Consider the following 259,239-nt stretch of genomic DNA (forward strand, 5'->3'; position numbering starts at 1 on the left):
CAGCAGATACAAGCAGAGCAGGCATTCCAGCTGCCTAGGACTCTCCCACTTCTCACCTCCTGCCTTGGTCCCAGAAAAGCCAAGTGGGTGGGGCCAGGTTGCCTGGTTTCTACTCTGAGTGTGCTCTTTCCACCCCATGGGTCAGGGTCAGGCCACGTGGGAGGAGAGAGCCATGGGTGTTGAGTGTAAACACATAGGCTGTGTGCCAGGTGCTGACATCTGAGACTACATCTGTCCTCCTCATATCCCACCATCGGAGCCATAGTTGTGGTCATGGGGCATTCACACTGTTCCAGACGTTTACACGTTGTCTCCTAAGCTTACCAGGTAGGTATATAGCTCATTTTGCAGGGGAAGAGGAGGAGGAGTCAGGGAGAGGGCCTTGGTCAAGCCAGGAAACAAAACATCCCCCAGAGAAGGTCCTGGTGCTCACATATACCTTGATGGGGGTGGGCCTGAGTCTAGGAGAGGGAATGCCAGAGGTTTGCCTCTCCAACTTGGGCCAGGACCCCATCTACCCCTGGAGTTCAGGGGATGGGGCAGAAGTGCCCCAATCTCTCCTCCCCCTAGCAAGAGAAGCGATAACTTCTTTCCTGGATGCTCATGAAGGGACGCAGATCAGGCAAGGAAGCAGTTTAAAATCCTGGGCTGCTGGCCAGTTTTGAAGGTTGTTTTGCCCGGGCCAGGGTAGTTAAAGAGCATCATAGGGCCAGGCACAGGTGGGAAGCTGGCCTGTGCCAAGCTGACCAAGTCAGTGGGCACTAGTGGGGTGTGGACACAGCTGAATCGCTCACTGGGTCACTTGCAAAAACAATTTTAAAAAATGTTTTCTTTTTAAATTGAAGACTAATCAACATCTCATCAAGGGCACACATCTTAAGCAGAGAACACAGACCCGAGGAACCATTACACAGCTCAAGATAAAGGGCTTTCTAGAATTCCATGAGGCTCTCTCTTGCTTCCTCCCAGTGTCTGCATCCCAGGGGTCCCCACTATTCTGACCTCTGTCAGGTAGATTCGTTTCTCCTGTCTTGAGCTTCATATACATGAAATCATACAGTTCATACCCTTACGTCTGGCTTCCTTCACTCAGCATGACTTTGAGATTCATTTATGTTTCCTTTAGCAGCGGTTTGTTCCTGTTCATTGCTGAATAGTATTCCACTGTGTGACTATACTCCTAAATTGAATTATTCATTCTAAATTTTTTTCTTCTGGTTTTTACATTAAAAAAATTAAGATACAGGGGTGCCTGGGTGGCTTAGTTAAGCATCTGACTCTTGATCTCAGCTTAGGTCTTGATCTCAGGGTCGTGAGTTCAAGCCCCACATTGGGCTCTGTGCCAGGCATGAAGCCTACTTAAAGAATATATAAAATAAAAGTGAAGATATAATTTATATATATCAAATTCACCCATTTGAGTGTACAAGTCTGTGAGTTTTGACAAATGCAGACAGTGTGTAACCACCATCACAATCAGGTATAGAACATTTTCATTCTGCCCTTGATGGATTATTTGAGGTGATTTCAAATGGTACTGGCAATATCTCCAGGAGTGGAAATGCCGGGTCATAGTGTGTTTGCTCAGCTTTAGCGTTTTCTACCAGCAGAGTGAGAATTCTGCTGCCCCGTATGCTCATCACAATTGGTAAATTTTAATTTCTCTCTCTTAACCAGAAAACGTGACCGTTGTACATAGCAAAGAGCTCTGTTAAGTGCTGGACCTACATGTTGTGGTGTGGCAGCAGCAAGGCTCAAGCATTATGAGCCCAGCCTGTTTTCTGACTTTCCTACATTGAAATATTGGTCTTAATTTCTTCCTCAAGTCAGATTCTCCAAAAAGTTAAAGTGACTCCTCAGAGTCAGTTGGCTGTACGTCATTGGCTTGAGCCCATCCATTGACGACAGCTTACAGCCGTCTAGAAAACTTGGGATTTCTAAAAAGTCTTCGTATCTGGAATCGAACACGTAGGCGCCCACTTTCCAGAGGCAATGAAACTGTTAGTACAGAAAGGAGGGATGTTTAGACAAGGAGGTCCACGGTCTCATGGAATCTGGAAACAATCAGGAGAGGGAAGTTGAGTAATGATGGGGAAGTTGCTGTTCTGCAGCCAGGAAAGCCATGCCTTGAGAGAACGCTGGAGGACGTGGACTTGTTCACAGCCGATTGTTCAAAGGAGACAGTTGGTTACGGGACAGAAGGTAAGAAGCATTCCTGCCCGGCCCACACAGGAATTGGTGTGGGTGCCAGCCGAGTGCCGCTAGGCAGCCTCCGCCCCACCCAGCTGCACCAGCACACGCCCCTGGGAGGGCTGCCAGGCTCTGAGTCAGCGGGGCCTGAGGCAGCCGGAGGGGAGGAAGCCTCACGTGGCCGGGTCCCAGCCGCCTCGTGGGGCCTTCTGGCTGTCAGCCCTGCAGGAAGCGCGGCTGTTTGAAAGGACGAATCACACATGGCCTCCTCCTCCTGGAGCCCAGCCAAGACTACTTCCACGGGGCCTGGGGCTCCCTGAGGGTGGGATGGAGCTCCCAGGGTTAGGTTGTAGAAGGTACGCAGGGCTGGAGTTGGAGGAGGCCTATGGTCTTCTGAAATTTGGAGCAGGGGCTGAGTCAGCCCTGGGGCCACTGTGAGGGGACAGGGAGGAAGGGGGACACACAAGGTGGGGGGAGGGGCAGGCTGAAATCTACGGACACGCACATCTCCCTTAGCATGTAACCTCAGGAAAGTTACTTGAGTTCACTGTGCCTTAATTTCCTCATCTGTAAAATGGGGATTGTAAATGCCCTCCTTCAAAGGATTGCGGGTTGGATCAAATGAGTTAGTGTATGTAAAGCACTCAGAACAGAACCTGTCTACAGTGAGTGCCATACAAGAGTTGGCTATGGCTGTTACTACTTAGGGCCAGTGTGAGGATTAAAGAACAGACAGGTAAAAAGGATGAGCCTGAAAACAATTAGAAGAAAGGGGTCCAGGCTGAGGGTTTGTCCCTTTTCTGCACATGGGCAAGCCCCAGGGTTGTAGGAGAAAACCCCAGATGCTGTATGTAAGCTGGTGGTCTACTGCACCAGTCCAGGTAGCAGTTAGGAAGCTGTGGAAGGGGATGTGGTGGAGACAGAGGAGGAAGCCATCTGTGTGGCTGGTGGAAAGCTGCCCGCATAGGGCAATGCCATCTCTGAGATGACCCAGGGAGGTGGAGGGGGATGGAAGAACAAGCCTGGCCTGAATTTGGTCCCCTTTATTCTACAGCAGCCTTATCCACTTAATCTCAGCCCGCCTGGATTCTCAAAAAAGCAGATCCCTTTTTCTGCTTAGTTTGCTATTCTACTCTTTGAGAAATGGCTAGACATCCTTATCAGGGAGTCATTCAGAAAATCCACTGCCTGGGGCTGGCAGATTCTACCCAATTGCCCTCCCCACATCCAGAAGTAGGTGGTGGCTCAACTAGTCTGGCCTGAGGACTCAGGGTCTGTAAAGACCTTCAATATGGGTTCCCAGCTGCCAAAAACTAAAGGGGCTGTCCCCAGGGAGTGAGTTCTCTGTCCCTGGAGATGTGTAAGCAGGACCTGGGGGTTGGTTCTAACATCTGGGAGAAGCAGCAGAGCTTCCCAAGCCAGGCTGCCCACTGGTGATCAGGACACTGCTACGGCTTGGGTAGGTGTGGAACGGAAACTGCTTTCCAAGTTGAATCAGTATCAGTCACCGAGCACACATCACAGTGTTAGGCACCAAGGGGCATTGGAAAAGGCAGGCACCAGGCTGCCTGCCACCATGGGGTAGGCCTCACCCTGACATGGGTAGGGAGCAGTGGAGGATGGGAGTGTGGGAAGGGGCCCAACGTAAGAGGGTACAGGCAACCCCCCACCCCAGTTCAGAGGACCACTGAGAAGACCACTGGGGAGTGGGGTGATAGGCACCTCTGCACACAACCAGAGGGAGGGGAGGGGGAATGATAGGAAGGTGTGATCCTGAGCCACTTCTAGACAGGTGGGCCAGGCCCTAAATCCAGCCACCTTCCTCATTCAATCTCCTCTAGTTTTTGTGTAGTGCTTTATTTTACTTTCCTTCCTTCTCTCTTCAGTTTCTCTCTCTCTTACACACACACACATACACACACTCTCCATATCCCACAAACCCACATCTGCACCTATTGTATGCCTGGCCCAGCTGCAACCTGTAGGGTAACCACTATGAAAGGCTCACACACATGAACATGCAACGCATGTTGCTTCCACCACACTCAGACTGTTCCATTCTGTCGTGAGGACTGGTTTTATAATTCCAGGAGGCACTGGAAGGTCAGCTTGTCCGTCCCTCTGCCTCCCATCAGACCAGAACACCCCATTTGCTTTCCAGTGCTGACCAACACCTCTCTGACACCTTCTCCTATCTTGCCTCTGTATTAAGGGTTGTCAACATGCATTGATTTACTGAGTGCCTACTATATGCCAGGCAACACCCTGACCACTTCACGTTGCCTCAATTAGGCATGAATTAGACTGTATGTAACGGCAACGCCACACAGCTGTTTAACAAAATAAATGTGTGTGCTCCTCACTCAGCAAGAAGGCTCTGCAGCATCTTGGGGGACCCAGGCTCCTTCCTGCCTCACTGTCCTCAGCTCATGGCTTTAGACTTGGAAATCACAGGCTGGCTGAAGGCTGCAAAGAGTCAGGAATGGCACCTGAGTCTGCTCTGCTACTTGTCAAGACACTACCTCCATCTGGGTCCTCCAAAGCCCTGCATAGTAGTGGCTCAGGCTAGATTTTCACTGCTGTCTCCTTCACATACCTCGCGAGGCCAGCCCCTCAGTGGCCTGGGACTTGGGAGTGGACTCACTGCCTAAGGAATGGACAGAGAGACGCCTGGGTGGCTCAGTCGGTTGAGTGTCCGACTCTTGATTTCAGCTCAGGTCAGGATCCCAGGGTCGTGGGATTGAGCCCCACATTGGGCTCCATGCTGAGTGTGTGGAGCCTGCTTAGGATTCTCTTTCTCCCTCTGCCCCTCTCCCCCATTTAGGCTTTCTAAAAAGAAAAAAAAAATTTAAAAATAATTTTTTAAAAAAGGAATGGACAGAGTCTGGAATACTGTATTCCAGATGCCAGGTGGCCCCAAGCAACCACAGCCCTTGGCCAGGTCTCTGCTGTAATCAGCTGGCAGACATGGGTCCTGGCTGAGCGTGATAGAGACCAGCAACCAGGAACTGAGCCAACATGACCCCAGTCTTGTGACTGAGTTCTCACACGGTCTCTGGGCCTGCCCCTCCATCTACAAATATATGTTATACGTGTTCAAAATGCCCCTATGCCCTAGTCAGACCCTGCCCATCTCCTGTAGCCTTCCTTCAATGCCGCCCTGCCCAGGTCCTGTAGCCATTGCATGCCTTGCCCTTGGAGCGGACTGGCTCCAGGGTCCCCACCTTGGCTGCCCGGCTCTTCATTTCTTCAGTCACCAAGGAGTGTGTTCTTGTCGGCTCCAGGCCTACTTTGTGCATGGCCCTGGGGAGGGAACATGTGTGCCATGGCCTGTGTATACCCCATGGGAGACATCACCACCACAGGCAGACCCTCAGCAATGGGTGCAAAGAGAGCAGCTGAACGCTAACGGGCAGTCCAGGCAAGAAAGTTTCCCCTAGGTTTTGGTCTGAGCACATTTTGAAGGGGAAAAAAGGGGGGAGGAAAGGGCATTCCAGGCTGAGGGAACAGCCAGTGTGGAAGCTCTGAGGAACAGAACACTGGGAGGCTTGAGTGGCTCACTTGCTAATAAGGCAAAAGTGTACATGCATGTGTGGGGATGCCCAGGGTAGGCAGTGAGGCTCAGGATAGACCTTGCCGGGCCCCAAACACCTCTGGGCTGAGTCTCTAATTGGGGCTGGAGGCAGATGGCCTGCCAGGCCCCTTTTAGGTTGAAAGAATAAATCTCCTCACTATACCTTTGACAGCCTCCCTCAAAGAGGGGTCAACTTGTTAGAGGTGGAAGTACGAAAGGAAAAACTGGTCAGCCTACTAAACCCTTCACTGGGGTCCAACGAAGTGACTCACCTGCCAGGAACACACAGCTTGTGACAGGGGTGGGCTAGGGGGATGGGGGGGGGGGCAGGGATAAATTTGAATCATTCTACTCGAAACCGAACCCTGGCCTTAACCCACCTCAGGAACCCACAACCCTAAACCCTCCCCGAAGAAATGCCTAAATATGCATCTTTGTCCTGAAGTCACAATTTCCAAAAGTGAAGCCCAGGAACCTGCATTTTAACAGGCACCCCACTGACTCCCACGCATAATGGCCAGTTTGAGAACAAGCCCCGCACCTTTAGGCCCCACGAGCCTCAGAAGGCTCGCAGGGACCTCGGGGTCCGAACCCCTCCTGCTCGCAACTACGCGGCCGCCCGGCCTTTCCCGGAAGGTTCACATGCCGGGTCGCTGCGCCCTCTCGCGGTCGACGGGGGCTGTGGCCTGGGGCTCGGCTGGTCCAGGGGCTCCGAGTAGGAACACCCATACCCTGTCTGGAAATAATGAGCATGGGCCTTGCTGGGAGCTCGAAGCAAGGGGTCTTTGATCGGAGGGCGAAAGCTGCCCTCGCCGGGGGCCCGGGTGTCAGAACACCGCCCCTCCCCACTCCCGGAGCAGCACTCCGGACGCGCGGGCCCCGCCCACCTTGCGCGCGTCACCTCGTGCGCGCTCTCGCGACCGGCGTGCGCAAGCGCCCAGGGGCTTCGCAGCCGCCATTACTCTCCCACTGCCGGGTCCTGCGGCCTGTTAGCAGAAGTCCACAGGCAGGGAAGGAAGGGTGAGTACGACGCCTGGAGGACAGCGGCCCCGGGGCTCAGGAACAGCACACTCACGGCGGGGTGCCTGGCTTAGGTCCGTCTGACTGGAGCAAGAAACTACAACCCCCCAAATGCCCTGCGCCACAGGGTTGCGCGAGGCAGTGACGTGAGAGTTTTGTCGCTACCATTTGTGGGCAGGGGGGACGCGGTGGCGGAGGCTGATGACGCGCTCTTCTTGCCGCTGGAGGGTCACCGGAGGTCAGCGCCAGGTCATCTGGCTCCCGCTCTCAGAGAGCCTTCGCGAACCTTCCTGCTTGACCAGTCTAAACTGACGATCTATTTACCCTTAATCACAGATAACAGATATTTGTTTACTGTGTACCCGCTGCCTTTCCATCCCTGGCTGGCCACTAAACCAGCCAGACACCCTTATTATTAGTATCATTACTTAGTAGTCTTTATTTTTAAGTAATCTGAAACTTACAGAAAATTTCAAGAGTTTCTTATAAAGAGCTATCTCATACCCTTTGATAATTAAGTTAGCTGCAGATACGATGCCATTTTAGCTCAATGTTTAGAGGTATGTCAGTGTGTATTTTCTAAAAACGAGAACATTCTCCCACATTCAAAATTAGGTAACATTGGTCAAGACTATTATCTAGAATGTTTCCGGTTGCCCTACTAGTGCTGTACGTTGAAACTACCCTTTTCTTGGCTGGGGATCCCCCACACACATCCCACACACAGGCAGCGTTCAGCTGGTCTCCTCTCTTTAGTCTCTTTCAGTCTGGAGCAGTGCTCCCCAGCTTCTGTTGTCTCTCATGACACTTTTTGAAGATTCCTGGCCATTTGTTTTGTAGTTTTGTAGGTTTGGGGTTGTCTGAGATTTCTTCACTTAACCTTAGCCAAAAGGCAGAGGAGCAATTGAGATTTCTTCACCATTGACTTTGTTGTGGGCAGAAGTGCTGCTGACCAGACACCATTATGGCGAGGCGGGGAGTGTGTCTTGGGTGGCTGAGGAGCACCATTGTCCAGCCACAGCAGCCTCTGGACATGCTGCCTTGTGGCTGCCCTGTGACTTTAACACCCATCTCACTGAGGTCTCTGGCTTCCCTGTAGTGCCTGCCCTGGAGCTATGGTCCACGCCTTCCTCATCCACAACTTGCGGGCTCCGCAGGCCCAGGACACGGGCCTTTGCCGAGTGCTCTACTCCTGCGTCTTTGGTGCCGAGAATTCACCTGATGACCCACGGCCACATGGTGCTGAGAGGGACAGGCTCCTTCGAAAGGAGCAGATTTTGGCTGTGGCCAGGTAACACATGGGCCTTCACTGAACACATGCCTGATAATGATAGGTTTTCTGCGGGGCACAGAGAATCAGACTAAGAAGCAGAGACAGAGTTTTAGAGTAGTGTTTCCATGAGCTGTCCACAGTTGTTGTTTACAAGCGTTATGTGAAAAGGGGTTAAAGAAATAATAACAGTACGGTCATCATCGTTAACTATTATAGTTAGCATTTATTGAGTCTGTACATATGTGCTAAGAGTTTATGTTCTGAGCATTTCATGTATATGGACTCATTAATCCTTGTAACTGTCTATTGAGATAGATACAGTTATTACCCCTACCTTGCAGGTGAATAAACTGAGGTACAGAGACTTTAAGGAACTTAACCTGCCCAAGGTTATGTAACTAGAACATGGCAGAGCTGGGATTTGGGTGTAGGCAGGCAGATCCTGGAACATGCTTTGCAGTGCAGGACTTCTCAGGGCCATTAGTATGCCTGTAGGTTTTATGAATCCCTAAGGAGGAGTGAGAATGTCATACATGGGAATGCTGAGCCCAGAGCCTCCTGAAAGCCACTGAAAGAGCAGTGTGTGGGAAATACTGTTCCAGATATAGTGGCTGGCCTTGGACCTTCCCATCCCAGACCCAGATGGAGCCAGCCAGTGCCAGAATCTCTTGACCTCTCTGCCTTTTGTGTCCGGGGATTAACATTCTCGAATGGGCAGTCCTGTGTTAGCCTCTTGCCATCCCCTTGTTCCTCTGGGCCTCCACCCCCCTCTTGTAGCACAGAAAATTAAATGCCTTTAAAACCAACCTGTGCATGGCCCAAATTAGAAAGTGATTCAGGAGGGATCAGAGAGAGATTTCAAAAACCTGAATGGCCAAGTGGACGGTCTTTCTTTTTTATTTGGAAAGGGTTGCAGGATGGTGGTGGAGAGGTTGGACAGGCCAGTTGCATTTCTTCATTTCTCATGGCTTGCGTTTCTTTATGTTAAGGAAGCCTCTGTGAAGCTAGTGGTGGCAGGATCTTTTTCCCCTGGTGCCCTTTCCTGGCTCAAAGAGCTGTGTTCAAAACCTGCCTTCTCTTGAACATATGGAGTGAAATGGTTCAGGGCCTGGAGATGGGAGCCTGGATTCCTGTCATGGCTCATGCTTCCTGCTCTGTGGTCCTGGGCAGGTCACTTAGTCTCTCTGGGGCTAAGTTTCTACATCTGAGATATGGAGTTAATAGCACCTCTCAGTTTTAGGGGTGGTCATGAGGATGACAGAAATCAGTGACCCACCCACTCTTCCCAGGCAGGTGGAATCCATGTGCCAGCTTCAGCAGCAGGCATCTGGCCGGACCTCCGTGGACCTGCAGCTTCAGTCCTCAGATGAGCCAGTGCCCCTGCATGAGGCCCCACATGGGGCCTTCCGCCTGGCAGCAGGGGACCCTTTCCAGGAGCCTCGGACAGTGGTGTGGCTGGGTGTACTCTCATTAGGCTTCGCCCTGGTGCTGGATGCCCATGAGAACCTGCTGCTGGCTGAGAGCACACTCCGGCTGCTGGCACGCCTCCTTCTGGATCACCTCCGGCTGCTTACCCCCAGCACCAACCTCTTGCTTAGGGCTGATCGCATCGAGGGCATCCTTGCCCGCTTCCTGCCCCATGGTCAACTGCTCTTCCTCAATGACCAGTTTGTCCAGGGTCTGGAGAAGGAACTCAGTGCTTCCTGGCCCCGCTGACCCCTCACTGGGATGGGGCTTCCTGAGGGGCAGGGAGGGAGGACAGGGATGGATGGACACAGAGCCAGGTGAATCTTGGCATTGGCCTCCTTCCCAGCCTGCTCCCAGCTCTGCTGTGCTACCACATCCAGGACAAGTGGACAGAAAAGAGGAACAAGCTGGCAGAAAAGAGGGCTGGGCAAAGCGTGGTGGGGAGGAATCCCAGAACATCGTGTGCCTGGAGCTGCCATGTGACTCATTTAGACTGCATAGTGGACCAGTCTCACCTGTCCTTGACCCCAGTTTCTCCCATCCCCGGCAGCCAGCCCCCAAAACAGTCCACCAGTTGCTAGTGTTGGAGCATGAGGAGTGGAACTCAGCCCACTTTCTCCTTCCAAACCCACAGTCCTCACAGTGCAAAAGGAACCTGAGACTCCCAGGGTGGGGGAGCTGGTTGCTGTATTTGCACCCACTTAGGCAACATTATCAACAAGGATTTTGTCAGTGAGGACCTGCTCAGTGTCCAGCCCCACCACAGTTCACAAATGTGTCTGTCGTTCATTCAGCAGGGGGATTCTGTAGCTCTCTTTGGGCCCATGCCTTGCCCACCAGGCAACTTCAAGATAATGCTAGGTTTCCTTTGTCTTCAGGGAGAGAAGATACCATCAGATGGGTGCAAGAAGTCTAGCCAGGATGAAGTTGTCTTTCTTGTTTTGAATTAAAAGCACTGATTGTGTGATTTCATTCTTTGTTTCTGTAAGTTTGGATAATGTATATTTGCTCTTATGAGTACGTGTCTCTTTGGCACTGAGCTGGGTATCTGAGCTTTCATGATCAAAGATGCCCCCAAGAAGCATCTTGGGAGGTCTCCAGCTCTTGTGCCCCATATCACCCCTGTCGCCTTATGGGCCTCCTTTGGGTGGTAGTACTTGTTTTCTGTACCAAAATGTGGCAGGGTGGTGTGGCTCTCTGAGAAGCAGAGCCTGAGACGAGGATTAGAGGATTAGAGGATTAGTTACAAGTCGCTTACATGGGAGGTGATTCCAGGAAGTACTGGAAGGGAAGGCAGCCCATAGAGGTACGTTATCTAGGGTGGGTCGGGAGCTTAGTGCCTTTGGGGGCCTGTAACACAACAGTCGCTTTTTTTTTTTTTTTAAACGTTTATTTATTTTTGAGACAGAGAGAGACAGCATGAACGGGGGAGTGGCAGAGAGAGAGGGAGACACAGAATCAGAAGCAGGCTCCAGGCTCTGAGCCATCAGCCCAGAGCCTGACGCGGGGCTAGAACTCACGGACCGCGAGATCGTGACCTGGCTGAAGTCAGACGCTCAACCGACTGCGCCACCCAGGCGCCCCAACAGTCACTTTTGAGTGACCTTGCTTCAAGGGTGAGGGACTAAGAATGTTTGCCATTCTCTTCAGTCAGTGGTTTTGAGTTGGTCTTAAGACAAATTACCTGGCTCTTTCTGCCCCCAGAAAAAGGCATTGTGGTGCTGGGCCTGGCTGCATGATGGTCAAACCCAAAAGGATATGGGTGGGGCACCAAACTCCTGTTATGAGTCTTTAACCAGCAGCTCCTTGTGGTGGTTTAAAATGATTCAATTGGGGGCGCCGTCTGTTAAGCACCTGACACTTGGTTTCAACTTAGGTCATGATCTCATGGTTCGTGAGCCCCAAGTCAGCCTTCTTGGGATTCTCTCTCTCCCACTCTGTCCCTCCCCTATTTGTGTGTGTGCATGCATGCACTCTCTATCTCAAATAAGTAAACGTTAAAAAAAAAAAAAACTGGAAAAAAATTTCTTTATTCTTTATTGTCAGTACCACACTGTCTTGATTACTGTTGCTTTAGATAGTAGTAAGTCTTCAAGGCAGATAGTGTCAGTCCTCCAGCTTTGTTCTTCAATAATGAGTTGGCTAGGGGTACCTGGGTGGCTCAGTCAGTTAAGCATCCTGACTTCAGCTCAAGTCGTGATCTCATGGTTCATAAATTTGAGCCCCACATCTGACTCTGCTGTCAGCACTGAGCCCACTTTGAATCCTCAGTCTCACTCTCTCTGCCCATCCTATGCTCTCTCTCAAAAATAAGTAAGAAAAAAATAAAAGTATTTAAAAAAATAATGAGTTGGCTAATCTCAGTCTTTTGCCTTTCCATATAAACTTCAGAATCAGTTTTTCAAATCCACAAAATGACTTGTTGGGAATTTAATTGGGATTGCACTGAATATGTAGATCAAATAGATCACATTGGGAAGAACTGATATTTTGACAATATCGAGTCTTCCCATCCACAAACAGGGAATATGCACTTACTTTGTTCTCCTTTTATTTCTTTCATCAGAGTTTTATGGTTTTCCTCATAACAAATCTTGTACATATTTTGTTAGGCTTGTACCTAAGTTTCATTTTGGGGATGTTAATGGTACCTGTATAAATGGCAATATATTTTTAATTTAAATTCCATTTGTTCATTGTTGGTATAGAGGAGAGGGAATGACTTTTGAACATTAACTTATATCCTGCAACCTTGCTGTGATCATTTGTTAGTTCCAACAGGTTTTTCTTTTTTTTTTTTTAAGTTTATTTATTTATTTTGGCGGGGGAGGGGGGGTGCAGAGAGAGAGAGAGAGAGAGAGAGAGAGAATCCCAAGCAGGCTCCACACTGTCAGCAAGGAGCCTAGCCCAGCTCAGGGCTCAATGTCACTAACTGTGAGATTGTGACCTGAGCTGAAACCAACTGTTGGAGGCTTAATTGACTGAGGCACCCAGGCGCCATTCCCCAACCCCAACAGTTTTTTCTTTCTGATTCTTTCAGATTTTCTACAGAGGCAATCATGTCATCTGTGTACAGGTGTAGTTCTATTTCTTCCTTCCACATATATAGCTTTTATTTCCTTTTCTTATCTTACTGAATGAATTGCACTTCCAGTACAGTGTTGAAAAGCAGTGGTGAGATGGGACATCCTTGTTCTTGATCTCACTGGGGAAGCTTCTAGTTTCTTGCCATTGACTATGATGTTGGCTATAGATTTTTGTAGATATTCTGTGTTAAGTTGAGGAAGCTCCTCTCTATTCCTAGTTTGCTGGGAGTTTTTTTTTTTTTTTAAATCATGAATGGATGTTAGATTTTGTCAAATGCTTTTTCTGTATCTTTTTATGACCATATGACTTTTCTTCTTTAGTCTGATGGATTGATTACATTAACTAATTTTCAGATGTTGAACCAGCCTTGCATACCTGGGATAAATCCCACTTGGTCATGTTGTATAATTCTTTTTATACATTGTTGGGTTCTATTTGCTAATATTTTACCTCTATGTTCATGAGCAATATTGGCCTTTAGTTCTCTTATAATATATTTGTCTGATTTTGGTATTGGGGTAATATTGCCTCATAGAAAGAGTTAGGAAGTATTCCCCCTCCTTCTGTTTTCTGGAAGAGATTTGAGAGAATTGGTATATTTTCTTTCTTAAATGTTTGGTAGAATTACCAGTGAACCCATCTGGGCCAGCCTTGAATTTTTTAATTAAATTTTATTTTCCAAATAGGTAACATGGTTTAGAAGTCAGAATGATAAAAAAATCTTCACTGAAAAACTTGCTCCCACTTCTGTCCCATCCATTCTGTTCCCCCCACTATCCCAAAGGGTAGTAGCTTTCTATATTTTCTACATATCTATCTCTCTTATACAAATACAAACAAATACGAACTTGGGTTCTTATTCCACTTCCTGCCTGCATTGTTTTCTTACACTATAGGCCAGCTTGATATAGGGTTCTGCACTTGCTTGTTTCACTTAACAGTGTTGCCTGGAGATCTTTTCATAGCAGTACATAGGATTCTTATTCTTTTTTTAAGTTTGTTTATTTATTGAGAGAAATAGAAAGAGGGGGAGGGGCAAAGAGAGAGAGGGGGAGAGAGAATCCCAAGCAGGCTGTGCACTGATGCGAGGCTCGATCTCACAGTGAGACCATGACCTAAGCCAAAATCAATAGTTGGACATTAACCAACTGAGCCATCCAGGTGCCCCTTATTCTTTTTATTCTTTGCTCATTATATGAGTATATTATAGTTCATTTAACAGATCTAAGAATTACTGTGAAATATCTCACATTTATAAAACGGTGGTTAGAATCATAATCTGAGTACCCATCATTAAACTTGCAAAAGCATTAACTCATTAATTTCTGCCATTTTTATTAAGTCCTTCTTTCTGTTTTCATTTCCTTCTGTTATCTATAACTCTTTAAGGGTGCTTAATTCTTTTGTTTTCAGGTTTTAAAAAAAAAAATTGGTATTTGTGTTTTAAGTTAAGAATTTTCCTCTGACAACTGTTTTAGCTATATCCCATAGGTGCTGACATGTGGTGTTTTCTCTAATGATATTTTTTGGAAAACCTGCAGTGTAATTTCTTTCCTCTTTGATTCCCTATTTTTACATGACCATGTAAGAACAATATTCCTGAGTTCTTGTATGTTCAAAAAAATAATAATAATTTGGAACCTGTATACTTAACTTTTGGTCTGGGTGCCCCAAAGATTCTTTATTTTCCAGTAATATTACTAGAATATATTTTGTAGTGTAAACATGGTGTGTTTTTTGTTCAAATGTAGATTTAAATTCTTATTTCAGAAACATTTCCCTGAATTATATCTTTTTTTTTTTTTAAGGTTTTTATTTTTAAGTAATCTCTGCACCCAACATGGGGCTGGAACTCACAGTCCTGAGATCAAGAGTTGCATGCTGCACCGACTGAGCCAGCCAGGAGTCCCTGAGTTATATCTTTAATAGTTATTGTATTTCATTGGTTTTGTTCTCTTCAGGGATTCCAGTGAAGCACTAGTTGGCTCTCCTTTTCCTGTTATCCATGGCTATGTTTTTTCTCCCTAATCCTTTTTAAAAATCATTATTGTTGAAGTATGATTGGCATACAATGTTATATTAGCTGCAGGTGTACAACAGATTGAGTCAACAATTCTGTACATTATGCATTGGTCCCCATAAGTGTAGATACCATCTGTCACCATGCGACGTTACTACAGTATTACTGGCTATATGCCCTATCTGTATTTTTCATCTCTGTGATTTACATATTTTATACTGGAAGTTTGTATCTCTTAATTCCCTTTATCTGTTTCACCCATCCTTTCACTACCTAATCTTTGTAACATGGCAGATCCCTGAAAGCATCAGAAAAGGAAAATGACTTTCTCAAGATGTATCTCGTATTTTCCAGTAGGAACGGCAGTGCAGAGGCTCCACTGGACCCAGTTTAGCTTAACCTAGGAGAGAGCTTGCAGGCTATGAAGTCCCTGAGGCTCACCTGTGTGACTCAGACCTCTGCCTTCTGGATGGTTCCAGGTCCTCCATTCTGTGGAGTTGGTGCATCCCCTTAGTATTGCAGTGGCAGTTGGTCGAGCCCTCATCCCACCTGCAGGGGGACACTGGGCACTGAGCACATCATATGTGTCTCTGAGGCATCACTTCTTGTCTTCTTGGCTTCTGTGGTGTTGTCAGGCTCCCTTGGGTCTCAAGACATGTGGCTCCTCTCTTCTCCCTGTCGTGCTGTGTCTGCCCAGACTCCGAATACATGCTCTTTCCCTTGATGCCCCAGAATCAGGCATTTGGGTGGTAGCAAACTTTAACTAAAGGTTAGAGGGATAGAGAGGAGTTATCCTAAAGAACAGAGAAAAAAACTTAAGATTGATTGTCAGACATTTCTGTTCTCTGAGTCTCTAGACCATTCCCCCTAAAGGGATGTTCTTACTCTCAGTTCCTTCTGGAGCCTCAGCCACCCATCAGCTTTCAGGCTGCTCCCTTCTTTCTTACCTTTTTATTAAAAATTGTTTTTCTTCTTTTTATTGTAAAGTATATATAACATAAAATTGACCATTTTAACTATTTTTAAGTGTACAATTTAGTGGCAGTAAGTACATTCACAGTATTGTATCTATTCCAGCATGTTTTCTTCATGTGAAACAGAAACTGCATCCATTAAGCAGTGCCTCCCCATGCTTCCTCCTGAACTCTCTGTTCTTAGCAGCCTTGTTTTATTCCTGTTCATTCCCCCCTGTCCTGTTCATACTGAGCAGTGTAAGGCCTCATCGCCCACCCAGCTTGGTTCCAGCCTACCTGTTGATAGTATATCTGTGCCCACTTAAAAAAGAGAAAGAAAAAGACTGTTCTGGGGTTCCATCTGCAGCAACTCAAAGCATATTTTCTTCCTTCCTCCCTTCCTTCCTTCCTTCCTTCCTTCCTTCCTTCCTTCCTTCCTTCCTTCCTTCCTTCCTTCCTTCCTGTTATTTATTTATTTTGAGAGAGAATGAGAGAGCACAAGCGGGGAAAGGGCAGAGAGAAGAAGAGACAAAATCTCAAGCAGACTCCGCACCATCAATGCAGAGCCCAATGTGGGACTCGAACTCACAAGGCCACGAGATCATGACCTGAGTGGAGATCGAGAGTCGGATGCTTAACTGACTACGCCATCCAGGTGCTCCTCAAACTACATTTTCAATGTTCTGCATTGAACTCACAAACTCTTATAGGAAATGATTAAATTCTCAAGCAAGGCCTCCTTCCCCACTAATCTCCGTAAGCTGAAGGGGATCATAGAAAGATGTGTTCTTCCAGACATGAATTATATATTCCCCTTAAGAAGCAGATACAGCGGTTTTAATTTATCAGTTTTCTCCGCCTCCCTCCACCCATCACATATGCTTATTTGTGTGTTATTTAGTTTAATGTTTTTTTCCTCATCAGGTTACAGGAGGATTTACATTGTGTCTCTTGTTTTCTAGTTAAACATAGCACCTGGCACATAGCAGGCACCCAAAATATGTTAAATGAATGCACGAATGAATAGGTGGTTTATAAGAGACCCTTGGGGCCAGGGAGTCTGCAACATCACCATGTAACAACTTTTTATTTCTCCTGGGAAAGCAGATAGAAACAGCACACTGCCTCTGCTATCTCTCAAGGATGGTACGCCCAAGATCACATGTCCCTCTCCCAGATGATAAGCTACTTGTTACAGCAAAGAAACCAATGGTGTAAAATTCGCAAGTTTCCTGCTACAGTCCCCCTGTGTTCAGAACTTCTGCTGGCTTGCCTTCTACACTGCTGTTAATGAAAAGGAATGATCTTTCTCTTTGGTTAGCATTATGATTGGGTGATAGCATAGGCCTGTGATTTCTGCCCCTAGGAATGGTGAGTAAAAAAGTGGTTAGAACTCCTCCTCTCTCTGAAATAATCGCCTGAGTTTATGAAGCCTAGCAGTAGTCAGAGCAACACCTTCTATGTCCACCCTGATTATGCAGGCCATGGCAGCTTGAGGGTCCAGAAGTCTTTGGCCCAGCAAAGACTCTGCCTGAAGCTGGAGCTGGCAGCACAGTGTTTACTCTCTGGGCGTTGCTTGGTGTGGACACTTGATCAAGAGTAAAAGACATTAAAACCCTTTGACAGGTTTCTGGCTCATGTGTTCCTGTAGTACTCATGAGATGAAAATGAAGTCAGTTCTGGCCAAGAGAGGAGCCTCTCCTGACTCGGAGAGGTTCTAAGGTGACAAAACTGATGAGCAAAATCCGTAAGTTTCCTAGGTCTTTGGACGAGGAGTTAGTAAACACAGTGGAAGACATGACCCATTCAGGATAAAGACCAACATAAAATGCCTAGGGTTAGATGTAATTAGGGTTAGAGTGGATCCACACAAAGGTGCCTACGAGACACCACAACTAGTGAGTGAAAGGTTGGTGAGGGCAAGATTTTTATGTAGCCTCGAAGAGCCTTTCTATGGATTACTTACTAATTAAAAATGGGGAAATAGTAAATTACAGTGGAGAGACCTGGAGGTGCCCCCTTTATCAGGTGATCAAAGTGAACATCCCCCATGATGGGATCATGCTGTGCCTCCCTGATTGCAGGAAGGACACAACACATCTGAGTGTCAAGAATGCTTAACCTGAATCTGATCAGGAGGAAACTTTAGCCAAACCCAAAGGGAAGGAAATTGTGGCCTGTGCTCTTGAAAACCATCAAGGCAGCGAAAGGCTGAGGAACTGCTTTAGATGAAAGGAGACCACAGAAACATGACACCCCAAGGCAGTGGTGGCCACAGGCTAGACCCTGAGTCAGGAGAAACATTGTTACTGTCAGGGCACCATTGGGACAATTATGGGACCTGGAAACCACAGACCTGCAAAGGATCCATAGACAGAATTAAGGGGATGATACAGACTTGGGTGGGGGAAAAACTACATCTTTTTCACTAATCACTAACTGGAATTAATATCCCCCCCCCTTTTTTGAAGATGTTTGCAGTTGTATCAGGTACAAATGGCATACAATGAGCTGCCGTAAGGATAAATAAATATAATTTTTTTGTTTAATAACAGGGAGGTAGCTGCTTCTCTCCTCACCTTAGGATGTCACCTTAAAAAATATCAGAGGCCTGACCATTTGGTCAGGAATTCGATAACCTGAGCTGGATTTTACAATGCAGGCCTTCTGGTCTTACAACTCTGTTCGTGGAGCTCTAAGAGCAATTCAGGAGTCTCTTATGAGGGGGACAGGAAACTTCCAGTTTATTCATTTGTCTCCTAAGGGGAGGAGAGAACATTTAAGTGTATAAAATTTAAGTATAAAATGCGTGAACTGCTCCCTAGGCTTTGTAGTGTCTCGTGATATACCTGCATGTGTGTGAGCTCACTGCCTTTTCAGTAATGGTATTTTCTCTCCTCTGTGTGGGTGTCCAGGGGTCTTGCTGTTGACAGGATTCTTTATTTCCCAACCACTACACGTATTTTAAAGTGTACAATTTGATGAGATTTGACATAGGTATGTACCTATGAAACCATTATCACAGTCAAGATAATGAACATATCCATCACCCCCCAATTACAAAGTTGCCTTTTGTAGTTTCCTTCCTTTTTAAATGTTGGCCACCGGCGACAATGACATTAGCAGAATCTAAGACTTGGTCACTAAAAGAAATTATGGGTGTTTTCATATCACAATAAAGATACCTCAGATTATCATTTATGCATAATGCTACTTAAACATTTGTTTAATAGTTTAATGATTGTATTTCAATATAATTGGGATTTTTTTGGGGGGGGGTAATCCTGTGTATCTTTAATTCCTTTAAAAACACTATTCTGAACTCTGAACTTTACCAGACAATCCAAGGGGTCATTGGCCTGAACTAGGTTAAGCACCCATGCTCTAAAGAAACAGAATAGCCCCATACATGAACCCCTTGTGTTCTGGCCTATAGGGCCTCCTCTACAGGCCAGTCTGCATCTGGCTGCCCCAAAAGGAAGCCAACCAGTGTATGTGCAGTGAACTTCCCCAGTGCTTTTTATTGCCTCATTCTTAATGCAAACAAAGTTCACCAGACAGGGGAGAGACTGCAACACAAAAGAGAAACTAAGCTAATAGCAAAAAAAAAAAAAAAGGGTGAAAGATGCCAGACACCAAACAGCATGTATTATTTGATTTCATTTGTATTAAATTCAGGAACAGGCAAAATAACTATGGTGATGGAATCAGAATAATGGACTGGGGTTAAGATTGGTAAAGGAGTACATGGGAACTTTCTGGAGAAATGGAAATATTGTAGATTTTGATCCAGTAATGGACTGGGGTTAAGATTGATAAAGGAGTACAAGGGAACTTTCTGGAGAAATGGAAATATTGTAGATTTTGATCCAGATGCTGGTTACACAGGTATTTACTTAGATAAAAATTAATCACGTGGCACATTTAAGATTGATACATTTCACACAAGGTAAATTATGTTTCAAGAAACAAGACCCTTGGGGCACCTGGGTGGCTCAGTCAGTTAAGCATCTGATTTTGGCTCAGGTCATGATCTCAAGGGTCATGGGTTCGATCCTCGTGTCGGGCTCTGTGCTGCCAGCTCAGAGCCTGGAGCCTGTTTTGGATTCTGTGTCTCCCTCTCTCTCTGCCACTTCTCTGCTCTCTCTCTCTCTCTCTCTCTCAAAAACAAACAAACAAAAAACCCTTCATGCACAAAATAACTACAGTGGTTTCTGTTTTCTGCACTGAGTTCCAGATCCTAGGGGAGGGACCCTATGACAAGAGACCGCAAAAGGGGCTGAAAGCAAGCAAGGCACCAGCTGTGTGGCAGGAAGCTGGAGCCATGGAGGGATGTGGTCAGGGGGAAGGCTCCTGTATTGCGGGAGGCCTGTGAATTTTAGGAACTCTGGCAACTTGGAAGCTGTGTCCTGCCTGTGTATTCATTTGCTTGTTTTCCCACAAATTTCAGTAAATGTCTGTTGCCAAGCAGCTTACGTCAGTGGTTCTCAGAAGGAAGAGTGAGACAGCAGTCCCTGAGTGGCAGGTGACCAGCAACACAATGCCCTGAGGCTGGTGAGGAGGCCGTGCTGACCATGGAGGCTAAGGCCTGGAGGAGCCCCCTGCAGGAGGGACTGACTCACAAACTGACATGGACCAAGCCCTCTTCTGAGACCACTGAGAGGTAAGGTGAGCTCCTACCAGACCCTGTTATGTCCAGAGATCTCATGTGGTTGGTCAAGGCTTCCTCTGGAAGCCAGAGGACTCAGAGGCCCATTATTTTAGAAAAGAAAATACTAGAAGAAAAGACACCGGAGTGTCGCTAGCAATTTTTCTTGAGTAGTAGCCTTATGAGTACAGATTTTGGTTTTCTTCATCAGGCATTTCTGGTTTTCCCCATATCATGTATACAAGCATATAATTTTCCTCCAGCTTTACTGAAAATAAATTAATTTTTTGGTAATGAAATTGGCAGTGTGAAAAATAAAATAGTTTAAATAATAACAGTTTAAAAACTTATCTGAAACAAGGTTGTAAAGGCAGGGTTTATACTTTATTTTTCAGTCTTGGAGAGTTCCCTGAAGGGACTCAGACATGAGAACATTTCTGTTTTGGGGGCCCTCGGTCACTATTCTCTGGGTCTGACTGTGCTCTCTGGGGGGAAACGTGAGCTGGTGGTTGCTGAATCATCACATGTGAGTCACAGCCCTCCTTGGAGCACTGGCCTGGGGACTTGGGCCACCTGTTAGGTTATGAGCTTTAAAGGGGAGGAGTACTCCAAAGGCCCTCACTGGAGGGGGGTGGTACCTGGGATATAGATCACTCTCTTGCCCTTCCACTAATAAATAGACAGTGATCAATAAACTACTCATGGAGAAAGAGAGAGAGAGAGAGAGAGAGAGAGGAACCTAGAAACAGACTTTTAACTATAGAGAACAAATTGCTGGTTACCAGAGGGAGGGGGGGACGGGTGATATAGGTAATGGGGATTAAGAGCACACTTATTTTGATGAGTACTGAGTAATGTATAGAAGTGTTGAATCACTACATTGTACACCTGAAGCTAATATAACACTGTATGTTAATGAACTGGAATTTAAATAAAAACTTAAAAAAAAAAGAACTCTACTCATGAAATAGGGCAGAATGCAGTCAACAGTAAGAGATAATTGATATAAATAGCCAGATAGGGTCTAAATGATTTTAAATTTTATTTCATTTAAAATTTTTTCATTTTGAAATAATTTCAGACTTACAAAACAGTTGCAAAAATAATAAAATATTTACATCTTACATAGCCACAGTACGATGATCAAAACCAGAAATTTAATACAGATAGAATATTACCAACTAATCCAAGCCTTAGTAAAATTTCCTCAGTTATCCCACCAATGTCCTTTTTTCTTTTTTTTAATGTTTATTTATTTATTTTTGAGACAGAGCACAAGCAGGGGAGGGGCAGAGACAGGGATACACAGAATCTGAAGCAGGCTCTAGGCTCTGAGCTATCAGCACAGAGCCCGACGTGGGGCTCGAACCCACACACTGTGAGATGATCTGAGCCAAAGTCGGATGCTCTGGCTACCAGGTGCCCCTTTTTTTCTGTTTTGGGGTCTGATTCAGGATCCACATTGCTTTCAGTTGTTATGTCTCTTTATTCTTGTTTAATCAGGAATAGTTCCTCAGTCTCTCCCTGTCTTTCCATGGCCTTGACATTTTTGGAGAGTTATTGTGTAGATCACTAGTGATAGAAACGCACAGTATCTGTGCTGTACAACATGACAGCTATTAGCCATACAAAAATAGCATTTGAAATGTGGTTAGTGGGGCTGAGGAACTGAGTTTTACATTTTATTTAATTTGTAGGAAATGGCTACTGTGCAAAATGGCTAGTGTATTGAACTGGACAAATGTTGAATGTCCCTCATTTAGGGTTGGTTTGACATTTCTTTGTGATTGGCTTCGGATTATGAATTTTGGCAAGCATATCATAGATGAGATGATGTGGGACCCAGATAAAAGGTGGAAGAAGACTACCTAGACCAGGATTTTCATTGTGGTAACATATACATAACATAAAATTTACCATTTTAACCATTTTTAAGTGTACAATTCATTGGCAGTAAGTACATTCACATAGTTGTGCATCCATCACTACCATCCATCTCCAGAACTTTTTCATCTTCCCCAACTGAAACTCTCTACCCATTGAACACTAACTCTTCATTCTCCATCGCCCCAATCTCCTAGAAACGACTACTCTACTTTCTGGCACTATGAGTTTGACTATCCTAGATACCTCACGTGTGTGGAATCATACAATATTTGTCATTTCGTGACTGGCTTATTTAACTTAGCATAATGTTTTCGAAGTTCATCCATGTTATAGTATGTGTTAGAATTTCCTTCTGTTTTAAGGATGAGTACTATTCTGTTATATGTACATACCACATTTTGTTTATCCACTCAACCATCAGTAGACATTTGGGTTGCTTCTACCTTTTGGTTATGGATGTGTGTATACATATATGCGTTCATTTCTTTGGTATGTATCCAGAAGTAGACTTGCTGGATCATGTCGTAATTCTATTTTTGAATTTTCAAGGAGCTGCCATACTGTTTTCCACAGCAGCTGTACCATTTCACATTCCCACCAGTAATGTACAAGGGTTCCAATTTCTCCATATCCTTGCCAACACTTGTCATTTTCCGTTTGTTTGTCTTATAATAGCCATCCTAAACATTTATATCTGCTATAAACCAAAGGTTTATGTTTCTTCCATTCATATTTTGAAACCTAATCTCCAGTGTGATGGTATTTGGAGGTGGTATCTTTGGGAGGTGATTTGGGCCATAAGGGTGAAGCACTCATGAATAGAATTAGTGCTCTTTTAAAAGGGACCCCAGAGAGCTCCCTTGCCCCTTCCAACATGTGAGGACACAACAAGAAGATTGTCTGTGAAGCAGCAAATGGGCCCTTATCAGATACTAAATGTGCTGGCACCTTGATCTTGTACTTCCCAGCCTCCAGAACTGAGACCTAAATGTTTGTTGTGAGCCATCCAGTGTATGGTATTTTTGTTATAGCAGCCCAAAGGACTAAAGATAATACCTCATTGTGTTTTTGAGGAAGCTGTATTTTTTTTTTTTTAATGTCCTGGGATGTCCAGACAAATGTAGAGACAGGGATGCAACTGCATTTGGAAGCCAGTCACCACACTTCCAATGTTATTCCTGCAAGAATTAGATACGAGATCATGGATTTGGAGTAGGTAGCAGGAAGGAGTAATTCTTGAACCAATCAGCATTCACTCTGCCTTGGCTAAACAAAGCAGAGCTGGCTTTATTACAGTTAGTTGAGTTCAGATGTGACATTAACAACATTTTTGTAAATGCTGAATGTTGTGAAATATCCCAATAAAGTAATAAAATCTCATCTGAAAGTGTTCATGCATTTTCCCGTGATCTAGTTTGGGAGGACTGGCTTTGGAGACAGGTACGTACTCAGGCATTTCCGTGTGATCTCGGCCAAACCTCTTAACTCCTCAGTTGTCATTCTTTCATTTTCAAGTTGTAGTATAAAGTGTAACAATCCTAAGTGTACAGCTGATGAAGTTTTGTATATGCACAAACCCATGTACCCACCACTCACATCAAGATACAGAAGTTTCCATCCCCTGCAAGGGTTCCCATGTACCCCACCACAGAAGGAACCAGTGAATGATTTCTATTTATGTAGATGAGATTTGCCTGTTTTTGAACCTTGCTTTACCTTGCAACTGGAGGAACAGATAGCATGTACTCTTTGTGCTTAGTTAGCCATGGTGCCCATTTATCCTGGTGAGATTCATCCATGTTATGTGTATTAACCGATTGCTCTTTTTCACTGCTGTATACTATTCCATAATGTGAGCACACCACAGTTTGTTTCCTCATTCTCCTGCTGATGGACCTTTGGGTTGTTTTCAGAGTTTGCCTATTGTGAACAAAACCACTAGGAACATTAGCTATTGTGCATGTTTTAAAATTTTTTTATTTTTTTATGTTTATTTTTGAGAGAGAGAGGGACAGAGTATCAACAAGGGAAGGGCAGAGAGAGAGGGAGACACAGAATCTGAAGCAAGCTCCAGGCTCTGAGCTGTCAACACAGAGCTGGGTGGGAGGCTCAAACCCACAGACTATGAGATCATTATCATGACCGGAGCCAAGTCGGATGCTCAACCTACTGAGCCACCCAGGTGTCCTATATTGTGCATGGTTTTAGATGGACACACAGCCAGGAGTGGTGGCTGGGTGATAGGGTTGGCATGTTTCACTTTAGTAAGAACTGCCAAACATTTTCTGAAATCTTTTAATCGCTCTTTAAAACAGGAAAAACAAATCTCTGCCCGGTTATTGTGAGAGTATTTAGTGGACTCTTAAGGTATAAGGCTTCAAGCCTGTACCTGGAGCACAGTGGGGGCTCAATAATTGCTGGCCTCTACCGGAAGCAGAGGAAGGGTCAGGCAGTTGGCGAGCACTGTGGGGAGGTACCTGCCCCAGACCCTTGGGCAGAGGCCTTTCCCACACAGCAGTCAAGAACCACGCCCAGAAGGCTGGGCAAGCCCACAGTGGCGCCCCTGCCCTGCTCCCACCTACCCAGCCTCCGTCCACTGTGATCCTGCTTCCTCAGGCCCAGCATTGGCGTCGCGCCCGTGCGAACTTTGGTGTCACCCGATATTTATTGAGCACTAACTGTGTGCCAGGCCCTGGGCGCCCAGGTGCAAACGACATAAAGACCTTCACTCCTCAAATTACTGGGTAGGAGGAGTAGGAAGCATGGGGACCACTGACTCCGAGATCAGCCATCCACTTGGATTCTGGCCAGACTCTGGATTTCTCCTAGAAGTTTCCCGAGACAAACACGGAAAGAAAATAATTTTATCTTTTGCGCCCCAGCAGGAACCTAGGTCGGTCCGGTGCACCCGTCCGACAAGTCCAGGCCCCCAAGCCAAGGCCAAGCACCCACCCCCGCCGCCCAGGGGCTCGGGCTGGCCGCGAAGCCCCGCCCCGCCGTTGGCCAATGGCCGCGCGGTCCCGCCTCTCCCCACCCTCCCCCTCCCCTGTAGGGGAGGGTTCCGGACTGTCCCGGGAGGTCGGCCTGTCGGCGGGTCGTGGCAACCCGAGGTAAGATAGCCTCCCCGGGCGCTCGGTCCCGTCGGCTCAGGACGCGCGGACGCCTCCCCGGAAGGTGGCCAGCGGCGGCAGAAGCCGAGTGGGACTCGGAGTGCGCCCGGGCGCACGGGGGTCTGGGGCGCACGGGGTTCCGGGGACAGGTCTGGCCGCGCGGGTCTGGGGAAGGGCTGGTCTTAAGGGCACACGCGGTTCGCGGCAGCGAGGGCTCCACGAGCCTCAGCCAGCACCCGGGGTGTCGCCGGGCGTCTGCTGGCACTGGAGGGGAGGTTGGGCCGGAAGGAGGCAGGCACAAGCAGCTGAGGTCCTCCAGCCGCACCGGCAGGCCGAGGGTGACCCTGGGACGAGGCCTAGCCGGGATGAGCCAACCTCCCCGAGCCAGCGGCCGCCGCCCTCCCCAAGATCTTTACAGTTCTCGGTGATGACACCTGCTCAGAACAGCCTCTCATCCTCCGCGGGCCTGGTCCCATCCAGGAATCCTAGCCAAAGCAGTGAGGCCTCGCCCCTCTGGGCCCGAAGATTATTTCTTTCCGGGACGCACTCAGAGCCTCCGAGGCTGTCGGGTAGGAAATTCGCCTTGCAACGTTGGTCCGCCCTTCTTCTCTGAGACCACAAGGAGGTGCTAAGAAAACATTGAAAAAACAAAACAAAACAACCCACCACAACAACACAGCAAACAACCACGTTCTCCTGCACGCTGTGGAGCCTCAATAACTTCTAGAAGGATAGTCAGTTACCTGAGAACTGCGACTGCTGTAGAGGGCAGGTTAGAATGCTCTCAGCCTTGTCGGAACGATGTCCATTTCGCACAAGACAAGGACTAAATATTGCAGTCTCCCAGGGGCACCCTCACCCAGTGACCCCCCTCACCCAGACAGTGGCCTTGGTCCCTCTAGTACTGTGAGTCTCACTTGCTGCAGCTGCCCCCATGTTCTGCAAGATGTATGGTGAGCTGCAAGGAGGCAACAAGTCCTGGGTTCAAATCCTGTCAGGATCACCGGTCTGCTTGTGCAACCTGGCATCATTTCTCCTCTCCTAAATGAAAGAAACTCAGGATGTGCTTGCCTAAGTGGACCATCAATATGTGAACAAATGTGGGCTTCCTTTCTTTTTGGTTGGAGCATGTTATATTTCCATGCTCCCCAAACTGTGTTACTAAGGGCTGAGGCTCAGGTGCAGAAGAATGTGTTACCTGATTCTGTCCTGGTACCTCCCTGGATGCCATGGGAAAGAAGGAGAAAAGGGTCATTTCGTCACCATAGAGTTGTTCTTTGCTCATCTCCTGAAGGCTCAGAGGACTCCCACCCCACCACCTCCTTGATCCTCTTGACCTCTGTCATTAACACTTGCCCCACCAGGAATGTAGCAGCTGGTGGCTGACGAAGGGAGGCAGGCAACATGAGGCTCTGAGGCCGGTAGACAGGACTGTCGCCCCATTTCCCATGTGGTGAGGGACTGGCAGCTCAGCTGTGCTCTGCAGCACTGCCTCCTAGAGTCCCACCCAAGACTGACACCACCTGGCCCTCCCTTTTCTGATCCCTTCCTTCCCAGAAAATCCACTTGGACATCTAGTAGCCTCTTAAGCTTTTTCAGAATGGATCTTTGGAGTCCTCTCTGTGCCACAACTTGCCCACCAGATTTTCTGGCACCATCCATGCACCTAGTGCCTGAGGAATCATCCTTGATTCTTCTCCCTTCTTCACCTCCCACATACACAACACACTAAGAACCCAGCCACCTCTCACCACCTCCATGGTTGGCATTCTGGCCATACCCTTCACGTGGCTCCCTGCTTTAGCCTCTTGATTTGTCTTCTTGCTTCCATCCTGGTCCCTCCACAGTCTAGCTCCTCACAACTACCAGGGAGGTCTTTAACATAAGTCAAATCCTCTCCCTTCCTTGCTCAGAAGCCTCCTATGTTTCCCCATTTCACTCTAGAGAGAAAAAAGTAAACCCAAAACTCAAAGTCTTTTCCTGCAACGCCCCCATAAGCCACCACTCCCAACCTCCTTGACCTTGATCTCAGCCCCTCCCCTAGTTTTTTAAACCTGGACCACCCGGAACTGATTTCTGTTCTTTAAACATGCCAAGCTTGTTTCCACCTGAGGACTTCTAATTTGCTGTGCCCTCTGCCCAAAACACTGATCTCACAGTCCAGAATGGCTCATCTCAAATGTCATTAATCCAGAAAGACTTCCTGACCAACTCTGCCTAGGCAGCATGCCCTTCTACAGGAGTTCTGTCTTCTTATCCTGCTTTATTTTCTTTATAACCTTGATTATTGTTTGGAATTTTTATTTATATGTATACTTACTGATTTGTCATCTGTCCCACCTCAATAGAATATAAATTGGATGATGGCAGAGATCTTATCCCTCTTACTCCCTACAGCTCTCCCTGAGGGGGGAAGCAGGTAAGAAATTTGCAGACAGCCCCATCTATAATTGCAAATTGTGGTAAGTGCTACTTAAGGCAATTGCTTGTAATTGAGGCGCTTGTAAATGTAAAGTTTACTAGGTTGAACTATTGTGTTGTCAAAATAAGCTCTCTGAGCCATTTTAGGGGTGAAGACAAGCCTGGAAAAGACTGGTAATTTGCCCCAGATCACACATAGTGATTGGAACTCAGCCTCCTACCCTAAGAACATGTATGTGGCAAGCTTTAATGGTGGGCCTGCAATCATGTTCTGGAAAGAAACTGATCCTCGAGCCTGATAATTTTCCACTAACTAGCAAGCCCTTATTCTTGGTACTTCATTTTCTTCACCTTTAAAGTAGGATGATCTTATTATTATCCTTTTGGGCTTTTTTTCTCCCTAGTACACCCCAAAGAAGTAGCACTTCTTGCTTTCAGCAACGAGGGGCACATACAGACCTTAGGACAATGGCAGGGAGTCAGAACTCTCCACAATACCAACCAACCTACAAGACAGAAATGGGGCCTAGATCTTCTGGATCTTATTTCTTTTGTTCATCAATTCATTTTTTATTTTTTGAGGGCCTCTGGACTTGGGCAGTAATAAAATTGGATGGTTAAAGAAAGAAGCAAAACATTCCAAAGAGTTGAGAAAGAAAGAATTAATTGCCTTTTGTCTGATCCCACTCCCAACTCTGTTGCCATATGTGGTGTGTTTTCTTCCAGTCTTTTTTCCCCTCTCAGCCCATCCTTTTTTGGGCCAGTGCCCTCTGTCACTTCAGAACCTGGACAGCGATGACGTTTGCTGAGGACAAGACTTACGAGTATATCCGCCACCATTACAGCAATTTTGTTCATATTCATGTTCTGGAGATTCTGCCTTATCTGTCCTGCCTCACAATAAGTGACCAGGTGAGCTGGGGCATGACAGCCAGCCACTGACTTGGGGCAGGCTGGGGGTTCAGAGCTTCACCCAAAGCCAGGGCCAACTCCTTCCTTCTTGGTTATTGTCTGCATCCTGCTTCCTGACCTTGACGCTTCTCTAACTTGCTGAATCAAGGGTGGGTCAGGATGGCCTTTCCAACATGGCTGAGCGCCCTCTCGTGTCCATTTGGTGTAGTGCTAAAAAATATGGTGCCAGCTGCCTGAGATTTCTGGGCTTCAATCCCCGTTCTGCTTCGGTGGGAACCTTCCTTTTCTTCGGTCTGTCTTGTCATTACTCCTCCTCAGTTTTGACTCCGTTCTCCTTGTCATGGAGCTCTGTCCTGGCAGGGAGTCCAGGGCTCAGTTTTGAGAGTTCATGGGAGCCAGACCACCCTCATCTGTTAGAACTGGCTGTGGCCCCAAGTGAAGCGGGGCCAGCCGCCTCCCAGTTTCAGCTGCTCCCAGATGGCCCGGGCCCTCTGCTGCCTCAACACGGCTGAGGTGGCAGTGGTGAGGTGGCCGTAGCGGTGGAGCAGGCCTGTGGCTGACAAGGTCTGCCCCTGCCCTCCTGCCTTGCATTTGGGGGCTTGTGGGGATGCCTTGTGACCAGTTCTGCAGTAAATGTTTTCTGTGGCTTTTCGTTTCTGCTGTCTGGTTGCTTGTCTGAATGTGGGAATTCAGTCTGTATGTGAGATTTAAAACCTTTGCCGCCCCGAGATTCCCCATCCTCCTGATTCTTAGGTCAGCTGCCTCTCTTCTCCTTTTGCCTCCTTTCATCTCCTGTTCCCTATGCACCCTTTTCCTCCTCTGCTAATCCAAACCCTTTCTTTTTGCTTTGGCGGCTGCATAAACTGAGGAACTGCCAGGTTCCTCACCAGTAGAGTAGGGGTAATGGCATTAAGATAATTCACACACAGCCCTGAGCTCAGAGCGTGGCACACACTAAAAGCCTACTTCCTGGAAGCTGCCTTTACACTTGGGCCCAGACACTGGCCTTGTCCTGGGCTCTGACCTGGTTTCGCATGGCTGCCTCACTCTTGTGGCTACTTGGTGTCTCTCTCTGCAGCTGTCCCTGAGTGGGGAAGGGTCCAGGGCCACCTGGCTTGAACAGGGCATCTGGCTGTGTTCCAGGACCGACTGCGGGCCTACTACCAGCTCTGGGGGAACCAGGGCACCCTCTGGGAGCTCTTCAACAGCCTTCGGCGGCGGACTGGCTGGGTGGAATCCTTCATCAAGGCCCTGAGGATCTGTGAGCTGGCCGGTCTTGCTGACGAAGTGGCCTCTGTCTACCAGAGCAACCTGCCCGGTGAGCTTCTTGCCCTGGCCCTCCTCATGGAACCCCTGTCGTTCCCCTGGCCTCCACTCTGTCTGTCCCCTCACCCCTGTACCTCCTGCTTTCCACTGTCCCCTTCCCTCCCATCACTCCTGGGCAGTGGACAAACCTGGGTGTCAATCCCAGCTTAGTCTCTTGTTAGTCATGTCCCTTTGGTGAAGTGCCTTAATTTCCCTAAGCCTCCGTCTTCTTCTCTGTAAAATGGGGTTAATGGCCAGACATCTACGTCATAGGGCTGTGGTGGATACCATGGGACAGTGGGTGGCATGTTGAGTGCTTAGCTGGGACTGGGTGCCTCCCGTGTGCTCAGCAAGTGGGCCTTCTAATTTGTGTGGCTGTGACATTTGCCTCCCATTCCTTTCCCACTTCCTGTCTTCTCCCTCAGTTCACCTTCCCTCTCTCCATTCCTCTCTTCTCTTCCTCCACTTCATGTCTCCTCTTTCTCCCTCTGGGTTCCTTCTTCCTTTCCCTCATCTCTTCCTCTCCCCCTAGCACCTCTGGAGCCTTCTAGGTCCCCCACTCCAGCTGCCCAGTTACTCCTCAGCTCCCTTTCAATGCTCCCTGCCAGGTTGAGTGCCCGGAGGGATCTGGTCAGGTCAGGTCTGAGGGGACAAGACAGGAAGCAAACGCAAGCCAGCCCTATGTATGTTTTAGACTAGAGACGACTCCTGAGACACTGCTCAGATTTAAAGCCTTAGAACAGCCCTACTCCCCCCCCCCCCCCCCCGCCATTTGCTTTCTTTTTTCCTCCCTTCTTTCTGAGGAAACAGCATCAGGTCAGGGGTTAGTTAGGGGTGACAACTGCCTACAAGGAGGAGAAGAAAGCCACTGGGTTCCAGAGTGCTGAGGGACAGAGAAGTGGTGACTGCTGACCCAGTCTGGGTTGTGAGAGGCCTGTGAGGTGCCCCGCATGCTCCCCACCCCCATTCCCTTCTCTTCTACCCCTCCACTCCTTCTACCTCTTCTTGTCTTTGTCCTTCCTACCTCCTCTCTCCTTCCTGCCTCCCACTCAGTGAATCTTGTCTCTTCTAAGGAGTACATCCCACCTCAGGACAGCTTTTGGAGCTGTGGGGGGCCTATAGTCATGGCTCTGGGGGTCCAGGAGCATCCAGGCCTCTCCTGTCACTGGGAGTTCCTCTGACTCCTCCTTGACATCACTGTATCTTTGTCTTTCAGGGGTCCCGAAGAACTGCCCCCCAGCCCCACTGGAGCCACAGTTAGCTCCTGCTGAGGTTCCAGGGCCTTCCACACCTGCCGTGGCCCCCAGCGCCCCCCACAATGGCTACAGAGAGGAGGAGCCAAGTTTCCCCATGCCTGTCCAGGACACTGAGCCGCCAGAGTCCCTAGGAGAGGTGTGTTCTCACGCCTAGTCTGGACCCCTGCTTTTGTGTTCCTGTCTGCCCAGCCTCTAGAAGCTCTCTTCTGCCCCCACCACAAGTCATGCCTAACCTCTCCTCAGAACCTAAGGGCTCCCCCAATGGAGATATGCCCCAAACCAGCTCTCAGACTGCTGACTAGGGCTTCACCCTATGGCAACCCCCAACCCTCTTATCAACCAGCTGTGAGGTCACAGTATGGAGGTCTTTGAAGTGGTCCGTGTGAGATGTTGAGCTGGACCGAAGGACCGGAGAATGACCACTGGAGGAGTACTGGGGAAGGAGGAGGTGATGGGGTAGAGGGTAGATGGAGTAATTATTGCCAGTAAAGTCAAGTTCAGGGCGAAAATTACTGATTCTATTGAGATGTGATGAGCAGGCAGCAGGGTGTTCAGGAGACACCAGACCATGGACTTGAAGCCCAAGAAAGGGGTCTGTGCAGTAGCCTCAGAGAGGAGGACATTTGATAGGGCCAGGCAGATGAACAGAGACTCCCCATGGGATGGTGTGTGTTCTCTGTAAGGTATGTTCCTGTGGACAGAGGGTCTGGCAATGATCAAAGCCGGGGCAAGGGGCTTCCCTGGTTTCTGTGCTCCATGGCACAGGCTGAGGCCAGTGGGAGATGCCTGCTCCTGGGAGAAGCAGCTGCCTCATTTCCATTTTCCCTCTTGCAGAGTTCAAAGAAAGTCCCACAGACACCCAGTTCTGGGACTGTCCTGAGGAGGCCAGCTGGCCCCCTGGAGCCCTCCTCTGACATGGCAGCCCTCAGCCCTCTGACCTCCAGTGGGCGTCAGGAGCAGGACACAGAACCAGGCAGTGCCCACATAGCAGGTACGTATGTGACCTGGAGCCATAGGACCTCTCGGACCTCCCAGAGGGTGAAGACTAGAGTTGCCCCTCTGGCTTCCTTGGACAGGAGGCGAGGGTGGGAATAAAGGGAGTTTACCTCAGGAGCAACCCAATTCCTTGAGGGTGTATTAGTATTTTCTACGTAACAACCCATTCCAACATTTAGTAGCCTAAAATAGGACTATTTAGCTCGTGATTCTGCGGGTCAGCAATTTGGGCTGGCTCAGGGTACTTCTTGGGATCTTGGCTGGATTCCCTCTTGCGTACACACCCGTGTACGCACTGCTTACTTACGCCTGTTGGCGGGGGGCAGGGCACCTTGGTTCTCTTCAGTGAGTCCTCATCTTTCACCAGACAAGTCTGTTTCCTGGCAGCTGAGCAGAATTCTGAGAGAGCAGACTCCTGGGGCAAAGGCTCAAAACTGGCAGTCTTCCCTCCTGCCTCATTCTGTGGCCCAAACAAGTCCCGGGGCCAGCCCAGAGTCAAGGAGTAGGGAACAGACTCTGTCTCTAGATGAGAGGACTGACAGTCACATTGCAGAGGGTGTGGATACAGGCAGGGGAAGAGCATTAGGGCCATTTGTGGATTCTGCTGAGGGGACCCTGTGGGGTTCACCAGGACCTGGAGGACAGTGTGGAAGAGCTGGGCTACTTATTGGCAGGGGCCCTTAGAGCCCTTAGGTGCTGCCCTACCCGTAGTGGGGCTCTAGCTCCAAATGAATCACTAAAACTTCTCAGCCCCCAGAGGAAGTATGATTTTCATCAGTTAAGGGCCTGGGCCCCAAAACCAGATCTCACTCAGTTCCCACCCTCGGGAATATAGAGCTGTCCACTCTGACTTCCCAGGATGGCATCTCTCTGCTCCGTTGTTTCCTAAACTGTATTCCATGTAACACTATAGCCTGACCAGCCTTTGGTGCCCCTGGGACAGCCACAAGGCACCTGAACAGTTAAAGGCTCCGAGAAGCCATCTCAGTGCCCTCCACTCCTTTCACCCCAGAACTCTTCCCCAAGCACCCATTTGTACTTTGCAATGTCAGCTTGCCATGGGACACCTTTCAGGAAATGCTGCTGTGGACCAGGGAGGCAGAGGGCACTTAGATTTCAATACATGCGTGGATACAGGTCCCACGAGGTTCTGTGGTGTCAGATTTTGGTGGGGGTGGGGTGGTACATCAGAATTACTTCTGGCCTTTGTCAGCCATAGGGCCTGGCACGTGTATTCTCAGAGTACCATGGGGGATCTGGATATAAGTGCCTATATGGACTGTTACCACCTGCTGAGCCATCGTGCTGCCCTTTGCCATGATCCAGGGTGGCTCCTACTGGTGGGGGAGGGGAAGGTGGCAGAGGGAGGAGCAGCCAGAATTCCACCAAGCTAATGAGCAGACACAGGAGGAAAGGGGGTGTCCCAGGCAGGAGAAGAAAGAGGAGAGGATAATTAATGATCTTCAAGCTCCTAGATGCTGTAAAGGGGAGGAACCATTTCATTCTTATGAGAGAACAGACTTGACTTTAGGTCAAGGACTAAGGCTAGATAGGGCTGAGGATGCGCCTGCAGCTGTTGGACCTCAGGGCCTGGGAGCAATGACCAAAGGGACTGTGGAGACTCCATGGGAGGATGTTGGGAGGCCTGGGTGCAGTAGGGACTTGAGCTGGGGAACTGAGACCCTTCTTCAGCTCTCTGATCCCAGGTGACTGTGCTTTTAGGGTAACAGTCCTGTGGGTTTGTGTTTTCCCTTTTATTTTACCACCTGCAGGCATGGCCTCCAGCCTCACATCACCCCGTGGGCCTGTGTCTCCATCTGTCTCCTTCCAGCCACTGACCCGTTCCATCCCCAGGGCAAGCCGCTTGCCAGGACCCTCAGTATCAGCTCCGCCTACTGGCATCTCCTCCTCTTCCCCTTGCTTGGCCTCTTCAGGGGGTGCTGGTGACCATGGTGAGGCTACCATCTGCCCTGGGGCCGGGGTGGTGGCCAGCTCATTGACCACCAGCGTGGCACCCTCCAAAGTGCCTACCAACTCAGCATTTGATAGAACGATGCCTTCCAAGTTGCCTGCCAGCTCGAAACCCTCTGGTACAATGTCTACTAACGTGCTCACTAGTCTACCGCCATCCAAACTGCCTATCAACTCCACACGTGCTGGCACAGTGGCACCCAAGGTGCCTACTGGCTTGGTGCCTGACCACAGGATGTCCACAAGCACAGCGCCCAGCACAGTGCCTGCCAACACAGTGCCCCCCGTCAGGAGCAGCATATCCTCAGGGGTGAGTCTTTGCCCTTCTACCAGTGATCCAGGCTTTCCCCCCGAGCCCTATCCTTGGACCCTTTCCAGTCTCCATTCTGTCTACAGCCTGGGCTGTGCCAGGGCTTCTTTTCAAGGGTATAGGGATAGCTGAGATCCAGCCTCTTCTGGACCCCACACCAAATCCGTTAGAGTACTAATAATCATTAGAGCTCTTGAGTGTGGATTCCTAGGAGGGGTGGGTGTGGCAGCCATCCCCACTGGTCATGTGCATCAACCCGTTTAGAGCTCAAAGCCGTACATTAGGCCTAGCAGCACCATTTTGCAGATGAGGGAACTATGAGGGATAGAGCTGGATGGCCTGTCTGCCTCAATGTCTTGCTCTTCACCCCCAGGATATCCAGTCTGCTTCTCCATTATCAGGGCTTTGTAGATAGCAGTCTCAGCCTGAGACAGCCACACTGACCCAACAGCCCCCCACAGCTGCCCCTTCTGGGCCAGCACATCTAGTCCTGCTCCTGTTGTCTGCCTGGAAGAACCAAGTCCAAGGGACCCGTTAGGCACATGGCCAGGCCTCTGACCCTGTGGCTGCTCCATGGCCTCAGCCCTGGCAGAATGTTGAAGTAGGATGGGGCCACAACTGCCAAGGGCTCTAGGAGAGCGGGGGTGAGCTCACAAGCAGGCCAGTGAGTAGGGAGAGGGGTACCTTGGAGAAAGTTACCACTGATACCACTGCAGAGGCTTGGACACCTCCTCTCTCAGTGCCCTCCTGCACCATCATTGGGTTGAGTCTCCAAGAGAGGGTGGCTTCCTCCCATACTGTGGGCTGGGAATTGGAGGGTTGAGATGCTAGTTCATGTATTGGCTGGGAATGGGGCCACCCATTTGGGTGTCCGGCCATCCCCAGTCCCTTCCAGCCCTTCCTTTCTTTCTCAGGAGACTCCTCCAGTGGCTCCAGAGCCCACAGGCACCTCCACCAGAGACAGCTTGCCCGAGCCAGACCACAACCCTGCCACCTGGGGCTCCGAGTTGGAGCTGAGCAAGCCTGGCCGGCTGGTCTCCCACATGGACAGTGAGCCGTTCTCAGGCTGCTCTGCGGACCTGGCCCTCAGCTGCAGCAAGTCCTTGGGCGCAGGGCCTGACAACGCCCCAGAGGAGAATGAGTACCAGTCAGTGGAGTCCATTAGGATCCAAGTGGCCCAGGATCCCAGCATTAACCTGGTAGAGGGTAGTCCCGGGCCTCCTGCTGCCCCACAGCCCTCAGTCAAGGACAAGTTTGTCCCGGCCAGATTCTATGCTCCATGGCTTGGGGCAGCTGCAGCTGGGGCTCTCTTCGCCATGCTCTTGGCTGTGCTGTATAGGCGGCGCCTGTGAAGCCCCTAGGGCCTCCCTGTCCCGAGTCTGCTCCCTTCCCTGCAGGACATCTAGCCCAAGCACGGACTGTGCTATCTCCCTGTCTTGTCCCTTTCATGGGGCTCGTGGAGCCTGGGCCTGAGGAGAGCCGGGGGTGGGGGGGGTGGGGTGCACAGACTGAGTGCAGACCAGATTTCTGTCCCAGCCCATGCCCTCCCCATGTACTCCAGACTTCACACACCCCACAATCTGGTCTGTGGCCTTTATTCTCTGGAGGAGGTGAGGTACCCCCATCCAGACCCTGTTTGCTCAAGTCCACAGATGAGGTGGTGCTGCTAGATCATGCAGGGGGTCAGAACCCGCCGCCTCCCCCCCATCCTGCCCTGGTGCCTGGTGGCCAGCAGATGTGCAGGGTGGGGGATTCCACAGGACCTTGCTCCAGACCCTAAAAGCCCCAGGAACGTAAGGGTGATCCATTTCCAGGGACCTGGCTGCTTGAGGTCCCCCAAGAAGCGAGGGAAGTCCAGAGGTTCCCCTGGACCCCTAGGGAACCTAAGGCAGCTGCTAGGCCTGAGGACTGTCTCTGAAGCCCCTCTCCAGTCTCCTCACCCCCATTTTCCCTTTCCCTCCCTCTGGTCTCTGTGGTCTTTAGCTTGGTGGTGGTGGGGAGGGGGGTTTGGGAAGGAGAGACCTGCCAGGGTAAGCTCAGGCCAAGGTTTGGATTTCAGCTCCACCCCTTCCTGGGCTGTGTAGCCTTGACAAGATGATCAGACTTCTCTGGTCTTGCTTCCCCACATGGCCAGTATCATGGCTCATTTCCCCTGGGCTCTTCTGAGATTGAAGCACACAAGTGTTTGTCAAGTGCCTGCATTCCCCAGAGTAGGTGACTGCTGATAGCTGCCCCTATCTCTCCCCTGCCAAGCCTGGTAGACATGAGGGTATAAGAGGCAGAATGCCCAGTGGGTAAGGGTGCAACTCTGTAGTTTGGGGTGGGGCCTGTACCCCACTCGAACTTTCACTCACTCTGTGCTCTGTCACTGTGCTCTCTATTAACCTCTCTGTGCCTCAGTTTCCTCAGCTGTAAAATGAGGATGAATAGTAAAATTTTATATGTATATAAAAACAAATCTCCTAGTGTGATGAGGATTAAATGAGTTTATCTATATGAATCTTAGAATGGTTCCTGGCATTTATTAAGTGTTGGATACATGGTGCTGTAAATGTGGAGGGGTTGGAGTGATTGGCTACACCTTACGAGGCAGATCCAGACCCTGCTACCTCCCCTCACTCCCTTTATATTTGCTTCTTATTCATCTTGTGCATTGGGGAGCGGGGAGGGAGGCATGTCTAGTGGCAAAGCAGTGCAGGGTGAGGCCTGGGGCCCCCCCAGCAACCAGATGGGTTGGGGAATATCCTCATGGGTTCTTTTCAGGCAGTCCTCTCTGGACAAGAAGCAGGCATAGGAGACCCAGAAGCCACTTCCATTCCTGTTCTCTGCACGAGACAGACTAGCACTCTGGGGGGATACTGGGGGTAGTAGCTGTGTACTCCCCCAAATGTCAGCTGGTAAGTCCTGTACCCTGCTTTGGCTGCTAAGGCCTTTCTTTGCACTGCCCTAGGGGGCTTCAGTGACCTCCACCTTGAATGACCTCTCCTCCCTCTGAATTTCTTTTCAACCCTCAATCCAAACCCAACAGCCTGCACCCTAAAATCAGGAGAGGTCCTTACCCAAGTTGTCTGCACCACTCCCCATCACCTTTGCTCTTAACCAGCCCTCTTTTAGCCCTCCCTCATTCTCAGATACCCAGGTCAGTAAAAAATTCATGGACAGGTACTAGTTTTATTATTTTTTAAATTTTCATTCATTCATTCATTCATTCATTCATTCATTCATTCATTCAAAGTAATCTCTACACCCAACTTGGGGCTCCAACTCACAACCCCAAGATTAAGAGTCATATGCTCTACTGACTGAGCCAGCCAGACACTACCCCCTGGTACTAGTTTTAATGTGTTACCCTCCCAGGGTAGCTTTGGAAAAGAGTATCTCAAGAAAGTAATGTGTAGTCCCAAAGGATGTTACTTAGCTGGTGGAATTTCAAGCACAATGACCAGCCACGTGGGAGAGACCTTTGTGTAAGGTGTATAGGAATCATTCAGGGACCTACCAGGCATTTTTCAGATTTTTAAAGATTTTTTTGAAAGATGGAGAGCACATGAGTAGGGGGGAGGGGCAGAGGGGGAGAGAGAGAGAGAGAGAGACAGAATCTCAAGCACAGAGCCTGACATGGGGCTCAATCCCATGACCATGGGAAAATGACCTGAGCCAAAATCAAAGAGTCGGATGCTGAACTGACTGAGCTACCCAGGTGCCCCCTACCAGGTAGTTTTCAAATGATGCTGCCCAGAAGCCCTAATCCTGGCCTACATGAAACAGCATCCCTACTTTGGCCGTTGTCAGCTGAAGGTCTCTAAAATGCCAACTTGAAGCAGGGTTGGGAATTGGCCAGTACAATGAGGCCTGTGGCCAGGAGAGGACTTGGGATAGTTGGTAAGATATGTCAGATTTCAGGAATCCTGGGGTTTGAAGTGAGGCTTTCAGCTGCAGGGGGGTGTGTAGGAGGAGAATGACACAGGTCACTCCCACCACCATGGCCTGGACCACATAGAGGCCAGAACCCCAGGAGAGGACAGAGAACCTCTACCCTCAGTAGACTGGGAAACTTGGCACCTATACTGGGAGACTTGGCAAAGCACACTTCACCTCAGGGTGAAGGCCGGGGTGGGGCCAGAGGCTCAGTGCCATCCTGATCCGTTAGGGACTCACCACTTGTCAAAATACAATCCCTCTCTACCTTGTCTCTCCTGCTAAAACATTTCCCTCAGAACGTATGAGCCACCATGGCTTTTTTCTCCTTGGGAAATATAGACCTTGCTTGATAATCTACTGAAGCCAGACCAATGCCGTACCTTCCCCCTGTTTTCCTTGCTGGATACGCTCAGATTTAATTGGGTTTAGGGGGAATTTCTGGTCAGAGATCAAGAAGATGCCCTTTGCCCTGCCAGGCATTAGATCATTCATAGCTTCTTTTAAGAAACATTATTTCTGACGGAAAGCTTTCAAACACACAAAAATAGAATATAAGAAATGTATATAAGAAATATATATAAGAGAAAACAGAAGGAGAACCTGCCATGTGCCTACCACCCAGCTTTAATAATTACGGACTCATGCCATCGTTGTTCATCCCTGCCCGATTCCCCCTTTTCTGTACAGGCTCCTTTTGTAACTCAGAGTGAGGGGTTCAGAAAGCCAAGGGGAACATGTGGGTTGGGAGAATTTTGTGGTAAAGGCCCTCTATTTTCTCCCAAGGCAGCATTAGGCATTCCCCTGTTGGTTTCTTGGCCATGGGTGGCATCCCATTTGAACTAGTTCAAGGAGTGAGCAGCCCTGGGTTCCTGTCCTAGTGAGAGGGCACCAAAGGTGGTTCTTCCACTGACAAGCTCCTTGGAGGTGTCTGGCTACTGCTTCTGTCCCAGAGAGGCAATAGTTGGGGGTGTCCCGTGGCAGCTTGCCCATTGCACCAGGGGCCTCCTCCAGGGTCTGACAGAGCCCTTCCAGCAGGCAGAAATTACCCAACTGGGCCGGTTCAAATTCCACAGCATGTTTCCTGCTCTAATAGGAGTCTCCCAGGAATGGAGTCGGTCAGGCCCTGAGGTCACTTGCTTTCCATTGAAGGACCGTCACTAAACCGATGGCCGAGAATTGCCCCCTACCTCCCCACAGGAAAAGTAGTGTTGGCATTCCTAGTCTAATCAGTGGTGGAAGGGATTCTATAGATGAAAATCACATGCTCTCCCTGTGCTCACCTTTCTGCTCTTTTCCTTGTAGCCTAGGGCCGTGAAGTTTACAGCTGGTGTTGGGCATGGTCACCCAGTATTTGTCACTCCTGCAGTTGCTGTTAATAACAACAGCAATAATAAAAAGGGCCACTGCTTACCCCGTACTTTGCTGCGTGCCAGGCGCTGGGCTAAGCACTTTAAATATATTAACTCATTTAATCCCCAAACAACCCTATAAAGGAGGTACCATTATGACCCAATGTATAGCTAGTCTGCAAGACTGGGAGGGAGGAAGGACCAGAGGACCAAGGGAAAACTCTGACCCCTGAGCCCCCAGAGCTAGACGTGTTCTATGCTCATGACCCACAGCTGATTGGATGCCTTGGAGCCAGGACCCCATTTGAAGTGAGATTTCACACCAACACATTCCTGCCCAGGGTGCCAAGATCTGCCCCATGGTGTAATAGTGTAATAATGTGCAGTATTATAATTAATAGTTTTGGAGATATTGTAACAATTGGACTATAATCGTTATATGTGTGCTCAGGCTTAATGGCCTAAGGCTGTGTGAGGCAAAGCAGTGGGCTCGAGACTAAAATGCCAGGTCTCCAGAGGCCAGTTTGGTGTAGCATACATCGTTTATTAAAGGATTCTCCAGTGCCAGGTCTAAGGCCTAATATGAGTTAAGACCCTTGGGGCGCCTGGGTGGCTCAGTTGGTTAAGCGTCCGACTTCGGCTCAGGTCATGATCTCGCAGTTTGAGCCCCGCATCGGGCTCTGTGCTGACAGCTCAGAGCCTGGAGCCTGCTTCAGATTCTGTGTCTCCCTCTCTCTCGGCCCCTCCCCTGCTCACACTCAGTCTCTCTCTGTCCTTCAATAATAAACGTTAAAAAAAAATTTTTTTTTTTTTAAAAAGACCCTTGCTTACTCTCCAGTGGTTGGGAATGACTCACAAAATGTGGTGGAGATGAATGGGCTTTCATATCATACTTTCATGTATTTATACAATATTTTGCACCTCCTGTGTGCAGAGTATTGGGAAATGCCTTGGAGACACAGAATAACAAAGCAACACCCCACCCTAAGGGCCCCCTTCCACCACCTATTGTTTCCAGTCCAATAGTGAGCGGTCTAAAGGGGGATGCCTGAAGCAAAGGTGGGGGTAGGGAGAAGGGACAAGTGTTGTTTTGATCAGTTATATACTATTAATAATTACAATAACTAGGGTTGCCTGGATGGCTCAGTCAGTTAAATGTCCAACTCTTGGTTTCGGCTCAGGTCATGATCTCACTGTTTGCGAGATCGAATCCAGCGTGGGGCTCTGCACTGACAGTACAGAGCCTGTTTGTGATTCTCTCTCCCCTCCCTGCTCCTCCCCCTCTTGAACACACGTGCGCGCACTCACACGCTCTCTCTTCCTCTCTCTCAAAAATAAGTAAATAAACATTAAAAAAAATAATTGCAAAAACTAAACCCAGGAAAACAGTAACACTTAGAAACTATAGGGAATAAGAAGAAAATGAAGTGTAAATTTACAAAGACGCCTAAGCAGAAAGGCTATAGTGAAAGTGTCTGACAAGATCAAGTGCTGGGGCACCTGGGTGGCTCAGTTCGGTGAAGTGTCTGACCTTGGCTCAGGTCGTGATCTCACGGTGAGTTGGAGCTGTGTGTCAGGCTCTCTGCTGTCATCACAGAGCCTGCTTCAGATCCTTTGTCCTCCTCGCTCCCTGCCCCTCTCCCACGCGCACGCGTGTGCTCTCTCTGTCTCTCAAAAATGAATCAACATTAAAAACAAGCAAAACAAGATCAAGTACTGATGAAAACACAGAGCAACTGAAACTTTCACAGACATTTGGGGGTATATAAATTGGTAAAACTGTGGCAAACTGGCAGTACCCTACTGACAGTGACCATATGCATAACTTAGGAGGTAGCAATTCCGCTCCTGGGCACGAACACAACAGAAACAAGAGCTTATGTCTACCAGAATGTGTGCAAGAATGTGTCTTTTTTTTCTTTTCTTTCTTTCTTCCTTCCCTCCTTCCTTTCTTTTTCTTCTCCTCCTCCTCCCCCTCCTCCTCCTCCTCCTCCCCTTCCCCCCTCCCCCTCCCCCTCCCCCTCCCCCTTCTTCTTCTTCTTCTTCTTCTTCTTCTTCTTCTTCTTCTTCTTCTTTTGTGCAAGAATGTTTCTAACTGCACTGTTCATACTAGCCCCAAACTGGTATGAGTCCCAATGTCTCTCCAAGGTAGAGTGGATAAGATAAGCTGTGGTAAAGTCACAAAGTAGAATGCCAGCAAATAGAAATGAGTAAAAATGAACCTATTGCTCTCCACAGCAACATGGATAAATCTCACAGACCTGCTGGTGAGCAAAAGAAGTCAGAACGCACACACAAAGGTCATCGCTGTGGGATTCTGTTTCCATAAAAAGTACAGAGATTAGCAAAAATGATCCATGGCTTTGAAAGCCTGGTTACCTTTGGGAGGGACAGGGAGGGACATTCTAGGGGGCAGCCCTACCTCCTGATGTAGAAGTACAGCATGATTCCTGAATATGTTCCGCTTGTGTCCAGACTCCCTGCTGGAGATACAAAAATAAACCAAGATCACCCACATGAGAACACACGGAGGCTGTGCATTCAAAGCTTGCAAAAGAGTCAGCCACTATCACTTGCATTTGGCAGGAAGGGACTCCAAGGCAGGGAGGTGGAAAGTGTTCTGGTGGAAAAGAAAGGGAGCTCCAGGTGTGTTATGATTGGAGGTTGTTTGCCCCGGATGCTGGAGGCTGGCTAACTAGAAGGGGCGCGTCGGTGATTGGCTAGGGAGCATATTTGGCTTTCTCTGGTTGGTCCTGAGTTGCAGAAATCGGGACCGGGAAGAAGCTGGCAGACACGGAGTCCTGATTGTTCTGAGCCCACCGCTGCAGACGTTATGGTTTGGCTTCCCAGGCTGGTTACTGCAGACGTTTGGGGTAAGAATGCTAGCGTTGTATATGTGTTGGCCACTGTCTGTTTGCATATTCAGTCTCTCAGGGAAGAGTATGGGCTCTGAGAGGGGCCTCTGCTGCTGGAACAGGAGGAGAGTGGGCACATGCACATTTCCTCCAGCTCCCTATCCCTCCTTGGGATAGCTGCTGTTGGAAGCCTTCTTTGGTTAGACCCCTCTCATTTACTAGGCTTTCTAAGTTCCCATGGCTCGCCTCAAACCCTGCATTTAATTCCCATTTCCTTGCCTGTATTTTATTTTATTAAGTTTACTTATTTATCTTGAGAGAGAGAGAGAGAGAGAGAGAGAGAGAGATGAGGGGCAGAGAGACAGGCAGAGAGAGAATCCGAAGGAGGTTCCGCATCGTCAGCGCAGAGCCCCACGCGGGGTTTGAACTCGCGAACCATGAGTTCATGACCTGAGCTGAAATAAGAGTCGGACACTTAACTGACCGAGCCACCAGTCACCCCTACTTGCCTGTGTTTTAAAAGCCCATACCGAACATCTTTTTTCTATATACTCAATGCTGTATCTATAAAACAAAACAAAACAAAACAAAATAAAAACAGGGACTCCCGGGGAGCTCAGTCAGTTAAGCCTCTGACTCTTGATCTCAGGCTCAGGTCTTGATCTCAAGCTCAGGTCTTGATCTCATGGTTATGAGTATAAGCCCTGCATCAGGTTCCACGCGGGGCGTGAAGTCTACTTAAAAACAACAACAACAGCACCCAAAATGCCTGCTCCCACCAAACACAGCTTTCTATTGAAGTAAAATATACCTAGTGGAAAGTGCACTCAGCAAGGAGGTAGGGGTCTGCAGCAGGAAGGTGGAAGTAGACAGAGAAAGCCGGTGGGGTGTGAACAGCGGAGAAGGCGAGGAAGCTCTGGCTTATAGTTCTGGGTCCACAGCCAGCTCCCGTCATCCCTTATCATGCTGCACCCACAGACGTTGAGGCTGGACCAAGTGATGTCAAATCCTTCCTCCTCCGAGCCTCAGCCCCGTCCGCCCTTGACTGTCCTTGGCACGGATGGCTATATGGGCTTCCTCCCCCTCCTGTTTTCTCTTCCCCCATCCCCAGGTGCCATTCCATGCCATCTGAATCACTGATTTCCTAACAATCAGACACTGTCTTCTATTTAATCAATTCACTTGTATTTAACATAAGAAGAAAGAAAAATCCTCTCATTATCACATGCAGCTGGAAATCGGCTTCTTGCAGGAGGCTGATCCAAAGGAACGGGGAAAGAGAGAAGCTGGTAATTGTGGAAAGAATGACTTCTTCTCCTACTGGCTGTCACGACGTCCTTAGAGTTGTGAGTCCACGGACACTCGTTTGCAGTCACTCGGCTGTCATCACTGCTAGAACTTCAGATCCTTGGACATTTCCTGCATTCAACTTGCAGTTATGAGGGTCTACTGGGGCCAGATGTCTGCTTGTAGCAAGCTTACGGCAGTGAGCAGAAACAGAACTTTCAAGCTGGGGCGCTTGTCCAGGACCTCTCCCCCTCTTCCCTCCTGCCCTCGTTCTCAGTTTTCCACCCAGAGAGCGGCACCTCGGCTCTCAGGGGATGTGGCAGCCTGTTACCTCCTGGACTGGCTCTGCGGACTCCTTCCCACCCAGTCCAGCAGGGGTCAGTCTCCTCCCTGAATTTTCACCTTCTTTATAATCTAGTCTCTTTAAAACATCTTTTGATTACACAGGTAATACATGAAAATGTGCTTGCTGCAAAACATCAAAACTCCCAGCCAAACAGAGTTTCGTAGGCCAGAGTTTCTCAAACTTCCGTGTAGACACAACTAGTCTGGAGATCTTATTAAAGGCGGGTGTGACTCTTTTTTTTTTTTTTAACGTTTATTTATTTTTGAGACAGAGAGAGATCGAGCATGAACGGGGGAGGGGCAGAGAGAGAGGGAGACACAGAATCGGAAGCAGGCTCCAGGCTCTGGGCCATCAGCCCAGAGCCCGACGCGGGGCTCGAACTCTTGGACCACTAGATCATGACCTGAGCTGAAGTCAGACGCTTAACCGACTGAGCCACCCAGGCGCCCTGAGTCACTGCATTTCTAAGGAGGCTTTGAGTAAAAGACAAGGAACAGTAATTGGAAATGTCCTTCACTCCCCTACAAGTTCGAGAGACATCGTTCTTTGTGTGCTGTGCCATTTGGTAATCCTAACTTAATCCCATCCTTGGTTTGAAAGTGAGGACTCTCTGAGGTCCTGTTCAGAGCAGTAGGGGTGCGGGGTGTTCTAGCCTCTAGCTTCTTCTGTAGTTCCTCGTAGCACCCCACAAAGTATCATTGCCAAGCTTACTAGGTCTTTGTTGAATTGAATTTAGTTCATACAACAATCCAAACGGTTTGGTCCTTGTTTCAGTTGGTTGAGGTTCCTCAGGTTGTGGATTTTTTTTTTCCTCTCCATGTGCGGGATGAGGCAAATCGCTGATGAAATGGAGAACAGGGCAAAGCCAGAGCCAAAGACCCACACAGTGCTACTCAAGACCATTGGTCAACTGCCGTCATCAGATGACCTCACTGTTACTCAATAAATCACAATTCTACTCTCCCTACAGTCATCCAGCATTAAGAGTATGTACAACGCAGTTCCAGTAGAGATGTATCTGCTAATGAATGCTGGGTATAAGAAACGATGCCAAAATTGAGTAGCTTAAAACTTAAAAGTAGCTTTAAAAATTTTAGTATTTCGTGGTTTCTGCGGGTTAAGATTTCAGGTGCAGGCCCTGTGGGTCATCTGGCTGAGGGTCTCACAGGAAGCTGCCATTGAGGTGTTGGCTGGGGGCTGCAGCCGTCTTAGGGCTCAACCTGGAGAGGATTCACTTGCAAACTCACTCATGTGGCTGTTGTAGGATTCAGTTCCTCGCTGAATTGTTGCTCTGTGGGCCTCACTTCCTTGCTGGCTGTTAGCCCAGAGGCTGCCCTCCACTCCCTGCTGCACAGGCCTCTCCATAAAGCAGCTCCCAACGCCGTAGCTTGCTTCATTCCGGCAAGCGGGAGAAAAGAGCTGGAGAGAGTGAGAACAAAACAGAAGTCACCGTCTTTCAGAACTTAACATTGTTAGTGATATCTCATAAATTTTGTAGTCGCACTCAAGGGGCAATTTGCCAACACGTGGCGGACACTGGGAGCATTAATGTAGAATGTACATTAATGTACATTAGTGAGCATTAATGAGCATTAATGTACTATAGGATGGGAAGATGGGAAGTTAGCTCTGACCAGCAGCAGGGCATAAATATTAATTCTCAGACCCAGCAATCCCATTTCTAGAAATCTAAGCCAAAGATACACTGGCAAAAATAAACAAAGATGTATGTACAAGGCTAATTATTGTGGTACACTTTGTAAATGGCAAAGGACTGCAAGTAACCTAGGTGTCCGTTAATGGGACATTGGCTGAACGAACCACGGTATCAGTGCTCTGCAGCTGTACGTAAGAATAAGAAATATCCATATGCTGCTGTGGCGTGAACTACATGTTTAGTTAAACGAAAAAAAATACTGGAGGGGTGCCTGGCTGGCTTAGTCGGTGGAGCATCTGACTCTTGATCTCAGGGTCGTGAGTTCAAGCCCCATGTTGGGCATGGAGCCTACTTAAAAAAAAAAAAAGGGAGGGGGTGGCACCTGGGTGGCTCAGTCGGCTAAGCATCTGACTCTTGGTTTCAGCTCAGGTCATGATCTCATGGTTCATGAGATGGAGCCCCACATTGGGCTCTATACTGACTGTGTGGAGCCTGCTTGGGATTCTCTCCCTCTCTGCCCCTCCCCAAATAAATAAATAAATAAATAAATAAATAAATAAATAAATATTTTTTAAAAATAGGGCACCTGGGTGGCTCATTTGGTTGAGCATCTGACTCTTGATTTTGGCTCAGATCATGATCTCACAGTCGTGAGCTCTAGTCTTGAACTGGGCTCTGTGCTGCATGTGGAGCCTGCTTAATATTCTCTCTTTGCCTCTCTCTTTGCCTCTCCTCACCTCACGAAAAGTGGAAAAAAAATGTATACTCTTTTATTTAAGAAAAAAACAAAGTTTTTAGTTAAGAGTTGAGGCTTGACGCCCCATGTGACTCTACTGGGAGAGGACTTCAAAATCTTGGGTCTGGGCGCTCCTGGGTGGCTCAGTTGGTTAGGCAGCCAACTTCAGCTCAGGTCATGATCTCACAATTTGTGGGTTCGAGCCCCGCGTCGGGCTCTCTGCTGACAGCTCAGAGCCTGGAGCCTGCTTTGGATTCTGTGTCTCCCCCTCTCTCTGCCCCCTCCCCTGCTCCCACTCTGTGTCTCTTTGTCTCTCAATAATAAATAAACGTTTAAAAAATTTTATTAAAAAAAAATCTTGGGTCTGGTTTCCTCTGGACTCTTCTCCACACAGTTTTCCCTTTGCTGATTTTGCTTTGCATCCTTTCCCTACAATAAATCTTAGCCATGAGTATTGCCAAAACAAAAAGAATTTGGACTGGAATCTCTTGTCTATTTTCATGAAAGGGTAAACAAAAACTAATTGAAAAACTGGTTATCTGAGGTGCCTGGATGGCTCAGTCGGTTAAGTGTCTGGCTTTGGCTCAGGTCATGATCTTGTGGTTCGTGAGTTTGAGCCTGTACCAGGCTCTCTGCTGTTGGCATAAAGCCTGCTTTGGATCATTTGTCACCCTCTCTCTCTGCCCCTCCCCTGCTCATTCTCTCTCTCTCTCTGAAAATAAATAAACAAACTTAAAAAAAAAAGGTTACTTATACAGAAAGGGCAGGAACAGAGAAGAAGGTTCAAGGATAGAAGCTAGACTTTTCTGGATGTACCTTGTTTTGTAGATTAGACTTTGGAACTGTGTTACTATTTTACATAATTATATAACAAAGTTAAATTTAAATTTTTTTGTATTTCTAAAAATTGAATCAAAATGGGGAAAAAAATAACCCAATTGTGCATGGAATTGATGCCCAACCATACAGAGAGGAATTATTTCAACTTTAAAGCACAACAATTTGATGTTTCATCCCCAGTGCAATATATTCTAAGGACAAAAAGAAATGCAAAGAAATCTTAAATAGTATTTAGTAATCACATTTTTGGTAATAATGTTGATATTTTTATCCTGAAATTATTATCTCTAATGATAAAGCAAATAAGTAGTGAATATTGTTAAGAATTTAGATTTTCAGGGTAAGATAAAACCAAAGAAATTAAGAACTCTATAACCTTAAAAATGAATGGAAAAATATTAGTATAGATTTATGATATACTTTTCTCTTTATTTATTAAATTTTTTTTAACGTTTATTTATTTTTGAGACAAAGACAGAGCATGAACGGGGGAGGGGCAGAGAGAGAGGGAGACACAGAATCGGAAGCAGGCTCCAGGCTCTGAGCCATCAGCCCAGAGCCCGACGCAGGGCTCGAGCTCACGGACCGGACCGTGAGATCGTGACCTGAGCTGAAGTCAGACGCTTAACCGACTGAGCCACCCAGGCGCCCCTATACTTTTCTCTTTAAAAATACATTTTCTAGCTCTATCTGCCAAAAGGGACTAGAAACAATGAACAACCCAGTAGCAATGTGCATGCCTAGTGTTCAAATTGTGGCCTCTAAGCAACATTTCCCACTGATAGAAATAATTACTTCTTGGAGAAATGTCTGATTCACGATCTGGGCAGGAAATTTACAGGGCTGAGGCTGGAATCTCCTGTCATAGCAGAAAACAAAGAAGTTATTTAAGACTACTAGAGCAGGGGCACCTGGGTGGCTCGGGCGGTTGTGCATTCAACTCTTGATTTCAGCTCAGGTCATGATCTAATGGTTTGTGAGATTGAGCCCTGCATAAGGCTCTATGCTGACAGCATGGCGCCTACTTGGGATTTTCTCTCTCCCGGCTCTCTGACCCTCCTCTCTCCCTCTATCTCACGTTCTCTCTCTCTGTCTCAAAATAAATAAACTTAAAAAACAAACAAACAAAACTACTAGAGTCATGTTTAAATGACTACAGAATGAATCTGAGGGGCTTCCATTGGCCAAACGTGGGACAATTTGAACATCAAAAAGAAGAGTGACTCCAATGGATTGAAATTCATCAAATGTTTTAAAAATGCCTGAGTTCATAATAATACTACAAAGAAAAAAAGATGCTAGAAGACCAATTCATTCTGAAAACCGGTCAATAAAGAGAAAAAATCAATCCTGCCTTAAAAAAAGAATGGGGTGGGGTGTGCCTGGCTGGCTCAGTCGGTACAGGGTATGACTCTTGATCTGAGGGTCATGAGTTTGAGTCCCATGTTGGGTGTGGAGCCTACTTAAAATTAAAAAAAAATTTTTTAATTAAAAAAAAAGAATCAATCTTGCTTTTTCTGTACAAGTCGTACTTTAGGATACCAAAGAGTTGAAGGTTCTTTATAAGAGAATTCCAGTTAATTAAGTGCAGAAGAGAGAAAAGAATTAGAATATCACAACTTTGCAGCCTCTAATAAAATAGTGACTATCACCATTAGGCAGTATCATCAATAGTTGCTAAAACCAGTAGGTAAAAAGCTGATGGAGAACTTTATAATGGATGAACCAATCTGATGATCCCTGCCCAAATGACCAATCTTAAAGTCTTAATGCAAATAATTAGTTAATGTTAAGAAATAGGATTTTCCTGTTCTCCTGATTAAATGAATAGGAAGTAAATAGCACCACCTATGAGGAGTTATTTTAAATAATGCAAACCTGAATCTAATCAAGCCTTTAACCTACGAGGATGGAATCATCAAAATCTGGAATGTAGGCGTTCTTCAGGACAAACAACCTGGCTTCTTCAATAAATAAATGGCAAGAAAAATAAATGGAGAAAGAACTTATAGGTTAAAAAAGATTTAAGAGACAAAGCAATGAAGTGCAATATGTTGACCTTGTTTGGAAAAATGAATTTGCCACAACCATTATAAGAGCAAGATCGACAATCAGGGAGATTTAAATAATGTGATGGCTCATGGTACTTGAGTTTTGTACATTTTTTATTTTTCATAATCAGAAGTTAAGCCCACATTTTTCTTTTGTGTCCTGATAGCATGAGACTTCCCTAGGTGTCTTGCTGAAACTACATGAGCCATGGCACCCCCATCATCTCTTTGAGCTACCAGCTAGTAACTGCATCAACAAAGGAATAATAATAGCTGATAATTTGTTAAGCACTTACTACGTGCCAGAAACAATTCTAACCGCTCCACATATCTTGTTTAACTTTAACCCAAAGCCCATGACGCTTTTTTAAATCTTTCTGTTAAAATAGACAATATATATTTTTTTCAGTGTATACTGTGGGAATCACTCCATTGCATCTCAAGATATTACAATTCCTTTTGATGGCTGCATAGTGTTCCATTGTGTGGACCTGCCATTGGCTATTCAACTGAGGTTAGCTAGGTTAAGCAGCTTGCCCCAAATCCCTCAGCTGGCGCCTGTAGAATTAGAACCAAGGTCTGGCTGGGGTGCCTGGGTGGCTCAGTTGTGAAGTGTCTATCTGACTTTGGCTCAGGGCGTGATTTCATGGTTCACGAGTTCGAGTCCCACGTTGGTTGAGCTCAAGCCCTGCTTCTCTCTCTCTCTCTCTCTCTGCCCCTTGTTCTCTCATGCCTTCTCTCTCAAACAAAACAAAACAAAAACGAGGTCTGACTCACTCCAAAGCCTGTATTCTAAACTCGTGCTTCCCAAACTTTAATACATACATGAATCACCTGGGGCTTTTGCTAAAATTGCAGATTTTAGGTGGGTCTGGAGTGGGGCCAGAGATTCTGCATTTGCTACAAACTACTAATTATGCCAAAGCAAGGCCAGCCTAGAAAACTCAGCCAGGGAATGAAAAACTATGGATGCCTGGGTCCCACCCCCAGAGAGGCCAACTAACTTCATGTGCCCGGGATGTGGCCTGGCTTTCTTTCCCCCCCACCCCCGGCAAAGTTCCCCAGGTGATTCTTGGGTGTAGTCTGGACTGAGAACTACTGTCTCAGAAGCCTGTTTGTTTTGAGGAATTCTTCCACCATGACTAGTCTGCAGCTTATCAAGCTGGCTCCTGGGCAGTTAACTGGCATCAGGTGCTTTAGAGCAGCCTGGTGCCGTTTCACAGCCTACTTCAATGACCTTATCAGGAGTTCTCCTTTTACATTTGATGGCCTGCTGTTTGCCAGCTACATATCTATTGGGTAGGGGAGAGTATAGAAAAATGATAAAGTCATGGCTCCTTCTCTCAAGGTGTTTACAACCCAGCTGTTTTTACCTCTGGGTAAGCCCCAGAAACCGTAGAAAGAACAGAGAGTGTTGAAGTTTACGGGCCCAAAGGACCATACCTATCTGTGCTTCTCTGAGAGACAGATAGGAGTCAGTGATCAGAAAAACTTCAGAAGTTTTTAAACTTTTGAAGCTAGTTGGAGAATATGGTTTTAGGTCTGTAGCTAAGTGCTTTAAGCCTTGAATTTGACGGTCTTGTCTACCTGTTCATGGTGGTTCTGGATACTGCAGGCCTCCCCCCAGTCCCCACAAGGGTAGGCCCTTACGCGGTGGCAGAGGGCAGACCAGAAAGCACATGCCCCACAAGCCCCCTGACACCCGCAGGGGCGGGAGTTAGGGCCCAGCCAAGCACGCTTGGTTCCTGGTTTCAAATTTACCAATCAGATAATGCATTCCTCTTCCTACGGGGAGGGAAGTGTCCTTACCTTGAACCGAACAGGCAGCTGCCTTCTCTGGCCACACTTAGGGCCAGCCCCAGTGCCACATGATAGTTGTGCACATGACAGGAGCTCGGTGGCTCTTTGGGTCTGTCAGGTTGATTCACTGGCTTCCCAGAACCCCAGCTGCTCCAATCTCTGCAGTCTCCAAGAGAGTTAGGTCACTACGCATACCTTGTCATTCCGTACTGATAGGGTGTTTTAGATTCCTTCGGGCTTATAGTTAAGGTTTCTTTCATTGGGAGCCCTTTGATTTGAAGACATTTCAGGCAGGGGACAATATGATTTCTATTTTATTCAGACATATACTCAATCAAAAATATTCATGAAGAACCCTGTGCTATGCCCTTTGGGCACAGTGACAAACCAATGACCCAGGGTCCCTGCATCGTGCAATTGCAGTCTAGTGGAGAGATGGGTGTGAGAGGAGAAAACAAACAAGTATACAATAAAAAAGGTTTTGGACTTTGGTTCAGGTCATGATCTCGCGGTTTTTGTGAGTTCGAGCCCCGCGTTGGGCTCTGTGCTGACAGTTCAGAGTCTGGAGCCTGCTCTGGATTCTGTGTCTCCCTCTCCCTCTGTCTCTCCCCTGTTCACACTCTCTCTCTTTCTCAAAAATAAAATAAACATTAAAAAAATAATAAAAAGGGTTTGAGTCCCTTGAAGGGAACTATGGCAAAGAAGAAATGAAGGAAATTTTCTTACAAAGTTCAGCAAACATTTACCATTTGACCCATTCCTACAGATGAGATCATATGTCCCCAGAAAGACATGAACACACATTTCAGAGCAGTTTTATTCAAGATAGCCAACAAGTATAAGTGACCCAAATGTCCACCAGCTGGCGAATGCATAAACAAAATAAGGTATTTCCATATCATGGAGCAGCAGTAAAAAAGAACAAACTCCTGAGACACCAACAGCCTGGATGAATCTCAAAAATGTCACGCTGAAAGAAGCCAGATTCAAAAGAATATGTACTAAACGATTCCATGTATATAAAACCCTGAAAAAGACTGTAGAGAGAGAAATCAGGTCAGTGGTTGCTTGGGACCCAGGGGTGGGGAATGCTAGGGAAGGGGCACAAGGGAACCTTTGGGGTGATGGGGGAGCCTTGGATGTGGTGATGGTGCCCACATTTACCAAAACTCACCAAACTGTGTGCTTAAAATAGATGCATTATATTATATATAGTAAATTGTGCATCAATAAAAGTTGATTAAAATGTAACTGGAGTAGAGACGAAGGAAATAAAAAATAGAAATGGGGACGAGCAGGAAGGAGAAGGCACATGTATTTAGAGAAGGTGGAGTAGAGGGGGGCTCTTGAAGGGAGAGGACATTAAGCTGAGGCCTATGCGTGAAGAGGGCCAGAGGAGGGAAGCATGAAGATGGGTGGTGGGCTGGAGCGTGAGAAGCTCTCCAGGCAGTAGGAATGGCAGATACAAAGGCCCTGAGGTAGGAAGAGCCAAGGAAAATTGCTCTTGCTATGATAATTAATTGGACTGAGAAGACTGACCTGGAGATTTTTGGCCTACCTAAAAGTAACAAAGTACCTTTGAAGAATTTGAGTATCACCCCCCCCACCCCCAACCTGCAAACATTAACAACTAATAACGAGGCATCCTCTTCTATTCATTGGTACAGGACCCATAGTGACCTCTTGATGACACTTTATAAGCCATTCATTTAAGTTGACGTTCAAAAGGGGCGTCTGGGCAGCTCAGTCGGTTAAGCGTCCGACTTCGGCTCAGGTCATGATCTCACGGTTCATGGGTTCGAGCCCCGCGTCGGGCTCTGTGCTGACAGCTCAGAGCCTGGAGCCTGCTTTGGATTCTGTGTCTCCCTCTCTCTCTGCCCCTCCCCCACTCGTGCTCTGTCTCCCTCTGTCTCAAAAATAAATAAACATTAAAAAAAAATTGAAGTTGACGTATGAGGGTATTGGTGAGTCATACAAACAGCATTTCACTGAAATGCCTAATTTCACACTTTAATATATACGGGTGTTCTCTTTCAGTGAATTTCACCAGTGACAGGGATTCTGAAAGGACAGCATAATAAAGTTCTATGGTAGCCTCCATCTGCCACAATGAGGTAGATGATTCTTCCTGTGTGCATTTGTCTCTCCAGTTGCCTGAAATCTAATGATCCTTGAGAAATGGGCTCTGAGCCCTTTGGTAGGAAAGTTATAATTCAGGATATTGGATCATGGGAGAGGACAGGATGAGAGGCCTTGATAATCAGGGCTTGGTTTCCATCATTATTGTTTTAAGACTCTGGTTCCAAGTAAGAGAAGACAATGTCAGCTAGATTAAGAAAAAAAGGAGTGTTTTTCAAAAACATTTTTTAAATGTTTATTTATTTTTGAGGGGGGGAGGGGCAGAGAGAGAGGGAGACACAGAATCCGAAGCAGGCTCCAGACTCTGAGCTGTCAGCACAGAGCCCAAAGCAGGGCTCAAACCCATGAACCGCGAAATCGTGACCAGAACTGAAGTCAGACACTTAACAGACTGAACCACCCAGGCGCCCCATGAAATGTTTTTTAAAATTTAAATGTTTATTTATTTTGATAGAGACAGTGTGAGTGGGGGAGGGGCAGAGAGAGGGGGAGAGAGAGAATCCCAACCAGGCTCTGTAACATCAGCACAGAGCCCACTATGGGGCTCGAACTCACAAACCACAAGCTAGAATCAAGCGTCAGATGCTGGGGTGTCTGGGTGGCTCATTCAGTTAAGCGTCTGACTTCAGCTCAGGTCATGATCTCGTGGTCTGTGAGTTCAAGCCCCACATTGGGCTCTATGCTGACAGCTTCGAGCCTGGAGCCTGCTTCATCCTCTGTCTCTCTCTTTCAAAAATAAATGAACATTAAAAAAAGAAAAAGAGTTGGACGCTTAACTGACTGAGCCCCCCAGGGACACCAAGAAATGTATTTTAATGTTACAGGAAGGGACCCAAAGACAGGAAAGTAATCAGCCCAGGAAAGGATGGAAATGGGCAGGCCTGGAAGAACTGGAAAAGCACTCTCGTTTTCCTGTTTCGCTCAGTGCATCTGTTCATTCTTGGGTCTCTCTGCAGACCAGCTTTCTTGGTTCTTTTGCCTGCATGGGGGATGTGGCATCACACTTGGAGAAGTGACTCCCCATCCCAAGCTGGTGGTGTTATGCAGTATGAACAGAGCTGTTGGGGCCTAATCTATAGGTGGGTAGGGGGATTTCTGGGAGAAGAAGGAGTGGTTGTGAGGTGGCAGGTACCAAACATTAACTTTGACAAACAGGTGGCAAAGATTTTAGTATTTTAAAGGATCCTGAAATTGTTATTGCCACTGTAATCATTTGTTAACACATTGCGTGTGTGTGTGTGTGTGTGTGTGTGTGTGTGTGCGCGCCTGTGAAGGGCACTGTGGGGAATATGAAGATGCAAACTCTTATTCTAAGAGCTTTCGTAATTTAGTTGATATTATAAAACATGTACACCAAGGATGTGAAAAAAGTATGTGATACATGTCATTAAAGGTGACATATTATAAAAGATTGGAAGGTTCCTACCTAACTGTGGTAGTTAGTGAAGACTTTAAGGAGGAGGTATCTTTTGGACTAAACCATGGAAGTTGGGTTGGATTTTGATAAGCAGAAATGTCGTGGGAAGGAAGTTTGTGTAGGGTTGAAGATTGAGGCTTATAGCTGGGTAAGAGTCAAGTCTGCCTGGAGAACTAGGAGATTCATTTTGCTAGAACATGCTACAGAAGCATATGGGAAGTAATGAGGAAAAGTGGAAAGATGCTAAATGTGGGGCTTCTTGGATTTTTTTTTAAAGTTTATTTGTTTATTTTGATAGAGAAAAAGTGTGAGTGGGGGAGGGGTAGAGAGAGAATCCCAAGCAGGGATTTGAACCCATAAGCTGCGAAATCATGACCTGAACTGAGGTCAGACGCTTAACCAACTGAGCCACCCAGGAGTCTCAGATATTCAGTGTTGTGGACTTTGTTCTGTAGGCCAAGAAGCTATCAAACCCTTTTATTTATTTTTTTATTTAAAAAAAAATTTTTTTTTTTTTACATTTTATTTATTTTTGAGACAGAGAGAGACAGAGCATGAATGGGGGAGGGTCAGAGAGAGAGAGAGAGGGAGACACAGAATCTGAAACAGTCTCCAGGCTCTGAGCTGTCAGCACAGAGCCCGATGTGGGGCTCGAACTCACAGACTGTGAGATCATGACCTGAGCCGAAGTTGGACGCCCAACAGACTGAGCCACCCAGGCGCCTCTATCAAACCCTTTTAAACAGAAAGGAGATTATATGAGAACAGTGGTTTAGTACAATTAACCTGGGAGCAGTGGGCCTGGAAAGTAAACCAGAAGCAGAACAAGTGTTTAGGAGGCAACTGAACTGTTACTGAGTAGGGCTTTTACGGGCCACCTGAGTGGCTCAGTCGGTTAAGCGTCCGACTTTCAGCTCGGGTCATGATCTCACAGTCCGTGAGTTCGAGCCCCGCATCAGGCTCTGGGCTGATGGCTCAGAGTCTGGAGCCTGCTTCCGATTCTGTGTCTCCCTCTCTCTCTGCCCCTCCCCCGTTCATGCTCTATCTCTCTCTGTCTCAAAAATAAATAAACGTTAAAAAAAAAATTTTGATAGCCACTAGACGTTTGTGGCAATTCACCACTTTTTTTTTTAGGTTAGTATTTTTGGGGGGCATCTGGGTGGCTCAGTCTGTTAAGTGTCTGACTTCAGTTCCAGTCATGATCTCGCAGTTCGTGGGTTTGAGCCCCGCGTCAGGCTCTGTGCTGACAGCTCAGAGCCTGGAGCCTGCTTCAGATTCTGTGTCTCCCTCTCTCTCTGCCCCTTCCCCGCTCATGCTCACTCTCTCTCTCTCTCTTTCAAAAATAAATAAACATTAAAAAAAGATCCTTAAAAAGACAGTTTATTTTTTTTAGTAATCTCTGTACCCAATGTGGGGCTCGAACTCATGACCTAGAGATCAAGCATTGCCTGTTCTTCCAACTAAGCCAGCCAGGTGCCCCTATTGACCATTTTTAATATGTAGGGCCACATGTTGCCACATGAGAAAATAATGTTTTAGATATATTGGGTTAAATAAAATATACTAATAAAATTAATTTTACCCATTTATTTTTACTTTTTAAAATGTGGCCAAATCCTATATATACAATGTTTTTCCTGTACATACACACCTATGACAAAGTTTCATTTTTAAATTAGGCACAGTAAGAGATTAATAACAATAAAAACAAAATAGAGCAATTGTAATAGTCTATTTTTAAAAAAAATTTTTAATGTTTATTTCTGAGACAGAGAGAGACAGAGCATGCATGGGGGAGGGGCAGAGAGCAAGAGGGAGACACAGAATCTGAAGCAGGCTCCAGGCTCTGAGCTGTCAGCACAGAGCCCGACACGGGGTTCGAACTCACAAACCGTGAGATCATGACCTGAGCCAAAGTTGGTCTCTCAACCTACTGAGCCACCCAGGCGCCCCAATAGTCTATTGTGATAAAAGTTATATGAATGTGGTCTTTCTCTCAAAATATTCTTTTTTAAATTAATTAATTAACTTATAGAGAGCGAGTGCAGGAGAGGGGCGCAGGGAGAGAGAGAGAGCGTCTTAGGCTCCATGCTCAGCACTGGAGCCCGATGTGGGTCTTAATCCCACAACCCTGGAATCATGACCTGAGCCAAAATCAAGAGTCACCGTTCCACCAACTGAACCATTTAGGTATCCCTCAAAATACCTTTCTGTACTGTACTCTCCCTTCTTCCAGTGATGATGTGAAATAATACGATACCAACGTGATGCGACGAACTGTGGTGAATGACGTAGGTATTGTGACATAGCAGTTCGCTACTATTGACCTTCTGACAGTATTTCAGAAGAAGGATCATCTACTTCAAGACCGTGGCTGACTGCGAGTAACTGAAGCCCTAGAAAGTGAAACTATAGATAAGCGGGGGGGGACCTACTGTAGGTTTATTTGGGAACAAAGATAGTAACAGCCATCAAACTCTCAAAACGGAAAGAACTAGATCTCCATTGCCTTTAATATAACAGAGATGTGGGGGCACCTGGGTGGCTCAGTTGGTTAATGGTCTCAACTTCAGCTCAGATCATGATCTCGTGAGTTCGAGCCCTAAATCAGGCTCCTTTGCTGGCCGTGCAGAGCCTGCTTGGGATTCTTGTTCTCTCCTCTCTCTCTGCCCCTCCTCTGCTCACGCTTTCTCTCTCTCCCTTTCAAAACACAACACAATACAAGACAATACAACAGAGATGTGGCTTTTATATCTAGAAATGAATTTCCCAGTGTCTAAGGAAAAAATTCTGTGAAAAAAGGGTTCCATGGTCAATTACATTTGGAAGATAGCTACATACCTTAGCCTCCTCTTGGAGATTTATCGTGCCCTTCAGAATATTAAAGCTTTAAGAAAATGACTTAAGTTTATCTTATATTTCCCAAACTTACTTGGGCACAGTCCTAAGCCATTAGTTGTTATCTGCTAATAGTATCCAAATCAGGGATATTTAGTTGAAGATAAGATAGGCCTTGGGGTACCTGGATGGCTCAGTTGGTTAAGCTTCTGACTTCGGCTCAGGTCATGATCTTGAAGTTTGTGAGTTCGAGCCCCATGTCGGGCTCTGTGCTGACCACTTGGAGCCTGGATCCTGCTTTGGATTCTGTGTCTCCCTCTCTCTCTGCAACCCCCCCCCCCCCCCCCCCCCCGCCGCTCATGCTCTATCTCTCTCAAAAATAAATAAAAAAGATTTTTAAAGAGAGCTAAGATAGGCCTTGAGGTTGAAAACAGAAAAAGTTTTCAATCCTTTCAATACTTGGGAAAGGATAGAATCTTCCATGTCTAGGAAACTGAGTTGTTCTAAACTCATTACATTTCATCTTCGATTTTCTATCTTTATTCTCCTGAGACAAGTTGAGCTTTATTTCTGAAAGCAGGTAATATTCATATTGCCTGTGAGCTCTGGTGAGACCACTAGAATGCCACATGCTAGCTATTGTGTGTGTGTGAATGTGCACATGCACATATAACACACATCTCTATCCCTCTTCAATAGCGCATTCTGGGACAGGGGCCAGGCCTTGGAAGAATGTCTAGGGGCTTAACAACTTCATGTTCTTCATATTTTTGTCCTTTGGGAGAGATAATAGCCAAGGTTTTCCCAAATTTTCACCATTATACTCGAAAAAAAAGACCACGGGCTTGACAGGGGCCTGATTCTATGCTTTTCATTTTCCTGGCACTAATACGGCCCAATGAAAGGAGAGAGAACTTGATCCATAAACCTCTGTGGCTTGGCGCTCTGGTGATCATACTTCTGGTTTTTTTACTCCCCAGTTGCCCTACTTTAGCTGCAAGAGACCTCAAGGGAAACTCAGAGAGGGTCTGTCCCCTGGCTCTCAGGAAGCAAGCAGTAAGAGATGAGAATGTGAAGCTTCTCGCATCCCCTGGGATCCAGAGGGCAGACTGTGGGCCCTAAGATGGCCTCCGATGACTCTCTTCTTCCTGGTATTGGTGTCCTTGTGTAGTATCAACCCACTTTCAAGAGGGCTGATCTGTGTAATAACAGGATATTGGATATTGCAATAGGGTGTTGCAGAAACGATGGAAGTATGACTTCCCAGGCTAGATCTTAAAAGATACTGTGACTTCTGCATGTTTTTCTTTGAATCACTAGTTTTGGGAGAAGCCAGCTGTCATGTTGTGAGGACATTCAAGCAACCCTATGAAGAGGCCCATGTTGTGGGAGCTGAGGCCTTTTGCCAACAGCCAGTACCAGCTTGCCAGTCATGTAAATAACACATCTTGGAAGGGCACCCTCCAGCCCATATGCCCTCAACTGACTGCAACTTCATGAAAGGCCCGGAGCCAGAACCACCCAGGTAAATCACTCCCAAATGCTTGACCTACAAAAACTGAGATAACATATATTCATTACTGTTCTCAGCCACTAAGTTTTGGGGTTATTTCTGAACTAGCAGTAGGCACCTAATATGGTAGATGTGTATTCTATATGATGTTTTGTCACTGAAATGGCTCTATCATTAATGGCTCTATCAATGGCAAATCACTACTTTAGAATTTGATTAGTTCCTCTGAAGCACTATGCTTACTATGACCTCTGTGCTTATTCTGATGTGTATACCAGAAAACTGGTTTCTCCCCAAGGGTAAAGTAACTGAGACAAATGGTAAAAAACTTCATGATTCTGTCCCTCTAAATGATGCTGTGTTATAATAACCACAGAGAAAGGAAACCTTTTTTTTTTAAATTTTAAACGTTTTTTAATTTTATTTTTTGAGAGACAGAGTGCGAGCATGGGAGGGGCAGAGAGAGAGGGGGAGACACAGAATCCAAAGCAGGCTCCAGGCTCTCAGCTGTCAGCATAGAGCCTGACTTGGTGTTCGAACCCACAGATGGTGAGATCATGGCCTGAGTTAAAGTTGGACGCTTAACTGACTCAGCCACCCAGGTGCCCCAAAAAGGAAACCTCTTGTTACTTTCATTTGACTTTTTCTGGAAAAAAAAAAAAAATGTAAGCTTAATCATGGGCTTCCTTGGTCCAGGACAAATCTTCAATTTTTAAAAAAATAAATGCCATATTTAAGTATAACACACATAGAGAAAAGTGCACAAGTGAACATCTTGATGAAATATTGCAAAGTGAACACACCCACGTAGCCATCACCTAGACCAAAGAAATTGAACCTTACCAGCCTTACAGAAGTCTCATCTGTTGCCCTCTCATGCCTACTCTCTTCCCTTCCCCCCACCCCCAAACACCATTATCCTGACTTCTCACATCATTTATTAACGTTGAACTTCATGTAAATCATATGGTATGCATTCTTTAGTGTCTGGTTTCTTTTGTTCAGTTTATTTGCATTTTTACTTTTAGGATTATAAACATCTTGCCTAATTGTCATTAGTATATGCTTCACCTGTTATTTTGGATAAACTTTAATGATAGCCACACACTGTAAGCTTACACCAGGGAATGAAGAAACATATTTATTTAAGATGACAAAAAGCCTCCCACTAATTTATTGGAATTTTACTGAATCTGTGCCTTTTGGTAACTGTAACGCAGAGGGTAGCTGAACTTCTCAGGGATCCAGGCTCTATCATTTAAGCTGTGTGCCTCTGGTTAATTTGCCTCATTATCCAAGTGTTGCTAGATGAAATGACATGTAAGGGCATTACGTACACTGCCAAACACACACACACACACACACACCCAAAAAAACCCCTACACCTATTTTCGGTGTCATTTTGATATTGGGGTTCATCTTGGCAGCCTTAGGTGATGATTCTTGATTCTTCAGGATGCTCTATCACAGCTCAATAGGCTTGGAGGAAAGCTCCCTCAGGTCAAGGACAACCAGATTGGTGAGGTCTAGGCAGAAAGATAAGCAATACTGGGGACTGGGATTTTGAAGGCTAGCTACAGGTGTTCTTAGTTCTTGTAGGATCCATCTGGGATGGGTTCTTGCAGGAGCTGGGATTTCCAGAGTTTGGACACAGGGTTTCCAAGGTTATTCCTACAATGAGGGGGAACTAGTTTGGAGTGAGCCTGGCTAATTCTACTCAACAAGCAAGAGAGAAGCTTATCTTTCTCGTTTTGCGGGCTACTAGCAGTTATTACGGCAAAGGTAAAAAAAAAAAATGAGGTCTATCACCCAAGGGACATTACAGTGTCCCCGGAGAGGCACTTAGGAATAATTAGCAAGAAAAACTAATAGTCCTGTTAAACTTGACGGACTGAGGGAGTGCCTTGAGGGTACAGAGCAAGGTGGGGTCATTCCAGGCTTGGATAACCTTTGGAGAAGGGATGGGTGGCAGGGCCTTAGGTAGGTGTGGTCAGTATCTCAGGGCTGGAGGTGACTGTGGTCTCGCCCCCCAAAAGGGAATAAGATGATTAACGCTCGCGCGCGCGCACACACACACCCCTTACAACCCAGGTTCCAAGGCAGCCACCAAATCCTTCTGTGTCCCCCTAGTGCACCGCACGGAAAAGGAATCCACACTGTCCTTCAAAACGCAAACCCTACTCCCCGGCTCCCACACCCCCTCCTTCAGCACTGAAGGGTGGCGTAGGATTTATAACCCACCTCTTTCTTCCAGTTGCCATGGAGACCAGCCCCAGACCTTTCTTTCCTTCTGGTACCGGGTACGTTTCTCCAACGCAGGCGGAATGGAGGGGGCTTAGCCCAACCACGCCAGTGGCAGTGCTGGGGGAGAGGGTAAAAAAGCGCGGAGGGGCTGGTGGTCTCGACGGCAGTGGCGGAACCAGGCCAAGGGACAAAGGCTAAATCAGCCGCGGTTCAAGCCCTTCGGTCTGCCAATGACTAGAGGCCAGACGCTGGGGGCACACTGCTGGGCTGGCGGAGGGCACGGGCAGGGGGAGAGGGATGCAGCAGCGAGGCGGGACTCAGGGGCAGGGCCCCCCTGACCTGTCCGCCGGGGCGGGCGGGTGAGCCGGCCCCTCCACCCACACGTCCATTGGGCGGCGCCGCCATCACTCTCCCCTCGGCAACACCGCCTTCTTCGCGGCCAAGCTTCGATCCCCTCCCCCGCCACTCTCAGCCCCGCCCCGTCCTGGGAGCCTTTCATTGGACGGACGCGCGGTCGATCCGCCTCGAGTGAGGGAGGCGATTGGACGCGAGGCCTTCGGGCCGCCCCCAGCCTATTTGGATTGGCTTGCTGCGCGTTGGCGCAACGGAAGAGGCGGACGGTGGAGGGGGTGCCTCTGCTTGGGCTGGACTGCCGCGGAGGAGGCGACGAGGGTTTCGGCGCTGGGGGGCTGGCTTGGGCGGCAGCGGCGGCTGCTGCGGATGGGAGCGGGCCGGCTCGGCGTACCCATGGAGCGCCACGGCAGAGCGGCCGACACCTCCGCCTCGGCGGGGGAGCCGGCGCCCGAAGGGCCTGATGGGCGGCGGCGGGAGCTGCTGCGGCGCCGGGCGAGTAGCGCGTCGGAGCCCCCAGTCGGGTCCTCTGCCTCGGCTTCGGCAGAGGGCATTAGGCGAAACCGGCCCGGCTCCTACAGCGGCGCTCCCTCGGCCTCCCGCCAGCGCGTGGAAAGCCTCAGGAAGAAGCGGCAGCGTAAGTGTCCGGGGGGTCGTCCTCGCGGCTCGCCCTGCCCCCTTCCGGCGCGGCCGCCGTTTTTCCCGCGCGCTCGTGTGGGGACAGTGCCCCCGCACGGTGGTCCTAGGTTGGTGCACGGGCTGACTCCCGGCTGGAGGCCTCAGGTCCAAGTTTGGGGCATTAGGGTCCGGCCCCCGCCCAGACCTCGGGCGCAGTGGTCCGCCCTTGACGGTGGTGGAAGTGGAGCGTCTTTACTCAGGACCCTTTCTTCCTCTCCTTAGCTCCTTGGGCATTCTTTGCCCGAGAGTCACATGATTTTATCGTCGAGAAGGCTTCTTTTGACTCATTTCCACCGCCTCCTTTCCCCCTAAATCCTTTGAATCCCCCGTGTCTGTTTTCCGTGGGTCCCAAAGAGCGGTGTCCAAGACGTTAAATCCCTTTAATCTGGAGATTTCGGCCTTCCTGGAAAATGGTTAACTAGCCCTTGAGTTGCTGCAGGCCTAAAACTGGATTCCGTGTTCTGTGCACTTAAGCTTTGGCTGCTTTTCTTCCCGTGAGAATTCGGGCCATCTCTCACCCAGATATCTCTATTTTCTTTGCATCTATTTGCTGATACTCACGATTCAGGTCTGTAGCATTTTGGGCATTAAGGCTTTTTATTTTGAGGGAATCTCGCCTTGGCAGTTGCACATGCTCTTTCTGGAGAATCGGTTTCTCCATTTTCTTATCAGGCTTCTTTTCCTGCGTTGTGTTCTAGTCCATACATTTTCACCCCTTTAAAGGTCTTCAGTTAGCATCCTCAGTCTAGTAGGTATTGCTACTGTTACAAGTATCCACTGTCTTAATACTCTAATATAAGCTTTATCATTTAGTGACATTTTACATATGGTTAGATTTTTGTCTTGTTGCCAAATTCCTCTTTGAGGAAATCAGCCTGTTTTAAATGCAGGTTATGAGAGTGAGGTCTTTATTGGATGGTCTTGTACCTCAGCCAGCCACCAGGTTGCTGTACTTTATCTTACATGATTTGGATGATTAAATGTTAAATGTAGCCCTGTTTTGCTGTGAAAAATTTGGGAGTCTGAATTATTTTGTCTTTTCCTGTCTTGAAAGAAATTTGGAAAACAGATTAACTGCTCTCAATCGATACCATGTTTAGAACCAGTTATCTGGTTTGTGTTTTATTTGAGAAGCACCTGATTTTTAAGCAATGCAAAACGTTAATGGTTTTGTACTACATCATTAGAGATGGTTGTAAATTTCAGAGGTTCACAGCCCTCTAGCCAGCTGTCTTTTAGCCATTGACCATAAGAATTCTAAATAAGTACTTTTTTTTAATATTAAATATAATTTATTGTCACATCGGTTTCCGTACAACACTCAGGGCTCATCCCAACAGATGCCCTCCTCAATGCCCATCACCCACTTTCTAAATAAGTATTGTGTTTTGGGTGTTTGCGGAGGTCAGGCACTCTACTGAGAGCTTGTTGATTCCATTTTACAGATGAGAAAACGGGGGTACATTTGCCCCCTGTCAAATGGCTTGTGAGTAGTGGGATAGAAATGTAAATTCAGGAAGCCAGCTCCATACATCCTCTCAACCACTGTGCTTTATTGAATTGTGTATATTCTATTAGCTGTTTCTACATTGCTCTAAAGCTAAGCATAATCACTATCTTTTGTGTTCAAGACTTACTTGAGGTGAAAATTTCTAGCTACTGTGGAAGTACTTCCAAATTTTGAGCATAAAAATGACCTTCGGAGTTAAAAATGCAGATTCCTTGGGTCCAACTCCATCTTTCTGAATCAGAGTCTGGGGAGGGTTCTAAGAAGCTGCATTTTAACAAATTCCTCATATCATTTACATACAGCTGCTCAGAGACACCTGTGGAAAACTCTGGTTTAGATTGTATTGGGGGGTGGGGGTGGTATGTAAGGTGGTTTTGAGATGTCTTTTTATTTTTTTATTTTTAGAGAGAGAGTGCACCTGCAAGCCGGAGAGAGGGGAGAGAGAATCTCAAGCAGGCTCCATGCTAAGACCGTGGAGATCATGAACTGAGCTGAAATCAAGAATTGGATGCTAGGGGCACCTGGGTGGTTCAGTTGGTTAAATGTCTGACTTTGGCTCAGGTCATGATCTCATGGCCTCTGGGTTCGAGCCTGTGTGGAATGTGGTGCTAACAACTCCGAGCCTGGAGCGTGAGATATCTTTTAAGGAACCAAGACAGATATTCATGTCGGATTTATGTATATATTTACATATTTATTTATATATTTATTTTTGTTTTTATGTCTGATGTTTGTCATGGTTGCCTTTATTGCTTTCTCTGATGAATCATGAAAAGCCATCTCTCAGGTAATGAGACCTGCCAAAAAGGTTATTTCTTTCTTCCATTTGTTTTTTCTGTTACTGTCCGGGGGTGCACCTGTTAGATGGAGAGGCAGCCTCTTGATTTCTGAACCCTCCAAGAATGGTTTCACCTCTGAGAGAATTCAGTAAAGACTAAATAAATCTCCGTATTTATTTTTGGTCAAGTTGGGTATAGGGTGGTGCCATCTTTCTTTGGAGGTTAGAGAGCTTCATTCTGATGTCCTTAAACTACTTGTCTAAAGGTAGGAGACTAGATGTCATTTGAAACTAGAAGGAGCTATTCAGTTTATCTTAGGAATTCTTGTGGACCCTGGTCATAGTCCTGTTCTGCCACACATGTTCCCTAGAACAGTGTAATTCTCAAACCTGTTCCCATCCCAGACTTAGGCATTAGGGATGAGGCTAGGCATGTCTGTGTGTAAGAAGTTCTTTAAAAGTTTTAGATTAGGTAGAGTATGTCTCACAGGACAGAGAAATACCAAGTAAAGATTGATTTAAAATGATGGAAACCAGGGGTGACTGGGTGGCTCAGTCAAGTGTCCGACTTCGGCTCAGGTCATGATCTCACGGTTTGTGGGTTTGAGCCCCGCATCAGTCTCTGTGCTGACAGCTTGGAGCCCGGAGGCTGCTTCAGATTCCTTGTCTCCCTCTCTCTCTGCCCCTCTCCCACTCCTGGTCTGTCTCTCAAAAATAAATAAACGTCAAAAAAAAAAAAAAATGGAAACAAAGATGCTAATGATGGTAATGTACTGCTTACTTGTGTTAGACATTGTGTCAAATACGTTAAAAACCTATCATTGAAGTCTCACAGTTACCCTATGTGGTAGGTATTTTTTATCCCTAGTTTCCAGAAGAGGAAACTGTCAGTGAAATTTTTCCTTTGTCCACGGGCATGTAGTGAGTTAATAATGGATCTGTGTGATTAGGTGTCTGACTTTCAGACCCAGTGTTCTTGACTTTCCCTATTTTTGAGTGGGGGAAGGTACATGCAGCGTAACCCAGAGCAGTGGTTCTTACATGGAATTACTTAGAAGCTTAAAAAAAACCACCAAAAACCCATTCAGGTCTGCAAACAAGTCTAAGAACATGCACCTGTTAATTTTTTTTAATGTTTATTTCTATTTGAGACAGAGCATGAGTGGGGGAGGGGCAGAGAGAAGGGGACAGAGGATCTGAAGCAGGCTCCATGGTGACAGCAGAGATCCCAGTGCGAAGCTCTAACTCACCGTAAGATCAAGACCTCAGTCGAAGTTGATTGCTTAACCAACTGAGCCACCCAGGCGCGCCCCTCCTGCTTTTTTAATGCATCTGTTAATTTTTAAAAAGTTTTACTGAGGCATAATTACATACAGCAAAATGTATACTTTGACAAATGTATACAGGCATGTCACAAGAGAACATGCATTTTAATCAAGGGTCCCAGATGTGCAGCAGATGTGTTAGAGGTGTGGAACCTGGGATGGGAGTATCCCATGTGGCTGGTGGATGAGCTGGATTTTTGAAGGTGACTTCAAAGCATGAAGCATGTTGTAGCACTCCAGGGAGATCTTTGGGACACGTTGATTTTCGACTCCTGTTAGTTGTGGAATATCCTTAATTTCCATTGATTTAGAAAAAGCTTTTAGGGGTCCCTGGCTGGCTCAGTTGGTAGAACATGCGACTCTTATCTTGGGGTTGTGAGTTTGAGACCCACATTGGGTGTTGAGATTACTAAAAAAATAAACTTAAAACTCTTTAAAAAAAAAAAAAGTTTTTGTAGCTTGATAATGCCAGCTTAGCAAATGGTTGCTTTTCCTTGGCTTTTGGGGAGCCTCAGTGTTGGCAGAAAGGAATTGGTGCTGGGGCCCTGGGAGACTGCCCCTTATTAGGTGCAGTGTTTCATCTTCAGTTAGGGAATTAGGGAAGACTGCCCATTAGGAGCTCAGTAAAAAGATTTCTGTTGCTTCGTAGCCTATGTTTGAGGTACAGAATGGGAGAGGATGCTTTTTAACCTTTTTATCAACTTTAAGTCTAAATGAAATCAAAGTAAACATGGTCCTTCACTTTGGTTGTTCAAAGAATGTGAAGCATTAAGCAGGGCCTAAAAATAATCCAAGTATGCAGCTGTGTAAAATGGTACAGTATGTTATTTTAGGGGCCATGTGTATTTAGGTAATATGATGGTTCAAACAGTGTTAGCATCCCTACCCTTTTTTATCTAGGGGGTACCATAAAGGAGAAGTGATGTATGCTATTAAAAATCTTTTGGGACACCTGCGTGGCTCAGTTAATCACCCGACTCTTTTTTTTTTTTTTTTATTGTTTTTATTTATTTTTGAGAGAGAGACAGAGATAGAGTGTGAGTGGGGAAGGGGCAGAGAGAGATGGAGAGACAGAATGTGAAGCAGGCTCCAGGCTGTGAGCTGTCAGCACAGAGCCTAATGCGGGGCTCAAACCCACGAACTGTGAGATCATGGTCTGAGCTGAAGTTGGACGCTTAACCAACTGAGCCACCCAGGAGCCCCAATTGCCTGACTCTTGATTTCAGCTCAGGTCATGATCTCACGGTTTGGTTCATGAGTTTGAGCCCTGCATTGGGCTCTGCACTCATAGTGCCCCTCCCTCGCTAGTGATCTCTTTCTTTCAAAAGAAATAAGTAAACTTAAAAAAAAAAAAATCTTTTAGGGGCTCCTAGGTGGCTCAGTTGGTTAAGTGTCCAGCTTTGGTTCAGATCATGATCTCATGGTTCCTGAGTTTGAGCCCCCCATCAGTGCAGAGCCTGCTTGGGATCCTCTGTCCCTCCCTCCCCCTCCCCTGCATGTGCGCAAATGATTTCTCTCTCTCTCTCTCTCTCTCTCTCTCTCTCTCTCTCTCTCCCCCCCCTCCCCTCCCCTCCGCTCCCCCCCCCCCCAAAATAAACATTAAAAAAAATCTTTTGCTTAAACACATGTTAAAAGGAGAGAGAAGGAACAAGGCAATAGACTGTAGGCTGTTAGGACCTTATCAAGCAGAAAAGAATAGTTATTTTGGTCATTTAGAAGAACAGTGATGTTTCTTAGGCTTAAATTTATACCCTGGTGAATGTTTTTTCAGGTTCATACCTTGGGATATTTTTATCTTCAGGCACTGTTCATTCTCAGTTTATTATGTTCTTTCTCAGTGTATGTCAGCGAGACTGACCAGCATGTGAAAACTTCTCTTCTAAATAACAGCTTAAAGTTTGCTTTCTAAAAGTGGAAGCCATCTTTAGTTTTCTAGTAGTTTATTAGGTTTTGTCGGTCTATATTTCCAAAATGTAGAATTTATTATTGAGTCTACTGGTTTGATAATATATAATATTATATAGGCATCTAGTCATCTAGTCCCCAAGTTAAAACTATTTTGAGAATAAGAATATTATTTTTTTTAATTAAAAAAAATTTTTTTTTTACGTTTATTTTTCAGACAGAGAGGGACAGAGCATGAACGGGGGAGGGTCAGAGAGAGAGGGAGACACAGAATCTGAAACAGGCTCCAGGCTCTGAGCTGTCAGCACAGAGCCCGATGCGGGGCTCGAACTCACGGACTGCGAGATCATGACCTGAGCCGAAGTCGGACGCCCAACCAACTGAGCCACCCAGGCGCCCCAAGAATATTATTAAAGTAGGCCTTTTAATTGATGCCAAGGATTGCTGTCTAGATCGGCCCAGAGATTTGGGTTTGCAATATCTTAACCACATCGGTCTGGTAAAGATGTGGTTCATAGTATTGGAAAACAGCACATTCTTATACACCATTTATTTCCCATTTGAAAGCCTTTCAGTTGTTGAGACCTATTATGAGACAGACGTGGTGCTACAGATGGTTTTACATAAATAACCTGTGAGGCAGAGTTTAAATTCTAAGTCAAGTGTAGATTGTCTAGACTGAGTGCCTTGGAGGCCTTAATACCAGGATATATGTGAAGGGTTGCAAACAGACTAAAATATCTGTGAAAATTAATGGAATAATTCAGTAATTGGAAGTGATAAATAAGTATTCTGTTGGTGAGATATGAAGACTGTGATGGTATAGCAGAAGTTCCTTTTCCCACCAGAAACAGTGTTTTGAACAAGGATTAGAAAGCTTATTCCAGTATTCATTATGTTATAGTATATGAGGCAGTCTGCAGTCAGTGATGGGAATCTAATCCCTTTGGGCAGTTGAATGTTTTGAAATAACAATTATATGGCCTGGCATAATTCTCTCAGCCATTATCAGAGAACATGTGTCTAATGGACCTCCTGTGCTTCTCAGTGTTTCTCAGTTCTTGGGTACGTAAATCGTTTGATGAGTAGTACAGAGAAAAATCCAGAAACCTTTAAAGTCTGTAACAAGCATATGAACTGAGCTCTGCCTAAGACTCCTTATTTTTCTTTATATATTATTGATCCTCCTAATTTTTTAAAGTATGTGATTTTTATTAAACTCCTAATTTTATTTTCTTATTAACTCAAGGGTGTGTGTTTTGTGCTCTTAGGTTTGTATAGACACTTGTTGAAAATGCTTGTGAAAGGATTTAGGAAATCTCGGTTTGAGTCCCTACCTCTGCCTTTTCTTGATTGTGACCTTGGACTCTTGTGCACTTCAGTTTCTTAATCTGTAAAGTGGGATGATTATAGTACTTGCCTTATATGATCATTGCAAACATTAAATAAATTTATGCAGTCAAGTGCCTAATAGAGTGCTTGACTGTTAATAGATAATCATTTAACACATAATAGCTATATGTTAATGTTTAAATTTTTTAATCTAAGGAAATGGGAGTAAAGCTTAATTTGCTTTAAGCATTATAAAATCTTCCATTGGTCTTAGGTTTGTCCAGACCTTCGGATTCCAGTCCTATTAAAAAAAAAAGTTTATTTTGAGAGAGAGAGGGAGAGCAGGGGAGGGGCAGAGAGAGGGAGAGAGAGAATCCCAAGCAGGCGCTCCACGCTCCCAGCACAGAGCGTTATGCCAGGCTCGAACCCATTAACTGTGAGATCATGACCTAAGCTGAAATCAAGAGTCTGACTCGTAACCACTGAGCCACCCAGACTCCAAGATTCTAATCCTATTGATGTGATATGTTTGTTGGTGGAGTGCTGTGTCTGTGGTAATTACAGGTTGGTGGCTTCCTAAAGTTGATGGTTAAAAGAATGGCACAGGGTGCCTGGGTGGCTCAGTTGGTTAAGCCTACCGCTCTTGATTTTGGCTCAGATCATGATCTCACCGTTCATGAGCTCGAGTTGGGCTCTGCGCTGACAGTGCGGGGCTGCTTGGAATTCTCTTTCTCTCTTTTCTTTCTCTGCCCCTCCCCTGCTTGCTTGCCTGAGCATATGCCCACTCTCGTTCTTGCTCTCTTTCAAAATAAACATTTAAAAAAAAATGGCACTACAGGTCGGAAAACAGGAATCTAATCTCCTTGCTTCAATCCTATTTAGCACTATTGCTTTCTTGAGTGAAGAAACTTTTCTTATAGGTGCCAGGGACAGACTTTTCATGACCTGTGCCAGTTTGGGTCAGGCCTGTCATTGGGAATGGAATTTTTGTAGGTGTAAAAAAAATTCAGGACTGTCCCTGCCTGGGACTGAGGTGGAATGGCTGCTGGGGAGTCAGCCATAGTGTTCTCATTAGAATTGCATTGACATTGTTAGGTTAACTTGGAGAATTGACATTTTAATAATACTCAGTGTTTTTTCCTGGAACAGGAATCTTTCCGCTGCTCTGATTTTCAGTACACTATTTTAATAGCTATTGTACATATTTAGTACTAAGATTTGTCGCTAAGTATTGTTGTTATTTTTGGAATCTAACGTGAAAACCATCTTTTTGTATTCCTGAGAAGAATATCTGTTGACTATGGTTAATTACTCTTACTGCACAACTGGACATTGTTTAGTAATTTAATGCATTTTGTTGTGAGATGTTTCTTTTCTAGTTTATTTTTTTCCAGAGAGAATGTGGGGAGTGGGGGGGGGGGGGGAGAGAGAGAGAAAGAGAAAGGAAATCTTAAGCAGGCTCCACACTCATTGCAGAGTCCAACATGGGGCTCAATCCCACGAACTGAGATCATGACCTGAGCCAAAATCAAGAGTGGGATGCTCAACTGACTGAGTCACCCAGGTGCCCCTCTTTTCTAGTTTTGATATGAGGTTAGAATGACTTAGGAATCTTTTTAGATTTTTCTGTAATCTAGAAGCTCTTAAAGGTTTGCCTGGAAACCATTAAGGCCTGGTGCTTTTTTGTTCTTGTTTGGGTGAAAGATCTTTCACATCTTTTTAAAAATTTTCAGTGCTTTTGATTTGTGTTTTGATCTTATTTTGAGCCACTTTTTGTACTCTATTTTTTCTTGCTAATTTTCTGGTGTACATTTTAAACTTAATATGAAATTGTACACTCACGTAGTCTCTGGTTACATACTCTTATCTTTGATTTTTCTTTTTTTTTTTAAAGAAAAGCTATATCTTTTTTCTTTTTCTTGGATATACTTACCAGAAATTTGTCTGTTTTAATGGCTTTTTCAAAGCTTGATGTTATTGGTCAGCTCTCCTGTGGTGTTGTTCATGATGATCATGTTTTTCTAATTTCATTTACATCTCTTTAAAACATTTTTGTCTTTTTTTAATGTTTATTTCTGAGAGAGTGTGAGTGGGGAAGGGGCAGAGAGAGAGGGAGACATAGAATCTGAAGCAGGCTCTAGGCTCTGAGCTGTCAGCACAGAAGTTGGACATCCAACCAACTGAGCCACGCAGGCACCCCTACATCTTGCTTTTGTTCTTAATAATTCCCTTCTGCTTATTTTGGATCTAATTTATTCTTTTTCTAGCATTTCAAATTGTGTGTGACATTTCCCTTTTTATTCAGGTTTTCTTTTTTGCATCCATTTGATAAACTTTAAAGGCCAGAAATTTTCCTTCGGGTACCATGGAGGGTGTATCTTACTGATTTTGATACATAATGTTCTTATTGTCATTCATCCAAAAATAAATTTTGTTTTGATTTCTTCTTTTATTTCAGAGTTAAAAGAAGTGGGTTTAAAAATTTTCAGGTGGAGAGATTTATTTCTTTGTGTTTGTTGGATTAATTCATAATGTTGAGTTATTGTGGAAAGTGAATGTGGTTTGTTTTTGCTCTTTGGAGTTTGAGGTTCTTTAAGCTTGTGCAGTTAATTTGTATGGTTTTTAGGTATTTGAAAGGAAGGTGTATTTGTTTTTTTTTTTTGATAGGGTTATTTATGTTTCATAGATTCACCTTACTAGCTTTATATTCAAATCCTCTATACCTTTATTTTGTGTGTGTGTGTGAGAGAGTACAAATTTCTGATACCTGTGTCATTCTCACATTGTTGTGTAGATTTGTCAGTTTCTCCTTGTTTTTAATATTTTTGAAGCATTTGTTAGGATCACATCAGTTCTACTTCTTTTATGCTCATGATACAGTTTCTTTTTATTCCCTTTTAATCCTTTTTGTTTTGAATTTTATTTAGTCTGCTAGTATTGTACTTAATTTCTGTTAACATTTGCTTAATACTTGGAGTAGCATTATTCAGGAATTCATTTTGCTTACCCAGATTCAAGTATATATGTATTTCAAGTCTGTTAAATAAATGGTGCCAGTGATTCTACCCACCAATTGGTCAGTGAATGTATAATGGCAAGTGAGTGTAAGATGGGAGTTGTGAATCCTATTTCCTTGGTAGATAGCTGTTTGGAGGGGCACCTCTCATGTGAGCAAAGTAGTCCCTGTTAAGTGCGGTGCTAGTCTTGATACATAAGGTTTGACTTTAACTTATCATGGTTCCTAAATATGTCACCTGTTCTATCTGGTATATCCGTCTCCAGTGAGGTGCTTAAGATTTTGATTTGAGTATTTTTGACTGAATGCTGTTTTCATCTTAAAGCATCCAACTCTTTATGATAGGACTCTCTCGTGTGTGTTTTGCCATATATTTACCTCAGTCTACTTGTGTTATCTTAAATGTATATATAATATATAAGCATATAATCAAATTTCTTCTGTAGAAGGGTAATTTGACCTATTAGTGATTACTGATGTATTTGTGTTCATTCCTGTCCTTTTTTGTTTTGTATTTGCCATATTTTTTTTCTTTGTTTTTGAACTGATTTGTTTCCATAGTTGTTTGGAGGTCATATGTTCATTTTCTTTTCTTCTAGAGTTACCTGTACATTTTTGATGTATTTAAACTATCACTTTTTTCTTCTTATTTAGAATTAATCAGAATTTGTATCTTCTTTTCCCTATCAAGACAGAGCTACTGTTTGCTTCACTTGTCTCTCACTTCCCTTTTCAGCTTCCTATGTTGAAATCATATATTTTAGTTCCAGATTGCTGATTTTTCAGAAAGTCACATGTATTGTTTCCTTTGCTGATCATTGTTTCTTAAAGCTCATATTTGGATGCTTTTAAAATTATATTGGAAGGCATTTACTAATTATTTCAGAGAAGGTCCTTTTTTTTTTTTTTTTTCTTTTCAGAGAAGGTCTTTGAGTAGTAAACATTGAATTCTTTCATGTGTGAAAATTTCTTTTGCACTCCTCCTTGAAAGCTGATTTGGCTGGATATGTTTCAAAGTCTTTTTCCTTATAACTTTGAAGCTAGTGCTCCATTATCTTCTAGCATCTATGTCACTGATGAAAAATCCATTTCCACCTTTATGTGATTTATGTATCTTTGTAGGAATATGCTTTTGTCTTTGGAAGTGTTTAGGATTTCTTGACATTTCAATAGGATGTGTCTAAGTCTGTCTGTCTGTCTGTTTGCCACTAATTGGTTCTGCTTGACACTTAGTGAACCTGATGATTTGTCTTTCCTCCTCTGCCTTCCCCAGGAAATTTCTGGGACTCACAGAAGTTACGGTTCTGTATTTCTATATATATCTACTTTTCCTTCATACCTGAGAGGATTTGGGGAGAATTTCTTAGTTTTGTTTTCCATTTTTTTCTTTGCCTATTTTGCTGTTAAATACATCTTTTGAGCTTTATTTTGGAAATAGATTTTTTCCTTTTCTTATTTTATAAAACTCTTTATTGAGGAACAGTTTACATACAAGCAACTGCATCTATTTAAAGTGTATAATTCCATGCATTTTGACAGATATATAGACACACCCATGGAGCTCTCCCTTCACCTCCAACAATCAAGATTTGGGTTACTACCAAATGTCTATCAACTGATGAATGGATAAAGAAGATGTGCCCCCCCCCCCCAATGGAATACTACTCCACAGTGAAAAGGAATGAAACCTTGCCATTTGCAACAATGTGGATGGAACTGGAGGACATTTTGCTAAGTGAAATAAGTCAGTCAGAGAAAGACAGATATCATGTTTTCACTCATTTGTGGAAGTTCAGAAACTTAACAGAAGGCCATGGGGGAAGGGAAAGAAAAAAATACATGAATAGTTACAAACAGAGGGAGGCAAACCATAAGAGACTTTTAAATTTTTTTTTTTTCAACGTTTTTTATTTATTTTTGGGACAGAGAGAGACAGAGCATGAACGGGGGAGGGGCACAGAGAGAAGGAGACACAGAATCGGAAACAGGCTCCAGGCTCCGAGCCATCAGCCCAGAGCCTGACGCCGGGCTCAAACTCACGGACTGCGAGATTGTGACCTGGCTGAAGTCGGACGCTTAACCGACTGCGCCACCATAAGAGACTTTTAAATACAGAGAACAAACTGAGGCAGGAAAGGTGTGGGGAGGCTGGGGGGTGGGGAAAATGGGTGATGGGCATTGAGGAGGACACTTGTTGGTATGAGCACTGGGTGTTGTATGTAAGTGATAAATCATGGGAATCTACTCCCGAAGCCAAGAACACACTGTATACACTGTATGTTAGCTAGCTAACTTGACAGTAAATTACATCTATATTTAAAAAAAAGTTTTGGGTTAATACAGAAAGTTTTATTCTGCTCCTATAGTCCTTCCCTCCACTTCCTCCCCCAGCCTACAATCTACTTCCTATCAAATGCAGAAATGATTGCTTTGCATTTCCTGGAGTTTCATATGCGTGGAATCATATAGCATGTAGCCTTTGTGTGAGGCTTCTTTTACTCAGCCTGTTTTTGAGACTGATCTCTGTCAGTTTGTCCCCTTCCCTCTTTTTTTGGTTTCCAAAGCTTCACAACCCCCAACTAAGAAATTAACACTGATACAGTTCACAGACTTGACTTAGACCTAACCAGTTATACAAAAACTCTTTTGTGTATACGTATTTAGTTCTATATAATTTTATCATGTGTGGATTCGTGCAGTTACAACCACAGATGGCAATCATTTCTTAGTTTCTTATCATTTTACCCCTGAGAATAATTATGATTCTTTTTAAGTCTCCTGTTTGTTTCTGAAACTCTTTCTAAGGATGTTTAGTTTCTCGTTTTTGTGGTGTAGATATCCCTTTTGGTGATTCTAATTTGTGAAGTGATCATCTCTATTTTGAGGATTGCTTTTCTGTCAGTGGATGCAGTATCTCTTTACCAGTTTCTGAAGGTGGATTGTAGGGATATATGTCCAGATACGTGTCTCCTCATTTCTTCTGGGGTGATAGTAGCTACTTGGGTGGGTGCCATTCTGAGTCTTTGGCTGAAGTGCTTGTGTTTAATGAAGACTTTGCCTCTGGAGGGGTGGAGGTGTGGGGAGTGGTTCTCAGTAGAGGGAAGTGGTTGGTCTGTTCATTTGCACCAGATGCATTCCCCACCAGATCACCCATGACCACCAGAGCCTGTCCCTGTTTCTCCATGGCAGCCACTCCTATGTACAGCTTGATGGAGCACCCGTGTACTCTCCCAGCCTTCATAGCTGCTCCCAATTTTTATTTTATTTATTGATTTATTTTAGAGAGAAATTGAGAGCTTGAGTGGGGGAGAGGGGCAGAGGGAAAGAGAGAGAGAATCTCAAGCAGGCTCCCTCCTCAGTGCAGACCCAAAGAGGGGCTTAATCCCTGGGATCATGAGTTGGATGCCCAGCTAACGAAGCCACCAAGGCACTGTTTGTTTATTGATTCCCAGTTTTGTTTTTTTTTTTTTTTATAGCATTCTTCTTTTTAGGGTTCTGGACAGTTACTGCCCTTATCAACTTAGTTTTGCTGATCCTATCGTTTCTTGTTTCCCGGAATTATTTTGGAAAATAATACATCAATAAATCTGTATCTTTAGTCATTTCTGCGATCTAAGCTAGGAGGGCAAGGCAGTCTGTGCAGTCCATTTTGATCTGATCTCCTGAAGCTATTTTTTGGGAAGGATTTTTTGGGAACAGATATTAACTCTAAAATATGTTACCATAAAGTCCTTTGAAACCTTTTATTTTGGGGACATCAGGTTTTGAGAAATTGACCACTGGAGCTTACATGTTACATAAGGTTGGGAATTTCCTCTATTTCTAGTTTGCATACTAAACCAGAGCTCTGAAAAGTTTCAACATTTCTTCTTTGAGCCGAGAGGAAGGATGTAGATTTTCATTCTCAATCTTTTTTTTTTTTTTTTTCAAAGTTGAGATTCATGGGTAGTCATTTTGTTGTTTTTTAATATTTCATTGTGTAGTTTGGGCTTATTTGTGCAAGAGGGCTGGGTTGACTCAATATTTTGATGTTTTTCTTCCTGATCTTTGTGACTTTTTTTGAAATAATACATTTTTAAAAATATGTTTTTTATTTTTATTTTTTAAAATTTACATCCAAGTTAGCATACAGTGCAACAATGTTTTCAGGAGTAGATTCCTTAATGCCCCTTACTCATTTTGCCCACTCCCCCCATACCCTTTAGTAACCCTCTGTTCTCCATATTTAAGAGTCTCTTAATGTTTTGTCCCCTTCCCTGTTTTTATATTATTTTTGCTTCCCTTCCCTTATGTTCATCAGTTTTGTATCTTAAATTCTTTGTATGAGTGAAGCCATATGATACTTGTCTTTCTCTGACTGATTAATTTCACTTAGCATAATACCCTCTAGTTCCATCCACGTAGTTGCAAATGACAGGATTTCATTCTTTTTGATTGCTGAGTAATACTCCATTGTGTGTGTGTGTATGTGTGTATGTGTGTATATATATACACCCACACATAAAAGATAAAGATATGTATATATATACATATATATACACATTTATATACGTAAAAGATAAAGAAGATGTGGTGTGTGTGTGTGTGTGTATACACATGTGCATTCATCCATCGATGGACATTTGGGCTCTTTCCATACTTTGGCTATTGTTGATAGTGCTGCTAAAACATGGGGGTGCATGTGCCCCTTTGAAACAGCACACCTGTATCCCTTGGATAAATGCCTAGTAGTGCAATTGCTGGGTCATAGGGTAGTTCTATTTTTAATTTTTTGAGGAACCTCCATACTGTTTTCCAGAGTGGCTGCACCAGTTTGCATTCCCACCAGCAGTGCAAAAGAGGTCCTCTTTCTCCGCATCCTCGCCAACATCTGTTGTTGCCTGAGTTGTTAATGTTAGCCATTCTGACAGGTGTAAGGTGGTATCTCATTGTGGTTTTGATTTGTTATTTCCCTGATGCTGAGTGATGTTGAGCATGTTTTCATGTGTTGGTTGGCCATCTGGATGTCTTCTTTGGAGAAGTGTCTATTCATGTCTTTTGCCCATTTCTTCACTGGATTATTTGTTTTTTGGGTGTTGAGTTTGTGTGATAAGTTCTTTATAGATTTTGGATATTAACCCTTTATCTGATATGTTGTTTGCAAATATCTTCTCCCATTCTGTTGGTTGCCTTTTAGTTTTGCTGATTGTTTCCTTCCCTGTGTAGAAGCTTTTTAAAAAAAAAAATTTTTTTTTTTTAATGCTTATTTTTATTTTCGAGCATTTTGAGAGAGCATGAGCAGGGGAGGGGCAGAGAGAGAGGGAGACACAGAATCAGAAGCAGGCTCCAGGCTCTGAGCTGTCAGCACAGAGCCCGACATGGGGCTCGAACTCGCAGACCATGAGATCATGACCTGAGCCGAAGTCGGACGCTCAACCGACTGAGCCACCCAGGTGCCCATTGTGCAGCTTTTTATTTTGATGAGGTCCCAATAGTGCATTTTTGCTTTTGTTTCCCTTGCCTCCGGAGACGTGTTGAGTAAGAAAGTTGCTGTGGCCAAGGTCAAAGAAATTTTTGCCTGTTTTCTCCTCGAGGATTTTGATGGCTTCCTGTCTTACATTTAGGTCTTTCATCCATTTTGAGTTTATTTTTGTGTATGGTGTAAGAAAATGGTCCAGGCTCATTTTTCTGCATGTTGCTGTCCAGTTTTCCCAGCAGTATTTGCTGAAGAGACTGTCTTTATTCCGTTGGATACTCTTTCCTGCTTTGTCAGAGATTAGTTGGCCATACGTTTGTGGGTCCATTTTTGGGTTCTCTATTCTGTTCCACTGATCTGAGTGTCTGTTTTTGTGCCAGTGACTTTGTTTTTAAAGATATTTTCCAGATCAGACAGAATCCTGTTTCTTTTCCCAACGCCCTTTTTGTTTCTCTAGTCCTTGGAAACCTCAGGGTATGAATAAATTGCTAATCTAGTACGTATGTGTTTAGTTTTCAGAAAAAAAAAGTTCTGACTTTTTTTTTCCTTTCCCATTTAGTTTTTCCATGGTTTGGCTTGGATATTGGTGGAACCCTGGTTAAGCTGGTTTATTTTGAACCCAAAGACATCACTGCTGAAGAAGAAGAAGAAGAGGTGGAAAGTCTTAAAAGCATTCGGAAGTACCTGACCTCCAATGTGGCTTATGGGTCCACAGGTATTCGGGATGTGCACCTGGAGCTGAAGGACCTGACTCTGTGTGGACGCAAGGGCAATCTGCACTTTATACGCTTTCCCACTCATGACATGCCTGCTTTTATTCAGATGGGCAGAGATAAAAACTTCTCGAGTCTTCACACTGTCTTTTGTGCCACTGGAGGTGGAGCGTACAAATTTGAGCAGGATTTTCTCACAGTATGTATTTTTTTTAGCTTACATACAATTTATGGTAATCTGATCATTAAAAATAATACCAGTAGCAAGTGGTGGAATCATTTCCATTTCTAATGGAACTTGAGTTTTCACCCGATTAAGATTAGAGAGATGTAAATTGAGTTGTAGTCTGGAGTTGCCATCTAGAGATTATAATAAAGCTGTGATAAGCAGTCTGAGGAACTACCTACGAGGAACAGGTCATTAGGTCTGAAACTATGAGGGGCGTCTGGCTGGCTCATTTGGAAGAGTGTGTGACTCTTGATCTTGGGGTCATGAGTTTGAGCCCCATGTTGGGTATAGAAATTACTATTAAAAAAAATCTTGGGGCACCTGAGTGGCTCAGTTGGTTGAGCTTTTCACCATTGATTTAGGCTCAGATCACAATCCCAGCGTCGTGGGATCAAGTCCTGTGTCAGGCTCCGTGCTGAGTGTGGAGCCTGTTTGGGATTCTCGTTCTCTCTGTCTCTCTCCCCCTCCCCCTCTTGCCTTCTGCCCTTTTCCCCCAGTCACTCACACTCTCTTTTTCTAAAATAAAAAATGTTAAAAATCTTGAACAATGAGATTGGAAAAATAATTTTGGGGCACCTGGCTGGCTCAGTTGGTGTAATATGTGACTCTTGATTTCAGGGTCGTGAGTTCAAGCCCCACATTGGGCATGGAGCCTCCTTTAAAAAAAAAAAATTTAAAAAAAAAATGTCATTTCATGTCATAAAATTTTTTCCAGGGGCACCTGGGTGACTCAGTCGTTAAGCATCTGATTTGGGCTAAGGTCATGATCTTACGGTTCATGAGTTCAAGTCCCACATTGGGTGAGCTCGAGTCTTACTTCTGGGAGTTTGTGCCCTGCATCGAGTGAACATGAGCCCTGCTTTGGGTGAGCCCTGTTTCTCTCTTTCTCTCTGCCCCTTACTCACTTGTGTCCTCTCTCTCTCTCTCTCTCTCTCTCTCTCTCAAAAAAAAAATCGTTTCCAGTTTCATCTACCACATAATTTCTCTTGTCCCCCTCAATTGTTTCCTGGCAAGGTTACTCTTAAAAAAACAAGGAACGCTGGTCCAAAGCAGTGGCCTCTTGGTCTCAGGGCTAGTCTGAAATGGTTAACAGCAGAGCCTTCTCTCCCCAAATGCCTTCTGATGTGTACTGTTCTGCACTCTTGTTATATGTGTCTCTGAATCATGTCTGGATGCTGGGGGAGTGCCAGTGGGTGCCTGACTTTGTTTTCATTCAGTAACACTGTGTGCAAGGCCTTGAGGCTAGGTCCATTGAGGGTGGATGTGGTTGTGGGGTAGGTGGGAGAGTAGACAAGTGAATTGGCCAAAACTCTGACTTTCAGGGTCAGAATAGATTGAAAATATCTTCAGTGACTATGGTTTTAAAAAAAAAAAAAAATTGTGTGTTTATTTACTTTTTGAGAGAGAGAAAGAGAGAGACAGGGGTGAGCAGGGGAGGGGCAGAGAAAGGGAGACACAAAATCCAAAGCAGGCTTTAGGTTCTGAGCTGTCCGCACAGAGCCTGATGAGGGGCTTGAACTCAGGGACTGTGACATCATGACCTGAGCTGAAGTCAGACGCTTAACTGACTGAGCCACCCAGGCATCCCCAGTGATTGTGTTTTTAATGCCACTAATGAGAATGTTATTCTAGAGATTCTGCCTTTGCCTTTGTTGTTTTTCCTTTCTTTTTTTCTCCATGTGTCATTGTGTGGTTTGTGACATCCTCTTTCTTTGTCTTCTTTCTCCTGACTTTCTCCTGTTACTGACCATAATCCTAATATAGAATTGACATGAATTTTTATCAAGTTTTAATATTCTTTGCCTGAATTTCTTTTGGTGGTTGGTTTTTAGTGGTTTCTCTTCCAGCAGTGAGGAAAGAGGAAGTTTAGTTGGAGTAGAGACGGTTCCCTTCCTTTGTGGAAGCCTCATAATGGACTCTGGATCATAACTGATGGGTAAAGGAGAAAACCTTTTGCAGGACCCTGTATAGATGCCCTTTGGAACATATTTGAAAACCATTCAGGCTGTTTCCAGAGGTTCAGCATTGTATGGTAATTCAAGGGGACGGTGCAAAGTGAATTTTAGACCTTAGAAATCGGTTCTTAGGCTTTCGGGTTTCTCATTTGAATGCACCAGTGCTGTCCTTGAAAATTATAGGAAAATGAAATGCCTATCAAATGCTCTTTGTGCATTAAGAGTAACTAGTATTTAATAAACCACAGTGGAATATTTTTTTTAAAATACTGAGTTTATTTTGTTGCCTTTTTTTTTTTTTTTTTTTAAATTTGAGAGAGAGAGAGAGTGCAAGCCGGGGAGAGGGGCAGAGAGAGAGAATCTTAAGCAGGCTCCACGCTCAGTGTGGAGCCCATATGGGCCTCTGTCTCACAACCAATCTCATGACTGAAATCATGACCTGAGCTGAAATCAAGAGTTGGACGCTTAACTGACTGAGCCACCTAGGCATCCCTACTTTTAATGTGCGTTGACTTTTAATGTGAATCAAATTTCTTAACATACTGGGTTTGCTTGTTGGTGTAACACATTATGTTATGAATACCTTGCATTAGTGAAATTAGCTATGCATTTATTCGTCTAACTATCACTTAGGGGCTGGGATTCATTAGGAATTAGCAGGACACTTCAGGATGACAGGAATTCTAGAAAGGAAAAGGAAAAAAACTGTAGAAAGAAAAAGGAGACCAACTGTTTGGGCTCCACTAGGCCACCAGTGTAAAATGATGAAATGAAAATACAGAAAAGGAGATACAGAAGAGGAAATTCAGATTCACATGCAGGAAGTTGGTTTTTAATTCATCTCAGTAGAGAGGGCATGAGCAGGTGCCATAGGGACAGTGATGAATACTTCAAGGGCTTGGGTTTGGTCAGAGGAGTAATTTAATATTCTTACTTAGGGATTAAGGATTAAGATGAAGTTACCTGTTAATTTCCCTCTTTGCTGTGGATCAGAATAAATTGAGTAGAAATGTAATCAAATGAGAGTTGACTTAAACGGGGAGGACTTGCAGGGCTGCACGCACTTGTAAACAGAAGTAGGTGCTGTAAGGGGGTTAGGAGGCAGTTTTTACCTTCGTCACATATGTGGAGTGTAAGTGCTTGTAAACATTCACGTGGGTTAGAAGTTCAGCAAGTAAAGTGGGGAATTTTTTTTAATGTTTATTTTTGAGAGAGAAAGAGAGGGAGACACAGAATCAGAAGCAGGCTCCAGGCTCTGAGCTGTCAGCACAGAGCCTGACACAGAGCTCGAACTCATGAACCTGGAGATCATGGCCTGAGTGAAAGTCAGATGCTTAACTGACTGAACCACGCAGGTGCCCCAAGTGGAGATGTTTCTTTATGCCATCTCTCCAGAGTCAGCACTGTTAGAAGTTTATGTATCTTTTTAGTGTTCTCTGCATGACTGTATGACACACACAGATGCATGTAAACTTGGCTTTACACATAGGCACGTTAGTTAGGGTCACGTATTATGAAGTGTTTCTCAACTTGCTTTTTTGACTGACAGCATGTCTTGGAGTTCTTCCCACCTCAGTTCTTAATGACTGAAGATCCTTTTTGTTCTTATTGATCCTGTACATTGCTTTCTTTTTAAAAAAAAATTTTTTTTCAACGTTTTTTATTTTTATTTTTGGGACAGAGAGAGACAGAGCATGAACGGGGGAGGGGCAGAGAGAGAGGGAGACACAGAATCGGAAACAGGCTCCAGGCTCCGAGCCATCAGCCCAGAGCCTGATGTGGGGCTCGAACTCACGGACCGCGAGATCGTGACCTGGCTGAAGTCGGACGCTTAACCGACTGCGCCACCCAGGCGCCCCTGTACACTGCTTTCTAACATGAATAATAATCGTTCTGTTATTTAAGTGGATTACATTGGTAACACTTGTAAATTTTGATACTGCTAAAATCTTCTCATCCTCCAGGGACTATAGTTGGTTTATTTTTTATTTATTTAAAAATTTTAAAAACAAGTTTATTTTTGAGAGAGAGACAGAGTTTGAGTGGGGAGGGGCAGAGAGAGGGAGAATCCAAAGCAGGCTCCAGGCTCTCAGCTGTCGGCCCAGAGCCTGATGAGGGGCTTGAACTCACGAACTGAGATCATGACCTGAGGTGAAGTCAGACACGTGTCCGACTGAGCCACCCAGGTGCCCTGTAATTGGTTTTAGATAGTGAAAAACCTTATTACCTTCTAATTATATACTTTGCAGCCCTTTGACGTCTGTTTATTAATAACAAAGTGAGGCCTAGTTTGATACTGTTCTATAGCTTCGAAGATGGTTGTTCAGAGGGCAGATGTCTGAATCCTTGTGGCTCCTGCCATGTGTCACCAGGTGTTTGAGTCACTTGAATTTCTTGGAGTTGGCTTTTTAATAGGGCGGTGATCTCACCTGTGCTCCTGACTCATGGTCCCTGTGAGTAGACATCTTGTTTTCTGATTGGGTTTTGGGCACATTTCTCTGGCTGCTGCAGTGGTTTGTAGGTGGAGTGTATTTGGGTGTGTCTGATCAGATCGTCCCTATGTTTTTTGTCTCCAGCTTTGTTCTGTAAATCATATGTACGAATAGTACACATCTGTGAGCACTTCTATGGTTTGTTTAATGTAGAGGGGTGCCTTATTAAGCAGAGTTGTTATTTTTGGCTTGTTAGAAAGTCTGAATATATTTTTATTTCATTACAGATAGGTGACCTTCAGCTTTGCAAACTTGATGAACTAGATTGTTTAATAAAAGGAATTTTATACATTGACTCAGTTGGATTCAATGGACGGTCACAGTGCTATTACTTTGAAAACCCTGCTGATGCTGAGAAATGTCAGAAGTTACCATTTGATTTGAAAAATCCATACCCTCTGCTTCTGGTGAACATTGGCTCTGGGGTTAGCATTTTAGCAGTATATTCCAAAGATAATTACAAGCGGGTCACGGGTACCAGGTAGGTCTTTTATATAAAGGTCATTGCTCTTGATATCGTGATGAGCTAAAACTGAGTTTTCAGGTATTGCATATAAGTACACCTTTAAGAATGTGTTAAAATTATGTGAAAAGTAAAAAAAAAAAAAAAAAAAAAAAAAAAAAAAAAAAATTATGTGAAAAGTGTTTTTTTTCTGGAATTATACAAACAAATATCGTTTCTCTTTGAAAATTCTGATTTCTTGACTTTAATCTGTATTGTTCAATATTTCATTATCATGGTTCGGTAAAATATTTCATTGGCAGATTCGTTGAAGCCCACAGTCCCTGCCCTCAGATAGTATATGATGTGCATATACCATAAAGTTACCAAAGCTACTAGTTAGCATCTATAAGGAGAAGACAAGGCAAGATCCCAGCTTTGAAACTGGCCTGGATTTTATACGTACATGTGAACATGCACACACTCACACTCACACACCCACGGGATGGTCTGAGATCTAGAAGGTGAGGTACTGAGCAACAGAAACATGATTGGAGGAGGGTAAGCTGAAAGGGGTGGAGAAGTGAGTGGCAGGCAAGAGTGAATATGCTGTGGTTTAAGGATTAGAGATCGTTAGATGCAAAACAAGGAGCTGGGGTTTGGGATAAACAAGGTTTTTTAACAGGTGTGAATTACAGAATGAGAGGAGTAATTTGGGGGGAGAAAACCATTAATGGAGAAGTTCTTTGCGGGGTGGGGGACTGATGAGCCAGGATGACAGGGGGCTTAGAGAGACAAAGGGAGGAGGTGTTAGCGTGGCCTGGGTGTGTGGCGGGCAGATCTGCGCCCAAAGCTCCTGACACTCAGCAGATGCCCATACTGCACTGGGGGCGCAGGCAGGGAGGTGGGCCCAGTGTTTTGCCTCACTGTTTTTGGCTCATGTGAGTATGTACCTTCAAGATATGTATCAGGCGCCCTGAGTTTATCTTTCTGCAGTCTTATCTGCCAGTGGCATCTGCAGGATTGGGTTAGGGCAAGAGTGGGTTGATGTACGGATATAATTTCCAGTTCATGAATAATTACCTTCCCGTTCTTATTTTTAAAATGTTCTAATACTGTGTTGTTTGTTTTTAATCAGTCTTGGAGGAGGAACTTTTTTTGGTCTCTGCTGTCTTCTCACCGGCTGCAGCACTTTTGAAGAGGCTCTGGAAATGGCATCTCGTGGAGATAGCACCAAAGTGGATAAACTAGTTCGAGACATTTATGGAGGGGACTATGAGAGGTTTGGACTGCCGGGCTGGGCTGTGGCATCCAGGTAAGGGGGCGTGTGTGTTCTGAGAAAGACAGGAATAAGATACTAAATATTGGATGTATCTTTTTCCTTTTAAACGGTTTTATCCAGCTATAATTTACATACTGTAATATCACCTGTTTAAAGTGTGAAATTTTAGTGGTTTCAAGTATATTTACAGAATTTTGCAGTCATCACCATAGTCTAATTTCAGTACCTTTTCATCATCCCAGAAAGAAACCTTCTGTCCATTAGCTGTCACTTCCCATTTCCTCTACCTCAGTCCTTGGTAAACACTCATATATTTTCTGTCTGTAGGTTTGCTTGTTCTGGACACTTCATATAAATGGTGTCCTATTATGAGGTTTTCGTGACTGGCTTCTTTTCACTTAGCATGTTTTCAGGGTTCATCCATGTGGTAGCATGAATCAGTAGTTTGAATTTCCATGTGAATTAAAAAAAATTTTAATGTTTTTATTTAGAGAAAGAGAGAGCATGAGCAGGGGAGGGGCAGAGAGAGAGAGAGGGAGACACAGAATCCGAAGCAGGCTCTAGGCTCTGAGTTGTCAACACAGAGCCGGATGTGGGGTTTGAACTGGTGAACTGCAAGATCATGATGTGAGCTGAAGTTGGATGCTCAACCAACTCAGCCACCCAGGAGCCTCTCCATGTGAATTTTATCATCACCTTGTCAGTGGCTGCAAAAAAGGCATTTAGGATTTTGATAGGGATCCTGTTGAATTTGTAGGTCATGTTGGAGGGTATTGCCATCTTAACATTATCAAGTCTTCTGATCCAAGATAAAATGTCTTTCCATTTATTTAGAATTTTGCTTTCTTTTTTTTTTCTTTTTAATGTTTATTTTATTTTGAGGGGAGGGGCAGAGAGAGGGGGAGAGAGAATCCCACTGTGAGTGCAGAGCCAGATGCAAGGCTTGATCTCACAAACTGAGATCATGACCTGAGCTGAAATCAAGAGTTAGATGCCTAACTGACTGAGCCACCCAGGCGTCCCCTAGAGTTTTGCTTTCTTTTGCCAAAGTTATATTTCTAGTTTTCAGTGTATGGTTGTTACACTTCTTTTGTTAAATACATTTCGAAGCATTTTATTCTCTTTGATGCCATGGTAAATGGAATTCTGTAAAAATTTTATTTTCAGCTGTTTAGAAACACTTGTTTTTTTGTATTGGGACACATTAAAATTTTTTTTTAATGTTTATTGTATTTTGAGAGAGAGTGAGAGTGTGAGTGGGGGAGGGGCAGAGAGAGAAGGAGACACAGGATCCGAAGCAGGCTCCAGGCTCTGAGCTGTCAGCATAGAGCCCAACGTGGGGCTTGAACTCACGAACCGCACTTAACCGACTGAGTCACTCAGGCGCCCACACGTGATTTTTTAAAATGATAGTAAAGGACCACATATATATGTGCTTATGTGCTAATTTCATGGACTTTGTAAATGCTGCACGTTTTATGTTTGAGTTTGCAGCTTTTGTGCACTGTTAATCACTTCCTTTTCTGTTGGGTTTGTGTTTTGATCGGTTATTAATGTAGCAGTGCTGCTCTACAAGTACTTTGAAGTACTTGGCCTTGTAGGGAAATCTGACACTCTTCCGTAGTTGACTCTGGGACGCCACTTTGCTTTACTCTGATAAAGCAGTTTCCGAGCTGCAAACGTGACCATTCAGCTGATCGGTATGGCTGCGCAGCTGGGACTGAATCGCCAATAGAGGTGTCTCCCTGGAGCTGTCCTCTGGCTGCGGAAGGCACAGTGGCGCCTTAGAGTGGATCTGATGAGGTCCTAACTGGACGTACAAAGATCTGTTATCAGTGCTAGATGTCACTGGGAGCTGTGGGGAAAGGCATTTACTTATTCAGAATGCTTGAGCGGTTTCTTCCAAGTTGCATTTCTCTTTGAACAGATGCTCTGTTATTTTGTAATAAATGGTTTGAAGATTTGAACAGTGTTGCCCTAAAAGTCACATTTATCTTAGTAGAGTAACATTCAAGTTCCGTTGGGCTGTGTTGTCTTTTGGTTCAGTGGCCGCATGTTTTTTTTCTTCCTTCACAGCTTTGGAAACATGATAAGCAAGGAGAAGCGAGAGGCTGTCAGTAAAGAGGACCTCGCCAGAGCAACATTGATCACCATCACCAACAACATTGGCTCCATAGCAAGAATGTGTGCCCTTAATGAAGTAAGGGGACCTGGATTTCTTTAGATGCTCTGAGGAGAATACAGAACTTACTAAGTGGGCCTCAGCCCTGTGTACAACGTCTGTCTTGTCCGCACAGTACCTGAGTATAGTTGTATGGGGTGGAGTTTCATTGGCCATGTTAAAGCTCTTCAAGTGTAGACTGCTCTTAACTGATGTTTTTTCCTCAGTGAAGATAAATATTGCCACTATGTAAAAGTAAAATCACGTCTTTTCAGGGGAAAGTAGGAAGGTAGGAAGGCAGTGAGAAGTCCGGGTGATGGGGGCAGCGGGGGGAGGGTGGGGGGGGGCGGGGGGGTTGTAGGTGGGGTGGACAGCAGCCCCATCGAGCCCGGAGTCCCCGGGAAGGCATCCGGAGGAGTCGCCGAGGCCGGGAGAAGAGAGCGGGCAGCCGAGGAGCGCCCGCCCCGTGCGCCGCCGCGAGCTGTCTTTGTGCTTTCAGCTTCTTTACAGTGCTGCCTTGTAGCATTCGGGTCAAGCAGCATTGTACAGGGCTATGAAAGAACCGAGAGCGGCCTTCCCTGGGGTCCCGATGCTGCGGCTCCGCCACTTGTCCCTGCTCACGCGGTTTTGCTTACATTTACTCTGCTCAGTGGATCGGGTAGGCATGCGGCTTAAAAAAGAAACTTCGAAAAGCACAAAAGGGGATTGTCTCGTTTTTAATTAAAAAGCTACTGTATCAGCATCAAGTAATTAAAAACATTCTTCATTTGAATATGTTACTGTTTTCTTTATCGCTTGTTCCTTTTCCTGTGCTTTTATAAGATATATTAGTTGGTGTCGGTGTACGTGCCAATTGACATTTTTTACTCAAGTATTTAAAATTACACAGCTGTGTTCTTGGTTTGTTTCTGTGTCATAAGTCACTCCCGTAGAGCTGGGTGTGGGTTGCTCGCCAGCGATCGTTCTGCAGTAAGGCATTTTTAAGCGTGAAGCTTTTCTTTTGAATTTTACTCTTTTTTTTAAAAAAATGTTTATTTTTGAGACAGAGAGACAGAGCATGAACGGGGGAGGGTCAGAGAGAGAGGGAGACATAGAATCTGAAGCAGGCTCCAGGCTCCGAGCTGTCAGCACGGAGCCCGACGTGGGGCTCGAACTAACGGACGGTGAGATCATGACCTGAGCCGAGGTCCGACGCTCTGCTGACTGTGCCACCCAGGTGCCCTGGTTGAATTTTACTCTTGATGAGGGACTTACTCAGGAGCGAGGTCTCTCATGTAGAGAATATGACTGTGCTTATGTGTTTTGGTAGGAATTGCCAAGATGCTTTGCACCAGGGCCGCATTAACTTAGATCTGTTTAGGCAGTGAACGAATGGGTTGGTGTTACTACAACTTTACTCACGCTGGGGTAGAATTCCAGTTAGTTGTTCTGCTGCTAGCTTTTAGTAGGTTTAAAATACTACTCTCTTGGATTACTGGTGAGGTTGAATTTTTGCCCCTTATATTTCTTGTGTATTTGCTTATTTGTGTCGCTTTCCTTCGTTTGAATTGGGGGTCTTACTTTTTTTTCCTTTCCTTTTTTTTTTTTTACTTTTCTGTATAAAACTTTTACCAGAAGTTATTGTTTGTCATACTTAATACAAATGTTTTTCCTAATTTGTATTCTCTTGTGACATTTTCTGGCATGGCTTGAGGTGGGTCCAGAGTTGTCTGGGTTCAAATTTAAGTAGCCTTGGACCAACTAGTAAATGTAAATACTTCTTAAATTTTTTGCTCAGCAGTCAAGTTGCTGCTAAAAACTATGCACGTGGTGCTCTGTTTGGGGTAGCTTTTACGAGAGAACAGAAATTAAGATGAAAACTAATTACCTTTTTTTAATGTGCTCAGAACATTAACCAGGTGGTATTTGTTGGAAATTTCTTGAGAATTAATACGATCGCCATGCGACTTTTGGCATATGCTTTGGATTATTGGTCCAAGGGGCAGTTGAAAGCACTTTTTTCGGAACACGAGGTAAGCGGACTTATTTCTCGCGATGTGTTACGAGTGTAAAGGGCATGCAGTTCCCACCGCTTGGAACTCGAAGTAGATGTGAAATGGACTGCACTGCAGTTCTTACTTAATTTTTTGTAGACGTATGATATAGGGTTTAACTTTGTAATGTTCAAAAGCAATTTCTTACCTGATTTAATGCAAGGGAAATTTTTGGTTAACTGTGAATGTCAGCAATTTTTTTTAAGATTAAAAAAAATTTATTTCTTTATTTTGAGAGAGAGAGCACGAGCACACACAAGTCGGGGAGGGACAGAGATGGGGAGAGGGAATCCCAAACCGGCTCTGTGCTGATAGCACAGAGGGGCTCAGTCTCATGAACTGTGGGATCATGACCTGAGCTGAAATCAAGAGTAGGACACTTAACCAACTGAGCTACCCAGGCACCCCTGAACGTTAGCAATTCTAAAGAAAAAAAACCTTGATAAACATTCACCTATATTTCTAGTGTTACTTTTTTCCAAACCATCCATTATGTTTTTCCCATTACATTTTGTAAATGCACTTACTCGGGGTTCTGCTTTTTTCATTTTGATGTTGGCTTTTGTGTTATTGATACAGTTCATGTGCCACTCATATAAGATGTGTGTTCTGAAAACAAACAGAGAAATACGTTCCAAGAACCACATAAGAACTTCATACCTAGACAGGCTAGAAATGACAGAATGGAAGAAAATCATTGAATTGCTCCACCTGAAATTCTGTATGGGAAAGTGCCTTTCTATTTTTCCAGTTTGGGGAAAAAAAATAGGACCATAGCTATGGAGGGGAACCTCTCTTCTGTCCCCTTGCTTGTGGGGCATTTGAACTATTTATTTCCAGTGTTGCTGGATCTTAGTGCTATCACATTTTTCAGAATTGTTTGTGTATATTTACTTAACAGTATTTATAGGAATCGGCAGAATAAGATTTGAAGTGCTACAGGGATTGCCTTTTCCTTTAAAGTTGCTCTGAGTTTTTCCTGTTTAAGTGCCCTTATTAAGTTCATTGTTAAAATTCAAGGTGTACAGATTCCCCTTATCAAAGCTTAAAGGTTAGTCATCTAATTGTTTATTTTATTAAAAAAAATTTAATTGAATAAATTTGACGTGTAACATTGTGTAAGGTTTACAGCTGGTCTCTTTGATACATTTATGTGCTGGGAGGTGGTCGCTGGTGCGGCCACCTGGCCTGATGTGATGGTGCTGCATTATTACTGGCTTTGCTTGTCCTGCTGTGCATGAGATCTGTCTGGCTTATTTACTGCCCGTCAATTTGTACGCTTAAACATTTTTTGCTTTTAATGTTATTAATAAATCGGTACCAAATTATCTTTCAGTTTCTTACATCTTTTATATACATCTTGCTTTTTGTGATTTTTGACCTGTTCTATTTTGCTTTATGTTAGAATAAAAAGAAACTCTCTTTAATGTTACATTGCAGTAGAACTTTGCTCCTGCTCCATTTCTACCTCTTGAAACTTTCCTAGGCGGAAGGTGGAGATTCATTTCTTAGGTTAGCTTTTCTTTTTTTTAGTCTTCACACCGTAACAGTTATAATTTGAACACTTTGTGGAGTCTTGGTTTTACGTTTTGTCATTCTTACTGCCTGCTGACTTCATGTTCCTCTCTGGTTATGCTTGCTGGCCCCGCTGTCTCTTTTCCAGTTGCATCTAGGCTTCTGACTCCAGTGTTGATCGCCGCACTTGTGGAGATTTGATATGTTAGGCTCTGACATATGAAGGCTCTTCCCGTGTGAAGTCGGGAAGTGAAAGTTTTGTATAGATTCCTCTCTGCCCTCTGTCTGCCTTTGCTGTTCTCAGCATTTTGTAGCTTGTAACGACTTACACCTTCAGCCCGGTGGTGGGTCTTGGGTCTTCAGTGGAGCGCATTACATTGGTTAACTTCATCTCTTCTTTTGTTGCAAAATAAAAGATCCAGAAGGCCACGGGAAACACAGTGCGTAGCCAGCTACTAAAACGAGTGCCCGCCGGTGAGCCCACCTGAGCCCACCCTCCGCCAGCGGGTGCACTGTGGGCGTCCTCTCAGGATGCTCATCGTGTGGCTGGCTGTTTTTAAAACCAAGAAACAGAGTGAGAGGAGAGGCTTCAGCTTCTCTCTTGTGTGGCCACGTTTCTTGGAGAAGCTTTCCTTGGAAAACGGAGTGGACTTCAGTTATTTATGATATTTAGAGACCGTTAGCACGTTCTTTGCAATCCGTCAGCATGTCTTTCAGGATCTTCCCGCTTTCCTTTTTCAGTCGTTTTTGTCTTTCTTAAAGGACTTTGCTAACTGCCCGGCTAGCTCAGTCAGTAGAGCATGAGACTCTTAAAGGACTTTGCTGTGGCATCTTATCCCTTGGAGACCTTGACGCATCCTGTATCCTGGTAGGACTGTTCTCTGAGGCCCGCAGGCACTGTCTTTTTACCAGTGTGGATTTTGTCTCATTTTTCTGTTATAGTCCTTTTCTTTTTCTTGTCTGTTTTTGGGTTTTCATGTCTTGGTTCTTGGTTGTATTTGACCTTGGCTACTTACTTCTGGAGATGGGCTTGCATTGTCCTCCTTCAGCTGCTGCTTCTCGCTCTCATGCCTCTGCTCTCTCTCCAGGCTCTTCTGTTGCTCTTTCACATGGTGCTTTTCTGTCTGTGTCCCCCCTCTTCATGTCCCATTAGGGCACGGTTGTCCACTCCTCTGCTGCCCGCCTCTGCCAGTGCTGCCCTGACCACTGCCTTGCTCCAAATGCAGACATCCAGTTACTTGCTGGGTGCGGCTGCTTGGCTGCCTGGGGCACTCTGGCCTTGCACGTGCTGTATGGAAGCCGTTCTTGCTCGCCACATCTCTTGCTCCTGTACCCTCGTGGCTGTCACCAGATGTATGGGGGACACCTAAGCCTCCCTGCTGCCCTCTTCCCTTTCTTCAGGCAGGTCTTGAGTCCGTCCCAATCTCTTCTTGCTCTCCTTCCCATCCCCAGCCCAGTCAGGCCCTCCCCCTCCGTGACCTGCCCCTGCCGCCCCCACCCCCACCCCCACCCCCCCAGCTCTTCCTGCCCCATCAATCTTCAGGTCCCATCTTCCCTTCATTCCTTAGTTGTCTGGAAATGCTCCGGGCCTCTGCTGCTTCTCACGTCCTCCTTCTGCAGGAGGCAGCCCAGGTACGGGCTCTTTCCAGAGGGAACTGAGCTGCCATGGGCTTCATAGCTCCTGCAGCCCTCACCGTGGGTTTTGGTCTCACATGCTGGCATGCCCGGGTGTTTTATACATCCAGCCCTCCTCCTCAGCCTGGGAGCTCCTTGGAGCTCAGTAAAATAGGTGCTCAGTATCGGGAATTAAGGGCACTGTTGGCTTTAACACTAGTAATCATATTTATGGTAATTTAAATAAGTCTAAGGAAAATTGCTCTCATTTGTGGTGTACTTTTTTTTCAGGGTTATTTTGGAGCCGTTGGAGCACTCCTTGAGCTGTTGAAGATCCCCTGATCACCTGGGGAGGGTTCCTGGAACATTGCACAATGGGATCTGTGAACTTTTGTTTTTTAAGAGACTCAATTTTATGATGGTGTACTACCCAAATCAAAGCAAGGAAGGATGAGTGTATTTTTCTAAGTCATCAAGATAAATCCTTAAAAATTTAGTCGAAACTAGTAACCACTAAGGAAAGATACATATAAAAAAAAGTGGACATGTCCACGGCAGTGAGGATTTGCTGTAGTTAGGTTGCTTTTCAGTATAGCTTTGTTAAACCTGCCATGTGTTTTTGAAATTCCCTGTGTCACTTACTGGGAGCCACTTCAGGGGAGAGCTGTTCAGTGTTCAGCTGGCTGGTTTTGTGTCCTGTTGAACTTGCTAAATGTAAGGCAAGTACTATATGTTGTAATCTCATCACAATGTAGTCAGTATAGCCTTGGAGATCATTATCTGTGAATTAACTCTGGTGTTCATTTAGCCTCTGTGTGAACATATTGAAAAACATGTTTTATTTAAGGTTCTGCAAACTTAGAGTAATTCTGTACTTGAAATTTTGGCAATTGAGCAACTTTGGGGAAGGGCAGTTCCAGGTTACCCTACACTGCAGATCCTGGGAAGGTGTGTCTGGAAAGATGGGACTTAGTCCACCCTGGGAAGAATGCCCTTGGAGGGGCGTGGGGGGGTGGGAGGTAGGGAGTTAAGCGGAGTTAAGCTAGTAGAAAAAGTGCACCTGGAAGACTAAAACCAGACTTCTCGAATCGACATTTTCGGGGAATCGGGGAGAATCTGATTGTTTCCGGCTGGTAGAAAGTGAGGAATTGAAGTCCATTGATTAACTCCTAGGGGCAGGGTAGGGAAGTTTTGCCTTCCTCTCCCACTCAAGGTTTTTACTTGCCGGAAGCTGGCAAGGCTGGCTCTGAGCTTGGGGTAGGACTGAGCATGAGGGCTGCATGTGCGAGGCTCAAAAGGCAGCTTGAGGAGTCTTGGTAAATAGAGATTTAAGATGGAGTCTCGGTAGAGATTGACTTAGAGCGTTTTCTTTCTGCTGTGCAGAATAATTTAAAAAACCCTTCCCCTTGGAGATAGAATATTGTTTTGAGTCTTATCTTGTGTATTTTTGTGCCTGCATTGCTGTTGAAGGCCATGAAAGGTCTGTATAAAGCAGCCTTTGAACTAGAAGGTAACCTCAAGGCTCTGCAGCCTCCTTGCGCCTGGCAGGGATCTAGGTTGGAAGAGTGCAGGGCTGGGTCACCAAGGGAGGAGGGTCGGTCAGATCCCTTGGCACCCTTTTGTGTTGGCCGCGTGGGGGCAGCAGAGGCATGTGCCAGCTCTGGGACCAAGGGCAGTTGCTTGCAGGGCAGGGAGTGGCCATTTCTCAAGGGCGCCTCTCAATGCAGCTGGGCACCAGCGGGTTGTGGGTACTGTCAGCCTGGTGCAGGCCAGCAGAACTGGAGGAAAGCTGTGGGAATGGGACTTGTGGCTCCCGGGAGCCAGTCAGCCTCTCTTCTGCTTGTGCTGGCCCTTGCGGGCCTCAGTCTGAGTCCCCTCTAATCTCGTCTTCACTTGGTGGCCCCACCTTCCCTACAGCCATCAAAGACCATGTCCCTACCCACCTGCTGATATGCAGTTGTGATCCTGGGAGCCCCTGTGCCCCAGACCCTCCTCCCCGCTTGCTCTTCTCCAGAGGAGGCGGGGGAGGGAGGGAGCCTGCTTCCCTGGTGGAGACCCAGGCACCTGTGCTGGGGTCCCCTGCTCTCCCCACACGTACTGTGCTCATGAGGCTGTGACCAGTGCTTACATGGCTGGCCTCATACAACCTTTGTTCTCCCTGCAGTTTAATGGGAACAAACCTGCCTGAGGTCACACAGCTAGACCTGGGCAGAGCCCCCTCCTGCATAGCGTTCACCTTCCGTGTTCTGCATCCTTGCCACTTCCTGCTCTTGAAAGGCTGCCTCTGTGACTTCTCTGTACTTTGTGCCCAGCCCAAAGTGTCACTGCCTGGGAGGGTGCCTGATCAGTCACCAGTGGGTTGTTACTAAGTCTAACGGACATTTCATGTCCTCTTCTTCTGTTCTAACACAGCAGACCCCTCTTGCTTTTCCTTCTGCCTCCCAGGCCACCTCTGCCCGTGCCAGCCACTTCTTCTCTGAGGACAGATCTTGCCAGCCCCCTGGGCGCAATTCTGGACTTCCCTAAGCAGTCCTCAGCCCTGGACATTGATTTCCAAGGTAGCGGCCCCTCACAGCCCTTGCCTTTGTAGCCCCCCGACAAGGACTGCCTTCCCCTCTTAGCACTGTGTGTCCCCAAGGCCATCTCTGCACGGGAGCTGCTCACATTCTCTTCCGAGCCTGATCCCAGTTTACTGCCACTTTGCTACCTCTGGCTTGTGAGATGCATGTAAACTCCCACCCCCTGGCACCACTGCCAGCCTCTGGTGTAAGCTACTGCCGTCTCACAAGCGTCCCTTCCAGTCTGCCCTCCGTGAGTTGGCGAGGGCCCCCCCCCCCCGCCCTCCACTGGAGGCAGTGTGTGCACGTGTGGGGTGGCCGTGGTTAGGACCCAGGTGGGAAAGGAAGGTGGCCTAAGCCAAGATTGGAGCAGTAGACGAAGGCTTAGAGGGCTGGGATGCGGTGACTGGATAGTGGGGAGGGAGTCCCAGTGAGGCACCCAGGCTTGTTGGGAAGGCTTGGTTTTGGATTGCCAGGTCTTGATACCAAAAAGGCAGCTGAATATTTGGGTTGGAGATTACAGACCTGCAAATGATGTCTATCTAGGTGGGAATTTAGTGAATATGAAGGTAGAGGGAGAATAACTAGATGGAAAGAGAAGGAAAAGGCTGCAGAGCATGGTCTGAGAAGGGGCTGAGGGAGAGGAGCTCTTCAGACACCTGCATTCAGAGGAGGTTTAAGAAGTGGTCCAGATTTGTTGCAGGGTCACAGATGGCCTTGAGGGGGGCCAGTTTCCCCCAAGCTGCGGAGCCAAAGCTGACCTGCAGGGCTTCTCGTGAGTGGCGGTGAGGAGAAACAGCAGTCACCACAGGGGGACTTTGGAGTCTAGGTGTGTTTTTTCCCTCCTGACAGAATAGTTGGTATTTCCAAGCCTGAGATGCAGCTAGAGAGGTGGGGGGCGGGGTGGGCTAGTTCCACCACCTCAACCCCCCTGGGCGCTAGCTAGCTCCCGCGTTTGTGAGACAGCTGGTGTGTCCCGTGGCATCTGCAGGGCTGAGGCCAGGGGGGCAGGTGGGGTCTTGGCCACCTCCTCCCTCGCTGTGGCCTGGTGCTCTGCTCCTCACCTCGGACCTGCTCCCCACCCCATGGGGGTGCAGGCCCGAAGCTCCTTCATCACAATCACATGTTGCTGGTGACCAGCTCATTTTGATCAGAGCCACTTACCTTGACTTTCCATTGCTACACAGGCTCAAGAGGGATGTAGGTGATCTCAGGCCCCTCTGAGTTGAAGGGTACATGCTCGGCACAAAGTATTTTCAAAACCTGCTTTTTATTTACATTTAAGTCAATTACATGCATGTTTTGTTTTTAAAACAGGAGTAATTAGCCAAAAATGCATTAAAATTTTAAAATAGCAATTAAATATACAAAAATATAGCTTACAAAAAACTGCGGATGTTTAAAAATATTCTGCTGCAGAATTCTTAGTGTACAAACACGTCTATGAAACCTGAGGCTCAGAGTTTCATAAACTTTTTTTTTTTTTTTTTTTTTTTGAGGGAGTTATACAAGATCTAGTGAGTAAACCCCAGTGGGCTAAACTATAGGACTAAACTACCCCCCTCCTTCCTGGCAATGATGTCAAGAAACCCAGAGACGACAGTTATGAGGAACACTCTTGGAAGACCAGGCTCTCTCCAGGAGGAGCTTCCCTAACACCGGCCCCACCTACCCACCTGCTGTAGCATGGCCTGGGAGGGACAGTGTGCAGCTGGCCCTAGATGCAGGCACAGGGAGCTGAGAGGAGCTTCACCAAGTACAGACCGGTCCCTTGACATTGGCGGGGACCACATTCTAGGTCCATGTCCCTGGAGCAGGGAGGGTGTTCTCTCTGACCTGAGAGCCACAGAAGTGAGCACTGGATTGGTAAGCAAGGGTGCAATGCTTGGTCTGAAAGTGGAACCAAACTATTAGCATTTTGCAAAGTTGGGCTCTAAAGCTGAATCGGACAAAGACAAACTTACTGAACAAGCCCCTCTATTTTTCTTGTGATATTCCCACTCAAGTGGAAGCACAGTCCGTGGCATGGGGGATCTTTCATTAATATTATCTACTAAAGAACCACTTCCGGTTAACAACTGCAGATTTCACCAGAATTTAGACATTGTGAATTTAGACACATTCATCTCTTTTACTTAAGAAACTCGTAATAGCTGATGTGAAAGACATTCTAACCCAGGGCCAGATACTCAGGTGACAGAAGGGTGGCATTTCACATACAATTCCTTTCAAGTTTCAGGTTAGGGGCCTAAGTTGCACTTTTAATCCAAGGAAAGCGCTGGGCTGCTGCTCTGGGAGGCAGGAAGCCAGGGAGGGGGGGTGAGAACCAATGTAGGAGTCCATGCCCCTCCCCCTAGGGCTGCCTGGAAGAAGCAGCTTTGTAAGACATTTTTTTCTTAAAAGATTTCTGTTGTCGAATGGAGAAAATTCTGTGGCAAGCATTTTCTTTTTAATGTGTGCATAAAGAGTGGGGAGGGAAAGGGAGCAGAGCCAGGACCTTGAAGACGGACACTGAAGTGTGTGTATCTATGGTTAGTCTTGAGGAGACAGGCCACCTACCTGCTTAGCGTCATCTGAGACATCTGTCCCCCAAACAGAAGGATGCCTCAGGCTTCAGTTGCTGCTGCTTATCAGACTCCTGCCTCAGAAACACAAGAACTCGCCTAAGAAATGACAGTTGTAGCCAGACGTCACCCCATCGGATGGGGTTGGATGGGGACCAGGGGGGTGTAAAGGCTGTTGGACCTGGACGAGAGGCCTGCATTGCTGTTCTCAGCAACACAGCAGAGCCTGCTGTTGGGTGTCCTGTCACAGACCAGACTGTCCTTGTGCAGTCTGGAAACTGGTGGTGCTCTCATATTATCTGAGTGTGTGGTAAGGGTCAGGGAGGGATTGCTATTTCTGCTTTGTATGGAAAACTAGAATTTTAGGATGCTGCAATCAATAAAAAATGCCTTATTCAAAAGGGAATGTGATTGCAAAGATATCCTCCAATTAATGGGCTCACCTTGTACAGATATTCGGACTTCTGAGATGGCTCTTCCCCCATGAATAGGAATGCTCCTTGGATATACTGGTCTGGTATCACATGAGTAAAAGAGAAGAGTTATATATACACGTGTGTAATCCCTGTTTATGCGCAAATGGTCACTGGAAGGATCTACACGGAACATAGTGGAACACAGCGGGTGTTCAAGGGGCAATAAGTTGGGCTCGCTAGGTCAGGGATGCAAGGAAGACTCGTGATTTGTGAATTATATGAAGGGATTACCTATTCAAAAATTTATGGAATAGCTGCCAAGGAGCACCATGGGCAAAGACAGATGGAGGTGACTGGCAAGATCAGGAGAGGAAAAGGAAGGGACCCAGGTAAACGCAGGCCCTACCCCAAGGGACCTCCTGTATCTCAGGAGGCCCTTGCTGAGGTTTTGTTGCTACCTGAGCTACAGAGGAGCCCTATGTGACTGGCATGATCCTGCCTATAATTAGGAACTTCCACAACCCCAGGCCTACTGCCCACCAGGCTTTGGACATGTGTGGTCCTCACGAGAGCCAGCAAAAATGTCACTACAATTCTCAGAGGGCAGAGAAGGAAATCAGCTTCGGGAGGCTAACTTGCATAAAGACACATGGCTGGTGAATGGCAAGGGATGATTAAACTCACTCAGCACTTTTTCTGTCCAGAGCCTCTCTGTGTTCATTTCATAATTCTCAGAAAGCCTTTCAGAAAAACTACTACAGTTCAGAATAGCTTAGCAGAGCAAGACCAGGCCACAGAGGTGGCAGGCTTTGGAGTGGGGCTGTGGAAAGGTACAAATTGGTCCTCTAATGGGTCCAAGGGACTTGGCACTGGGGCAAAGGATCTTAATTTTGTCAAGATGTGTTAAGAACAGGCTATCTGGCAATGATGGAATGTTCCCTGTATTCCTCAGCTTAGACTTCCCCGTGGGCCATCTACTCGCATCTGGCCTTTTCTGTCTAGTCCAGCTCCCTGCCTTGGTGGGCACAGGCTACGAGGACCTCACCTGCCAGGGACAGGCCCAACCACATCACACTGTGGCAGAGAGAAGCGGCAGATGACAATGTCTTATGCCTACTTAATCAGGAATCAAGTCAGGCTGGTTTTGTTCCCTGTTTCTAAAGCCACCTGAATTCAGCTGTACTCCTAGTAACTAGATAATGATGCAGCCACCCATGGAGTTCAGTTGGGGCTGAGTTACATTCTTTTAACCCACAGCATACAAGTAACATCCGATCTTTGAGCTGCTTAGACACAGCAAGACAAAGTAAAAAAAAAAAAAAAAAAAACAAAAACCAACACCTGCCATGTCACCCCCCAGTGGCCCAAGAGCAGACCAAAGTCCCCACGCGTCTACAGATTAACAAAAGATCACCAACAACTTCCCAACAAAAGACAGATGTGGCCAGGGTGGCCTCAGTGTAAGGTGTGAGCCTGTGCCAAGAGTATTAGGGGATCCTTAACTCATTCTTTAAAAAGTTCAGATGAAGATTTAACCTTGTCCACAGACAACTGTGTTTTAATCAGAATTGAAGATGTAAATTAAGCCCTGGCCATTGGCAATAATGACAGTGCAGCACAGAGTCCTGGAGGAGGACCCAGGTGTGGGCAGCAGGTGCATTCAGGTTGTCTTGCTAAGAGTGGCAGGAACTACTACTCTGGGTGACACTGGCTGAGCTGCAGTGGGACACCGAGCCAAGAAAGGAGATGGCGAGCAGAGTGAATATTCACCACTCCATATCCAGCCCCACCCTGGTGAAAGGGTGGCATTTTAAAAGCCCTCCGCATTCACAGTGTGGAGGTCACGTTAGCGGCACCTCGTGGGGGTTGGTGCCCAATGGAGAGTGCACGGCATTCTGGCGCTTTCCTCTAATGGCTGGAACTACGCACCAACCATATCAACTTGCCCTTCCTGTGACAGGGAAATGAACTAATCTACCCACACATACAGGGACAGAAAAAAGCTGCAACTGATGAGTTATAATCTTGCCAAAGCTGTGAGCTGAAATCATTTGCAGTTTTTAGAGCATGCGAATTCCTCCCTTCAGGGGAAAAATTCTCTTTCCTGTTGGAACCTCGTAACAAGGTGAGATCTGTCCCAAGCCATCCCATGGGGAATGGTGGGTGTTGGCCACAACTGAGGCTAGTCTAGAAGCAGACCTACTTTTGACACTCGTCACTGGAAACATTTCACTGTCAACTGGGTGCTTTGCAGTATTCAACTCCATTGTGCTACCAACACAACGCAGAAATGGTGAAAGTAGGAGCGCATGAAAATCTCTTCTCAAGGATGCCCAACAGGCTAAGGCTTTCATATAAAAATACCCCACACTTCCTTGCCCTGTTGAAGCAGCCAGTTGGCGTGACATGAATAGGTCACAAGGAGGAAACAGCCAATTCTGACCAACTGGATTTGTAATTTTCCAAACTGGATTTTGTCCAGCACTTTCCTAGGCTAATGGGAATTTTCCTCATCTGACCCCAGCCATCTGAGCCAAGGACAGGTTCTGTCTCCCATTCTAAGATGGTAGAGACGAATCCAGAAAAAAATCCCTGGAGACATGCCATGAACAGAGTAGTAAAGCTTCTTCCATTCTCTCTCCATACCATGCAGACCACATTTCCAATGAGAAACTGTCCTCACTCACACCTGGGGAATGGAGCAAAGGCAAAGCTCTTGATGAAGAGTCCACCCTATAACAGAAGGAGGTGGAAAGCAGTGCCGTGGAAAAGAACTTTCTATCTGACCCAAAGCCACTTCAGATGGCAAATTTATACAGTATTCATGAATCCGAATGGACTCTTCAGTCATTTCTAGAAAAGTTGGACAGAAAGAGCCAAAGAGCAGCATGCATTTCTCTCCTATAAAGACACTTTAAATTACTTATCGCAAGTCTGAATACTGAGGCACACACCAATGGGTGAACAGCCCTACGGGAGCTTCCTGAAACTATTTACAATTTCAAGTGGATCCCTCGCTTCAGAATTACAGAAAGATCTCATTTGGGATGCTTCAAATTGTTAAAAAGCCAATGACAGGCATTTTCTCAAGTAGAAACACAGGGCAGGAGAGGGAAGGAAACAGAAGGAGTGGAGAGAGGCAAGGGAGTCAGCATCCTCTCGTCTCAGCAGGGCTGGGAAGACTGGCCATTCTCAGGAAGAAGCTCCCCTTGGGAGCCATCTGAGAGGCTCACAGCAGCTCCTTACTGAGGCAGCGGGCTAAGACCAGCAGCTGCACTGGAACCCCACTGTATGGGGGTGGGCAGCACCCTGAGTCTCCCTGGGTCACACACGGACAGCACATCCCCTGCTGGGGCTCCAGATGGGCGGCCTGGCTGGGCTTCACTGGGGAGCTTGGGGGGGGTGGGCAAGAATAAGAGGAAATGACTTCCGACTAGCCTTTCCAAGCGCATCTAATGTGTTTAGATGATTTGATAAGCAAGTGTCATGAACTTGAGGGAGAAGGAGTGGCGAGGGGGCACTGCTGCTCTGTGGTAACCAAAGCCCCTGGGTTCCAAGATGACCTTATCAAAGGAACATAATGTGAAAAGCCTTGTTGGCACTGCCTCACCAATCACTGGCAACCAGTCGGGCTTCAACTGAGGTAACCGCTGGTTTTACTTGGCTCAGGGACTGCCAGGAGGGTCTGCTGCTACAAAAGCATGCACGGTCTGCATAGAAGCTCATCTGTCCACAGGGGGGGGGGGGGGGGGCTTTAAACACCTGCCCTCAGTTCCCTTCTCTAACAATCCTATCTTCCCTTCTGCTTGATAAAGATTCACCTTGACATGGAGAAAAGTATCTGGGAGACAGAGTAATGGCGTCAGTAAGAGACCCTCATGAAATTTCTTGAATGTAACCGGAAGGCTTATCCATCATCCACTCCTCTTCTCTTGGCATGGGGTAGTGTCAGCGTGCTTTGGTTGTCACAAGACCCAGCAGTCTGGCTTCCCAGCGTAGCTGGCCCGAGTTCTTCATGAGGCAAAGGAAGTGGCAGCTGGTGCCCCAGGTAGAGCAGCCAACGCAGAGACCGCTTGTGTTCCTCCTGGCTCCATATGGATGTCGGATCCCACAGCAGTTTGGTCCTTGGGGGAGCTATACGATGTTCTCTGCCCCGGGCAGGGGCCCCTGCGGGGGTCCACGGTCCTGCTTACTGTGCAGCTGGGCCAGCTGCAGAACTGGCATGTTGCACAGTGGACATACTTTACGAACCTCGAGCCACTTAATAAGGCACCTGCAGGATGAGACAACACAGGAGGAAGATGTCAGTCCCAGGCTTATGGCGCCCCCTGCCAGATGCCTCATGGGTTAAACACATCTGCCCCTCTAGCCAGGGGCTGGTGTGAACACTCAGATCCCAAGCAGCTCCACCAGCAGGTGGAGAATGCCTTTTACCCTCTGGAGAAATCAAAGCCTCTAATCTTCTAAAAGGTGATACGAATCAGCCACAGCATGCTATACCCTCGAATCATCCATGACTTAAAGGATGAAGTACACTGAGGAGGGTGGTGGGAAGTAGGAGAAATAAAAGTTTTTAATAGAAATGAAAACAAAAAATTGTGAGAGAAGAGGGAATATTAGTATGTTGGCATAGGAGATGGCTTCACACTCCCACTTACATTCATACTTTATTTATTTTGATTTAAAATAACTGGTTTTAAGTTTTTAGGAATAGAAGCTCTCGTTGGAAAATTCCATTTAAAGCAGCTGTTTGTAGCCTCAGCTCTAAGGAGGTGTGGGCTTATTTGGCCCTCTGCCCAAAGTCCTGCCTGGCAGTCATGTTCCGCCACCCCGGTCCCTCCTGATGTCACGTATGTACACACACACACACGTGCATGCACGCACCTCACTCCATAGGGTGCCTTGAGCTTGCTGCATTGTAGACTAATGATGAAGCTGTCTGGCTTGTCTGGCACTGCTCTAAACCCACAAGTAAGTGGCTCAATGTGCCTCAAATTCAGGTCCCTTTAAATAATTCCACACCAGGGGCACCTGCGTGGCTCAGTCAGTTAAGCGTCCAACTTTGGCTCATGATCTCGCCACTGGGTGAGTTCGAGCCCCGCGTTGGGCTCTGTGCTGACAGCTCAGAGCCTGGAGCCTGCTTCGGATTCTGTGTCTCCCTCTCTCTCCCTCTGCCCCTCCCCCCTTGCTCGCTTGCTCTCTCTCAAAAACCAAACATTAAAAAAAATAATTCCATACCAATACTCACTTTCTGTGAAAGGCATGCTTACATGGACAAATGCCCAACTCATCTCGAGGCTTGAAGTCTTCTAGACACACTGCACAGAGCTGAAAGACAATTGCACACATGAAGCAGAGTGCTAAATACTCTCCCAGGCCCCAAAGTAAAGTGCAGGCCCCCCGAAGCCAGCCATTTGAAGGGACTTACAAGGTCCCACAACTCCTTAAGTGAAAGAAGCAGGCTTGAATGGGCGAGGTCTTCTGAAGAGTCTCCTCTTCCTGTCACACATCTTCAAGATGGAGGGCAGACAGGAGAAGACAGAAAGCAAGAAGCAGCTTCCTTTACTTCAGTAGTCAGAAGAGTCTGACTTGGCTTATTCTCAGTAGACAGGCTAAACGTAAAGCGGTTGTCCTGGGTGGGTGAGGGGCTGGCTTCGCCAGGGAATGCTCTGCCCGCTCAGCAGCACGGCCCCTGAGGGGAGTGCTCATGCCCCGGGCCAGGCCCTGGAGCCCTCCTTTGGTTTTCACAATGTAGACACTATAAACTACATGGCAAGCCTGTGGTGACGTGCTTCTCACAGTCCCTGGGGTCCCTCACTTATGGGCTGCCTTGTCAACGTCTTTGTCATATATAAAGTTATTCAAGAGTCTCTAATAGTTAAACTTACGAAAATACACAGACGGGGCCAGGCTCACTCTCTGACAGGTGGCTAGGCTCCACTGCCTGGAAAGAGGCCTTCACTTCCAACCACTACTCCTTGGGCACACAGCAGCGTCCAGAGACATCAAGTATTGCATATACCCACTTCACAGGCAAGAAAACAGAGGCTTGGAGCCACCCTGGTGAGTGGCCGGACCTGGCTGAGGACCCAGGTCTGTTGCACTGATGTGCTGCTGTCCTACTTGTCTCCTGCCCAAAGGTTGAACTCCTCCCTGCTTGTTTCCCTGTCCATCTCCAGGGATCCCGATTCAACCGTCACCATTTCTTGTCCATCCAGCTGACACGGCCTCCCTGTTGCCTGTTTCTTAACCTATAATGTGTAGCCCAGTGTCTTCTTACGTTATGTGATAGGCCACGTGGCTCTTGGTGCCCTGTGGCCAGTGCTGTGAATCTCAGTTTTCCAACACCTTCTCTGGGGAGCTCTCAGGAGCCTTGTACACAGCAGATAGGATCTTCACAGGAGGAGAATGGTAACTGTCTTATCAAGATTCAGCCTTACCATGGAGACAGCAGGAGAGCAGGGGAGGAGGAAGGACAGACTGCTGGCCTTGGCTCAGACACCCACTAGCTGTGGAACCTCTGTCATCATGTGGCCTCTCAATCTCTGTTCCTTCATCTGTAGAGTGGGGACACTACCTGCCCCCACTGTCATCAGTTCAGACTGGGGACAGGGCTGAGGAGGCAGTAAGGCAGTCTACCAATACCAGTTGTTTTTATTTATGTTTAAATTTCATGACGGGAACACTATTTTTAAGCCCATTTTTGACGTCTGCAGGAAGGCTGAGAACGAGCTGTGTGGGTAAAGGTGAGAAACTAGCAGTTCCGGCCTTGGGGGTGATTTTTTGGGCTTCTGCTTAAAAGGAGAAATGATGTTCCCATCTGGTAGGCATTCTGGGAAGGCCCAGCTTTCCTCCCAGCACAGGGAGGGAAACAGGGTCAGGACTGCTGGCTCTGCCCTGTGGAGATTCAGCACTGATCCTACCAAAGGGCAAGAAGTTGGACAAGCCACTCAATTTTAATTTGCTTATTTTTCTAGGATCCAAAATTAGATGTGTAGCCTTTTTAAAATGGAGTTACAATTAATGGTTATAATGTGCTATTATGTTGTTAAACAAATTCTAAAACCATAGTCACCTGTAAGGAAAAAAAGGTTAAATTCTGACATGTTAAGTGCCAAAGGTGACCAAAAGCAAGGGCAGTCATGAAGAGAAAAGCCTCCGATCTGACTTTTCAGAAGTTCCATGAAGGGCCAAACGAATTTTACAACTTTACAGGTCCTATTTTGCACTCTACAGTATTTCAACAACAAACTGCTTCTCCATTGTAACTTCCCATACCTTTTTAAAAATGGAGGTATATTTCACATAATATTCATCCCTTTAAAGTATACAATTCAGCATTTTTTAGTATACTCACAGAGTTGTGCAACCATCACCACTATCTAATTCCAGAACATTTCATTCCATGCTCCCAAAGCCCACACCCATAAACAGTCACTCCCCATTCCCCCTTCTCGCAGTCCCTGGCAATCACAACTTTCTGTCTTGATGGATTTGTCTATTCCGGTCATTTCCAGAATGGAATGGAATCATGAAATGGTATCATACAATAAGTGGTCTTTTTTGTCTGCCTTCTTTCATTTAGCAAAATGCCTTCAAGGTTTATTCATGTTGTATCATGAATCAATATTTACTTTTATGGCTAAATAGTAGTATGGATATACTATATTTGTTTATCCATTCATTAGTTGATGGTTACTTGGATTGTTTCTACCTTTTAGCTATTATGAATAATGTTGCTCTACTCTAAACAAGTAACACGAGTTTTCAATTCTCTGGGTATATATCTAGGAGTAATTGCTAGGTCATATGGTAATTCTGTATTTAACTTTTTGAGGAATTACTAAATTGTTTGTTTCCCAGGATGGCTACATCATTTCACATTCCCACCAGCAGTGTATGAGGGTTCCAATTTCTCCATATCATCAGGTAATTTTTATTGTCTTTTTGATTATAACCATCCTAGATGGTATGAAGCGGTAATCTCATTGTGGTTTTGATTTGCACTTTCCTAATGACTAATGATGTGCTTATCGGCCTGTTGTATATCTTCTTTGGAGAAATGTCTGTTCAAAATTCTTTGTCCACGTTTTTAGTTGGGTTATTTTTCTTTTTACGGGTTGTAAGAGTTCTTTATATATTCTAGATACAATTCCATATCAGATAGCCAACTGATTTTGACAAAGGTGCAAAAAAGCATTTCAATGGCAGGACAACCTTTTCAACAAATGGTGTCGGAGCAATTGGACATCCATAGCTGGCTATCACCAAAAGCATGATATCACCCCTAAAGCATAAGCAATTGAAGGAAAAAAATAAATAAAATGGACTTTATCAAATTAAAAAACTTTTGTTCTACAAAAGACCTTGTTAGGATAAAAAGGCTGATATAAAATATTTGCAGTTCTTTTTATTTTGTAGGCTTTTTATTGAATTGTAACAGTTATTTCTATGTTGTGGATACTACCTACTCTTATCAGATAGAAGATCTCCAAGTATTTTCTCCCTGTGGGTTATCTTTTTACTTTCTTGATAATAAGGGTTTTTAAATTTTGATGAAGTTCAATTTATCTTTTTCTTTCGGTTGCTTGTGCTTTAGGTGTCATATCTAAGAAACTATCGTTTAACCCAAAGCCACGGAAATTTCTATCTATGTTTATTTCTAAGAGTTTTGTAATTTTAGTTGTTACATCTGGGTCTTTGGTCCATTTTTAATTTTTATATATGGTGTGAAGCAGAGCCCTAACTTCATTGTTTTATACAATTTGGTTATCCCAGCACCATTTGTTGAATCAACTGTTCTTTTCTTATTGAATTGTCTTGATGCACTTGTTGAAAATCAATTGACCATAATTGTATACATTTGTCTTTTTTTCTTAAAATAACTTTTTTGGGGGTGCCTGGGTGGCTCAGTAGGTTAAGCGTCCGACTTCGGCTCAGGTCATGATCTCATGGTTCATGAGTTCGAGCCTTGTGTCAGGCTCTCTGCTGACAGCTCGGAGCCTGGAGCCTGCTTTGGATTCTGTGTCTCCCTCTCTCTCTGCCCCTCCCCTGCTCTTTCTCTGTCTCTCTCAAATAAATAAATAAATAAATAAATAAATAAATAAATAAATAACTTTTTTTTTTTTTTTTTTTTTTTTTAAGTTTGAGAGAAGGAAAGAGTGTGTGCATGCGTTTGTGAGTTGGGGAGGGGAGAGAGGGAGGGAGAGAGAGAATCCCAAGCAGGCTCCATGCTGTCCAGCTCAGAGCCCCGATGTGGGGCTTGAACCCATAAACCGTGAAATCATGAGCTAAGCTAAAACAAAAAGTTGGATGCTTAACCAACTGAGCCACCTAGGTGCCCCATATAGGTTTGTTTCTGAACTCTCAATTCTATTCCAGTGATCTGCACATCTCTCCAACTGGTAGGATCACACTGTCTTCAAACTGAGGCTTTGTGTTAAGTTCTAAAATTGGGAGATGTGACTCCTCCAACTCTGTCCTTTTGCAAGATTGTTTTCAGCTATTCTGGGTCTCTTGCATTTTCATGTGCATTTTAGGATCTGCTTGTCAATTTTCACCAAAAAAAAAAAAAAAAAAAGGCAGCTGTGATTTTGATTGGGATTGTGTCGATTCTGTAAATATTTGGGGGAATATTGCCATTTTATCAATAGTAGGTCTTCCAAACCACAAACATGGTAGGTTTTTCCACTTATATAGGTCTTCTTTAATATCCTTCAATGGTATTTTGTACTTTTCAGTGTACAAGTCTGAGCTTTTGTTAAATTAATTCCTACCTGCTCTTTTTGATGCTGGTGTAAATGGAATAGTTTTCTTAATTTCACTTTTGGATTATTCATTGCCAGTGCATAGAAATACAGCTGGTTTTTGTATGTTGATCTTATTTGTTGCACTCATTTATTAGCTCTCATGATTTCTGGTGGATTCTGTAGGGTTTTCTGTTTTTATAAATTCATGTCCTCTGAAAATAATAGTTTTCCTTTTTCCTTTCCAATCTGGATGCCTTTTATTACTTTTTCTTGCCTGACTGTTCTGGCTAGACCCTGCAGCACAATGCAGTACAACTGCAGTACAATGCTGAATAAAAATGGCAAGAGCAGACATCCTTGTCTTGTTCTGATCTTAGGGGAAAAAGCTTTCAGTTTTTTACCATTAAGTATGATGTTAGCTCTGTGTTTTCCATAGATCAAGATGAGGAAGTTCCCTTCTATTCCTAGTTTGATGAGTGTTTTTATCATGAAAGAATTTTCAATTTTGTTAAGGGCTTTCTCTGCATCTACTGAAGTGACCTTTTTTTTTTTTTCCTCCCTTTATTCTGTTAATAGGGTGTATTACATTGATGGATTTTTCTTTGTTAAACCAACCTTGTATTCCTTGGGATAAATTCCATTTGATTATGGCGTATAATTCTTTTTATATGGTGGTGGATTTAGTTTGCTAGTATTTTGTTGAGGATTTTTTCTCCTATGTTCATAAGAGATACTGGTTTGGAGTTCTCTCTCTCTCTCTTTTTTTGTGTGTGACGTCTTTGTCTGGTCTTTACATTAGGGCCTGATAGAAGGAGACAGGAAGAGTTCCTCATCACTCTTCATTTTTTGAAGTCAAAGAATGGACTATGATAATGTTAGCCCTGCCAGAAGCTGGGATAGGAAGACACATTTACTGACTGGTTAGTCTATAAATACTTGAGTTTGCTTGTTTTACATGTTAAAAGTCAGAAAAGTTCTTAACTGATGGCACCTGCAGAAAGCAGAAGGAAGCTGAGTCAAGTAGCTCCAAAGTAATTTTTTTGCAGGTTGGGGAACAGCAGAAGCTTCAAGTATGTGGGGGCAGTGGGGACAGCATGTGATGACTCCAGACTCAAACACCTAGGGCCACACTATTTTTGTTTTGTATCCAAAATGTGTTTATTGGGATGGTTTCCCACTCATCTTGATTCAGGGTGCTTTTAGTGCTGCTTTTATCTGAAGGAGCATCCTTCTGTTAAGTCTTACTTTTCTTCGTGTAGGTTGGCAGAGGAGAGTGAAGTAGCTAACGCACAAAATTACTATTTGTGCATGGTTAAAGGTGGTGGTGATTTTACAGCAACCTGGGCATTTCACATTCATGAAGTAGGAACTGGGGCTCTGCACTAGATGCTTCTTCTTGCGTTTCCTCTTCTCCTCTTCTGGAGAGGGAATGGAGGAGCTTCTGTGTGAGGGCATTTTCTGGTCGGGGGAGGTTATCACCATGGGAAAGGCTAGGGTCACACTCTTTCTCTATGCTCAGAAGCTGGATAATATACCCATTCTACTCAACTTTCTTAAATCTCAATTTCTACAAATGCAAAATAAGGAATAATACCTATCTTATCTGAGTTTTTAAAAATGTGAGTTCCCTTGCTCTTAAGATAATTATATGAAGTAACAGACATCTTGGTAATCTTGCCACCTTGTACACTGATTCCAGAGGCAGCATTTCTAGTTCAGAGGTGTCATTTAAGGTTGGAATCTTTGGGAACTATGAAAGCAACCTACAGATGGTTCTGCCATTCAGGAAAGGTCCAGTTTTCTGGTTCCAAATGAAGTACAGTGGACAGTCCCTTCCATGGCCCTCATATGTTCATATCCTTGGCCCACTGCTGTACACGCCTCATTGATTTGTGACCTTCTCTCCTATGGGGCCAGTGTTCTCTAATGGAAGGGAGGGACTATACCCACTCAACCTCTAGGGTCTTACATACTTTCAGTTCTTTATACACGCTTTGGATTTTTGTTGTTGTTTGGTTTTAACTATTTTTGCAATTTTAACAAACCTTGGACAAACCTCAGTTGGGCTCCAAATATTTGTATATTTTTAAAAGTAAAATTCGAGAATGTGATATGTAAGAAGATGGATCAATAGTCCTAGAAAGACTGAATGGGTTTAAATCTCTTTCTATAGAAGACAAGAATGTGGTAAAACTTGCACTGCCAGAGCCACCTCCTCACTGGAGCAAAGGGAAGGGGATGAGCCTATGGGGAGGTGAGGAGAAGAAGGAAAAGATATTTTTTACTTTACATAGGGGGCAACTCCAATGGGTCCAACCTTTCTGTAGTCTCTTCTTATGGAAAGCAGGACAGAGCAGGGCTACAGTGTACCTGCCACATTACTCCTCTGCCTGACCTGAGAAAACCGATGGCTCTTTCTAGTCCTTGTGCAGCTAGGTTCCCAGCTGGTGCCGAGATGCAGAGGGAAGCAGGGTGTCCTTTCCCTTTTGTATGTACAGGCAATACCTGATGGAAGGGGGATTGGGCCTGAATTTATTCAAACTTGGAAGCTACATGGATGGCTCTACCACTGTATTGTGGATGTGGACTCAGGGTTCTACAAAACTATGCATATTCTGATTGACCCATATAAGCACAGCAGGTAGATGAGGCCTTCTCTGGTGGGGTGGCAGGACAGAAAGAGTGCAATGTGCGGGCACATGGGTGGTTCAGTCAGTTAAGCATCTGACTCTTGATCTCAGCTCCAGGTCATGATCTCATGGTCATGAGGTCATGCCCCTCTTCAGGCCCCATGCTGGGCATGGAGCCTGCTTAAGATTCTCCCTTTCTCTCTCTCTCTCTCTCTCTCTCTCTCTGTTCTTCCCTCACTCATGCATGAGCTCTCTCCCTCTCTCTCTTCCCCCAACCCCCCAAAAAATGCAATGCAAAAACAAAATCTGAATAATGGCTGAAAATCAGCCTTGGTTAAAGTCAAACCTACATATTTATGAAGCTGAGTAAACCACAAACAGGATAAATCCAAAGAAATCTATGCTCAGATATATCATAATTAAGTTATTGAAAACTAAGGACAAAAAAAAACTTTGAAAGCAGTTGGAGAAAAAAGACACTGATAGAGGATCAATGACTTGAATGACTGAATTTCTCATTGGTAATGGTGAAGGCCAGAAGAAGTGGCACATTTTATTTTTATTTTTATTTATTTATTTTTTCAATATATGAAGTTTATTGTCAAACTGGTTTCCATACAACACCCAGTGCTCATCCCAACAGGTGCCCTCCTCAATACCCATCACCCACCCCCCATCAACCCTCAGTTTGTTCTCAGTTTTTAACAGTCTCTTATGCTTTGGCTCTCTCCCACTCTAACCTCTTTTTTTTTTTTCTTTCCTTCCCCTCCCCCATGGGTTTCTGTTAAGTTTCTCAGGATCCACATAAGAATGAAACCGTATGGTATCTGTCTTTCTCTCTATGGCTTATTTCACTTAGCATAACACTCTCCAGTTCCATCCATGTTGCTACAAAGGGCCATATTTCATTCTTTCTCATTGGAAGTGGCACATTTTAAAAGTGCTGAAAGAAAAGAAGTGTCAACCTAGAGTTCTATGCCCTTCCTTCAGGAATGAAAATGAAATAAAGACATTCTCAGATGAAGGCAAACTAGTAGAACTCAGAACCAGCAGATTTGCTTGAAAAGAAATGCTAGAGGAAGTTCATCAGATAGAAGGAAAATGACATTAAGAAGGAAACCTGATGGTAACGCAAGCTGGTGCAGCCACTCTGGAAAACAGTATGGAGGTTCCTCAAAAAATTAAAAATAGAACTACCCTATGACCCAGCAATTGCACTATTAGGCGTTTATTATTATTATTATTATTATTACCTGTATCCACAGGATACAGGTATGCTGTTTCAAAGGGACACATGCACCCCCATGTTTATAGCAGCACTATCAACAATAGCCAAAGTATGGAAAGAGCCCAAATGTCCATTGATGGATGAAGGGATAAAGAAAATGTGGTATATATATACAATGGAGTATTACTCGGCAATCAAAAAGAATGAAATCTTACCATTTGCAATGACGTGGATGGAACTGGAGGGTATTATGCTAAGTGAAATTAGTCAGTCAGAGAAAGACAAAAATCAAATGACTTCACTCATATGAGGACTTTAAGAGACAAAAGAGATGAACATAAGGGAAGGGAAACAAAAATAATATAAAAACCGGGAGGGGGACAAAACAGAAGAGACTCATAAATATGGAGAACAAACTGAGGGTTACTGGAGGGGTTGTGGGAGGGGGGATGGGCTAAATGGGTAAGGAGCACTAAGGCATCTACTCCTGAAATCATTGTTGTACTATATACTAACTAATTTGGATGTAAATTAAAAAAAAAAAAAAGAAAAGAAAAAGAAAGTATGACCCAGAAAAAAAAAAAAAAAAAAAGGAAACTTGAAGGGGCACCTGGCTGGCTCAGTTGGTTAAGTGTCCAGCTCTTGATTTCGGCTCAGGGCGTGATCTCACAGTTTATGAGCTTGAGTCCTGCATCAGGTTCTGTGCTGACAGCATGGAGAGTGCTTGGGATTCTCTCTCTCTCTGCTGCTCCCCTGCTCTTTCTCTCTCTCTCTCAAAATTAAATAAACATTAAAAAAAAGAAGAAGAAGAAGGAAACTTGAAGGGGCACTTGGGTGGCTCAATCACTTAAGCGTCCAACTCTTGATTTTGGCTCAGGTCACAGTCTCACAGTTCATGGGTTCAGGCTCTGTACCGATGGGATGGAACCTGATTGGGATTCTTTCTCTCCTTTCTCTCTGCCCCTCCCCTCAGCATATGCACACACATGGACTATATATATATATATATATATATATATATATATATATATATACACACACACATACACACACACACATAAATAAACAAATATTAATAAAAGAAGGAAACTTGGAATATTAGGAATGAAGAGCAACAGAAATGGTAAATATCTGAATATTTATGACTATTCTTCCTTTCCAGAATCCTTTAAAATATATTTGACAGTTATAAGTAAAACATATAACACTGTCAGATGGATTTTCAATGTATATAGATGTAATATGATAGCAACTGCATAAGTGGAAAAAGGTAAAAGGGTCTATCTACATGGTGGAACGTTTCTACGTTCCAACTGAAGTGCTAAAAAAAATAGTTCCAGGTGTATTTATTTTGTAATTCTCTAAAATATTACACAAAAAAGATAAAGCCAAAATCACAAAAGATACTAAAAATGGATTACTAAAAGTCTTCAAATAATCCAAAGGTGGCAGTAAAAGGGAAACAAGAATGAAAGAGGGAAAAACAGAAGACAGGTAATAAAATGGTAGACCCAATTACAAACATCAATAACTGCCTTGAATGTAAATGGTCTAAACACACCAATTAAAACAAAGATTGGCAGAGTGGATTAAAAAAAACCCATCATGACCCAACTTTATGCTATCTATAAGAAAACTCACTTCAAATATAATTCTATAGGTAGACTGAAAATAAAAGGATGGAAAAATACAGGCCATGGAAACAATCAAAAGAAAGCTAGAGGTGCTGTACTAATATCACACAAAGATTCCAAAGCAAAGAAAACTGCCAGAGATGAAGAGGGGTATTATGTCTTGACAGAGGGATCAATTCACCAAGAAGACATGAAAATCCTAAATGTATAATAAGCACTAAAAACAGAGCTTTATATAAATCAGTATATACATACATGGAAAGACATAATGTGTTTTTAGATCATAAGACTCAACATGGTAAAGATGCCAATTTTCCCCTGACTTACAGATTCGATGCAATACTAATCAAAATCCCAGGAGGACTTTTTCTTCTTTTTCGTAGATATAGACTAGCTGATGCCACAATTTAAATGGAAGAGCAAGGAACTAGACTAGCCAAAACAGTTTTGGAAAAGAAGAATAAAGTTGGAGGAATCCAATTGTCTTATTTTGACTTATTATAAAGCTGAGGTGTTGGTGAGGGAATGGGTGCATAAATCAACGGAACAGAATGGAGAACTGAGAAAGACAGTCACAAAATATGGCCATTTGATTTCTGACAAAGGAGATTTAATGCAGAAAGCAACTACTCAACAAAAACTAGAGTTGGGGACACTGTGGTGAACAAAGACTAAATGCAAATAGGGAGCAGATCGTAAACTAATGCCAAGACTCTCCAGCTTTTCTTGAAGAAACCCAGATCTGGCAACAACTGGCCTGCATTCCTCCATGACAACAATTAGCTAGAGCTGAGTGCTAGCAACTCCTTTAACAGGACCTGCATTCCCCAGTATGTCACAGATTCCACAGCACCTTTCTGTTTTTCTCGACACTAGATGTCAAGAAAATGTTTTTCTTGACATTAGAGGTCGTTTAGGACTCCGCTTACATGACTGTTCTGTTGTTTCTTTTAGAGATCTCCTTCTCTGTATCTGTTTCTCCATTAAAAGATGGAGAAATAAAAACAGGGAAGACTATGGGTATTAAGAGGATATTTTTCTTTGTAGAAGGATAATATATTATGTTTTGAATATGTATATAGTACCTCCTTAGCTTCACTCAGTGTAAGTGTTGCTTGACCCCTATACTGGTAGAAAAAATTAAACAAAAATGATACAGTCATAGATGTAGAGCTACCTAATAAGCTGGAGGGGGCAGGGGTGGTGTCTGGGTATCTGAGTTGGTAAGGTCCCAGGAAGGCTCCCTTAGGGGAGCAAAAGCCAAGAAGTAGCTATGTGATTATGCAATATCAGACCCCTTAAGAACTTCTCAGTATATATCCCAGATAACACACAGCACCCTTTTGCACACCCCAGTGTGACTTGCTTGTTTACAGTCTTCTCTACCAGATTATTAACTGCCTAAGGGCAGAAATTAGTATTTTATGCTCCTTTGTGTCTCTGTAGTTTAGTAAGTGTCTGACATGTTTTATGTATTCAATAACTCTAAAATTACTGTAAAAGTAATGTACTATTTTCTTTCTTTAAGACCATTACATATAAAACTAACATCACTTTTGGGGCACGTGGGTGGCTCAGTCGGTCAAGCGTCCGACTTTGGCTCAGGTCATGATCTCGCGGTTCGTGGGTTAGAGCCCTGCATCAGGCTCTGTGCTGACAGCTTGGAGCCTGGAACCTTTTTCGGATTCTGTGTCTCCCTCTCTCTCTGCCCCTCCCCTGCTCGCACTCTGTCTCTCTCTCCCTCAAAACAAATAAACACTAAAAAAAATTTTTTTTTAAACTAACATCCCTTTGACCAACTTCCCCTAATCTTTTTTCTCTTCTCTCCATGTCCCACGTGATCATGTGTCCTTCTCAAACCCAGTAAAACACCTTGCAGTATGCACATAAATCCATAAACAATATGGTGTTTATTTTAGTTTACATATGTGATATAAACATTTATATCACTTTATAACTTGTTTTCAGATCCCATTAGAGATCTATCCCAATTGATATATTTACAGATAGAGCTCAGTCCTTAATTTTGTCTGCTTTTATAGTACCTCACTGTATGAATCACTAGATCAGGTTTCTCTTCCTTCCCCCCCCCCCCCCCTTGGTAGATAATCTTTGGTATATCATGTTTTATTTATTCACTACACCACTGAAGGACATTTAGCTTGTCTTTGATTTTTCACGATTCTAATTATTCACTAATAACAGTATCCATATCAAAATTCCATGTGCTTACATAGGACAAAGCTATGTCATCACTGTATAATTAGGCTACAGGAATGCACACACAAATAAAAGTCTGACAAAATAGTTTCATCACCAAGAAATGCAACTGGAAAAAACCAAATGAGCTGCAAAAAATACATGATTGCCTCTGGAAACAAGCTATATATAGAGCAAGGTTAGGTTTTCCTAGCTACAGTTTCAAATAACAGGGAGAGGGGATCAGCAGCTTAGTCCAATTTAGCAAAATTGGAATTGGTGAGTGCAAGTGAAATACTAACTCTGATACATAATGGTGCAACCAACACAGTGTACTCATTCAAGATAAAAGATCCATTATAAACTAATGGGTCAAAACCAATAAGGAAGACTTCTGAGGAACCTGGCTATTCAATATGGGTAATGTATGTCAGAATTTAATTTTTCCATTTATGGTCATCAAAGAGACCCCAAATGGAAAAGAGATCATCCTCTATTACTTTATGTTAATTTTGGGAAAATTTAAAAATCAAACAGAAATTGATGCTTGGGTTTATTCCAAGGTTAGGTCTAAAATGCTGTAACACAGCAACTCTTTGTTAAAAAAATGCAGATGAACTATTGGGACCTCATCAAGATAAAAAGCTCTGCACAGCAAAGGAATCAGTCAACAAAACTAAAAGGTGATTCCATTCCAGTGGAATGGGAGAAGATACCTGCAAATGACATATTGGATAAAGGGTTAGTATCCAAAATCTATAAAGAACTTACCAAACTCAATACCCAAAAAACAAGTAACCCAGTGAAGAGATGGGCAGAAGGCATGAATAGATACTTTTCCAAAGAAGACATCTAGATGGCTGACAGACACATGAAAAGATGCTCAACATCACTCATCATCAGGGAAATACAAATCAAAACCACAATGAGATACCACCTCACACCTGCCAGAATGGCTAAAGTTAACAACTCAGGAAACAAAAGGTGTTGGCGAGGGTGCAGAGAAAGGAATTCTCTTGCACTGCTGGTGGGAATGCAAACTGGCGCAGCCACTCTGGAGAACAGTAGGGAGGTTCCTCAAGAAGCTAAAAATAGGACTTTGATCCAGCAATTGTACTATTAGGTATTTATCCAAAGGATATAAAAATGCTGATTCGAAGGGGCACACGTACCCCAACTGGTGTGTGTGTGTGTATACATACACACACATACATGTATAATGGAATATTACTTGGCAATTGAAAAGAATGAAATCTTGCCATCTCCAACAATGTGGATGGAACTGGAGGGTATTATGCTAAATGAATTAAGTCATTTAGGAAAGACCAATATCATATGATTTCACTCATGTGGAACTTGAGAAACAAAGCAGATGCACATAGGGGAAGGGAAGGAAAAATAAGATAAAACAGAAAGGGAGGGGCGCCTGGGTGGCTCAGTCGGTTGGGTGTCCGACTTCAGCTCAGGTCATGATCTCACAGTCTGTGAGTTCAAGCCCTGCGTTGGGCTCTGTGCTGACAGCTCAGAGCCTGGAGCCTGCTTCGGATTCTGTCTCCCTCTTTCTCTGCTCCTCCCCTGCTCATGCTCTGTCTCTCTCTGTCTCAAAAATAAATAAAAACATTAAAAAAAACCAAAAAAACAGAGAGGGAGGCAAACCACAATAGACTCTTAAATACAGAAAACAAACTGAGGGTTGCTGGAGGGAAGATGGGCTGGATGATGGGCTAAATGGGTGGTGGGTACTAAGGAGGGCACTTGATGGGATAAGCACTGGGTGTTATATGTAAGTGATGAATCATTGGGTTCTACTCCTGAAACCAATGCTACACTATATGTTAACTAACTTGAATTTAAATAAATTTAAAAAAAAAAGGAAAAAAAAATATGCAGAAATAGCAAAGGCGCAGTAGAAATTTTCAAAGTGTTTGACGATAACAAATCATTGTTTTATTATTATTGAAATAATTTCACAAATTAACTCTTTTTGAAGAGACTGGCAATGTAGCTGCCCCACAATGAGATTATATAAAACACAGATATTACAATTTGCAGCTTTCTAACTCCTTGCTTTACAAATAAATTAAAGAACTCAGAAAGGAAGAGAAAAGGGTCCTAAAATTAAAAATAAAATCACTGGGTTCTACTGAACAATTGTAGTCAGAGATGACACAAAGAGTAAAATGAAAAAGAATTCTGGGGCGCCTTTGTGTTCAGTCGGTTAAGCATCCGACTCTTGATTTCAGCTAAGGTCATGATCTCACAGTCCCTGAGATTGAGCCCCACATCGGGCTCTGTGCTGATGGTGCAGAGCCTGCTTGGGATTCTCTCTCCCTCTCTCTCTGCCCCTCCCCTGCTTGTGCTGTCCCTCTCAAAATAAATGAACATTAAAAAAAATTCTCATAGACAATGTGTATGAAAGTGTACAGCAGGATACACACATACTTTTGATTTACGTTACAAAGCACAGTAAAGTTGTGAACACCTGGGAGCCAACCATGCAACCTCATCACTACACAATCCCAAGGAATCATGTCTTCCCTTATGTTCTTCTCTATTCTATCCCCTTGCCTCATCTCCCCAAATCCCCACCCCCAAGAAGTAATCATTGTCTCTTTTGTACCATTGATATGAAGGAACTACTAGGAACATTTTTAAGAGTGAAAGTAGTGCAAACTCATCTTGAGTAGAAAAACAAATTTGTATCTATCTATCTACTACTCGTATCAGGGACAACATGCAGCATCCCTATTACTATGAAATCTTACATCAGCACCATTTCTATTAAAAATGAGTTATATTACTCTTTTTTAAAAAAATTGTTTTTAATGTTTATTCATTTTTGAGGGATAGAGTGTGAGCAGGGAGGGGCAGAGAGAGAGGGAGACACAGAATCCGAAGCAGGCTCCAGGCTCTGAGCAGTCAGCACAGAGCCTGATGCAGGGTGTGAACCCACGAACGGGGAGATCATGACCTGAGCTGAAGTCGGACACTTAACTGACTGAGCCACCTAGGCACCCGAGTTACATTACTCCCTTATGTCTTCTCACAATTGATTTTTATGTGACCTCACTTTCAATTATCCTATTAAGGGCTGATAAAAATAAGCCTAATTTTTTTAACTTCTTAAAATAAAGATAGTTAAGCATATCACTTCTATTAGATAATAGCTCAGGAAAAGATTAAAACGCTTAACAGGGGGCCTGGCTCAGTTGGTTAAGTGATCGACTCTTGATTTCAGTTCAGGCCATGATCTCATGGTTTGTGGGATCAAGCCCCACGTCTAGCTCAGCACCAACAGCATGGAGCCTGCTTGGGATTCTCTCTCTCCCTCCCTCTCTGCCCCTTCCCCAGTCGTTCTCTCTCTCTCTCTCTCAAAATAAATGAATAAACTTGAAAAAAAGATTAAATACTTATAGGCAACTTACCTCATGTAAATTCAGTTCTTTTACTTTCTCTTTTAATATAACCTGTAAGACATAAAAGTATGTCATACTCATTTAAATGTGTAATTAAAAAATATCTCATTATACTCACACATATTTTTCTATTGTATATGTTACTCATTTCCCCTCTTATTCAATATTAGAGAAAATCTCTTTTATAGCTTGAGACAGAACATTTTTTAGCAACATTCTTTCTTTGAAAAAAAAATTTTTTTACGTTTATTTTTTGAAGGGGGGGGGAGAGAGAGAGAGAGAGAGAGAGAGAGAGAGAGAGAGAGAGAGAGAGACCACAAGCAGGGGAGGGGCAGCTAGTGAGGGAGACACAGAATCTGAAATGGGCTCCAGGCTCTGAGCTGTCAGCACAGAGCCCAACACAGGGCTCAAACTCATGAACCGTGAGATCATGACCTGAGCTGAAGTCAGATGCTTAACCAACTGAGCCAGCCAGGTGCCCCAGCAACATTTTTTCAACTTGAGCAATGATGCAATGTTCTCCCAAAAAGCAATTTTAAATCCCTTTGGGTATAGATTAACTTTTAGGAAAAGATATTAATACATTCTCATCTGGACTAAGTGCTAACCCAGGAGGAAAATAAATGAGGTCGACTCTCATGATTCAGTAAAACACAGTATTGGCTGACGGGAAGTGAACGATCACTAATATATAAAAGATTAAAAAATAAGGTCAATCTTAATTTTAGAAGTTTTGCTTATTATTTTGCATTACTATCCCCAGGAAATTTTAGCTCTACCCAGAGTTATGTAAATGAACTTAAAATTCATCCAGTCCCTACCCTGACTCTGTGGTGACTGGACACCAAAAAAAATGCCAAGTGATAAGAGAATGGATTATTATTTAAAAAGAAAGTTTCTGAGAATAAACAGCTTATTATAACTACATGCCATCTTAAAGTGAAAAAACAGGCAAGTGAAATTTGGAGAAAATCTCCCAATTTTGAGTATCTTATATTCCTGAACCAAAAATGGTTTTCAGGGCATATTACATTTTCAGAAATCAAAAGCTACCATCCGACTACACAGGGATGTACTAAATTTCCAACTCAGTAGATTTTAAAGACCATTTTACTTTCTGTCTTCTTACTGTATTAATTCTATCAGTCAATTTCACTTCTTGAATAACCATCAAGGCCAATTTTACTTTCTACTTAGCTTACATACAAATCTTATAGGCTGTCAAGTTTACGATAATGTTGAGACAACAGGATTCATTCATTTAGAAAAACTAAAACATTCAACTCTGTGTATAAATCCCACATGAGACCTATGGGAAAGAGCGTGGGGTTACCTATGAACATCAGTGTATACATCTAAGGAATTTGACAAGGAGCTCAGATTTCAAAAAGACACGAACAAAAGATGTATAAAAAAAGATACGTAATCCTAAAACAGTGACATGGTCTTGTAGTGTCAGTGTCAGTTAAAGGCCCAAATAAGCTAAAGCTTGCCCCACAACCCTTCAAAAAAAACCAACAACAAAACCCAACAAAAAACTAAAAAAAAAAAAAAAAAGCAAACAAAATCTAAAAAACAGAAAGCAAAAAACTAAGGACAACAAAATAATTTCATACTTTTGACCAAAACAAAATTAAGGAACACCTAGACCCACTGTTTGGAGTAAAATGTTAATGGATGACACATGAAAGAAAAAACAAATTGTACTTGGCCGTCAAGAAAAGCTAAGTTTATTACCTTAAAAAACAAATCAGTAAAAGGATGATAGTACAAAGGGCTAGGGGTTAACAATAATGACCCAAGTATTTGGATTTCTGGTGGTGTGACATTAATAGAAAGGGGGAGGAGATGAGATCACTATAATACAACTGGTCCCCTCTGAGGAGCTGGTGTCTTCTACTGGAAGAGGTGAAAAAAAAAAAATTCATTTCATGGAATCTCTGAATGCCACTAGATTAACCATAGCTTTAAGGATTATAAACCACAGCATCTCCCTTTAGCAAAATGTTGGCTAAACCTCCCTGTTATATTATTATATCATCTGAACTTTCTATAACTTCAAATAATACTTAAAGAAAATACTTAAAGAAGTTGACCTATTTTGTATTACAAACTGGCAAGTGAAATGCTAAAATGAACGCAAGTAAATTCAGCCCCAGATTAAAATATGAGTGGAAATCTAAATTCTCATTTTTTGGCAAAAAAACAAAACAAACAAAAAACAACCAAAAAAAACAAAACAAAAAACATAAAGATCAAAGCCAATCTGAAGTAAATTTCTCACCTGTTTGTAGGCATAAAATTCTTTGTGCGCTTGATGTCTTAGCCTAAAAGACAGAATATGAGTAATGTGATACTGAGGTTTCCAATGTAACAATTTGATAAAAATCTTAAACAGATTTTTGATATTAATTTATATCATTTATTGTTTAAAATCCAAAACCTTTATCCTGAAAAATACCCACATGACCTGTTACCATGTTATGACAATAACCATAAAATATTATCAAAATATTAACTCAAGTGAAATCTCATTAAAACAAAATCTTAACACAACAAATATTTTAATGAACAAGCCTCAATTTATATTGGTGATAGTCCACTGGTTTCAGTAATATTTAATATATTACATTTTTCTTAATTAAAAAATTAAGCATAACATCCATCTAATAATGTACAAAAACTTTAAGAATACAGTTAAATATGTTAAAATATATACATTTATACACTGCTGTAACTATCACCCAGATCAAGATATAGAACATTTCCAGGACCCCTGAAATGACTCGTCCCAATCAGTATCTACTCCTAAGAGGTACCCACTATCTTGATTTCTACCATTACAGATTAACTGTGCTTGTTTTGAGCTTCACATAAATGGATCATTTGGTACACTTTTTATGTTGGCTTTCAGCTAACAAATACTTGTGAAATTCATCCACATTGCAGTAAATCTTTCTGACTGACATATAGTGCTCCACTGTGTGAATATAAGACTATCCGTTCCGCTGTTGATGAATATTTAGGTTACTTCCAGTTTGGGGCTATTATAAAGCTGCTAAACAAATTCTTCTACATGTCTTTTAGCAGACATATAGACTCAATTCTGTTGAGTATATACGTAGGAGTAGAATTGCTAGTCAAAATGCTTATACCAATTTCTACTCCTAGATGTAATGCATGAGAGCTCTAGCTGTTTTAAATTTTTGCCACTACTTGGTAGGGTTGGTTAAAAATTTTTTTAGCTGGACTAAAGCCCAGGGCTCTGTCGGTTAAGCATCAGACTTTGGTCAGGTCTTGATCTCATGGTTCGTGGGTTCGAGCCCTGTGTTGGGCTCTGTGCTGACAGCTCAAAGCCTGGAGCCTGTTTCAGATTCTGTGCCTCCCTCTCTCTCTCTGCCTCTTCCCCATTTGTGCTCTGTCTCCCTCTTAAAAATAAACATTAAAAAAAAATTTAGCCAATCTGATAGGTCTATTCAGTGGTATCTCATTTCAGTTTTAATTTGCATTTCCCAAATGATGTTAAGAATCCTTTTATATGCTTATTGTCCATTTGTATATCTTCCTTTAAAAAATACCTATTTGGGTCTTTAAAAAATGAGTTACCTTTTTCTTATCAATTTTTCTTTACATATATTATATATATATTAGATATCTAACATATCTAATATATATATATGTATACATACATATATTAGATATACTCTGTTGGGTCTATGTACTGCAATTATCTCCTACTCTGTGGCTTGCATTTTCACTCTCTTGATGGGTGTATCTTTTGATGAACAGAAGCTTTTAATGTAAATTAAGTCTAATTTACAAACTCTTCCCAATGTCAGTTCTTTTTGTGTCCAGTTAAAGAAATCTCTGTCTACCCCCAGATCATGAAGATATTCTCTTGTGTGTACTGTGAAAACAATGTGTTATTTTACCTATCACATTTAGGTATCCATTTGAAATTATTTACAATCCATCTGAAATTAGTCTTTATATATATGATGTAAGTAGGGGTTAAGATTCTTTTTATCCACATGCAGATTTTCATTTGACTCATTTATTGAAAAGTCCCTATTTCCCTTTTGCATTTCAGTGGCATATCTGTTGGGAGACAGACCCAATATGTGGGTCTGTTTCTAGAGTTTCTATTCTGTTCCACTGGTCTATTTGCCTGTTCTTGTATACTAGGTTGAACAGTGTAAAAAATTCATGTCTGCTGGAACCTCAGAATGTAGCCCTATTTGGAAATAAGAGTCTTTGTAGATTATTTAGTTAAAATGAAGTCATATTGGGATTAGGGTAGACCCTAAATCCAATACGACTGGTGTCCTTAGAAGAGAAGAGAGACCATACAGAAACACAGGGAAGAAGGCCAGGTAAAGATAGAGACAGACTGAAATGATACAGCTACAAGCCAAAGAACATCAAGGATTTCTGGTAACTACCAGGAACTAGCAGAGGCAAGGAAAGATCCTCTCTTACAGCCTTCGGAGGGAGCATGGACCTGCTGACACCTTGATTTCAAACTTCTAGCCTTCAGAACTGGATTTAATGTTTATTTATTTTTGAGTCAGAGAGAGCGCGAGCAGGACAGGGGCAGAGAGAGAGGGAGACACAGAATCCAAAGCAAGCGCCAGGCTCTGAGCCGTCAATGCAGAGCTGGACATGGGGTCGAATCCACAAATCATGGGATGAGATCATGACCTGAGCCGGCCAAAGTTGCATGCTTAACTGAGCCACCCAGGTGCCCCTAGTGGGTTAGGTGTATTAAATGCATTTTTGATTATAATATTCTCAACTTACATTGGGTTTACTGGGATGTAACCCCACTGTAAGCTGAGGAAGATCTGTACGTGTATATTGTTCTCCAGTTACTTTCATCTCTGTCTTAAAAAGGTATTCTCCTGCTTAAAACTAATAGCAGTATAGGGGTGCTTGGCTGGCTCACTTGGAAGAGTTATGTAACTCTTGATCTCAAGGTCGTGAGTTCTAGCCCCACATTGGATGTAGAGATTACTTAAATAAACTTAAAAAAAAAAAAAAAAAGAATACCACTATAACTTTTAAGTGTGTCTCCTCTCACCTCCATGGTTCATTCCTTCTCACAAATCCTTCACAACTAGCTCACTCTCCTTAATACTATTTATATTATACTGTATTTATTAATATGCCCGTATCTCTTAAGACAAACACCAAAATACTTCCTTGATTCTATAGCAAACTGCACACCTACCCTACCCCAACCTAATCTTTTCTCAGCCAAGATTCTTCAAAGAGGAGGTCATATTTCTTGTATTCATTTTCACCTGCTGGTCAGGCCTTGCCCCATTACAGTCCACCTTTCATCACCCCTGTATCCATGCTACTGAAACTTTTCTAACTAAAATTATAGATGCAAGCTTAATTGTCAAATGTAATGGGAACTTTTGACATAACTGACTTAATCCACTGAAATGCTACTTGTGGGGTTCCTGTCCTATGATTTTTCTTCCTATCTTCTTCTATCCCCTTCTAGTCTTTTCTATGGGATCCTCTTAAATATCAGTGTTTTCCTAGGATTTTGTCCTGGATCCATTTTATTTCTCTATACACATTCTTTCTAGGGGACCCTCCTGGCCTCAGCTTCTACCTATTATTACATGACTCCCTTTTTCTAGACAGATTTCTTATAAGCTTTAGACCTATATATCCAATTGTGTACTAAATATTTTGACTGTTAACACAAAAAAACTCAGTCATCCCATGTCTAAAATGGAATCTATCATCTTTCCACCCCAAACCTGCCTGTTTTCTAGCTCTATAAAGGGACTGCTATCTTCCCAGCTGCCTAAACCAGAAGTCCAGGAACAATTCTGAGCACATCTTTTCTTGTCCATCATTAATATCTGGTCACCAAATTCTGTTCATTTTCACCACCCAAGTATTACTCACAACCATCCATAACACCCTATGTAGCTCTACTGTCATTATCTTGGTTTAAGACCTAAAAATTTTTGTTAGATAACTCAAAAGCCCCCCTATAACTTTAGTTTTCAATTATTTCTTACTTTTAAGTGTTTATTTTTGAGAGAGAGAGAGAGAGAGAGAGAGAGAGAGAGAGAGAGAGACTATGAATGAGACTGAGAATGAGAATAAATGGGGGAGGGGCAGACAGAGAGGGAGCCACAGAATCCAAAGCAGGCTCTGGGTTATCAGCACTGAGACCAATGTGGGACTCAAACCCAGAAACTGTGGGATCATGACCTAAGCTGAAGTCGGATGCTCAACTGACTGAGCCACTTAAGACGCCCCAGCTTTGATCATTTTAAAGGAGCTGAATCCATAAATCTCCAGATTAACTTCAAATGACTTGTTAAATCCAAATTTAATATATGAAAGGTTAAAACTAACACTAGGTTCATCAGAAAGGAAAAGCTCCTTACATCATGATTTAATTTTCAAAATGGTACCACGGACTTGTAAATGAAGTTTAGAAATGTTTGAACATTTCTAAAAGACTGGTTTCTCTAATTAGACAAGATAATTTTATTTTAGTATAGCAGATCCCCACTTATTTGCTTTGTTAGATAAATAATAAAAAAAGATACAGAAAGGATAAAATGAAGTACAATGGTAATATATGAAGACAACCGTTATCATTTTTTTCCCTTTCTCTACCTATTTGCTTGATTATTCAAAGGAATACAATGAAGTAAAATGGTGTTTCACAATTGATTTCTCAAAAAGCTTACCCAGAATCACAATTGGTATATTAGTGTTTTTCTTAAAACAAGGTTAAAGGCTTAGTTCTTAGACATAGTAATAAAAACTATACTATGAGCTAGCTTGAATATTTTAGAATATTTTACATATATAAAACTCCTTCATTAATGAATCTTTAAAAAATATTTTGTTATATTATTATATTATTTTATCTTTTAAAGTATAATTTGGTTTCAAATATTAAATTCACAAATTTCTTAGTTAAAACCACTATTTATAGCGAAACCAAAAAATTTAGTAGATCTGAGGGAAGAAATAACAACAACAAAAAATCAGCAGTCCTCTGCCATCCTCCCCAAAGATAATCATATTTTAAGGTTATGAAGTCCTGTTTTTGCTATGGCTAATTCCTTCATTCAAAAAAAAAAAAGCCAAATATTTACATAACATTTATCAAACTATTATTAAAAAAATGTTAGAAAAAAGAAATTTCTGCAAATAACATTTTTCCTAAATGCTATAATTATATTAGTTAAGTGTTTATTTATTACTCTGAGAAAGACCTAAAAATCCTAAGTAGCCAGCATATCTATGAGAGGTAAGAAGTGATTACATTTTGTGAGAACTTCAAAAAAGATTCAATTTCTGTAGGAATGTAGACTTATTTATCAGAATATTGGAAACAATACACTAAATTAATTCAAATTTGGCCATCAGTGAGTAGTCACTGGTGGCAACAATTAATTATTGCTTAAAGACATCTGATGAGGGTATGTATCGTAACCATAATCACATTCTGTACAAGCACTAAAAATTGTTAGAGGTATAGGTGTTTAATAAAATCCAACTTTCTACTCTTTTACTCATAAAGCTCTTTGAACAATACAGTATATGAATTTTTACAGTCTTTAAGTTTCAGCTTTGAAAACTAAAAAGAATAAGACGTTTGTTTAAACAATTATGAGTAAGTCAACTGTGAATCTTTACTGGCCAAATCCATTACTCCTTCACGTGAGGTGTTATCCTTTGTCACTTCTCCATACACGTGCTGCAGAGCTTTTGGAATATTTAGTGTTTTATGCAGATAATCAATCACCTGAACACTTGACCAAAGGAACTTAAAATCTTAAGAGACCACAAGAACCTGTTTAAAGGCTTGGACCTTGTCTTGGACATTGTTTTCTAATCCCTAATGACTTTAGCTAACAATGACGCAACACCATCCTTGAAAAGATATCTTGAAATCTTTGTGAATGTAGATTAAATCTTGGGAACAGATAATAAGTGTATCTGGACCAGGTGCTAATATGTTAGAAAAATAAATGGGGACAATTTTCTTCTATAGAGTAAAACACATTCATCAACAAATAGGATTGAAGACTGTATAAAGGTGTTTTATTCATTAGTAACTAACTCACAGAAGGTTAAAATGTTTAGCAACCTTAATTTTAGAAAATTTGCTAATTATTGCACATATACAATTTTTTAACCTAAGGGCAAAAAGCTGATTTATAATTGATTAATATATTCTGAAGTAACACAGAATGAAAACTGATTACCTAATCAAGTAGCAACAGAAGAGTAAACTAAGGATGAAGACAAATATAGCAGTGCCAAAAACCACAATATATATGTTGAGAGGCAGATTCTGGAATCCAATATTAGGCATCCTGAAGTTGTAATGTGGGAAATCCGAGCTCATGGATGAACTGTGGGGGGGAAGAAAAGAAAGGAAAAAAATTAGGTTATAAAGACTAAGAACCAAGATAGCATTATCTTTGAATGTATATAGAGGCAATAATTTTCTTAAGACTTGACCTCATTTGAAATAAATATGATAGACAAAGAGTTAATATTCTTGCCATTCATTTATCATGCTATAAACATATTTTATTTTTAAAAATTTGTTTTTTAAAGATCATCAGTTTATTTGAAAGGTGATCACCAGAGGATAGCACTTTAAATTCCCAATATTGATAAATTTTAAATTGTGACAATTTAAAGTTATAAACAAGGTTATTTTCCCTTCCTTTAACACATCATAATATTGTTTTAAGGACTACAATGAAATATTTTAGGCTGAAAACTTTCTTAGTATCCTCTTAAAAAGGTTTTGAATTTCTTGTCTAGTTGTGGGGTTTTTTTCCCCCCTTTCTTTTAAATTTTAGTTAATATACAGTGCAATACTGGTTTCAGGAGTAGAATTCAGGGATTCATCACTTACATACAACATCACCCAACTAGCCCATCTCCCACTTCCCTCCCTCTGTCAACCCATAGTTTGTTCTTTATCATTAAGAGTCTCTTGTGGTTTGTTTCTCTCCTCTTCCTCCGCTCCTTCCCATATGTTCATCTGTTTTCTTAAATTCCACATGAGTGAAATGTTATTTCTCTTTCTCTGACTTACTTCATTTAGCATAATACACATCATTGCAAATGGTAAGATTTCATTCTTTTTGATGGCTGAGTACATATATACATACCACATGTATGTATATATCCATTCTTCTTTATCCATTCATCAGTCGATGGACATTTGGGCTCTCTCCATAGTTTGGTTATTGTTGATAATGTTGCTATAAACATTAGGGTGTATGTACCCCTTTGAATCTGTATTTTTGTATCCTTTGGGTAAATACCTAATAGTGCAATTGCTGGATAGTAGGGGAGTTCTACTTTTAGCTTCTTGAGGAACCCCCATAGTGTTCTCCAGAATGGCTGCACCAGTTTGCATTCCCACCAACAGTGCAGGAGAGTTCCCCTTTCTCTGCATCCTCGCCAACACCTGTTATTTTTTGTGTTGTTAATTTTAGCTATTCTGACATGTGTGAGGTGGTACCTCATGATGGTTTTGATTTATATTTCCCTGATGATGAGTGTTATTGGGCATTTTTTCATGTGTCTCAGCCATCTGGATATCTTCTTTGGAAAAGCGTCTATTCATGTCTTCTGCCCATTTCTTAACTGGGTTATTTGTTTTTTGGGTATTGAGTTTGGTAAGTTCTTTATAGATTTTGGATAGTAACCATTACCAGATATGCCACTTGCAAATATCCTCTTCCATTCCACAGGCTGCTTTTCGGTCGTGTTGATTGCTTCCCTCACTGTGCAGCTTTTTTTTTATCTTGATGAGGTCCCAATAGTTCATGCTTGCTTTTGTTTCCCTTGCCTTTGGTGACAAGTCTAGTAAGAAGTTGCTCTAGACAAGGTCAAAGAGGTTAATGCCTATGTTCTCCTCTAGGATTTTGATGGTTTCCTGTCTCACATTTAAGTCTTCATCCATTTTGAATTTATTTTTGTGTATAGTGTAAGAAAGTGGTCCGGTTTCATTCTTCTCTATGTTGCTGTCCAGTTTCCCCAACACCATTTGTTGAACAGACTTTTTCCATTGGATATTCTTTCCTGCTTTGTCAAGGATTAGTTGACCAGAGAGTTGTGGGTATGCCACAAATATTTATTGAGTACTTACTATGTACTTGACACTACTCTAGAAACTTGAGATCCTACCTAAAACACCTTTACAAGTTACATTCATTCATGAAAAGGTACTTCACTGAAGTAATGCCAGGAATCAATAGACATATGAAAAAGTTCAACCTCAAAGTGCAAACTGTGCCCCACCCCACCAAAACAAAAATAGAACAAGTCTTAAGATCTTAAAAACTTTGTAACCTTTAAAGTAAGGAACATTAATAATGGTAAAATATTGGAAATAACTTAGATATCTCACAAGGAGGTAATGATTAAATAATTTTATTAAGTCATGTTACAGTATTATGAGGTCATAAAAATCTGTTTCGGTAAATTTTAATGTCAAGGGAAATATAAGGCTATGTGGGAAAAATTAAGCAGGATATAGATTGTATATTAAACATGATCCCATGGGGCACCTGAGTGGCTCAGTCGGTTGAGCATCCAATTTCAGCTTAGGTCATGATCACACAGTTTGTGGGTTCAAGCCCTGTGTCGGGCTCTGTGCTGACAGCTCAGAGCCTGGAGCCTGCTTTGGATTCTGTGTCTCCCTCTCTCTTTTCCCTTCCCCTGCTTGCAACTTTGTCTCTCTCTCTCAAAAATAAACAAACATTAAAAAATATTTTTAAGAATGATCCCAATTTTGGAAAAGGTTAAAAAAAAGGATATATATGTACACCTATATGGGTAGTACACACTGGTATGTATGTGTGCGTGTATGGCAGAAAAAAGCCTGAGAGCTAATACGTCAAAATGTTAACGGTGGCTTGTGGTTTATTTTTTTTTAATTTTTTAATGTTTCATTTATTTTTGAGAGAGAGAGAGAGAGAGAGAGTGTGAATAGGGGAGGGACAGAGAGAAAGGGAGACACAGAATCTGAAGCAGGCTCCAGGCTCTGAGCAGTCAGCACAGAGCCTGACGCGGGGCTCAAACCCACAAACCGCGAGATCATGACCTGAGCCGAAGTTGGACACTTACCCAACTGAGCCACCCAGTCGCCCCCATTTTGATTTTCTTCTTTTTTTAACTCCCTTTATTAAGTCAGGCCTTGTTCTGATCATTTTAATGACTTTATTTTATCTCCACATAAAACTTCTATGTAGGTAGGTACCATAATATCTCCCATTTTATAGATGAGGAAACCAAAGATAAGAGAGTTTTGGTCACATAGTCATGACTGACCAAGTATGTACAGGAGCCAGGGCTTCTCTACCTCCAAAGCCAGTGCGCCCTCACCCTATATGTTCTACAATCTTTTTCTTGTGTTGTTCTTATAATCAGAAAACAGCAAATATTGTTTAAACCTTCAAAAGGGGGATATTTCTGTCCATTTGTTTGGTAATACCGATCTCACCACATAGTTCAAAACCCAAGAATGGAGGCTGCCCCCTTCATTAGATGATGAGCTACACTAATAAAGTGGCTCATCACACCTTCTCACTAGAACTTTTCTTGTCATTTGGATCCATTGCAAAATGGTCAAAATGAAGAACAACTGCCAGGCTTGATTATCAAGACCACATATTGATAACTGAATTATAACAATCACTACTGCCAAAATCAGAACAAAAGTAAACAAAAACCCACCAAACAAAACATTTCAACTTTTATTTATATAAGGTAAATTAAAAATATGTTTACCGATTTTTAATGTCTTTCTTGGTTCCCAGAAGGGTATACTTAAATTGCAGACACTACTGAGATATTGACTGGCTGGATCTAAAATCTAATGTCTTATTATTACTTTAATTTCCAGCTTCTAATAACTTATACCAGGAAGTCAACAGCACAAAGAACAACTTCATCCCATGGAAACTCTTCTCTGAGAACTTCCAAACATAAATAATGGTTAATATTTAGTTTTGAACTTTCAGCCATTTTCTGCAAGTGCTTTTTTACTCAGATACATAATTTCCTTTTTCCTATACTCAGATCATCTTGGAAGGGAAGGAAAGAATTAAGGACAACTTTACTAAATATATCTAGCACATACATTATAGAGTTGTAAGAAAAGTACAGCTGCACAAAACTTCACCCTTAATCTCCACATTGCTGACAGGGCCTCACCTGATGACCCTTGCTACAGTCAAGACTTTGATGATGTCCTTCAATCCCTTAGAAATATCCCTCACCAGACAAATTGGGCTTGGTAAAAGAACTCTCACTTTAGGAAACAAGAGATTAAACATCCATGCTAGAAGGGCTAACAGAGAGGAAATAGGCAAAAAGAAAGTGGTGTGGTAGAAAAAAGGACAGGTTAATAGTCAGCAACTTCGGATGTTGCTCCCAGGATAACACTAGCTAGATGTCAGCATTTGGCCCATCTATACCTTAATTATCTCATCTTCAAATGGAGTAATGCCTATGCTACCAACTTCATTGGATTCCTGGAAGGATAAAATGAGACCACAGATACTGAAGTGTCTGAGAACTCTAAGAGTCATGACCAAATACTAAAGTTTTAGTGTGTGTATGTGTGTGTGTGTGCGTGCGCGCGTGTGCGTGCATTTGGCAGGGACTGGAGGAGGGGTGACACTAAATAAAAGAACATAAAAGAAGCTCTGACAAAAATCAAGTCTCTGGAGAGGATTTCACCAAACCAAGCACTCCTTTCTCAGGGAGCTCCTCTGCACACACTGTCAAGCTTTGTGTCAAGTGGCCTGCCAATCCAGTCCCCAGTGGTAGGAACTGGAAACTTATCCTTTCTAAAGGAAGCCATCAATATAGGCCAGCAGGGCATGTGTCAGTGGTGTTGAGAACACTGCCCTGTAGGAGTTCTTGCACTGGGTGGCACCACCAACAAAGTCTTGAGGAATTTTGAACAGGTACACAGATATGCAGACTGAGAGGTAGCGCTGCCATTAGAGGGGAAAGACATCTACCTCGGTGCTCCTGAGAGCTGGCTGGCTGCTGAGACTTTCCTAGGAGTTCTCCCTTCTTAGCAAGGCCTTACAACCTATTACCAGAGGGGTGAGGTTGGCAGGGGATATGCTGATGCTGAACACATTTTAGGAATTTTCTCCTTTTCCTTTGATGAATGAAATTGCTTAGCTACAATTGATATGTTGGCCCAACAGCTAAGTAGAGGGTGTATTATTCCAAGATGCTAATCCTGGTGTAGTGACACATTAGTTTTAGAATATTTTCATCATAATATCTTTTCAGTGTGAGTGTTAATAACCCTTTAAAATGTCATCTTTAAAAAGAGAGCCACTATTCATCATCCTAGTAATAAGCATACTTTGCTACTGAGGTATCACAAATGTAAAAGTTACTTAGGAACTGCTCCTTGTGAGGAGAAACAGAACATACAATATGCTACTGGATTTTACTTGCCATTTCTGACTTAATTCACGTGAAAATCTTTTCCCTCCTTATGAAATTCATAGTTGCTGAAATCTGTAGTTTCAGCCTAAATTTCAAACCATCTATCTAATTAGGTTATTTATAAAAAGAAAGAAAAAGAAAAACACAGAAGATCTGAGTATTTTATGAGCAATGGGATTTCCCACCAAAATACAAGAGATATGGTTCCACAGGGGACCTGAGTTGAACACAATGCACCACAGCTAGACAGGCTACAGTAGCGTTCTTGAAGTGTGTTTGGTAGCCACATACTTCCTAGGCCAGTTCCTGTTCCCTGGACAATACCACATCATCATCTTCCCAGTAGTTAGTATTCTACTTTAGCTTCAAAAATGCTCAGACAGACACCAATAACCAGACTGCTGTATTTTATAATTTATGGTTCATAAACCATTAAAAAAAATCCTATACTTGTTTCTTATAATACAAAAGCCCAAGAAAAACTTAAGAACAATTATTTTGGGTTTTTAAAATCTTTTTTTTTTTTTTGGAAACATGAGATTTTTAATTTACATTAAAAAAATGCACCCATGTTGTATGTACCGGTCAGAGTCTGGACAAACGAATACACCCATGTTACCACAACCCTAATCAAGATACAGAACACTTCCATTTACCCAGAAAGTTCCCTTGTACCCCTTTGCAGTTAATCACCACTCCCACTGATCTGATTTCTATCATTACCGATTAATTTTCCTTATTCTAGAATTTCACAGTCAAATGGAATCACACAGGATGTAGTCTTTCGTGTTCAGCTTCTAGTCATCAGCAGGTCCTTGAAAGACTCTGAATAGTTACAGATAACACTTCACATTATATTCCCAGTTTGCTCTAATTATCACATTATCTCCAGTTATCGTCTCTTAAAGATTACTGACTTCATCTTTTGAAAATATCAATTTTATGGTTAATCCTTTGACATTTCTTTCTATACAGAATTTCTGGTTATCTTTTTTAGTTGTGTTACTGATTTCATGGAAGAAATTTTCACTATGTCCTTTATATAGGTGTTCCTTTCCATTTTTTAAGTCCTTCTTCAGTGGAGCACTTTCTTTTTTCCTATTGTTTTTTAGGTCTTCAACAGAAGAAACATACAATTCACTTGCCATGTTTTGTCCCAATCAAATTCTACACGAAAATAAGAACTCTGAGGTGCTCATGAGTGAAGCAGTCAAGCCCCTTCTATGGTGAGGCATCTGCTGATATGGACAAGTCTCTAGTAGCTAAGAGAACAGAAGTGCTAGCTACAGCTTAGTCCAGTGGGCTCCCTCATTAAGCTAGGAGGGAATACAAAGGATGTGGATACGCACAGAATTCTTTCTTTTACTGATGTTGTTCTCTAATAAAAGGTGATTTTCACCTTTTGTTTTCATAGAATCATGAAAAAACCTTCAAGTCTATGGTCCTATACAACTGTTGGTGGGCAACATGTATGGCTAATGCACACATAACATGATCGACACCCAGGACTGCCTAAACATTTTTGTGCACTTCTGCCCCAGCACTATTTCTTGAAAAGATAACCCCTGCCCCATTGAATTGCCTTGGGACCTTAACAGAAAATCAGTTGACCATAAATATGTAAAGATTTATTTCTGGGCTCTGAATTACTTCATTGATCTGTATGTCTTTCTTTATTCCAATTTCACACAGTCTTGACTACCATAACTTTGTGGTAAGTTTTGAAATAAAAAAGTGTTAAGTCCTCCAACTTTGATGTTTTTCAATATTGTTTTGACTATTTTGGTTCTTTGTTATTACAAATAAAATTTAGGATCAGCTTGTTAATTTCTGCAAAAAAGCCAGCTGAGATTTTGAAGGAGATTGCTTTAAATCTATAAATTTGGGAAGAACTGCCATGTCAATAATATTGTCTTCAAATGCATGAACATGGAATTTCTCTCATTTAGATGGTCTTTCATTTCTTTCAGATATGTTTTGTAGTTTTCAGTGTATTAGTCTTGCACTTCTTTTGTCAAATTTATTCCTAAGTGTTTTATCCTTTTTAATGCTACTGTGGATGCAATTGTTTTTTAAAATTTGTTTTGGGTTGTCCAATGTTTATATATAGAAATAAACTGATTTTCTCTATAATGATCTTATATCCTGTGACCTTACTGAACTCATTTATTAGTTTTTTTTTATTCCTTTGCATTCCCTAAATGCAGGATGATCACTTCATCTGTGAATAAAGACAGCTTTATATCTTCTTTTCTAATCTGATTGTATTTCATTTTTCTTTCCTGAATTAATTGGCTAGAACCTCCAGTACATGTTGAAAAGAAGTAGTGAATGCAGACATCTTTTCTTTGTTTCCAATCTTAGAGGAAAAGCATTTAGTATTTTATTATTAATTATGATGTTAGGATTTTATGTAGAAATTTTATATGCAAATTTCTTTTATTCCTAATTTGCTGAGAGTATTTAATCATAACAGTCTATTATATTAATTGTTTTCTGGTGTTAAATTAATCTTGCATTTCTGGTGTAAATCTCACTTAGTCACAATCATTTTTATATATTCTGGGAATCAGCTTTGTGGAGGATTTATGAAGCTACAGTCATAAAAGATATTGGTCTATAGTTTTCTTTTTTTTTTTTTTTATAAAGTTTATTTATTTTGAGAGAGTGAGTGAGTGAGCAGGGGAGGAGCAGAGAGAGAGAGAGAGAGAGAGAATTTTAGGCAGGCTCCATGCTGTCAGCCCAGAGCCTGATGTGGGGCTCTAACTCACGAACTGTAAGATCATGAACTGAGCCAAAACCAAGAGTTGGACCTCTAACCAATGGAGCCACCTACAGGTGCCCCTGTAGTTTTCTTTTCTTGTGATTTTTTTTTTTTTTTTGGCTTTGGTATCAGGCCAATACCCAGGATACCAAGGTATCATGGTAAGATAACATACTAGTCTCAAAATGAGTTGTGAAGTGCCCCAGTTCCTCTATTTTCTGAAAGAGTTCATGAAAAATTGGTATTATTTCTTCTTTAAATGTTTAGTAAAATTCAGTGAGCCTATCTGGGTTTGGGTTTTTCTTTGTGGGAAGACTTCATAAATTATTCAATTTGTTTAGTGTTCTAGGTCTATTCAGATTTTTTATTTCTTGAGTCAGTTCAGTGATTTGGATCTAAGAATATGCCCATTTCATCTACATTTTAACATTCATCGTTCATGGTATCCCTTTATAATTCTTTTAATTTTTCTCAGATTTGGTAGTGTGTATCCTCTTTCATTCGGGATTTTAGTAAGTTGTATCTTCCTTTTTACTTGATCAGTTTAGCTCAGAGGTTGGTAAACTAAGGCACATGGCTTATTTTCACATAGTCTATAAGCTAGGAATATTTTTCACATTTTAAAAGGTGTGCCAAAAACTCAAACAAACAAGAATATATGAAAAAGACCACCTGTGGCCCTCAAAGCCCCAAATATTCACTCTCTGGTCCCTTATAAAAAAAATTACCAATTCTTGCTTTAGCTAAAGTTCTCAATTTTGTTAATCTTTTCAAAGAACCAACTTTTAATTTCACTGATTTTCCTCTGCATTTCCTTGTTTTGTATTTCATGGATTTCTACTCTGATCTTTATTACATCCTGCCTTCTACTTGGTTTGGGTTTAGTCTGTCCTTTTTCTACTTCCTTATAGTGGAAGCTTAGGTCATGGGTTCGTATTCTTTACTCTTTCATTTTTTAAAAAAAATTATTTACTTATTTTGAGAGACAGTGAGTGCATGCATGAGCAGGAGGGGCAGAAAGAGAAGGAGAGAGAGAATCCCAAGCAGGCTCTGTGCTGTCAGCCTACAGAGCCCAACATGGGGCTCAATCCCACGAACCATGAGATCATGATCTGAGCTGAGATGAAGTCAGATGCTCAACTGACTGAGCCACCCAGGTGCCCCATCTTAACTCTTTTCTAATACAGGCATTTACAGCTATAAATTCTCTCTCTAACCTCTGCTTTAACTAGGTCCCTTTAATTTTTTATAATTCTCAAAGATCTATTTTTTTGAGCAATAATTAAAAACATAATTTATAGAATTTATAAAAAAACAAGTAGCAAATGATTATTACAAAAGTGATACCTTTGAATATAACTTTCAAAATTTTACTTTGTCACATTTTTTTTTTTTTTTTTGAGAGAAAGAGAGAGAGCGTGATTGGGGTCGGGGCAGAAAGAGAGGGAGACACAGAATCTGAAGCAGGCTCCAGGCTCTGAGCTGTCAGCACAGAGCCTGATACGGGCCTCGAACTCACGAACCATGAAATCATGACCTGAGCTGAAGTCAGACGCTTAACAAACTGAGCTACCCAGGTGCCCTTTGTCACAACTTCTTAAGAGGCATACCCTGCATATGCTTAAAAATTTTTGAGGTGAAATTCACATAACATAAAATTAACCATTTTAAAGTGAGCAATACCAGTGTTATTTAGTGTCTTCACAATGTTGTGCAACCATCACCTCTAAGTCTAAAACATTTCATTACTCTAAATTTAGAGACACCCTGTATCCATGAAACAATCATTCCCTACACCTTCCCTACTCCCAGCCTTGGCAACCACCAGGCTGTTTTCTCTTTCTATGGATTTACCAATTCTGGATATTTCATATATATAGCATCATTCAATAAATGACCTTAGTATCTGATTTCTTTCTTCGCATGTTTTTGAGGTTTTTACCCATATTGTAGCATGCATCAGTACTTCATTTCTTTTTATGGGTGAACAACATTCCATTGTATGTATATATTACAACTTGTTTATCCATTCATCCGTTGATGGATGTTTGGGTTCTTTCCACCTTTTGGTTACTGTGCTGCTATCAACCTTTGTATATAAGGATTTGCTTTAGCACCTGTTTTAGTTCTTTTATATGTATTCCTAGAAGTGGTATTAGTGGGTCATATATATTTCTACATTTAACTTTTTGAGGAACCATCAAACTGTTTTCCACAATGGCTATACCACTTTACATTCCCAGCAGCAATGTACTTTCTTCATAATTCAACTTTCTTCATAATTCAACTTTCTTCATATTCTCAATAATATTTCTTATTTTCTGTGATTTTTATTTTTTAAAATATCCACTCTCATGGGCATAAAAGTGGCATTTCACTGTGATTTTGATGTACATTTCCCTAATGAGTAGTAACGTTAATGAGTAGTAACGTTAAACATCATTTTGTATGCTTATTTCACTTGTCTATATTCTTTGGAGAAAAGTCTGTTTAAGTCCTTTGCACATTTTTTAAAATGGGCTGTCTTTTTGTTGCTAAGCTAATAAGAGTTCTTTCTGTATTCTGGACACTAAACCCTTAATAGACACATAATTTATAATTATTTTCTCCCATTATGTAGTTTGTCTTTTATGCTTTGATAATTTCCTTAAATGTACAAAAAGATTAAGTTTTGGTGAAGTCAAATTCATCTTTTTTCTTTTGTGGCTCATGCTTTTGGTGTCATACCTAGGAATCTATTGCTAAATCTAAGATCATGTAAGTTTACCTCTATGATTTTCTTCTAAGAGTTTTCTAGCTTCAGTTCTTATATTTAGGTCACTGGTCCATTTTGAGTTAATTTTTATGTAGGATATGAGAAAGGGATCCAACTGTATTCTTTTGCATGTGAATATCCAGTTATCCTAGCATCATTCATTAGACTGTTCTTTCCATACTGGTCTTCACACTCTTGTCAAAAATCAACTGGCCATAGCTGGTTGGGATTGATTTCTGGACTCTCAAATCTATTCCATTGGTTTATACCAGTACCACATTGCTGTGATTACTGTAGCTTCATAGTAAGTTTTGAATTGGAAGTGTTAAGTTTTCCAACTCTGTTCTTTGTCAAAACTGTTTTGGTTTTGGGGGCCCCTTACAATTCCATAAGAATTTGTGGACTGGCTTTTCCATTTATGCAAAAAAAATGATTGAAATTTTTATAGAAATTACACTGACTCTATAGATTGCTTTAGGTAATCAATCCATTATTTTGGTTATTGTATTTTCATTTTCATCCAGTTCAAATGTTTTCTAATTTTGTGTTTTCTTTACCCATGGGCCATGTAGAAATATAGTATTTAATTCCAAATATTTGTGGGTTTCCCAAATTTCCTTCTTTTGGTGATATCTAATTTAATTCCATCATGATCAGAGAACACATCTTGTCAGGTTTCACTCCTTTTCAATTTATAGAGACTTGTTTTATGACCTAGCATAAAGTTTCCACTAAAGTTTAGTGGAACATAGTCATGCTCATTCATTGATGTTTTGTCCATGGCTGCTTTTGAGTTAAAACAGCAGAGTTGAGGCTGTGACAGAGACAATTCAGGTAATAAGTCTAAAATACTATGTGACCCTTTAAGAAAACTTTAACCAACACCTGGTAGCATATGGTCTATTTTGGAGGTTATTCCATATGTGCTGAAGAACAATTGGTATTCTGCTGTCATTAGGTAGAGTATTCTATAAATGCCTGTTAAGTCAAGTTGGTTGATAGTGTTGGTTCAACTTTCATAGATCTTTGGTGATTTTTGGTGTAACTGTTCTACCCATTATTGAGAGTGAGGTCTTAAAATTTTCAATTCTTGTTGTTGAATTACCTATTTTCCCCTTTAATTTTATCAGTTTTGCTTTGTGTATTTTGGGGCTCAGCTGTTAGGTGGGTATTTGTTTTTAACTGTTATATCTTCCTGATAAATTGATCATTTTATTATGAAATGTCTTTGTCTCATAATTTTTTTAAAAATCTATCTTGTCTGTTGTTGGCATAGCCACTTTAACTCTCATGCATATTCTTTGCAAGATTTCTCTTTTCCCATCATTTTCTGTCTTTGAATTTGGTGTGTCTCTTGTGACAGAATACTGTTGGACCTTTTTTTAATCCAGTCAGCCAATGTCTGCCTTTTAGTTGAAGTAATCTAGTCACATTCAATGTTATTATTGCTATGTTTGGGTTTATGTGTCATTTTGCTATTTGTTTTCCATATATCTCATGTCTTTTTTCTGACCTTTTTTGTATTAAGTGGATATTTTCTAATGTACCATTTTAATTCCTTTTTTGAATTTTAAAATATTTTTCCCTAATTGATAATTTATTGACATAATTGTAGATTCATATGTAGTTGTAAGAAATAATAGATCCTTTGTATATTTTGCCAAGTGTCCCACAGTGCTAACATTTTACAGTATAAATCATAACTATACAGAGCGCCTGGGTGGCTCAGTCAGTTAGGTGCTTGACTTCAGCTCAGATCATGATCTCGCAGTTCGTGAGTTTAAGCCCCCATTGTGCTCTGTGCTGACAACTCAGAGCCTGGAGCCTGCTTCGGATTCTGTATCTCCCTCTGTCTGCCACTCCCCTGCTTGCGCTCTCTCTCTCTTTCTCACTCAAAAATAAACATTAAAAAATCATAACTGTATATTAGTTATATTTATAATGATAACATCACAAACGGGATAGCCATTGATATAACCAAGCTTACTCAGATTTCCTCAGTTTTCCTCATGCTTGTTCCTGCATGCATGCATATATGTGTATCTACCACCACAGAGAAGAATACTGAACAGTTCGAACACCAGAAGGATTCTTTCATGACAACACACTACTGCCCTTCACTCTCAGGACCTAACCTCTGGCAATGACCAGTATGTCCTCCATGTCTAAGATGCTGTCATTTCAAAATTGATACATAAATGGAATAATTATGGAACTTTTTAGAGTTAGCTTTTAGCTTTTTCCACTCAGCCTAATTCTCTGGAGATTCAGGTAGGTTATTGCATGTATAGTTTGTTCCTTTTTATTCCACAGTTATGTATGTACCACAGTTTGTTTAGTCATTCATCTGCTGAAGGACATCTGGGTTGTTTCCAGTTTTGGCTATTACAAAAAAATCTGCTATGAACATTTGGGTACAACACACTTCTAAAATCCATGGGTCAAAAGAGGTCTCAAAGGATACTTACAAAAAAATACAGTAAAGTTGACTGAAAATGGAAATACAATACATCAACATTTGTGGGACACAGATCAAGCAGTACCTAGAGGGAAATTCATACCACTAAAATGTATAACATTAGAATAGGAGAATTTCAAATCAATCTAAACTCCACATCAAGACTCTAGAAAACGAGCAAAATAAACCCAACTTAAACAGAAAGAAGGAAATAAAGAGCAGAAATCAATGAATTAAAAAAAGGAAAATGATCTAGAAAACCAATGAAACAAAAAGCCAAGACTGTTCTTTGAAAAGATCAATAAAACTGACAAACCTGTAGCAAGGATTTAAAAAAAAAAAAAAGGCACAAATTACCAATATCAAAAATTAAACAGGAGGTATCACTACAGATCCTGCAGCCATCAAAAGGATTAGGGCATACACACATAAATTTAACAACCTAAATAAAAAAGACCAGTTCCTCAAAAAACACAAACTACCATAACTCTAATATAAAGTAATTTGAATAGCTTTGTAACTTTTAACAGTTGAGTGTGTCATTTAAAAATACACAAAAAAGAAAGCTCCAGGCCCATATGATTTTACCCGAGAATTCTACCAAATGTTTAAAGAAGAATTAAAACCAATTATTGAAGATCTCTTGCGGAAAACAGGAGGAAATACTTTGTAATTAATTTCTTGAAGCTAGTATTACCCTGGTTGCCAAAGCAGATAAAGACAGTATCTCTTGAACATAAACATAAAAATTCTCAACAGAATTTAGCAACTAGAATTCAGCAATATATAAAAAGAATTCTATATCAGGACCAAGTGGAGCTTATTCCAAGGATGTAAAGCTGGCTTAATATTTTTTTAAAAAATCAATGCAATCACTATATTAAACAGCTAAAGGATACAAAAAATCATATAACCATAATAATTAATGCAAAAAAAAGCATCTGACAAAATTCAACATCAATTCAATATAAAAACCCCCAGAAATACAGGATTAGAAGGGAACTTCCTTGACTTGATAAAAAGCATCTACAAAAAATAACAACAAAAAAATCAAACACAAAAATACATGTGTTAAAATGTAGTGAGCCACAAATGGGATGTATAGCTTTCATGACTAGGAGGGAAGACTATGAAGCAAAGAAAACTGGATCATTTTAGTAAAATCTGAGAAGGAACAAAAGTTGTATGTGTGGGGGAGTAGTCATAAGAAAGCAAGTGAAGGAAATATAAAATAAAATGGTAGGAACAAGATCTAAAGTTAATTATGAGGAAAATAAATGGTTTAAATCCCCTTAATAAAAAAGAGACTCTAAGACTACATAAAAACAATAATCAGTTATATGCTGTTTGTAAGAAAATACTTAAGACAATTCTAAGAATTTTCTAAATGAGGATGGTGATAGGAAAAATGAGCAAAAATATTTCAGGTAAATATTGTATAAGTGCCAATTTCAAACAAGTAGAAATGAAGGCAGAAACAGGTTACATGGAACAATGATGCTTTATGATTAAAAAATTAGAGGTATATATAACCAAATAAGACATATAGACATAAACCTTTACTTAACACAGCATCCAAATACAGAAGCAAAGGTTATTAGAAACACACTAAGAATTTGGTAAAAATATAACCATGGTGCAGCCTAAAGAGAGAGAGAGAGAATATAAACAATACCATTAACAAATAATAAATATACATTTAGAACTTTGTATCTTACAGAGAAAACACATTCTTTTCAAATGACTCTGGAACATCTACATTTAGATAAACTGTTTATTATAAGGAACATTTAAAAGACCACATTCTGTGCCCACAATGCAATAAAATTAACTCAAAAGTAAAAAGATGAACAAAAGAAAACTAACTACTTGGGAATTCAAAAAATAATCTTTGAAATGACTTGGGTCCAAGAGGTAATCAAAATAAATTATAGACCATTTAGAAATTAATCACATTGGAGGAAAAAGCCTTGTACTAAGAGAAAAATTCATAATCTTCAATCTTGTATTACCAATCTTTATGAAAATAAATGAGCAAAAGAATTCACTTTAGAAGCTAGAAAAAGAGTAAATCAAACAGAATAAACTAGAAGAATGTATTAATAAAGGTCAAACAGAAATAGATGGGTTAAAACAAACAAAAAATTCCACAGGGGAACTGAAATCAACCAACTAACCAATAAAATATTAAGAATGTGAAAAAGATAAAAACTAGTGTTATGCTGACATTTAAAAAAATCTTATAAGAGAATTCATTTATAAATGTATGATTTTATAGGAATATATAGAATTTTATAGGAATAGGAACCAAACTGGCTCAAGAAGAAATCTTGAAAATATACAACTGTGTCTTCATAAAAAGGTCCAGACACTGATGGCAATGGAGGTGGAACTCCATCTAAACTTGTACAGATAATTCCACTACCAAAAAAACTGACCCAGAGTACAGAAACAAAGAAAAAACAAAAAAGGTAGAGAGCATCCCAACATCTTTAAGCAGGTAAGCATAATCACGAAACCAAAACTAAAACTATACAGTGGAGTTCACAAACTTGAGGCTTATGTGCTAAATCTGGGCTTGTGAATATGTTTTGTTTAGCATATACAAAGTTTTAAAATTTGAGATTAACAGTTTAAATTTGGGAGATATACAATTTGTGGGGCACCTGGGTGGCTCTGTAGATTAAACATCTGATTCTTGATTTTGGTTCAGGTCACGATCTCACAATTTGTGAATTGGCATCCCAAATTGGGACTCTGTGCTGACAGTGTGAAGCCTCCTTGGGATTCTCTCTCTCCCTCTCTCTGCTCGCTCTCTCTCTCTCTCTCTCTCTCTCTCTCTCTCTGTATATATAAAATTTGCAATGTCCAGCTTTACACAGAAAAAGATCAGAAGACCTAATAATTCTGGGCTTCATTCTTGCAGGGCAACAATTGCTCAGTGGCCTTGGGGCCTCCAAGCTGCTATGTTGCTGTGCAACTGGGAGGTGAGGAGGGGACATTCTTACATACTAGGGTAAAGTGCACCCCTGGGCTAAGTCACTATGCTCTCATTTGTCACAATTTCCACTATCCCCTAATACTCCCTAACTCTGAACCAAATGTCAGTAGGTCACTTGTACTTATCCTGTTACTTTTCTCAAAGTAAATAAATATTTCTACCTCTATCGAAAGAAAGAAAGAAAGAAAGAAAGAAAGAAAGAAAGAAAGAAAGAAAGAAAGAAAGAAAGAAAGAAAAGAAAGGAAGGAAGGAAGGAAGGAAGGAAGGAAGGAAGGAAGGAAGGAAGGAAGAAATCAAGGACTGTATGATTTTGTTTTCTACCCAAGTGTACTTGAGTGATTCAATTTTCTGCCTGGCCCTATTGCCATCAAGTTTGTTGCCTGTCCATTATGATTTCTATCTTTGATTTTCCCACATCAGATAATAGAAATTCTCACCTATATTCTTTCTTAATACCTACATGGTATTTAACCCATCTAGAAACTATTGCGTGGAAAAAAGGCCTAAAATTGTTTTTCCAAATGGTTAGTCATCTATTGCAAAAGCATTTGTAAAGCTCTTTCTCCACTGTCTTAAAATTCTACCTTTTTCAGAGTCACTTTTTACATATGTCTGGGTCTGTTCCTGGATTCTGCAGTCCCTTCACTTTTTTCTATCTATGATAATGGCCTGCACCAGCATGCAATGTTTTGTTTTAATATAGCTTTATCATACCAATAATTAATACATGATAGGGCAATATTTCCATTATTACTCTTCTTTTTTAATATTTTCAGTAAGTCTTTATGTATTATTATTATTATTATTATTATTATTTGAGAGAGCACGTGCATGCATATGAGAGAGGGGCTGAGGAAGACAGAGAATCCTAAGCAGGTTCCATACTCAGAGTACGGAGCCCAACATGGGGCCCTATCCCATGACCCTAGGATCATGACCCGAGCTGATACCAAGAGTTAGATGCTCAACGACTGGGCCACCCAGGTACTCCTCAAGGCTTTCTTATACCATTTTTTTTTTTTCAGATAAACAAAAGATATCCTGTTGGGAAGTTGACTGAAAGTATATTAAATTTATAGTATAGTATAGTATAGTATAGTAAATTTATTAAATTTACTTCAGGGAACTTATTTTTCACTTATTCTAGTTTCATTTTATGCCTTTCAGTAGACTTTATAGCTATATTCATACAGGTTTTATACTGTCCTTTAGTTTATTCCTAGTTATTACATGTACTTTTGCTGTTATTATGAATGGGATCTTTTCTTCCATTATGTTTTCTAAGCTGGTTATTCCTGGCATAGAGAAAAGCTACTGCTTTTTGTAGATTTACTTTGGAGCCTAACATGGAAAAATTTTTAGGGTAGGTGTGACTAAATGCCTACATAAAAATAAATCTTAATAAAGCACTCACAGCTCTGAGCAGTGAGACCCCAAGAACAACTAGCTACAAAACATACACCAAGGCAAATGAACATAGTGACTTTCAATCAGGCTTTTTACTTATATATCACCTAAAATAATTGTTATAAATATATTCTCACCAAATATAACTTTACTCTGAACTAGGTGATCTCTGGCTCATTGTTCTGACAATAAAATAGAAAATTTACAAGTTGTCTTTCAAGACCCTGCCCAAATGGGACAGTGCCCAAACAGTATGTGCTTTAGAAGATGCAATCTTTTTGTCTTCTAAGCATAACCAAAGATGGTCTCAGGAATGAATTACAAATATAAGAAAACCAAGATACATCTTTGTTTGTTTAGCTAGAGCATAGGAAAACAACTGCAGAAGAGATTATTCTCTCAGACCTGTGACTGAGGTTCAGCTGATGAGCCACAGTGTAGCCTTACTAGGCTGGCCAGGACCTGGCTCTACTGCAATAACTTGAGCCTAAAAGAATTAGATGGCAGGTTCTATGTCTCTATTAATAGTCAGGAGCAGATGTGGAGCCTCTGCAGCTCAGTCCAAGCTGACTGTTCTCTGCTTTGTCAGAGGCCAATAAAACCACAACACATCTATTATGAGTTGGATTTGGTATATTTCACTACTAAAGAATACAGGAATTTGATTGAATGTGTGCATCTCTGGAAGGATGCCTAAGAAATTGATAACATGAGCTGCTTTTGGTGAGGGGATAAGGTATCTAGGAGGACAGAGTCTTCATTATAGAATTTTCTGCATCTTTTAAATTTTTTGTATTTAAAGTAAAAGAAAAAATCCAGTGATGTATCTGACTAGTATTTGTCTATGTCTATAAAAGCTGGTAGAGCCAACGGTATTAAAAGATTTAATGTTTACTTTTGAGAGAGACAGGAGCACAGAGTGCAAGTGGGGGAGGGGCAGAGAGAGAGGGGGAGACAGAATCTGAAGCAGGCTCCCTCTGAGCTGTCAGCACAGAGCTCGGTGCAGAGCTCGAACTCACAAATGGTGAGATCATGACCTCAGCCGAAGTTGGACGCTTAACGGAATGAGCCACCCAGGCTTCCCTGGTATTAAAGGATTTAAAGGGAGCAGGTATTAGAAGTCCATTTGTATAGAAGCATAAAGTATATGTACAGAATTAAGCATACATTTCCTGCCATATCTACAGTGCACCAGTGAATGTCAAGCATTTAGGTCCCCCAGAAAGCATCCCTATACCACGTTAGTCTACTTCCAAGTTTAGCAGAGAAACACTGCTTAAAATCACTTACACTCCTTGAGTGTAAATCTAAATCTATTCTAATGTACCAAAGTTATACAGTAATTTTAATTCCGTTTCCCCCATGTGACTTACATAAGAGAAAGTACAAAAGTTTTACTCATGCCTAGTCAACACTTGAGTTCACCTGAAAATTCATTTTTTTTTTAACAAAAAACTTTTTAAGTTTATTCATTTATTGAGAGAGACAGAAAGAACAAGAGAGGGAGGGTCAGAGAGAGTGGGGTAGAGAGAGAATCCCAAGCACTCGACGCTGTCAGCACAGAGCTGGATATGGGGCTCAAACTGTGAGATCATGACCTGAGCTGAAACCAAGAGTTGGATATTTAACCAACTGAGCCACCCAGGTGCCCCTGGTTCACCTGAAACTTCTATTTCTCATGATAAGTCTGTAAATTGACAGTCTTCTGAGCTTTGGTCAACAAGATTTTCCTAGGCCCTGGTTATCCTTGAGTATAGGTTAAGGTTGCATCTCCATATGTGCAGAGGCCCAAACCCCAGAATGCAGAACCTCAGGTAGAGGTCATGCCCTGAGGTGTTTTGTGCCTGAGTACCTAAGCTGCTCCTCTTAGATGGTACCACCAACTCACTTCCTTCAAAGTGCTCCAGTCTATCACTTTCAGAAATTTCCTCTGCATTCCCAGTCTTTTATAATCTCCTCTGGTACTGGGCTATTGGAGATTCTAAGATATCAGGGCTCAAAAATCTTTCATCTTCAAAAGGCAGACAACTAGACAAGATAATTGGTTGGTATTCTGTAAATATTTCTCTAAATGCATCTTGTGTTATCTGAGTTACAAGTCTAAGGTCATTTTTATCTTTCATCCTCCAGAGGATAGTTATTTCCAGTGTTAAACTGGTAAGTAGGTATGTGAGTATACTGTCTTTAAGTGTCAAATCTGGAAAATAAGTACATGCCAAACTCTCAACCTGCAGGCAAAGGTTTGTTTTTCTCTACAATAACTTCAGTTTTTCCTTTACTGAAACTTCTTCCTATTTGTAACACCCCCCCCCCCCCATTATTTGGAGGAGACTTGCAGGAGCAAAAAAACTAGGTATACAGGATTTGTTATAACCGATTTGTCTATTCCATGAATTTTAACCTGAATCTTTCCATTTGGCCTTAATTTTATTGACCACTCCACTATTCTTTAAAAAATTTTTTTTAATATTTATTTTTGAGAGAGAGAGAGAAAGAGAGACAGAGTGCAAGCGGGGGAGGGCAGACAGAGGGGGACACAGAATCCGAAGTAGGCTTCAGGCTCTGAGACGTCAGCACAGAGCCTGATAGAGGGCTCGAACTCACCAACTGTGAGATCAAGACCTGAGCTGAATCAGATGCTCAACCCGCTCAATCCACTGAGCCACTAGGTGCCCTGACCACTCCACTATCCTGATAACATTTTTTTCCCCTTAAGGGATGTACATTTTTTTAAAAAATATTTTTACCATGGTGCTTCAAGGTGTTTTTTTTTTTTTTAATTCTAACTAGTTCTTTTTAATAGTCTTTGTGTCTTTTACTCTTTTCAGTCCTATTATTGACAATTCCATTCCTTCTACATTTCAGTTTTTTTTTTTTTTTTCCTGCTTCTTCTATTACCATTGTTTTCTCTGGTTTTGTACACAGCTTTTCTCTTTGTTGGTATTGCCCAAGTTCTAAAATCAAGGCTGTGGTGCTACCTTTGCTCGCCACAACTGAACTCTGTCTTCTTATACATTTTATATTTCAGATGTTTGTTATTTTGGTGGGTCTCTTTTTACTCTGTCATATTCCCAGTAATTATTCTGTGTTGGCTCCATAAAGACTTTCTCTCCATTTTTGTGTAAAGTCTCTATTTTCAGTTTAAATCATTCCATCAGATTTTTATGAGACTTCACTTTGATGATGGTGAGGTATTCAAATTTGATGTCTTGTATTCCTTCCTGACCTCTGTCCTAAGCACAACCATACATACAATATAATTTCACAAATAATCTGCTTATCAGCACTTAATGACCAACTTCTATTTAATTCAGTCTTGTGATTCAGTCTTGTGATTAAGGACGGAACTCTTAAAAGAGTATGGATTGTAGGAAAAAGAGCAGAATAATGCTGAGATAGGAGTACAAAATGAGAAGTTGTAAAGAAGGAAAATACTCTCAGGTTGAACTTTACATCATAATTACAAAGGCAGTACAAAGAAGTGAGATGTAATGAGCAGTTCTCATTCTTAGCATGAAAACAAACCCTAAATGTAATATAATACCTGCTTACTTTTAGAAATAAGCTGATTCCCCCCACAAATGTTTTTTCTCACAACAAAAGAAATAAAAATGTAACAGGAGAGCAATGCCTGTGTCACTCAAAACCATACTCTAATTACCTGGGGATGTTTAATTTTCAACATCTCTCAAGTTTGATGAATGGGCCAGTGAGCCTCTTTCTTTAGAGCCAGATCTTATTCTACATTAATGGCTCATCATCTCCTGGGTTCTTGTACAGGTGGGCATAATAGACACCTGCAGAGCACAAAACAAATATAATTCTTAAAAATTGGTAAGTGCTTCTAGTTGCTGGAGTAAATGTATTATTGTTGGTGTAATGCCAATCTACTTATTTACTAGAATTATTAAAAAGATGGATCATGAAAAGAAAAATCTTCAGTATGAACTTAAAAAAATTTTTTTTGATTATGTTATGGATATGTTATTTGAGAAATGGTTATCTTTTCTATTCCTTCAAGAAAACCAACTTGATTATACAGAAGGAATTTAAATGATTATTTGCAGATGACAGTAAAATAAAAAAGAATACTTACTAATAAATATACACAATACATATTAAGAAAATATGAAAGATACAAAAGAAGATGTAAATAACTGAAAATATATATCTGCTTCTTGGTTGTGGAAACTCAATATTATAAAGATTATCAATTTTCTTTAAATCTATAAATTTAATGCAGACAAAATGAAAAATACTGCCATAATTTGGCTTTTTTTCTGGAGGCTGGAGGGTAGTTAGAGAAGCTAGTTCTAGTTCAACAGGAAAAATGAAAATGGGAAAATAGCAGACATATTCCAAAAAAGAAAAACTTGTGTTACTACCACATGAACTGACAGATTACAGGACAGAATAGAGATGTGATAATTAATCATAGCTGCAGTTTGCCAAATATCTCCAGTTTTCCATCTTCTGGGCACATGTATGACTATACTGATGGTGTGAGACTCTCCAGGGCCCTCTTCCCTTTAGCCAGGACAAAGAGCAATGTTCAAGATGGTGGCAACCCTGTTGGCCTAAGTTACTGAGTGAAAGTCATGGTGCTGAGCCTCCAGCGACCCTTGATGGACATGTACCAAAAGGAAAGAAATTTCTTATTATAAACCACTAAGAGTTTGAGGCTGTTTGTTATGGCGGTTTAACCTAGCCTACCGTGGTGGATACGAGAAAGCTGGAGAGCAGTCTAAATTCATATAGGAATCTAATACATTATAAAGTTGATATTATCCAGTAGTTGATATTACCCATTAGTAAGCACTCACACATTAGTGACATTGCCAATTAGTAAAACTGTCAGACTCCATGAGAACAACTTGACAAAATTATGCATGGATTTACCCATTGACCCAGCAATTCCACATTTAGGAATTTAACTTTCAAATGTGCTTACATGTCTACTCAAAAACACATATATACCAGGCTCTTCTTTGCAGTCCTGCTTGTAATAGCAAAAGGTTGGAAGCAACCTAAATATGTAACTGGTTACAGTTTATCACCATAAACTAATTTTGCAGTTGTTAAAAAATGTTGTAAATAAGATACCTAGGAATAAACCTAACCAAAGAGGTGAAAGACCTGTACTCTGAAAACTATAAAACACTGATGAAAGAAAGTGAAGACAACATAAAGAAATGGAAAGACATTCCATGCTCATGGATTGGAAGAAAAAATATTGATAAAATGTCCATACTATCCAAAGCAACCTACACATTTAATGCAATCCCTATCAAAATATCAACAGCATTTTTTCACACAGAACTAGAACAAACAATCCTAAAATCTGTATGGAACTACAAAAGACCCCGAATAGCCAAAACAACCTAGGAAAAGAAAAGCAGAGCTGGAGGCATCACAATTTCAGACTTCAAGTTATATTACAAAGCTGTAGAAATAGACACATGGCCAATGGAACAGAATGGAAAACCCAGAAATAAAGCCACAATTCTATGGTCAATTAATCTTTGACAAAGCAGGAAAAAGTATCCAATGGAAAAAAGTCTCCTCAACAAATGGCGTTTGAAAAACTGAACAACTTGTAAAAGAATGAAACTGGACCACTTTCTTATCCCATACACAAAAATAAATTAAAAATGGATTAAAGACCTAACTGTGAGATCTGAAACCATAAAAATCCTAGAAGCGAACACAGGCAGTAACCTCTTTGACATTGGCTGTAGCAACTTTTTTCTAGAGCTGTCTCCTGAGGCAAAGGAAACAAAAGCAAAAATAAGCTATTGGGACTACATCAAAGTAAAAAGCTTCTGCACATCAAAGGAAATAATCAACAAAACTAAAAGGCAACCTACAGAATGGGAGATGATATTTGCAAATGATATATTCAATAAAGGGCTAGTATCAAAAATACATAAAGAACTTATAAAACTCAACACTGAAAAACAAATAATCTAATTAGGAAATGGGCAGAAGACATGAAGATATTTCTCCAAAAAAGACATAAAAAATGAAACAAAAAATTAACCAAAAGACATACAGATGGCCAACAGACATATGAAAAGATGCTTTACCATCACTTATCATCAGGGAAATGCAAATCAAAACTACAATGAGATATCACCTCACACTGGTCAGAATGACTAAAATCAACACAAGAAAACAAAGGTGTTGGGAGGATGTGGAGAAAAAGGAATCCTCTTGCACTGGTGGTGGGAATGAAAACTGGGCAGCCACTCTGGAAACCAGTATGGAGGTTACTCAATAAGTTAAAAATAGAACTACCCTACGATCCAGCGACTGCACTACTGGGTATTACCCAAAGGATACAAAAACACTAATTAAAAGGGATACATGCACCCCCATATTTATTGCCCCATTATTTTTTATTTTTTTATTAAAAATTTTTTTTAATGTTTTTATTTATTTTTGAGACAGAGAGAGACAGAGCATGAGCAGGGGAGGAGCTGAGAGAGAAGGAGACACAGAATCCAAAGCAGGCCCCAGGCTCTGAGCTGTTAGCACAGAGCCTGACGCGGGGCTCAAACTCACACACTGTAAGATCATGACGTGAGCTGAAGTCGGATGCCCAACCGACTGAGCCACCCAGGTGCCTCTGCCCCATTATTTACAACAGCCAAAATATGGAAACAGTCCAAGAGTTCACTGATTGATGAATGGATAAAGAAGATGTGGTATATATATATACAGTGGAATACTACTCATTCATAAAAAGAATGAAACCTTGCCATTTGCAACAACATGGATGGATGGAGCTAAAGAATGTAATGCTAAACAAAATAAGTCAGTCAGAAAAAGATAAATACCATACGATTTCACTCATATGTGGAAGTTAAGAAACAAATGAGCAATGGGGAAAAAGAGAGAGACAAACCTAGAAACAGACTCTTAACTATAGAGAACAAACTGATGGCTACCAGAGGAGAGGTGGGGGGGCGGGGGATGGGTAAAATACGTGATGGGGATTAAAGAGTGCACCTATAATGATGAGCACTGGGTGATTAAAAATGTATTTTGTGCTGATTTGGCACAGTTTGCATGATAAAATTACTAACAAAATAAAAACAAGGTACAGAACTGTTTATGTGGCACATTACCATAAATGTAAAAAGATTAAGAGAGAAACTAACTTTGCATATGCCTAAAACATCTCTTAAAGGATATATAAAAAACTGGTACCAGTGACTGTTTCTGACAGGGCTGGAGGAAGACTGACTTTTCATCAAATATCTGTTTAAAATACTGAACCTGGGTGGTTCAGTTGGTTAAGCCTCCAACTTCGGCTCAGGTCATGATCTTGTGGTTCACGAGTTCGAGCTCCACGTTGGACTCTCTCTGCCCCTCCCCTGCCTATGCTCTCTCTCTCTTTCTCAAAACTAAATAAACATTAAAAAATAAATAGAATACCTTTTATATCTTATAATATGTGCATACATTACTTACTAAGGAGGCTACAACAGAAATTTAACTGTAAATGTAAATAGAAAAAGGTTCCCTGTGTTGTTTGTAAAGATTTGTAAGGATTTTTCAAATTTGATTATCATTTAAAAGACTTGGTTGAAAACCCTGGCCTTTTTGGGACAGATTTGGTGAGGAAAATTTTCCATAAGGATTATTAGATATTTCATAAATATCCTGTGGCTATCCATCTTAAATCAACATTTGCTTAGGATAATTATCTAATGATTTTAATTCCTCTTTTACAAATTATATAAATTGTTTCTTCTCTCAATTATCTAATATTTCTAGAACAATGTTAAAAATACAATGGAAATTGTTTTCCTCATAATCTTATGAGATTGTTGTTTTATCAATAAGTAAGATGTGTAGGGGCGTCTGAGTGTCTCAGTAGGTTGAGCATCCGACCTTGGCCCAGGTCATGATCTCACAGTTCGTGAGTTTGAGCCCCACGTCTGGCTCTGGGCTGACAGCTCAGAGCCTGGAGCCTGCTTTGGATTCTGTGTCTCCCTCTGTCTGCTCTGCCCCTCCACTGCTTGCACTCTGTCTCTCGCATTGTCTCAAAAATAAACATTAAAAAATAAATAAATAAAATAAATAAATAAATAGGATGTGTATAGCACTGAGACACAGACACAGGCACACATATACATACCATATATTAAGGAAGTTTCCATCTATTCTTAATAAACTACTTTTTTACTAAATTGGAAAATGCATTGCTTGAGGATAACAGATTTTATTTTTTCATTTTACCAACTCGGTAACAATCTTTTTAATATTTCTCTTCTTCAAAGATAAGCAATTGAAAAAAAAAATAATCTGCTGCAGATCAGCATTTTTAGAATGTACCAATATATTGATACTAATACAAAGTTTAAAATTATGTGTTTCTGCCCTGTCTTGAGAGACATTTTGTTTAATTTGTGGTTCACTAAAACTAGATACTCCAAAAAAAAAGATAAGCAATTGAGGACTACTGATGAGCAGCTCTGACTTCACGAGATCTTCTATTTCTTTGACCTTTTGGTCTTGGCTTTAAATTAAAAAAAATTTTTTTTAATGTTTACTCATTTTTGAGAGGGAGAGAGAGAGACAGAGCACAAGCAAGGGAGGGGCAGAGAGAGAGGGAGACACAGAATCCAAAGCAGGCTCCAAACTCTGAGCTGTCAGCACAGAGCCCAGTGAGGGGCTAGAATTTATACTGTGAGATCATGACTTGAGCGGAAGTTGGATGTTTAATCTACTAAGCCACCCAGGCACCCCTGGTCTTGGCTTCAGATTGGGATTTTTGAAAAAGAGCCTGATTGATCTACATGAGGCTGCTTTAATGAAACAGCTAAAAATCAGTAGACAAAGCAAGAAGAATAATTAACATCTGATTGAAACCAGACAGCAGTCCTTCACCAGGTACTGAATCAGAGCATTAAACCACCTGAAATATGGATTTAGAATCAACTTTATAACCCTTAGATGTAAAATTTAAAAAAATTAAATTTCGCCACAGACACCTCAGCACTACTTAAATATATTGGCTGAGCTTTTTTTTTTTTTTTTTTTCCAATTTGTTATAGAATAACTTACTTTTGGAAACAAACTACAAGTTTGTATATAAGCCTCATATAATTGGTAGACTGGACATTGTACCTTTCTAGGGTCTTTCTTGAAAGTAGATCCACAGCTTCCACTGATGACTTTCACTTTAAATTTCAGGAAAACCAACAAATTTGGAGCTTTCACATTTGAAATTCTCTTCTTAGTGTTATGACTTCTAAAGCAAAAGGGCTAGACATTGGCTTAAATAAGTAAAAATAATGTTCATGTAAAATCTCTATGTTAAGTATACTATACAATATTCAGCTTACTGCTTTGTGGTTCTTAGTCATATTGGTTCAAGTTCAAACTGACTGTTAATGATAAAAGACTCAAAATAATGTAAACACAATTATAAATATATCACCTATGGATTCTGATTGCACTCAATGCTACAATACAATTAATCTAGGGAAAAAAATAACCTTAAAAATCTCTGAAACTGGAGAATCTTTTTTCTTCAAACAATTCTTTAGAATATGAACCAAAGTGAACATTTTGCATAGTGTTTTAGAGTTTATAACTAGCATTCACATATATAAATCTCATTTAATTCTTAAAATCACTGTGGGATGGATATTATACTTTGCATTCAGATGAAGGAATTGAGACTAACAAAGGTCAAGGTAGCTGCCCTACTGAAAACAGTAGTGAATGGTGGAAGAGGGACTGAAACTCACATCTGAATCCAAATCCTTTCTTCTTCCCATAAGATCCTACTGCATCCTACTGTTGCATCCTACTGTTAGTGTTTCAATGGATGTACAAATGATTTCTGGGATTCCTGTGAGCAGTGAGTATGCTGATGCATCCTGGTTCATTGTTGTTGCCTTAGAGAGAGACTCAAGAAAGGCTATATTACTATAGCTATATTACTATATTACTATAGGCTATATTACTATAATTACCAAACAATTTGGAGCTGTGAATATACATGTATATTTAAACTTTTAATTTTGAAATAATTTTAGATTTTCAGAGAAGCTGCACAAGTTACCATAAAATTCACCTAGCTTCCCCTAACGTTAAAATCTTACACAACCACCAAGACAGGAAATCAAGACTGGTGTAACACTACTGTACTGCTGACTTCATTCAAATTTCACCAGTTTTTCTATTGATTTTTTTTTCTTTTCTAGGATCTACTCCAAGATCTCACATCCCATTTAATTATGTCCCTTTATTTTTCTCCAATCTGTGACAAAGAACTGTGTCTTTTAAATTAAAATTAATTAAAGTTTATTTTATTCTGATTCTGAAAATGTCATGGCATTTCTGGAAACAGCACTGACTATTGAAAACATCACTTGGGAATTGCTGGGTATATGTGATAACCAAGAAGACATCCTGAACAAAGAGCCAGAGTGGCCTGAAAGACAGAAAAAGAGCCACTCTTTAAATAAAGGAAAAAGTCAGCTGTGATAATCTGGAGAGGTCAGTTGTATTTAAGACGTTTGTCCACAGAAAATACACGAACAATCACTTGTAACTCCCTGGAAAAACACAGGTTACCAGACAGAAATCAATGCAACTCTGTTTAATGGAGCCGTCATGAAAGGTTATTATTATTATTATTTTTAATTAAAGGACTTGAGTTTGTTCAGTCTATAGATAAGGTAACTTAATTATATTCAAGTATACAAAAGGTTATTAGAAGGCACTACATTTCCTTTACATATGGATCACCTTTTGTAAATTGTATCATAAAAGTGGCTGAGTTGTGGCTAACTCTAAATCAAACCTGAACCACTGGGAAGGTGCACAGACCCTGTTCAAGTTACTTTGGGGGAAGTGCCAAGAAGGTCCTCTATAAACTTTTATAGGTTACCTCCTATTCTTGAAAGTTCTGGGTTGAGCACATTAATTCCAGAACTTTATTGGTGAATTCTCAATTACCAAAAAGGTAATGGTTTTTTAGAATTCATTCGTACAGCTTAGAATCCCTGAAGAAGAAAGATTACATGGCATAAACTATACGTACTAAAACCTAAACAAGGAAGTTAAGTAAACCACAAGCACTTCTAGAGTAGTAAAACAAGAACAAGTTAACAAATGAAAAAGATTCTGTTGATTGAAGATTCTGTTATTGTACAGCCTTAAAATGAGAGAAAACAATGTCTCTGTGGTTTAGAAATTCATCAGCCAGGAAATGAGGGTAAATCAGAGGGCTCCACCGCAGTAAGTGAGCTCTATGGAAGATGCCATAGCAGAGGCATTAAGTGCAGATTCAACCTTAGCCATTTCCCTCACTATGGCTGTGGGCAAGTCTCAATTCCCTCATATGTTAAGTGGGGATAGTTACCACATCTGTCTCTGGAGGGTGTACCTGGTATATAGTGAGTGTTCATCAACATTATCAGGGTCTTTTCTAGTTCTTTGTTGCAAGGTTAGCATTGGAATTAGCATCTGAATTTTCTCGTGTTAGGGATAATATGAGTCTAGGCCACGTTTTCCTGGGCCATTCTGTTCCAATCCAAATCTTTGAGCCTGGGCCACAAGTGGACTTCTTTCTGATGTGACTTGGAATAGGGAATTCTGGGAAATGGGAATTAGTTTAGCTACATTTCTTCAACAACAGTTATAGATGGCTGATCTGTATAAATCAAAAGCCTATCAGTTTTTAGATCTTAATTTTGTAGAATTCTACAGCCATAAAACACCATCTAAGATGTTCATGACTAAGTTAGCAAACCTCAAATAGTTATGAAGCCAGCAAAGTGTACAGGTTGTCTGGTACTTTGACACTGGTGATGATTACCTTAAGTTTATAGATAGTTTACCTTGTATTACCTCAGGTTTATAGATATTATAGTCCTATGCATAGCCTCAAAGGCTCTCCTTTGTCTACTGGGATCACTTTGTTCTTTTAAGAAAGATACGGGAAGACATCATCCTTAAGAGGATTTTAGGCAGACTATGGAACAGCTGAGATAATGGCACAGATGAAACATGTTATTTCAATATTCTGGGGATGAGTCTGGTTCTGCTTATTTTGTATTTTCAAAAATTCTGAAAAGGTCATAATCATTCCAAAACAGTGAATAATTCTTCTCTAAATGGGTTTTTTAAGAGTCAAGACTTGCAATATCATTAGCCCTTAGAGGCTCTTTCCTATATAAAAAAATTTTTACAAGACCACTACTAATCTTCATCATGCAAAACAGTATTATTTTGATTTTGTAGATGGATATATTAGAGACTATTTAGAAGTTTGTAATTTTTCTCCCTTTTCAAGATCAAGAATAAGATGGGTGGCTCAGGTCAAATGAAGCCTTACAAGGCATATGTTCCCTCTAAAGTCATTGTACATCTAGGGTTGGGTCTATTCTCTGCTTGATCAGTTCTGTTGGGGGCTACTGGGCTCAGTGGGAAAAATTCACACTAATTAAACTCACAAGAGCCTGGTTCATAAATCATAATATCAACTCATGAATTCAAACCAGGAAATTGACCTAGCAATTCTCTCTTGGAAGATCTTATGCATTAACCCAGTTACAGAAAAGAGAATCACATATTCTTAAGAGATGTTCCCATTACATTGTCAGCTCTTCACCTATAAAATGATATTTCCATTTTGAGAACCAGTATCACCTACTAGAAATAGAAAACACTCCTTCTTTAATGGAAGAGATACAATGGCAAATGCTCCTGAGTTTTCCCTTTCATTTATCATCAACCAGATTGTAGTGGACTCCCCACCCCCAGTATCTTTTCTTCCTTTCTTCCACTATAGGTAGAACTTTTAGTGAGGCACATGGCTATACTTCCCACCTTTCCTTGCAGCTATGCATGGCCATATGTCTCACGGATTCACATGTGATGATTCACATGGAAATATCTCATAATTATGCTTAACAGAGCAGTGAAGGTACCTTCTACTTTCTGCTTCATCCCTCTCTCCATTCTGCTTCCTGTAATGTGGATATCACCATCTTGCTCAATAAGAATATGGTTTACACCCAAGAGGGAGGGTAGAGTGCTAAGAAGGAAAAAGGGACAATTGGTAAGCAGTCCCTGATGTCATGGAGCTCCATACCAGACTTGTGCCAACTATTACATGAGTGAGAAATAAAATTTAATCTTGTTTTCAGCCACTTTTTGTTTTGGGTTTTCTGCTACTCATAGCTGAATATTTATCTCATATATAGATGTTCTGGGTGAGTATTATTTTAAATTATTTTATATTAATAGTCCATTTGGAATATCAGACCATGGCTCCAAATTCTATTTCAGAAAAATTTGATTTTTGCTAAATTGATATTTAGCCTTCTGTCATGACACCACATTAGATAACTAATTAGAACACAGGAAATCCAACATTACAACACCCTAACCTCTTGATGTAATGTAGAAAGCAGTCTGGGCCCATCAGTAGTACGTTTACCAATTACCTTCACAGAATCACAGAGTTAAAGACCATCAGCACTAATTAAGTATCATAGTCCAATTGCTCCAATTTATAGAGGAAGAACCCGAGGCACAGAGAGGTCAGGTTTTTCAAAGTCAAAAGGCTGGCCTTTGTTTTTTGTTCTTTTCTTAACTACATCCACAAATTTGAGGGGGAAGATGCTCTGAAGATTGTATTTCTGTGCATCCTATCTCCAACATTTATACTAATATCTATCTATCTATCTATCTATCTATCTATCTATCTATCTATCCATCTCATTGGTTATCCCCAAATAAAATATCTAGGCTTTAGCTCACCAAGCTCACATAAAAATAAAAAATGCAGTATGTAACCACAGACATTAGCACATAACATGTAGCACGTAAACACAGACATTATATGATAATGTCTGAGGTATGCAGAATATTCAACAGGAAAATTAGTTACAAAAGGAAAATAGCAAATAAAAATGAGAGTGTGCAACAGTTTGTTACAACAGTCCCACAGAGTTATATCTTATTATCCATATTGAATGATGTACCTATAATTATGACATTATTCACATACACAAATGAAGCTAAAAAGAATGCTGAGACATGAATGAATCTTTTCCACAGTCTATGTTAGAACACCATTCTTGGGTTGGCAGTTACAGTAACTATTTGTAGAACTTTTCTCATCATCTGTGACTGACAACCAGTCCTGAGATACCAGTCAACTTTACTTAAAAGAAAATCATTTCATCTCTTCTCCCTACAGGATAGGTTAGTGTACCTCTATGAATCTTTTTAAACATGTTTACTCATTTTTGTGACTGGAGGGATGGGCAGAGAGAGGGGACAGAGGATCTGAAGTGGGATCTGAAGTGTGCACTGACAGCACAGAACCTGATGCAGAGCTTGAACTCACAAACTGTGAGATCATGACCTGAGCTGAAGCTAGATACTAACTGACTGAGCCACCCAGGCACTCCCAGCTCTAGGAATCTTAGTATCTCTTTTTGTTATAAAAGAGGACATAGATAGACCTTGAAAATATCATGCTAGGTAAAAGAAGCCAATCACAAAGGATCACATATTGTCTGATTTTTTTTATATGAAAGCCCAGAATAGGTAAAATCTATAGAGATACAAACAGTAGATTAGTGATTGCTTAGGGTGGAGAACGGGCGAGCAGAAGGGGCAGGATGGAAGAGTGATGGCTAGGATACAGATTTCTTTTTGAGATAATCCAATAACAATGAGAATATTGTTAATATTAACAATGAGAATATTCTAAAAGTGACTGTGGTGATGGATGCCTAACTCTGAATATACCAAGAACCACTCACTGCATTGTACACTTTCAATGTATGGGCTATACATTATGTCTCGGAAAGGCTGTTTAAAAAAAAAGGGGAGAGGGAAGAGAACAGACTTAAGACAAACATTAGAAATGATGTATCCAGACTCTCCTAAAAAGTTAAGAAAGTATGCAGAGCAGTTAAGTGGTAACAATTTTTTTTAATATCATCTGACTGCTATTGGAATGGAACCAGCCACAGCTCAGTAGCCAGGTGAAAATGGCAGCATAACGGTCTCATCCTTATGAAAAGGAGATCACTGACATGTAGCGAGGATTGTTTGTTCTTGTGTTCCATTTTGTGTTCAACTCTTTCCATGTTCCATCAAATTGCCTAACAGCAAAAATCATTAGGAGAGCACTTTACTAAATGAGATAGACCATACTCACAATATCTCTGAAGTAACTCAATTATAAATTCAGTAACTCTGAAACATTCCATTAGAACTACCTTCATTGAAGCACACAGTTAACAAATAGTAGGGCCAGAACTTAAATACCACATGCCTTTTTCCTTTTAGGAAATTAAAGTTGTAATTAACTGCAAAAATGTATGCTAGGTTTATAAGAGTTGGAAAGTTAGTCTGAATAAAATCTAAATGCGAGTTCCACTGATTTCACTACATTTGTTCTTATTTATCTTAGCCTGCAGAAAGTATTGAAATTCCTTATGAGGAGCCAGTTTTCATTTGCTTTATAGGAACTTTTAAGTCAGATTATATTTAAAATGTCAGAAAAAGAATATTAGAATTACAACCTCAGATCTAATGAATTCAGAATTGAACTATACCTTAACTTCATTAAGCGTACTGGAGCTATTTAATAAGAGTTATTTACCACACCATGTGAGATTTCTATAAATTCAGACTGAACAATACCTGGCTCTTAAAAGATACTCAATAAGGGGGTGCCTGGGTGGCTCAGTCAGTTAAGTGTCCAACTTGGCTCAGGTCATGGTCTTCCAGTTCGTGGATTCAGGCCCCGCATTAGGCTCTGTGCTGACAGCTCAGAGCCTGGAGACTGCTTTGGAGACTCTGTGTCTCCCCCTCCCTCTACCCCTCCCCTGCTCAAGCTCTGTCTCTCTCTCTCTCAAAAATAAATAAACATTAAAAAAAAAAAAAAGATACTCAATAAGAATTTATTGATATGAATAAAGGCAAGACAGTAAATCCAAGCAGCATACTGGATGAAATAATTGAGATATTCCTAAGAAGACAAAAGCCACCCTTGTGTGAGAATACACAAGCTTTGTGGCCTCCAAAGAGGAGAGTTTCAACCCCACAATTCCAGTACTCCACCACTTTCTAGCCCATACAGCACTTAACAAACAAGGAAACAAGACAAAGGCTGCATCTTGGGGCCCAGGCCCAGGGGCTTCCTGCTGCATTAAATGAAGGTGAGGAGGCAACAGCTGAAATACAATTTCCTAGAGGGCTCTTAAAAACAACAACAACAACAACAACAACAACAATCTTCATCCTAATAGTGAAATCAACTCTACTACTCAGTAAGTGCAATGACTTAAAGAGAGTAGGTGTTCCACAAGCATCTGTGTTAATTCTAAAGTAGGAAAAGGTAATGGGTTTTTGTTTGGTTTTGTTTCTTGTTGGGTTTTTTTGGTGCTGAAACCTAGGAAAATATAATTTTCAATACTAAAACCATTTCAGAGTCCTGATGAGGAATAGTTTTTATGCTTAGCTCAACTGACTAAAAATAAGTATAGATCTTATTGATGGTCTTTTGAAAGATCCCTTTATAACAGCATTCTTTATCTTTCAGAAAAGACACACGGTATTATTATTTAAAAATAATAGTAAGCAAGGGTATGCCTATGAAAAATCATATTAGCACAAACTTTTAACGGCTTTCTCAAGTAACATTACAGACTCTCTAGAGATGGTCACTAAGCTAAGAACACTGGCCTCTTTAATTTTCATTTGGTATCAAGGTTACTTTCCCCACAACACACAAATTCAAAAGATGAATAAAAACAATCTGGATTAAGGTAAATGAAGCATGACAAATAAGTAAGGCTTTTTTTTCAGCATGACTTTATTTAGTAGTTTTACTGGATAAGAATATGAAGACATGAAGGTAAACAAGAAGTATTAGGAGAAATGGTGATCAAGAGACACATAAAGTACAATTTAAATAAAAAGAATGATATCCAATAAAGAATTCTCCTTGTCTTTAAAGATATTCAAACATTAGTTCTACAACATACAACTTTGATTTCTTTACACACAATTTCACAAAAACACTGACAATATTTTAAGGACACACACACAAAATGCTCAGCCCGGGAAGAATGAATGGATAGATATTCAGGGGCTGGGCCAAATTGACTCTGGAAATCCCCTGATTTTTTAATCCTAATCTAGTATTCTTTCCTCTTCACTGCTTGATTCTAGTCTATAACAGGCTTTCATATATATACCTTGAACTTTCAGAGCAACTGGAGTCCACATTCTCAATTGTAAAAGAAAAGCAATCGTTCACATTTTGCTATAGTACTCAGAATTTCACTGTGACACTCATTAAAACAAAAGAGTAACTCAATTCTTTTTATTCTGATTCAAACTCATTATCTTTTATCAAGAACACAATTATTATAAAAATACTTGACAGGGGCGTCTGGGTGGTTCAGCTGGTTAAGCGTCCGACTTCAGCTCAGGTCATGATCTCACAGCTCGTGGGTTGAGTCCCGCATCGGGCTCTGTGCTAACAGAGCCTGGAGCCTGCTTTGGATTCTGTGTCTCCCTCTCACTCTCTACCCCTCCCCCGGGTCATGCTCTGTCTCTCTGTCTCAAAAATAAACATTAAAAAAATATTAAAAAATATACTTGACAGCCTCTTATACAAAGCATATTTCAGGGTAACCCTAAATAGCCCTACATGATGAGATAGTCTTCTTTACAGAATTCCTGTTACTAAATGTGGATCAGATAACAAAATAAGAAAATCACCATTCTGCTGCAATGGATGAAATATGATACTGACATGACCATCAGTGGAGTCTTTTATCATTACTACAAGCAGGGTAGACAGGCACAACAGCAGGCCTCTGGATGTGGTATAATATTAAGCACCTCCTAAGCATTCTTGCCAAAGCACTGAAGTCTGATTTTAGTCAAGCCTCTAGAGCTAACTTCCATTTGTAGGAAATACTAGGAATAGATTAATAAACTCACACCATGAAGAAGCCAACAGACAAATCCCAAATGTGAGATATTCCACAGGACAAATGACCTGGTTCCTGCAACTAACTAGTCCATGACATACCAAAAAAGGTGGGGAGAGAGGGTGGGAAGAGGATGTGCCCTAGATCAAATTAGACACGAGAGACAAAATGACCAAAAGTGGTCCAGGGACTTTGAATCCTGGTATGAACAAGACATCTCTAAAAAACATATTCTTGAGATAATCAGGCAAACCTGAATAGGGTCTATCTATTAGATGACACCAAGAAGTAAATGTTAATTTTATTAGGTGTGAGAATGGCATTTGGGGTCTATAAGACAATGTCTTTACTTTTTTTTAGAAATACATTTAGAAATATGTCAGGGTACATACACTGAAATGCTGGAGATTTGCTTTAAAATACCTCAGCAAACAGGGGCGCCTGGGTGGCTCAGTTGGTTGAATGTTTGACTCTTGATTTTGGCTCAGGTCATGATCCCAGGGTTTTGGGACTGAGCCCGCACTGGGCTCCGTGCTGAGCATGGAGTCTGCTTAAGATTCTCATTCTCTCTCTCTCTCTCCCTCTGCCCCTCTCCCTTGCTCACATTCTCTCTTCTAAAATAAAAAAAAAATAAATATTAAAAATTAAAAAAAATACCTCAGCAAATGAAGGTGAAAGAAAAAAGGATAAATGAAACAAATGTGGCAAAACGCTAGTAACAGCTGAACATCTTGTGATGGGCATATGGAGGTATGTTGTACTATCTACTTTTGAATATACTTACAATTTTTTTATAATAAAAAAATGAAAAAGAAGAACCTCACTACCAGAGAAGTATGAAAAACAGTACAGGTGGGTGTTGTATGGAAACCAATTTGACAATAAACTTCATACACTGAAAAAAAAAAAAGAAAAACAGTACAGGTAAATCTTTTAAGTAATATTAATCTTGGGTAGAAAATAAACGGATCAATAAAAAAAAATCAATGGCAGTTCATTATTTAGAAATCGAGTTATAAGGAGAAACATCAATTTTCTCTCTGTACCATATGGTCAGTGCTACAGACTGAATGTTTGTATCCCCCAACCCTCAATTCATATATTGAAACCTAATCCACAATGCGACTGGTATCTGAAGGTGATTACATTATGAGGTTGAAGCCCTCATGAATGGCATTAGTGCCCTTATTTTTTTTTAATGTTTATTTATTGGGGTGCCTGGGTGGCTCAGTAGGTTAAGCGTCCAACTTCAGCTCAGGTCATGATCTCCTGGTTTGTGGGTTCAAGCCCCACATCATGTCAGCTGTGCTGACAGCTCAGAGCCTGGAGCCTGCTTCAGATTCTGTGTCTCCCTCTCTCTGCCCCTCCCCCACTCACACTCTGCCTCTCTCTCTCTCTCTCTCTCTCTCTCTCTCTCTCTCTCTTTCTCTCAAGAGAGTGTGTTCGTGTGCAGGCAGAGGAGGAGCACAGGGAGAGGGGGATAGAGGATCTGAAGCCTATGTGGGGCTCAAACTCACAAACTGTGAGATCAAGATCTGAGTTGTACACTGAGCCACCCAGACACCCTGGGATTAGTGCCCTTATAAGAGGCCCAGCCCAGATAGCTCCCTTGCCCTTATGCACCACATGATGACACAGCAAAAAAGCAAAATGTACAATCTATGCACTAGGAAGTGGGTTCTCACTAGACACCGAATCTGTAGGCACCTTGATCTTGGACTTTCCAGCCTTCAGGACTGTGAGAAATTTCTGTTATTTATAAGACACCCAGGCTAGGGTATTTTGTTATAGCAGCCCAAACAGACAAAGACATTCAAACAGCTACAGAATATATCATTTTATTCCTGAAGTAGGTTATTCCACTGAAAATCCACAGCAGAGAACAAGCAGTTTCACAGACTACATTAAAAAAACACAACTTTTAAGAACACAGCTGTTGGCTTTCTCTCCTCAGAATTGTGTCATGCTTTTATATAATTCTGGAGTTCTAAATGGGTGGTGGTAGTGAACTGAAATAACAAAAATTGAGACACAGAAAACAGAAATCACAGCTGCATTTTGAACTGAATGCTATGAATTTTTTTCTTTTTATGTAATCATTTGATCGCTTTTCTAAGAACCCTGGACCTACTTCACATCCCTCCTGAAATAGTATTTTAACTTTTTAGTATGCAATGTTCATAATGTATTCCACACAGAGTGCTGACTAAGGCTCCTTGGAGCTCCATTTTCTTATCTTCCAAGTAGTTCAAAGTAAACCAAACAGAAAAATCAATAATCTTCCAGAAACATCTTCAAAGCATAAAACATTTCATTTCTAATGAAGCAGTGGTCCTTAACATTTTTTTTAGGGTTATGAATCCCTCTGAAAATCTTTTTATAGAAAAAATGTAGATTTTTTTCCAAAGATTTTATCATAGCTCTGAAGGCTCCTGTTAGAAACAGTGTTCTCATGGATATGCAACTCTAAACAAAGTACAAATTCATCAACTCAACACTAAAGGCCTCCCATGAATTGGCTCAGACTTTTCAACCCCATTCACCACTATTTCTCTAAGTACCACACTTTAGTCAAATGCATTAGTTATGGTTCCCTGAATATGCCTCCCTATCTTTGTTCTGGATATTTCCACCATCTGCACATTTCAGGCTATCTCGACCATTTATTCTTCATGGTCTTTCATAAGCAATACAACCTCCATGAAACCTTCCGATTCCCTAAACCTCCCTCTGAACTTGTCTTCTATCCTATATTTTCAAGACTTTCCCCCATTTTGTATCATGGTTTATCAAATACTTATCTAATCTGGGATTCTGAGTAATATAGCAGTGAAAAATGAAAATTATCACTAAAGAAGTTCTTACCCCTACAACAGGTTGAATGGTGGCCTCCCAAAAGATATGTCCACATCTTTACCTGAGGAATATGACCATATTTGCAAAAAGGGTCTTTGCAGATATAATTAAGAATCTGGAGATAAGATCATTTTGGATTGTCCGGGTGGCCCCAAGTCCAATGACCATGTCTTTAGAATAGAAAGAAGAGAAGGCCATATGAAGAGAGAAGCAGAGATTAGAATTATGTAATCACAAATCAAGGAATGGGTGGAATCACCAAAAGCTGGAAAAAGCAAGGAAGGTTTCTTTCCTAGAGTCTTTGGAAGGAGTGTGGCAGGCAGCCTTGCTGACATTTTGATTTCAGACTTCTGATCTCCAGAACTGGAGAAACCTGGAAGCCATCCACTTTGTCATAATTTGTTATGACAACACTAGGAAACTATATAGTCCTTTCTAGTTATTTTTATTTGCTTCATTTTTTGTTTATTGTGTAGTTCTGCAATGGTTAATTACTTCAAGAGCATCAGAAGAGATTTTAAAAAAATGTACAGGCTCTTCAAATCTCTCCTTATTTGCTTGCTATTTTCTGCAACAGTCTCTGAATTCCCTTTATCAACAGTCTTCTCAAAGTACCAGTGCAGGATAGCATCTGAATAGGAAAGAGCTGTATTCTTGTGAAAGTTGACATTATCAACTGTGACATGTGGTGGGTTGGAGGACAAAAACCTGGGTTCTAAGCTTGGCTTCTGACCTTGTGAACCTGAACAGGTTACTTCTTAGACCTCTTATCATCTATGAAAAATCCTTTGAGGGTTGCTGTGAGAAGAAAATAAGCAATACATGTAAAGCTACTGACAAAAAAGGTATTTTGTAAAGGTTAGCTAATGTGAAGGATGATTTTCTGGGTATAATATTGCCCCTGGCTATTAATCTACTGTTCTATGATTAAAAAAAAATCACTCTTACTGCCATAATAATTCATCCTGGCCTGTTTTCAAGGACAATTAATAACTTTAAGTAAAAACTTTAATTATAGCTAAGCATGAGACTTTCCAGCATATTTCCAAAGAAGTTTTGCAATTTCTTTCCTGCTAAAGGAAAAGAATGAAAGCCTACACCTCTGATTTTCCTTCCCACCCACTTCCTATAAACTACATTAGCTCATACTTTGGTGTTTCATTATCTGCCAAACTTTTTCTTTCAGTTCAAGATGAAGAGCCTATTTGGATAGGACACCTACATTCTATTTGAAGTTTATATCATTCAGCATAATTTTTCATGCTCAGAGTTGGGAGAAAATAATAAAGAGATACAAATAGTTCATAATTTTTTGGTTTGCCTAGATGAACTTAACAAATATAGATGACGCAGCACCATTCAATCTCCAAATTAAAAAAAAAATTTTTAAAGGTAACATAAAGCATACTGATAGACTGGCAAAATTATTAATTTTTAGAATTCAATAAACACTGTCATCAAATGAACTGAATGCTCATACTTGTAATGCCATATTTGTACTTCTTTTGTTCTCAAATTATTCTGATATTCCAATTTTAGTGTATGCGCTGCCGAAGTGAACACCCAAATTATTCTGACATTGTTTGCTAATGGAAGAACTGTATCTGATATAAACACCTGCCTAGTTGTGAAAACATAAATAACAGACAAAATGAGACACAGATTTTCAGGCAACACACATAATTAACCTTCTACAGAAACCTATGGTTTATATAGGAGCAAGTTCTTTGACAAGGTGAAAATTTACTAATCTGAATGACCAAAACTTTAGAAGATTAAGAACAGGAAAACCTCACTTTAAGAAAAGTCAATAAATGGGGTGCCTGCATGGTTCAGTCAGTTAAGTGTCTGACTCTTAATCAGGTTCGTGAGTTCGAGCCCCTCAGCGGGGGCTGTCAGTGCAGAACCCACTTGGGATTCTCTCTCCCTCTCTCTCTCTCTCCCTCTCCCTCTCTCTGCCCTTCCTGGGTGCATGCTCTCACAAAATAAATAAACTTAAAAAAAGAAGACAATAAATAAAAAAAGGAACTTGGAAAGTAGGTAGGTAAACTGGAAGTCATTTACAATGTAAAAACATTCATTATGGTTACTTTAGTAGTAAGCAACTCTAATACACCTAATAGCACTAAATGCATAAAAATTCAAGTTGCATTACACTTTTTCAGAGCAAATTCACAATTTAATGTGAGATTCACTTGTAACGGCATCTAAAAAGTGGCTTTCTTTCCTTGCCACACAGGCTTGCTCCAACTCTCTGGAGTACCATGGAGGCAGAGAGCAACTCTCTGGTGTCAGACCGTCCTTAGGGCAGATGGAAGGCCCAGGCTGGTTTTCCCAGGAATGACCAACCAAAAGTAAGGCCGCTGGCCAGCTACTCCTGGGCCAGCTGGCATGGAACAAAGTGTCTGGTTCCTACCTCCAGAGCAGGGGAAACTCAGCCAGCTGGCTTTCAATGGACGGCACTAGTTGGAGTGCTCACAATTCCTTTCAAACCATCTGGCATTCTTTTTGAACCCTAAATTTACCAAGCACTACACTCTGCTCTCCGAAATGCTCAGATAATTGGAGGAATCCCCACTGCCTACCTAGATAAGAAAAGAAAGAGGTAGAATAACTGCTAAATCAATTACTTCAAGAAATAATTTCTCAAGTTAAAAGTTGCTTTCAATTTTAGCTTGTACATTATCTACCTTAAAATCTAAACTATTCCCATGATTATCAGGTAAACTTTCAAAGTAAAGATCAAATCAAATAATAAGGAAATAGGCTAAACAGACAATTTAACATGCAGAAAAGTTGTAAAAATCCCTTAAGGCTTGCAGGACCTGACTCACTCTACTCTGAACTTCTACAGAGCCTGTCTGTATCCTTCAAAGTCCCTAAAAGTGGACTTTGTATTGCTACACATACTTATCTTCCCAGCCACCAAGTTAAGTGAAAACAACAGTGTCTTACAGCTACTTCTGAAAAAATATCTATTAATGATGTATTGGGTGTTTTAAAAGTTCCATTTCTAGAAATATTAGAAAACTTAATGTGGAATAACATGAAGAAAGGGCCTCACTTCCAGGCAAGCCAAAGAACAGGATTTGGCTTGAAAAAAAAAAAATACTTTATCAAGTGTTCAAAATGATTTATTAAGTGACCAACTGTTGGGAAGTGCAGAACTTGCTATAGGGTGTTCACCTATCAATTGTAGATCATTTTACTAATCTATCACATGGGGTAATATGAGGAATAGAGATGCAAGCAATCAGAAAAAGGACAAAAACAGGTGAGTCACATTTATAGCCAATATACCTTATGTGATGTAAGTACTCTGAACAAAAATATTAGATCAAATATTAGAAACTGAAGAAGGCTATACAAAAACTGCAATTGTAATTTTCACTGTGTTTACCCCCATGCCAAGTACTGACTTTAGCATTTTACATATTATTTCATTTGACCCACACAACAAACATATGAGGTGGGTACTATTATTATTTCCATCTTGCAGGTGAGGAAACACAGTCATCAGGAAACCTGTCCAAGATCACATGGCTAAACTGAAAGAGCTGGAATTCAACTCCAAGCATCTGGGTGCAAAAATGACAGTATTAAGTTATACTTATGAAAGAATGAAATGTAATATAGAGAAAAATTCAATTAATATAGTCTTTGTCATGTTTTCAACTCTAAGTGTAGCATAAGGTGGTAATTAAAAAAATAAACACTGACTTTTTTGTCAGAAAATATTTTTTTAAAAGCAGGAGCTAGTCTACCAGGTTAAAAATGTCAGTTTTACCCTTTTTTGCCCATACATTGAGTAGGTACTTGTGCCAGTTGCTATTCTAAGGGACATGGTGGTAAACAGGGCAGATGGAAGTCATTGCCTTCTTGGACCTGATGTTCCAAGGGGGTAAGACACACACACACACACACACACACACACACAACCAGTTAACAACAGAATTTCAGAGAGTGACACATTTTACAAAGAGGTAGGGAGGAAATGTATAGTTCTCTTTTGAGACATTTAACCATGAAGGTAAATGAAGAGGATGGATGGGAGGTCAGGGGGAAGTTTTAAATTCTGTTGTAATTTTAAAATTATTTTTAAAGATAGGCAATGTCAGAGCATGTGTGCATGCTGACATGGATAGTGGCCCTGGAGAGCTGCTGATGATGCAAAAGACAGGCATATATTCAGAAGTGAAGTCCTTGAGTAGGTATGAGGGGGAATACAGAAAGGAGGGAAGTTAGCCTCTGATAGGAAGAAAACATTGGCCCTAAAGGTGGATTTCTAGATTCAGTGAAGGGAAGCTGAGTGGTATCTGTCTTATAACTTCTAAACCTCAATGAAATATGAAGCCTGCTTATCTGCATGAGGAAGGGTGGGCTGCTCATGAGTTAAAGAGTGGGAAGAAATGATTAAATGGTTACAGGCAAAAACATTAGGAATCTGATAGCCTTCCTGGGCTGAGAGCCTACTTCAGTTTTCTGGTCATGAATCTGAAGTTCTCTAATATTCAACTACTTAATGTGTACTCAAGGAAAAGCTAGATGAGGGATAAGGCAACTGTGAAAAGAAAACAATTCAAGGCTAAAAAATAAAATAAAAAATATGTATCCATGAGCTATATCACAGTCACTGACAATGTCCCATTAAACTGTTGTCTATCTATGTAGCTCCATTTGTCTCCATCTTCTCAGAATAGAAATTCTTGTAAGTAATATATTTGTTGTATTTAGTTATGACATATTTAATTATGAAGGTTAAAGATTGTTTCTTTTTGGTCATGAATGGTTCTGTCACTTCCTAAGGTGGATTTAAAAAAATGAACTGGATAGTCTTATTGTAGATTCCAGAGGTGATTCCATTTCATGGCTTGAAGAAACTTTCTCTGTGTTAACTAGATCCTAAAACAGAAACATCCTAAAATCTTCCAAAGTGGGAGAAAAAAGAGAATGGGGATTAGACTTGGGTTGGACTTCTTAACAGAAATACCAGAAGCCAACAGAACAATGCCTTCGGAAGAGGGTGGCTAATTTTTTTTTTTAATTTTTTTTTTTCAACGTTTTTTATTTATTTTTGGGACAGAGAGAGACAGAGCATGAATGGGGGAGGGGCAGAGAGAGAGGGAGACACAGAATCGGAAACAGGCTCCAGGCTCCGAGCCATCAGCCCAGAGCCCGACGCGGGGCTCGAACTCACGGACCGCGAGATCGTGACCTGACTGAAGTCGGACGCTTAACCGACTGCGCCACCCAGGCGCCCCGAGGGTGGCTAATTTTTGATGTAGAATTCAATATTCAGCTAAACCACTACTCAAGTGTGAGGGTAAAATGAAGACATTTCCAGATACACATCTTCTGAATTCAGGAAGAATTTCAGTTTGTATGTCCCCTTTCTCAGGAAGGTGCTAAAGAATAAGGAAGAGATAGGATCCAGGAAATAAAGGATCCAACACAGTAGGAGGGCAAATGGAATTCCCAAAGTGATGACAAACGGAAGTCCTAGGTGACAGCTAGGAAAAAGAAATACAACAGATTACCTGGAAATACTGAAAGATTATTAGTTTTGTCAGAATTTGAGAATGAGTCAGTGACTGGGACAAAGAAAACTAAGCAAATGAAAAACAAACAAAAGAGGCAATTATTTAATTTAGAGAAACAAAAGTCATACAAGACAGCAAATGTAATTATTAGTACCCTACAGGGCTCATCTGTGAATAACAGGTACACTCTCAGTCATATAAATACTGAATACTGACTTGACTGGGAAGTATAGGTAGGAGTGGGGGGATGGAAGGATGGTTATGTAGGACAACCAAGTCCTCAACTTCCAAAATAGAACTCCGCAGATAATGTCCAATGACAGATAATCAAGAAGTTTAAACATTAAAAATCAAATATAAAGGTAAATATCCGAAGGAAGTGTTGAGAGTTGAAGGTGGTTCAACATTCTGAAATTGCTGGTTTTTCACTACTCCCTAATCTAAAAAATGGCAATTCCATATAGTTTGAACTAATACATTATAATAACATAACTTTATTACTGATTTTTAAATGAGCTACCATTTGAAACAAAACAATTATTGATAGAAAATGCTCAACAGAAAAAAAAATTCTACTTTCTGTTATCAGACATTGTTGGGGGGACAACATATCCCAGTTTGGAGTAAAAAAGTATCACCATACATGCTATTACCATCACTGACATAACAATATTAGTATTGCTAACAAAGAATACATTTACTAGTAAAACAACATTTAACATAATTTAATCTATTTTCATGACAAAGACATTACTTTAGAATTTTCCTTTAAACATCATACTACACAAATGCTAATCTATGGGTCGGTAAAGACTTTGATTAACAACATGGCTGAATAAAATGGCCAAGATGTTTTTCAGTTCCTTTCTTGATACAAATAATAGCTAAGTCACTCTTGCAAAATTCAAGTTCCACAATACTGCGGTACTATGCAAGCCTATTTCAGTGATAATTCCGGTTATACTACTCTGTTTATCTAAGACTTCCCCTTGTGGTTTGTTTTAAGGGAATTCCTAAAAAAAAAAATGTCATGCCGGCAGTTATAAATTATCGGGGTTGCTTCAATATTAGTGACACTAGTTTATGAAATTAATGAAGCCTTTATTTGTAAGTTAACCTCTTTTAAGTCAATGACATTGAAATTTTATTTAAATTCTACCATAAAATCAAAACTTCTCCAAACTGAAAAGCCAACCTTTACTAATTTTAACTTCTACAAAAAAAGAATTTGACTATGCTAACATAGACTTTTACCAAGAATAAAATATCCTTATCCAACCAATGGAAAATTTCCCCTTCAAATTAAAAGCAAATGTTTTTAATAGAGGAAATATTCATAAACAAACACATGCTATGGAAGACTGCTTAAGTTTGGATTTCATTTTGCACTGAAAAACACCAGGAATTAAAATACACGTGATTAAAAAATAAGCTTAAAGAGAATCTTAAAACTGAACCAATTCAATTATTCACATCACCCAATAAGATCCTCTTATTTTTTTTTTTACCACCACTATGTTCAATCAAAAGATCATCATAAAAATATATTTTGGAAATATGTTTCTTATCAACAAGTGTGGCTAATTTCCTATCACTCTGCAAAATCGTAAGAGTAAAAAAGAAACTGAAAATGCAACCAACAATCTTCTAAAACTTATAACATCTGGTTTAAAAAGAGAAAAAGGTCCAACTGAAACAGCAAGGAGTAACTGGTACTCTTAATGCCTCCTTTTCATCGGTCTGCATCAACTGTAACTCTTCCTAACTCCACCAAGACAACAAAGTGAGGCGGTCCGGCCCACGGAACCCAAGTCTGTGGGAACCGCATAGCTTCCCTCTCTCTCTGGGGATGAGGACAAGGATAAAAGGTGTTCTGTTTTCCCCTAGTCCTGTAAGAGGAGCCATTGAGCTGGGCCACACAACCAGACAACAGAACACAGGAAAATTCAGATCAAAGCAAGGGCGCATGCCAGGAGAATGTGCAATAAAACCCTTTGCCAAAGCATTTAGAAAAAAAAAAAAAAAAAAAGGGCAGCAAGGAGGTGAAGAGACCACCTTCTTAACACAGGGAGGCAGGGAGAAACAAAATCTGCTTGTACTGAGGAGCTGAGAAAACAGTGTCCTAGATATACCGAAGTATTTCTGTGGACGTGTATAGGAGTGAGTACCTTGACATTACCAATGAACGAAACCCCAAAGGCGGTGTCCTATACGTCCTGGAGTATTCCCATACACACATATACGAGCATATTTCCATTAACTAAACCCAAAAAGCAAAGTGTTGTAGGTATACAGAGAGGAGAATATTAATTTCCAACCAACATATAAAAACATTCACTTTCAATTAAAACACGCTGGTTTTGCAGTAAGAAACATACAATATTGTTTAAAGAACACCAGAGGCAGAATTGGGTGGAGGTCTGATGAAGTAGTGTCTCTTTTTCTTGAGACCCTTTTTAATGATCTTTGATTCTCTCATTTCATAGGGGACACGGAGGAGGGACACACACACACACACACACACACACACACACGCACACAATTAGGTCTCCAGAAACAAAGGAGGGTCTCCGGCCTATGGAAGCACACACGCCCCCACCCACAGACAGGGGGGCCACCACCTGACTTTAATTAATGGGTAAGCTGAGGCAAGAGGTCTCACCCCAGCCCACAGCCATACGCACAGTGACAAACGGGCACGAGACCAACGCCACAAAGAAAGGGGAGGGGCAGGTGGGGACCAGGAAAACACTGCCACGCCGCGCCCCCTAAAGCGCGTTCCCATCGCCAGAGTGGAGGCAGCCGTCCTCACCATCCTCGTCCTCGCCTCCCCGCTTATCCAAGCCGCCACCCAAGCCCGGGGACCCACGCCGGGCACGGGCTAGCGGGGCGTGCGGGGAGCCGCGAACCTTCCCTCTGTGACCTCCGGGTGACAGACAGCCTCGCGCCGCCCTTTGTGCGGGACGCACCCCCGGCCCCGGGGACCCCCTCCGCGTCCCTCCCGGCCTGGGCCGCTGTGCCACCCCTCCTCGTCGAAACGCCCGGAGAGTGAACGGGGGAGGCTGGCGCGGGCCCGCGGTCTCCTCAGCATCCCGAACCCGGAGCCGCCCGGTCCCCTAAGCCCCGGCCCGGGGGCGACGACCCCCGGCGCTCCGCCCTCGCTCCCTCACTTACTCGGGTGCGCCGGCTGCGGCGGCGGGTGTGCGGAACGGTCAGCGCCGGGAGGCGGGCGACGGGCGGCAGACTGCTGGCGGCGAGTGTCCGTCGGGACAGAGCGCGGCTGAGGTGGCGGCTGTAGACTGCGCTCGGCGGCCCCCGACGAGGGGCGGGCCCGGCGGGGGAGGGGCGGGCACCGCGCCTCTCATTCATGCAGCGGGGGCGGGGTGAGGGACCCGGATGCCCGGGCAGCTCCCGCCCACCTCACTGAGGGCGCTGTGGCTTCAGAGTCTGCAGTGCGCACGCGCAACGCTTGGCGACCGGCCTGGTCCCGCCCCGCCCACTGGAGGGTGGGGGCGGATACTCCACCGGCCGATTTGCTGCGGGCAGATCTACCTACTCTCTCATCTGTTTAGTATTCTTGCATGTTCTATAAACATTTTTTTCAAGAGAAGGCTTGGAACGCTACCTCCTGCCTACCATCCAGTCTGCCAGTCTCCGGGGGCACAGGAATGCCCATTAGTTTGACGGAAAGACAGCGCACACCGCCCCCACCCTCCGTTTCTCTTGCAGCAGGTCCTGTCAGCTGAATGCTGGAACCACAGTGGGAGATGAGACCCAGAATCTGCACAGAGTGAAGTGTGTGCAAGAAAGAGTGCATTACATTGTTTGTTTGGGGTCCCCTCAGCCCCCAGCTGTCATTCCACAGGGCAGTCAAGAAATTGACCTTGGTTTTGGAGTGGGCTCAACATTTTCTGTAATATCAAAGCCTCAAGTTTTGCAGCTCCACGGATCTGTGCAGGCCTCTCATCTTTCGTAGGCAGTATATTTTGTGGAGACACCCTTCTGTTCTTAGCCCTTAGCTTTGCCACTCCTGGGCCACAGAAATCTTTGTCGATGCTGGGAGCCTGCAGGAGGCCTCACACCCTTCCCCTCTGAGGTTCCTCAGCTGAGTGTGAGGGTACAGCTCAGTCCCCCTGTCCCCTTCTGAGGCTCTCCTTCCTTCTCTTACCTTCCAGGTTTTCCTCAATTAAGCCATAAACAACTCAGTGGCTTAATTTTGGGAAGCAAAAAGTCATCGTGGAAAGTGCCTGTAGACAAGTTCCTTCTGCTTTGGCAAACCGTAAGCCTCCGGCAAGGGGGAAGTAAAGACAAAAACATCAGTGAACATCTCAAGAAGTTACTCAGTAGTTAACAGGCCTCCAAGGTGAGAGATGGTTGGAGGCATGTGCTGCATAGGGTGTAGAAAAAGGAAGGATGTGGGAGACCCATTCTTCCTCTAAAGCTGCCTGTCAACACTTATCCCTCCCTGCCCTGAAAGAACCTCAGGGGGCTTTTCCTTCTACCTTCCCTTCTAGATCTCAATGAAAGCCGTTACCAGGATGGCCTTCTCAACTGTGGTTTGCTGATACCTGTCACTTTTTAAATTTAAATTTTTATATTTTTACTGTTTATTTATCTTTGAGAGAGAGAGAGATACAGAGATAGAGTGCGAGCTGGGGAGGGGCAGAGAGAGGGAGACACAGAATCTGAAGCAGGCTCCAGACTCTGAGCTGTCAGTACAGAGCCCGATGTGGGGCTCGAACTCACGAGCTGTGAAATCATGACCTGAGTTGAAGTCGGTCGCTCAACCAACTGAGCCACCCAGGTGCCCTGATACCTGTCACTGATTAAACTGGGCCTCCTCATCTCTCTCCTGGCCTATTGATTCCCATGCAAATCAATTCTCATTATATGCAAATCTGTCCATATTACTGTCTTTTTCTAAAGTATCCCACTTAGTACTTTGATCCTTATTTTCCAGGCATTTCCAGAGCAGCACCACGATGCTTCACCCTCAGTGCCTGTATTCTTGCTGTTCTCTGCTAGGAAAGCAAGCTTATCTAGGAACGCTTAATAGTTGCTTTTTAAAATATGTATTTTTAAGTTTATTTTGAGAGTGAGAGAGAGAGAGAGTGAGTTTATGCATGAGCGGGGGAGGGACAGAAAGGGGGGGAGAGAAAGAATCCCAAGCAGACTCAGTGCTGTCAGCACACAGCCCAACATGGGGCTCAAACTCACGAACCGTAAGATCATGATTGAGCCGAAATCAAGAGTTGGATGCTCAACTGACTGAGCCACCCAGGTGCCCCATAGTCACTTTTTAATGAAGTCTTCCTATCCCTACCTTGTTGACAGACTTTCTTTTGGAAACTTTCTGGGTCCTGTACCCAAGTCCATCCCAGCCCCAGGCACACTTAGGATTCATACTCATTTGCTAGTATTTTCCTCCCCAACCAGAATGTGAACCCTTTAATGATGGGAACAATGTCTTCTCAAGACCTAGCAGGTGATTGGCAAACAATCACCAACAATGGTTGTTGGGGCAGGTGATGTTCCCTGGTAGGCCAGGAAGGTTCCACAGGTGTGAGAAGAGCTAAGCTCTCTTTTCTTTCTCCTCCCTTCTTGTGGCTTCCTTTTCCTGCTGCCACTGATACGTGTTTGAAAACCTGTCTTGTTTGCTTAAAAAGCTTGGTTAGAAATTCTCCAGTCCAAGAAGGCTATAGGGTTGAGGGTGGAGTGGCGTTAGCTTCATGTCCTTTGTCCTTGTGAAACTCAGGAGAGAGAGAGTATAATAGATTGTTCCTTGTTTCTCTTGGAGAAGTCAGATTTTTTTGGTCTCCTTGTGTCTCCAGCTGGAGATTCACAAGCTGATCCATGATCCTATCTGCCTACTGATACAGAAGGTTGTACTTCCCTCTCACTATACCCAGCCACCCCCACCTAGACAAAATGCATGTGGGGTGATTGTGGGTACATTAAGAGAGGCCTGGGCAGTTTAGGTGCATACCCCAAAACAGCAGGCATCCAGGACTTGAAGTAGTAGCTTTCTCAGCTAACATGGTCCCTTGTTCCTTGATGGAGGAGTGGGGAAGCCTTCACTGTTTAGGGCTTCAGAGGATGTCCCTCCTTCTATTTCCTCTTCCCCCTCCCTCCAGTCCTCTTCCTACCTTATACTTCTTTTAAAGCGTTTTCCTCACCTCCCCCCCCAACCCATTACTCAGAAAATTGCCCTTACCCACATGGTCAAAAGTCCTTCAAGATTCCTCTGTATTCTGGAAAATAAATGGCATCTAATTTTAAGTCAAATGTTAGTAACCAATTTTGGAACAGTAACTTTCTGAATGGTAACTGTTGTGGGACCAAGGGCTACCAGTCATCTTGGATCTGGTGCTCAATACAAGTTTGTTGAATGACTGTGTGATCAATAAAGGCAAAATCAGTCTTTCAAAGAGAAGCTAGAAATCAAAGAGATCATGTGGGTTGTTCTCAGCCCAGCCCCTCTACCCATCCTCTCCTCCTTGTGAGGCCTATCCATCTCTTGAGTGGTGGGCACTATTCCAGAAACACATTCCTCATATTGGCCAATGATTTGGCTACTTAATTATCTACAGCTCTGAATAACCCTTCCAAGAGTTGACCATTCAATGCTTTGACACTTTGGACTAGGTCAGCAGAGGAGTCCCCACCATTTCTGTGAGAGCTTGAGGCATACTCTTGTGTTCCCTGAGCCCCTTCATTCGAGAATTCCAAAGTCTCCTGCTGGGCTTCCTCCTACAAGAACCCTCCTGATAGCCCATGTGGACCTCTAGGTGGGGTGTGACCCTGCCCATAGAGTCCTGAATTGCTTCTTGATGAAGGATGTATGCATACAACGAAAACAGTGCAAGTGGGGGAGGAAGTGTAGGCTTCCATGTGCATGGTAGCTTTGGGTAAAGCCATGTCTACCCTCAGAAACAGGAGTCAGGGATTCTGTTTCCTTAGCCACCAGAAATCCATTCTGCCTTTCTGGCACCCACAGGCCCAATAACCCAAATAGAACTCAGAGCCCTCAAAACATAAATGTGCTCAGGATTCCATGTGGGAGCTAGCTGAGACCAGCTGTAGATGGAGAAAGTGGAGGCACAATTCCTCAGGGCTGGTGCAGCCTGCTCAGACTAGCTACTGGATTGGAGTACACCTGTCTTAGTGTGGGTTCTCCCCCAGATAGACCCAAGACAAGGACTGGAATTCAGGTAATTTACTTAGGAGGTAATCTCAGGAAACAGAAGGGGGAAAATGGGAAAGCAGAATAGGGAAGGGAGAAAAGCCAATACAAAGGTGTGTTGATGAGCCAGTTACTGCTCTGGGTGACTTGGGCTCCATTCTGCTGGCAACTCAGAGAAACCTTGTGGAACAGTCTCAACACTGTCCTTCCAAATGTTGATGAGGCTGGAGTATTTACCTACTGACATCCATCTCCCTTTTGCTTATAGATGACCACCATGGAACTTTCAAATTATGACTGTGCAGCAAGGCATGCTACCTAGCTCAGCTCCTCCTGCCTCTACCACTACCATCACATTAGAATACCACCATCACCACAATTCCCACCCCTCTTTTCCCACCCAACTGTGTCACTACCTTTTCTCTTTGTTCTTAGGTCTGATCTTGAAAGAGGAAGTGAAGTGGGGTGATATCTTTGCCCACAAACTGTTCTAGGAAAAAGGAACTGTAGTGGTTCTTCCCCCATTTGAAACTATCTGATCTACCCAAATAGCTCTCTGCCATCATCACCTCATCCCAAAGCAAGGGACAGGAAAGAGAGACAGGCAGTCTTTCTGGAAGGACTGCTGGCATCACAGAGTCATAGAAGCAGAGCTAGAAGGGATGAACTCTCTCCCTAGAAAAATGAACCTATGTTTGCTTCTCCTGCCACTGTAGCACCTCCTCTAAGCAGCTTTCCCTAGTTTATCTTGGCTTTCTGCCCTTCCAACCCACATGATCATAACTCATGAACTGTGAGATCATGACCTGAGCTGAAGTCGGAATGCTTAACCATCTGAGCCACCTAAGTGCCCCCTCAGTGGATTTTTTAAAAAGACACAACCTGGGGCACCTGGGTGGCTCAGACAGTTAAGCATCCAACTTCAGCTCAGGTCATGATCTTGCAGCTCGTGGATCCGAGCCCCACGTTGGGCTCTGTGCGGACTGCTCAGAGACCAGAGCCTGCTTCTAATTCTTTATCTCCCTCTCTCTGCCCTTCCCCTGCTCAAGCTCTCTTTCTCTCTCCAAAATGAATAAACATTTAAAAAATAAAAATAAATAAATAAATAAAAAGACACAAACTCAGAGGACAGAGAAAATAGAAAGGGAGACAATGGCAAAAACAATTTTGTAAGCTGGAAAACAGATGGATGAGTGGTAACTGACTTAGCAGCACCCCCCTCCCCCCAAAAAGCTAAAAGCCCAGGAAAAGCAAAGAACAGACCTATTTTCATGGCAAAATCCTAAAACAAAACAGAACAAAACAGCCAAAACCAAGCAAACAAATAAAGGAATTGGCAGTCCTAGATACCTCTGGAACTGAGCAAGCCAATATCAGAAGAATCGGGTGAAAGGTGATTGGAAAACAGTTAAAATCCTAGTTCTCTTCTACCACTCTCCATGCTGCAGAGCTCCTCTCCCAACAGGCAGAGCGCTGGAAGTGTAGTCTCCAGAGAGGGTAAAACAAGGTTTCTGGATTGGGTACATCAGGAACAGCTGAGAACAAAAGGTTTCAGGTGAAGAGCAGGGCCATTAAGTGAATATTTACTCACTGCAGACAGATCCTCAGCTTTCTTTTCTGCTCACTTATCAAATCCCTGGCAGCCACACTCCATCCCTTGTCTCTGGAATTCTGACCAGTCCAAATGGAAAGAACTAAAGATACTGACATTAGAATTTTCAATAAATGACAACCCATGTCTCCCTACAGTGAATCTCTGAGTTGACACGTCTGACTCCCACACTTTCAATAAGTTTTTCAGGGCTTTGCTCTTAATCAAAAGCAGACAGCAAAAGATCACCTTAGATTCCCTAGAAAAGAGGCTTAAATGAAGATTCAGGTGCACACGATTTATTGAGGGTGAGCTCTCAGCAGACACCTTCTCTACTCCTCATATCTCACCTCCTCCGGAAGGAGCTGAGCAAGGATGTGGTCTCAGCTGGAGTCTAGCCTCAGTCTGATCCTACAGGGAGCCCTGGAGTGTGAATTGCATGACAGGATTGATTTTGTCTTGAAGCAAGAGGGCTGTTTTGTGCCCACACATTAATCAATCATTGATTGTGGGCTGCCAGGGAGGAGGCCATAATCTCCCAAACAAGGAAGCTCCTGTCTGAGGTCAGTTCTCTAGAGAAAGGGGCAACTCTGATCCATTAATAACCAACACTCGCAGCAGCTGAGGGTATGGGTAGGCCACCAATAACATCTGCTACAGATTACTAGATATCTGAGGAAAACTGCTAACATGCAAGAGAAGAAACAAATAATAATAAAAACAAATAAAAATAAGCAAGCAAACTAACAACCAAAAGAAATAGAAAAAAACAACTTGGAAGAAACCAAGACTTATTCTCAAGGATTAGAGATATTACATCCACGAAACAAGAATAAGATGCTATTTTAGAAGACAGCAAACAAAAATAAGCTTTTAAAAACAAACAAACAAACAAACAACCCTGATGGCAGAAATGAAACTCGATAGAGGGTTTAGGAAATAAAGTCTGGGTTATCTCCCAGAAATAGATCCAAAAGACAAAACAATGAAAAATAGGAAAGAAAAGAGGAATGCAGAAGGAATAGTCCAGAAAGCTTAAAATCTGAATAACATGTATTCTAGAAGGAGAGGAGAGGAAATTAATAATGAGGTAAATCAAGAAAAATCTCTCAAACTGAAAAAACAAATTTCCAGGTTGAAAGGGCCCATCGTGTGCCTAGATCAACATATAAAATAGGCCCAACCAACACACATACTTGTGAAACTTCAGAACCCTGAGGACAAAGAAAATTACACAAGCTTGAATAAAGAAAAAAACGAGTCATATACCAAGTCTCAAGAATCAGAATGGCTTCAGACTTCTCTTCACTGGAACTGTTCCAGAAACACTGGCAGGTAGAATACTAAAGTAATATCTTTATAATTCTAAAGGAAATTTGTTTCCAATGTAGAATTCTATACCCAGTGAAACTATCAATCAAGAACTAAGTAGAATAAAGACTTTCAGATATGCACAATCTCATGGTTTCATTAGTTGGAAGTAACTGAAGTATGTGCTTTACCAAAACGAGACTACACCAAAGAGAATGACACAGAATACAGGAAGAAGGAGATCCAACACTGTGGGGAATCCCTGTGAGGCTGATATAGTATGAACCTAGGAGGATAGGAGCAGAGAGATGCAAGAAACAGAGATGTTAAGGATTGTCGTTACCAAGGTGTCATTACTAAGATTGACACTGTAGCACTTTATAACCAGTTTTTCTTTGAGGCACAGACTTCTGAGGTAAATTGGCTAAATGACAGAGACCCCACTTATTGTTGGAAAGATTTCTAGCCTAATACTGTTGAGACTTGGTATCCAGTCCTGGCTTTGGCTTGAAGTGGCTGTGCTGGGAAAGTCTCTTTCCCTTCCTGGACTTCTAGATCATCTTCTGTAAATGTCAAGAATGGGCATGTCTTGAATGGGCAAGAATTCCATGTGTCTTTAAGGCTATTTGTGCCTCTGTGAAATTTATTCATGATATATCATTCTATGAGTTTTGAAAAATGCATAGATCATTTAACCACCTCCACAGTCATGCTACAGAAACAGTTCCATCACCCTAAAAAAATGCTCTCATGGAACTCTTTTGTAGTCAATCATCTCTCCTCCCCCTAACCCCTGGAAACCACCAATCTATTCTCCATCCTTATAGTTGTATCATATAATTTATCATATGAATGGAATCATACAGTATAAAGCCTTTTGAGTCTGGCTCCTTTCATTTTACACAGTGCAGTTGGTTTGACACACTAGCCATCAATTACCACTAATCTTGTTTTCAGTGTTCCCTGAAGCAGATTCAGAGACAAGAATTCAAATGCTAATCATTGATGTGGGAGATGATATCTGGAAGCGCTGCTTAGGGGAATGAAGACAGGGAAGGGAAGGGAGCCAGTATAGGGTGTGTTTTTTTCAAGGGGAGTATCACTGTTTTTTTCAAAAACTCCACTCTCTTGGGACTCTGGGATCTATTGCAGAACTCACAACCCAGAGCTGTCCAGCCTAATGAGTGAAGAAGCTAGGATATTTATCTACCAACTCTTCTTTCACCATTGGTTGAGGGTTGCTTCTGGGGGCCTTAACTCCCCAGCATTCTGGCTTTCCTGGTATGTGGATCAAGAATGTTCTTGCCATCAGAAAAAAAGCCCTCAGGCAGAAAGTTACAGGTGTTCACATTAAGCAGCAATTGGTGTGCAGTAGTGAGTGCCATAAGAGATGTGTGGGACATTGACACCATCAGCTATGCCCTGCCCCACCAGTGAGAGAATGAAACCAGCTTCAGAGAGGAGCATTGAGGACTTCTGTGATTAGGGTCTGAGAAGACAGCCAGGACAACGAACCCCTCGGTCCCACTAGATGAATTCTAAGGATGAGAACTGTTTTGCCTTGAGAGTAGGAGGGGAACTCTGAGAGGTAAAACTGCCCCCTCATAGGATAGATGGAGACCACCCCAAAACAGGGCCACATCCCCACTGCTGAATCACACCCATGCATCTTCCCCCTCCTCTATTAGAGTCCCCGATGTGAACAGTAGAGCTTTTTCTCTAGACAGTTGGTAAAACAGGCTTGTATTATTACCTTAGAACTCTTGGCTCTCTTAGCAAATTGTTGGTGTAATGGATGTGCAACTCAGCAGGAAAATGCAGACGTGTAAGAAATACCTTTCAATTTTCACAACCTAAATTGAACTCAGTTTCTATTGTGCACTTCATTGTGTATTGGTGTCACCTTAATATCAATCAGTTGTTGCTCGTTTCCAGGAGGCTTTCAGAAATCCAAAGCGTCAGCAGGTGGCTTCTGGTCTGCATCATCACTGTCCACATCAGCATCACATGAGATGTGCTCTCTTGATGTTGTCTTTGGTGGTCAGTTCACACAAATCCTTGCTGGCCCAACCCTCATTCTTGACTGCTTGACTCCTTGGGGGCTGGCTGTCTCTCAGCCACCTCCTGTGCCCTTCTTGATTAATGGGGTATTCTAACGTTTTGTGATGGGCTAAGAGCACTTGGTGGATTATCCAGGATTCTTCAGATTTTCTGGACTATTCACAGATGGACACAACTCATTCTGTTATTTCCACACTTTCCTGACTCTTGGAAACCCCGACAAGGTTGACTCAACCTGCTGCATGCACACAGCTATCTCCTCTGGGAGGTCTTATTGCCATCCTGAGCTCTATCCAGGGTTATCTCTACACTTGGATTTTCTAAGCTGATATGGGTTTCATTGAGGAAAAAAGGCAAGATGTAGAGCTAACTTTCTCAGGTATCCACCATCATGTAATTCTCCTTATCACTCAGTTTGGGGATTTATTCTAGTGTAGGTATGGGTGAGTGCTTTCTTTCAAATCTTTGTATTTTCTTAAATATGTTATACCATATACATATATTCCTCTAGGTTTCTTTCTGGTGGACTGTTTTTTAAATTAACTTTTTATTTTGAGATAATTGTAGATTCCCATGAAATTGTAAGTAATCAGAAAGATCATTGTACCCCTCGTTCAGTTTCCTCCAATGGTAAAATCTCGCATAATTATAGCACAATAGCAGAGCCAAGAAATTGACATTGCTACAATATACCAATCTTACTCAATTTTCTCTAGTTTATAGGCATGTGTGTGTGTGTATTCCATTTTATGAAATTTATCACAAATGTAGATTCATGTAATCACCACCATAGTTGAGCTATAGAGCAGTTTAGCCACTACAAGGATCCCTTATGCTGCCCTTTTATAATCATACCCATATCCTTGCTACCCTACTCCACCCCATGCTGTCCCTAAATCCTGAAAACTGCTAATAGAGTCTCCATCTGTATAATTTTGTCATCTCAAGAATGTTATATAAATGAAATTATACAGCATGTAACCTTTGGGGATTGGTTTTATTTACATATAATTCCCTGGAGAGTCATTCAAGTTGTATGTATCAGTAGTTCATGCCTTTCTATTGCTCAGTAGTATTCCACAGTTTATGGAACCATTCACCGATTGAAAGACTCTCAATTGGTTCCATTTTGAGCTATTATGAATAGTAAAAACAATACAATAGTGATGAACCTTTATGTACAGGTTTTTGTGTGAACATAAGTTCTCTGGGATAAATGCCCAGGAGTGTCATTGCTGAGTCATATGGAATTTTATAAGAAACTGTCAAATTGTTTTCTAGAGTGGCTGTACCATTTGCTATTCCCGCCAGCAATGTATCAGTAATCCAAATTCTCTGCATTCTTACCAGCATTTTTTGTGCCACAACTTTTTATTTTAGCCATTTTGGTAGGTGTGTAGTGATATCTCATTGTGGCTAATGATGTTGAACATGTTCTTTTCATTTCCCCCGTGGCTAATGATGTTGAACATTTTTTTCATGTGCTTATTAACCATCTGTAGAACTTCTTTGGTGAACCGCTTGGCCAATCTTTTGCTCATTTTCTAACTGGATTATTTGTGGGGGTTTTGTTTGTTTTTGATTTTTTACTGTTGAATTTTCAGAGTTCTTTATATATTCTAGACACTAGTCTTTTGTTGGATATGTAGCTTAAAAATATTTTCTCCCAGGCTGTGGCTTTTATTTTCATCCCCTTAAAGGTTCCTTCACAGAGTTTTTAATTTTGATGAAGCCCAATTTATCAAATATTCCTTTTATGGATTATACTTTTGGTGTCAAATTATGAACCCTTTATCTGGCCTTAGATCCTAAAGATTTTCTCCTAAGATTTTTTCTAAAATTTTACATTTAAGTTCATGATTCATTTTGAGTTAATTTTTGTACAAGGTATGATATTATGTTAAAGGGTTTTTTTTTCCTTTCTTTTCTTTTTCTCTTTCTTTTCTCTTTCTTCTTTCTTTCTTTCTTTCTTTTTCTTTCTTTCTTTCTTTTTTTCTTTCTTTTTTTGTTATTGTTGTTTGCCTTTGGATGTCAAATTGTTCTAGCACCATTTGTTGAAAAGGCTACCCTTCCTCTGTTGAATTGGTTTTGCATCTTTGTAAAAGGTGAATTGGGCATATTTGTGTGACTCTACTTCTGGGTTCTCTCTTCTGTTCCATTGACCTATATATCTATCCCTATGCCAATACCACGAAGTCTTTTTCGTTGTTGTTAAACTTTTTTTTTTAAGTAGGCTTCACACCGAGCAGGAGCCCAACTCAGGGCTTGAACTCAAGACCCTGAGATCAAGAGTCAGATGCTTAACCAACTGAGCCACCCAGGCACCCTGATAAAATCTTAATTACTATAGCTATATAATAACTCTTTAAATTTGGTATACTAATTCCTCTTGATATTTCTTCTTTTACATATTTGTTTTATCTGTTCCAGGTCCTGTGCCTTTCCATATAAATTTTATATTATTTTCCCCAGGTTCTTTGAGATGTAATTGACATATAACATTGTATACGTTTAAAGTATAAAACATAGTGATTTTATATATGTATATATTGTGAAATGATTACCTGAATAAGATTAATTAACACTTCCATAACGTCATATAGTTATATTTTGTATGTATGGTGAGAACTTTTAAAATCTACTATCTTAGCAGCTTCCAAATATATAATACAGTATTTTAACTACAGTCACCCTGATGTACATTAGATCACCAGAGCTTATTCATCTTATAACTCTCACTTTCTCCTCCTTCTCTTCTCCCACTTCCCCTTCTGCTGCTTCTTCCAGTCTTTGTCCAGTTTTGGTATCAGAATAACATTGGCCTCGTAAAATGAGTTGGAAAATGTCTTTTCCAGAAGACATTGTATAAATTGGTATTACTTCTTTAAATGCTTGTTAGAATTCTGGAAAATTCTGGAAATGTCTTTTCCAGAAGTCATTGTATAACTTGGTGTTAATTCTTCTTTAAATGTTTGTTAGAATTCTGGAAAATTCTGGAAAATGTCTTTTCCAGAAGACATTGTATAAATTGGTGTTAATTCTTCTTTAAATGTTTGTTAGAATTCCCATAGGGACCTGGATATTTCTTTTGCAGGAGTTTTTAAATTATGGATTAATTTTATTTAATGTGGGGCACCTGGGTGGTTCAGTCGGTTAAGCGTCTGACTTCGGCTCAGGTTACAATCTTGCTTGCGGTTTGTGGGTTTGAGCCCTGTGTCGGGCTCTGTGCTGACAGCTTGGAGCCTGGACCCTGCTTCAGATTCTGTGTCTCTCATGCTCTCTCTGCCTCTTCCCTGCTTGCAGTCTGTCTCTCTCTAAAATAAATGAACATTAAAAAAAATTTTAATTTATTTGATGGTTATAGGATTACCCAGATTATCTATTCCATCTTGGTAGAAATTTGGCAGTCAGGTAGGTTGATTGGTCTATTTCTTTTAAATTGCTGAATTTATGAGCATAAAATATTTTATAGCATTCCCTTATTATCCTCCTAATCGTTTCAGGAATGAAGTGATATCCTATTTTATTTCTGATATGGTAATATTTGTCTTCTTTTTTTGATCTTCATCAGTTTTGCTAAAAGTTTATAAACTTTATTAAATTTTTCAAAGAACTATCTTCTTGTTTCAATAATTTCTCTATTATCTTATTTTTAGCTTCATTGATTTTTTTTTGCTCCTTATTTATTCAGACTGATTTGGGTTTATTTTGCTGTCATTTTGCCTACTTTCTTGAGGTAGGAACTTAGATTGTTGTTTAGAGGCTTTTCCTCTTTTCTAATGTAAGCATTTAGTGCTTTATTATTTCTTTTAATTTTTAAAAAATTGTTTATTTATTTTTGAGAGAGAGAGAGAGAGAGAGTGAACAGGGGAGGAGCAGAGAGAGGGGGAGACACAGAATCTGAAGCAGGCTCCAGGCTCTGAGCTGTCAGCACAGAGCCTGACATGGGGCTTGAACCCTCGAGCTGTGAGATCATGACCTGAGCTGAAGTTGGACGCTTAACTGACTGAGCCACCCAGGCACCCTATAGTGCTTTATTATAAAAAAATTTTTTTTTTTTTTAATTTGAGAGAGACAGACAGTGCAAATGGGGTAGGGGCAAAGAGAGGGAGAGAGAATCCCAAGCAGGCTCCGTGCTGCCCAGAGCCCAACATGGGGCTCTAACTCATGAAACCATGAGGTCATGATCTGAACTGAAACCAAGAGTCAGATGCTTAACTGGCAGAGCCACCCAGGCACCCCACCATTTGGTGCTTTAAATGTCCCAATGCAGCACGGCTTTAGTCGCATCCCACACATTCTGATATGTTGTTATTTCATTTTAATTTAGTTCAGCCTTTAAAAAAAATATTTCTCTTGTGTCCTCTTTGACCCATAGATTATTTAGATGTGTGTTTAGCTTCTAAATTTTGGAGCTTTGCATGTTGTCCATCCATTATTGATTTTTTACCTTGCTTCCACTGTGGTCAGAGATCATACTTTGTCGATACGGTTTCAATTATTTTAAATTGGTTGAGGTTTGTTTTATGGCCCAGGATATGGTTTATCTTGGTGAGTATCCTATGAATTCTTGAAAAAAATGTGTATTCTGCTATTGGTGGGTGCAGTATTCTTCAGATGCCAGTATCCTAGTTGATGATGTTGAGTTTTTCTCTATCTTTAGTGATTTTCTAATAGTTTTATCACTTGCTGAGAACGGGGTTGAAGTCTCCACTTGTAATTGTGGATTTGTCTATTTCTTCTTTCAACTCTATCAGTTTTTCGCATCATATATTTGGAGGCTCTTTTCGGCATGTACACATTTAGGATCCTGGTGCTTTCCTAGTGGATGGATCCTTTTATTTTTATGTAATGTTGTTCTTTGTCTCTAGCAGGAAAAAGTATTATCCCCATTTACAGATGAGGAGACTGAGGTGCAAAAGAATTTAAAACTGGGTCTAAAAATGCTGGAAATCGAAAACCCCCATTAGGTAAACCCTACAGTAATAATATTTGCAGGCAAGGTCCATTGATGGTTGCTAAAATTAGTAGGTGAAAATTTGGCAGGCAACAAAATCTCAAAGTATCTCCTCAGCATACTTCTTATAATTATTATAGTTATTAATTATAAAAATATCAAAGTGGGGAAACCCTGCAGACACCACTATAATCAAGGGATCGAGGTTAAGATCACTAGTAATAGCCATACTGACATTGCATACTCCTGACATGATGCACTGAGAAAGGCACAATATTGCTTGTTACCTCGATCTAATCATAATAAAATACCAGACAAACCCAAAGTGAGAGACAGTCTACAGAATCCCACAGAGGTGCCTGGATTAGAAACCAGAGCCTCTATTCTTTCCACTTTGGTCCCGGAGGGTATGGAAGCCCAGGATGTGGGGGTCCCTCATTTTTGAGGGGCAATGCGCTGCTGGCTAGACAGGTACTTATCTCACTGTTTGGGACTCTTTGCTGGAGTGCTTTCTTCAAAGCATGAAGGTGGTTTTGGGTATGCCGCCCAGAGATGAAAACACTCTCCCATCACCCCTTCCACAGCCCTCAACCAGTGACTGATGAGAGCAGGTGTATAAACATCCCAGCTCCCTTTCCCTCCTGGGGTCGGGGAGAGGTAAAACTGCGGCATATTCTCCATTGGCTCCCAAAATTCCTCGTGGGAATTGAACTGTAGTTGCCTGTACTGGTAACTTGTTGATAAGGTACCTTTACTGACTGTCTTCCCCTCCCTGTCTTACTTCCTCATTCCCCTACCAATGTTTCCTAACATCACCTCTCAAATTTCTTGCATCCAGTTTTTTGTCTGAGAGTCGGCTTCCGGCTTCCGAGGGAACCTAAATTAAGGTAATTGCTAAAGGGCACCATTATCCTTCAGTCACACACTGACTGCGGCCAGCAAAGGCATTATGCAGGGGCAGCACCAAAGTAGGCTACCATGAACAGCTATTCAGGCAGTGCACTGTACAACTACTGCAGCTGTACAAATAGGTACCTGTACTAGTTTCCTATTGCTGCTGTAGCAAAGTAGCTTAAAATGATACACATTTGTTATCTTGCACTTCTGGAGGTCAGAAGTCCCAAATGGGTTTCACTGCACCTAAATCAAGGCAGCTCTTGATTTTTGGCAGCTCTGGGTTCCTTCTGGAGGTTCTGTCTAGGAAAGGATCTGTTTCCTTGACTTTTTCAAAGACTCCTTGAGGCTTTCTGCATTCCTTGGCTTGTGGCCCCCCCTCCATCTTCAAAGTCAGCAGTGTAATAGCTGAAATTTTCTTTCTCTTTCTCTCCTCTGCTTCTATCATCACATCTCCCTCTCTGACTCTCCTGTCTCCCTCTTTACTTTACGAGGATCCTTGTGACTGGACTAAACAGGATAATCCAGGATAATCGCCTCATCTCAAAATCCTTGATTTAGTCACACCACAAAGACCCTTATGCCATATAAAGCACCATGATCACAGGTTCTGAGAATTAGGACAGGAATATCTTGGAAGGCCATTATTCTGCCTACCATAGTGCCCACGGTCAAGGGTCTAGAATAAAGGGGCAGTGAGTTGGCAATACCTGCCCAGAGGAAGTCAGCGCTGTGAGGAAGGGGAAGGTGGCAAAGAGGCTATTACCTAAATTGGAGAATACAAAGAAGATATTTCAGTGGCTTTATATACAGTATATATTTATAGTGTGTGTGCATGCATGTGAGCGTGTGTGTGTGTGCACACGATCACGGGTGGGGGGGACGGGGCACAGAGCTGGAGGGAGCTAGATGACTCTAACAGTGACAGGGGCCTCTGGAAGGAACAAGAGGAACCGTAAGGAGGAGACGGGTAGGGTGGGGCTATTTCTGAGGAAGTGACCCTGAGGTAAAAACAGAGGAAGGGAGTGTGGTCCGGAGCTCCAGGCAGAGCACAGGGTGGGCGGAGCCTTCTCAAGGAGTCCGGGATTGGGGGTGGGGGGGGGCGGGGAGAGAGAGAGAGAGAGAGAGAGAGGAAGCAGGGTTCTGAGACCAGGAAGGGGAAAAAGAAAGAGAAACTAGGTTTGTTCTGGGAAATAGGACTGTGGTTTTTATATTTGGAAGTTCCTGGGCATGATGAGCATTAAGTATAGAATGTAGTAGCTGGTTGGGGAAAAGTGATAAATTTGCAACTTCTATCAAGCATTTTGTCCCCTATTAAAAGTTCCCTGTAAATTGCAAATGAGATTCATCTGTGAATTCATGTAATAAACATTGAGCTACTGCCAGGCACTGGGCGATGTTTGCTGCACTGGAGATACAAACAGTGAGCAAATGAGGTGAATGAACAGATTCAGAGAATCAGTGTGAAAGAAAAAGAAAGACAAGGGTATGGAGGAGGGAGAGGGGAGTGGGTGACAGAGGCCAAATAAGGGATGCAGTGCGATTTTCAGTATCTTTGTCACATGTGGAGGGAGGCTTGCCCAGTCGCCATCCTCCTTCCCACCTGACGTGGGAAGCAGCTTTGAGGCACATGTTCCCCACTCTCCTCTTCCTTGGAGCCTTTCCCTCTTTTCTTGCTCTTCTTCCTCTCTCCATGTCTTCCTTTTCCTAGAGCTTAGGAGGACCAAGCCTGGAGGAGACAGTAACTGTGGCTTCCTTCTCTTGCCTCCACCTTTAATTCCTATTCCTTGGACCCAATTCAATAAACAAAGATGAATAGAGGCTTACTCTGGCCCTGGAATATACAAGATGGGAGACTCCCATGGCCAAGGGCAATTCTCCAGCAAGGAGGCATCTGGGAGCCATTAGCAGCCAACATGCACAGCAGCTGGGCCAGGGGTGTCCCAGCCAGCAAAGGGGATCTGTGTGAGGCAACAACAGCAGATGATCTCACACCCTGCTCAAGGGAGTGCAAATTGGTACAGGACTTTGGAGAGCAAGGTAATATAGAGTAGAAGGCTCACGTATCCTATGACCCGGCAATTCCACTCTCAGCCATTGACCTAGAGAAACGTTTGCATGAGCAGGAGAATATGAGTAGAAGACTATTTATTGCAGCGTACTCTGAAATAGCAAGAATTAGAAATAAACAAAATGCTCATCTAAGTTGGATACATTCGCACAGTGGAAGGCAGCAGGTAAAATGAACAAGAATTACAAGTATCATGGGAGTGAAAAAAGCATGCTACCTAACAATATGCATGATGTTGCAATTTATACAAAGTTTAAAAGTATGCAAAATATGCTACATAACAATATGCATGATGTTGCAATTTATACAAAGCTTAAAAGTATGCAAAATAATGTAGCATTTACGCGTGTGTGTGTGTGTGTGTGTGTGTGTGTGTGTGTGTGTGTAAACATGCTTGGGAATCCCAATATTCAATGTGAGAGTCCATATAGAGTAGCAGCGCTTGCAGCCAGATTGCTGTGACTCCATTCCCTCTTGTCTGTCTGTCCATGTCTTTATTCTGCCACTTCCTTCTCTTCCTTTCCCCTTTTGCTTCCCTTGACCACCCCCAGTGACCACCTCCAGCCCCAGCTCATCCTCTCTTCAGCCTCCTGCCCCCTTGGGTCCCTACGGCAAAAAGGCCCAGACTGGAAGGAGGCCTGGGGCTGTTGAGGCTCTCTGGGACCGGGAGCAGAGCAGGAGGTGGACAGGGACCCCTCTTTGTTCCTCCTTTTAACCTGAAAAGCTCCACTGAGCCTTCCTGAAGGGCAGGCAGCCAAAGGCCTCAGGAGAAGGTAGACTCATTTCCTTATAAATGATGTGGTTATGAGGGCGGGAGTTTCACATGTGGCTTTTTGCATAATCAAGTTATCAGGTAGTTAGCCCATTAGAAGGCTCATAAAGTCTCCAGCTGCTCTGACTCAGGGCGGGAAACATCCGTGAGATGAGCCAGCAGGGATGGAGCTCTGAGGATGAGGCTGCCGACATGGTGTCAGATGGGGATACTCTCTGGGGCTCATGTCACAAAAACCTAGGCTTTAGAATCCGTCTGAGTTCAAGTCTTAGCCTCACCACTTGCCAGCTGTATGACCATGGGCAAGTAACCAACCCTCCCCGAGCTTTTATTTCCATATTAGGGCAATGGTGGTTTCGAGGTAGAAGATTGGCCTGGAAAAGTGCAGCCGGCTGCTCTGACAGGAGGGCAGTCCCTGGGTGTGGCCACCAATTTCTGGAATCTAATCCCCAGACTTCCCTCAGAAAATTAGAGGTTGGCACTTTGGCAACTGTGGACGGTATCAGCTAGACTCACTGTATCAGATTCCTAGGGCCACCATAATGAAGTGCCACAAACTGGGTGGCTTGAAACAACAGAAATTTATTCTCTCACGGTTCTGGAAGCTAGAAATCTGAAATCAAGGTGTCAGTAAGGCCATTTCTCTCCAAGGCTCTAGGGTGTCTTCCTGTCAGGGAGGGGGGTGGTCACCATCGCTCCCTTGTCCAAGGTGGTAACTTTTCTGTGGAGGCCAAGGGTAGGGCAAAATGATGCATTTGTCAGTCCTGATGACATGTGGAAGGGTTGGGGGCCCTCACTGCGTGAAGAAAGGAGGGAACATTATAGAGCCTAAGCTTATTAAGGGAGGATATTTTGGGCATTCTCCTATCCCGTCTTGTCCCCTAGAGATGGCCTGGGTCCTCAGCATCCTGGTGAGAACACCAGGAGTGAATGGGAGCAGAGAACTCTGCCAAGTGCTGCCCCTTCTGGATCTCTCTCTCCCCATTCTGGGGATTCACTCCTCTGCTCATGTCTCTACCACCTTAGGTTAAGGAGGGATGGGGTGCAGAAAAACTGGAGGCAGGGCTGGTGGGAGGCACCTCAGAAGTGGAGTGCCCACCTGAAGAGTCTGTTGGGGGGATCCAGCTTAGTGGATGCCAAGAAGGCTGGGAGAGAGGTGCTCTGTCTTCATTCCCAAGAATTTGACCTCAGACATGTAGGAATTTGGAGTGTTATGGGCTTCCTACAAGCATGGTTTGGTGGTACATAGGGCCATGCCCTTGGACAATGATGTTGAGCCCTGAGATGCCCACTTCCTGCTCTCCTTTCTATGTGTAGTAGTCTAGGTTCTTCAGAGAAGTGGACCAATCCAAAATACATGGGGAGAGGGAATGAAGGGGGGAGGGGAAGGGAGAGGTTGGTTCATGTGATTATGGAGGCTGTAAGGCCAAAATCTGAAGGGTGTGCCACCAGGCTGGAGACCCTGGGAAGAGATGATGTTACAGTTCCAATCCAAAGGACATCTGATGGCAGAATTTCCTCTTGTTCAGGGAAGGTCAGGCCTTTTCTCTATTCAGGCCTTTAACTGATTAGATGAGGCCCACCTAAATTATGGAAGACAATCTGCTTTACTTAAAGGCCACTGAGTTGAATGTTAATGTCGTCTAAAAGAACCCTCACAGAAGTATCCAGATATCCAGAAATGTCCAGAAATATCTGGATGTCCCATTTAAGCCAAGTTGACACACAAAATTAACCTCCTTACTAACATGACTCTACCAAGCAACAGGAATGGTAGCTTTTAGTCACTGAGGACCTACCTTGTACTGGGGGCATTGTGCTTACTTCCCAGCACTTACCACATGTGTGGTAGATTTTACATTCCTTTCCCAGAGGAGTCAACTGAATCTTGCCTGGTGTTACAGCCAGTGTTGATGCCCCACTTGATCTCTTTTCTCAACCAATGACTCCTGCTCCAGCTGCTGCCAGTGAGGTGGCTAAAAGCTTACATCTGAGACCATCTCTGGAGGATTGCGTGTGACTGATGGGATTGCTTTTTTCCAGAACCTTCTGGGAATTTACATCCTCCTCTTCCACTGCCACTGCTCCATCCTTCAGGGGTGGACAATGACTGATTGACCCAGGGGTACAAAAGTTTGGCCTGCTTACCTCAAGGGGAGACAGTGCTGGACAACTTACTCCCTAGAGCTCCCCGTGGGATCAGACAGAGGTTAGATACCAGCTGAGACCCCATTCTTGCTGAGCATCTTCTTCTACCTTGTCCTGCTTTCCTCCCTCCCTTGCTCTTGAGATCATTTCCTCAGTAAATCATGTGCCCAAGAATTCGCATCTTGGGTTCTGATTCTAGACAATGAGATCTAAGATACCTGTTAATGAGGAATTTAGAGCTAGGTCTAGTTGACTTCAAAGTTGGCCCACTGAACCCCTGCATTGTCCAGAGTTGGAGGAGGTAAGCTGGCAGGTATGAATGATCCTTGAGGGCCCCTGGTCTCAGCTGAGGAGTGGAGAAGAGTCCTAGCCTTTAGGAAGTTCTTGGTGACTTTGTCACACTCCCTCCCTTGCTTGCTCGCCCCTTGCTGCTGTCTTATTCCACAAAACACGACACCAGCAACAAGCTGCCCAGGTAGGTACCTCTACAAGGGCAGGGAAGGGCAAGTTGAAGGCCAAGCTTGTGAGTGAAGAGACCATGGGTCTGTGAGTCTCAGGCCTAAGTCTTCCGAGAGCAGGGAGTCAGCTTTCAGTAGGAGGAGGCCAGATGTGCAGTAACAGGACCGTACTTGAAGTCCTGAGCTGCAGCTTGGGAGAGGGTGTGAGCCAGACCCGGGTGGGCAGGCTGCCTGGTCAGCAGGCTCTGGGCCTAGGCTGCGGCCCGAGGCCCCATTCGCAGCCCCCTGCCTGTGGGAGTGCTGAGTCACCACCCTGGGAAGGTCTCAGCTGGATTTTTCCATAACTTAGAGGTTTGGAAGTGCTCCAGTCATGCCTGCTCCAGTTAGAATTTTGCCTCCAGCTTTCCCAGGAGGCTTCCAGCCCTCTCTGAGAGTCAGCTGCTCAAGGATAGCAAATAAGTGAGAAACGAGCTCTCCCAGGTGGAGATGAGAGAGTCTGGACCCAAGCAGGTAGAGCCAGAGCCTGGCAGAGAGATTACTGAGGGCGGCTGTGGAGTTGGGGAAGGGCTCCTCGCTGGCCCCCAAAGAACCTTCTACTCCACCTGGCCGGTGAAGACAACAAAGGATGGGGTACCGGTTGGCTGAAGACTTCTCTAAACTAAAAGAGACATGTCAGACTGTTCTCTTTGGTTAAAGACCTTTATTACTGCCTTCTCTATGAAAGAATATAGCGTGGGGCCTTTGGTGTCAGGTAGACCTGAATAAAAACCTCTGTTCCATCCTTAAATTCTGTGATTCTGGGAGAGTCACTTAATGTTTCAGAGTCTCAGTTTCCTCATCCAGTAAATGGGTGGCCATGTTCAGTATATAGGCTTATTGTCTGGAATGGGGCAAGTCAGATGAAGGAAGTAGATCATCAAGAGGCAGAGATAGGGGTGCCTGGATGGCTTAGTCTGTTAAGCATCCAACTCTTGATTTCAGCTCAGGTCACGGTTTGTGAGATTGAGCCCCATGTCAGGCTCTGCACTGACAGTGTTGAGCCTGCTTGGTATTCTCTCTCTCCCCCTCTTTCTCTCTTTCTCTCTGCCCCTCCCCCATGTGTGCACCATCTCCCTCCCTCTCTCTCTCTCAAAATAATAAATAAGTTTTAATTATAAGAAAAAAGAGGCAGAGGGGTACCTGGGTGGCTCAGTTGGTTGAGTATCTGACTTCAGCTTAGCTCATGATCTCACAGTTCATGGGTTTGAGCCCCGTGTTAGGCTTTGGGCTGACAGTGCAGAGCCTGCTCTGGATTCTCTGTGCCCCTGTCGCTCTCTGCCTCTCCCCCGCTCATGCTTTCCACCCCCCCCCCAAATAAACATTAATTAAAAAAAAAAAAAGAGGCAGAGATAGTCTTGGTGGACTAGGAAGGCTAAAGAAAAATTCATCCAACTTCACCATGAAGGAAATAATTTACTTCTAGAGCCAGGGTGGTGTATATAAGGTCACTGCTTACCCGTTTTGGTGCTCAAGGCAGACATCTCTAGTTATATCTGCAAACTGTAACGCTGGATAGAGCTTCCAGGTAGCTTCTATTGTTTGATCAGAGGTGGCACTTGAGCTAGAACCTGTGTGTCTGTCATCCTTGCCCTCAGGTCAAGATGGCTCGACAGCCATCACACAGGAATCTCTACATGAGTATGTGAGAAGCAATTTAAATGGAGAAAATTTGTCTTTAGGATGTCTTCTAGCTTGAATGCCTGGGGATGGAGATGGTTCTGATTGGGCAGCCCAAAGGCTCTATTATTTTCAGGCAGCTTGAGTTACTGGGCAGAGATCAGACTTGGTGTGGACCTTACAGATGACTACTAGCTTGGCAGACCTAGACTCATCAAAGATAGACTCTTAGGCTGCACCCCCACCCCCCCCAGGAGCAGACCCCAAGACAAGGATTACACAAGTCATACAAGTAGCTTATTTGCAGAATAATCCGAGGACCACCCACAGGAAATTCAGGAAGTGAGACTGGGAAGAAAACGAAGCCAGTGCAAGGTGGATTTTGAACTAGGTTGTCATTGTAGGTGACTGGATCTTAATCCTGCTGAGGAAGGCTGGGAGACAGGGCAGAGCGCATATGTGAGTTCTGGCCTCTGAGGGGTGAGGGAGCTGGGGTATTTATATGCCACCCCCCACCAGTCATTAACTGAGGGCTATTGTGGTAAGATGTTAACTCTCTGGTTACAGATAGACAGGATGAGGCCAAGCAATCAGAGAAAGCTCTCAGGAAGAAAAAAAAAAAATCACAGGTCCTGGCAGCCAGAAGTGGTCAGAGTCAAAAGGAGTTATCTGCTATTCATGTGGCCCCCAAATCCCAAGGAGCTCACATGAGTCTGTTCATTGAAAATCAGATCAGCCTAACCTTTTTCAGTGTGTATTTCTCTTAAAATTCCAACCTCACCCTGCTCCAGTCTGCTCAACCCCTAGGGACATAGAATGCATAATCCCTGGACTGAATGACCAGAACCCTAGTGATTAAAATAGTAAATATTTATTTTACATTTACCATGGATCAGGTGCTTTGGTAATTGCTTTCTAAGAATGATCTCATTTAATGATCACAACACCCCTATGAAACAGGTGCTATTATTATCTCTGAAGTTCAGAGAGGTTAAGTGGCTTGTCCAAGCTCACACAGACAGTGTTATGGACTGAATGGTTGTGTTCCTCTAAAATTCATATGTTGAAATCCTAATCCCCTATGCGTATCTCACCTGAGTGGCACTGCCCCATGCCAGCCCATGCTGTCCTTTCTGCCCGCCCAGACTCTACCTATCTGCCTCAGGCTGGGCTCCACCTCACCATTTCCCAAAGCCTCATCCAATCTCTGAGTGTTCTCTTGATTTGCACAGGCTATGAAACAGGGGGCTCAGGCCAAAGTGAGCTAAATCTCTGGGGTGGGGAGCAGGGAGAGCCCTAATGATGCTCTTAGTCTCTTCCAGAATCCGACAGCCAAATCATGAGCTCAAGGTAGAAGATGCCACACTTGATTCTCATTTTAATGTACACCCTGTGTCTCTACGTGTCTCCTGCTAGGTGCCTATGACAAGGCCGATGCTGTTGGGCACTGGAGGCACAAGTGCAAACTAAAAAAGCCCTACCCTCGTGGAGCTGACGTGCTGATGACAGACAGACAGACAGACAACAAACATGTCAACCAGTAAACAGACTGTGTCAGATGATGGTAAATGTTCTGGAGAAAAATAGAGCCGATAAAGTTGATCTGGCTGAAGGAAGGTAAAGGAGGGAGTCACGTGGACCATAAAAGAGGAAGAGCTTTGCATTCAGGGGAACAGCCAGTGCAAAAGTCCAGAGGCAGGAGCACCCTTCGTATATTAAAGGAACAAGCACAGTATGACTGAAGAGGAGAAAGGGAAAGGGGATGATAGGAGAGAAGTAGCAGGGAGAGATCACATAGGGCTTTGCAGACATTGTAAGGACTGTGGCTTTTGCTTTGAGTGGGGTGGGGGGCCACTGGAGGGTCTCAAGCAGAGGCAGAACATGGTCTTTCTTAGCCTCTGTGGGGTTACTCCGGTGAGAATCACCTGGGGGTGGGGAGGAGTGGGGGGTGGGAGAGAGAAACAAGGGTGGAAGCAGAGGAGAGGGATACTGCAGAGAGCCAGGTGACAGGTGATGGTGGTCCAGACCGGCTGGCAGCGTGGAGGAGATACGTAGTCAGGTGTTTTGAAGGCACAGATGATGGGATTGCCGATGGCTTGGTTGAAGGGTGTGAACAAAGAGAGGAGTCAAGGTTTCTGGCCTGAGCAACTAGTCTGGAAATACAGTAACATGGGGAAGAGTGTGGAAGGAGCAGGTTTAGGGCCATGCATGAGAAATTCCATCTTGAATATGGACTGTGATTTTATGGGGAAACTCCATTCATCTGTCTTTCTAGCTGAGGTCTGTGGCTAACTTGGCAGAGAAGTAATCCAGCAGGGCAGGACAGCAAATCAAAACCCTGGGAGGCAATGATGTTTGACCACAGAAAAACTTGTATATTTTTCTTGTATATGAATGTTTACAGGTTTATTTATTAAAGACCAAACCCTAGAAACGATCCAAATGTCTATCAACAAGAGAATGGATAAGCAAATTATGGCCTGTACATGCAGTGGAATAATACTCAGCATAAAAAACACACCAAAACCAAAAACAAAAAACACATGCCACCTGGCTGAATCTCAAATGCATTATGCTAAGCAAAAGAAACCTTACACTTAAAAGAGCACAAACTGTATGATTCTTTTTGTATGAAGTTCAAGAGCAGGCTAAACTAAGCTAAAATCAGAATGGTCATTTCCTCTGGGGAGGGGAGTGGGATTGACCAGGAGGGGCACACAGGACCTTTCTGGGGTGATGGAAATGTCCTATGTTTTGATCCGGGTGGCAGTTTCACAGTATGTAGGCAAGTTTTAAAATTTTATCGAGCAGAATCCTTAAGACGTATGCATTTTAAGATGTGTGCAAATTAAACATTTTCAATGTTTTTAAAAAAATGACACGATGAAAAGAAAATGACCTCTGAAGTTGGGGTCTGCTTGGAACACCCAGCTCCTTGTAAACAGATCCTGAAAGGACGGAGTGATGTGGGGGTCCTTTTCACCTCCTTTGGTTGCCCAGTATCTGAAACCTCCCCTTATACTTGGAGGTACCTGGCACTATGGGCTTGCTTTCTCCAGTGACAAAGGTGCGGGTCCAGAACTAAGCTCGGCCTCCCTGGAGTGCTTCCCAGAGCTCTGAGTCTGGGATGAGGCCACAGAGAGCAGAGAGCACTGAGAACACGGCCACAGTCAGAGACAGAGGTTGCCAGGAGCGGCAGCGCCTGGCCACATGCTTGCAGTGGTCAGTTCTTCTGATCAATCCCATAAGTCACCCTGTAATCTTCTAATAAATCCCTCTTCTGCTGAGGCCGTCCAGAGCCATTGCTGTGGTTTGAGACCAAGCGCCCTGCCTGGTAAAAACGCTGTGTGGAAAGAGCCCAGGGGTGAGTCAGAGAGACCTGGATGGTGTCCTAAGTCACTCTGGTTCATCAAGTCCTGGTGATCAGACAGCCAGAGGGAGCTTATCCCATGACCAGCCCAATTCATGAGGGAAAGCCAGAGGGCAGGGAGAGCCCCCTGGAAGGGTGGAGAGAGCTGCTGAGGGCAGCTGCAGGGCAAGCCGGCCCAGCAAGGGATTCCAGTTTTAGCTCTGTAGGGACATGCTGCAGCATACCGGTCTTACTGGACTTAGGGTCTTGACCCGAGCCCACAGAGCTGGATCCTTACAGTCTAGACAGAGCACTAGGCAGGCGCAGCTTTCAGGGCATGAGGGGCCCCCATCCCTGCCTGGGGAATGTTTCCTGGGGTGAAACAGAGCCTGGGCCTCGGGGAGCCCTCAGCAGAAAAGGAGACCAAACCCAAGATGTGAAATATGCCTTAGAGCTCAAAAGTGTATGCATGCACGCGTGCGTGCACACACACACACACACACACACACACACACGCACCTCCTCAAAGAGGGATCTCCTTGCTTCGTTCCTCAAAGAGGAACGCAGGGAAAAGATGGGAGAGTGCCCCCGCAGGCCCACGGCGCTGTTTACAACCATGGCAGGTGTTGCTAATCCATCACCAAACTCTTGCAGCATAACTGTTGACAGAGCTGGGATGTCGGCAGGTGGCTGCTGGAGAAAGACCTCTCTGATCTGCAGCCCCCCCCCCCCCCCAGCCCCCGCCCCGCACTGGAAGGCACACGAGGCCTTGGGAGATGGCAGCGGGCATGTTCAGCTGAGCCCTGTGGTCCCTGCTGCCTACAGGCTGGGCGATCTTGTCAAGTCCTCTGCCATTTCCGGGACTTGCTGTTCCCCTGTGTAGGAATTCGAATTTTGCAGGGCTGTTAGCTGACAGACTGAGGCACGGTATGTGGAGGCATTTTGTGAACTTCTCGGGGCTGTGCACATCGGAGCGGTTTTATGGCTTGGTTTTGTTTTTCCTTTGAGAGACATTCGCCACTCAGGGATGGTGGCTACGAGGGACCTATGAAGGACCTAGGAGGGGGCATGAAGGGAGAAAATGAGGACTTGGGGTTCTGTTTGAGGGGGAGGGTTGCCTAGGAGGTGGGAGGGGTGGGAAGATCCAGAGAGAGGGCTTAGCTTTCCGGAGTCCCTCCACTTTGGGGAGGGGAAGGCTCAGGACAATGGCGGTGGAGGGCGATTCACTCACGGCAGCCAGCCCCCGCGCTCCCTCAAATGCTGGGCTCAGAGTCGGGAGTCAGTGGGGGGAGTGTGGTGGGAGAGCTTAGTCTCCCCGCCTGGCCTTCCAACTGCAGACTCCTAGGTGGTCTGGACCTACGTCAACACCGCTCCCCACTCCTCTCTTGGCCCTCCTCCCTGCGGCTCTGAAAAGTCCAGTGGCGTCACTTCTTCCAGATGTGGCCTCCAGATGTGGCTTGGAGCAGGTCAGGCAGATCAGGGATGCAGAGGCAGCCACCAAGCCCCTGGCTTTTCCTTCTCCCTCCTTCTCCGAGGGGGCCTGCTCAGTCCGCTCCCTCCCCTGCCTTCCTTTCCCCCGCTGGGTCAGTGTACCAGGGACCTAGAGGCACGGGTGGATGGATAAATAAATACCAGTTACGAAGAACCTGAGCCAGACAGTTGCATCTTTATTCATGTTGGAAAGAGCGTAGAGCGGGGGGAGTGGAGAACTCTCAAATATTTCCGTTCTGAGCAGTCCCAGTGGCTCCAGGAGGAGGAAGTGAGCTGTCTCCTTGGCTGGGGACCTGCCAGGGCTCTGGGCCCAGGGCCAGCCAAGGCCTGAGAGGAGCTGCTGAAAACCTCCCCCTTAATGGGAACCGCCTGGCCCCTTGTGCCTCACTAGGATGGAGCCCCAGTTAGGGGGGAAAGGCAGCTGTTTTATTAGTGGCAGCCTGTGCAAACCAGGTGGTGCAGCTGGGAGTGAGTTCCCTGCCTGGACCAGCGTGTATCAAAGCGCACCATGTGCTCAAATTCCCTAGGGCTCTTGTTCAAATGCAGATTCTGACTCAGTCCATCTGGGACCAGGCCTGGGATCTTTTCTTTCTAACTAGTGCTCAGGTGATTCTGACGCTTGCTGGTCTGTGGACCACATTTTGAGCAGCAAGGCCCTGGACTGGATATCTAAATCATGTCTATCTTTTTCGACACTTCTCTCTCTCTCTCTCTCTTTTTTCTGCAGGTTTTCCTAGATTTCTTTCTTTCTTTTTTTCTTTTTTAATTAAAAAATTGCCACAGGGTAGACAGCGAAAAATCTCCTATCTCTGCCTCCAGCAACACGGGGATCCCTTCCGGTGGTCAACCAGTGCGGTTGGGTTTTGTGTACCTCCCTCCCAAAGATATTTGATGAATATACAAGTAACTGCATACCTTCTCTTCCCTCTCCCTGCCCTGGTACCTGATATGGTGCTGCTTTGCATTTTGCTTTTTCCATTAACGACATGCCGGGGAGGGGCCCCCGGTTCTTTCTCTCTCTTTTGAAGTTGCACACCTTCATTATGTGCCATAACTCACTGAGCAAACCTCTTGTTGGTGGACGCTCGGTTGTGTCCAGTCTTTTGCCCTTGTGGATGGCAGTGCAGTGAACACCTTGGTAGCCTGTCACTTCCTGCAGGTGCAGTCTATCTGGAAGACAGAGGCCTGCGAGTGGAGATGCGGGGTCAGAGTCTACGTGCGTTTGGAATTTTGACGAATGTTGTCAAACCGACTTCCCCACGGAGGTTAGAGAAGGCCTGTTTCCCTTATTCTCCCAATGCCATGGCTAAAACTTCCTGATCTTTGCCAACTTGATATGTAAAAAATGGTAACTCTTTTTTTGGAAACTCTCTCCCCCGTTAGCTTCTATGGTCCTCTTCAACTATTTATCAGTGAGTCGATGCATCCATCATCTCTGGGCCAGCCGCCCTATCGGGTACTGGGGATCCAGCAGAAGACTCCCGACTAATCCCTGTGCTTTCCTCTAGTAGAGAAGATGAACAGTTAAACAGTCAATAATTCCTTTTTAAAAAATATTTATTTTTGAGAGACAGGCAGATTTGTGAGTGGGGAGGGGCAGAGAGAGAGAGAGAGAGGGAGACACAGAATCCGAAGCAGGCTCCAGGCTCTGAGCTGTCAGCACAGAGCCCGATGCGGGGCTTGAGCTCACAAATCATGGCCTGAGCCAAAGTCAGACATGTAACCACCCAGGTGCCCCAAACAGTCAATAATTCCTAATGAGCATGAAGAGCTGGGAGAAGGGGGTGAGGTCTCCAGGCGGCACTTCTCAAACTTCAACCTGCTCATGGCATCAACCTGAGGATCTCATTAAAATGCAAATTATCACTCAGCAGTGGGGGGGCTGGGGTGGAGTCCGGGGTTCTGCAGTTCCAACAGGCTCCTAGGCCAAGCTGGGCTGTTGGTCCCCAGATTGTGTGTTGAGCAACGAGGACCCACCTGAAACAAGTTTGCAAACTTTTCCTGTACAGGACCAGATAGTAAATATTTTCAGCTTTGTGGGCCACTGTGGGCTCTGTTGCAGTCCTTCAACCCAGTCTTTGAAAGTGGCCCCGGACAATAGGTAAATGAGTGGGTGTGGCTTTGTTCCAAGGAAAACGTATTTGCAAAACAGGCAGTGGGCTGGATTTGGTCATCGGGCCCTGGTTTGCTGCCCCTTGCCCTACAACACCATAGGCATCCAAATATCTGCTTGTTGGAGTGAGGAGGAAAGGGTGCCATTGGAGCGGTAGCAGGGGGCTGAGCCTGTCTAGGGGTCAGTGGTGGCTGGAGGAATGGCGTATGAGTCAGAGTCCAACCAGGAAAACAGAAACCAGGGTTTAATAGAGGTCATTAAATGCAGGGGATTGGTTACATAGGTAATGAAGAGCTGAGCAGTCATCCAGGGACAGCCCAGAGATTAGCAGCAGCAGGAAGGTGCTACACCCTGGGGAAGACGAGGGGGCGTAGAGGTAGCGTAGAGGTGGTGTTACTGGGGCTCAGATTACCCAGGGGGAATGGGAACCATGGTGGGTATACCCACAGGGCACAGGAATCATAGAGGAGGTCCAGCCATGGTTGGAGACACGGGGAGGGAGTATCCTTGCATCTGCCTTTTTCGGGCCTTCCCATCTCCCACCCATTAGCCAAACCTAGTTGTGATCTGACCTATGCGGGAGCCTGCATGGACCAGCCCCCATCATATAGAGCTAAGCAGGGGAAGTCAAGACATGACTTGAGGCCAAAAGGCCAAGGCCCAGTCAAAGGGACACTTAGAATGAGACTCGAGTGAAGGTAGTCGACCAGGCACGTGATGGAGGAAGGATGGGTGTTTCAGGCACAGACAGCAGGCGTAGGGTGTGTAGGGGTGAGTGTGTGGGAGGAGGTCAGCAGGGAGGCCACTCCCTTAAGCCGGATGACATTTATGCTTTAGAACAGGGGTTGGCAAACGTCTTCGTCACATAGTTTTCTTTGTTTTGTTTAAAAACAAAGTGTAGAAACGTAAAAACCATTCTTAGCTCACAGGCCACACCAAAACACAGCCAGCTTTTGGCCCATGGCAGTTTGCTGGCCTGTTTTAGAAAGTTCTACTTTAGAAGGCTGGGGGTGGGTAGGAGGCTGAGAGCAGACAGAGAAGTGGGAAAGGAGGTGGCTGAAGATGCCAGGCAGGAGATGGGAGCCGCCCAACCAGGGTCATCACGGAGGAGAGAAGGGATGAGGTAGAAATTCGGAATGGACAGGACGTAGAATGAAGTTCTAGGCCGGGCCTGGAGGGGTTTTCTGACACCTTGAATATTCCCCTGAGTAGCTTGGAGCCACTGGCTCCCTTGCTTCAGGGAGCTAAAGAGACACCTGTCATCCTGGCAGTGTACTTCCCTACCCCATCCCCCAACGCCTCCCCAGACCTCTCTTTAGGGAGATGGTGGAGGAGCAGGTCATGCTGCCTCTTAGTGAGCCAGGGGTCAGGGCTGCCCAGCGGATAGTGACTCACTGACTGCTCATTGTAGAATATTGGTACTGAGTATTTGCGATTCTCAGTTTCTGGACGTGGTGGCCATTCCAGAATGACCATGGGTAAGACCTCTCTGGCTTTTGGGTCCAGAGTAGGGCTGGGAAGCCCCTTAACCAGCTGTGGGTCCAGACACCTGCTGGTAGCCCCCACCATGATCTTGATCACAGGCTAATTGTGGTATAGACAGGGCTGGAATGATGTCTTAGTTTGGGTTCCCCAGAAGGAAGAGACAAAGATTCAAGTGCAAGGAGTTCAATGTACTGTGGGGGAGTGGGAAAGTGAGAGAGGGGAGGGAAGCAGCTCATACCGGGCACATTATGGAGCCAGTTCCAACTGTGGCCAGCTGGAACTTAGTTCTTCTGGAGGACTCTGGACTCAGAGTAGAACATGTGCCCCAGAGTTAGCCTGTCCGAGGGGCGAGGAGCTAGGTTATTTATCTATCAAGTCCTTCCTGGTTGGAGGTCTCTCCAAGGCATGCTAACTCCCTGGCACGTACAGCCTGCTACCTGGCTTTCTGCTGCTCAGGAAAGAAAGCTCTCAGGTGTAGACATGAAGGGGGAAGATAGCTGGAGCTTTCTGAAGCGGTAAGGCCCCAAGGAGATGAGCAGGATGTCTGTCATGCTATTGATAATTATCCTCTGTTTTTGACCGATGGGGAAATGGAGAAGCAAAGTGACAGCCCAAATCACAGGGAGCTTTGTGACAAGTGGGCGGGGAGGTGAGGTGGGGAGGCTGGAGCTCAGAGCATGTGGGCCCAGCCCCTGCCATCAGGGGTGTTCTGGACCTGAAAGGCCCTGCCCTTAGTGTCTTACAGGCTGATCTAGTTGCCCCACCTGCCTGTCTTCAGCATTCTCTACGCTGAATATTCCCCACTTCCTTAGTCTACCCAGAGCCTTATCTGGGGAAAGGGGGAGTGGCAGGACACGTACATGTGGCAAGACTTGGCTTCCTTACCAAGTGCCTATACGGGGCTTACAGAGCCGAGGAGGAGGGTAAGCAGAAAACAGAGGGGGGGCAGGAGTTGGGAGGTGGCCAACTGGTCAAGCTGTGGGGGCAGGATGTGCTGAGCAGAGGCAGAGACAGAATGGGATGGAGTCAGTGTGGAGGACTCCCAAGGGGACTGTGAAGTGGGCTGGGCAGGTTTGCATAACAGGGAGCAGATGTCGCAGGCTTTAGCACTAAAGTCTGTTTGTGTTCAGAATTGAACATGAGCCAACCACTCAGTCATCTGTTCATTCAAAGATCACTTATGGGGGCTTAGTATATCCCAGTCATTGTGCCAACCTCCTTGGAGGAAACATGGAGGAACCAGGTTATTGGCTGTTCTCAGAACCTGTTGCATCCTGTTTGGGGAGGGGGGTGGGTAGGTCAGTTTTCTTCCACCTGAACTTTTCATTGAGTCCTGAGTTGGATGGTGGAAGGCAGCACAGCCCTCAGGGAGCCCCTAGTCTGAGGGGGAGACAAACTTTGAAATCCAAATGTGGAGTTGCTCCTTGCTCAGGGATGCTTAGAAATAATTTTGTTCCTGAAGTCTTTGATACCCAAGAGGGGGTGGGGGTGACTGGAATTTCCACCTGAGTGGCCCAGCAGAACCCCCATGAAATCCCATCCTGTTCCTAAACCTAGCCTGTGACAGATCGTTAGCAAAGATTGCTATACCCTCTCACTCCCTGTGTGTGCCCTCACCCTTTGCAATGTGGCTTTGCAGCTTCTCCCATCAGGAATCTATTCATCCCTTGAATCTGAATCTGGGCTGGTGTATTAGTCAAGGCTCTCTAGAAAAGCAGAACCAAAAGGATCTATCTATCTATCTATCTATCTATCTAGATCTAGATAGAATTATCTAAAATTAGATAATTAATCTAAAAGTAACCACCACAGTTGGCCTGTCACTTGCTTTGGGCCACAGAGTATGGTGTAATTGATGGTATGTGAGTCCTGAACCTAGGCCTCAAGAAGCCTTCCTTAATTCCACTCACTTTCTTGGAATTCTGCCCAGCCACCATGTGAACAATCTTGGACTGGCCACTGGAGGATGAGAGACCATATGGAACAGAGATGATTCATGTCAACTGATGTCAGGTTCTATCCAACTTGGCAGCTGACTGCATGTATACAAGGGAGCCCAGCCAAGATAAAATTGCCCAGCAGAGCCCAGACCAAATTACTGACCCACAGAACTGTGAGTTAAATACATAGTTGTTGTTTTGCCACTTGTTTTTGGAGTGGTTTGTTATACAGCAAAAACTAGCTGATACACAGTCCAGCTTCTGTAGTACCCTCTCAGCCTGCCATCTTGGCTGATGGAGAAGACATAGGCAAACAGAGGGTCTATTTCAGGTCTGTACTGTAATGTACAAACAGTACATTTCAGGCATATGCATATGATAAGGCTCTCTGGGTGTCTATATCCATTGGGGGCATGCATGTAGACATACTTCCACCCTGATATTTAAATATAGCCCTGCCCAAGCACACTCTGGCCTGGCAGGCTCCCACGATAATGTGCCAGAGCAGCAGGAGGGGTGGCAGCTGGGAGCCAGGGAAGTGCATGCTGGGGGGACAAGGAAGACCAAGGGCTGGTCTCTGTGTGGCAGGCCTGGAGGAGCCTCAGGGATGCATCGTTGGATAGAGCACAGGAAAAGTCTTGGAAGCAAACCTGGGCCAAGTTCTGCTTCTATGACTCAACAAGTCTGTCCTGGAGCAAGGTGCCTCACCATGCAGAGCCTCAGTTTCTCCAAGGGCAGAGTTAGGTTTCGAGGGGCCCAAATCTGATGTAAGCTGGGAGCCCTCCTTCAACAGAAGAATACCAGACTAGGATCACAAAATTGCAGGAAGGGGCCCAGGCAAGTGAGCTTAAGCTTCATTAGCTTTGCAGTAAATCGCTTCTGGCTTCCTCGCTGGTAAAATAGGAGAGTTAATAATAGTGATTGAACAGGATTGTTTTGAAGGTCAAATGAATATAACATATATGCATATACCATGTATTCGTATTATAGTGGGTGTCCTAGAGGGTGGGATCTAGCAGGAAGGCATCTTTGTATGGAGGAAATGGTTCATGTGGCCGCTGGTGGGTAGGGATGGGTGGGGATGAGCAGGAGTGGAGTGAGAGGGTTGGTGTGGTATCTATACTCCCACCCAGCTCTCTGGCTTGCAGAGAGGGGATAATGGCAGACACCAGATCTCGTTTCATGAGGGCCTTTGGGAAATCCTGGGGCCTAAGTGAGATTATAGCACGTTTCTGGACACAAAGTTGGGGCATGTCTTTTCTTCTCTGGCATAAGAAGATGAAATGGAAACTCTTGAGCAAGTGATTTTTTGAGGGCATGCTTTTGGAGAAGTATAAACAGGAGGGAGGGGAAGCAGGACAGGGCAGGGGAAGATGCTCAGCAAGGTTGGGGTCTAAGCTGGCATCTAGCCTCACCCTCATCCCACAAGGGGCTCTAGGGTGTGAATGGACCAGAGAGTTGTCCCCCCTTGAGGTCAGCAGGGCAGGCTTTTTTCCCTAAGTGTCAATCAGATGCTGGGAGGATGGTGGGGAGTAAAACTTTCTAGAGTCACCCATCAGCCAAGGGCAATTCTTGGGAGAAGGGAGCAGCTGATGGATGAGCACAGTGGCCTGGGAAAGGGGATCTGGTCAGGGTATCAATAGAACATACCACAAGGGTTCTCTTCACATTTCTGCATGATATTCAGACCTATCATGGTATGGGGTTGGCAACTTGGGGAGTGCGAGGGGATGAACGGTTGGAATTTAGGAGGGACCACAGTGCTGATCTTTAGGGCACTCTGGCGGGGGCACTGGTGAGATGTTGCTCCCCAGTGCCTTCTAAGGACTTGGCTTTCTAGGAGGAGTCACGGTGCTAAGTTCATCTGGAAGGGCCTGGGGGCTTTCAGAAATAACTGGGGCAAGTTAAGGGGCCCTGAGACACCCGTGGTCTTCAGATGAGGGTAAAAGCCCATGAGATGTGTATTTTTCCTGTTAATGCAACCTCATTTGTGTCCATGGGGTGGTGAGGCCTGGAGGAACTCTGGGGGAACATGAGGGAAAGGGCTTTGTTAACTCTAAAGGACAGGATGATTTCCAAGGCCGTGCATGTGATCAGATGGGAGAGAGTTTCCAACCCTGTGGAAGGACCAGAGATTCATTCCAATCCTGGCAATGGCCCATCGGCTGGTTCATAAGGCAGAGGAGCTAGGGAGGAATGTATAGCAGTTTGGTGGAACTGGGGTCCTGCACCTTGCTGTGTCCTGTAATCAAAGGCGATGTTAGTTTTCTTTGGTGAGATGGGTCTTAGACAAAAGCAAGTGAACTGACACATGGTATAGGCTGGAGCATAAAATGGGACAACCGCTTTGGAAAACTGGCAGCTTTTTACGAAGTTAAACATCTATCATAGGACCTAGCAATTCTTCTCATAGGTAGTTACCCAGGAGAAAGGAAAACATACCATATTAGTTATCTGCTGCTGTGTATTAAATTATGCCCAAACTTAGCAGTTAAAATAAAAAAAAATTTTTAATTAAAAAAAAATTAAAAGAATTTTTTTACTGTTTATTTTTGAAAGAGAGAGAGAGAGACCGAGACAGTGGGCGAGCAGGGGAGGAGCAGAGAGAGAGAGAGGGAGACACAGAATCTGAAGCAGGCTCCAGGCTCTGAGCTGTCAGCACAGAGCCCCATGCGGGGCTCAAACTCACGAGCTGCGAGATCATGCCCTGAGCTGAAGTCGGACGCTCAACTGACTGAGCCACCCAGGCGCCCCATAACTTAGCAGTTTAAAAGAACAAAACCCACGTCTCATCTTCACAGTTTCTGTGGGTCAGGAATCCAGGAGCAGCTCAGCAGAGTGGTTCTGGCTGGAGGTCTCTCATAAAGCGATAGTTTGGTGGCCGTCAACAGGAGGGTTGGATGGAGCTGGAAGGTCTGTTCCTAAGACGACTGACTCAGACACCTGGCAAGTTAGTACAGACTGTTGGTGAGAGGCTTCAGTTCTTCTCCACATGGGCCTCCCTATAGGGCTGCTTGAGTGTCCTTAGGACATGGCAGCTAGCTTCCCCCAGAACAAGAGGTCCAAGAAAGCGAGGCAGAAGCTGCAATGCCTTCTATGACCTGGCTTTTGAAGGCACATACCGACATTTCTGTATATCCTACCAAGGCTTGGTAGCTCTGTCCAGTGTTGGAGGGTTCTGCATGACGTCATGAATAGTAGGAAGGGGAGGGTCATCGGGAGCCATTTTGGAGGCTGGTGACGTCAGGGGTTAATGCAGCCCCGCCTCCTCTGTTCTGCACAGAGCACCACATGCAAACCTTTGGTATCTTGAGATTCTAGTGCATTGAGTCCTGAGTATCCCTGGGGGGCATCTGTGTGGGGGCTTCATTTCCAGTGGAGCTGTAACAGCAGTAGCAGCAGCAGAAGATTGCAGTGCTCAGCAAGAGGCTACGCAGAGGGGCCGTATGGCTTGGCTGGAGGGTATGGGTTCTTGAGTGAACATAGGCTTGCTCCAGAAGCCAGCCATGGTGTGCAGTGAGGTTTGGTGTGGGTTAATTAGGCCCAATGGGAGGGGACAGAGGAGTCACTTGGTCTCCACTTTTATATACCCTGAGACCAGAGTCCAGGACACCCAAGACAGCCTCTCAACGGGCGTGTGAAGTTCAAGCAAAGTGGATGAGGGATTTCCAAACCCAAGGGCTTGTCTTTCTCATCCTGGAGTCTCTTTGGCAGGGCAGGGAGTGTGTGAGGAGTCTCTCTGTGCCACAAAACTCAGGCATAGTGCCCGTTTCCAGATTGTGGTCCCACGATACCTCTCCTGCTTTCCAGGACAGGAAGCAGGACTCACCCTCCAACTATTAAGGACCTTTATTATCTGGCCATGTGCTTTATGAATAGGTCACTTCAACTGAGTTGCAGAGAGTTCTGATTGCTGGGCTCCTCTCCAGGAGTTGAGTCTTTGGCTGAATGTGTAGGTCCTTAGACCCCAATCCTTTCCCACCGATCCCACCAACTCAGTTTCCTGTCTGGGAGCTGGGAGGTGGGGTGAAGTTGTGTTCCCCTCCCCATCATACGGGCTATATTAGAGGATGGAGATAGGAGAGCAAGATATAGCCTCCAGTCCTTGAGGGCAGCCTATGTTTCCATAATGGATTTTGGGGCCCCAATGGTGGATTTTGAATGAATACAGAAACTTAGGGACCCCACAAATAAGACGGCTTCTTTTTCATTACCAAAGCCCACAGTATTTAGGGGTATGGGTAAAGAGATGAGAGTGGAATGGGACAGAGAGGCAGTAGCCCTTTAAAGAGGAACCCAGGGTTTGCAAAGCAGTGCAAATTAACATGCAAATGGTCTGCAAAAGTAGACTTGGGACCCAGGGCAGTGGACTTGGATGAACCAAAGGGTTCTCGTGCCAGTGTGCCCAGCCCTGAATCATGGTTCCCTGCTGGATGTGAGAAGAGGTGCTACAGCTCCAGAATTTCTATAAAGGAGGCACTGGGGTGGGGGTTGCAATCTGGCTGGGAAGGCTGGAGGCTGTGGAGCGCCACTGAACTGAGCCACATACTTTTTAATGATTGTACATTTATTAGAGGGCAGCTTTGATTCTCAGTTTCCTATCTCTAATCTGTTAATGTGGTAGCAGGAATCAATGTCACTTCAATAACTCCTCTACCAATTATTGGGCTACCTCTTTCCAACTTGACAGTCTATTTTGGAATTTTGTAAGCCAGTCCTCCCTTCATATTCCTTTCCCACCCGGATTCAGCTGGAATGGAATTTGACATTCTTTTCGTGTACTTGCCTCGTTTTAAGTTGATTCCAATGACCAATGCAGACCCCTTCCTGGAGCTCTGAACTCAAGTAGCGCAGTATTTCCTAAACAACTCTCTCTGGATATCTTCCAGGGACCTCAGGCTGAGTGGATTTGAGATAGGACTCTTAGTCCTCCAAATCCAGTTCTTGGGAGTATTCCACACCCCACTCCATGTCTTATTAAAATGGCAGCCCCATCCATCTAGTGTATAAGCCAGAAGGCTGAGGTCAGACTAGATACCTCCCTTACTCCCCTGCCTCTCCGATCTCCCACCCTGCCCCATGCAACCTATCTCTAAGTCCTAAGTCCTCTTCTATTTCATTGGCTCTTACTATTCCTTTACTATTTCAATGGCTCTTAACTGGTCTCCCATCACCAGCTCTTACTACGCTTGTACCATTCTATCCCCAACTCCTCCAATCTTCACTCAGATGTCAGGGTTATTCATGTTCCCTCTGTGATGCTATAATCTATCTGTGATACTTGGAAGGCTGCTGCCCTTCTCTGAGCCTTAGCTCCCCATTCGTCAAAGGAGAAGTTGGTCTGGAGGATTGCCAAGGACCAGCACAGATCAGTTTCTGGGGTGCCATGCTCTGAGAGGCTGGCTGCTTTCTGGGTAGAGAGTAACTCCGTAGTGAGGGGAAGGAACCCTAGGGTTTAGGAAACTACAGTGCAAGCAGTCCTTGGAGCCTTCACTTTCCAGGTCTTACAGTCTGCCTGCCACTTTCTGCCACTAGGATGAAAGAAGTGTAAGACACAGCTGAAATTCATTTGTCTATTCTGGTTCCTCTTCCCCTCTCCCACATACCAAAAATATGTGCTTGTTTCTCTCCCATTCCAGAACTTCAAAAGCCAACACGGTCTAACCCAGGCTGTCATCACTGGGAACTAGTATATATTGATTAAAAAAAAAAAAAGCTTTATTTTGAACTTGTTATAAATTCACAGAGAGTTACAAAGACGGTAAGAAAAGGTCTCATGTACCCTGTACCCCTCATCTGGCTTCCCCCAATGGTTACATCTAACCTAACTACAGCACTGTTATCAAAACTGGAAAATTGGCATTGATACAATGTATGTAGAGTTCTATGTTATTTTGTTACTCGTCTGGATTTGTGTAAGCATCACCCATGTCAAGATACAGAGCTATTTCATCACCACAAAGATCTCCCTCTGTCTAATCCTCTGTAGTCATATTTGCCCCTCGCCTTACCGTCCCTAATCCCTGGCAATCACTGATGTGTCCTCTATCTCCATATTTTTGTCATTCTGAGAAATGTTACATAAGTAGAAGCATGTAGCATATGACCTTTTATATTCCCCCCCACCATGTTCCAGAGAACCATCCGGGTTGTCACATACACCAATTGTTTGTTTCCATTTTTGCCTAGTAATGCATAGTGTGAATGTACCTGTTTGTTTAACCATCCATTTGCAGGACATTTTGATTGTTTCCTGTTTTTGCTACTTTATTTAAAGCTGTAGTGAGCAACTCTTGACAGGCTTTTGTGTGGACATAATTCTATTTCTCTGGGATAAATGTCCGGGAGTACAATTGCTGGGTTGTATGGTAAGTGTATGCTTAGCTTTTAAAAGAAATTGCCAAGCTATTTTTTTTTTTTTGTTTTTGTTTTCTGTCTTTATTTTGAGGGAGACAGAGAGAGCGTGAGCAGAGGAGGGGAAGAGAGAGAAGAAGACAGAGAATCCCAAGCAGGCTGTATGCGGTCAGCATACAGAGCCTGACATGGGGCTCAAATTCATGAAACTGTGAGATCATGACCCGAGCCAAAACCCAGAGTCTAATGCTTAACCGACTGAGCCACCCAGTCACCCGTTGTCTATTAAAAAAAAAAAAATTGTTTATTTATTTTGAAGGTGGGGGGGAAGGAGCAGAGAGAGAGGGAGAGAGAATCCCAAGCAGGCTCCGTGCTGTCAACACAGAGCCCGGTGTGGGGCTCGATCCCGTGAACCATGAGATCATGACCTGGGCCAAAATCAAGGGTCGAACACCTAACTGACTGAGCCATCCAGGCGCCCCTTCAGGTCTTTTGCCTATTTTTAAAATTAAATTATTTGTTTTTGTTTTTGCTATTGAGTTGCATGAGTTCTTTATATATTTTGAGTATTAACCTCTTATCAGATATACTGTCTGCAAATATTTTCTCCCATTTTATAGGTTGCATTTTCATGCTGTTGATTGTTTCCTTCGCTGTGCAGATGCTTTTTAGTTTTATGTAGTCCCACCTGTTTATTTTTGCTTTTGTTGCCTGTGTTTTTGGTGTCAGACCCAAAAAACCCCAGCTTTCCAGCTGCCCTGCTCTCTAAGGCCACTTTTGTATGTTCGGGACAGGTTCCAAGAGTATCAGGTCATGGAATGATTTCCCTTAGGCTCCCTTGGTCTGGATTAACCCTCACTCTTTTACCTCTTCCCCCTCTGCATGTTCTTTGCCAGCCTATAGATTCTATCATGGGGACTCCCACCAGACCCCTGCTGGTGTTTTGTTTTTTTCAAATACATTCTCTGAGTGCATGAGATAGAAAAAAACTACAGTTGATTTTTTTATGTTGATCTTGTATGCTGCAACCTTGCTGAACTTATTTATTAGTTTCAGAAGTTTTTGTTTGTTTTCTGTTTTTGTTTTTTATAAATCCCTTGGGATTTTCTAGGTAGGCAATCATGTAATTTGCAGAGGAGTTTTCTTTCTTTCTTTTGAATCTGCATGCGTGATATTTATCTCCTTGCCTTGCCTTTTTGCGTGGGTTAGATCTTCCAGTGCTATGTCAAATGGCACTGGTGAGAATGGAAAAGCATTCACTCTTTCACCATTAAAGATGATGTTGTAGTTTTCTGTAGAGAAAACTTTATCAAGTGCTTTATCAAGTTGGGGACATTTCTCTCTATTTCCAATTTTCTGAGAGGTTTTTTTTTTTAATCATGAACAGATGTTGGGTTTTGTCAAATGCCTTTCTACATCAATTGATATGATTTTCCTTCTTGTTAATATGGTGGATTACATTGATTTTCAAATACCAAATCAGGCTTTCCTACACGGATTAAGCCACAATTGGTGATGATATACATATACATGTCTTTTAAAAGATATCGTTGAATTCTATTTGTTAATATTTGGTTAAGGACAATAGCATCTATATTCATGAAGGGTATTGGTCTATAGTTTTCTTTCTTTTTTTTTTTTTTTTTGTCTTGTCTTTGCCTGTTTTTTATATCAGGATAATACTGGATCCAGAAAATGAATCGGGAAATGTTCCTTCCACTTCTATTTTCTGAAAGAGATTGTCTACAACTGATGTTAATTCTTCTTTACACACTGGATAGACTCCTCCAGTGAAATCATCTGGATGTTTCTTTCTTGGGAGTTTTAAGATTATGAATCCAATGCCCTTATTAGCTAAAGGTCTGCTTAAATTATCCATTTCGTATGGGGGGAGGGAATTGTGGTAGTTTGTGGTTTTCAGGGACTTTGCCCATTTCATCTCAGTTGTCAAATTTGTGTGTGTGGTCTTCATGGTGTTTTTGTATTATCGTTTCAATGTCTGCAGAGTCTGTAATGACAGCCCTTGTTTCTTTCCTAATATTGGTATTTCGTGTTTTCCCTCTTCCTTCTTTTGTCTGTTTTGTTAGAGGCTTATCTATCTTATCAATCTTTTCAAGGAAACAACTTTTTGTTTTATTGTTTTTATCTATCATTGTCTTGTGTTCTGATTTAGTGATATCTGCTTTTATCTTTATGATTTCCTTCTTTATGCTGGATTTTTTTTTCTTCTTCTTTTTCTTGTTTCTCTTTTCTAATGTAGGTATTTGGTACTACAAATTCCCTGTCATTGTTGCTGGTCAAAGAACACACCTTTGTGTGATTTTATTTTTATTTATTTGTTTTTTTTATGGTGAAAAAAAATTTAGACTTCTAAATGTAGCCAGCTGGGCTCAGGTGAGATGATCCCAATTCTGTTGGCAATATCCAAAGCATCATAGTCAGGAGCCAGTTGAACATACGCCTTCTTCTCTCCATTGGGCCTGATCAGGGTAGTGACCTTGGCCATATCAATGTCATAGAGCTTCTTCCCAGCCTGTTTGATCTGGTGTTTGTTGGCCTTGATGTCCACAATGAACACAAGTGTGGACACAAGTCCACATCGGTCGTCAGGGGGAACTTGATGATGGCATGTTGGTCAAGCTCGTTTCTCCTGGGGGTGTTTTTTCGAGCATGTTTGGGCTGCCTTTGGCAACACGGTGTCTTGCGCTTTTGGAAGGTGGGTGACATGTAAATCTTATTATCTTTTGTGCCTGTGGATGCCTTACAGTGCTGCTCTCTCGGCCTTCAAAGCCTTTGCTTTGGCTTCAGCTTTGGGAGGGGCAAGGACTTCCTTCTTCGGTTTGGCACCATCTTCACCGGTGGGGGGCAGTCTGAGACCAGGATTAGAGGTCCCACTAGGTTATTAGGCTAGGTTGTTACAGCATAAGCTCCCATTTTTGGCGCTGAAACCTGATTGGTTAGGGGTCTGCTTATTGGGGCAAAGGTTTCTCCGAGGGCATCTCACCCCTCCCAGCTTGAGCACCCCTCATGGGGTCAGTGGAGCAGCCACCGGCTGTTTATTTTATTTTTTATTTTTTTAGGTTATTTATTTTGAGAGAGAGAGAGAGAGAGAGAGAGAGAGAAAATGTGAGTGGGGGAGGGGCAGAGAGAGAGGGACAGAGAATCCCAAGCAGGCTCTGTGCTGTCAGCGCAGAGCCCCATGAGAGGCTTGAACTCACAAACTGTGAGATCACGACCTGAGTGAAACCAAGAGTCTGTTGGCTTCACTGACTGAGTCAACCAGGCGCTCCTAGCTGGGATTTTTAAAGCACCATCTCAGCTAGTCAGAGCCTGGCTTGCTTTCTGGGAGGAGGGGCTGTGCCGATTGGCAAGGCTGTGGGGCTCACCACTGCCCCCTGGCGGCCAGCCTCAGCCCCCTCCAGCTCTCTGACTTGGTGTCCTCCTAGTCTCAGGCTGCAACCGCACATCCTGAGGACGGGTCCCACGAGTTCTCAGGTGAAGGAACAGGAAAGAAGGCTCACCAGCTCTCCCGCTCTGCCCTCCTTTCTGCTGCATCTTCATCAGGGAAGACCTCAGGGAAGGGCTTGGGCATCCACGAAGAGACCGCCAGCTCCCTAGCCCTCGCTGCTCTCCAAGGCCACTTTCGTATGATCAGAACAGATTCCAAGAGTATCAAGTCATGGAATGACCTCCCTCAGCGCCCCCTAAGTCTGGCGTGACCCTCACTCTTTTGCCTCCTCCTCTCCGCATGTTCTTTGCCAGACTGTAGATTCTATCGATGAGGGAGCCCCAGAGGCCCCCCCTGCTTCTGCAGGTGCCTGCCTGGAACTGCAGGCACAGGGCCTTATGAGAGTCAGATGAGCACACACTTTGAACAGGCAGGGGGCTGGGGAAAGTCCGCCATTGCCGCCCCCTCTTTCCCCAAGGCTCGGTGCCCCTCAGCAAGCCTTCCCCAGAACAGCCCTTTGGACATCCTCTCCCAGGGGCTGTAGCCATTGCCAACCCACACCCACCGGCAGCTGTAGTAGACGGAGAGGCCACAGGCCCCCATATTCTGGATCACTGATGGATTTATCCCCCAACATGCTCTGACATTGTTTGACAGAGAGCCCAGGACGAGCAGCCTCCATGGTGGGGGGGCATCTGGGGTAGGTGAGGTGGTTGTGGGTGGGGCGACAGCTGTTTCTATGCCCGGAAGGACAAGCATCCCAGATAACTAGGCGGAAGTATGTGTTCTTCACGCTTTCAGGCCCATCTGCTTTATCTACAGCCTCTCCCTAGTGCCCAGGAAAGAAGATGTGAAGCAGGTTCTCCCTAGGTCTTGGGAAGAGTCTTCACTTCCTCCTCTCTCTCCTCACATGGCAGAAGTTCATGATAGAAAGAGAAAATTGTGTCTCCACCAGGCCTAGATGCCTCTTGTCTGCCAAGGAAAGATGTAAAGTGAAGATGTGAAAATTATGTCAGTTGATGGGGTTTTACTCAATAAGTTGTCCTTTCTACTGTGTTCTGGGAAATCTTTACTCACAGGAGGCAAAACAGAGGTCCTAGGTCAGTTCCCAGCTCCCCATCTCCACCAGCTGCCTGGGGGCCTTTGAGTTTGGTGGGACGAAGTGGTTTCTGGGGACCCACACAGGCTGAGACTTACACAGAGCCTGGCACTCCCTGGGGGCCCAGTATTGAATACTGGGTGGAGAGGAGCAGAGGGCAGCCTGTCAAAGAGGTCATGGGAGGATCAGCGAGTCACAGAAGTTCTAGAAGGGCACAGATGAGGCCTTGAAAATGGGAACAAAGGAGCATGGGGTCCCCCAGCTGCTCTGTGCTGGGGCCTAGTGTCTCCTTAAGGGTTTGAATCTCTTCTGAGATTGAGAACCCAGGCTCATAGAGCATTTTGTGACCAGCCCTTACCTACTTGGGGGACTCAAGCAAAGCAAATCTCAAAGGCCAGCGACAGGGACTGATGCTGGGTGCAGGGATTCTGGGATATAGGCAGACTTCTGAGGCATAGGAAGCCCAGGGGCTGGCCTGAGCTGCGGCTGGGATGCCCAAGAAAGAACATTAAAAAAGCAGAGCAAATTCAACTATAGTAAAGGCAGACTTGGGACAGGAAAGTCCAAACTTGTGGGTAGAGGAGATCACCACCAAGTTCAGGTAACCAGAGATACTTGAAAGGCCAGAGGGTGATGGGCTTGAGTCAGGATGGATCTCTCTCTCTCCCTCTCTAGTATCTATCTATCTATCTATCTATCTATCTATCTATCTAATCAGTTATTTCTTGCTGCATAACAAGCCATCCCAAAACTTAGTGGCTTAAAGCATTAACTATTTATTATTTCTCATGGGTCTATAGGTTGGCTGGGCTCAGCTAATCTTAGCTGGGCATGAGTGAGCAGTTGCTGGGTTGACTGGGAGCTGGCTGGTGTGGCAAGGCCCTCCAGTAGGCCAGTCCAGGCTTGTTCACATAACAATGGCAGGGGTCCAGGAAAGCAAGTGAAAACATACAAGTCCTCATGAAGTTGTGATTTGGAACTGATACACTGTCACTTCCACCACGGCCTCCTGGCCAAACAAGTCTCAAGGCTAAGCCTTGCTTGAAAGTGTTCGGAAATAGGCTTTGCCCCTTGATGGGAGGCACTACGAAGTCACATTGATGGTAGGGGAGGGAAACAGGGCCATTTTTGCGATCAATCTCCCACACCACCCATTTACAAAAGACAGAAACCTGGGTGACATCACGATGCCTCCTTTCTACTTCTCCGCCATCCACTACATCACCAAGTCAATGTGATTTCGCCTCTAAAGTTCCATCCAACTTCTCCCACTGGCACCACCCATGCCCGAGGAGCCCTAAGTGTCTAACTGGTTTACTCCCATTTGTCTTCACTGTGCTTGGATTTCTTCAAAGTGCAAGGCAGATCAAATCAAGATCATATCACCTTTCCTTGCCCAACCCTTCAGAGACCCTGCATCAGTCAGGTCACAGTTGTAAGCAGCAGAAACAGGCTATGACTAGAGCAGCAGAGGAATCTAATGAAAGGGTATTGATCAGCTCACAGGACACCCGGGCAGCTGGACCCAGAGATCACACAGGCACAAGGAATGGTGACTGGATAGCCAGCACCACCATCAAAACCACACTGTTAGAGCATCTGGGGGTGGGTGTGGGACACCGTGGCCCCCACTATCCCTAGCCCCTAGATGTTGCTGGAAGACTCCATAGTTCCCCTTTCCTCGAATCACTTGCTATAGACTTTAAGACCTGTGTGGAAATGTCGTATTGGCTAAGACCCTAGTTGTGGAGATGGGAGTGAAAAAAATCTCATTTAAATTTCTGTGCTGATTCAGTCAGTGGGGATTGCTTGTCACAGGCAGGAGGTTCAGATGTTGGACACTCATTTTTCTCAAACTTTATGGTGCTTAGTGGGCTCCCAAAGCCACCAGGAGCTGGGTGAGTATCTTAGCTGGTATGCGGTGTTCCTGCTTTAATAAGCATCCTTTTAGTTAAAAGTCACAAGTCCCTTTTAGTTTAAGTGATAAAGTGGTGAGGATGGGACCTTGGTTTTTTGCAAAGCCATAAAGAGGAAAAAGTTAGCTTCGTCCTCTGGAGAAAAAGAAATAGGTCAAAAGCTAAAAGTATGACCTAATCCCTCTGTAGTCAGGCAAGAAATAGGAGACAGGCAAATGTTGTGCAAGAGATTCCCCTGGGCTCGGCCAGGAGGAGCCGGCTAGAGGATCCAGTGCAGGAGGCTGGGCCTCAGGACCCATTAGACTCTCACGAACTTTGTCAAGCTGCTATGAAAACTCCCAGGGTCTGGGTCTGCAGGATAGGCTCCCCATTCCTACCCTGGAAAGAGCGAGAGAGGCTGGAAGGGGACAGGAGTAAACTGGACAGGGGACTTAAGGAGTCACTTGTTGGTGCCTCCCCCAGGTCCCTTTACAGGCTAGTGCGCCACCCGCAGCTGTAGTGCACGTTGCCAGCTGCTGGGTCACCCCTGACTTCTAGTGCTTACTAGGCTCTGTGTCCCCACCCCCGGCAGCCCGCAGCCAATGGCTGACTGCTACGTAACAGCCCCGCCCTCTGCCTCCAGGTGAGTCTTGCCGTTGAGGCTTCACTCCAGCCGAAACCACACACTGCCTATAGCCGTGGCGGTGACAGAGGCCCTTCCCACCGTGGATATGAGGGCGGGCGGGGGGGGGGGGGCGGAGAGGAGGGGGACAGTTGACAAGCTCCCGGCGCCCCCCTCCCCCCTTCCCTTGGCCCCTGCCTACCCATCCCAGCTCAGAGGCAGCCTCCTCTCTGCTCCGCGTTCCATTTCCTCCTCCCCGGGCTGGGAGCCAGAGAATGGATGGCAGCACGCCCGTTAGCTCTCTTTTGCCCCCTCGTGGATCTGGTGAGAACTTTGGTGACTCCCGAATCGTTTTTTGCCCCCAGCCTACTTGTGGTTCCAGAAGTGGAACACTGGGACTGTGGAGAGCGGGGGAGGGGTCAGGGTAAACACTTGTAGTTGGCATAATTGAGGGTAGTTTTACAAGCAAAGGGGTTGGTGGAATTAATGGGGGAATGCATGGTAATTCGACTCAGAAAACGTTGGGATTCATGAGGGCCGGGCATTGGAAACTGGGAGAAAGCGCTGGTTAATTTCGTGAGTGACTTCTGTGACCACGTAACACCTCTTTGGATCACAGATTCCTCTTCTGTCAAGTAGGGAGAATCCGACCGGCTCCCATCCGCTGAGGTCACTGGTGGATTTAGAGTGATTACAGATCTGAGAGAGCTTTGCTGTCTCAAGCCATGTGGATCTTGTTGCCTATGAATTTCCATCATATGTCCATCTTAACTATGCGACTTTGTATGTGACTATTTTTTAATTACATTAAAAATGTTTAAATCCAAGTTAGTTAACATACAGTGTAGTCCTGGCTTCAAGAGTAGAACCCAGTGATTCATCTGTTACGTTTGACACCCAGTGCTCATCCCAAAAAGTGCCCTCCTTAATGCCCATCATCCATTTAACCCATCCCCCCACCGACCTCCCCTCCAACCGTCCTCAGGTTGTTCTCTGTATTTAAGAGTCTCTTAGGGTTTGCCTCCCTCTCTGTTCTTGCCTTATGTTTCCTTCCCTTCCTCTATGTGCATCTATTGAGTTTCTCAAATTCTACATGAGTGAAATCATATGATATCTTTCTCTACTGACTGATTTGGCTTAGCATAATACACTCTAGTTCCATCCACGTCGTTGCAAATGGCAAGACTTCATTCTTTTTCATTACCAAGTAGTATTCCATTGTGTGTATATACCACATCTTCTTTATCCATTCATCAGTTGATGGGCATTTGGGCTCTTTCCATAATTTGGCTATTGGTGATAGGACTGCTACAAATATTGGGGTGCATGTGCCCCTTCGAATTAGCACACCTGTATCCTTTGGATAAATACTTAGTAGTGCAATTGCTGGATCATAGAGTAGTTCTATTTTTAATTTTTTGAGGAACCTCCATACTGGTTTCCAGACTGGCTGCACCAGTTTGCATTCCCACCATCAGTGCAAAAGGATTCCCCTTGCTCCACATTCTTGCCAACACCTGTCGTTTCCTAAGTTGTTAATTTTAGCCATTCTGACAGGTGTGAGGTCATATATCACTGTGGTTTTGATTTGTATTTCCCTGATGATGAGTGATATTGAGAATCTTTTTTTTCAATATTTATTTTATTTTTGAGAGAGAGAGAGAGAGACGGAGGAAGAGTGAGAGCACAAGTGGGGGAGAGGCAGAGAAAGGAAGACAGAGGATCCGAAGCAGGCTTCATGCTGGCAACAGAAGTCCAATGTGGGGGTCAAACTCATGAACGATGAGATCATGAGCTGCAGTTGGACCCTTAGCCAACAGAGCCACCCAGCCAGCCACTGGGTTATTTGTTTTTTGGGTGTTGAGTTTGGTAAGTTCTTTATAGATTTTGGATACTAACCCTTCATCTGATATGTCATTTGCAAATATCTTCTCCCCTTCCGTCAGTTGCCTTTTAGGGTTGTTGACTGTTTTCTTCACTGTGCAGAAGCTTTTTATCTTGAGGTCCCAATGGTTCATTTTTGCTTTTATTTCTGTTGCCTCTGGAGACATGTCAAATAAGAAGTTGCCGTGGCTGAGGTCAAAGAAGTTTCTGTCTGTTTTGTCCTGTAGGATTTTGATGGTTTCCTGTCTCACATTTAGGCCTTTCATCTATTTTTAATTTATTTTTGTGTACGGTGCAAGCAAGTGGTCCAGATTCATTCTTCTGCATGTTGCCGTCCAGTTCTCCCAGCACCATTTGCTAAAGAGACTTTTTTCCATTGGATGCTCTTTCCTGCTTTGTCAAAGATTAGTTGGCTGTATATTTGTGGGTCTATTTCATGGTTCTCTATTCTATTCCATTGACCTATGTATCTATTTTTGTGCCAATACCATACTGCCTTGATTGATGATTACAGCTTTGTAATACAGGTGAAAGTCCGAGATTGCGATACCCTCCAGCCTTGGTTTGCTTTCTCAACATTACTTTGCTATTCAGGGTCTTTTGTGGTTCCATACAAATTTTAGGATTGTTTGTTTTAGCCCTGTGAAGAATGATGGTGTTATTTTGATAGGGATTGCATTGAATGTGTAGACTGCTTTGGGATAGTATTGACATTTTAACTATATTTGTTCTTCCAATCCATGAACATAGAATGTTTTTCCATTTCTTTGTGTCTTATTCAGTTTCTTTCATAAGATTTCTATAGTTTTAAGTATATAGATTTTTCACCTCTTTGGTTAGATTTATTCCTAGGTATTTTATGGTTTTTGGTGCAATTGTAAATGGGATCAATTCCTTGATATATCTTCCTGCTGCTTCATCATTGGTATATAGAAATGCAACTGATTTCTGTGCATTGATTTTATATCCAGTGACTTTGCTGAAGTCATGTATCAGCTCTAGCAGTTTTTCGGTGGAGCCTTTTGGGTTTTCCCTGTAGAGTGTCATGTCATCTGCAAAGAGTGAGAGTTTGACTTCTTCCTTGCCGATTGGATGCTTTTTATTTCCTTTGGTTGTCTGATTGCTGAGGCTAGGATTTCCAGCACTATGTTGAACAACAGTGGTGAGAGTGGACATCCCTGTCGTGTTCCTGGTCTTAGGGGGAAAGCTCTCAGTTTTTCCCCATCGGGGATGATATTAGTGGTGGGTCTTTCATATATGGCTTTTATGATGTCAAGGTATGTTCCTTCTATCCCTATTTTCTTGAGGGTTTCTTATCAAGAAAGGATGCTGTATTTTGTAAAATGCTTTTTCTGCATGTGTTGAAAGGATCATATGGTTCTTATACTTTCTTTTATTAATGTGATGTATCACATTGATTGATTTGCTAATATTGAACCAGCCCTACAGCCCAGGAATAAATCCCACTTGATCATGGTGTATAATTCTTTTGATATACCGTTGAATTTGATTTGCTAGAATCTTGTTGAGAATTTTTACATCCAAATTCATCAGGGATATTGGCCTGTGATTCTCCTTTTTAGTGGGGTCTTTGTCTGGCTTTGGAGTCAAGGTAATTCTGGCTTCACAGAATGAGTTTGGAAGTTTTCCTTCCATTGGTATTTTTTGGAACAGTTTGAGGAGAATAGGTATTAACTCTTCTTTAAATGTCTGGTAGAATTCCCCTGGGAAGTCATCTGGCCCAGGACTCTTATTTGTTGGAAGGTTTTTTTTAAACATTTATTTATTTATTTTGACAGAGAGAGGAGAGAGAGAATCTCAAGCAGGCTTCATGCTCAGCACAGAGCCTGACGTGGGGCTTGATCTCATGATTGCGAGATCACGACCTGAGCCAATGTGAAGAGTCAGATTCTTAACTGACTGAGCCACCCAGGCACCCCTGTTGGCAGATTTTTGATAACCAATTTCTTTTCTGGTTATGGGCCTGTTCAAATGTTCTATTTCTTCCTGTTTGAGTTTTGCTACTATGTGAGGGTCTAGGAATTTGTCCATTTCTTCCATATTGTCCAGTTTGTTGGCATATAATTTTTCATAGTATTCTTTTATAATTGTTTGTATCTCTGTGATGTTGGTCATGATCTCTCTTCTTTCATTTGAGATTTTATCTATTTGGGTCCTCTCTCTTCTTTTCGAGAAGTCTGGCTAGGGGTTTATCAATTTTGTTTATTCTTTCAAAAAACGAACTCTTAGTTTCATTGATCCATTCTACTATTTTTTTTTTATTCTGTATCATTTATATCTGCTCTAATCTTTATTAGTTCCCTTCTGCTGGCTTTGGGCTTTATTTGCTTTTCCTTTTCTAGCTCCTTAAGGTGTAAAGTTAGGTTGTGGATTTGGGACGTTTCTTGTTTCTTGAGATAGGCCTGAATTGAAGTATATTTTCCTCTTAGGACTGCCTTTGTTGTTTTCCAGAGTGTTTGGACTGTTGTGTTTTCATTTTCATTTGCTTCCATGTATTTTTTAATTTCTTCTTTAATTTCCTGGTTAGGCCATTCATTCTTTAGTAGGGTGTTCTTTAACCTCCACGTATTTTCCAAATTTTTTCTTGCAGTTGATTTCAAGTTTCATAGCATTGTGATCTGAAAATATGCATGGTATGATCTCAATCTTTTTGTACCTGTTGAAAGCTGATTTCTGACTCAATATATGATCTATTCAGGAGAATGTTCTACGTGTACTCGAGGAGAATGTGTATTTTGCTGTTTTAGGATGGAATGTTCTGAATATATCTGTTAAGTCCATGTGGTCCAATGTTTCATTCAGAGCCTTTGTTTCCTTGTTGGTTTCCTGCTTAGATGATCTGTCCATTGTTGTAAGTGGGATGTTGGAGTCCCCTACTATTATGGTATTATTATCAATGAGTTTCTTTATGTTTGTGATTGATTTATATATTCGGGTTCTTTCACTTTCAGGGCATAAATGATTATAAATGTTAGATCTTCTTGGTAGATAGACCCTTAGTTATGATATAATGACCTTCATCTCTTGTTACAGACTTTATTTTAAAATCTAGATTGTCTGGGGGCGCCTGGGTGGCTCAGTCGGTTGAGCGTCCGACTTCGGCTCAGGTCACGATCTCGCGGTCCGTGAGTTCGAGCCCCGCATCCGGCTCTGGGCTGATGGCTCAGAGCCTGGAGCCTGCTTCCGATTCTGTGTCTCCCTCTCTCTCTGCCCCTCCCCCGTTCATGCTCTGTCTCTCTCTGTCTCAAAAATAAATAAATGTCAAAAAAAATTAAAAAAAATAAAATGTAGATTGTCTGATATAAATATGGCTACTCTGGCTTTCTTTTGGTGACCATTAGCATGATAAATGGACTCCATCCCCTCACTTTCAATCTGCAGGTGTCCTCGGGCCTAAAATGAGTCTCTTATTGGCAGCATATAGATGGATCTTGTTTTTTTAGTCATTCTGATACTCTATGTCTTTTGATTAGGGCATTTAGTCCATTTGCATTCAGAGTGATTATTGAAAGATATGAATTTAATGTCTTTGTGTTATCTATAGAGTCTATGTTTATGGTGATGTTCTTTGGTCCTTTTTAGTCTTTGCTGCTTTCCACTCAAAAAGTCCCCCTTAGAATTTCTCGTAGGGTGGTTTAGTGGTCACAAACTCCTTTGTTTGTTTGTTTGTTTTTCTTGGAAAGTCTTTATCTCTCCTTCTATTCTGAATGACAACCTTGCTGGATGAAGGATTCTTGGCTGCATATTTTTCCTATACAGCACATTAAATATTTCCTGCCACTCCCTTTGGGCCTGCCAAGTTTCAGTGGACAGGTCTGCTACTACCGTTATGTGTCTACCCTTGGAGGTTAAGGACCTTTTTGCCCCTAGCTGCTTTTAGAATTCTCTGCCTTTGTATTTTGCAAGTTTCATTATGATATGTCATGGTGTTGACCTGTTTTTTGTTGATTTTGAAGGGAGTTCTCTGTGCCTCTTGAACTTGGATGTCTGTTTCCTTTCCCAGGTTAGGGAAGTTTTCAGCAATAATTTGTTCAAAGAAACCTTCTGCCCCTTTTTCTTGCTCCTCCTCATCTGGGACTCCTATGATATGGATATTGTTTCATTTCATGGAATCACTTAGTTCTCTAATTCTCCCCTCATGATCTAGTAATTTTCTTCCCCTTTTTTCAGCTTCATTATTTTCTATAATTTTATCTTCTATTTCACCTATTCTCTCCTCTGCTTCTTCAATCCTTGCTGTCACTGTATCTAGTTTATTTTGCATCTCAGCTATGGCATTTTTAAAATTCATCTTGAAGAATTCTGAGGTCTTTGATCTCTGCAGCAAGGGTTTCTCTGGTGTCTTCTATGCTTTTTTCAAGCCCAGCTATTAGTCTTATGACTGTTGTTCTAAATTCTTGTTCAGATGTATTGTTTCTATCTGTTTTGGGCAAGTCTCTGGCTGTGATTTCTTCTTGATCTTTCATTTGGAGAGAATTCCTCCATCTTTTCATTTAGGCTAAGTTTCTGTCTTTTGAATACTTTAAGAGTGTGTTATGTGTCCTGCACCTGAGAGTACTACTGTATTAAAAAGGAGCCATACACTGTCTGGGGCCTGGCACTCCAGGAAGTGTTTCTGGTATGATGCATGCACTCTGCTGTTGCATTTTGGCTGCTCTAACCACTAGTCAGTCCTCTGCAGAGCTCCTCCTTACTTGTAGTGTGGAGTGTTTGGAGCTTTAATTAGGTGTGCTTTGATTTGTTTGTTGAAGTAACCCTGGGGGGAAAAAGCAGTGGGTGGGTGGGTGGGGGAACCTGATCCCATAAAGAGAAAAAAAGGAAAGGGGAGAAAAGAAAACCAAATAGAGAAACAAAAAACTATAAGTCTGATTCCAAGAAAAGAGAAAGGAAAAGAAAGAAAAAAAAAAAAAAGCAGAAGAAAAGAGGAAAGAAGGAAAAGAATAAAAAAGCCTGATCAAAAAATAAAAAGAATATATAATAAGAAATGACAAAAAAACAAATCAGGCACTATGAGCCTGATTCCAGAAGAAAAAAAGTGAGGGTGGAAAAAAGAAAGAAAGAAAAAGAAAGAAAGAAAGAAAAAAGAAAGAAAGAAAGAAAGAAAGAGAAAGAAAGAAAGGTAGAAAGAGAAAGAAAAGGAAAGAAAAGAAAAAGAGTTGTCTGTTGGTGCCTGGGGTGGTTGGCTGTGCTGGTCTGGAGGAGAGGCAGGCTACATTGGGTCAGTCAGTCTTGCTCCAGTAAATAATCAGTTGCCAGGCACAGAGGGGCGGGTTTTGGTGTAAGCATGTCCTGCCTCCACCCGGGGCCACTGTGCTGCTCTCTGAAGTCCCACCATGTTGGTGTCGGGGAGAAAATGGTGTCACCCCAATCCCTTCTCCCTGGACCAGAGATCTCAGCCCAGGCTGTTCAGGCAGCCCTCACAGAATAGCGTGGGAAGTCAGCTTGACCTGTGCCACTGTTCTTCTGAGTCTTCCCCTTGGTGCTGGGCTGGGATTCAAAGCCCCAAGTCTTAAAGGACCCAGCATAGCATGACTCTGCTCCCCTGCTCCAGGGTGGAGCCTTTCCATCCTGCTAATGAAAGACCTTTGGCTGGCACACAGGGTCTTTTGTCCTTGAGGAAGCAATACATCCTCTTCCTAAACTACTCTAGGATGGGGACTGTTCTCTACCAGGGCTGCCCTGAGATCCGCTATACCACACTATGCAATTTGGGGACAGCTCCCTCCTCCCCAGGAGTGCACACCATGGCTCCACTCTGGAGAAAGTCATGCGCTTCCAAAACCTGGGAATTTTAGCTTCAAAGGTTGTTTGCAAAAAATGCCGGGATACTCAGTACTTCTCGTTCTTCACTCTGTGGTCCAGAGAGGTTTTCCTCTTGTGCTAACTCAATGCTGCACTTGCACAATTCCTCTCTCTTTCTCTCCCTTTTGTCTCCCCACAGAAAGGGTTCCCTCTCCTCTGTACCTCCACCATTTTATCTCCCCCAACTCACATACACACACCTTGATCCTGCCAAGCCGTCTCCCTCCAACTATGGAGATCCTTCTGCTGCTCCACAGATCTATTTCCTGGGTGTTCTAAGTGATCTGACCTCAATACAGCTGTGTTTGAGGGACAAGGAAAATTCAGGTCCCTCTACTTCTCTGCCATCTTAACTCTCACCTTGTGGCTATTTTATTTCTTCAACCTCTTCCTACTGGTCTTCAAGCTTCCACATTGCAAATGGCAACTAGAATTCTCTTACTCAACACCATTTGGCTATGACACTAAAAAGCCTTCAAGACTTTCTCATTGCACCTCAAGTCCCATCTGTGTTCTGTGCTCCCCCCGCCCCAACCCTGTGTGCCCTGGAGCTCATCTATTTCTCCAGCCTCACCCTTATACTCTCTTCTTTGCTTTCTCTGGTTCCATGCCTGCCTTCAGTTCTTTCACCAGCCAAGCTCTTTTCCATCTCAGGGTGTTTTCACCTGCTATTCCCTCTGCCTGGAAAGTCCTTTTCTTTTTTTCTTTCTTTCTTTAATTTTTTAAAATGTTCATTTTTGAGAGAGAGATAGAGCATGAGCAGAGGAGGAGCAGAGAGGAGGGTACAGAAGATCCAAAGCAGGCTCTGTGCTGACAGCAGTGAGCCTGATGTGGGGCTCGAACTCACAAAACATGAGATCATGACCTGAGCCAAAGTCAGCTGCTTCACTAACTGCCTGAGCCACCCACGTGGCCTGTATCTTTCTTTCTGTGTGTGGTCAGCTCCTTTTTAGTTCCTTATAGCTCAGTTTAACTATCATATCACAAAAGGAGCCTTCCCTGGCTATACCCAGTTTCCCTTTATTTGTTAATTTGTTTTCATAGTAATTACCCAGTCTTACATTATCTTGTTTATGTATTAACTCTCCTCCCCTCCTTTAAAATGTGTCTTTCTTTATTTTTATAAAAAAATTTTTTAATGTTTATTTTTGACAGAGAGACAGAGCATGAGTGGGGGAGGGGCAGAGAGAGAGGGAGACAGAATCTGAAGCAAGCTCCAGGCTCCGAGCTGTCAGCACAGAGCCCAACACGGGGCTTGAACTCACGGACCGCAAGATCATGACCTGAGCCGAAGTCAGACGCTCAACCAACTAAACCACCCAGGCGCCCCTAAATGTGTCTTTCTACCTCAAGGGCGTTATTAATCCCCGATGCCTAAAATAGTACCTACTGTTCTTCTAACATCAGTTAGGAATATATTTGGCTGCAAGTAACAACAACAACAAACTATGACAAACCATGAACTTCACAAATTTTAGCCACCTAAGAAGAAATCCAAAGGTAAGCCAATTGCTGGTATTGTTCCAGTGACCCCAAATACCGTTAGGTACCCAGGCTCTTCCCATATTTCTGCTTCATTATCCTTAGCACGTTGATGTTTCTCCCCTCATTTATTACCTCATGGTCACAAGATGGCTACTCCAGATGCAGGCATCACATCCACAAGTAAGCTAGGGAGACACAAAGAAGGATAAGTACTAATCATGTCTCCTTTTGTGTGAGCAAAAGCTTTCCTGGGACTCCCTGAGCAGATTTCCCTTCACATCTCTTTACCCATAACTGGGTCCAGCTTCCCTCGAAGCTAGAAAAACAGGAAACATATGATGGTTAATTTTATGTGTCCACTTGACTGGGCCATGGGGTGCCCAGATATTTGGTCAAACATTCTAGGTGCTTCTGTGAGGTTTTTTAGGGATGAGATTAACATTTCGTCCCAAATGTTGACTCAACGGAGCACATTGCCCTCCCTAATGTAGGCTTCACTCAATAAGTTGAAGATCTGAATGGGACAGAAAGGCTGACTCTTGCCCAAATAAAAGAAAGTTCTTCCTAGATGACTGCCTTCAAACTGGGACATTGACTTTTTTCTTGCTTTCAGGTTTGAACTGAAACATCGGCTCTTGTTGGGTCTGGAGCCTGCCAGCTTTTGGATGGAAACCACACTGTCAGCAATCCTGGTTATCAGGCCTTTGGACTTGGACTGGAACAAAATCATCGGCTCTCCTGGGTCTCCAGCTTGCCAACTCACTGCAGATCTTGGGACTTACCTTCTTCCATAATCACATGAGCCAATTCCTTGCAATCAATTGCTCAATCTTATTGGTTCTGTTTCTATGGAGAACCCTGACTAATACAGAATGATATTGTTATGATTGGTTCAAAGGGCTGTACAACAGAAATATAATGTGAGTCATTTGTGTAATTCAAAGTCTTCTAGTAGCCACATTAAAAACATGAAGAGGTGAAATCACTTGTAATAATATATTTAACCCAAGCTATTCAAAACATTTATCACTGTGACATGAAATCAACATACAGACGAATAATGAGATGTTTTGCAATTTGGGCCACTAAATCTTTGAAATCTGTGGTGCATTTTATACTTATAACAAATCTCCATTCAGACCAGCCACATTTCAAGTACCCAATAGCTGCATGTGGCTAGGTCTACCATACTGGCCCATGTAGGTTTAGACCGTCAAGGTACATTACTCATATGCAGAATATATAAGGAACTCTTAAAACTCAATGATAAGAAAACCAACAGCTCAACAAAATATGGGCAAAGATTTGAACTGATACTTCATCAAAGAAGAGATACAAATAGCAAATAAATGCACAAAAAGTTGCACTCATTCATTCAACCTAGCTCATCATTAAGGAAATGTAAATTAAACCACAATGAAATCTTACTATACACCTACTAGAATAACTGAAATAAAAAGAAAGACCATAATGAGTGTTGTTGAGGGCAAAGGTCAACTGGAACTCTCACACAGTACCGTTGGGCATGAAAATGGTAAAACCATTTTGAAAAAGCGTTTGGCATTCCTTAAAAAGCTAAACACACACCGATCATATGACCAAGCCATTTGCATTCACCCAACAGAAATATAATGTTCCTACAAAGATCTATATGTGAATGTTCATAGATAACATTTGACCAAAGATAATATTACCACAGATAATAATGTTTGACCAAATATCTGGGTACCCCACGGCCCAGTCAAGTGGACACATAAAATTATTTTATTATTTGTAAATAATAAAAATTGTAAACAAACCAAACGTCCATCAGCAGATGAATGGGATACAAAGGAACACTTCAGGAATAAAAATACATTATTGACACCTGTAACAATATAGATGAATTGCAAAATAATTATGGTGAGTGAAAGAAGTCATATTAAGAAGGGCATTTTAGGTGGGTTCCGAGGTAGTACAGCCATGTTAGGTGGAGAAGGAGGTAAAGCGTTTTGAAGGAATAGCTTTCGGTCTGTGTCATAGAAGGGCCATGGTATCTTTTCCCTTGACGCCTCAGAGGGTTTAGCTGAGCCATCTGCTTTTAGAAGTGGGAACCTCAGCAGGCCGCATGATGACTGCTCTCGTCCACATGAGGGCATCAGTCACACACCCAACGGTCACGGAGAAAGAGTCATTCCTCTGAGCCTAGCGTCAGTCATGGCTTATGCTGAAACATGATGCCATGAGACACAAAGATAGGTTCATGACCCAAGGCCACGTTAAGGAGGGCTCCAATCCCATACTCCTGTTCCTAAATGCCAACTATTGAAAATTCCAACTTTGGCTGGAAAAATCTATTATTGGAGCTCAGTAGGACTCAGCAAATGCAGCACAAAGCAGCAAAGCTCAAAACACGAGGAGTGAGCAGAACCAGTTAATAAGCTAAAGCAAGAGAAGCCAGACCGTCAGTGGTTGTGGTCATTATCTAGACCCACTTGGTATGCCAGTTGTTGGTGACAACACATATTGAAGTATTGTGGGATGGTGTGTCATGATGTGTGCAACTGGCTTTGAAAAACTTCATCCCGAAGGTAGTGGGGAGCCATTGAGAGCTTTAGGCAGAGGTGGGACAACATTGATTTGAGCCAGAGAAAAATCACTGGGATATACTGCAGTGGGAAGTGGGAGGAGCGTGTCAAGGTGATGAGTCTTAGGTGACCATTTTTTTTTCCTTTTAATTTGTTATGTTTTAGAGAGAGGGAGAGAATGTATGCGAGTGGGGAGAGAGGGTCAGAGGGAGAGAGAGAGAGAACCCTAAGCAGGCTCCATGCTTTGTGTGGATCCCAACATGGGGCTCGATCCCCGGACCCCGGGATCACGACCTGATCCAAAATCAAGAGTCGGACGCTCAACGACTGAGCCACGCAGGTGGCCCTAGGTGACCATTTTAATAGTCCAATGAGAGTTGCAAAAATTCTCAATCTGTGGTTGGGCGGGGAGGGGGAGGGGACGAGGACAAGGGAAAAAAAGAACATGGTTTGGAGCCAGATAACTTGAACTCAGGTAGTTGTTGGCACATCAATTAACCTCCATGTGCCTCAGTTTCCTCACCTGTAAAATGAAAGTGCATTTCGTCTGCAAGAACTTCCATAACAAAGTATCATAAGCTGGTTGGCTTAAACAACAGAAATTTACTTTCCCACAAGTCTGGGTCTGGGATCAAGGTTTTGCTGGGCTTGGTTTCTTCCCAGGCCTCTGCTTGGCTTGTAGAAGGTTTTCCCTCCGTATGTGTGTTCAAATTTCCTCCTCTTCTAAGAACACCAGTCATATTGGATCAGGACCTACCCAAATGGCCTCATTTTAACTTAATTATGTCTTTAAAGACATATCTCCAAATGCAGCCACATTCTCAGGTACTGGCAGGTAGGACATCAAATATGAATTTTTTGGCTACAAGTCAGCACATACAGGAGGCTAATGAGAGGATTTGTGAAAGTTAAGTGAATTAGGGCACGTAAAGTACTTACAGCAGTGACCAAAAATGTTTTTCTGTTATTAAATATGACATAGGGAAAGGAGGCAGCCATTTCACAGGGGCCCCAAAGCTACTGCCTCCTCCAGAAGTAGTCCTAACTGTTCTCTGAGCCCAGCACCCTCAGAAGCCCTTCCACCAGCTTCTGGTCTCTTCCATCTGAGGTCATGGCTGTTAAAGGTCAGGATCCTCTTTAGCCCCCTTCTCTCCGGAGGAAAGCTTGATCAGGTGATCGCTTGGAAACAACTAAGGCTGTGGTTCTCAAACTGTGGTCTCCAGACCGTCAACCTCACCTGGAACTTGCTAGGAGGGCAAAGGAATCAATTCTGCTGGACTACCACATGGGGACAGCACAGGACCACTGGTAAGCACGGGCTATGTAAAGCATCCACAAATGCAAAAGCCTTTCAGGGCGCTTTCTGCCTCCAGTCTGGCCCCAAACCCCTCTGTTCTCCCCCCCCACAGCTTGAGGGACCTCTTGAGACCCTATACTCCATTGTGTTACTGGCTCAGAAATCTTCAGCGGCAAGAAAGGCCATCTCCAGCAGTATCTCCTTTCTCCTGCATCTTTCGGGTTTGCAAATTTCTGTTTGTACCTTCCCTGGGGTCAGACTGACCTGGATTTGAATTTCAGCTCTGGCATTTACCATCGGGGTGTGACTTAGGCAAAAAACATCATTCTGAGGCTCTGCTTCCTCATCCCTGAAATGGGGGCAATTAATAAGACTCCTGGGGTGTTAGGACAGAGTGCTTGTTGATAAAGGGATTTTAGCCTAGGGTCTCGCAGACAGTGGGTACTTCATAGGCAGCAACCCCGTTTCCCTTTCTGCATTGCCAGGCAGGACACGCAGTCAGGGTGCACAGGCCCACATTGATGCCATACGCATGCATGCTGTGGGGCCCTCCCTGCCCAATGTTTTCACTTCCAGCTGCTGGTACCCGCATCTCTCTCCCCGGGGCTTCCTCTGGCTGCTGGCATCCCCTCTGCCTAGAGCTCTGCACAGTGGGGATAAATAGTACCTATCTCATGGCACTGCTTGAAGGGCCTGGTTAGTGCCCCTTAGAATAGGTCCTCAGACTGTTGCTGTTGGGGTGACCTCGCCCTTGCCCTTCTCTTGCCCGTCTCTGTGACATCCCCCCCACGCCCCACCCAGGAGTGGCAATATCAGAATATCAGGCAGTGGACAAAGGTTGGGGGATACCTGCAGGGGCCTGGCTCACTGATGGCTCCCTGCTCTACCGCTTCTGACCTCCCGCCCTTGGGCCACACAGGCTGGCTGGGGCTCACCCCCCTCACAGATACCTAAGATGCCCCAATTGGTGTCATAGGATGTAAGAGGACACCGGACGCCGGGCACTGCCAGATAACCCTGGCACCTTGGCAGGGGCAGCTGGTGCTGTGTGGGCTCTCTGAACCTGGACCTTCTTAGGCTGGGGACCTGGAGGTGACACAGCCCCTCAGCCTGCAGCTTGCCAGGGCCAGGGACCTAGGCCTTATCCAACGGTCTCGTCACCAGGACCCCCCTGGTTTCTGTGGCTGCCTCCTGGGGGTGGTTTGTGCTTGGCCTTCACTTTCTGTGTGGGGCTAGTCCTGCCCCTGGAAGTGGAGGCTTTCGTCCACAGGACTTGGTGTAAGGGCCTCCACAAGCACACTCCCCAGCCCCCAGCACGAGTCTCTCCCCCCTTGTTGCTGTCGCTGTCGCACTGTGTGTGCAGGAAGTCAGGGGCAGAGCATTGCCGCCTCGAGGTACGCTTTGCAAAAGTTAGCAGACTATAGTCAGGACCAGCTACACAATTTACGGAGCCCCGTGCAACATGAAAATGCAGTTTTTCCTGTTCAAAAATCAGGAAGAGTTTCCAGACAGGGACAACGGAGCAGTAAGCCAAGTGGGGGGAGGGGGGGGCTGCGTGACGGCACAGGGGGCAGGCGCCTGAAGCCGGCTCTGACTGCGACCCTTATCTCTCAGTGCCACCGAGTTTGTCAGAACTTTCCTTGCACCCTGGAGCGCTCGGGAAGGACGCAAGGGCACAGGGTTGAAATGGGCCCCTTCCCCAGCTTAGGACATCTGTTATCTCAGAGATGCTTCGAGCCGGTGTTCTCTGCGCAGCTGACCTTTCTCGCAGGCTGGCCCCCAGGTTCCTGGGGTCATGGCAGCCTGTGGGGCCCTTGCTGCCTCTGACCTGCCGTGTTCGCTGTGTCTGCTCTGGGATGTGGGGTGGATCCGTTGAGGCCCCTTTCCTTTTCTGCGGCTAATCATCAGACCTTTGGATTTAGGTCTGAGCAGCCCCTGGGGAGCCCCCAGACATATTCCTGGTGCACAGGGTGCTCTAGGCTCTCCCTAGGCCCACCCCTCCCAGCTCGTCCACCCAGCTCTGTGTCCCAGGGGGCTGGGCTGGGTGGCTGCGCCGGTGGGCTGCCTGCACCCAGCTTCTAGTTGAGTGTCACCAATGGGAGCAGGAGCCAGAAACTGGAGGGAGCGAGGAATGGGCGGGGGGGGGGGGGCATTTATTCCACCAGCTTCCCCCACCCGGAAACTCCCACCCCCTGTCTGGGTCCCTGTGCCAGGTCACAGCTCCTGTCAGGCAGCTTCCTCCATATTGCCCTCCCGGTCTCTAGGGTCTGATTCTCCTGGCTAACAGCTCCTTCCCCTTGGCTCGCCAGCCCCAGCCAGTGATGGAGTCCAGTTGTCATTACTATTTTTTTCCCCTGAGATGGACTGATACCCTGCCCAAGCCTCTGTAAATAGGCCCTTTATCAAACTCTCCCAGAATTACCGCGATTTGAATTTGCATCTATTTCCTTCTGGGACCCTGGCTGGTACAAGGATCTCTGTTCTCTGTTGCACTCCCAAGTCTATGTTTGTAGCTCCCAGTCCCTAGGGATAGCGGGGTCAGGGACTGAATGTCCAGGAACTCAGGCCGGGGTCTACCCCCTGGCTTCTTGGAGAGGTGGGAACCTTTCCTCATGTTTTCCCAAAGATGTCCGCCAGAGCTCCCATCTTCAGCTAATTGGGAACCAGGGACCTAGAAGTTGTGTCTTCTCCTTCTTCAGTTTCAGGGCCTGATGGAGGCAAGTTGGTTCCCTCAATTGCACCCTACCCCCAGAGAGATCCCTTCTAATCAGGCGACCAGGTACTCAGACAAGTAGAGACTCAGATAACTAGACAACCAGGTGACTGGACAGCCAGGTGTGCAGACGTGTAGACATCAACACCTGCTGAATGTCTAGCTGCTGGGTCTGCAGCTCTATGGCCCCTACTCTCCCTTCCTTTGGGGAGCCTCTCTTCTCCTCCTGTCAGCCCCCTGGTTTACCTTTGACCTAAACCAATCAGCCAATCAGGCTTCACCAAACTGATCCCAGGACCTTCTAACCAGGAAGAGGTTCTCTCTTGTTGGACCCACCGAGAGGTCTGGAGGGGCCAACCAGGAAGAAGGCAGCGCTGAGAGGCAGATATTGTTTGAGTCCTGATTAAGCCATTCCTGAAGCTAGTTACCCTGGAACCTTTCAGTTATGTGAACCACTGAATTCCCTTTTTTGCTTAAAGGCAGTTTATGTGGAGTGCAATAGGAAGAAATCTGTGTATTTGGTCTTTGTCTCTGTTTCTGGCCCAGAGCTCCTCAAAACCCTTGTAATTTCTTAGGTGATAAGAATGTCTTTTGTCATTCCTAACAAGTCCTTTGGATCATACGCGAGTTTATGCCAATGAGGTGATTTAGGGTGGGGTCCCTATGTAGCCTCTGGTCGGAGCGGGGAGGGACCCTTCCCCAACTCCTATGAACCTCTTCATCTGGTTGCTAATCTGTATCCTTTATATTAACCTGGTAATGTAAGTGTGAGTAAATATTTCCCCGAGTTTGTGAGCCATTCAACAAATTACTGGAGGTGAGGAGGGGGTTGTGGGAACCGGTTTTATAGCCAGTCAGTCAGAAGTCTGGGTGGTCTGGACTTGGGATTGGCATTTGAAGTGAGGAGCAGTCTAATTTCCCCTAGCTTTATTGGGATGTAATTGACATATAACATTGTTTGAGTTCAAGGGGCATACACCGTGTTGATCTGATATACTTACATGTAGCAAAATGATTATTACCACAGTTGGCTAGCACTCCCATCTTGCCACGTAATGATCATTTCTTTCTTTTTCTGTGATGAGGACATTTAAGATTTACTTTCTCAGCAACATAAGTGAGATCACACAGTATTTGCTTTTCTTTGTCTGGCTTATGTCACTCAGCAGAAGGCCCTCAAGTTTCATCCAAGTCCCTGCAAATGGCAGAATTTCCATCTTTCTCATGGCTGAGTTATCTTTCATTTTACGCACACACCGCACCTTCTTTATCCACTCATCTGTTGACAAGACACTTCTGCTGTTTCCTTATCTTGGCTATTGTGAATAATGCTGCAGTGAAATCAGGGTGCAGATATCTCCTCAAGATCCTATTTTCATTTCCTTTGGATACATCTCCAGAAGTGGGATTGCCAGATCAGAGGATAGTTCCATTTTTAATTTTGGGGGGAACCTTCATCCTGTTTTCCACAGCGGCTGGAGCGATTTTACATTCCGAAGCTGGGGGTAGTTTTAACCTGTGGGGTCTGATACTTTCGGGTAGATAGTGTCGGAATTGAGCTAAACGGTAGGGTGGTCGGTGGCCACCGGAGAAATGGGATTGCACGGCTGTGGGAAGACTCCCCCACCTCTCGTGTCTGAAATGTTCTGGGTCTCCCAGACCCTGTGAAGGGAAGGGTCCTGGCTGGGGTAGGAGCCACTGAGCCTCTCCTCCACTGGCCTACCATTGAGTGGGAGGGGGATCAGGACAGAGTTGTACACACAGGAGGCCTCTTTCTGCTTGTAAGAGTCTCTCAGGAGGCCTGGGTTCAACCCTGGGTTTGTTTTTAGTGATCTGGGTCGGTGGACATGTCCCTCCTGCTCTCAGGCCCTGGCTTCTCACAGGGAGCCGTGGGGAGACCTTCTTGCCCTGCTTTGCCAGTGGGTTTGACCCATTGTGAGCATCATTCCCCGGAAGCTGCTGGCTGGGTGTGAAGGCCGGGAGCAGAGCCGACCCAAATCTGGCTCTCAGAGCCCAAGTCCTTGTGGCCTCCAGGAGGGGAGCCAGGGCTCTCCTGCCCCCATTCTTCATTCAGAAAGCTCAGGCTCCCAGCCAGGGTAACAGCCTCATGCATGGGGGCTAAGCCTTCTGTGCTCTGGCTCCTCCCTCCTTCTCTTTGTTCTTTCCCCAAACCCTGCCCCAAATTGGTGTGCAGGGAGCCGAGCACATGATGTTAATGACCGTTTTATCAGGAAAGCCCATCTGCAGTCATAACTCAGCCTTCAGTCGCTGGGACTTGCTTGTCCCAAATGTTTAGAGCTGTGGTTCTCAAAGTAGAGACTTCAGACCAGCTGTGTGAGCGTCGCCGGGGAACTTGTTAGAAATGCACATTCTCGGGCCCCATGCCCGACCCCGGGGTAGGACCCAGCAAGTGCGTTTGCAGGGGTCCCCCAGGGGATCCTCACTCAAGTGTGAAAGCCACTTGGAGCTGCTGTGGGAACAGCACGGGGCTGTTGCTAGGACAGAAGGTGCAGAAGGGGACGATCTGGAGCCCACCTAGATCTCCCGTAGCCTCAGATGCCCCAATGCCCTGGCTCCTGTGAGTGAGTGTTGGCTGCTAACAGCCTCCAGCTGACCCTTCTCTTCAGCATTGCCCTCTGTGGAACCTGTGTGCCCAGAAACGCCTGAGAGGTTAGGTGCACACCTGCCTCCCCCACCCCCACCAGTAGGCCACAGCCAATGACTGATGGTTGGGGTGCAGCAGGCTGGCCCCGTCTCAAGGTGGGACATTCTCGTGTGAATTACTCTCTAGAGCCCCTCCTGTGAATTAGGTCAAGGCTTTAACTGCTAGACTTTAACTGCTCCAAAATGCTGCTTACCCCACATGCCTAGAGTTGTTGGTGCAACAGGTATGAATTAACGCACAACACCCTGATGTGAAAAGAAAATGCCACTTGGCTTGCTTTGGGAAAATAAAAATAAACCTGGCTCTGAGGCCCTGCCTACCAAGATGACCATGCTTGGTGACTATCCTCTGCAAGCTGGTTTGAAGTCAGCCAGGAGAGCCTTCTGTAGCCCAAGATGCTGGGGAGGCCCCTGGATCTCAGGTGCTGGTGACCACCACTGTGGTGGGGCCATTTTCTTCTTGGCCTCAAAGAATCAGCTTGTCTATTCTTGGTGAAGACAACAGAGGGACATGTTTCACAGGGGGAAAAAAAAACCCTTTCAACTATTCTCCTCCCCAGCTGCCCTTCCTGAGAGGGGAAAGAGAAAAGTGTCTACTTCTTGTGTTCAGCGAAAGAAGAAAACAAAAACAAAAGCAAAACAAAGACAAGGCATGAATTAATTTCCCCAGTAGTTCCTGGCAGGTATCAGAGCAGATGGCAAGTGTGTGTGTGTGTGTGTGCGCGCGCGCGCGCGCGCGTGCAGGGGGTGTTATTTGCATATGTGGACTTAGAGGTATGTTTACATATGTGAGCTTGGGGCTTGGGTTCCATTACAGAGAGATAGTAACCAAGGCCAGAGGCCCCATCACCCCTCCCTCCACCACCCTCCCAGAAGGTGTCAGTCTCTCCCTCAGTGTCAGCTTTCTGCCCCAGGCCTGATGTGGTTCTCACCTGCTACCCTTTTGGAGCCCACTGGGAGCATAACAGGTGTTGCTGGACCCGACAGTGGGACGACCTGTCTGAGCTCCAGCCACCTCTTTGCTTTGGCACTTCAGGGATTTAAAATTCTAGGTTGGGAGCAAAGACATCAAAACCTCGGTAATTTTGGCCCCAAGTCTGTCCAGAGGTGTGGGGGGTGGGGGGGGGGCGTGGTGTGAGGGACAAGGGGAATCTAGGTAAATAAAAATATAAAAAGACCGGACAGAAATATAGTAAAACATTTACAGCATCTTTATTCCCTGGGATCTGTGATTATGGGTGATGTCTATTTATGTCTTTGTTTTTATTTACATTTTTGAAACTTTCTAAAACCAACATGAATTATGTATACAACAATGAAAAATGAAACCATGAGAATAATTATAAACCCCACCCCGCATTTATTCCTTGAGTGCCAGCTTCCTTTCCTACCCCCTTTATAAAAGGAAAGCTTTTATTTCCTCAACTTCGTATTATGAAAACTTCTCAGCACACAGAAAGAAATGGAAAGAACAGTACAAAAAACACCCATACATTATACAACATACCCCACCACCCAGGCTCAAAAATGGTGATATTGTTTTGTCTTTGTTTAATCTATACATATGTACTTTTGTTTTTTCCCAAGGCATTTGAATGTAAATTGTGATACATTTCACGTCTAAACACATCTGAATAAATCATGTAAGTATAAAGATTCTAAAGACTTCAGGTGCCATTTTCTTGTGGAATGTCCTACAATCTGGTTCAGTGACAGTCAGCCCTCCCTCCCTAGGTCATTTGCCTCCGCGGGATGTTTCTCTGGATTGCTTCCCCTGTCCAGATCAGCTGCAGATTCAGGGTCTGTTGCAAGCCCCACCTCCTCCACGAAGCCTTCCCTGACATTATCAAATAATATCCTGTTTTGTTACTCAACTCTTCATTCAACATTTCATGAGTAGAACAGCTCAGACCAAGACCCAGTCCTGTTCTCTGGAAGCCTGCAGTCCAAGTGTTCATCAGGAAACAATACAATTAGGCAGATGGCCGTGGGTGCTGTGGGAGGCACTAGGACTTGCTGCTGGCCGTGGTAGAGGAGGGGAGCCTCCCTGAGGCTGGGGGTGGTCAGGGAGGGTATTTCAGAGTGGCAGAGGCAGCAGGATTGGTGGAAGGCGCCCTGGTTAGATTTTCATGTTAGAGCAATTTCTCTGCCCAGCTATTCAAAAATGTTGTTTGAATGAATGAACTACAGAATGGAGAATGGGTTGGAAAAGGACAGAACTGGTGCCAGGTCTACCCGGGAGTATTGCAGTCATCCAGGGGATAATCACAGTGTCAACCTGAGTAGATGGATGTGAGGGCGTTAGGGAGATAAGTGCGGCAGGGTTTGGCTTTGCCTGGATGTGGGAGGATGAGCAGCGAGATAAGTCAAACTGGTTAAAGCATCCACACTTCTGGCTCGAGCAGCTGGACCGATATGGTGTGTTCGATGAGTCAGGTAATTTAAAAAAAGAAATAGGATTTTATGGGTGGGTGGGAGGGGAAATGAGCTTCCCTTCGCGTGTGTTTTGTTTGAAGTTCCTGAGGCTCATCCAGGCAGAGACATCTGATAGTTGGGAGTTTAATATGAAAGGTCAGGGGACTCGTCTAGACCGAAGGTACAGATTTGTGGGGCTTTAGCAAATGCGTGGCAAATGAAGCCCACCCAGGAAGAGAGTGTGTCTTGCGAAAAGCAGGCTGAGTGCCAAATGCAGAGGAACTGCCCCATTTAAGAGTTAGAAGAAGGGACTGAAGAGGAGTGGCCAGAAAGGTAAAAAGGAAAGCCAGGACCTAGTGCCAAAGATACCATGAACGCTGCCAAGGAAGGAGGAAATGGCTAGCGAGTGGAATGATCCCAAGAGAATAAGTCAGATGAAGATGCATAAAGGTGCTCTGAGGATGTTATCATTGAAGAACAGTTTCCATGGAGCAAGAAGAGTTCCACGGAACTAAGAGCTCCAGGGGCTGGAGTGCTAAGGAGAACACAAGGCTGGGAGAGGTCAATAAAGGTTTGCTCCTGGAGCAAGAGGGAGGAGTTGAGAGTGGGGGATGGATGGATGGAGGAGGCAGGGCCCTTTGTAAAGGGTCTCCCATTCTCCACCGTCCCTCAGTAATCAGCTAGGGGGTGGAGGCAAGCTCTGGTGGGACATGGGGGTGGAGGAGGAATGTGGCAACTGCCAAATAAACACACCATCCGGGGAAGCCAGCCAGGGTTGGGCCCAGAATATCTGGAACGGAACCCATCTTCCTTCTGAAGCAGGAAGTGGTGTTGGGAGCTGAGTTGACCATGGAATTTCCGTGCTGTGAGGATATTCCCGGTGAATGCTTTTTATTTATTTATTTTTTCATTCATGAAAAAGAGTTGGAATTAAATGACAACCCCACCCCCCCCAAACATTCCCTCCCACAGAGGAAGTGCTTAATTTAGCCTCATGTTCCCAGTTGAAAAATATCCCTGAGGTTTGGAGATTTCTGCTGGGTTGTTTGTCACCTTTGATTATGGCAGGATGTGAATGCATATGGCAGGATTGGGCTCTTTGTGTCTTGATTTCAGTGGAGAGAATAAGTGGCACCATCCCAACCTCAGTACCAAGGGAAGTCCTGCTAGACCACCTATACAGGATGTGGGGAGAGGTGTCAAATACCAACTTTGGGAACCTTAAATGACCCTCCCAATGCTGGCCCATCAAAGAGGTTGGTGAGGCAGAGAGAGAGTAGAAAATTTGAATTTCTTTGGAAGCACTTTTGCCAGGGGTCTCTCTTCCTTGGGATGAGGTAGAGTGGTGCTTCCCCCTTAACTAGGGTCAAATGAGAGGTGCCTCAGTGGTACCACTCACAAAGCTGAATATATGCCCCTGGAGCTTGCAGGGCACAGGAGACTGGCCTTGGAACCAACCGAAAATTTTATTTATCAAAGGACTGTGCCTAGAACGGACTGTCTGGGATCTAAGTGGAAATGTGATCATGTCTGGGAAGTAACTATAGCCCCAGAGGCGGTGAGTCAAAGGGGCTAGTCTTCTTGTGCCGGATGTGGACACACAGAGGAAGCAAAAGGATTGTTCAGATCCCTCCCCAAAGGGCCACCTGGCATGAGGAGGCAACCGCAGCATGAGGACCCTCTAGGTGAACCATCCCAGATACTTGGGTATCTATAAGAAGTGGCTTTTAAAAGATATCCTAAGCAGGAGATGGGCTGGGATCTCAAGGCTTTCTCAAGCATTTATAGGAAGGGTTCTTGGCTGTACAGTGGGCATCTGTCCAACAGCAAGATCAGAATCCAGCTGTTACTTTCACAGACTACAACTGTGATATTGTAATTTATCATAAGAAATACATATTTGGTCTTTGTCCCTGGTTTCTGGCACAAACCTCCTAAAATTCTTGGAATTTCTTAAGTGATAAGAACAATAAAGGTATCTTGGTTCATAATAAATCCCTTTCAGTCTCACCTGAGTTTATATTAAGGAGGGACTTTTGGAAAGCCCCAAGAACGGGAGCTGGTTGCCAGGGACCCAACCATGAGATTAGAGGGTTCGAATGGTCAGTTCCTGCCCCCTGATACTTCCAGGGAGCAGAGAGGGGCTGGAGATTGAGTTCATCACCAATGGCCAATGAATATTCAATCAGGCCTGTGTAGTAAAGCCTCTATAAAACCCTAAAAGGACAGGGCTGGAAGAGTTTCTGGGTTGGTGAACACATGGAGGTGTTGGGAAAATTCGTGCTCACAGAGGGCTTGGGAGCTCCATGTCCTTTCCTCCCTACCTTGTCCTACACATCTCTTCCATCCAGTTGTTCCTTTCATCATAGACTGGTCATCTAGTAAGTAAAGTGTTTCTCTGAGTTCTGTGAGCTGCCCTAGCAGATTAATGAAACTCAAGGAGGGGGGTCATGGAACCTCCAATCTGTAGCCATGGGTCAGTCAGAAGTACAGCGGACAACCTGGGCTTTTGGTTGGTATTGGTATTTGAAGTGGCCGGTGGGATGGGGGGTCAGTCTGATAGGACAGAGCCCTGAAGATGTGGGAGCTGATGGTATCTCCAGGTAGACAGTGTCAGAATTGAGTTGAATTGTGGGACACCTGGTCAGTGTCCTCTAAGAATTGGAGAATTAATTGGTGGTGTTGGAAAAGACACATACATTGGAACATCTGAGTCTATTATTTCTTATGCCCTTAAGGGAGTTATCGTTAGGCTGAGTACAGGAGGATGTCATAGTGTAGAGGCCGATGAATAAAAGTTATGAGAAAAGGTAAAGGAAAAACAAAAAGATGTTCTTTGGGTAAGGTTACTTAAACATCAGATTGAGTGTGGATAAATACGCCTGAAGCCTTCCAGGGGTTTGAAGGGGATGGATTGCTAAAGAAATTCCAAGCCTGGTCTAAAACCCTTAAAGCAACCCCAGACCTGAACCAGTAGAAGCCAGCTGTGAAAGCTCTACAGAACCCCGAAGAGCCCATGTTTCAAAGTCCATTTTAAATTGAGAAGAATTAATATCCAGGTGGGGAATGTCAAGGCCAAAGAGGAAATGAGCAGAACTAAATGGGCCAACCAAGGAACTCACTCCATTGTCAGGGTATTGGGTTCCATGACTCCTGCCCTCCCGGTGGGGCTTGATCATAGCTTGAATCATTGACTGCTAGGCAGGTTTCCCATCCTCCCATTTTTCAGATGAGAGCTTTCCTTGTTGTTATCCTGTTTGCACTCCAGCATTATATACATCCCCATGTGTGGTAGGGGCCAGATAGCTTATCTTCTATTTTATTGGTCATTGAACACAGAGAAGTTAATCCAGACCTGATGAAGAGATATTACATAGATCTTGACTTTTTTTTTTTAAGTTTATTTATTTTTGAGACAGAGAGAGACAGAGCATGAAAGGGGGAGGGGCAGAGAGAGAGGGAGACACAGAATCGGAAGCAGGCTCCAGGCTCTGAGCCATCAGCCCAGAGCCCGACGCGGGGCTCGAACTCACGGACCGCGAGATCGTGACCTGAGCTGAAGTCGGACGCTTAACCGCCTGAGCCACCCAGGCGCCCCGATAGATCTTGACTTTTGAGCTGGAGTCATTCATTGGATAGGATTTGGGGGTCATCTCCCTTGCAGAGGAGCAAGAGTTTTTCTATGTGTGGGTACAAGGGTTTGCATGGCAAAAGTGGTGGACTGTTAGAAATAGTACTAAATTGTACCCTAGTCTATTTTCCCTTTATGCTATGGCAGTGGGAGTTTTTGCTAGGCATTCGGTTGCCCAGGTAGGACCCCATTTCCCAGATTCCTCTGCAGTTAGATATAGCTATGTATCCAAGTCTGTGAAATGCGAGTGGCAGGTGATGTATACAATTCCCTGGTTGCACCTTAAAAGGAAGCTTACCTGTGTTCATTCTAGTTTAGTCTTCATTTATGAGATGATTTTTTATTTTACTCAAAATTCTCTGAGTGCTCTACCTTATTTTTAATTTTTTCTATGTGTGGCTTGAACTCATGAACTGTGAGATCATGACCTGAGCCGAAGTTGGACCTCAACTGACTGAGCTACCCAGGTGCCCCTAGAAGATTACATTTTAACACCTGTTTTGTGGGCACATCATTTTTTTTTTTTTTTTTTTTTTGCTGAAAAATAAATTTTATTTATTTATTTATTTTAAATTTTATTTTATTTATTTATTTTTTTAAATTCACTATAGGCACATTGGTTTTATTTTCAACTAAAATAATTTCTGTTGGATGAAAAATTGATGCCATATACTTGCTTTTACTTAATTATGGTTTATATGAATTTAAGATACGTTTTGAAAACTAAGTTAATTTGTGTTTTTTTTTCTTCAATATATGAAATTTATTGTCAAATTGGTTTCCCTACAACACCCAGTGCTCATCCCAAAAGGTGCCCTCCTCAATACCCATCACCCACCCTCCCTCCCTCCCACCCCCCATCAACCCTCAGTTTTTTCTCAGTTTTTAACAGTCTCTTATGCTTTGGCTCTCTCCCACTCTAACCTCTTTTTTTTTTTTTCCTTCCCCTCCCCCATGGGTTTCTGTTAAGTTTCTCAAGATCCACATAAGAGTGAAACCATATGGTATCTGTCTTTCTCTGTATGGCTTATTTCACTTAGCATCACACTCTCCAGTTCCATCCATGTTGCTACAAAAGGCCATATTTCATTCTTTCTCATTGCCACGTAGTATTCCATTGTGTATATAAACAACAATTTCTTTATCCATTCATCAGTTGATGGACATTTAGGCTCTTTCCACAATTTGGCTATTGTTGAGAGTGCTGCTATAAACATTGGGGTACAAGTGCCCCTGTGCATCAGTACTCCTGTATCCCTTGGGTAAATTCCTAGCAGTGCTATTGCTGGGTCATAGGGTAGGTCTATTTTTAATTTTCTGAGGAACCTCCACACTGCTTTCCAGAGCGGCTGCACCAATTTGCATTCCCACCAACAGTGCAAGAGGGTTCCCATTTCTCCACATCCTCTCCAGCATCTATAGTCTCCTGATTTGTTCATTTTGGCCACTCTGACTGGTGTGAGGTGATATCTGAGTGTGGTTTTGATTTGTATTTCCCTGATAAGGAGCGACGTTGAACATCTTTTCATGTGCCTGTTGGCCATCCGGATGTCTTCTTTAGAGAAGTGTCTATTCATGTTTTCTGCCCATTTCATCCAAATTAGTTAACATATAGTGCATCAATAATTTCAGGAGTATATTCCTTAATGCCCCTTACCCATTTAGCCCATCCCCCCTCCCACAACCCCTCCAGTAACCCTCTGTTTGTTCTCCATATTTAAGAGTCTCTTCTGTTTTGTCCCCCTCCCTGTTTTTATATTATTTTTGTTTCCCTTCCCTTATGCTCATCTGTTTTGTCTCTTAAAGTCCTTATATGAGTGAAGTCATGTGATTATTGTCTTTCTCTGACTGACTCATGTCACTCAGCATAACACCCTCCAGTTCCATCCATGTCGTTGCAAATGGCAAGATTTCATTCTTTTTGGTTGCCGAGTAATACTCCATTGTATATATATACCACATCTTCTTTATCCATTCATCCAGCGATGGACATTTGGGCTCTTTCCATACTTTGGCTATTGTTGATAGTGCTGCTATAAACATTGGAGTGCATGTACCCCTTCGAAACAGCACACTGTGGGCACATCTTTCTGAGTCGTGTTCATTGTCTGTAGGGATGTTATTTTGCCCCATATTCTCCTTTTTAAAAAATAATTACATTATATAGGATTTGGCCTTGATAATTTTCTATTCCTTATTTCTATGTGAAGTTAGTTTTCCTGAGGTTTTGGAAGGAGTCTGGCCAGGACTTCCAATACAAGGCAAATAGAAGCAATGACAGTGAGTTTCTTTGTTTATTCTAGAATTTTAAGAGTAAAAATGTAATGTTTCTCTGTAAGTATGTTTTTTATTTTTATTTTTTTGTTTTTTTTAATTTTTATTTGTTTTTTTAAATATGAAAATTATTGTCAAATTGGTTTCCATGCAACACCCAGTGCTCATCCCAACAGGGGCCCTCCTCAATGCCCATCACCCACTTTCCCCTCCCTCCCACCCCCCCATCAACCCTCAGTTTGTTCTCAGTTTTTAAGAGTCTCTTTAAAAAGGATGTTGGTGGATATCATTTACCAGGTTTCAGAAGTTCCATTCTTTTCTAGTTACTTAAGAATTTTAAGTAAAAACAAATTTTTATAATGTTTATTTATTTTTGAGAGAGAAAGAGAGAGAGAGGGAGAGAGAGAGAGAAACAGAGCATGATTGGGGAGGGCACAGAGAGAGGGAGACACAGAATCTGAAGCAGGCTCCAGGCTCTGAGCTGTCAGCACAGAGCCTGATGCGGGGCTTAAACTCATGAACTATGAGATCATGACCTGAGCTGAAGTCGATGCTTAACCAACTGAGCCACCCAGGTGCCCCAAGCATTTTAATTTTTAATGAGTGATATTTAAGAAAAAATTGTTTTTCCATTTGAGATTTTTTAAATTTTTAAAAAATTTAATAAATGTGTATTTTTAAAATTTGATAATGAGGTGAATAATATATTTTAATGTTGAACTTTTTCTGTATTCTGGAAGTAAATTAACTAGGGTATAATATGTTGTTGCTTTAAATTAAGTAGAGCAGATGGGGCGCCTGGGCGGCTTGGTCGGTTAAGCGTCCGACTTCGGCTCAGGTCATGATCTCACGGTCCGTGAGTTCAAGCCCCGTGTCGGGTTCTGTGCTGACTGCTCAGAGCCTGGAGCCTGTTTCAGATTCTGTGTCTCCCTCTCTCTCTGCCCCTCCCCTGTTCACGCTCTGTCTCTCTCTGTCTCAAAAATAAATAAAAAAATTTTTTAAAAAATAAATAAATAAAAATAAATAAAGTAGAGCAGACAGTTTGTAGAATTTTGTTTTGAATTTTTATATCTATGCTTATAAGTGATGTGGGTCTGTGATATTTCTTTACTTTGCTCTTGTTTGGTTTGGATATCAAGGTTTTTCTGACCTCATAAAATGATTTGGGACATGTTCTTTTTTATTTTCTGGAACAGTTTGCATGAGATTAGAATGATCTATTCCTTGAGTGCTTTAAGAAACTGCCTATAAAATCACCAGAGCCCCTTTTTAAAGGATAGGTTTTTAAACTTTTGATTAAATTTCTCAAATGGTAATGCAATTACTTATCTTTTCTATTTCTTCTTGAGTCAGCTTTGGATAGATATATTTTCTAAGTAGATATGAATTTCATCTAAGTTTTTAAGTTTAGTAGACAAAAACTGTTCATAGTTTATAGTTGCTTATAGTTTAAATTTCTGTATTTTTTTATCATTATGCATCTTTTTTCATTTTTAGTATTATTAGGGTTGGGCCTTCTTATATATTATGTAATATATATGTACTTAATTCCCATATTTTATTATTTCATTCCATCTGCTTTTTTCCAGATTTATTTTATTATTCTTTTCTCTCACTTTTTTAATAATGTTTATTTTAAAAAAATTTTTTTAACGTTTTATTTATTTTTGAGACAGAGACAGAGCATGAGCAGGGGAGGGGCAGAGAGAGAGAAAGACACAGAATCCGAAGCAGGCTCCAGGCTCTGAGCTGACAGCACAGAGCCCAATGCGGGGCTCGAACTCATGAACCATGAGATCATGACCTGAGCTGAAGTCGGACGCTCAACTGATCCACCCAGGCACTCCTATAATGTTTATTTTTGAGAGAGAGAGAGAGAGAGAGAGAGAGAGAGAGAATGAATGGGGGAGGGGCAGAGAGACAGAGGGAGACACAGAATCTGAAGCAGGCTCCAGGCTAAGAGCTGTCAGTGCAGAGCCTGACGCGGGGTTCAAACTAATGAACTGTGAGATCATGATCTAATCTGAAGTCAGATGCTTAACCCACTGAACCACCCAGGAGCCACGTCTTTTCTCTCATGTTTAATGTTGGCTGATAAGCACACTAATTTTCTGCTTTTCTTGTTTTCTAATATTACCATTTATAGTTATATGCCAATCATATGTCATGTTTCCTAGAAGTAGAGCCTAGGTTGGAGATTCTTGTGTACATGATTTATTGAGACAGGGCTCTCAGAATAAGGATGCTGAGGGAAGTTGGATAAGGTAGAGGAAGGAGCTAAGCAAGGATGTGATCTCAGCTGGAATCCATCTGAGCCCGATCCATGGGGAGTTCTGGAACACAAATGGCCACAGAACTGTCTCACTTTGAGGCAAGTGAGCTGAAGTTTTGTACTCCCACCAAAGTCATTGACTACAGACCGCTGTTGAGAGTTGGGGGAGGGGGGCAAATCTCCAGGTGGCTCCCATCAACTGAGGGCAATTCTCTGTAGAAGGGGTAGCCATGAGCTGCTGGCAGGCAAATTCACTACTAAGTGTGAAAAAGCATTATGTCTAAAAAAATGTACATACCTTAATTTAAAAAAATACTTTATTGTTAAAAAATACTAACCATCATCTGAGCTTTTGGTGAGTTATAATCTTTGCTGGTGGAGGGTCTTGCCTTGATGTTAATGGCTGCTGGCTGATCAGAATGGTGGTTGCTGAAGGTTGGGGTGGGTGTGGCAATTTCTTTCCTTTTTTTAAATTGAAGTATAGCTGATATACAATGTTGTATTAATTTCAGGTGTACAACATAGTGATTTGGCAACTTTATACAATACTCTATGCTCACCACGTTAGGTGTAGGCAATTTCTTAAAATAAAACATTGAAGTTTGCTACATGGATTGACTCCTCCTTTCATGCACATCATGTGATGGTTGATAGAGCTTTGCACACAGTAGAACTGCTTTCAAAGTTGGAGTCAATCCTCTCAAACCCTGCTGCTGCATTACCAACTAAATGTATGTGAGATTCTAAATTCTTTGGTGTCATTTCAACAATCTTCACAGCATTTTCACCAGGAGTAGATTCCAAATCAAGAACCACTTTCTTTACTCATCCCGAAGAAACAACTCTTTATCCATTTAAGGTTTATCATGAGATTATAGCAATTCAGTCACATCTTCAGGCTTCACTCCTAATTTTAGTTCTCTTGCAACTTCCTCCATTGAAGTCTTAAATCCCACAAAATCATCCTTAAGGGTTGGAATCCACTTCTTCCAAATTCCCATTAATGTTGATATTTTGACCTCTTCCTGAATCATGAATGTTCTTAATGGTAGCAAGAATGGTAAATCCTTTCCAGAATATTTTCAATTTATTTTGCCCAGATCCTTCAGAGGAATCACTATCTATGGTGGGTATAGTCTTACAAAATGTATTTCTTAAGTAATAAGACTTAGAAGTCAAAATTACTCCCTGACCTATGGGCTGCAGAATGGATGTTGTGTTAGCAGGCATGAAAACAACACTGATCTCATATATCTCCACCAGAGCTCTTAGGTGACCAAGTGCATTGTAACTGACCAATAATATTTTGAAAGGATTTTTTTTTCTGAGCAGTGGTTCTCAACAGTGGGCTTAAAATATTCAGCAAACCATGTCATAAACAGATTTGCTGTCATCTAGGCTTTGATGTCCCTTTTGTAGAGCACAAGCAGAGTTGATTTAGCATAATTCTTCAGGGCCCTAGGATTTTTGGCATGGTAATGAGCATTGGCTTCAACTTCGAGTCACCAGCTGCATTAGCCCCTAACGAGAGAGTCAGCCTGTCCTTTGAAGCTTTGAAGCCAGCCATTGACTTCTCCTCTCTAGCTATGTAAGCCCTGACTGGCATCTTCTTCCAATAGAAGGCTGTTTCATCTACATTGAAAATCTTGTGTTTAGTGTAGCCACCTTCATTCTTAGCTAGGTCTTCTGGATAGCTTGCTGCAGCTTCTACTTCAGCACTTGCTACATCACCTTGTGCTTTTGTTTTATGGAGCTGTTTCATTCCTTAAACCTCATGCACAAACCTGTGCTATTGTCAATCTTTTCTTCTGCAGCTTCCTCACCTCTCTCAGCCTTCACAGAATTGAACTGAACTGAAGAGAATCAGGGCCTTGCTCTGGATTAGGTTTTGGCTTAAGGGAATGTTGTGGCTAGTCCGATCTTCTATCCAGACCACTCAAACTTTCTCCATGTCAACAATAAGGCTGTTTCACTTTCTTGTCATTTGTGTGTCCACTGGAGTAGCACTTTCAGTTTTTTTCAAGAACTTTCCCTTTGTACTCATAACTTGGCTAACTGTTTGGTCACAAGAGGCCTAGCTTTCAGCCCATCTTGGCCCTGGGCATGCCTTCTTCACCAAACTTCATCATTTCTGGGAGTGATTGATGTGTGAGAGATGTGTGATTCTTGCTTTCACTTGAGCACTTAGAGGTCACTGTAAGGTTAGTAATTGGCCTAATTTCAATACTGTTGCGTCTTAGGGAATAGGGGGGGCTGAGGAGAGGAAGGGAGATAGGGAAATGGCTGGTGGGTGGGGCAATCAGAACTCACATTTGTTAAACTTGCTGTCTTATCTGGACATGGTTTGTGGCATTCCAAAACAATTACAATAGTTAACATCAAAGATCCCTGATCATATTATATCATATTATATTACCTTATACATATAATAATAAGAAAGTTTGAAATGTTGCAGGAATTACCAAAATGTAACAGAGACATGAAATGAACAAATGCTATTGGAAAAATGGCATCAACAGACTTGCCTGATGCAGGATTGTCACAAACCTTCAATTTGTAAAAAATCCTGTGTCTGTGAAGTGCAATAAGACAAAGTGTGCCTATACAGGATGTTGAAGGAATTTCTGCAATTCTATTTTTTCTCTCTCTCTCTTTTTTAAAACTTTTTAAGTTTATTTATTTTCTGAGAGACAGTGCGTGAGTGGGGGGAGGCATGGAGAGGGGGAAAGACAGAATCCCAAGCAGGCTCTGCATTATTAGCACAGAGCCTGATGCGGGACTCAAATCCACAAACCATAAGATCATGACCTGGGCCAAAGTTGGACAGTCAACCAACTGAACCACCCAGGTATCCCATGTAATTCTATTTTTTTCTTATAAAACAACAACCAGAGATTTTATGAAATAAAATAAAGATTTCCATGAGTGGATAAAGCAGCATTGTGGCCAAAAAGCTTGCCTGTCACTTGCCAAGCAAGGTGGCTCAAGGCAGGAGAAATTCCCAACCCCCTCAAATTGCATGAAAGACATTTCAAGACAACTAGAGGCTGGTGGGTGTGGCTGATGTATCATGTGGCAACTATTGTTGGAGCTTTGAAAATCAGTTTCCCAGAAGCTTTTTGCTGACTTTGAACAGAAGCAGTTTAATGTCTAGTGATGTCAGAGACAAATGGAACTATTATTTTAGGCAAATAGGGAATGATGACAATATCACACATTCTTTAAAAAACCTCAAAATTGTACCGTCCATTCCAAAATCACTAAAGAAATTAATATCACAAGCACAGATTTCCAAAATAAGCAAATCACTGTGATGCTATATGTAGTTGCCACTAACCCAAAGATGCCATGGTGTTTTATGTGAATAAGGTGTTCATATAGTTTAATTTTCAAAACAGAATACTTATGAGAGTGAAAGAAGTGTGGATACTTATGTAAGGATAGCAGGGATTGTCCCAAGCAAACTGGGTCACCCTGATTTTAAATTATAAAGCAATTTCCGAGAATAGTACTTTCCCCAAAGATGTTAATATCAGCTGTATAAAACAGTGGATGGATGCTGTCTGAGCCAATGGAGGATTAGCTAACAGGTATCTAGAATAGATGTACAGGAGCCATTGGCAACCAGTCTACCCAATACATTACTCTTGATTCATGTTGTGGGCATTTATTTGAACAGTGAGATAATAAGCCCAAGAGACAAAAAGAAGGAAAATACAAACAGAGGGCCCGAGACTGAGAGCACACAGTGAGAAGTTCGAATATATATTTAATCCAAGTTCCGGAAGTTGAAAAGCAAGAGAGATAGGGACAGAAGCAATATTTGAAGAGATAATAACTGAAAAATTTTCTGAAACTATTGAAAGATACCACCCCTCAGATTCAAGAAGCTCAATTCCAGACAGTCTACATAAAATAAAATCTGCACCTAGATATAGAGGACCAAAGACACAGAGAAAAATATTAAGAACAGCCAGAGGGGGCAGAAAAAAGATATAACATTTCGTCAGCTGGCAGTGGAAGTGAGAAGAAAGTGGAATGATCCTTTCACTGTATTGGGAAAAAAAAAATCCATATAATTCTATACCCAGCTAAAACATCTTTTAAGAAAGGTGAAATAAAGGCATTTCCATAAAATGTAAAAATCTAAATTCTGAGTTTATCCCCAGCAGAACTTTACTAATGATCGTTCAATAACTGCTTTAGATAGAAGGAAAATGAACTCAGATGAAAGGGCCAGGAAGCAAAAAAATAGGTGAAGAGAAAAAAAAAAAAAAAAAAAGAAAGAAAGAGATGTAAACGTGTCTGTGTATTTTTCCATTCTGTTCACTTCCCAGCACCAGACACATTTCCTCTTCATGGCTTTGCCACTTGCCCAATTCTCAGGAGCTACTGAATGGAAAATAAAGCACTGCTATGAAATGCTTTAGGAGGTTGGGAAAAAGTAATTTTGAGGTCAGACTATTTGCTGCATTAGAAAGACTATGACTACCTTTATTTCGAAATATGTGATGGAAACCACAGAGAGAAAAATATGGGTTAAAGGAAACACATGACGGAATCATTTCAAGGCTCTTCTATTTAAAAACAGGAATATAAAAAGAAGTCTCAATTCAATGATAAAACAAGCAAGCCAATAAAAAACGGGCAAGGATTTGAACAGACATTCTACAAAAGAAATACAGATGACAAAAAAACACATGACAAGATGCTCAACGTCATTAGCCATTGTGGAAAAGTAAGTTAAAACCACTATTGAGATGTCACTACACTTCTACCATATGACCCGACAATCCAACTTCTGGGCATTTATCCAAGTGTCCACACATAAATCTGGATGCAAATGTTTACAGCAGTTTTATTCCTAATCTCCCAACAAGAAATAACTCATATGTCCTTCAACTAGTGAATAGATGAAATCTGGTATATATCCATATAATGGAATAGTATTCAGCAACGAAAAGGAATGAACTACTAATATACACAACATTGATGAATTTCAAATGCAGTAGGCTAAGTGAACGAAGTCAGACACAAAAGATTACATACCATATGATTCCATTTATTACAGAAGAGGCAACATGATAGGGACAGAAAACAGATCAATGGTCTCCTGAGGCTGGAGAAGGGGGAGGGATTAACAACCAAGGGGCATGAGGGATTATTTTGGGGTGATAGCACTGTTCTATACATCAATTGTGGTGGTGATAACACAATGTAAATGGTTTTCAAGACTTACGGAACCAGATACTAACAAGGGTGAACATTCCTGGAGGTACTTAATACCTTAAAAAAAAAAAAAAAAACAATAAAAAAGTCAAGGAATCCTCAGGGTATTTTACAATCTCACTTTCTTTGACGTGAAAGTAAATGCTGTTCATTACACGCTTGTGTGCGTGTTCAACCCCCTGTCCCCAACACACCCAAAACATTGGTTGTTGTCATGTCAAATTTCCAGAACTGTTCCTTCCAGCCTTCTCTCTCCTTTTGGCAGAGGACTTTTCCACGTACTTTACCAAGAACTGGATTCAACGAATACATCTGAACTTTCCTCCTCCTCAAATGTTCTGTCCTTATTCCTATGAGGATACAAATAACCTCTAAACACCTCAGGGCATTTTTATTCTAGCATGGGAAGTAATTTTCAAATTATTAAAGAGGAGAATAAGCTCACCAAAAGGTATAGTGATTTGGCACTATGATCACACACTGACATCCCTCCAGGTTTACAGACAGTTTGAGGACCAATTAACCATTTAGGTCAAGTGAAAGAAGCCGATCTGAAGGCTACATGCTGTGTGATTCCAACTATATGATATTCTGGAGAAGGCAAAACTATAGAGACAGTAAAAAGCGGTTGCCAGGGGCTTGGTGGGGAGAGAGAGGTGAAGATGGAGCACAGGGGATTTTTTAGGGCAGTAAGACCATTGTTTTATATGACACTGTAATGGTGGCTACAAGTCCATACACATTTGCCAAACCATAAAATGCGCAACACCAAGAGTGAACCCTATATAATCCAATCTAAACTATTGGATTTAGTTAATAGCAATACATCAATATTGACTCATCGGAAAAAAACAATCGGCTCATCAATGAAAACAAATGCACCACAATAACGCAAGATGTTCAACATAGGGAAAATTGGGAGGGAGGGTGAGGGGGGTATATGAAAACTCTATATGTTTTGCTCAATTTTTCCTTTAAATCCAGTCACTCTGAAAAACAGTGCGGAGGTTCCTCAAAAAATTAAAAATAGAACTACCCTATGACCCCGCAATTGCACTACTAGGTATTTATCCAAAGGATACAAATATGCTGATTCGAAGGGGCACATGCACCCCCATGTTTATAGCAGTGCTATCGACAATAGCCAAAGTATGGAAAGAGCCCAAATGTCCATCGACGGATGAATGGATAAAGAAGATGTAGTGTGTATACACACACACACACACATATGTACACACATACACTGATGAGTGGATAAAGAAGATGTAATATATATATTAATATTAATATATATCATAAATATATGAATATGTAATAAATAAGGTGTAACATATATTAATATTAATAATATATATTTCGTTCTTTTTCATCACCGAATAGTATTCCATTATATGTGTACATGACATACAATGGAATACTACTCAGCGATGAAAAAGAATGGAATCTTGCCATTTGCAACAACATGGATGGAACGAGAGGGTATTATGCTAAACGAGATAAGTCAGTCAGAGAAAGACAAATATCATATGACTTCACTCATATGAGGACTTTAAGACACAGAACAGATGAACACAAGGGAAGGGAAGGAAAAATAAGATAAAAACAGAGAGGGAGGCAAACCATAAGAGACCCTTAAGTACAGAGAACAAACTGAGGGTTGCTGGGGGGGGTTTGGGTGGGGGGATGTACTAAATGGGTGATCGGCATTAAGGAGGGCACTTTTTGGGATGAGCACTGGGTGTCGTAAGTAAGAGATGAATCACTGGATTCTACTCCTGAAGCCAAGACTACACTGTATGCTAACTTGAATTGAAACTTAAAAAACCAAAGAACCTAAAACTCTTAAGAAGTCTCCTAACCTGGGGTGTCTGGGTGGCTTGGTCAGTTGAGGGTCCAACTTTGGCCCAGGTCATGATCCTGCGCTTTGTGGATTCGAGCCTCGTGTCAGGCTCTGTGCTGACAGCTCCGAGCCTGGACCCTGCTTTGGGTTCTGTGTCTCTCTCTCTCTCTGCCCTTCTCCTGCTTGCACTCTCTCTCTTGTCTCCCCAAAATAAATAAACATTAAAAGAAGTCTACTAACCTTTTAAAAAGTGACACAGATGAGTGGAACTTTAGATGTGAAGTTTTAGGAATACTTAACCAACTTTATGTTCTTCAAAATGTCTTCTTATTATGCACATGAGTGATAAGCCATAATTCACTGACTCTAAGATACTTAAAAAAAAGTCTCTGGGGGCGCCTGAGTGGCTCAGTCAGTTGAGCGTCTGACTTTGGCTCAGGTCATGATCTCACAGTTCGTGAGTTTGAGCCCCGCGTTGGGCTCTATGTGGACAGCTCAGAGCCTGGAGGCTACTTCAGATTCTGTGTCTCCCTCTCTTTCTGTCCTCCCCTGCTCATACTCTGTCTCTCAAAAACAGATAAGCCTCAAAAAAAAGTTCCTGAATCAGGTTGCATCTTAAAATGGATGGCATTTTAGATTTGATGAAATATGGTATGACAAAATATATGACTAAATAGATCTAAAGGAGGCCTTTTAATAAGTAAATAAAAATCTAAGGTTAGAAAGTCATGTCATAATTAAACTGATAGTGTTTTTCTTTTTAATGTTTATTTCTGAAAGAGAGAGAGAGAGAGAGAAAGAGAGAGAGAACGAGCAGGGGAGGGACAGAAAGAGACAGAGACACAGAATCAGAAGCAGGTTCCAGGCTCTGAACCATCAGCACAGAGCCTGACCTGGGGCTTGAGCTCATGAGCGGTGAGATCATGACCTGAGCCGAAGTCTAGCGCTTAAACTGACTGAGCCACCCAGGCACCTGGGCGGTGATTTTCTTTTTAAGTGGGGCTTAAAATAATGTGCATCTTACAACTGACGTGTCTCAGATTAGATGAAATACAGGTTCAGTGTGCACTATAAAAATCGGCTAGACAGTGTATATTTAATTTATCTACTGTTGTCTCTGGTGGTGGGACTTAAAAGGAGTTTACAATTTGAATCGTAACGCTTTATTTCTTGTATTTAAAATTGACAAAGCAGTTTGACAGAAAATGTCAACAATGATAAATTTGAGAAGTAGGAGCATGGTGTTATGTCTTTCTTGGCTGTTTTATTTTACGTACTTACATTTTAAACAACAAAACAAATACTTGAAAAAAAATTGAGGAACACCTCAGGAACCTTCTCAGAGCAGCTGGCCAATCTCCAGTTTATTTGTTGGGGAGTATTCTTGGGCAATTAGGGGATGGCAGAAATTGAGAGAGGAAAAAGTAGGCAGGCAGACACAAAACGATAAAGATTCCACTCATAAGAGGTACCTGCCATAGTCAAATTCAAAGAGACAGAAAGCAGAAGCCTTGGTGGTTACCAAGGGCTGAGGGTGGGGGTGGGGAACAATATTAAATAATATTATTTAATGGGTACAGAGTTTCAGTTTGGGATGATGGAAGAGTTCTGGAAATGAGTAGTGGGTGGCAGTGTTGTGATGGTTACACAACACCGCAAGTGCCCTTAATGCCACTAAACTGCAGACCTAAAAATGGTAAATTTGGGGGGTGCCTGGGTGGCTCAGTCAGTCAGTTAAGCGTCTGACCCTTGATTTTGGCTCAGGTCATGATCTCACAGTTCGTGGGATCGAGCCCCGTGCCAGGCTCTGTGCCGACAGTGAGAAGCCTGAGCTGGGAGTCTCTCTCCCCCTCTTTCTCTGCCCCTCCCTCGTTCTCTCTCAAAACTAAATAAACTTTAAAAAGTGGTAAAAAATTTTTTTACCTCCAAACTGGTCGGGGGAAATCAAGAGTTTTGTCTTGGGCATGTTGTGTTTGAGATGCTCATAGGTAGTTGGATAAAATCCAAGCTCAGGAGAATGGTCATGGGCTATAGATGCAGATTTAGCAGACACCGTGTTGAAGCCATGGGCGAGAGAGAGAGAGAGAGAGAGAGAGAGAGAGAGGGAGAGAGACAGAGAGAGACGGGGGGGGGGGGGGGGGGGGGAGGGAAGGGGGAGGCAGGTCCCAGAGCAGAGGATCTTCCCAGCGGGAGGCAGGGGTCAGCCGTCTGGAATATTTCTGAGAGACTGACCGAGGTGAGGACACCTGGGTGTGGCGTGGTCTAGGATAGCTCATCCCCCTCCCCTTTTGGAAACTTAGTAACATTTTAAAAAATTTTTTTTATAAAAGAGAGATTGGGCGTGAGCAGGGGAGGGGCAGAGACCGAGGGAGAGAGAGTATCCCAAGCAGGCTCCGCCCTGTCAGCACGCAGCCCAATGCAGGGTGCGATCTCACAAACCTCAAGAACCGTGAGATCATGACCTTGGTGGAAACCAAGAGTCCGAGGCTCAACCAACTGAGGCGCCCAGGTGCCCTGCCCGCCCCACCGCCCCCCCCCCCCATTTTTTTTTTTTTTTGAAAAGATGAGAGATGCTGGGGAATGTGTGCTCATGGGAATGGTCCACTCTTCCCATAAGAGAGGGGGTGAGGAAAGATGTAGGAGCCAAGAGAGAACCGAAGGAGGAGGGACACTGGGTGGTGTGGGAGGCCTTAGGTTGCGAGCCCGCACGTCCTCCATTTCTGAGGAGCACGGGAGAGAGAGTGTGCCCCAGGCGGGCAGGTCTGAACATTTGGGGGTGGGAAGGCAGTGGCCTTTGCTTCCTCACCAGCTGAGCTGGGCGCACGAGGGGCCGAGGGGCCGTGGGAAGTTTGGGGACAGAGGAGAAGGTATGAACAAATCCAGGCAGAGGTGGGAAGAGACCACACCCTTTCTCAGGAAGTTCGTTGGGGCGGGCAAGGTGGAGTGCCCTGTGGAGCCCTGCGGCCCTGACAGCAGGGGGAGACCAGTGACGAGGTCGGGTGACTTTTCCTGGCAGGGAGCACAGGCAGGTGGGTCTCACTCAGCCGTGATTCTCAAAGTGTGTTCCGTGGACCAGCCGCTCAAGCATCACCTGGGAACCTGTTGAAATGCAGGTGACGGGGCGCCACCCCAAACCTACTGAATCAGAAGCACTAGGGTGGGGCCCACCCACCTGTGTTTTTCACAAGCTCTCCAGGTGATTCTGGAAGTCTGAGAAGCTCTGAACTGGAGTGGGGGAACCGAGGGCGCTGGAGGCGACCTGCGACCTGCAGGTCAGAAGGGCGGCCGTTCCTAGCGCTGTGAGCTCCCTGATGGATCTAAAACCCTCCAGGGCAACTGCCCCGAATGGAATGCTGTTTAAAGACACTCAGAGCTTTCCAAGGAATGATTATTTTGCAAG

General features: G+C 43.3%; 4 protein-coding genes and 1 long non-coding RNA gene across 16 annotated transcripts; 4 read left to right on the plus strand and 1 right to left on the minus strand.

Moving 5' to 3' along the window:
- Positions 1–1,936: 1,936 nt before the first annotated feature.
- On the plus strand, positions 1,937–10,491 carry AP5S1 (adaptor related protein complex 5 subunit sigma 1). Of its 3 annotated transcripts, none has more exons than XM_027069642.2 (3): positions 1,937–2,202; positions 7,884–8,075; positions 9,347–10,491. In XM_027069642.2, the coding sequence occupies exons 2-3, from the start codon at positions 7,900–7,902 to the stop codon at positions 9,771–9,773; spliced, it is 603 nt and encodes a 200-aa protein (XP_026925443.1). In that variant the 5' UTR covers positions 1,937–2,202; positions 7,884–7,899; the 3' UTR covers positions 9,774–10,491. The 3 variants fall into 3 exon arrangements, with proteins under 3 accessions (XP_026925443.1, XP_014933668.1, XP_014933670.1); XM_015078182.3 differs by lacking the exon at positions 1,937–2,202 and adding an exon at positions 6,627–6,784; XM_015078184.3 differs by lacking the exon at positions 1,937–2,202 and adding an exon at positions 6,852–7,033.
- Positions 10,492–25,154: 14,663 nt separating this feature from the next.
- Positions 25,155–36,900, plus strand: MAVS (mitochondrial antiviral signaling protein). 4 transcript variants are annotated; one of them, XM_027069639.2, is made up of 7 exons: positions 25,155–25,229; positions 28,377–28,562; positions 29,706–29,880; positions 31,084–31,259; positions 31,958–32,114; positions 33,892–34,400; positions 35,315–36,900. In XM_027069639.2, the coding sequence occupies exons 2-7, from the start codon at positions 28,446–28,448 to the stop codon at positions 35,750–35,752; spliced, it is 1,572 nt and encodes a 523-aa protein (XP_026925440.2). In that variant the 5' UTR covers positions 25,155–25,229; positions 28,377–28,445; the 3' UTR covers positions 35,753–36,900. The 4 variants fall into 4 exon arrangements, with proteins under 4 accessions (XP_026925440.2, XP_026925437.2, XP_014933632.3 ...); XM_027069636.2 differs by having other exon boundaries at positions 25,213–25,229; positions 28,415–28,562; XM_015078146.3 differs by lacking the exon at positions 25,155–25,229 and adding an exon at positions 25,625–27,648.
- A 25,094-nt stretch (positions 36,901–61,994) lies between these two features.
- Positions 61,995–92,958, plus strand: PANK2 (pantothenate kinase 2). 3 transcript variants are annotated; one of them, XM_053200203.1, is made up of 8 exons: positions 61,996–62,381; positions 78,303–78,655; positions 83,360–83,613; positions 84,713–84,889; positions 86,933–87,056; positions 88,904–89,029; positions 91,328–91,433; positions 92,471–92,958. In XM_053200203.1, exons 1-7 carry the CDS (start codon positions 62,114–62,116, stop codon positions 91,367–91,369), a joined length of 1,344 nt encoding a protein of 447 aa, XP_053056178.1. In that variant the 5' UTR covers positions 61,996–62,113; the 3' UTR covers positions 91,370–91,433; positions 92,471–92,958. The 3 variants fall into 3 exon arrangements, with proteins under 3 accessions (XP_053056179.1, XP_053056178.1, XP_053056180.1); XM_053200205.1 differs by lacking the exons at positions 61,996–62,381; positions 83,360–83,613; positions 91,328–91,433 and having other exon boundaries at positions 78,386–78,655; XM_053200204.1 differs by lacking the exons at positions 83,360–83,613; positions 88,904–89,029; positions 91,328–91,433; positions 92,471–92,958 and having other exon boundaries at positions 61,995–62,381.
- Positions 92,959–97,699: 4,741 nt separating this feature from the next.
- On the minus strand, positions 97,700–174,201 carry RNF24 (ring finger protein 24). 5 transcript variants are annotated; one of them, XR_008289189.1, is made up of 7 exons: positions 174,022–174,199; positions 126,832–126,981; positions 120,858–120,900; positions 118,583–118,624; positions 102,966–103,045; positions 101,539–101,990; positions 97,700–97,815 (listed from the first exon to the last, which is right to left on the minus strand). XR_008289189.1 is itself a non-coding variant. In XM_053200206.1 (7 exons), exons 3-7 carry the CDS (start codon positions 126,972–126,974, stop codon positions 101,852–101,854), a joined length of 447 nt encoding a protein of 148 aa, XP_053056181.1. In that variant the 5' UTR covers positions 126,975–126,981; positions 132,794–132,895; positions 174,022–174,201; the 3' UTR covers positions 97,700–101,851. The 5 variants fall into 5 exon arrangements, 4 of the variants coding, with proteins under 4 accessions (XP_053056181.1, XP_026925434.1, XP_014933629.1 ...); XM_053200206.1 differs by adding an exon at positions 132,794–132,895 and having other exon boundaries at positions 97,700–101,990; positions 174,022–174,201; XM_027069633.2 differs by adding an exon at positions 148,117–148,252 and having other exon boundaries at positions 97,700–101,990; positions 174,022–174,201.
- Positions 174,202–221,412: 47,211 nt separating this feature from the next.
- LOC113602589 (uncharacterized) lies at positions 221,413–230,646 on the plus strand. The gene is made up of 3 exons (XR_003424076.2): positions 221,413–221,614; positions 228,608–228,952; positions 229,551–230,646. It is a non-coding gene; the product is annotated as an uncharacterized LOC113602589 (long non-coding RNA).
- Positions 230,647–259,239: the final 28,593 nt, after the last annotated feature.

Source organism: Acinonyx jubatus, chromosome A3 (assembly GCF_027475565.1).
Source record: "Acinonyx jubatus isolate Ajub_Pintada_27869175 chromosome A3, VMU_Ajub_asm_v1.0, whole genome shotgun sequence".
NCBI classification, from domain to species: domain Eukaryota; kingdom Metazoa; phylum Chordata; class Mammalia; order Carnivora; family Felidae; genus Acinonyx; species Acinonyx jubatus.

Coding starts and splice junctions, on each gene's coding strand:
- RNF24 (XM_053200206.1), bottom strand. CDS start 126,974: ATGAGCTCGGATTTCCCACATTACAACTTCAGGATGCCTAATATTGGA. Junction 120,901..126,831: donor TTCTGTTGCTACTTGATTAG/GTAATCAGTTTT, acceptor TCTGTCTTTTAG/GCTAAGACATCAAGCGCACA. Junction 101,991..102,965: donor AAGCATGCCTTTCACAGAAA/GTGAGTATTGGT, acceptor CTCATCCTGCAG/GTGCCTTATTAAGTGGCTCG.
- PANK2 (XM_053200203.1), top strand. CDS start 62,114: ATGGGAGCGGGCCGGCTCGGCGTACCCATGGAGCGCCACGGCAGAGCG. Junction 83,614..84,712: donor AAGCGGGTCACGGGTACCAG/GTAGGTCTTTTA, acceptor GTTTTTAATCAG/TCTTGGAGGAGGAACTTTTT. Junction 89,030..91,327: donor CACTTTTTTCGGAACACGAG/GTAAGCGGACTT, acceptor TCTTTCTTAAAG/GACTTTGCTAACTGCCCGGC.
- AP5S1 (XM_027069642.2), top strand. CDS start 7,900: ATGGTCCACGCCTTCCTCATCCACAACTTGCGGGCTCCGCAGGCCCAG. Junction 8,076..9,346: donor CAGATTTTGGCTGTGGCCAG/GTAACACATGGG, acceptor CACTCTTCCCAG/GCAGGTGGAATCCATGTGCC.
- MAVS (XM_027069637.2), top strand. CDS start 27,590: ATGATGGCAGAGATCTTATCCCTCTTACTCCCTACAGCTCTCCCTGAG. Junction 29,881..31,083: donor CTACCAGAGCAACCTGCCCG/GTGAGCTTCTTG, acceptor TTTGTCTTTCAG/GGGTCCCGAAGAACTGCCCC. Junction 32,115..33,891: donor AGGCAGTGCCCACATAGCAG/GTACGTATGTGA, acceptor TACCACCTGCAG/GCATGGCCTCCAGCCTCACA.